The 245,223-nt window shown below is 39.6% G+C and overlaps 11 protein-coding genes and 1 long non-coding RNA gene across 20 annotated transcripts; 8 read left to right on the top strand and 4 right to left on the bottom strand.

The window, feature by feature from the left end:
* The first annotated feature begins 17,020 nt into the window (after positions 1–17,020).
* Positions 17,021–21,046, top strand: LOC101163862 (C-X-C chemokine receptor type 2-like). Its single transcript, XM_004082009.4, has 2 exons — positions 17,021–18,991; positions 19,400–21,046. Exons 1-2 carry the CDS (start codon positions 18,917–18,919, stop codon positions 20,492–20,494), a joined length of 1,170 nt encoding a protein of 389 aa, XP_004082057.2. The 5' UTR covers positions 17,021–18,916; the 3' UTR covers positions 20,495–21,046.
* Positions 21,047–24,787: 3,741 nt separating this feature from the next.
* faim (Fas apoptotic inhibitory molecule) lies at positions 24,788–28,068 on the top strand. 2 transcript variants are annotated; one of them, XM_004081982.4, is made up of 5 exons: positions 24,788–24,915; positions 25,649–25,806; positions 25,890–26,118; positions 26,762–26,811; positions 27,111–28,068. In XM_004081982.4, the coding sequence occupies exons 2-5, from the start codon at positions 25,693–25,695 to the stop codon at positions 27,258–27,260; spliced, it is 543 nt and encodes a 180-aa protein (XP_004082030.1). In that variant the 5' UTR covers positions 24,788–24,915; positions 25,649–25,692; the 3' UTR covers positions 27,261–28,068. The 2 variants fall into 2 exon arrangements, with proteins under 2 accessions (XP_004082030.1, XP_004082031.1); XM_004081983.4 differs by having other exon boundaries at positions 24,807–24,935.
* A 157-nt stretch (positions 28,069–28,225) lies between these two features.
* parp9 (poly(ADP-ribose) polymerase family member 9) lies at positions 28,226–40,182 on the bottom strand. 2 transcript variants are annotated; one of them, XM_011489948.3, is made up of 8 exons: positions 36,148–36,371; positions 33,397–34,287; positions 31,786–32,001; positions 31,490–31,705; positions 31,300–31,360; positions 30,322–30,788; positions 30,011–30,170; positions 28,226–28,829 (listed from the first exon to the last, which is right to left on the bottom strand). In XM_011489948.3, the coding sequence occupies exons 2-8, from the start codon at positions 34,270–34,272 to the stop codon at positions 28,552–28,554; spliced, it is 2,274 nt and encodes a 757-aa protein (XP_011488250.1). In that variant the 5' UTR covers positions 34,273–34,287; positions 36,148–36,371; the 3' UTR covers positions 28,226–28,551. The 2 variants fall into 2 exon arrangements, with proteins under 2 accessions (XP_011488250.1, XP_011488251.1); XM_011489949.2 differs by lacking the exon at positions 36,148–36,371 and adding an exon at positions 39,977–40,182 and having other exon boundaries at positions 28,279–28,829.
* LOC101163370 (extended synaptotagmin-3) lies at positions 40,165–54,234 on the top strand. The gene is made up of 23 exons (XM_004082007.3): positions 40,165–40,517; positions 41,742–41,783; positions 43,232–43,366; positions 43,465–43,541; positions 43,664–43,733; positions 43,809–43,898; positions 43,972–44,027; positions 44,133–44,253; positions 44,357–44,533; positions 44,966–45,048; positions 45,886–45,934; positions 46,047–46,136; positions 46,209–46,271; positions 46,339–46,392; positions 49,096–49,167; positions 49,318–49,404; positions 50,298–50,447; positions 50,532–50,833; positions 50,946–51,044; positions 51,124–51,255; positions 51,346–51,451; positions 51,543–51,592; positions 52,470–54,234. The coding sequence occupies exons 1-23, from the start codon at positions 40,206–40,208 to the stop codon at positions 52,507–52,509; spliced, it is 2,457 nt and encodes an 818-aa protein (XP_004082055.1). The 5' UTR covers positions 40,165–40,205; the 3' UTR covers positions 52,510–54,234.
* Positions 54,235–55,423: 1,189 nt separating this feature from the next.
* ankrd10 (ankyrin repeat domain 10) lies at positions 55,424–70,747 on the top strand. 2 transcript variants are annotated; one of them, XM_011489946.3, is made up of 7 exons: positions 55,424–55,780; positions 57,116–57,268; positions 58,397–58,488; positions 65,391–65,546; positions 67,187–67,452; positions 68,162–68,269; positions 70,234–70,747. In XM_011489946.3, exons 1-7 carry the CDS (start codon positions 55,583–55,585, stop codon positions 70,431–70,433), a joined length of 1,173 nt encoding a protein of 390 aa, XP_011488248.1. In that variant the 5' UTR covers positions 55,424–55,582; the 3' UTR covers positions 70,434–70,747. The 2 variants fall into 2 exon arrangements, with proteins under 2 accessions (XP_011488248.1, XP_004082029.1); XM_004081981.4 differs by lacking the exon at positions 65,391–65,546 and having other exon boundaries at positions 55,426–55,780.
* A 511-nt stretch (positions 70,748–71,258) lies between these two features.
* LOC101155732 (ubiquitin-conjugating enzyme E2 A) lies at positions 71,259–74,616 on the top strand. The gene is made up of 6 exons (XM_004081979.4): positions 71,259–71,459; positions 72,391–72,471; positions 72,564–72,589; positions 73,379–73,468; positions 73,555–73,643; positions 73,931–74,616. Exons 1-6 carry the CDS (start codon positions 71,416–71,418, stop codon positions 74,057–74,059), a joined length of 459 nt encoding a protein of 152 aa, XP_004082027.1. The 5' UTR covers positions 71,259–71,415; the 3' UTR covers positions 74,060–74,616.
* Positions 74,617–74,619: 3 nt separating this feature from the next.
* ing1 (inhibitor of growth family member 1) lies at positions 74,620–77,690 on the bottom strand. Of its 4 annotated transcripts, none has more exons than XM_004081978.4 (4): positions 77,545–77,690; positions 76,709–76,913; positions 76,153–76,301; positions 74,620–76,062 (listed from the first exon to the last, which is right to left on the bottom strand). In XM_004081978.4, exons 2-4 carry the CDS (start codon positions 76,845–76,847, stop codon positions 75,436–75,438), a joined length of 915 nt encoding a protein of 304 aa, XP_004082026.1. In that variant the 5' UTR covers positions 76,848–76,913; positions 77,545–77,690; the 3' UTR covers positions 74,620–75,435. The 4 variants fall into 4 exon arrangements, with proteins under 4 accessions (XP_004082026.1, XP_004082025.1, XP_011488246.1 ...); XM_004081977.4 differs by having other exon boundaries at positions 76,709–76,886; XM_011489944.3 differs by having other exon boundaries at positions 77,557–77,689.
* Positions 77,691–77,839: 149 nt separating this feature from the next.
* naxd (NAD(P)HX dehydratase) lies at positions 77,840–83,920 on the bottom strand. Of its 2 annotated transcripts, none has more exons than XR_002292740.1 (11): positions 82,850–83,798; positions 82,335–82,775; positions 82,010–82,160; positions 81,877–81,922; positions 81,719–81,807; positions 79,433–79,541; positions 79,234–79,284; positions 79,039–79,154; positions 78,856–78,976; positions 78,653–78,773; positions 77,840–78,100 (listed from the first exon to the last, which is right to left on the bottom strand). XR_002292740.1 is itself a non-coding variant. In XM_011489942.3 (11 exons), exons 1-11 carry the CDS (start codon positions 83,349–83,351, stop codon positions 77,950–77,952), a joined length of 1,887 nt encoding a protein of 628 aa, XP_011488244.1. In that variant the 5' UTR covers positions 83,352–83,920; the 3' UTR covers positions 77,840–77,949. The 2 variants fall into 2 exon arrangements, 1 of the variants encoding a protein (XP_011488244.1); XM_011489942.3 differs by having other exon boundaries at positions 79,050–79,154; positions 82,850–83,920.
* A 4,394-nt stretch (positions 83,921–88,314) lies between these two features.
* On the top strand, positions 88,315–95,714 carry rab20 (RAB20, member RAS oncogene family). Its single transcript, XM_011489941.3, has 2 exons — positions 88,315–88,838; positions 94,698–95,714. Exons 1-2 carry the CDS (start codon positions 88,649–88,651, stop codon positions 95,294–95,296), a joined length of 789 nt encoding a protein of 262 aa, XP_011488243.1. The 5' UTR covers positions 88,315–88,648; the 3' UTR covers positions 95,297–95,714.
* A 45-nt stretch (positions 95,715–95,759) lies between these two features.
* col4a2 (collagen type IV alpha 2 chain) lies at positions 95,760–177,765 on the bottom strand. 2 transcript variants are annotated; one of them, XM_011489939.3, is made up of 48 exons: positions 177,615–177,765; positions 177,328–177,432; positions 177,198–177,249; positions 140,692–140,772; positions 114,583–114,717; positions 114,456–114,500; positions 114,263–114,379; positions 114,102–114,170; positions 113,951–113,986; positions 113,808–113,861; positions 113,080–113,115; positions 112,908–112,949; positions 112,491–112,553; positions 112,348–112,392; positions 112,223–112,270; positions 112,094–112,129; positions 111,949–111,993; positions 111,539–111,596; positions 110,712–110,822; positions 109,958–110,107; positions 109,799–109,870; positions 109,545–109,696; positions 109,376–109,448; positions 108,168–108,274; positions 107,689–107,872; positions 106,740–106,781; positions 106,378–106,452; positions 106,192–106,290; positions 104,628–104,849; positions 104,392–104,553; positions 104,135–104,305; positions 103,487–103,630; positions 103,277–103,402; positions 103,003–103,184; positions 102,314–102,377; positions 102,139–102,213; positions 101,959–102,066; positions 101,763–101,870; positions 101,591–101,662; positions 100,529–100,654; positions 100,306–100,422; positions 99,871–100,032; positions 99,396–99,494; positions 99,160–99,306; positions 98,791–98,907; positions 98,425–98,616; positions 97,921–98,207; positions 95,760–96,762 (listed from the first exon to the last, which is right to left on the bottom strand). In XM_011489939.3, exons 2-48 carry the CDS (start codon positions 177,354–177,356, stop codon positions 96,508–96,510), a joined length of 4,992 nt encoding a protein of 1,663 aa, XP_011488241.1. In that variant the 5' UTR covers positions 177,357–177,432; positions 177,615–177,765; the 3' UTR covers positions 95,760–96,507. The 2 variants fall into 2 exon arrangements, with proteins under 2 accessions (XP_011488241.1, XP_011488242.1); XM_011489940.3 differs by lacking the exon at positions 106,740–106,781 and having other exon boundaries at positions 96,508–96,762.
* On the top strand, positions 126,017–129,780 carry LOC105358762. The gene is made up of 5 exons (XR_002872488.1): positions 126,017–126,311; positions 126,840–126,874; positions 127,375–127,532; positions 127,863–127,958; positions 129,331–129,780. It is a non-coding gene; the product is annotated as an uncharacterized LOC105358762 (long non-coding RNA).
* Positions 177,766–177,872: 107 nt separating the features above from the next.
* Positions 177,873–231,143, top strand: col4a1 (collagen type IV alpha 1 chain). The gene is given in 52 exon segments (NM_001177472.1): positions 177,873–178,104; positions 201,221–201,274; positions 203,701–203,790; positions 205,168–205,212; positions 205,311–205,355; positions 206,552–206,614; positions 206,699–206,752; positions 206,884–206,910; positions 206,992–207,066; positions 207,202–207,264; positions 207,409–207,444; positions 207,542–207,580; positions 209,672–209,761; positions 209,877–209,912; positions 209,988–210,047; positions 210,153–210,188; positions 210,275–210,319; positions 210,432–210,464; positions 210,632–210,692; positions 210,817–210,852; positions 212,233–212,379; positions 214,054–214,137; positions 214,220–214,303; positions 215,037–215,107; positions 215,207–215,398; positions 217,188–217,356; positions 217,700–217,792; positions 219,292–219,396; positions 219,478–219,575; positions 219,834–219,984; positions 220,132–220,245; positions 220,413–220,580; positions 221,117–221,206; positions 221,292–221,444; positions 221,723–221,821; positions 222,789–222,878; positions 223,227–223,366; positions 223,886–224,012; positions 224,201–224,281; positions 224,430–224,528; positions 224,961–225,011; positions 225,099–225,284; positions 225,381–225,514; positions 225,653–225,725; positions 226,655–226,726; positions 226,815–226,943; positions 227,045–227,143; positions 227,218–227,430; positions 227,521–227,698; positions 227,781–227,895; positions 228,802–228,974; positions 229,770–231,143. Coding segments are annotated over 52 exon segments (4,920 nt in total). The 5' UTR covers positions 177,873–178,032; the 3' UTR covers positions 229,852–231,143.
* The last annotated feature ends 14,080 nt before the right edge of the window (positions 231,144–245,223 follow it).

Genomic DNA, 245,223 nt, shown 5'->3' with positions numbered 1-245,223 from the left:
GCTGGGTGTTACGACGGCGGGTTCCAGAGATGATTATCTGCTGCAGGTTTGCTTCCTGCTTTAGAATAAATGACTGTTTTCCCAACAGATACAGGTGGCTTCAGTCTGCATTACTCTGCTGTCCACACTTTCTCAGACAATAAAATACATTCTAAGCGCTAAGTAACTTACTTTTACTGGTAAAAATTAGGTAGGATTTTTTCAAAGTTTGTTTTGAGAATGTAAATTGCATGGATTTTAATATGGCGCCACCAATAACTATGTTTTTAATCAAAAAGTATCTTTTGCATTAAAGTTTGTTTTCATGCTCATATTTAATTGGAAGGTTTTTGTAGGTTCTTTGTTAAATTATTTTTTATATTTTTTGCAGTAGTAGGAATCTGTTTATAAGACTCCCTGGTGTGACCCCCCACCCATACACACACTGTGTAGCTGCAGCTACATTTCTTCCAAGCTTAACTTTGCAGGATACACATTTGCTTTGAGTTTGTGTTGACGGCCAGTTTCCCTTCTAGTTGCAAAATGAGAAATGACGGTTCCTTTACTCAGCATTAGGACTCTTTTTAGGGTAAGTTAGTGTTAGGGTAGCGGGGGAAGTTCTGGTCTTCATCCGTCTTACCCAAAGCAGAAAACACACAATAACTTGTATTAGGTCCCTCGACAAGGTAACAACTCGTAGGCTGCTTTTGTGCAAGGACAGTCTTGTGGACTCAAATGGTATAGGCGAGGAACGCTTTGCACCATCTAGTATGGTTTGCTTTCAAACTCCTTGCTCTCAAGAACTAGCCCAAAACTGAAAATTAAAAACAACCTCAAGTAACAAGAAACACGAAGAAGAAAATGGTCTAAAGCTAGTTATCTTCACAACACCAACTGATACTATTTGTTTAAAAACCTGCTTTTAAGATGTGTTAAATATAGACACAAAACAGTTACTGCAACCCTTTGTCATGCTTGATCTGATTCCTGATGCGTTTTTGCGCATCCTTACCATAAACATTCCTTTTGTACATGTTTTCAGCAAAAGGCCCCAAAGGGATTGCACATACCAACCTTTTAACTTGCTTAACAACAGTGTTTGTAATTGCTGCTGTCAAAATTAATGTCACAGTAACGTCTACCAGCAGCCTACGGGGTAGAACCTTCTGGGAGTTTTTGGATTGTCCACGCCCGTGGAGAGTCATAGAGAGGAACAATGGGTTCAAGGTGCATCTTAAAGGGCCTATATAATTATATTCTTAAGGCTTTCAGAGTAAACTATATCCATATCTTAGATAATACATGACCTTTGGCAAACAGAAAACACATTTTTTTAAAATGAAAATGTATAGTTTTCGCAAGCTCGTTTTCTACCTGTCAATAAGACAACTCGATCTCTGAGGCACTGGCTTTCGCTCCTTGTGGGTGTTGCCCATTTCATGATGTCAACCTAGAGCCAGCCTTGGCAGCGTGTCTGCGCTTCGCCCACGTATACAAACGGGCACGCAGGGACAATGCACTTACAGCACTTACAGGCCGCTTACGCAGTCTGTAGGATTGGGAGGTTTTCAAAAAACAAAAAGAAAAATTTGTTTGACACACCCGCGTCTCACCTACTTAACCCTTACACACCCTTGAACGTTGTATACGTGTTTGCGTATACAACTGTAGCTCACAGCACAAAAGCAGAAAAGAATGTGCATGAATATTTTTGCACTACAGGCAAAAAGAGTGGTCTATGACAGTGTTTTTCAACCTTTTCTGAGCCACGGCACACTTTGACCTTAAAAAAAATCCCGCGGCACACCAGGATCCAAAAATTAAAAAAAAAAAAAAAAACGGAGAAACTCATAGTCTGTATTGATCTACAGCCCCTCCACAATCTCACATGCATTTTTTAGATAATTGTTGCAGAAAAAGCTTGAAACTGCAGCTGTTTTTTTCTAAAAGATGCAATAAAAGTTAAGTTAGAAGATGTAAAAACAGTTTGATGTGTGTTCGTTGATTTCAAGACGTTTAACAACAGATCTCCTTGAGCGCTGTCACTCTCACAACCCAATGCATCATGGGAGATGTAGTGCATTAAACGGCCGGCGGAGATCGCGTCTCTGAGCTTTATTGTTTTGTTCACTTGTTGCACTGCCTGACATCGGATTCTGTGGAAAGCTGCACCGATAAAGACTAGCTTTAGCTGGTATTTTTGTTAGAACTGAGCGACTTTACGAGCTAAATCGGGACAAGGAATTGAAGACTTTAACCACTTCTGATTGGTCAGACTGATGACATGTGATTAAGCTCCCCAAGAATGATTGGTGGAGACAGTTAAAGGGGCGGGACTTTTCCAAAATACAGCCGGAGTTGCAGCTGAATCGCGGTACGTCATTCTTATCAAAATGTCTTTAATAAAATAAAATAAACGCAAAGAAAAAGTATTTTACGATCTTTTATATTCCTAACTCCTCAGTGTTTTATCATGGCCTGTTTGGATGAACAGAGAGCTGAAATCCTGGAGATGGGAAATGTTAAATTTTTCAGTTAATCGAGGGCAATTTCCCACGGCACACTTGACCATCTCCCATGGCACACTGGTTGAAAAACACTGGTCTATGATCTCGCTAATTGATGCAGGCCATCCGTGTACCCCGTATAGGTTTGCCCTTTTTGCCTGCAGACAGGCAGTATAACTGTAGGGGCAGTTATACAGTCAAAGATTTACTGTATGTCAAAGAGGTGTGTGTTATTTAGGTGTTTGTGACAGCAGGTGAGAACCCAGATGTAGGGAAGAACCACAATTGACGATGTAGCGGATTACCAAGATTTTATTAACAAGAAACTCATGAAGCAAAACTAATAAGTTCCAGGAATTAGACAGAGAACTTGAGTATTTAAAAACAGGATCCACAGGTGAATAGGAGGAGTCACAGCCATCCTGCTCAGAACCCCCATAAAAGAATATTAGAATAAAAAAAAAATATTCAAACAAGGAAATAATTGCCCAAGCCATTAGGTAAAGTCATTACCTATTAGTTTAGGTAGTTACCAGTAGCTGCAGCCTCCCTAACAACTGTTGGGCGAAGGTGGGGTTCATCCTGTACCCTGGACTGTTCAGACCATTGCACGGCACCATATTATTTTAATTGACTCATTAAATCTAATCAGAAAAAAATGTTTTTTGACATTAAGCAGCTTTTACTTATTTTATTGAATTTAAAATATTAAGCAATTGGAGGATTAGTCCCTTTAGATGCCACATCTCGTTTTCCAGGGTTTCTATCTTTCAGATTTCTAATAATAAAAAAGGAAAAGAAAAAAATAGAGCTTAGAACAACCAAAAGAAGAAAAGAGATAAAGAAAATACAAATTATATTATATATTTATATATTTTTCCTGAAAGGCAAATAGCTACTTTTTGTGGTAACAAGTTACTTTAAATAAAGTACATTTAGTTACAAACTCAATCACTTTATAAATTTTGTAATAAGTAACTAACTACTTTTTTAAACTTCAGTTCCAACACAATTTAGCTGGCCTTGTTATTGGCTTGAATGAAAAATATTTTTGTATGTGCAGTCATGTTTGCTCACATTTTCACATGATCTTTCAGAAAGCAGTTCCAGTTTCTACTTGATTCAGTTGTTTTGAATCGTCAACATGTCCTGCTAGGAGTATCTCATGTCGGTACCTGAACAGTAAGGTGTCAAAAAGTGATAGTGTGGATCAGTTCAAGCAATTCATATTTTGTTAATCTAGAGATGGAGAAATGTACATTTGCTTCTTGCCCAACATTAACTCCAACTTTAACCCTTTACCTTAACATTCTTTTGACAACTGTAACTAATCATTCAGGCAATTAACGAAATTCCAGCACATTTGGAGGTTGAGAAAAACAATCTTGGGCTGACCAGCATAAATCAACCGATTCTGTCACAGAGAAAAGCAGCTTTGCTTTTGTTACTAACGTATGTAAACGTAAAGTGTTGTATATCCGTGTTACATATTAGTGCTTTTCTTTGCGTCGCAGTGATCGACCACTGATTGACCAAATGCTAATGCACTAGGCAAGATCCAAATTTACGAGTACTGACAGACGTGTTATGCTGGAATGATTCACTTCAAGTGCAAAGGCTTTTATGTGCTCCAAAGGAACCCATTAGCTGACAAGACTGATCCATTGCTTTTGTCAAACATGACCATATTTTCTTAGTCTCAAGTACCAAAGGGGTTTATGCAAATATAACCCTCGTGTGTCAGAAGACTCAAAGGCCCTATGGTAACAGTAAAATCTGTCAAACAAGGGAGTTCTTCAGCTTTCATCTGTTTGCTCCGTAGCTGGACAAGAAAGGTTGAAAAAATAAGGAAAAAAAATTGACCATACTGCTCTCAGTTAATGTCTCCACCACCTAGGCACATACATGTAAAATGTTTTTACAGAAGCAATTTTCTGATTTAAATTGCATTAAACTCTCACTCCAATCATCTTTTGATCTATTATAAAAGGCACTCCCGGTGGTCTTTTAATTATTGTAATGCCATTTTTAGGCAAAAATCAAAAAGTTGTGGGCGGGACTTTTGGTCCAGGATGATTTCCCATCATCCCTTTTTTTTCACTATGTCTTACAGCCCCTAAAACCCCAACCATAACGTTAGAGATGCAACCTAAATGGCAAGCAATGTCCGACCTACGCAGCCTTACAGTTTTCCGCCAGATGCCAGTTTAGTTGAGGAAAATGGAGACGTTAATCACCTATTTGTATGAAAGTGGATGCATCAGAATGGAGCAGGGAGTTTGTGGCCCACCATTTGTAGTTGGTGCAAAACAACTACAGGCTTTTTCAAATTGTATTTTGTCATCTGGCGATTCACCACGATTTGAATAAAGAAATACTAATCAACAGTTTAATCTTAATTTTCCTGAAATATGCAGATTTAAAATGCATGTTTAAAACACCAAAAACCCAATTTTCCTTGGAATGGATCTTTAAAAGTACAATGAATGTGAGAGAATGATACCCCTACATCACTCTGTAATGTAGGGTACTCTCTTGTACTTTGTCTCACTTGTAACTCATATTATCCCCTGCCTGTGTCAGGATCTTTCATTTTGTAACGTGCCTTTGAAACTTTGCGGTTCCTCTATTTTCACTTGCAGAAAAACAGACACTTTCATATAGAAATAACTTTCTGGTTCAAGCTGGCAAATGTCTGTGTTTTTCTGTGACTCACTTGTTCTTCTGAGGCGGTCAGCATGACTTTTTAAAAAGTTTATACCCCTTCAGACAGCCAGGGTTTAAGTTTTGGGTTGGCCAAGACATGAAGGATTCATTGGCCGAGTAAAAGTGCTGGATCACCAGTGACTCAGCATGAACAGCAACTCTCCCCAGAGAAATGAGATGATAAATCAAAGAGGAAGCAGCAGACCGCAGATGACAAAAAAAAAGAAAAACGATCTGGGTCTTTTCAGCCAAAAAATAAAAATCAGATTAGAGTCCCGTAGGAATGATAAAAATGTGGAATAGTCAGGAAATTTTACAGCTTCTGCTTTTCTAGCAGAAAATGAACATTGATTCCTGATATTTAAATGAATCAAACACTTTTGTGTGATTTTTGATGAGAACATTTGCTTAAACTTGAGTCAGGGTCTCACATGTTGCTCATCTGAAGTTTGCACATGTGGTTATTCCATTTGGCCGTGCCCTCTCATTTCTAAGTGCTGATGTCATGAAAAAGGGGGGGAAAATGGTTTTATGGACAACAGCTTCTTGTTACTCCACCCCTCAAAGCCATAGTGGTGAAGACTAAATGTGTACACTGGTGGGAAATGAATTACAGAGAATTGATTAAATAGTCATCTATTTGGATTAGTTTAAGGTGATCAATTATATTCTTTGAAAATATTCCTGTATTATTTGGTAACTAAACCAGTGAACAATTGAACCAATCAGGGATGTTTTGGCCTTCTGAGCAAAACTGGTTTCAGTTTTTGAGCAACAATGTGGTTTCCTGTTTATGAAAAATTCATAATTGTAGCTTTTCATATGCAAAGTCTTCTAAAAACCTAAAATGTGTCAGGAAATTTCATAAAAACATTTACACTTAGGACGCAGCAATAATATAGTCGAAGTCGATCAACTTTAATTTTGTTTCATGTAACAATGGTTTTTTCACATAAAAATACTACTGAAACTTCTTTCAAATAAACCTTCATTTGTAAAATAAATAAATAAATACATAAGTAAACAAACGCCACACAGCTCAAAGCGCTTTACAGTAGAAAAAGAAAAGAAAACAAATAAAATATGAAATGAAAAGGGACTAATCTTAATCAAACAGAGGTCTCATTTCTACTCCTTTTTTAATGGTCCTTCCATTTGAAAGGCCATCGCGTCAGTGCCCCGACCTCCAGTCTTCCAGATGGTGCTTCCTCATTCAGTTTGAGGGAACAGAGGGTTTTTCTGCTGCTCCTCAAACCAGCTGTTCCCTTCAAACAACCCATTGCTTTTTTCCAACAGATTCTACTCTAACTAATCAGGGAATCCTCAACACTTCACCAAAGATGGATTCATTCAAGGCGTAAGGCATTTTGCTGAACAAATTGGAGTTCACATTAAATATTTAAACGTTTATACTATTAAATCTTTAACAGATAAAAACTTCATTTTTTTGTCTCGATTTATTGCTTCTTGCCCTGCCTACCACTGTTATTTGTATTAATGTTCTTTGTAAATTGGAGCAGAAAATAAGTACAATTCTTCTTTGTAATGTAATCCTGGTTGGTAAGGAGACAGATCAAATGATTCCTGGAGAGCTTTAGCAGGTTTGTGCTTACTGAAGCTGCTATTTTGGTCCATTATTCCATGCAGATCTTCTCAAGAGCTGTGACGTTTTTGTTCTGTAGCTGGGCATAAAGGCCTTTCAACTTCATCTCTGTTGGATTGAGGTCAAGGGACTGGTAAAACCACTCCAGAATCTTGAAATGCTTTTTATGTAGCCACTCCTTGGTTGCCTGGGTGATGCTGGTTGTCGTGCTGGAAGATCCAGCTACGTGTCATTCTCAATGTTCTCACTGATGAAGAATTTTTTTTTTCTCAGAATCTCACCATACGTGGCCTTGTTTATAGTTTCCTTCACACAGATCAGTCCTCCTGTACCTTTTGTAGAAAAGCAGCCCCAGACCATGTTGTTTCCACCGCCATGCTTCAATGTGGAAATGGTGTTCTCGGGATGTAACTCAGCATTCTTCCCCCTCTGTATGAATGGCAATTATACCAGAAAGTTCCATTTTGGTCAAGTCTGACAGCATGACCATTTCTCAATCTACCTTTGGATCATCCAGATGGAGGATAATTTTAAAAGCACATTTGAAATGAAAGCTATCTAGGGGAACATCAGTTCACCAAGTAACCACTTGGTGACTCATAACAAAAGCAGTCTCCAATCACTTTCATGTAGGACTGATTTGCCAATAAAGTACAATGTAAAACAGTTCAAATCTACCACAACAATGAACTTGTCCTGGTTAGAAAACTGTTTTTCCATCAGTGAGGATATTTATTATCTGCAAAAAGTGATGAACTTTGTTCAACTTGTAGTTGGCTGAACAAATAATCTTCAGGCCTATAACAGACAGTCCCAGCAACTGTCAAACTTGTTTTTCCAGTAAATAATTCTGTCTTCCAAGAAAGGGTTTGGTGACGTTCTTCTTCTGTCAAGGTGGCAAACACCACTGAGCCAAGAAATTGGCTTTAAATCAGTGGGATACTTTAAGCTCCGTCCACCTCTTAAAGACAGCTATGAGTATGCTTGTAGACTCTTGGGAGACAGATTGCTTCACTAACCTTCATCCCATCCTCATCGATCATCTTTTACAATGATGCTGAGGGCAACATCTGATGCTTTCTTTCTGCTTTTTTTCATGTCTCTGTGGCAGCTTTGGTTTAGCCATCCCAAGTGTTCTCTGCAGCTGTAATTGTTTGTTCCCGCCTCCATCTGCATGATTTGTCATAACTGTGTTGTATCAAGACATGCCTGTACAAGCAAACCGTGCAATGGAAAGACGTGGTTGAGATCTTTCCACATTCCAGTCAATACGCCAGTGCTCTCTATGAACATAAATCCTCCCTCCATTATCATTTTATGTAAACTGACAATTTGGAGTCAAACTGTTGCCCATCATTTTGAAATCCTTTTAATTGAATTTTTTTTCCAGCCTTTCTTATTTACTTTATGCTTATTCCCTTTGGTTTTGCCCAAGCTATTGCATCAAAAGGGATGAACTGACTCCACATTTCTTTGGCTTACCAACAGGAAAACATCTCTCAGGAACAGCTTTTGACGATAACTTCCCTTCCATTTGGTGATCTGTCTTAGCTGTCTTCAGAGATTTTACTCAGAGGATTAGGAGTTGCACAAGGAAAGCCAGAGGTTTAACAAAACCAGCTGTTATTTGTTCCTAGGGTGAGGAGCCCATAAACATGTGTCTGCTGTGAGTTTGCGGGCACGTCCTATTTTTACGTTTTACGGAATTGGGTTGCATTTGGGGTAAAGGTTGGGATTCGTCACGCTAAAGTAACAACAAAGCAATCTACTGTGTCAGAGGTGGAACCCAGCCCAACAAGGAGCAGACTGTGTCTAAGGAAAGTGTTTTTTTGTTGTTTTGTTTTGGAAACTTGTGCCCACGTAAGACCTCCACAGACACACAAAGGTTTATTGTTTTAAACCCAGACAATGAAGCTTTAACCCAAAGACAAAAAATTTAGTTCACAACCTCGTGCTGAACACATAATCTGTAATTGAGCACCTCGAAGAAATCACAAGTTACTCACTGCTGACGTGTGCGGATGATAAAAGCAGACTGGAGTGTAAACTGATCAGTGTAATCTTCAGCGGAGGATTTTATGCAGCTCCGACTGCGTTTGCAGACATACCGGACATTTCCTGTAACAGAGGGGTTGACGGCATGCTGCGAGCTGTTTTAAAGGTTCAGAGTGGATTGACAAAGCAGAAAATTGTGCCCCAGTTAGAAGAGATAGAGAAAAAAAGTGGCCTCTGATCTTCATCCAAAAAAAATGTCTCCACATTTTCAAGGAGCGGAAAAACATAAAAGCATAAAATACAGGAGCAGGAACTAAAAAAAAAAAAAAAAAAAAAAAAAGAGCTAAAGAATTTAGGAAGGCAAAAAAATAAACCAGCATGTGAGAACAGAACAAGAGGAAGATTAGCAAAACTGAAAAAAATGAACTGCATTCACTGATTCTCATGTGTTAGCCAGGATTGATGGGGTCTGTGAACTCAGTGTCCTGGCTTCAGAACTATCCTGTCCAACAGGATGTTGTTTTACTGAGTAAATTCTCCAACTGTGGCTTAAGGTGAAAAGAAAAACAATTTCCAACTTGACTTTCTGGGCTTTAAAGGTCACAAATCCCCTCTGGCACACCTCTGGACTCAGATGTTCCTGTTTGTTACGCAAGCGGCATGCGGAAGGCACAGTCATCTGGGGAGAAATATTTCAGCTGCTGGAGTAACAAAACAGGCCAGAGAATGAGACTTTTAGGATTTGATGTAAAAATATAGAAAAAGTAACATTACAGACGAACAAAGTTTGAATTGAATGCCCAAATCTTTCTGCAGAATCCAAAGATTTTATTTTCTTCAGAACCTTGTTCAACAGACAAAAAGAAAAAACTTTAAATGTGAAGACATTTTGTGAATGAACTGTGAATTTGAAATGACTTGTCTTTTCATACTAATGTTAGAGGGACTCAAAAATGACCAAGAAACCAAACAAAGGGAAACATGATGTGAACATTATCGTTTGAATTTTAACAGATGCAAAAAATTATATATAAAACCCCACACAATCAAAACAAACCTTTCCATTAGAGCCCCAAAAGCTAGTAAAACAGAGGATCTGACAATGAGTGACTGAAACCACTGACTTAAATAAACTGAGGGACTAATTAAATGAATCAGAAACAGCTGAGGTGATTACAAACTGCAACCTGGTGTGAGAACAAACCTGTGGAAACAAGAAAAAAAGACAATGCACACGACGTAAAATAGGATTATAGCAAATGACTTAGAAAACACAAAACACATCAACAATTGGGTTTGTTTTTTAGATCATCTTTAGCCTCATAGCCAATAAAGTAGAATTCCCATTACTTTGCTGCATTTACTTTGTTAAAGATGCAGTTTATTTGGTTCTTATACTTCATATTTTAAATGCTTCACTTTCCTATTTAAACAATGAACAGAAAAACACTGTGATATATATATATCTATATATCTAGATCTATATCTATATATATGTCTATATATCTATATATCTATATCTATATATATATACATAGATATATATATATAGTGGTGGATTTACATAGGTTTACTTCCTCTCACTGCCGTTTGAGCAATAAATTAAAGTCCTTTTGACAAACTTATTAAATCGTCTCATTGTATCATGCTCTGTATGTATAAGAATTAATGTGACTATTTATGATTGAAAGTAACAATTGGATTACTTACATGTATGTGGATATATTCGTATATGTGCATGTATCTCCAATCAATTTTATTATCCTAAGTTTGATATATCTGTGTGTAGATATTTTTTATTTTTGGTCTTCTTTCATTTTTTTGTTTGTTTGCTTGTTTATAAGCCATTTTAAAATCTGTAGGTACACGGATCAATACATGAGCAACGCACAGAAGGGCATTGGTAGAGACTCCAGTGCCAAACACCAACTCCTGGTTGACAGAACAGTTGCTTAAGACTGCAGGTCACGACACACCAACCTGTGCACAGCCTGGATTGATTACAAGAAAGCCTATGACTCAATGCCACACATGGATCGACAAAACTTACCTTTAATGGTTCCAATGACGGTTTATTTGCACCAAGGGTGCAGTTTTTTAAGCCTATCCAAAGGCAGATTTTCTCTTTCCCGGCAGTCAAATCCAACCGTGTCTTTCTTAAAACCAGACAATCAGGATGAACAAACAAAACTTGACGGTACAAGATTATCCTAAAGCTAAGGATTGTCGCCTGTCAATCAAAATGTTTCTGTTACAACCGAATTTTAGATTCAAAGATATAAACAGCTGGACTTTAAAGGTCTATAACGTTTCTCTGACCAGCCAAATATCTTCTAACAGCTGATGGGTTAGTAAAAGTTATCTATGGCTACGTTCACACTGCAGGGCTTAATGCTCAATTCGGATTTTTTGAAAAAATCCGAATTGTTTGCTAGACCGTTCACATTTCCAAGTAAATCCGAACTTTTGTGATCTCCAGTGTGACCGTGACACGACCCAAACGAGACCCGCATGCGCAGAAGCCAGAAGAATACTCAACGGTGAACGACGTCACTCGTTTGCGGAGCCAACGTTAACAATGGATGTCAACAACAGTGTTGTCAAAAGCGGAGCTCTTTTTGTAATATTAAATTTATTTTCACAAAGGAGCAGCACAATTACAATCTTCTCATTTTAAGAAGGCATTGGAGTCGGGATCGTCTGTACCCACTGTAGTGGAAGAGGAATGTGTATGTGCTGGGGCCGCGCGCCCGCGTGTGTGCAAGCGCGTGCCGCGATAGAGAATAGGGGGGGGCAGTGTGGGCGCGCATTCATGTTGTGTGTTACGGATGACGGTAATAAAAGAAGGTTTCCCCCAGAATAAATGCTATGGACTCTTTATTAACCCGTTCTGGAGAATCTAAGGATCAGAACAGGGAGGAGGAGGAGGGGGATTGCCTGGGTCCCCCGCGCTTCTGAGCACGGTCAAAGGGGAGAAAGAAAAAAAAGTTATCGCGGTAAAGGTTCAACACCACGCTCTGCCATTTATCTGGAATTTTTTTCAAAAACCGCCCAGTTGCGATCAGAGCCCTGGAGTTTGGCCTGAAAAGAGCGATCAGCCCAAATATTAATCCAATCGGTGACCTCTCTTCCCTTCTACTGACTGATCTCAGCAGCATCGTCCACCATGGTTGATGTTTACGTTCTCGTTCCCGCCTACTTCAACGCAAAATGATGACGTTTGTTGCGTGTCGATGACGTACAGTTCGGAATCAAGTCGCCTGGCCGGTCAGACGGCGGTCGCAATTGAAAAGATCGGCTACAATTCGGAATCAGGCCGGCAAACCCACGGGGCCTGGGTCGCATTTGAAAAGATCGGATCTGTGTCATTCAGACTGTCATGAAAAGATCGGAATTGGGCCGCTTAGGGGCAAAAAATTCGGAATTGGGTCGTTTCAGCCTGCAGTGTGAACGTAGCCAATGTGTCTCAGACATACGTGTGTGTTTGGGGGGGAGGGACTAAATGTCACAAACGTCAACAATCCAGTGTTTTTATGACGGCCGTTTAATGTCATTTTACTCGGTGGGGGTCCTAGTGTGGCTCAGAGGTGGGGGCACTTGTTAATTGTTTATTGCTGGTGTAAAGTGGGTGGGAATGGGACCTCGGTCTCCTGAGCGAAGATGTTAAAACAGGAGACAGGAAGCGTTTCAGACCCCCACCTCTGATGAAAGAAGGTTTGTCCATTTTGAAATAAAGACTTCTTAACCCTTCTGTCAAACCATCTGTCCTGTGACCGTGACTATTGTCCTCAAAGGAGCCCCCCACCGTCCCTCAAGCCTGCTGTGATGTTGTGATGCTTCTGTGCTGTGCCATCCATTTGTGGAGGAGTGGTTTAGATTGACATTTAATTATTTCATTTTCCCCCACACCCACTAAGCAGGTAGGACATAACCTGAATCTTCAGTTACAATTCCCAGAACTGAGGAAGCTAAATGAATGGGAAGCAAGTTATCCTCTAGATCCACTTTTAGAGTCTTTAAACAAAAGAATCCGGTGAAACATCTAACCGTCATTACATGAGAAGCTTTTCAGACAAAGAAATCCACATGGAGATTGTCTTGAGCATAAAATCTATTGATAGAGGGGGAAAAACTCTTCAATATCAGACCCTGCAGTAAAATTACACTATTTGAAAAGGAACTGACAGAGGTCAAAGTGTGGCTCTGACCAAAGTCACCAAGTCAACTCGGGCACAACTGTTTTCCAAGGATGGTGAAGATCCAGCTGCAGGTCAAATAAACACAAAGATCATGGCGGTAATTAGTGCTCAGTCTCACCATATCTGTAACTTATTCTATGCAATAGTTAAAGACCTAACTACAAGGAAAATTGTGTGTTTGGAGTTTGTATAATGTTCCTTTGGCAATTTTTGACGATGTAGAACATATGTAAAGAAAATTAAGCTTAAAATTACATTTCCAAGTAGTTTTTTATTCAAATTGTTGTGAATATGGAGTAGACGACAAAATTGAGGTCGGAAGAGATCGCAGTTGTGGCTTAGAAAATACAGTGGGTGGGCCACAAACTCCTTGCTCTGCTCCATTCTGATGCATCCACTAGTAGACAAATAGATTCATGGACGGCTTTGTTTTCCTCGTCTGAGCTGGTATTTGGCTCAAAACTGTACGGCTGGATAGTTTAGATGTTGCTCAGGTTGGGGGTGTGAGGGGCTGTGAGCTACCGGGAGAGCGTGTAAACAGAGAGCTTTCAACAATGGGGAGGGGAAGGGGGGACGGGGTTGCTCTGTAATTCAAATACAACTTTATTTGAATAGCACTTTTCCTACAAAGAACTTTGCTACAAAGAATTTCAAAGTGCTTCCCATAGTAAAATAGATCATAGTAAGATAAAAAAAATAGTAGTCAAAATAGCAAATACAATAAAAATAAATAAATAATACTACCGGTAATAATAAAAAACAAAATAAAACACATAAAAACCCGCCCATAACTCGGAGGTGATTTGATTTTCTAATGCTCTTGCAGAAACTATACCCTGGAAAACAACACTGATTTTTCTCATTTTTGCTGAAAGTGGCATAATCAAAATTAAAAGACCACTGGGAACGCTTTTAAAATAACTCAAAATATGATTGGAGTGGGACTTTAATCAAGTATAAAAATGCTTTAGCACAGTGCTGATGACCCCTCTGACTTCTCGCTTCAAAAGAACGCATCATAGATCAGAATAACTGCATGATTCTGTCTGATCCTCGGTCAAAGTCTCTGTAATCGCCTCGCACTACAAGTTCCCTCCATCACTGCAACACCATGACATCTGGGCACATTCTTCAGGGGTTTTTACGAGCTCCCTGAGAGTTTCCGCACACAGTTTGGGGCATTTTACACGTGTTTGTTCTGCTTAAGTCCTGCGTAAAGTAAACCTGCGCCTTCTTTCTACATTCTCTGACACTGTGGTCAGCCTTTTTTTTCCCACAAACACAGTTGTTTTCCTGTGTGCCATCTGTCTACACACAAACTGTCACTAAACTTCCTGCCTCCAACACACTTTTTCAACCAGCCTATGCCGCTGACGACCAAGTTCAGACACTTTCATTTGTAAGCCTGAGAAGTAACTCCTGACATCACCAGGAAGAGGAAAAAGGTAAACTGATCAGGTTTTCCCCTTCCCTCTTTGGTAAAACGCGACAGACTGACCTGATAGAAACCCTCAATAAATGACGGCTAGAATCCCCACCTAAAACCAGCTAATCTGACCATCTAACGCAAAGACGGAAGGGAAGATGATCGACCTTTATTTAAAAATCCATAATTAATCTTAAAAATGTAAGGATACTTCAAAGAAGAACAGGTGTCACCTTTTCTGCGTCTCACATAAAATTATTTTTGCCTTCCCTGTGCGGATGAATGGCAGTCTGCTTAGAAATGTCAATAAATACTTCAAAAATCCAAAACACACAGAGTCAGTTCAGTTTATACAGTAAATGGTCTGTTTACTGTGGAGAGCTGAACCTCCCAAAGTAAACATGACTTTAAATTTTAGGACAGACTGGTACATTTGTGCACTGAGAGGCATCCATGAGGGTGTCACATGCCAATATGTCAACCAGGTAATTCAAAACTTAGCTGTAGATGAAAGAAAACTTTCTTTTTCACGTGTTTTTAATTTCTCCCTTTGATTCCTGTCGTTTCTTCACTGGATCTGGACTCCATTTACTTTATTATACAATAATGATTTCCTCTTGTATTTTTGTGGGGGTTGTCTTTCTTTTTCAAATGGAAAGTTTTTGCGGATTTGGACTTAAACGAGACACAAACACTGTGGGGATTAATGAGAAAAACTTGAAGGTTTACAGTAACATAAAAAATATGGTCAAAAACACACTGTTGTCATTAATATGAGCAGCAAGGCCGAGCAGTTTCCAAGTTTCTCGTGCAGACCTTCCAGAAACCATTCAGAAGCAACAACTCGACTCTTTGATGGCGGCGAGCAAAGTTCTGCAGCTTCTCGTGAAAAACGTGGCTTTCTTTGAAGAGATCTCGTCCCAAATAATTGAAGTTATTTCTCTCAGAAATATCCGACCACATAATACAGATGATCAACAAGAATCAATGTGTTTGTCAAAAACTAATGGACAACTTGTGCACAGAAAAAAAAAGGATCCCTTGTTTTTTAGGCCTTCATGTGTCCGGACCACCCCAATGGTTCAGTTCTGCGAAAAAGAAGTTCCTACGAAAACCCAGTTTGTTTCAGAACATGAGGACTACTTTTTTTTATTTAACCAGTTCCCATTTGGTTTGTTTATTTGGTCACATTTTCTAATTTTCTAATTACTTGTATTGTTTATGCCTTTACTTACAATTCATGTCAAATAGGAGGGAAAAAAGCTGCTTTCCATTGGTGCTGTTAGGAGCTGAAGGTGCTTTTTAAAAATCTTTTTATCTTTCTGATTAAATGTTTTTCACATTGAAATCTTCTTCAATAGCGTCTGATGTGACTGCATCGCATGGCCAAAGTAGACAAAAGTGAACGCAGACCAAACTAAATTAACATGTAAACATTTGTGGCATTTTCTAGTATGCAGGCACCCTATGTGATGTATTTCAAAAGGGAAAACAAAAACCAGCTCTAAGGCTCAATTCCAAACAAGCGCTTTAATAAAGCGGATGAGGAAACATCTCACGTTTTTACCAATATTACTGCATATTTATCCCAAACAGCCACAGTCTTTTGGCATATTAGGCAGACACAGCTGATTCACATTTTATTGAAACTTTATGCCCATTTCCACTTGTCCTGGAAGCGGTGGCCCTCATTGTAACTTTTATTTATTTAGAGTCAACATTTTAGAAATGAGCTGGAACGTGTCACAGACGGTTTACTTCAGCCTAAAGCGTAATTCAGCCAACCACAAACAACGATCACATATCACAAAAAACCCCAAACAAAAGATGTCCACTTTTTTTAAAAATTATTTTTTAATACTTTAAATTTCAATAAACATTTTTTGATTTCTGTGAAGGCAGCACGAATAGACCTCTGCTGCCCCCTTCTGGACACTTTTTAAAACAATATCTGTGAAACCTAGGAAAAGGAGAAGGATCATTACCCACAAAATCTGAGGATTACAGTTTTTGGTTTTGTAGCTTTATGATAAAAAAAACACCATTATTGTCTACCTATCGCAAATCATAAAAACAAAATTCAAGTATAAATCCAAGGAACCTTTTCAGTTATTACCTGGCTGCTGTGAGATTTCAACTCTTCTAGGATTTTGGGCACTTATGGAAACTGGCAGCTCAGAATCAACAACTTTAATATGTCGCCAGTGAATCACGCCATCAAAACAAGTATTCATTCATTCCAAAAACATTGCATTTTTCTGTTCTGTTTCTGCTGTCAAAGACCCAAAGCACCTGAAAGAAAACTCTAAAAAACACGACGGGGTAAGTAATTAAAAAAAAGGAAAGATTAAATATCTGCTCTTCATAAAAGTAAACATTTTTTGCCATGCCAACTGTGGGGTAAAGGGAGACAAACTTTTGAGATTCCTTTTTTTCATTTTTTTCAAAATGTGCTCGAGCGGTTGACGAATTGAAAAGCTGGAGCTGGCAGAGCAGCATTTTGCTGAACCTGAAGGTGAGACCATCATGTTTTCTAAAGAAAGCCTGTGTCATTCTTGTGGCTGAATGTTGCGCTGCTCTTCTGCAGACAGGAAGGAGGGTGTTTTTTGCGGCTTCACTAAAGATCATTTTTCTTGCGTTTCTCAGGAGATTTTGGTTACACGTCTTTCAACATTTATAAACCAATTTCTGTGACTGTTTTCTATACACTCGCCTTTTTTTTTTTTTTTTAATTTGTATTGCCTCAAACTTGGTGCCCGAGTTGTAAAAAGTGCAGATTTTGCAAACGTCTGTCCACGTATTGTGGAAAGCATGTGCTGAGACTCTAGTAGCATTCTTAGTAATGAAAGACAAAGGAACTTTATTGTGCAGAAAGCTTTGCAGCATAGACTTTTAAATGGTAACATCACATGCAATCAACCACGAGGCCATGGAACTTAATTTAAACCTAAGACAGAGGGCAGAGGCTGAACATTATACTTGTTTTTTTCTGTCAAAATTCTGCGTTTTCGTGTTCTAGTATGCAGATTTTGGAGTAAACCCACTGTAATAAATAGGGGTGAAGGAAAAAATCAATTTGATGATATATCGCGATATGTAATTTGGTGATATTTGTATCGATGTATATGCGTCCTTTAACATCTGAGTCTTGTTTTTCCACTTAAACCCTCGACTGCTAGATGGCAGCTGAGAACTTTGAGTCTCTTTAAAAAGCTCAAAACTACAACACAAAACTAAGTCGAGATCTCAGAGATGCAGGTTGTTTTGTTGTGATGAGACAAGCACTAGTACCGAACTGAAACTCTGTGCCATGTTGCTGCCAGTCTTATATAAAATCCCGGATTGCGGTGCTTTGTGTTCCACTAAAATATCGCGATAGGTACGTATCGTATCGCCAGACTCTTTTTGGTACACACCCCTAGTAATGAAGGAAAGGTCTGATCAAAACGCGCTAAAGGAAACACTTTAGGATTAAAACCCCTTGTGTACAAATGTTTAGTGTCAGTAGAAGAGGTCCAACATTCATAAAAGTTTCAGATCAGAATGAAAGAAAGGATTTGGTTAAAATTTGAATGTTTAAAAAAAAAAGAGTTCTGGCAGTTATTTGATTTAAATGCAGTGTTTTATATCAACTCTACATTAATAGTAGTAGTTAAAATTGACATAAAATCTAAAATTTCATTACGTTTCAACTGATGATTTATGTATTAAATGTTTCACAATATTCCTGGATTGTGTGTGAAATTTCGTTATTACTGCAAAAATATAAATGTTTTTCAAGCATTAGGTCCTGTAGTCATCCCATAATAGTTTTAAAATTTCCTTTGGTACTTTTTGATATCCCCAGGTTGTTTCAGTTTGATTTGTAACTTTTTTATTTTATTTTGGGACCCATAAGAGAGTTTGGCCCTGGTCATTTTTTTGACAGTTTCTCCTGCTGTGATGTCATCTTTATTTTTTTGGGGTGGGCCCAGGAGGAAGGTTCCCTAACCCCACAATTAATTTTCACCAGGTACTGGGTGCGTGTACATTTTTGTGAGTTTTTAAGTATGTAGCAGGGTGACGTTTTTGCTCAAAGGTGCAATAAAAAAAAAGAAGAATTACAAAAACAATCTGGTCCTTGAGTCCAGGATTGCTGCTGGACAATTAAAGCGAAGTGAGTTGGATGCAAGACATTTATTGTGAATGTGGTTAATGTCTGAAATGTTGTTTCTCATCTGACGCTTGTCATGTCTGATGCACTTTGAGCCCTTTAAGGTCTAGGAATTGGTCCTATTGTCTAATTTCAGTAGCCTCAGCAGTATTGCTCTGCAAGTGCAGCTCTTGTAACATTAAAAGAAAAGCACCTATTTGGAGTATTCGGTCTTTGTAGATCCATTATGAGATTATTTTGTGGTTTTCCTGCTTACTTGTCTCACAGTGTGCTGACAACATCACAGCGACTGTGAGCACGGCTGATGATAGGGCTGTTCTTTAAGTTCTTCAAGTCAATGCTGAGAGGATGAGGCTTTATCTTTACATTCTAAGTCTGCTTTATCTGTTGATGCTGAGCAGCCAAGACATGGGGGACAAAGCGGTATGCAACTATTGTTTTTTATGTATATATATTTATGTTTTCATGAGAACATATTTTGGTTCTGTGCGAAGAAAGTTAAAGGGTTTAGAAGTCGAGTTTTTTTCGAACTTTTAAAAAAATGTTTGCTCTGAAAAAAGTTAATAGAACCCAGAAGAGCAGTAAAATGTTGTGAAACTGCAGTTATCTTGCAAAATACATCAAATTAGCCTAATATGTGTCTTAATAGTGATTGTACATGTTTTTTGGCTACGATCAGTGACTGAAAACTTGTGATGTAACTTTTCTTGTGTGAAATGTGGCAGAAAGTGAAAATGTTTCAGTAGTTCCAAGTCTAAATGTAGAAGAAGAAGCTTAAAACATTGTAGCATTAAAAACATGTCTAACCTCAACACCTCTGTTTTTCTTTAGACCCAGTTGACCTTGGAAGAAGCTGAGAGCAATTTTGATTTGACGTTGTTCAACGATTCTTACAATTTTACGTATAGTGATGAGACGGTCACAGATGACTCCTTGCCATGCAATGTAACTGTGCCTGGATTTAATTCCGTCGCCCTGATGGTCGTCTACATCTTGGTGTCTCTGTTCAGTTTGATTGGCAACAGCTTGGTGGTGTTTGTGGTCTGCACTATGAAGAAGGGCAGAGGCAGCACAGACATCTACTTGATGCATTTGGCGATAGCTGACTTGCTCTTCTGCATCACGCTGCCGTTCTGGGGCACCTACGTTCACTTCGGCTGGAGTTACGGCAACTTTCTGTGCAAAGTCCTGTCCGGCTTCCAGGAAGCATCGGTTTACAGCGGAGTCTTCCTGCTGGCGTGCATCAGCGTGGACCGTTTCTTTGCCGTTGTGAGGGCCACACGCGTGCTGTCTTCGAATCACCACCTGGTGAAAGTGGTCTGCAGTGTGGTGTGGCTGATGGCCGGATTGTTGTCTCTTCCCGTTGTTATCAAGAGGGAGAGCATGTTCGCCGAAGAACTCAACCAGTCCATCTGCTATGAAAACGTCACTGGAGATAGCAGTGACCTCTGGCAATTCAGTTTACGCATTCTGCGTCACACGTTGGGCTTTTTCCTGCCCCTGGTCGTCATGACCTTCTGCTACGGCAGGACGGGCGTGACGCTCCTCCAGATACGCAACCAGCAAAAGCACAAGGCCATGCGGGTGATCATGGCGGTGGTGCTAGGATTCGTTCTCTGCTGGCTGCCTTACAACGTCGCCGTCCTGACCGACACGCTCATCCGAGCCGAATCCCTGAAGGTGACCTCGTGTGACACCCGCTACAGAGTGGAGGTGACGCTGAACGTCACGCAGGTTTTGGCCTACATGCACTGCGCGATCAATCCGGTGCTGTACGCCTTCATCGGCCAGAAGTTCAGAAACCAGCTGCTGCTTTCCCTCTATAAACACGGTGTGATCAGCAAGAGGATCCAGATGGCCTACAGAAAGGGCTCTGCCCACAGCTGGGGCAGCATCAGATCCAAAAACACCTCAGTGACCATGTAGATCTGTCCTCATGAGGGAAATGTTTTCCCTGGGAAACCTGAAATCCAACTCTCACGAAGATCTAAAGTGTCCTCGTAATTTCCAAAGTTCTCACCTCATAGAACAAATAACATGAAGCAACGTTGAAAACTACGTTTCCCTCAATGCCTTGAGAGAGTCCACAAAGAACAACACATGCTTTTAAAGTCATGCAGGCTTACAAAACTGCTGTTTTGGCTTAGTGAGTTCTTCTTTTGCCTTTCTCTGGAAACCAGAAAACAGTAGATAGTTTCCACTGATGGTGATTTAGCAGCTTGTACTTTTTTTTATAAAGACTCACTCCGATGAATATCATGGTTTTAGGCATTTTTAACAAGTTCTTGTTGCATTTTTTCTGATGTTGGAGAACATCTATTAAAAACATTAAGCTTTAAAATACACTGTTGTGAATCAGGAGCAGATGAGAAAAAGATCATAGTTGTCCCGTAGAAAAGACGCTGGACGGGTCACAAGCTCCCTGCTCCAAGCTCTTATGGGGAAGAGGGGGTGGGGTTGCTCCACATGAACAGTCACAACTCTGAGGCAAATTTCTCAAGAACTACTGCCGCTCTGCAGAAACGGTTCCAGAAAATAACACAGGTTTTCTGATATCAGGCTAAAAACGGCAAAGGGATCATGAAAAACCACTGGGAACGCTTTGGAAAATAGATTAAAACATGATCGAAACGGGACTTTAGATTTGGTCATTTGGTACATTTTCTTCTGTTTGACATTAAGTTTACCTTGCAGTCAGTTGTAACTATTTGCATGTAAAAGTTTGCATGTTTTTGATGGATGCTTTGTTTCAAATACAAATAAATGCTTCTTGAGTTTCAATGTGTGCCTTAAAAAGTTTTGAATTTTCCATTTTGGCCTAGGATGTTGTTCAGGTCCAACAGCTTCACAGCTGTGTCTTCTTTTGGTTCTGCACTCCTTCACCTCACTTTTTTATCCACCTTGATGGTTTGAAACCTAATAAAAACCCAGAACAAATGAGTTTGTGTCAGAGGGGTAAGAAAAAATAAAAATAGATCATTTAGTCTAGTTGAACATTGAAATGTAAAAAGATTGCATTAATTAGAGGTGGGAAAGCATCATTAAGTATTGAATGTGACCTTTTCAAGGTCACAAAATGCCGTTTATCATTGCTGCCAACTATGAGTGTAAATCTTTGCTGCAGAAGCTGGGATCTTTTACGCTTGAAAGGTGTGCACTTCTGTTTTTCTTGCCTTTTTTTTTATTTTCAGGTTGAAGTGGAAAATGTGTTTTTACCTCCCATCACAGATCATATCTTTTCACACAGGAAGATGTGGTGAAATCGAGTTTCTGTTTTAGAAGAAAGTCTCAAATGTTACTGGAGATTAAATTTCATTGATACACCAACGAAAGTAGTATACTGTTGTAATCTGTGCTTAATCTGAAAAATAAGGGTTTTTTTTTCTTGCAGTTACTTTGTTTTTAATGAAAAATAAATAACAGTTAATAAATATATTTTTCAAATAAAATGTGTTTGTTTGACTTTTTTTTTAAATAATCTATGATGATGAATAAAATGTGTCAGTTATTAGCAGAACCAAAAACTGCATCAGGAAAACAAAAAAACAAAAAATAAACTGCATCATAACACTGTTACTTTACTGTAGATTCTATCTGTTCTGTTGTACTATTAATAGTTGAGAGTTTCAGAGACAAGGTGCGATTCTTTTATCTAATTAGAATTGTGCAGAAAGGGTCAGTTTAAGCATTAATTTATGACTGTGTATACAAATCTAAAACATTTTTGTTTCATAATTTCTAGGTTTTTTGTAAAAAAGAGCTTCTTCTAAATTCAAAATGAGTGTAATTTTAGCTTTAAATCAAAATTTAAGACAGAAACACTGCAAAAACATATTTATTGTGCATTAAATTCAACTCATTTAAGAATAAAAAAGCATCAAAAGATAACTAAGTCTGAAAATACATTGAACTACTTTGAAACTACTTTTGGCCAGGTTCCTGTTTTTCTTTGTGGTGTGTTTGAAGGATTGATAACCATCAGAAAGAGTAGACTCGCATGTTTTTCTGAAACCTTGCCCTCAAGAAATTAATAGTTCACAGTTTGAAGTCTGTGTTCTGAAACTAACAGGTATTAGATTACAAAGAAATGTAAAAAAAATCTATTTTTGTATATTAAAAACATTAACTACTGAGGCAAGTTCAACTTAAAATGCTGAGCTGACTTTCTGAAAAGTCAAAAACAAGAATAGCTCCAGACGCCATTTTCCCACCTGATAACAAAAACAGGAAAAACCTCCTGAGGAAATGGAGATGTAAAGAATTTATACTCTTTCCTTCACACCCCAACATTACACTTTGGTTTATTCTATACAGTTTCATAAGTATTTCCAAATTAAAACAGTAACGATTTGAAGTGAACACAGTTTTTCTGGTAAATATTTTTAACCTTTCCTGCACAACTATCAGATTCTGTCAAAAGGCCGTGTAACACAGCGACTACGCATTTTCCACGGATGAAATTGTGTTTTTTCTGCTACATTCGTGGTAATTCATAAGTGTCTCTTGCATTCATCGATCTTCACAGATGTCTGTCAAGGGTTTTGGCCGACGGGTCTTTACGTGAATTTGGGTTATGCGTACTGTACGAAGTTTACACACAATTATTACGTAAATCTTGCGCAATTGTATTGTAATTTTGGTGAGATGCTGCTGCGGCCGTGTAAGGCCTTCCCAGGTTCGGATGGTTAAGGACATCAAAAACCAGATGTGCAAATGGGAAAAAGGAAAAATCTCACAAGTTTGCACGACGTTTCAAAGCTTTTGTAAAACAGAGAGCCAGGGGCGTCTGCATAAAGACGTGCTTCGCTTCTGCGCTGATCTGCTCCGCTCTTAGTCCCCCCTAACAACAAACCCAACGTGTGTAAATCAAGTGATGGCATACAATGGCCCTGACTCCATCCTTACAAGCACAAAGATAAGAGACCAGCCATTCCTGGTAAGAATGACAGGTATGACCTCACAGATAAAAAACAGATACAGGTTTCAGATCTTACTTCACACAATATGCATGTATATAAGGAACCAAGTAAATGCATAAGGGGGGTCTAAGGGCAGGGATGCCAGTATAGCTTAGTCAGTTTGTTGGTTTCCTATTGAACTCTATGTATTCATGATCCTTTTGAGTTCATGTTTCACTTTTTCAATTACCAATAGGAAGCCCATTGAGACGACTGTTGTTGTGAATGTGGGCTATACAAATAAAATTGAATTATCAAAAGGTATAATAAAATGCCTGATAATAAAATATGTAGTCATGCTACAATGCATACGCAAATTCATGGCTTTCCACTCATGTCTAATGGATCTTTTACGCATGTACCACCGATGTATAACTTTGATATCACAGATACGCCGCACATATCATCTTCAAATGATATGATTGACGAAACAAGCACCAATGAATTTCATATAAACAGATCAATAATCACGCACAGTTCATGTTCTAAGTAGATTTACGTGTTCTTTGTGTGGTTTATCCTCTTTCTTCCGGTCTTTTAACATGGTTCATTTGTGATACATCTGTAAAAATATTCACGTAAAGATCACACATTTTCCCACTTATGTGAAAATTGACCATATTCACGTATGGACAATGTTCATGCGTGCAGTTTGGGCAAAATGTATGTAGTGGCGGTGTGACACGGCCTTAAGGAGTCGATGTTCCTCAGATTATTCTCCTGAATTGCAATTGCAAAAGACAAATCTTTATACTGTTTGGTCTCACTCTTTTTGAGCTTTTGTTAAAGCACCCCTATTCCCTCCCCATTGCTGAGAGCTCTCTGTTTACACATTTTCTGGCTAGCTTACAGCCTCTCAAACCCCCAAACGTACATTAGCGGTGCAATAAATACGGGAAGAAATATTGGAGCTATCTGGTCGTACAGTTTTTATGATACTTACTTCAAATTTGGCACCAAAAGATCACTTTTAAAAGGAGTTTATTTAAAATCTTCATTTGCTCATTAAATGGAAAAAACTAGTAAAAATGATCAAAATCAATAAATATTGGAAAAGGCCACAACTTTATTAAATATATTGTTCTTGTTTTTTTTTCTACTCCATGCAATGTTTGTTTTTGACAAAGTTACCTTTGAGTGATAATTCCTCACCAGTAGAATTCATTTAGAATCTTAACATTTATTCATAATAATACATAGCTATAAATAAATAAAAACTCTAAATTCGAGGGTTGGGCTTTAAGGGCGTGGGCGGAGACAAGCCCGTGTGTTGTTTTACGCTGCGTAACCATGGTAACGCATTTTGCATTACGCCGTCAATAGCTGTAAAGTGGCGCCATATACGTTCGAAATCACGGAACCGGAGGGACGTTTTTCATCACCACTGAGGTAACCTTGATGTCTTAAAGGTAATACGACTGAAATGACGTTTAGAGCCTTTGCAGCTGAGCAGGTTTCGCGGTCAAAGGTCCGGAAAATGCTGTGAGTTCAGACCGGAAAATGTTAGGGCCACTTTTCTTTAAAAAATAAAACCATGAAAATATTTTCTTTTGTTTTTCATTATTAAAAAAAATGTAATTTCAACTTCATGTGGATACTGTTGTCTTTTCGGTATCTTGATCACATTGGTGTTCCTAACATTTAGCATTGTTTTATCACCTTTCCAAAATTTTAAGCAGGTTTCTCAAGACTTCCTTCTTACCTCAGCAGCCTAGGAGGAAAATGAAAAGAAACTGAAGAGGTTTTATTTTGTATTTTTATTATTTAGTCTCGAAATAGTGTTAATGTTAGTGTTTCCAAACCAAAACAAAAAACTCAAGCCTTTAAAAGCTTCAACTTTGAAAGAGACTTCGTCAAATCCGGAAGTCTCCTCTGAGGAACATTGCTAGCTTACCTGCTATTTTTTTAGCAACATTTTACAGCGAATCGTTTTGTTTTTTCCCTTAACTGATTATTATTGTATTTCGGTTGCAGCTTATATAAACATGGATGATCTTTTACTGAAACGTTAAAAAATTAAAAAGCCTTTATTTTTTTTTCGTGACTAATTGCTAAGCTGCTGTGTTAGCTAACGTTTGAAAGAAAGCGTTTAACCACCATGGCTCTGTGTTTGTGGTTCTAGTTCGGTTTCTGTTTGCGTCCAGCTGGTTCCGAAAAAAGGTCAAGATGTCGAGCGATCTCGCAGGTGTGTGGGAGGTGGCGCTGAGCGACGGAGTCCACAGAATAGAGTTCGAACACGGGACAACCACGGGGAAAAGGGTCATCTACGTTGATGGGAAGGTAGGGGTTTTATTCTGTTTGCCTGGGGGGAAATGGTTTAAAAAGCAAGTGTCATTAGTAGTTACCTTCTAACCTTAATTTAGGAGGTTCTTAGACGGGATTGGATGTTCAAACTCGTGGGGAAGGAGACATTCAACGTGGGCCAGTCGGACACCAAAGCGACCATCAACATTGATGCCGTCAGCGGCTTTGCTTATGAATACACCCTGGAGATCAATGGAAAAAGCTTGAAGCAGTACATGGAGAACAGGTCAAAGGTCACCAGCACCTGGCTGCTCAACCTGGATGGCTCTGACTGCAGGATAGTCCTTGGTGAGCTCCTCCATACTTGATTCTTCACTGTGTTTAAATCAGATCATCGTTATTGTCTTACAGAGCAGCTCTGCCTCTCATATTATGTCTGAGATGAGGCTAAGCTCTTAAACTGCTTTCAACCTAACGCCACCTTCAGCCACCTCACTTATCTGGGTCACCCGATCCTGCTTATAATTGGCACTGATAGCCACTAATCCCCTTACAGAATCTACTCAATAATGCACATGTTTCTAGTGTGAATGTCATCATGCTCTGTTGATGGTAGAACGGGTTTTTGTCAATGAAGGAACATGCTACCACAGAACCCACATTTAGGTCACCGTGTGACTGTGATCTGTTTGCTGTGCGGCTTTATAAACCGATAACTCTGCGGCTGGTTCCTCACATTTGTGATAAAAGCTGAAAATAGAAGAGCCTAATGTATAATTGGGCTAAAACCCATGAAAGTTTTTGCTTTCCTGTTTAATTTTTTATTTATTTCTGACATTTGTTTGTAAATGGACATAAATGTAGTTTATTTAAACCTGTCTTTTCTGACATTTTGCCAATTAAAACTCATCAACATCTGTCAACAGCTGGAAACTCCACACTCGGATTATGACAGCTGTTTGTTGTTTACGCCTGCTTTTGCTTATTTTAGAGAAGGACACGATGGATGTGTGGTGTAACGGAGAAAAAATGGAGACTGCAGTAAGTATAAAAGCAGCAGCTTTGCATTGATTAATAATTTATTTTATTCCAATGCAAATGATTAATACGTCTTCTTTGGGTTTTGATATTTCCTTCTGTTAAGAACAAACAAAGTTCATGTTCCTTATGACTTTATCTGCAGAATTTTTGGAGAAAAAAATGAATAGTTGAGATAATATAGTTTTTCTAAAGTTGAGGAGGACTTTCTGTTGTGTTTTCATAGGAAAAGTGTTATATAAATAAAGTTTGATTTGATTTGAAGAAAAAAAAAAACGGACTTTTCTCTCTGTTGCCCGCAGGGGGAATTTGTGGACGACGGCACAGAGACGCATTTCACTCTGGGAGAGCACACCTGCTGTGTGAAGGCTGTAAGCAGCGGGAAGCGGCGGGACGGGATCATCCACACCCTGCTAGTGGACGGCACAGAGATCGCAGAGTGCATGGAGTGACTGCGCATCCCGGTCTGGTCACAGTTCAGGACCGTTTCTGCGAAACAGCAATAGTGCCGACTAGAAAAGGGATTCCTTGAGAACTCTTTTTGCCCACTGAATGTTCTGAAAGTCCTTCTGCGTGGGTCTTTAATCACCATAAAGTAGGTGTCTTAATAGAACTGGTCGTACTGAAAGAAAGCAGCCACTTTAGAAATGTCAACCACTGAATAACACGGTCATATCTTCAGAGGTGCAACCGAAACGTGGGCTCTAGATTCGTGAAAACACTTTATTCCATTCCTTTTATCGGCCCTACATCTACAGCTGGGACTTTACCACATGGAAATAAAAGTCAGGTGTGATTATGAATGGAATCCGAGGTCCCAGTCACCTTAACTCTTAAGCTTTTGTTATCGTCCCATGTTGTGTTGTAAAGCTTTATTCACCGGGACTCAGAAAGAGTCCTTGAATGTAGCAGCACCAGAGTGGCCTGATGTCCTTACGGTAAAAACTCTTCGTCGGACCAGCTGGAGCGGTCGGGGTGAAACTGTGAGAGGCCACTCAGAAACTGCTGTGTTGCATCTAAGCGGCCATTTTTCTGCCACTTTTGCAGACAATCATCCAGATATGTTACTGTTGTAATACTGCTTTCCGTAGGCCATGTTCAAGCTTCCCGTTAGCTCAGTTGTGCGCATTTTCATGTAAATAGTAGTTCTGATTTTTTTTAATATAGGAATTTTTTAGCGCCATTGTTGGAAATGTTGTCTTGTGCGCTGAAAAGATCTTAACTTATTTGTCAAACTCTAATTAAAATGTAGTGAAAGGATCCCATTTTGATTCTTTTTCACGTGTCTGGTCATAAAAAAAAAAGTAATGTCGTCCTCTGAGATTCATGAAAAGCATTTAAAAGCAAAAGAAACACTTCAGTTGATATAAATACCTGGATGGTATTGAGCTTTAAGGAAGGTAATAACAGAAGAGGCTTTTCTTTTAAACATTCTGCTTTAATTGTTTTTTAACCTATAATTTATAACCAATATGTAGATTTCTCTTTACACTAAATGAGACACTGCCTGTGGCTACATTAGTAAATCCCACCCTTTAATCTTCATTCTTGGTTTAACAAAACAGCCCCAAAATGAAAACAACCCAAATATAAATCCATATTTTGGTATTTAGATGCTTATGTTAAACATTGTATGATCATATGCTCTTCCAACATGTCAGTTTACAGAAAAATCACTGATAAATCACTGCTGCTGGGATTATTTACCTGCAGTTTCAACATCGATATAGGATCTTTATTCCTTCATCTTCTCTGGCAGGTGATGATGAACCTGGGCAGGGCCTGATAACCACTGAAAATGACAGAGGTACCATATCCTCCGCTCACGCTGTCGAACAATTTGTCTGGATCTTTCCCCACAGGCGGAGGCAGAATCAGGCCCCGCTCCCCCTTTGTGGACTTTCCTGTCAGCACCTCCGCCTCCACAAAGTACACAAACTCTTCTTCCTTTTTTCTCCTCCACACTTTCAGGGCCTCTTTTATACTGTCAGTAAAGTAGATGCCCTCTCCATACAAAGGGTCTGCAAACAGAAAAACAGGGTTGTTTGTCTTTACCTCTCATATGATGCACATGGTCCACGGATCGATGCATGGAAAAAAAAACGCCAACTAACATTGTGGCGATACGACACAGTCCAATTCTTCTACCTACATGTTGTTTCTGGTTAAAAAAAGGTATTTTTATTTTATTCAGGCATTATATGAAGAGCTGAGAATAAAGAGTTCTGTAACGCCTGTGTCTCACCCTTACGTGTTCACCCGTCACTCGAAACATACCGGTAGAAAAAAATGTGCATTAACATTTTCTTTCTGGTTCATCTATGAACTTGACAGATTACTGTGAGTGGGCCGCCTGCGTGCCCCGTACAGTTTTGTCCATTTTTAGCCCGTATTCACCCGGAAGGTCAGTTGGGACTGAAGCTCAACAAACATCCGTCGCTGTGGTTTTACCTTCAGATCTGATTCAGTAGAAACAAGCTTCTGGTTGCTTTCATCACATGTTCATAAAAAGACAAAGACGAGAACACAACCGAAAGAGTAGCTAGCCAGATATTGATTATTTCATTCCTGATCGGTTATAATACCTAACATGATCATCTCTGTTGCTTTGAACGAATACTGCTGTTACTGTAGGACTAGATTTTTCCATACGTATCCGTATCCTATACATTACAGAAAAAAAAAAGAGAATGCTGCATTTACTCTCATTTGGCTATTTTCTCCTGGAGTCTACACTGAGAAAAGCTCTATGCTCCTCACAGCTGTAAGCTCCTCTCAAAGGAAGCTACAGAAAACCTTTAGAACAATGAATTCAACCCGACAGACCCACACTGAGCAGCGTTTGATCTATTGTAAAAGCGTTCGCAGTGGTCTTTTTAATTACTATAATGCTGTTTTTAGCTAAAAGCTTTTTTTAAACTGTCGTTTTCCAGGAGTTCATTAGCAATGCAATTTTAAGCTTAATTTTCTTCCTCATCCTTCATCAGAAAATGTCACGAGAACATGTTAAAAACACGAGAAGTGTCACGGTGGGTCTTTAAGGTTGATAGTGAAATAGATCCCAGTTGTTTTCTGCTACTCTTTGTTTGTGCTTTCCCTACTTTTGCATGACCTGCCAGAAGTTCTCATCTTTCTCTTTGGCTTTAGGGGTTAACCTGGAGCTCCTTCACATCAGTGTAAGGTTATAGGAGGTTCAGGATACCTTCAGGAGGAGCACACTCTGCATGGAAGCCAATCTTGCAGATCGTGTCACAGAACTGGGCAGAGATGCACTGAAACATCCTTTGGGTGGTGGAGCAGGACATCTGGACTTTTTTGATGTCAAACATTACTTCCAGAGCGGGATTCTTCACTCGTTCCACCTGAAAAGTAAAAACTTTAAACACCAAAGCAGCAGCTCGTAGTTTCAGTTCATTTGATTAAATCATATATATGGATTTATGCTTGTATTTATAGAAATATGCCTTTAAATCACAAAACAAAACTAGAGAACTGAGTTTTTAGCACGAGTACCTTTAGCACGTGGAGTGAGTGGTCACTGAAAGCAGAATATTGATGGGAAAACTCTGTGCTGTCTTTATGAACTGGCTCTCTTCTGAAGGGTCCTTTTGTATCTGATAGAAGCTGCAATTCTTTTTCTTCCTCTGAGACAAAATCCCTTCTGACTCGGCAGAGCATGGCCTCCACCTTCACCACCGCACCGACCAGCTTTTCCTTGGACTTGCTTTCAATTGTGATGCATGCATGACCTTGACTGAGAAACAGTTTGATGGAAACTCCATCGCTGTTCCAACGGTACAAGAGCTGGGATTCTTTTTTGCCAAAATGCTGGATGAAGTTGTTGTAGATTATGACTTGTGAAGAGGCGTTGAGCAAGTCCTTCAGCCACTTTTCAGCTTCGCGTGTGGACTCTTTGGAAGGACCTTCCAGGGTGATCTGTGGCTTCCTGCTGCTTGGGGAGAAATCTGTGATCTGCGTTGCTGATGGAAGAAGCAGGAAAACCAAAAGTCACTTCTCTGAAAACCTTCTCATTCAGGACAGTGGTCCCCAACCTCGTTTAGGCCACAGAGAACATTTTCACAGACCAGTCAGAACGAGGCCAAAGCTGGCGTTTTATTTATTTAAGCTTACGATTTCAGAAAAACTCAATTTTATTCAAATTAAAATGCCACTGCAAGACATTAAGTTTAGAAATGGCTCCTTTCTCCCCAAAGAAACGTTCTAAAGACGCAACTTTGTTCGCTTGGGGCTTTTAATTTAAGAAGGTAGCAAATGTTTTTAAGACAAATTTCTTGAATTGTGGAAATCATAGATGAATGTGGACGACTTAATCAGGTAGTTTTCCAAAATAAAACGTCCTTCAGAATCATAAAATAAACCGAGGCCTGGTACTAAGTGAGCTACGGACCAGTACCCTAACCCTGACCCGGCCTGGGGGTCGGGGACCACTGATTTAGGAGGAAACAGGTAATTAAAATCTTTTAGATTTACCTTGTTCAAAGTTGGGTTTGGGGGATTGTTTCTGGATGTTTTTCATTTCATCCTTAAAAGCCTAAAAACAGACAGTGATTGAAAATGTAAATCTTAGAAATCTCAATGCTTTTGGGTTTCAAATGTACTGAACTCTACAGTCAACCTCAAACAGTGTAGCTTCTCCTTCTGGACATTACAGTGAAAATACCTGGAAGACTTTTTGGTCAGAATGATGAATGACAAAGTAAACTGCCATTGGGGACGGACAGTTTTGAGAAAAGTTCTGCACCGCATCCAGCATGATGCGGGCAGCTTCAGTCTCAGAGAATCCCAGGTTTCCTGTTCCAATAGCAGGAAAGGAGATGGACTTGTGTTGTGCTGATGCTGCTGTCCATAAACATTCAGTTACAGACTGAGAAAGGATCTGTGAAAACAGAAAAAAATGGTAACTACACGTGATATTTCCAGCAAGATTCCACTCACCAATACACACTTTTACTTTACCTTCTGTGAGTCTCTATCCCGCTTGTGAACACAAAATGTGTGATAAACATCTTTACACATCAGGTTGTAGCCTTTTGTGGAAATTATGTAACGGTTTTGCTTTGCGCTGTACAATTCATTTTGCATTTTAGAACCTGCTTTTTGCAGCAAAGCCTTAGAAACTCCTCCAAGCTTTAGGTCTCGGTTTTCTGAAGCAGTGTTCACAATGACGTCTGTCTGAAAGAACAAAAAACATCAGTCAAAAACAGACTTTTTCTTTGATTCTTGACTGGAAAGTTCACTAAGATCACTCCCCTTTGTTTGTTTTAGTTAGATTAGCACAAATGGTGTCCTATCTTATTGCCTAAATATCAGTTGGTAACTGGAACAACAAAAACCATACAGTCACAGTCCCATTCACCCACGTGCACACACACAGATGGCGGCTCCGCTGCTGCACAGGCGCCAACCTATAACCATCAGGAGCAGCTGAAGCGGCGACACCTCTGCTCTACCTCTGCACCACGGCCACCCCACCTTACCATTTCTATAACAAGTTTTATACATCTATGTGATTTCTTTTATTGTGTTGACTACAATAAATGCTTAAAATGAAATGTATCAAATCCAAATCAAAACCTCATGGTGGATTTTTCTTGCAGTAAAGCGGTCTAAGAATTCATTGTGGATATAGTTACTTTGAAAAAAGCCTTTCCTTCGTAGTTTGTAAGGGTTAATGACCGACGAAGTGTGCATTTTCTGAAATTAACACACGCTGTGGAAGCCTGAACCATCCGTCATGACGGGTTAAATAAAGCATCAGATCAGAGAGAAAGTTCACCGCTTTCTGCTTGTCTTTGTCCAGATGATGAAGCTAAAGTTTGTTTCAAAGAAGCCAGTGCAGTGATACAGAGCATTTAAGCTAGGTGACCGGAACTACTTTTTTTAGGTGTGCATTATCCCTGTGCGTTATCACTTTTTAATGCACACCCAGCAGCCAATCAGAATCGGGTATTCACCCGGACAATGGTGGGATAATCTCCTTCCAGGTGTTCATTATTAGAAATGAATGGACAAAGCGGTGGAGTGAACCGTTCCAAGCAAAGCAAAGCAAAGTATGGGCGCTTTCGGAAAGTCCACCTCATTAAGTGTGATCACTTATGTAGCTTCTAGCAAACTCAGCATTTTCATTTGTCGTTAGCAGATGAAATTGGTATCATTTGACTTTTTCAGCACGATGTGCATTTGTACGATTTATTAAAGCAGCAACATTAATTATTTATCGTCTAAAGTTTTCTTGCTTCTGTCTCCTATGTGCAGTGAGCCCGTCTCCTCTGAAAAACAGCCCAACACCATGATACTCCCGCCTCCTTACATGAAGACTCAAGAGCTTCACTGATTTGCCACACATCTGCCTTAGGTTATTTTCTTTATTATCCTTTTTTTTTTTTACATCTCAATATCATGATGTGGAATGTTTTTTAAAGCTGTTTGAAGAAAAAGAAAATGTGGGGGTGTCCACCTGGACCATAAACGAAGCTCAAAACGACAAGAACCCTGTGATACTCAGAAGAACTACTTCAAACTAAAAGCATAACTGTACAGACATCAATGCATGAGGACATTTCTTACTTGCTGGTCTTGAATTAATTCCATCTTCAGAGTCAGAGAGACTTGTCCGATCTGGACGGTAAGATCTTGGTCTCTGCTTGCACCTCTGGTGTTCTGCACCGCATTGCTGTATGAAGATGGTCCAGACCCCAGGATTTGCCGACAAGCCCTCTCCATTTCGCGGACCGTGGGCTCATCGTTGTTGACAAAGAAGACCTCTTTGGGACGATGTTTTCCATTGGACGGGCCCTCTAAATAACTTTTCACAGTTGACACTATGGTCTGTGCACATTCTGGCAGCGGGTAGTAGAATAACCCAGAACTTACTGCAGGTATAGCAACAGAGGACAGACGTTCTTCTGCCACTCTTTTCAGGATGTTCTCGATGGCTTTTCTCAAAAGTGGCTCAGCATCTTTTACGTCAGATCTACTAGGGTTAAATGACAGATCAGGACCCACAGCGTGAATTATCTTCTTGTATGGTAATAACCCCGCATTCAAAACAACTGCATCTCCTTTTTTCAAGGGGCCGTGATATTTGATATGATCTTGGCTGTCTTGTTGAATCTGAGGACCACCAGCATCAGACAAAGCCTGAGCCAGACCACCTCCATGACTGAGATGACTGTTAGCAGCATTTACGACAGCCTCAGCGGGACCGAAACAGCTGAGATCAGCCTTCCAGACTGAAACCACCACGCCAGAACTCAGCGTATGCTCAGACCTTTTCTCTGGTTTAACCGGAGCCTTACTGTACTTTGTACCACTGAAAGCACCGTCCACTCCTTCAAAGGTGACCACACAACCGAACTTGCTGTTTATGACTTCACTCAGATCCTCTCTATATCGCTGAATGAATGGAAAATCCTCAAGAGGGATTTCTACTTTTTCCTCCATGGTTTGATGAGAGACCTGCGGAAAGATCACACATTCCCAATGAGCCGGGGGAATTTCACAGAAAGAAACGAGGGATTCAGGATGTATGTGATGCTCAACTCTAAGACTGTGTTTTTGACATGGTCCGTTTTCTCACGATAGAGGACATATGTGAAGAGATTTTAGATCCTGCTTCCTGCTCCACTCCATTCCAATGCATCCCTTTGTTTACACGCTCTCCCACTAGCTTACAGCCCCTCACACCCCCAATCTAACATTACCAGTGCAACAAAAACGGCGAGCAATATAGGAGCAATCCAGCCGTACAGTTTAGATCCAGATTCCAGCTCAGACGGGGAAAACAAAGACGTCCATGGATCTATTTGTTTCTGCATGTGGATGCATCAGAGCTGAGCAGAACAGGGAGCTTGTGACCCACCCAGTGTACTTTTTTACATCACGTATAAGATCTTTTTCTAAATGCATTTTTTAGTTAAAACAACAATTTGAATAAAAAAATACTCAGAGCTTCATTTTCTTAATGCATGTCTTCCATCATAAAAACGCCACAAGAACGTGTTAAAAACAGCAAAATCGCTCTAACATTTAAACTGATGAGATTCCAGCTCATCAATAAATGTCAAACTGAGGCTAAAACATGCTGTATTTATTACTATCTTTTTTTTTTTTACTATTTATTTATTTTGAAAACTTCCTAGTTTTGCTATTCAAAAACAGTGACTTCTGATATCTGCCCGGTGACTTGACTAGAAATTGTTCTTTTTTTGTTTTTAGCAATATTCTAGCAGGTTTGCATCTGATACTAAATTTAGTTGTTAATGTGCAGTGTTGCTATCAAAAAGACTAAAACAAACTGGAAAAAAATGGTAAAATACGATTTTTGAGAATAGTAAATTAAGCAAATAAAAACAAATAACTTTTTTTTTCTAAGAACAAAGATTTTAAAATATTTGTATTAATATTTTTTTTAAATGATTATTTTTCAGGTACCACCCACCTCCCAAAAAAACAACCATGAATTTACATTAGAAAATTATAAATTTCTACTAAATCACTGCCTGTAATTTCTGTCAGGCAGGAGTTAAAAATATATTTTTTCCTGACTGAAACTACTATTCCCAGAGCCCCACCCCTTTACATTTGCTATCAATGATAGTCACAAAATGCCCTTTGAATATACCTAAAGAAGCTAAACCAACAGTATGCAGTAATTGAGAAATATGTATGTTTTTACACAGGACAAATCTGCATTGCTTATAGTCGGAGGATTACATCGTTTTTTGCCCGCAGTCCTAAAGAATGAGCTCAGCGCGCCACCTGCTGGCCGTTTCCCAGAACTACATCTGACTTTGTTTTGCAGCTTCCAAAGCTTAAACATACTTTTTAATGCAAACTATTTGTATTGTGGACAGGTATCTTAGATAAATATACCATATGCTGAAGTATTTATTAGTATTAGTGAAGTATTTATTTTAAATATTTATGATGATTTGAAAGTGCTGTAACCATGTAAACACTCACTGACCAATCATAAACAGTTACATGTATAAACCCCGCCCATTAACATTTTTGTTTATAACAGCAAAAATAACGCAATATTGTACGATAGTACTTACAAATCTAAATCGTTACCATAATACAAATTCTTGAAAACTAAACACACGAATACAAATATTTTATTTGGTCTGTATTTTATGTGTAAATGGGATCAAAGGTCATTCCTTCGCTGGTCTATATGGTTTTTGAAAGTTTCGCAATTCTTAACTATCTGCAGCGCTAATCTTTAACCATGCATTATTTGTCTATGATTAAAAACTGTCTATGATTAAAAACTGAATAAATTGTAAAACCTTAAGAGACAAACGACACACTTACCCAGCTCGAAGAGAAGTGAAAGCAAAAGCGTGTAGACACGGAGCAGAGGCGGACACTGCCTGAACCACAACGCCCGCAGATTGACCCTCGGTCGATTAATAATTACTATATGCAAACACTTCCTGTTTTCTCTCCCCTAAACACCCCTTTCAGGGCGGATGACCTGCAGTCAGCCTTACGTTTCCAGAGAAACTAAAGCGAAAGTTTGGAGAGGCTGCTGTGTAGTGCTGACCCCTGCTGGTGGGTCTGCGGAAGTGCAGGCAGCTCTTCCAGTTAAAGGAGGAAGAAAATCTAAGATTTAAAATGAAAGGAACCCTAGAAACTACGACAGAGAATTAGACCACCGTGAATGAATGAATGAATGAATGAATGAATGAATGAATGAATGAATGAATGATGAGAAAGCTATGACAAGAAAGTCCAGATTTTTTTTAAATGACAATGGTCATTCAATTAATAGAGATATGTCAGGGTTTTAAGAGTATAACATTTTAAATTTTTTATTCAAAAAGTCATGATTTTCTGAAGATAAAGTTGTAATTTTTATGGAGAAATGTGTGATGTTAATCATATTTCTCCGAATTTTCTGCAACATAATTGAAAGACTTTAATTGTCTTTGTTGAAACATTTTGTGAGCCAAATGTAACATTTTACTCTCTAAAAAGTGTGACTTTCCCTTGTAAATATGCAACTTTTTAAAGCATAAGTTTAAGACTTTATTCTTGTACATTGGTGACCCCTCTATGATACTTTTAGGACTTTTGTTTTTGACTTTTTTCTCTAAATTTTATAACTTTATTCTTGTACATTTTGACTCCCATTTTGACCTTCCACAGACCAGAAACAAGCCTGAATGCTTCGTCCAAACCCACAAAGCACATGTGGATTATTATAATCACATTGTGATTATTTTGGGCTTTAATCGCTTTAATCTGGAGCTCTGTGCAGCTGTAGGAACAAATAGTGTGTGAATCGCAATGACAGCTTAAAAACATTGAACTCTGGAATGTGATGTTCATCTAACCCTTCTGGGCTACTCCGGGTCCAGAACTCTGGGTTTCTGGGTATCTGTCATGCATTCTGGGCTCCACCCACCTAAAGAATTAGGAGTTAAAAATCTTCTAAGGGATTTTAAATCTTGAATTTAAATTAGCTCGAATGCCTACATTTGTTTTTCTCAATTTGAAGTTTAGTTTAAAAAAGTATGTTTAATGTTTTGATCAGATCAAACTTATTCAAAGATGTTTTTATTTTTTATTTCTAGGAATAGTGCTGAATTTTCATTTTTCTCAATATGTGCAGGATCATGTTTAACATTTTCAAGATGTTTTTGAAATATTTAAATCATTATTAAACATGTTTTTAATAGTCATTGGTTTTTTTCTCAGGTCAAAGGTCACTAGATTGCAAAGAATAAGAGATTTGGCATAAATAACTAACCCAGTGTGGATTTTGGACCTGACACATTTACACATGAATGTTTGTTTCTAGGATAAAAAATTAAATTTAAGATTTTCTAACACCGAACTTACTTTTCAAATAAGGCTAACTGCAAAAAACAAGTTTCCCTTAAGGAATCAATAAAGTATATTTTATATTTCCACAGCCTTTGCGATTTCTAATGACCGTTAAGGGATCAAAATCAAGTTGTAGGAAGAGGAATTTCCCTAAAACCAACATAGTAGCAAAGTTACATAAAAGAAATCCACAATGTTTCCAGAAGAAAAATGTCCTTATAGGGGATAGAATCAAACTGAAAACAACAAATCCTAAAGTGCAGCGCCTCAAACCGAGGATTCTAGAGACAAAGTTCCTCATCTGAACATCTGACAGCTGAAGCTCGTCTCAAACTGGATCATGCAGCTTCATGAAAACGTCCTTGAACCTTTGTGTGATCTGTTTGCCACTAAAACGCTACACAACTAGTTTAAAAGATTCACATCCAGAGATGAAGAACTCAAATTACAAAAGGAAGGGAGCTCCCTTCCTTTTACATTTTATTAAAATGCAAAACAATTTATTTGATGTGAACATAACAGAAGTCGTGCAAAATGGTTGATAAATATTAAGCTGTCAGGTTTACACTGAAACTCTTTCTATGGATTGAAGAAGGTAGTAGAATGTAAAGGAGTGCTAGAACAAACCCTGTGGAACTCCATAAACAGAGCATCCATGACCCACTTAAAGCAAGAAAGGCTCACTTTCTTCGGTTTTTAAAGACCCACGCTCATAAATTGCTGTTTTTAACAAATTCTTGTAGCATTTTTCTCATGATATAGATGAAGTTTTAGCTCAAAATTACATTTCTGAGTATTTCTTTATTCAAATTGTTTTGAATCAGACACAGATGAAAACACGTAGTTCATATGAAGAAAATACACTGCATGGGCCACAAACTCTCTGCTCCGCTCCATTCTGATGCCTCCACTTGCAGACGAATAGATCGCGTGTGTCTCTAATTCCTCGTCTGAGCTGGAATTTGGGTCAAATCTGTGTAGCTCTGATATTGCTGCCATTTTTGTTACACCAGTAATGTTAAGTTGGACGTGTGAGGAACTGAAAGCTAGCAGAAGAGTGTAAACACGGAGAGCTCTCAGCAACAGGGAGAGGAAGAGTTGAATTTCTGACTGCCTGCCACTCTGCAGAAACTACGTCCTAGAAAACAACACTTTTAATTTTTCTTCACAGTAATGGCTGGCATTCCAACACCAAGTGTCTCATCTCAATGAAGCTGATGTGGTTTCTGCAGTCAGCAATGATCTGCTGTTTAGGAGAAGATCCTCTCAGTTTTCAGGTGCAGGTCGGTCGGGCATCCGGTCCTACATATAAACGGTTTCTTGCAGACTCTAAATTCTCTTTTCACATTATCCATTGAAGTAAAGTGGTTCCGGATTTTGCTTCTTTTTCCAGTGTCACTCAATTCTGTACATTTTTGTGTTGATGTTGTCTCTTCTAGTCTATTGTTGCACCGGCAGCTCTATTCCATTCACGCGCTCAGCACAAAAACACATGACCAAAAGAGAAGAAGAAGTAGGACAGTTAAAAAACAGAAACTCTTGTCATTCACTTTAAAGAGCCAAGCATCATTGCACCAGTTATATCCACATTCGCATGTTTATTTCATGCTAATGTTTGGATTTTCCTGCGACTGTCCACAATGAACTTCTGAGCAGCGTTTATACTTTTCAAACAACGCGATCGTCTCCAAGGTTTATTTATTACATGAATGACATCCTGCTCGTTCACTTGTCTGTGAACGCGCTGAAGAAGAAGAAGAAGGTCTGAGCAGACGCAGTGAAAACAGAGGCGGGAAAAAAGGAGTGAATTCCATTCTCCAGTCTAGTGCAAAATATGAGATACATTTATGAAATAAGAGGCGTTTCTTTCATGACCGACACATCATAGTTTTGTTCAGTCTGCCTTTCTTCTTCCTGTAGCCATAAATAAAAGTCTGTCATTTTATCTACTCATCTATTTATCTGTTCACATCATAAAATCGAAATAACTAATCTTTTCCTGAATTAAAAAAATAAATGGCGAGGCTTAATTTAATCATCTCGGGATGCTCACGAATCTGGTAGGTGGCAATATTGCACATGGAAAAGTATGAAATGCGGAGACAAACATGGCCACGAATCAAAAGGACGCTCTGGCTCCATCTGCTGGACAGACAGCAGCGGCGCAGCTATAATATGGACATTAATCTCAGATTTCACTGTGTTTCAACTGTCATGTGCAAACCTATTAGTGCTAATCAACATATTCAACTTAAAAAAATAACTAAATTAAATTGTTAAAGTTGGTTTTATGGTCTGTGTCGTCACTTACCTCTTTTGTTGTGACTGCTGGAGTTTCTCCACCCAAGGGTGCAGGTGTGTCTGCATACCTGCGTGAGGTTAAACGCGGAAGCTTTGGAGCTGCTCGTCGCTGCTCCCTCAGTCAAAGTAGCTGGTCTCGTTACTTTTAGAGTAAAGTTCCTCGAATTTAGAGACTCGGTCAAATCGTTTTCCAGGACTTTAGAACCGAACCCCCCTCACAGCGGGAGTCCTGCCGGATCATGGCGTCCACGGACCCCCCTCCGGTGGCTCAGGGCGGCGAGGACACCCTCAGCCCCTCCGCTGTCAACCGCGTGCTGATGGAGCTCCTGATCTCCGTGGGGAAGACCCTGGTCGTGGTGTACCCGGTGTACCTGACGGGCTACCTGGGCCTCAGTATCAGCTGGGTGCTGCTGTGCATGCTGATGGTCACGTGGTGGAGGAAGAACCGCGTGCAGAAATTCTCGCGCATCGGATCAGCCATCGACTTCGTGGACAACGAGAAGCAGGTCATAGACACCGAGCTGAGCGGGTCTCTGCAGATGGCCTCGTGGGTGAGTCACTGTCATGGGTGTGCGTGGTCACGCAGCCAGCTGGAGGTCCTGTCAGAGCTCCCACGCAAGGAGGAGACTCTAGGAGGTGATCTGAGCCTCCTGAGAAACCAGCCCATTCATTATGACCTCTAGACCCAATTATACCTCCCTAGGAAACTAAACTTCCCATTGTCTCATTGGCCAGGATGTCCTTATTTCAGCACACCAAGTCTTAAAAGAGAACTTTAAATAAGTAAAACCCAAAAACAAATGTCCACTACTGGAAGTTAGGAGGTGTCTGCAGGTCAGGAGCAGCGGAGGTGATGTCTGGTTTCAGTTAGATTTGCAGATTTGACCTTCTGGTTTCACAGAAAGTATAGTACTACAAGTATACTTAACTTATACAAAAAGAGAGGCAGTGTACTTTTTATTATAGCATTTATATTGTAAACTTAAAATGTCTTCAATTCTGTGTCATTTCATTATATTTATACATTTATAAAGCACCTTTCACCACAAGGCCAAAGTGTATCCATGGATTAAAAAAACATAAAATAATCAAAAGCATAAATAAACCAAATTAAAAGAGATTAAAACCAGGGCTGATGCTGAAACCCTAGTGTGAAGAAGTATTCATCTGCAAATGTCTACATGTATTTAAAGAACCTACACATGTCCCTGAGGAAACTTTACAAGGCTAGAAATGATCAATTAAAAACAAATAAGCAAATGTCACTTCTACACAAGGTAATCAAAGTCAACTTCATTGTGCTCGACATGCAATGAATCATTATGTGAATGTTTTGAGGAAAAACTGTAAATAGAAATATGCACTTGTTGTAAAAAGGGGTGGAACCATACAAGATTCTTCTTCTTCTACCCTCTCCCAATCTGTTTAGTTCAAAAACTTGTGTTTATTTTTATTATATGTTTGAAATATATTTTTAAAAAAACATCCTACCCTACACGATCATGGTATATAGTATACCTTCTATACTTCTACTATGTATACTTCATAATATAAACTTCCAGAGTACCAACTTTTGCTATTGGCTTCCATGTTTTGTTTCATTTTTTTAGATAGGTCTCTTCTCAAGATTAGATCAGTTTCTGTGTCGAACATTTCAAGAATAAAAAAAAATCGTAACTTAAATGTTTTGCTTTGAACTCCTATGTGTATTTAATTTGCATCATCTTCTTTTTTTAACAGTTTTTCTCATGTCTGTCGTGTCTTTATTCTCCAAGGTCCATTTCGATGATGTGGAGAAGGTTCAGTGGCTCAATAAGGTACATTATTTTAGTATTTTGTAGTGATGCAATGGGCTCTAAAGAGGTTTATTGTCTCATGAGGAACACAAGTAAGAGTGCAATTTAAGCCCAAAATGGTGTTTATGAAGTAGCTGTATGGTGTTATTATAATTTGTTGCAAATCGAATTAAAAATCATTCAGTCCTGCAGCAGACTGGACTGCAAAGACCAGATTGTTTTTGCAATTTTACTTTCTTAATCCGTTTTAAAGCAAAGATTTACCCGTGCCACATACTAAAAAATTAATTAGAATTGCACACAACTACATCTTTTTTTTTTTGACATAGTGAATGACCCCCCTCAAACAAAAAAAGATGACAAATGGGGCTAAAGTCTCATATGGGGCTCAAAAAAATCCAAAACCAAAACACAAATGTCGAGGATGTTAAAGGGAAGTTTTAAAATTAGTTTAAATATAAATTTTGACAGAAAGATTTCAGTTTATCGCCTCTTAACTCCTGGAGCATCTCTGGGAAGCTGCGTGGTGAAAAATGTTGTAGATTTTGAACGCTGTAAGCGTGGCGAGCTCATAAAAGGGACTTTTTTCCTGTTGTTTGCAAATTTCTTTCTTGGAATATTGCAAAAATGCAATACATGAATTATTTTTTCAAGCTTAACATATTGATAAGACATGCGATGTGAGCATATTAGAAATGTGGGCGTGGTTGACAAAAAAAATAACGCTGTTGCTAAGGAAATATAAAAATTTACTTTTGACGATTTGTCTAAAAATTTCATCGACCTGTTTGTCACCACCAGGTGACCCAAAAACATGAAATGGTTGCTATGGTGATAAACCCAAATGAAAAGCAGATGTTTAGAAAAATGTTGTCACATGCAGGTCTGACCAGGGTTGCAGTCGTTTAGCTGGTCAGGCCAGGTACAACGCTGCTGGTAACTTGTATTTATCACCTCTCCTTTCAAAATAAAAGCTGACATATTTATCATTTGGTTTGGAATTCATGTCACTGTTGTTGAGCAAAGTTTTGTTTCGTTTCCTTACATGTGAGTTTTTGTTTGATTTTTAAACCTAGAGTTGTTGTCGCTCTGTTATTTTCAATGCTTTTGTAGAGAAATAGAGACTGAGTCAGACATGACGGCCGGTGATGTCATCCAGGTGTTTTCAGGTGGTTAAAATGGAAAATCTGGTACTAACTTGGCACTGATTCTGACAGAGTCAGTCCTAAACTATACTGAAGCAATTCAATTTTGAAAGTTCACTGCTTAATTCAGTTTTAATCCACCACAATTCAACTAAATATGGATTTATTTGTCAAACTAACAAACTATTTTCACATTATGTGATTTATATTTATTTATACAAACAACTTTTGTTGATTAGATGTTAAATTCTTACATTAAAGTCCAGCACAAAAGCTGTCAGAGTGAAATCATTTACTTTTTCACTTTTGTGGCGGTGCGTTCAGGTGCTGGAGCAGGCTTGGCCCTTTTTTGGGATGTACATGGAGAAGCTGCTGAAGGAAAGCATCCAGCCGACCATCCGGCTCACCAACTCTGCGCTGAAGATGTTCACTTTTAGCAAAGTCCACTTTGGACATAAAGTAAGCAACCAATTGTCTTTGACTTGTTCTCATTCTTGATATTTAGAGATCGAGAAGCTCTTGTTTGTGATGAGCCTCATTGAATGGAGTCATTTTAGGCTCCCAAGATCACAGGAATTCGAGCGTACACCCAGGAAGTGGACCACAGGGAGGTCGTTCTGGATTTAAATATAAAGTCTGTTGACTTTCTTTTTTTAATTTTGAGATCACTTTGATGTTATTTCTGGTTAAAGTCATATTTGCTCTCCAAACCCAAGTGTTGTATGTTTTTGTAAGCATCAGGTCTTCGTTTTGCAGTTTCGAAAGCGACATGGAAATCGATGCTGCCGTGAATTCAGCGATCACAGCTGGAGTTAAAGGAGTTAGAGTATGTATTTTTTTTTTAAGTCTGTGTTGTAAAGCTTATATTTGCTTGTCTGATAAATCAACTTGAATCCTGAAGATTCAGGGAACGCTGAGGGTCATTTTGGAGCCACTTATCAGTCAAGCCCCACTGGTTGGAGGGATTACTTTGTTCTTCATTCGTCGTCCGGTGAGCACACGTACAACCATTGCTTTGAACAGTTCACTGCTGCAGTCACTCTCAAACTTGTTTTTCCTCTCAGACTTTGGGAATTAACTGGACTGGAATGACGAACCTCTTGGACAGCCCCGCGTTCAAGTCGGTCATCCCTGAAAATCCCTCTGATTCCTCAAATGCCAGAGTCTAAATTGAGAGTTTTTTTGTTCTTGAAGTTCTCCTCTCATCTCAATTGTCCCTTTCCAGCTCACTTTCTGACGATGCCATCATGGACATCATCGCCTCCCTCATGGTGTTGCCCAATCGCATGTGCATTCCCCTCATAGACCAGGTCAAAGTGGATCAGATGAGGTTTCCTCTTCCTCGCGTACGTGAAAACACTGATCCGTCACAGGCAGCTCGCAGCCCCAGCAACATTTTCTGTTTTAGATGACTGTTCTCTACAAACTCCTCCTCCTCCTTCCTTTCAGGGTGTTGTGAGGGTTCACGTTCTGGAGGCCAGAAACCTGGTGGCCAAGGACACCTATCTGAGGGGTTTGGTGAAAGGCAAATCCGACCCCTATACCATCGTCAGAGTTGGTAACCAGCATTTTAAGACCAAAACCATCGACAACTGTTTGGACCCAAAGTGGAACGAAGTGTATGAGGTAGAGTCCCACATGTTCTGATCGGTGCTTGGCTCCAAAATTATTGAACAAAAAAGGTTTTTGGAATAAATTTCTCCACTTGTTCTGTTAATCATTGCAGCTTCCGATTGCTGATTCCCTAAGATCATCCATAACCCTGTAGAAAAAGATCACCCTGCTTGTTGTGCAGCTTTTTCTCCCCCACTTGCTGCTAATTTTCTAGATGAGTTGTGTTTGTTCAGTTAGTCTGAACCTTCAGTTGATCCAGATAATCAGCAGCAGTTAGGGCTGATGTCGCTGGGAGATGGTTGGGCGGCCCTCATGCCAAAACGGACAAACACAAAAAAACAATAATTATGAGAATAGACAATGATGGAAACATGCCAGAGTAGAAATACCTGGTGTTTATTTGAAGCTAAAACAAGAATGTTCTGTTTTTGAACCTGTGAGCAGTTTGTTGTCCATGAGGCACCGGGGCAGGAGCTGGAGGTGGAGCTATTCGACGAGGACAACGATAACGACGACCCTCTGGGAAAGTAAGAGCCTCATTTTTAACGTAGTGATTGTCCTCACTTAAGAAAATGTCAAAATAAAGCCTAATCTTCACAGATTTAATCGATCATTTGCTTCCAGAAAAGACTTCCAGAATAGAATAATTCCATAGACTTCTATTGAGAAATACTCAGTACTACTATTTGTCAGAATAAACATTCTGGCTCCAACATGGCAGCGTCCGTATTGCAAAAAAATGTTGACTGAATTGACTTCATTTTACTGGAGTTGGAAGTAAGCCATTTTCAAAGGGTGATGTCAGACTAGGTCAGTCCAGTTCTCATATACAGTCAAAGCGTGGACCAATCAGGCCTGTGGGGCTGACATAATAAGATTTAATGTCCCCCCCCCATGCATCTAAGGAAAACTCAAGTGTCACGAGCAGGAATAAGGGAAGTAAGAAAACGAAAACATCTCAAGGGGTTGCAAGTGAACTTTGCTGTGGTTCCTTACATTGTGAAAGCACCTAACTGAGTAAAAGCAGAAATAAACAAAAATAGAAAAAAACACTGGCGGAATGTATCTTTAAATGGACAATAGAGAAGCAGAGCCAACAGTGATAAAGTTTGATTAAGTCTCCTCGGTAAAGGCAGATCAATGTCCTCCAATTATAGTTGGATAATAGTTTTATCGCCAATCTTCTGCAGTGTTTGTTTCCACAATTTTTGCTCGCATTACTCAAGGAGGTCCTCGACATGATTTCCAGAATGATCGGCTTTTCTAATCTTTAAAAGACTCTTACTGAAAAACTGCAGCTGTAAACAGCTGATAGAACATGGATGCATAATTGACAAATTTAAAGAAATGTATTTTCTGCTTAGTTTTCGCCTTGATTTAGGAGAAGTAAAGAAGGAAAAAGAAATGAAACAGGTAAGTTTTATTTCTTTTAAGATCTGTGATATGAAGAAGATTTCCTTACATGTAGAAGAAACAAAAAGATCAGAACTGGATGTTTGACAAATGTTGGATTTTCTTTTTCAAGTGGTTTCCTCTGAAGTCGGTTGAGAAAGGTGAGGTTCACCTGCAGCTCAACTGGCTTTCTCTCCAGACCGACGAATCGCTCCTCAGGAAGGTACGGCTGTTTCTGATCAGAAAGCTCCGCTCCCTTTTCCTTATTTAAACCTCTCTGTTCCTTCTCTTCCAGTCGCATGACGGCCTCGCTTGTGCAATGCTTGCAATTTATCTGGACAGTGCTTCCAACTTACCAGTGAGTGGAGGACTGTAAGCTTTGTGAGCATATGATGCAAAAATGCTGAAGTGTTTCTTTTCTGCAGAAAAACCTCAGCGAGGTACAACAAAAACATGGCAAACAGCCGAAGGAGGGGCGGGTAAGAGCAACATCATCTATATGTGATTGATCCAAAGATAAATGCTTGCGTGTAAAATCCATCATACTTGTAGTGTGTTCATGTTTTACTGTCCAATTCCTTCTTCCAAGTCCTTTTAGAAAGGAATTCTTTCATCTGTCTCAATAAGCAATGATAAAAACAGCCAATAGTAACCCTCTTGAGACAGTTAAAGGCAGGAACTGAGCTGAAAAAGAGTGGAAAACATCCAAAAAATAATAGTATTTCAGATTTGCAGAAACATTTTCTTTTTAAACATGAAACCAAAAGGGATTTTTTTTTGTTCATTTTGTTAAAACTTTCAAAGCTTCTATATTAATATTATTGATTTTAATCACCTTTGTAGAACTGTTGCATCACACTTCTCAAACCACTTTTTCATTCATATTGTTAGAGTTTAACTCCAAAGTATTTAAAATGTGTTGAGTTTGGATAAGAGCAATCGTTACACAAGTTCTTCCTTTTGCATCCGGTTAGAAAAAGGACTTTGACTGATCCAAACTGTCCGGCTGGGTTGTTGTCTCTCCTCTGAAGCTAGTATTTCCAGTTTATCTGGCACAAGCTTGTCTGTCTTCTTGTGTGGGTGGGAGTGCCGCTACCAGCTGGTGTTTGTTATGAATTTCCTCCTCCAGCATTCCCCAAGAAATGGAGAAATAGTTCTCTGAAGGGAAGATTGATGGAGGAATTTCGAAAGTAATAGAAGAAACTGATCAGATTTGTCCTTGAAAAGAAACAGCTGAGCTGCTCTAAAAGCTCTAAAACTCCTCCTGCTGGTCACAATCTGAACTGCATTCCTCATAAATCAAAAAGAAGTTGAGGAGTACTGAAATTGTCAAGGAAAATAATTATTTTTCTGGAATGATTTCAACCCATTAATGATTTAAAATGCTATGCTTTAGCTGTTTGTATTGTTTGAAGCAATTGTACGTTTCTAGTCACACTGTTGATAAACCTGCCAAACAAAACTGTCTAGTTTTGAAACTTAACCGCCAGAAACTTTGTCTAAAGATTAAAAGGAAAGCCTTTATTGGTTTGAATATTTTATGCAAAAAAGGACACTTTTTACCATGGGTTTTTGCTGTTAACATGTAATTTATCTATTCAGAGGAAAGAAATGGAATAATCCCAAAATGCTGATCATGTTTGGACACTTTTCTATAATTTCTAAACTGCATTTTACATTTCTTTTTATGCATGTGGGATATTGATTTTAAAATAGTTTAATGATCCAATTAATTTTTGCTGTGACAAACAATGCGTAAAAATCAACTGGTTTATATATAAAATGATCTTTTTTTCTTTTTAGTTAATAATGGAAAGCTGTAGAAATGCGTGGGTTGCATTTCCTAAGCAACTTTCTTTGCAAGTCAAAACAGGCAAATGAGTTTGTAGCAAATAACCTGATCAAACTGGAGAGCACCAACGATTCACTGTTGTTTCCAATCGGCTTTCTTTATTCAAGACTTAAACTTTATTTATAAAGCAATTTAATGCAAGAATAACAGGAAGTGTTTTAAAAGCTTATAACAAAATAAAAAGCAAAATGATCAAATACACAGAATGCCCTCCAGACCCCCCTGCTTCTAAGGCTACGTTCACACTGCAGGGCTTAGTGCTCAATTCCGATTTTTGGAAAAAATTCAATTTCTTTGCAAGGCCCTTCACATTTCCAATTAAATGCAAACTTTAGTGATCTCCTGTGTGACCGTGAAATGACCCAGAAGTGACCCGCATGCGCAGAAGAGTACTCAATGGGGAACGACGTCGCTGTTGTTTGCGAAAGTAGCTAATGTTAGCAATGGATGTCAACAACAGTGTTGTCAACAGTGGAGCGCTTTCTGCATTATTACATCTATTTTCTACAAAAGAGCCAGCACAATAACAATCTTCTCATTTTAAGAAGGCATTGGAGCCAGGATCGTCTGTACCCACTGATGTGGAATGGGGATGTGTATGTGCTGGGGCCACCCGCGTGTGTGTAAGAGAGAGGAGAGAGCACGTGCAGCGAGGTAGAGAAGGGGGGGGGGTGCAGTGGGGGCGTGCATTCATGTTGTGTGTTACGGAGGAAGGAGAACAGTAATAAAAGAAGGCTTCCCCCCAGCAGAACTGCTATTGACTCTTTATTAACCCGCTCTGGAGAATCTGAGGGTCCGAACGGGGAAGTGAACCCCGGAGGAGGATCCGCCTTCGGTCCCCCGCACTTCTGACCACGGTCGGAAAGGGAAAAAAGTAATTGCGGGAAATGTTCAACATCATGCGTATCAATGTAGCGTATCAATGACGTACGGGTCGGATACATGTGGGCTGGCCGTTCAGACGGAGGTCGCATTTGAAAAGATCGGATACGTATCGGATTCAGGACCACATACCCAAGTGGCCTGGGTCGCATTTGAAAAGATTAGATCAGTGTCGTTCAGACTGTTCTGAAAAGATCAGATACAGGTCGCATGGGGGCAAAAAAATCAGAATTGGGTTGTTTCAGCCTGCAGTGTGAACATAGCCTGACATAATGAAACAAAAACTAACATGAATAAAACTCAAATAGAAACCCAAGTGAAAAAACAATCCAGTTTTGGGATGAAGCCACAGAAGTACAGGGAGTTCTGAATCCAAAAGCTCAATGAAAGGAGAACAAATGGCTGATTTGCTTGTTAATTTTTTCTCATTGGTTTGTTCTGGTTTCAGCTCACAAAGACAAAATCCGGGCCGAACTCTTACGTGGAGTTTTCTGTTGGCAAAGATGTTAAGAAAAGCAAGGTACTGTTTTCACTCAGTTACATCTATGAACTAAACCTCAATCCGCTGCTTTCTTTAATAAACCTTTTCTCATGCTGACAGATTCATACAGGTATGCATTATGATGTTTTTCTGTTGAAACTAAAATCCTCCTTTCTTCTCTTTTTTCAGGTTGTGTACGCAAATAAAGACCCAGAATGGGGGGAGGGCTTCACTTTCTTTGTACAAAATGTAAAAACACAGGAGCTTATTATTCATGTGAGTTGAGCCTTTTTTATATATAAAATCAATGTATCAAACCTATGTTTTAATTAATTCTATTTTTGTAGCATCAATGCTTATATTTATCATGTTCGGTGATCTCATTTGCTAGAAAAGAAACCTCAGAAATCTCTGATTCAGTAAATGAAACCTTCTGTTTTCTAACAGCTGCATGTGTTTGATTGGGATCAAATAGACAACATTGGTGTCTGCTTTCACATCGGGCTGTTTGGTCCACACTAGATTTCACTTTCTGAGGTGGGCTGCTTCATTTGGCAAATAGAAAAAAAAATCCACAGGTGTGGAAGAAACGTTGACACTTGAATGTGTCGGAAAATAGAATTCTGGGGTCATTTGAAAGTGACCCGTGGAGCGATTAAATAAGATGGCACAGTGGTTGGCACTCTTGCCTCACAGCGAGAAGGCCCCGGTTTAAAGCCTGGCTGGATCCTTTCTGTTTGCATGTTCTCCTTATGCATGCGTGGGTTTTTTCCAGCTATCTCCCAGGTATCCATTAATTACCCCTAGGTGTGCATGTGTGTGGTTGTGTGGCCCTGCTGCAGACTGCTGACCTGTTCAGGGTGTACCCTGCCTTCGTCAACAGTAGCTGGGTTGGCTCCAGCAGGTTCTGAAGATAGATGGATGAATGGAACCCCTAATTTTTTGGTACATCTGTGTGATTTCTTGAAGTATTTCGGTCTTCCTGTGTCATTGGTTTAGTTGGAATTGTGGCCCAAAAAAATGCAGTTTTGGTGCAAACCTTTCCTCCTAAAGGCAGATATGGCTGTATTTGGACCAAGCGTCTTTGCTGTTGGATGATAGTCAAGTATTGTGAAGCGAAACATCAAAGATTGTGCTGTTCACACTCAAATACTTTTATTCTGGTTCAGGTCAAAGAGTATGACAAAAAGACATCCCTGGGTAAACTCGAGTTACCTCTCAATCGCCTTTTCAACATCCCTGACATGGTTTTGGACCAACGCTTCCTGCTGGAGTCCTCCGGAGCAACAAGCGAAATCAAACTGAAGGCAACTCTTCGGGTGAGCCATCAGTTTCCCTCCGTGTGTTTTTCTGTGTCTCACAGATCTCAGAAATGCTGAATCACATCTTCAACCTCACAACAGATTCTTTCCATGGAGGAAAAACCCAAAACGACTGTAACGACTCCTCAAAAGGAACCTCCGACATCACAAGCCAAAGATGATGGAGGCGTTTCCACCAACGCTGCTGCCTCATCTTTTGCCCGTCCTCTTGACAAGGGCACAAGAAAAGACCCATCAACCCCACGCCAATCCCACCCCTTAGCGTCAGACTCCGGGAAGCCCTCTACTCCAAACATGCGCCGGTACGACTCTCGCAGCCTGCTGTCGGAGAATTCCCTTGCTTCATCGCGCTTCGACTTATTAGACGGAGCTTCCTATCCCGAGTAAGTCTGCCTCCTTCCACGAATTTGTCAGAGGTTTAGTGCTGAATTTAAGTGAAGAAACTACAAAAATATTTTAAATTTTAAAGATGGTGTGTTTCTTTTCTGGCTGCAGGGCAATTAGGAATCATCAGGGCTCATTTGGAGAGATCAAACTCACCATACGCTACGCCGGGCTCCGAAAAAAACTCCTGGTGGTTGTGGAGTCTTGCAGGTTTGTCCTAAAAAAATCCCTCATTGTAGTCTTCTTCAAAATAATCCTTCCAAAAAAACTGTTATGTTTTCTCCAAAAGGGACTTGTTCCCCTGCAGTGAGAACGGCACGGATTCGTATGTCCGCCTGTACCTGCTCCCTGATCAGGCCTTCCTTCACCGCAAGAAGACACACGTCCAGAAGAAGACCGTGTCCCCATCCTTCAATGAGAAGTAAGCAGAAAAGTTTTTTTTTTAATCTTTCAGATCTCCCTCTTAGGAGCCAGGTTTTCATGTCGTCTGTCAAACGTCTTTTCCTGGCAGGTTTGAGTTTGATGTACCCCTTACAGAAGCCCTGAACAGGAAGTTGGATGTGGCGGTGAAAAATAACAAGATGTTTCATAGAAAGGAGATAAAGGACATTGGCACGGTAGGTGATGGGTCTGTTTGATGTTTAATGCTTCTTTCGGATCAGTTGAAGTCCTTCCAGATTTTCCAGAGTGTGTTTCTTCTGTCTGCAGGTGATAATAGATCTCTCACAGGTGGATCTGGAAAACGGCATCTCAGAATGGTACAGTATGAAAATAGTTCCTTCTAATTTGACCTCTCTGGCTTTGATTTATCTTTTTAAAAAATAAAGTAACAGGCTAGGCCTGCACAATATACCGCAAATGTATCGTTATCGCGACATCAAGCTGTGCAATATGCATACCGCAAAAGACGGCGAAAATCGCAATAAATGGTTACCTTAAATGTGCCAAAACAAACTCATGACAGCTTGAAATATTGAACAAATGAAATAAATCCCTTTATGCATTTAACCAATCGGAAGGACCCGTTTACGTTGTTGATCAGTCAGATGAGCCCTTTAATGTTTGATGTTTGCCTCCTACGTCGACAAGGGTCATTTGGAGTATAATTTTTAAACTGTTGCAGTGAAATGGAAATTATGTTTTTGGTTGTTTTGCTATTTGTTTATATACCGCAAATTATATCGTTATCGCATTATTAATCACCAATATCGCATATCGCGAGTTTTCATCATATCAAGCAGCCCTATAACAGGCCAAACCTTTTAACGTACAACTCAATAAAATTTAACCATCTGTTTCAACGCTGATTTAAAGCCTACAGAAATATTTATAGGAAATCCCAACACCTAATGTTGAGGCGACCTTCCTATTGAAGCCTCCTGAGGAGCTGATGGGTTCGATTTGATGTCTGAAACGCTTCTGTCTTATAAATACGTCGCAATCCATTCCATTGTTTGTTTTTTTTATTTACAAAAATGAATCGGAGGGAGAAAAAAAGTCAGTCGACCTTGTTGACTTGAGGGACATGATTAGCCATGGGCAGAAAACGTGATTGCACAGAAACAGGTGGGAGTGCACAGGCCCTGTCTAAGTCCAACACAGCAATAATGAATTATATTCTGTCTTTTCTTGCAGGTTCGAGCTCACCCTCCCCGGGCTGAAGAAATCCATCTAAGGGGGGCAGCAGAACGTTGAAAAACTGAGGCGATGCTTGGAGAATGGCACATTCAAGCAACAACTTGTTTACTATATTCATCGGTTTTTAACATTTTTTGCACACCTTTGTGGTTTGGGGACTTGAAAATTAAAGAAAATGTATCTTTTAAAGGTAGCCAAAAAATGTTTTTGTTTCCTTTAGGTCTAAGTATTAGAAAGTACAGCGCTCACTGGCTTTTTCTCTTTGCTGTCTTGAAGTATTTGAGTATATTTGCATTAACTCTTAAGATGTTTAACTCTTGAGAAGAATAACCAATTTTACATTTTATCTTTTTAAATTAGGTCATTTTTGCCAAAGTTCTTAAATAGTTTAAAAAAAAGCTTTTAATTGGCACTTTTCTGGTGGTACTTTAAAATTGTTTGAAATGTTTTGCCACGGTTTAAAAAAACGTAACTGTGACTATAATGTGAGACGCTTCACATTTGTTTTCAAAACAAAATTTTCTGACTTTAAGGAAACCTGAATGTGGTGTGAAAGCGAAGAAAGAACTTCCTGGTTACTGATTTTACAAAATGTGTGAAAACATGTTTAAAGAAGCTTATATTGCTTAGTTTGGTTGAAAATATTTATATTGATACTGTAAATGATCATGTTTCGAAGGCTGACGTTTTGAAACTATAAACTAACTTTCTGGTTATATTTATCAAAAATAAATTTGTTTCAAAGCATGTCTGATGGTGATATTAAATGCAAGTACTGTGTAAACATAAAGGGCGTTTTTAATGTATTAGTACAATCTTGGACATTATTTTTTTTTTATTTTAACCTCTTAAGAAGCTAACATTGTTTGTAAACAGAATTTGCTTAGGCACATATCTAGATATTGATCAATTTTATTGACCAAGTAAACTAAAGTTTAGAAAGGATTTTGGCCTTTTAGAAATACCAGCAAAAACACAAAAGACAACTAAAACCTGTTTCTTGCACTTCCTCCATTTTGAATTCTAAATGGTAATGAATTTATGAACTAAAGATTTAATCAAAAAGATTATTTTTCAGTCAACTTGAGAATTTTTGGCATTGAAAAAGAAATGACAGAAGTTGTCCACTTTTTTAGTAAAAAATAAATAAATAATATGTGATCATCTAGTAAAATTAATTTATTCTCATGCACAGTATGGGTAGTTTTTATGTTTCCTCCAGAGCTTCTTTTTTTATTCCCCAGCTTTTCAACCACTCAACTGTTTCTTGTCACTAACATCCATTTTTTTCCTCAAACATCCTTTAAATTTTTATTACTAAACCACATTTTATTTCCTCATGCGGTCAAGTTAGGACTCAAGGTGAGGCCTCCTTTCAGTACTGTGGTGCTCATTTGTACCTGAAGATCTGAGAGTTTCTGCTTCTGTGGAAATAAAAGAAACCTCTTTTTTTAAGTTAGCTTTTAAATAAATAATTTAATCAACTTGTTTATTTGGTTTTTAAGTATTTTATTGCTTTTATAGTTTATCATTTGTTTATTTTTTTCTCGGTCTATCTTTTAATCCATGCAGTGCCTCCTCAAATTTCAGCCACATTTCCCTCCAGTTCATGTCTGTCTTTTTTTTTATTGTTGTTGCTTTTAATCTAATGTGTCTAATTTTTATGATTTTAACTCATCTGTATGTCTTTTATGTCAAGCTTGTGTTTGACAGCACGTTGATGAAAAATGCTGCATAAATAAAGTCTCTGATTGAAGGAAAATAGTTCCTCTCCTGTCGTAATAAACACATCGACATACAGTTTAATTTTACGTCATACAAAGAAACAGAAATTGGGTATGAATCCGTGCCCCCCCCCCCCCCCCCAAAAAAAAAAAAAAAAAAGTAACAGAAAAACCTATGAGGGTTTGGAGGGACATCCCTGTCTGTTGGACCCAATAAACCAAGGCATTGAACAAATGAGTATGCAGTGTGAGTGTGGTTAAGTGTGCAAAAACATGCAGGGTTTGAAACTCTGCCAAGCAAAGAGGAGATGTTTATCAGCAGCAAATTGTTTTACTGATGATCTTACAGCCACAGCAGATTCCTTTCCAAGTTGCCAGTGGATCCAGAAGGAAGTTAAGCGTATATAAGTATACGCCATTTACCATTTAAATTAAAATTCAAACCTGCTAAATTGAGATGATGGTGTTGAGAGAAGCTAAAATGGAAGACATGTTCTGGTTTTACATCACTTGCAGTCTTTTCAACAATCAGAGAAGTGTGCTGAGCTGTACCACTGCTTTAATATGGCAATTGCTTTCGTCAAAGCTGAGAGGGAGGCAACCTCTGCAACCACATCTGCAGGCATCCAAACCACTGGCTGTGATTGCTATGGTTCAGGAGAGGAGATCCTTGGAGTCATGGCAGCTGGCTCGCCATCTGGATGCAAGCTGAGGTCTGATCAGCTTGGAGTCACTTGGAGAACGGTGTATGATGATGAAAGCCCCCAAAACAGAAACACTGATAATGTGTCCAGAGGCTTTTTGATGTAAAGGCACCAGCAGATGTGGTCTTACAGTAAAAAATTAAATACAAATTTGAAAAGATGCATACATTTAAGTAGTTTTATCAAAACGAAGTCCAAGAAATAAGAAAATATTATTATTTTTAAATAATCTCAAGCTTCATTGCCTCAAGTGATTTAATGCAAACATAGTATAACACAAATTACATTAGAACAGACAAGTAGTATGAACAGCGCGAAATAACCAAAAGTATTTTACATATATATGAAAACCTATTTTGAAATATTTTCTAAACTGTTCTTGGAGACAACCAATAACTACCGCAGTAAAATGTCGGAGTGAAAAGTCTTCGTTCGTTTGTGTCCACTCTAGTGTGTGTACGTCTATGTTGCTTTCTACGAGTCCTCCGGAGCGTCTTCTGCGTCTGCGCACCGTGCTTTGTGTTGTCAGGCAGAAAAACCTCAGTATTCAGGGTGGCGCGTGTCCTGCTAGACGGCTTCATCGTCTGCGGATATAATTTAGATCATAGCAGCACATTTTCCTGTCTTGAATTAGTCGGTTAGCATTGTAAACTTTTTTTTTTCTCTTCCTGTTTTCGCTATAATGTCTGTGGGAGTAGAGTCTGGATTTTCAAGCGAGGAGGTCCTAAACAGCCGTTTCCCCCTCCATCGAGCCTGCAGGGATGGAGACGTCGGTGCCTTGTGCTCTCTCCTTCAGCGCACCTCGAACCCGGCTGACCTCGCCGCTGAGGACACGTTCTACGGCTGGACGCCGATACACTGGGCTGCTCACTTCGGGAAGGTACTAGTTGACCGTTAAGCGGCTTAAGCTAGCAGGTTTGGCTCGCCGAGTATCCCGGTCAAGTCCCGAATGAGCGTCAACGGTCTCCGACGGACGTGAGCTTCGTCTCGGCCATTTCCTGGTGTCTGCCTTTTATGTCTCGCGCTTGAGACTTTAAAAAGCAACCTTTGAACAATGAGCCGTTAATTTTTTTCTACCCTAATTGTTTCCCTTCTCCTCTTTATGTGGCTTTAGGCAGGTTGCGCGGTTAGCTAATAGATAAGCTTTCGTTGAGCGGGAACAGTTTTTACTGGTCACATTTCACTGAATGACCCGTCGATCATAAAATGTTTCTGTTACGACAAACCCGAGCTAACGGTGCTGCTAAAGATCGGCGTTTAATTCAATTATGCGGAAAGATTTAGGCGATTTTCTTACACAGAACGATGAAAACATTAAAATAAACTATTTTTTGTCAAGTTTGGCAGCAGTAAAACTAAGGAAAATGTCGTAAAAAATAAATGCAGGTTGTGAGATTTAAAAAGTTTTTTTTTTCTTTCACAAAACTGCTTCACATTTGCAAACATAAATGTACACGATTAACTGAACATTATTTGTAAAAGGTTACTCTTTACAACATTTAAAGATTTTAAGATCCAATGTAAATCTGTTATTTTTAACATTCTTGTGGTATTTTCCTCATGGAGGAAATATGTAAAGAAAATTAAGCTTAAAATTGCATTTCTGAGTATTTTTTTTAAATATAAATCGTGATGAATAAAGGGCAGATGTTTGAAAAAGCTTGTAGAAGTGATGTAGGTGCTACAATTGGCAGGTCACAAGCTTCCTGCTCCCCCCACAAAATGAGAAGCTCCAATATGGCTGTTTGTGTTGTTTTGTTTGTTAGGTTTGGGGTTTGAGTGGCTGTAAGCTAAGGGGGAGGCCATGTAAACAGAAGGATGTCGGGAAGCGGGGGCGGCCTTACCATAACTCAGACATGGATTTCTATATGAACTCATGCTGCTCTGGATAAATTGTTTTAGAAAATGGCAGTTTAAAAATAATTTGGCTAAAAACGGCATAATCATAAATAATCAACTGCTGGGAATGATGTTTATAAAAAGGTCTAAAGATGATTGAAGTGGGACTTTGAAGGAAAAAAATGTCATAAGATGTATTTAATGATTTGGGGTGCTTCCAGGAAACCTTGTTTTTACAAAAACAGAACATCCAGAAACGTTTTGTTTGTTTACTTTGTCCGTTTGTGTACATATCCACCTTAAATTCTCCAGTAAATCTTATCAAAATGCTGTCTGGTCTGCTCGTGAAAGGATGTTTGTCTCCATGTGTTCACAGCTGGAGTGCGTGATGCGTCTGGTCCAGGTGGGCTGTAGCGTGAACTCTATGACCTCCAAGTTTGCACAGACGCCTACTCACATTGCTGCTTTTGGCGGCCACCCTGAGTGTTTGCTGTGGCTACTGCAAGCTGGTGCAGACATTAATAGACAGGTATGAAACACGGCTGCTGCACTGTTTGTGAATGAGAGAGTGGAGCGTGTGTGGCTGAGCTCAGACACATCCATCAAAGGAGATCTTTCTTTTTCCGGATCTTGGCTCTGGTGAGCCTGATTCCTCCACTTGACCTACATTCACTTTGTGTGCGCTCTCTTATCACATTTTCTGCTGAGTGAGTTTATCTTGAATGGTTCTCCATTTCCCTCGCGGCAGATTTTCACGCACAGACTCGGGCACTGGATTTATGTTTTATGCCCGGCTGCACTGAAGAAGGAAGATGGGATTAGTGGGTCACAATGACATAACATATTGTTGTCATCCTAAAGCACGTTGCCTGGGTTAACTCTTGAATTTTCGGACTGTATCTGCGCCTGGGAAATTTGAGGTTCTGAAGTCCCTCTTTAAAAAATAAAAAAAAAAACAAAGATTTTGCATGGTTAGAAGAGCCTCTGGCCTCCCACAGTGCAAGGTGATTGTTGCTTTCAAGTATTGATTGGGGGGAGGGGGGGGGGGGGGTTGCAATATTTATGCTATTGGTTTTTGGTAAGAATCCAGACCAAACTTCTAAACACCACAGAGATCATCAAAAGTGTGTTTGTTGGAGTTGTGTGAAATCATACATGAACCTTTGAATGTAGAAAAACCTCGCAGTTCAACAAGCGACATTCAGGCCAGCATCGTGCGTCACACCTATGTTGAGCAGAGCGGCTTATTTGGCTGCAAAAATATGTTCTGGACTTTTCAGGATGAGTTCAGGCAGGATTTATCCACACGTGCTGCAGGAAAATGCACGCTTGTAACCGCTGCCATAGAGCTGGGATTGATTATTAGCTGAGTGTACATTCGGCTGACAGCAAAAAGCCTTTTCTCTCTTTTCCTCTCCGTGTGCTCTTGTCAAATGCAGTCATGTCTGTCTGTGTGTGTGTGTGTGTGTGGGTGTGTGTGTGCGTGTGTCTGTGCGTGGAGGGGGGCGGGGAGTCTGGGTGAAAAGTTCAGACTCTGTCCCGGCCTGTTTTGTCTACTTGGAAGGAGGAAACTCAGGGGAAATATTTGCTGGTGAAATTTTTTTCCCAGAGCTTCAGGCATGTTTTGGCTCATGGCAGTGTTCTGATCTTCACTCAGGACTATGTGGGCGAGACGCCCATCCACAAGGCTGCTCGAGCGGGCAGCCTGGAGTGCATCAACGCTCTCTTGATTCAGGGAGCGAAAGCTGAGTAAGTCCTGCCATCGGATCTGTGGCCTCATTTCTTTCCTCTTTACTGTCCAACATTTTCTGTTGCACCTTTGCAAGGGATCACCACCAATTTCCCCAAAAATAGTCACCATGACGACCTATTACAGGTTCTGCTATTTAACTGTGCAGGTCTGATCAAACGAACTTCAGTTAGTGATACAAGTTGATCAAATTCAAACTCACGTCGACTTTTTCAAGCAAACAAACTTGTACTTTTTTCTGATTTATAGGCTTTAACAGCTCCTAAACATCATTCCTTATGTCCGACATTTTTTAGTCCAAAATGTTAGTATGTTCTTTAAAAAAAACCTCTAAAATTAAGAATAATCCATTTAAATAACTAATTCAGTTAGCGTGTGTTTGTGCAAAACAGGACGTTTACGTGCAGAAAAGCAGCAGAATGGCAGAAAACTAAAAGATGAACTCTACAGAAAAATCTTTCCAGGAAAGTAAAATCTGATGATGAGGAGAAAAGGTTTTGGTCCAACCATCAACAGAGTGCCTCTACAATAATCCAGACTTACTGATGAATCACAAGAATAACCAAAATGGTTTACTCCCAAAATGTAAAACAATGGTTTGTTTCTTGAACCATAAACACTAAATGAATGCCGTTCCGTTAAAAGAATATGATAGACTCGGACCATTGCTTTGTGATTACTCCCTTAGTGACATTTACAATCGCGTTATTCCTGTTTATATCCCTCAGAATGTAATGAGATCTGGGGTTTCCTTCTCCTATGTGAGGTTGGAAAGCTCCTGTTGTGGTTCCTCTGGAGCTGCAGAGGCTGAATTACTGTTAAATTATTATTATTTATTTTTAAATAAACCTCTACTTTCAACACTAACAATCCCATTGGTGGTGCTCCTTTGAAAATGTGACATTTTTAGTCCTTAAAATTGTTGTTTATCATTGCAACAATTGTCATTAAGTTGACCTCTGTGTGTAATGTCAGCGGCTGTCTCATCTTTGCACAGCAAAAATATAGAAATGCAAAAACAAAGTCCAATTTTTATTTACCACATAAAGACAAATTGTTAACATTTGCAAACTGACAGCTGTTTTATTTCAACCTTTTTCTTTTTACCGTTGATCTTAAAGAATCAGTCCAAATATTACACAAACACGAGGACAACTTAATGTAACGGTTGATCAAATGTTTCTTACCCAGTAGGCCATTCTGCATGATCTTTATAAAGAGACTGTGTTTTTTTCCTTCAACGTTTGTTTTAGTTAGAGCCGGACCAGATGACCAAATGCACACCGTTGTCTCTGAAAAGCAGTTTAAATGGGCTTAAGGCTGAGCAGGCGCCTGTTGCATGGAATGAAACTGCACCGATCTTAACGCTTTTGGTAGAAACGACGCGCTGTGAAATCCCATTTCGGTGTCTGTCGGTGTGTTCACACGCTGGCCAAAACCCAGTTTAGAAACCTGTTGGGTGAAGGAAACCACACCTTTACAGGAACGGCGGCTTTTATTCCCTTTATAAAACAGTTCATGTTTGACGTTCTTAAAATTAGACCTAGATTCTGTCAATTGTTAACTAGAGTTTGTAGATTAACTAAAAACACATTGTGATAAGTAACTGAGTTTTTTTTTTTTTTTTTGTAGCTCTGGTGGTTTATTTCAACTGTTCCTAAATCCGTCCGAAGTCCCTCAGATACAATCTGATCGATCAAATCAAAAATAAGAATCTGAAAGCTTCTTTTTCAAAACTCTTTTTGCTAATTTATTCATTTTTATCAAGTCACTCTTTATCTATAAAGAACTTTTTATGCAGCAGTAGTACAAAGTGCTTTACTGGATTAAAACTATTAAAAAATGAAATGATCTGTGTATTTTATCATTTATAAAAAGTAATACAAAATAGAAATAGAAACCTTTAACTGGCAGTTTCATTTTTTGCAACAAACCTCGTGACTTTTTTTCTTTGTTCAGGTATTACAGACGAAAAACTTCAAGCTACCAGGGGGGTTATGAGAAAATAGAGAACGGCTCTATTCATCTATAAAAAATCCAGTTTATGGTATTTAAAAAAAAAAAAAAAAACTGGAATAATTTCTGTAAAGCAATTGGGAATTTAAAGGCTGACAAGCACGGAAGATAATGTTGTGCTTCCCATTTGGAAGCAAGTTTGTAAACTACTAGAAACTTAGATCTATTTTTTTCTTTTTCATTAAATGTGTGTGTGATTTAATATGGGGGGAGGGGGGCATAAAAAACATATATTGGATGAATTTTGAACGGAATATGTTTGCTTTTGAATTAAATACAAGACCAAATTAAAGCTGCTTAACACAAATGTTCGGTAAAACATTTTTTTTCCACGCATAAACCCTCTGGATGCTTCGACAAAATAAATGTATTCCTTTAAACATTTATTTTCTGGACTTTTGTGTGCGTTTGGTCATCGGCCTTCAAGTATTGTATGTTTATGATTAAAGTTGACACATTGTTTTCCCCCTTGCAGATCAGTTATTTAGTTTGTTATTTCTAAAGTCTGTTTTTCATTTTGATTGTTTTACTTTATGATTCAGAAACATTGTGGGACACAACTGGGAGGGAAACAAAAGCACACAAGGTGGGAATGAGGCTCATGACAAGTCTATCAAAAATGTCCTAGTTTTTAATAATAGACACTAAATATATAAAAGATAAATATTTTAAATTGGTAGATTAAATTCGTCCCAAAAAAAATCAGTTTACTAAACCATGCATGTAAAGTTACTGTTTTGAACTAAATGGTGAGAATAATAATAATACATTTAATTTAGAAAGAAATGTGATTTACATTTTGAAAAAAAAAAATCTCAAAACACTACATTATAAAGCAGCAATAAAAAGAATTGGCAACAAAATATTTAAAGAGGTTTTTTAAATTAAGTATTAAAAGAAATTATAAATTAGCAACATTCAAGTTTTCCATTGGAGACTTGATGGATTCAATAAGCTGATTATGTAAAGAAATAACCCCACCAACATATTTTTTATTGTTACCAAACAATAAAGATTAAGTTTAGGATATCAGTCAAATGTTTAACTCTAAAAAAATAAAAAGAAAACCTGTTGAAATGATTATCCCTCTCAAAGACCTGGTTCCTAGGGGTGTAAGGATTAGTGGATTAACCCCACCAGATCCATCTGGTTGTTCATCCATTAAATACCATTAAAAAAATCGTTTCAAAATGAAATGAATCAATCTATGACTGATAATGGAAAATACCATTTGGATTGGGGCATGGTATGTCATTTTACTATAACGTCAAAATGTTCAAGTGCATCACAGCAGACGAGACGTTTGATGCAGCAAAAGCCGATCAGTCCAATGGATGGGAACACTGCAGTGTGCTAGAATGTTCTAAAAATGTTCCCTTTGGATTATTATGATGTGGAAAAACAACAGTGGGTTGAACTAAAACGTGAATGGATTTGACATCCATTCACGTTTACTTGTTTGTTTGGACACACATTTAATTTACACTTAAGAAACCTGTAGAACGTCCTCTTCACTGTTCAGTACCAGGTATTTATCGCTGAGTCACAGTGGTTGAAGTTATGGATACAGATGTCCTGCATCCATTTTAAGACAACAAAATCACATCAACTACAAATATGAATCAAAATCGCTGTAAAAGGGATCATTACACCCCTATTAGTTCCTTTAAATTCACTTATTTAAGAGGTCTTGGCTCATTCTACTCCGACAATAATCTGTTCTAAACATTTGATCTGAGAGGTTCCCAAGCATTACCTGCTCTGAGTTCTGTCAAGGGTTTCATGATCTGACTCTGGTCTAGGTTCTAGGTTAGTAAAAGGTATATTTTAGATCTTTTGTTGTAACCGTTTCAACAAGGATCCGGTGCAAAACGTAGCAGAACAACCCCTGACATTACCCCGCCACAGCTGTGCTCCACTGCTGGGTTTCATCAGACCAAAGGGTCATTTTGGAAATGCTGCTCAGTTTTTGGCTCAACTTTTTGAGCATTAAAAGTGATTCATCTTACAGCTGTTTCTACGAAACATCTTATAATAACCCGAAACACTGCCTTTGGTTGTAAAATGAGCCGCTCTCCTTTGTCTGGATGTAGGATGACAGGTCAAAGACCTTTTAAATAAACAAGATCTATAGGAGGGTTAATTATTTTGACCTTCTAAACAATTATGCAGAAAAAAAAAACTCATAACCAAATATTAGCTTTAACTTTTAAAAATGTTTAAAAGTTTGGCTCATTAGTATTAGAAACAAAAGAAACGTTCCAATCAAAGCCTCCAGAATGAGGGTTTCATTTCATAGTGAGTGCAGTTTTGCTGTTTTCTGTGTAGAATCAACTTGTTCAGGTAAATTTTCCAGCATCCTCTCGGTCCGCAGTTTAATTTAAGCTTCTTAATCTGTGCAGAGGAGAAAAATCACAGATAAATCCACTAGTAGTGGAGAATAGTTTGTCATTTTTATTCCTCAGGAAGCGCTACAAATGAATACAAATAAACTCTAAATGATGAGCTTTTTGAGAAAAAAGTGTCTTTATTCATTCTTTAGGGGCTGTAACCACGCAGCTTGGTAACAAAGTTTTCCCTTTTATAACATAGTCAAAAGAAGTCATCTAGTTGTAAAGTCCCTAAATGATGCTGCTACTGCAAACTTTTTCCTAAAACTCATCTCCACTTCACTGAAACAACAGCCTCAAACGCCGCTCTTCTGCTGGTTCCTCTTTGCTGCTCTTTTCATCTCCTTTCCTTGGACTTCTCTTCACCTCAGATGATCTCCTGATCTTCATCGTCTGTCAAAGTCTTCCAGTTGTTGCCTTGGGTGGAAGTAAACCAGCTCGTCTGAGTTGAGAGGAATCTTTGCACCTTCAGCTTGTTTTTCTCTTTGCGCTCGCTTCTGGAAAGCTTCGCACACCTGGATGATCCCAAGAACTTTACTCTCCCTCCCGGGACTCTTGTGTGATTCGGTTGGATGATCGGTTACGGCTAAACAATTGACTCCAATCTGGATTAATTTGACGCCACACGGTTCAAGAGTTTTGTTCCACCTTGGAGTTGGTTTAAAACTCCATTAATCTTTTGTCGGCTTCTCAACGTTTGGTTCCTTCAGTGTCAATTCTTCTTTTATTCTTTGGAATTGCATTGTAAACACACCCGTGTTAATTCTTAACATTTCCCCATTTAATATAATCAATTTAAGTTGGTTTATAAAAAAAAATATGGGTTACTGTTCAAAATAAAAATACTACATGTAATAAAAAGACACTTTTCTAGTTTATTATCTGCAAAAAGAGTTAAAAGTAGTTATTTAAAGTAAACATTAACCTATAAAATGAGGAAAGCGGCAGCAAACCGTGGTTTGTCATGAGCCTCCGAGTGTTAGGTGGTTCAGCATGAAGCTAAGCTGCAGGCAGGACAGTGAGACAGGCTGCCAGTGAGGACAGGCCTGCAAACATCCAGAGATCAGCCGAGTCAGACGGGTTAGATCTGCAAAGCACCATCACTGACTCTTCACTGCTAACACCATCCCGTTGCTATGGTTATTCACTGTCATTTCACTGTTCTCAGATATTTTCCTTTATACTCAGAAATGTTTTTTTGTGTGTCACATTATTAACCCTATACGATATTCTAGCCTGTTTTGACATCTAATCTTTGTCACCTTTTCCTTTATGAAAGTGACAACAAGTTTGCAAACAAGTTTGCTCTACTGTTAACAGAAACAGAACCGTACATCTTAATGTTTTTCAGCAATTCAATTGGAAATGACTTGGTTTTTTCAAGTAATCCTAGAAAGGGGGAGCATAGACACTGCTGAGTCTGCCCCGTTCCCTGGGATAGCCGCACTGTTGTGGCATTGAGTGTTCTCACTATCGCTTCCTATCTACACACTGGCAAACTGTTGAGGTATTTCTTGCGGTGATTGGTTTTAATGCTAGGTTTTTTTTATGAATCAAACCTAAAGTTTTAGACCTGCATGCTTTGCTTATTATCCATGATTGTTCCTGTATTTAGCATTCTGTTTTGATTTCTTTTGTTATTTTTATGATTTGTGTTTTTGAACTAACCTTAGGAGTCCTTTTATATGGACAGGTTTAATCACGTGAGTCCCATGTCAACATGTAGCATGACGATAAGCTGCCTCTGGAGGGTTAGACTATAGTTAGAGAAGATAATTATTGTGTGCTTAGGACTGAAAAGCAAAGCATACCAGGCATTTACAAAGAATTAACGCTTCCTTTTTCAATTCCCACCCAAACCTGCATCATTGGTACCTAAACTGACTCAATTTAGTTATTGATTAGGCGATGTCGGGTCTCACTGAAGTGATATATTTTTTTTTTTTTAGGGAAATATTAAGTTTGTTGTTTTATCTTTAAAGCACTTTAAATGTAGAAATGGTGCTTTGCAAATTAATCCGCTTTTCCTTTATAGAAGAGTAATGAAAAAACAGATTTGGGGGCAAAAGCTTCACAGCTGAAGGTGAAGGAATGGAAAAAAATACATATTTAAGATTTTTAGTTTCCTTTGAAGCATCTTTGATGAAAAGATGCCGATTCTGTGCAAACTTTAGTTCAGATTTCTAGTTCTCCAAAAATCTGTACTTATGCAGGAAACCAAGGATTTATTTCCTCCTAGTTAAGAAATTAAATATTTATTCATTTAAAAAAATGACCTTTGTCATTGCTAAAGTTTGATCATTTTTTCTGCTATATTGGCATGTTTGATAAACTAGATGGTAGAAAAGTATTGAAATGATTGTCAGGTTTTAAAATAAATCCAAACTGGTGAAATGATGTGAGGATGCATTTACTTCAACTACTACTAAATCATTTTCTTAGTTGGATTATATCCAACCATTCTTCTTTTTGATTCGTTGTTTCTGTCACTAAAGGATGGAGGTGAAAGACCTACTACAGTTGCAGCTTTCTATCCCTTTGTGTGAGACCAGCACATCTGCCCGCACAGCATTTTTGCTTCTTGTAAAAAAAAAGACGAGAACTCCTGTTGGAAGCGTTAATTTTGAAGGGGACAGGAAATATGCAACAATGTGTGTATTCCTTTTGTTTTTAAATCATCAGTTCTTTATCAAATGTTTGTTTCATTGCACTAGCTCTTGAGATGTTTTGGTTTTTGCACAGCTGCTTAGATGAAACTGAGCCAAAGTGAGAGGTGTGTAGACACATGAATGGACAGACATCAGCGGTGTTGTTCTGACTGCGTCTCATGGTGTGAACGTCAACATCACCTGGCTGTTAAATTCACAGGAAATCCAGGAAGAGTTGCTGAATTTCTGAACTCGTGAGGTTTGGTTTCAATAAAGTGAAGCATATTAGTATTTGTAGAAGTAAAGTCTGATCTGCAGATTTCGTTTTCTGCTTTTTCCTTCTGTTTTTATTAAAAAAAATAAAATTAAAAAAAACCTTTTGGTTGAATGCGGGCCTCTGGTCCCACATCCCCAACAAAGACGTATGCCTGAACCCCATTTGGCTGCGTAATGAGTGACAATTAGTCTCAAAACAAGCACGCCATTGTGCAAACGGAAGATTTGCGTAGTTTTCTAGCATTATGTAATCCAGAGCTGATGAGCAGCAAATGAATGGATTCTGAGCGTTTACTCTCAGGGCATCAGATGAGGGCTTTCTGTCCGGTAATTGGACTCTGTTTGACAGCCAGGTGACATTGCTTTCACTCTGCAGAGACACAAACACACATTGTTGGAAAATTGGCAGAAATGTAAAACAGAAAGTCAAATAACGACACGGCACTGTTTGCTCATTCATTGTTTTGATCAGAAAACTGTTTCTTTTTGCTGCAGCTGGATTTGATTAACACAACTGTACTTGGCTCACGGATTCTCTACGTTCTCTTCATGATCTTACTTGAAAAGACGTCGCTTTTCTTTGGTTCATGACATCTCCACATGGCTGCAGAGCTTGAAGATCCAAAGTCGAACCTTTGAATCATTCTTCCTTTTATAATCCGTATCTGGACTTTGATTCAGCAAACCTGCTCCAGTATGGAAGCTCAACTCTCACTGATGCTTGGTTCTCCAGAACCCCTGGATTTGTCGGGCCTGCACATCTCATCTGCCTTTCTTCACTTTTAAACCAGCTCTGTTCAGCAAACATTCCTGGAAGCAAGTCTCCGTTCTCGTTTGGAGCTTGGACTGATGACGTCGGATCCTTGAGCAGTCGGCCTGATAAAGAAGAGGAGACATCTCTCTCATCAGCACAATGTGACCGGATGTCGCATATTGTCTCATCAACAAAGTTGAGCTCTGCAGTCCCATCTTCTTGGGACAACCGTCGTCTTTGTGGACACTTTCTTGGATTTCATCGGACAGTCAAGCTGCTTATTTCCAATTGTCTTAAGCAAATCCTTCTGCAGCAGAAAACGTTTCTATAAATTTTCAAATTGTAGAAAAATCAAAGATGCAGTTGATCCTAAAGAGATCAGTCGTCATCGCTTTTGAAGATGACGATGAGGATGTCAAAGAGTTAGAGCAGTCCAGGCTGTTCCTATTCTGCAGTGACTGTTTGTGTGCAGATATTTGCTTCATGCATCTGTGTGTGAGTGTGTGTGTGTGTGAGCGCGTGTGGGAGGGAGTGCCTGTGCTTGTCTTTTGTTTTTTGTGTGTCGGTCAGACGTACATTGGATGTTGGTAACGCTCGTCTTTCCGTTGTGCAGCATGAGGAATGCCAGTGGGCTGGCAGCTGCAGACCTGGCCCACGCCCAGGGATTCCAGGAGTGCGCTCAAATTCTCGCCCAAGCCCAGAACCTCCAACAAAACATGGCTCGGTCCCAAAACGGAGCCTTTCTAGAGCTCATGAGCCACAATGGGGTCCAGAACCGCCCCACCATCCAGGGACGCAGCTTCTTGAATGGCGTACCAAACAGAAAGAGGTCTTTTGATGGGATTGAGGTGAACCCGGGGAAAAAGGCGAGGTCAAATGGTAGGTCAGCTTTGAACCACAGAATGCACATTCAAGTGAAATCACTCAAAACCCATCAGTTTCCTCAAAGCAAACTTTTAAAAGCAGCAATAATGGCACCTGTTTTTAACGATTTAAAGACCCACTTCTGAGAAAATCGTGTTTTAACATGTTCTATTGGCATTTTATTCTGATGATGGAGGACATATATTTAGGAAATTAAAATAAAAACTGCACTTCTGAGTATTAATTCAAATCGTTTTGAATCAGGAGCAGACAAAAAAAATGCAGTTTGAAAGAATGCAGTCGGATTCTGATAAATCCACATGCAACCATGAACGTCTGTGTTTTCCTCATCCAATCTGGCATCCAAACCTACGGCTGGACAGCTCCAATACTGCTGTTCCACCGGTAATGTTAGGTTGAGGCGTGAGGGGTTATACGCTACTAGGAGAGCGTGGAAGCAAATGGGTGATGGGAAGTGGGGGCAGACTTACTCCCCACCAACAAGTTGGAGGTGAATTTCAAATGAACTGCCGCTCTGCAGAAATTATGTCCTTGAAAAAGACTTTTTTTTTTTTTTGGCCATAAAAAAGCATAATCATCATTAAAAGACCACAGGGAAAATAAATCAATCTTTAAAAACAGCAATGTCACCTGTAAAAATATCTTTTGGTTTATCATTCCAGAGTAGTTTTTCCAGATGATTAACTTCTGCTTTGGCTTTCAGGGACGTCCCTGCCGTCCGCATTTCTGAACGGGAACGGGCCACTAGGGGGCACTGGAGAGGCCCAAATGGAGAGCATGAGCGTGGAGATGACGGCAGCTGTAACCTCAGGTGGGCCGGGAGGCTTTGCATTTGGGCTGAATGGGTTTGCACCCCCGCCGGGGCTCATGGAACCGTGGGAAGACCAGGGGAGGTCCAGCCCCCCCGCTAAAGAGCTGGAGGTCATCACTGTGGCGTCAATGCAGACCCCCTGTCGCTGCACTAACTCGTATGCGTACCTGTAGTCCACCTGCAGACTCTTTCCATTTGTATCATCTGACCTTATTTGGATGAATACTTACAAAGGAGTGCTTATTTTATTTTGGTTTTGTGGTGAGCTGCATTTACACGGTGTAGCCGTTTGTGTGTAAATGGTGTATTTTATATTTTTCTAAGTAGCTGATTCGTGGACGGTTAAGAAAAACCTGATTTCTTTATTAATTGATACATAAAAAAACAAGACATTTAATGCAAACTTCAGTTTAACCCAGTAACTGTCACATACTGTGTTTACAATAAAAATTATTTTGTTTTGCACAATTTCCTGTAAAATGTGGTTTATTTTGGACAAAATGACGCGCCACATTGTCAATTTAAAAGAAAAGGTGTGCAGGTCGTGTGGAAATGTTTATGCTGTGGGAATGTATGAACTGGACTCACAGGTTTGACTGAGTCAGGTTGTTCTGAACAATAGCTAAATATTTTGTTTTTCAGTTATTGATTTTGATCTATTTAGCAATTTCAGAATCAGACTTTTATTTATTTTTTCATAAATAAGGTTTTTTGTTCCAGAAACTGCAGATAAAAGACGGTTCTGGAAACGCCGAGCTGTCTGAAAGGCAGGTTTGCTTTTGGACCAGCCTGACGGTTTTTCTCAGTTTCAGTAAAAATGTTTCATTCACTTCATGTTTGACCTTCAGTGTTGCTTGTAAAGATCAGTTCCGTGTTCATTCATGCCAGTTTTACTCTGATGGAAGGCAGGAGCTCTTCAAAAAGGTAGAAACCTCTACAAACTAATGATTAAAAGCTTAACTTTTGGTTGTTTCACGTATAAAAAAAGACAAAAAAAAATTTGCATCATTTCTGCTCCTCAGTGTGCTGTGAGCAGATCTGTGACTTAAAAACAACTGATTTCAAAATTTAGAACAGATTTAAACCGTTTTAAGCTTAAATCTTAATACAAAAACCAGTAAACTCATGTTTTATGGTGTTAAACCCTAAACGGATGCCAGATGAATTCCTGCAGAATCCTTCTCATGCGAATGGAGCTTGTAAATGCAATAACACTCATGCAGAGTTTTCTGGGCTGAACTGTCTGTTCCCCTTTTTGTTTTAGAGCAGATTTATTTACTGTGTGTGTAAAGCGAACAAGGGTTGTATATTAGTTTATAAAGAGCCTTAAATCCTGACCCGGAAACATAAATGATTTTTGTTAATTGTATTGTTTAAATACTAAATGAAAAGTAGAAATAATACTCTGTTGCAGATTTACGTCTTTTTCACTTTTTTTTTAATGATTTCATCAGTTTATAAGTCTGGTTCTTTAGTAATAAACAGTGTTAATTTCAGAGCAGGTTGAACTTTGTTCTTGACTGTATTGAATCATTTAATTTAAAAAACTTTTTTGATGCTTTTCTTTTTGCCTTGTTTAAATTATTCCTGTACTTTCTTTTATAATGCTAAATTTTGGGTTTGTGTTTCTTTTTTAGTTGGGGGAAAAAAAACTTAAGTGGAAAGATATAAATCGCAACTGTTGGGTGAAAAAGTGACCTATTTAAATCAAGGTCCTATTTCAAAACTAGCAGGATTGAGTAATGAAGTTTTTGCAACGTATTGATCCATTCCTGTGTGCAGTGACACGGCTTATGGAGGTTTCTTTAATTGAGGCCACCTCTGAATGTTGGTGGCTTTTTTTTTATTTTTATAAAAAGTTGTGCAAAACAAAACGTGCATTGTGTTGTGCGTTGTTGGTGCAGATGCGCGGTTGAAACCAAACCTGACCTACAAGCTCGTTTGACTGTTTGCTCTGTTTACAGTGAATGGTGAGAGACTCTGTGAGGATTTTTCCTCTAATGACCCAGCAGCCCCAATGCTCCTCGGCCAGCACATCCGCAGTGACTCGCCCCAGATGTGTGGCACTGCAGGAAGCCAGGTGGAGCACCAGAGGTCGGTGAACGCAGAGCAGCTGTATGATCATACCCTCTTCAACACCATGCTTCTCTACCACGGATCCTAATCTACAAAAGGCTGTAGACTGAATTGAGTTTGAGCATTCCTCCGCCTTAAATCCATCAAGTGTTTCAGTTGTGCAATGATGTTTGTTATACCTAAAAAGGGCAATTGTTGTTTATGGGTCTCGATTTTGTATTGAAGTGTTTTGTTTGAGGGAAAAGTGTATGTATGACGCTTAGAAACATTTGTGTTTCAAATACTCTACAACAAAAGATTGTCTGATGAAGCACTGCCAATGCTATTTTTTGTTTGTTTCATGACCTTAACTCTACGTCAAGATTCATCTTTGTAAGTTAATTAAAAGATTTTCCAAGCATATGTATGGATTTCTTTTCTTCCAAATATATGCAGAAAACACACTTCACTGCACAGATTTTCGGGGATTTTTCTCCTCTCCTGTAGCCACATTTTTAGATAACGCTGTAATAAAGATGTATTTTGATTAATCCAAATTTATGGAAAGCTGCTCCAAGTTTGACAGAGTCCCTTAGTGCAGCTTCACGCGGAGACACACAGCACACCTGTTCCCAGAGCCGACCTTCATCCACGCAGTGCTGCACAAACATTACGTCACTTCCGGTACGCCCCGTGCCGAATGACTCCTTCCACCAGAAAAAAGGGTGGCGAGATAAAATGTTTCCATTCAAAAGTACTTAATTATAAAAACTAAAGTGAGGTTAAATATTAAAAATCGATTTCTCAATTCATAACTAAGAAATATTTCGACGCATCTTTGACCCTTCTACGTTTTTGATTCACACAATATCCATGCCCCCCCCCCCCCCTCTCTCTGTCTGAATGGTATCGTCCTCTTGGTCTATCTGGGCTAACCGGAGGGGTTGGCGACTACGACGGAAGACGTCGCTCTTGTGATACGGATTACTGTGAATTTGTCAAAATTTCAATCCCTTTCCGACTCTGTTAGTGTTAAGACCTCCTCCTTTCGAGAAAATAGTTGTTTTATTACGCATTCCGGAGGGTAAAGCATGTCCACCCCGGCTAGAAGAAGACTTATGAGGGATTTTAAACGGTGAGTGGGTGATCTGACTGAGACGATGACGATAACGCTGTTGAACTGATAGCCTAGCTTGGTTTGGTTAGCCTGATAAAGCTAGTCGCCTTTCAGTGACCAAGTACTGTGCTTACGTAGCGTTTACGCTACCAAAAACCGAATATAGATCAATTTAATATCCTTTGAAAAATTCAGACGCCAAAATATGCTCGAATATCAACGAAGTTAACCGAGTAAGTAAAAAAAAGGGGAAGGTGTCTCTTATTTAAACGCCTGCAGCAGAGTGATCAGAAGCGTCTATGTATGTTAAATACTTCAGTTTGATGCAACTAACCGTAGAGTTCATTACGCCTGCTGCCATCTTTAAAGCACGTTTTGGTTCAAATCCGTGCTATCTTTTTGAGCGTTTGGAGCACGACTTGAGGAAATGTTTTCCCCACACGAGCGTTAAAGTCAGCGGAAGCAGTAGCGGTGTGTTGGAGGCTGCTGCTTTTTCTTTCTGGTTGTTCCGGCGGCAAAGGAACACCTTGTCCCCCCCAGATACAGTTTGTTTATTTAAAGCTGCGAGTAACTATAGCTCACCTGCCTGTGTTGTTGTTAAGCTTTCCAGAAAGGAAACGGATACATCTCTGCGTTTGACTTAATCAACTCAGGACTTTGAGACGAGCCATTTTTTAAAAATTGTTTTGGAAAGTATTTTACAAACATTTAATGTATTATTGTGATAAATGGCAGCAAATATCTTCAAACTGATCTGAAAAGAAAATATTCGTATCATCCTTTAGCCTCAGCATTGCCTAGACAGTAATATTTAGCATCTTTTTCTTCAAATCTGCCTGGGCCTGACTGGTTGAAACAGCGATAAGCCTTTTCTTTGCACTGACTTGAACACATCTAGTTTCTAAAAATAAGTCATAGGACTACGATCCGTGTTGTTTTGTTTATAAAGGCTACAAGAAGACCCCCCAGCTGGTGTCAGCGGAGCCCCGTCTGAAAATAACATCATGGTTTGGAATGCTGTCATATTTGGGTAAGAACTAAAACTGCATTTCAAACTTTCTGATTGTTACGTATATATGTGTGTAAAATAAGTGACAAAACTGCATATTTTTAACCTTACAGCCCCGAAGGAACACCATTTGAGGATGGTGAGTGTCTTACTGTCGGAATAATTTAATTTTGTTTAGATAAAATGAGTTTAATATTTAACTATCTCAATATTTAAGGAGTAGCGTAAGTTGTTTTCCTCTAACTTCAGCAGATAATGGAAATTAGCACATTAAAATTTGATCAATATATCATAAAATATTGTTGTTAGTTGAGTTTGACCAAAATGTTAAAAGAAACAGAACACAGAATTAGTTATAGGGATGGGTCAAAATGCAGAGAAGAAATTCCCCATTGTGGGATGAATAAAGTATCAATTTTTATTAATTATTATTATTCCTACCACCCATAAGCTACAGCTCTCTGTTTACACTCTCTCCCGCTAGCTCACAGCCCCAACCTAATATTACCGGTGCAACAAAAATGGCGAGCAATGTTGGCGCTATCCAGCCAACGCCAGCGTTTAGCTCCAGATGTGGGCTCAGACGAGGAAAACCAAGACGTTTAAGAGGACGAATAAGAAACGGCGCAAAGCCGTTTCTACGCAACAACTACACTATGTTTTTTGTCTGCTCCTGATTCAGAACAATTAGATTAAAGAAATATTCAGGACTGTAATTTTGAGCTAAATTACTTTTTTAAATAAATGTCCCACGTCATCAGAAAAAGGTCTCAAGGACATGTCCACACCATTTTCATGGGTGTGGGTCTTGAACAGGGTTTTATTTAAGGTAGCTTTACCTATACTTCCCTTTTTTTTTTTTTTTTTAGGTTTCTTCTCTGTTTGGTTGCTTTAACGTCCTGCTTCTGCATCTCATTTTTGTCTTCAGGTACATTTAAACTCATTGTAGAATTCACAGAAGAATACCCCAACAAACCCCCCACGGTACGATTCGTGTCAAAGATGTTTCATCCAAATGGTGGGTTCAAATTTTCATTTGGGGTACGGTTTAACATCACTTGGGCGAATGTTTGCAATGATAATATTCTGTTTTATTGTTTCCAGTCTATGCAGACGGCAGTATATGTCTAGACATCTTACAGAACCGCTGGAGCCCCACGTATGACGTGTCATCCATTCTTACATCTATCCAGGTAAGCAGCCGCTTTGTCAGTTTCATTGATGTTGCAATTTTACACAAAAAAAACAAGGATTTTATGTTCATTTTCTAATCTGTAAATTCCTAGAATGTAAACTAAAAGCTGAAAGTAATGTCTAAAAATGACAAATCCCCTTATTTATGAACCACAACGCAGCTTTTAGATTGTTTAGTTGTTGAGTTGCTGTATATTTCATGTGTTTGGTAAAGACAGGGCACTAAATGAGCTGGGGGTGACTTTTTTTTCCCCGTTTCATATTTAACGTAACGCTCCCCCCTCAGTCCCTGCTTGACGAGCCGAACCCCAACAGTCCAGCCAACAGTCAGGCGGCGCAGCTGTACCAGGAAAACAAGCGGGAGTACGAGAAGCGCGTGTCCGCCATCGTCGAACAAAGCTGGAGGGACAGTTGACCTGACAATCCTGGTGGCTGCTATATTAAGCTGTGCGTGCTGGAAGTTTTAGTGGACTCTCTTGTTACCCCCCACTTTCTTTTTTATTTTATTTTAAGCTTTTATGCACTTTACCTTAATCTTCCACTTTTCTTTTGTAACCACTTTTTTTTTTTAATATCACCCTCTTCTAATCCTTCAGGGGGAAATGTGTTGAAACCTGCTTTGGTAGTTTGTCAGAACCGATGAGGATTACACCCCCCCTCAAACAAATATCTGCTAATAACAATTCATGGATTAAACGTTCACAAGGGGGCGTCAATCAAGTTGTGGGTCATTTCTGTTGATCTGTTTTTGGTTCTGAAGGAAGCGGGGGTCACGAGCGGTCTTGGAATCAGCCATCTTTCTGCCGTGTCTGCTGTGCTGCGACCTGTTACTACGTGCATGATTAAATGTTCTCCTGACCCATTCACTTCTGTATGCAGCAGACGCCTGCAAGTGAAATTATGTACAGATTTTGCACTGGTTGTCCCCATGTAAGTCTTTTCCAGAAATTGTAAATAAACAGACAAAATTCATCCTTTCCACGCTCAAGAGTTTATTTCTCACTTAAAAGAGTCTCGCTGCGTCTAACAGATGTACAAGCGCTGAAATATTGAGTACAGTTACAACAATCGGAGAAAATACCTTTTCCACTTAAGACTGTTAAAGTCTTTGATTTACTGGCAAATATTTTTTCTACAGCTCCTTCATCTGTTGCTGCTATAGCAAGCGTCTTCTGAATGTTCAATGTCTAAAAAATGGTGAAAATGCAGAGGATTCAGCAGATTAGGGGTCGGATTGTTTCATCAAGTAAATATGAATTTTTAAGTATTTATAATGCTAGATTCATATTTACTTGACTTGCACTTTTGCAAACATGTTGAATTTACAGGGTCATGGCAATAAATAGTTACTTTACAGAAAGTTTCTTTTTTTTCAGTCCTGATCAGGTGCATTATGTTCCCTACAGGCTAAATCTTTCCAGAAATGTAAAAATGAATACAAATAAAATGGTTTTATGAATTTACCAGTACAAGTGGTTTTTTTGTCAAGGTTAGGATAAGTGACCTGTGTTGAACATTCAGATGTTAGAAACTCCTGACTGATCAGATCCTTTAAAGAAATCTGAATCAGCATGGCCAAATGTTAAAGAGTATATACAGTAATGCCGGAAGCTTGATGTAAACAAAGCATGTAAATGCAGAACACGTATTTTTTTAAGGAACATTCCTGTTCTGTCACTTGTGTTACATCTTCTTGTTTTTAGCTATGGGTCGGTGACCAAAACGCACCAATGTCTTCAGAAATGAAGACCAGATCACATGTGGTTTCAGTACCACAGCGTGGTGAGCGGGCTACCTGTTGTACGCTCTCTCCTTCTTGGCTCTTTCCAGGGCCTTGTCCATGGTCTTTTCATTCTCCCCTCTACATTTGGGGCAATACCATTTGCCCTTGGGTTTGTGGTGGAGCCCGACGCAGGAGAAGTGAAACCACTCGATGGGACATTCATCGTTGTCACAGCCGATCATCTCGCCATAGGACACCTGCTCACACAGGCAGTACGTGGGCTCGTCTGGATCTATCGGCAGGTCCGGAGGAGAGACCTCCCTCTCAGACTTCCCCTTTGACCTTTTCTTCTTCTTGGAGGATGTCTTGGCCCTCTTTTCCCGTGAAGCTCCCACGTCTTCAGGGTGATCCAGACCTGCGTAACTTTCGCGGTTTTCTCCGTTTTTCTGCCGTCTTGAGCGTTTCCCTCCTGCTTTGTCGACACTACCAGAGCCAGGGGTCACCTCCTCCCGTTTCTTCTCATAGTGGCTGGGTTTGCCCGGGGTGACTGCTGCAGACGAAGAGGACATCAGGGATGTTGCAGTGGTTGTCAGGGATGCCGGCGTGGACACGTGGCTTTCTGGAACTTCTTGAGAGGAAAGCAGAAGCTCAGAATGCCAGTCTATCTGCCGTGTTCGGTTCTCAACCATCTCCACCTGAAACAAAAATGTACTGCTTGAAGTCTTACATTTTTATTTGGAAAAGCAGCAAACATTTACCCCCCAAAACACGCCATGTTCACAAACCATTTGACCAGCAATCTGGATCTTTTCATCTCCAAGCTCCTGACTCCGGATCAGCGCCCTCTGGATGGATAACTGCAGCTTCCGCCTCTGGAGGGAGTCCGACTCGCGGCGGTATCGCTCGTACGCATCATCAAGCTCCTTCAGAACATCTGAGGAGAAAAACAGAAAAAGGTGCACACACACAAAAAAAGAATTTACAAGATCAGATAGAGAAAGATTTACTTAGTATAATATATTTAAAGCTTTATTAGGATTTTTAAATGTTTGATTAAAACAATGTGCCAATCAGTATTTGTTTAGGCCTTTGAAAAGTACACAACTGTCAAGATTTTCTTTTCTTAGATTTACTTAGTTTTCACAGCTTTACATGTTCACATCACAGGAGTATTTTTACATGTAATAAATGCATCATGTATATAATTCCCCTAATGCTACACACTTTCTCAACTAGTATAATACACAATAAAACAGCAAAATGCTCATTTCCTGCTTGAACACTACTATTTTGCCACTAAAGATTATTTCCAAATGATTTTGCAAGTCAAATGTTTTGCACCTTGATATTTAGCATCTATTTCTCTCATGAGGGACACACTCCTCTGCAGGTCGAAGGGCAGTGACTCCACCAGATCCAAATACTCCTCCACATAATTCACAACGACGTGGCCTGGGTCGCCGTTGGCAGAGTTCAACATCGCGGTTCGTCTGGACCCCGAAGTCCCCTGAAGGTGGTCCTGTGAATCCACAATGACGCTGCGGTTCTGTTAACAGAACCGGACACTAGAATGGAATTTCTGACTTTGGTGGAGTAGTTACTTTTAATACAATCCTTACTTATGACTCACAAGTACGCGCGTGCAGATAAACTATCATTATCAGATTGGTCTGTCTGTGCGCGCAGGTATTTGAATGATCTTCAGGATGAATTGACATTAGGCTAGCAAAAACACAACAATGTCACGAAAAAAGAGCGATACTCAAAAGTGGCTTAAGCCACTAAGCTTTAATGTTTTAAAACAACCACAACTAACGACGACACAGAAGAAGACGTGTTATTTGTTTCAAGAAAGGGGCTTTTTTGTGAGACTAAACGGTCACGCTTTTTCTTTCAGATGTTAGCATTTAGCCGTTAGCAGAGCTTAATATCATGTATCATAAAATGTGACGCTGTACGCTCACACGACCGACATCTATAACAAGACGAAATCCCCACATAAATAATTTAATAAACACCAGACGTATTTACTCGTTTTAAACGTTAATTTTAATCCGTTAGCGGCCGTAATTGACTCGCTAGCTTATGCTAAAAACGTAAGGCGTGGTACGAAAGAAAACCATCTAAAACGTCCATTTTGATAAAAAAAAAAAGTAGCTGGTTATACAAAACCATACCTTTGGGTATACCTGTATTGTTTTAATATATTTGTAGCAAACCTCTGGAATTCTGTTGCAGCTTTGCTAATGCTAGTTTGTTGACGTGCAGAACAGGTCCTGCAACTCCGCATGAGCTATGTGCGCATGCGCCACTACCTCTCTGCTGTGCGCATGCGCCATCGACTCCCGAAATTTATGCGTTTTACTTTTCAATGCAGCTGAAATTTTCCTCGACACAATTACTGAAACTTAACTTATTTTTTTTCTTATATTTAAAACATGATTTTAAAAGTTGACCACCAAAGTCCGAGTATTGACTTTAAAGAGATAACACTTTTATTTTGTGTACCACATAATAAAAACATTCCTTCTGAACATCCAAAGATTTACACACTAATTGCATAACTTTATATTACAAGAATTTCAGCTCTCAAAGAGCTTCCTGAAGGCAGGGCCAATCTCCTGGATCATGTCTGTGGTGGTGGTGGATCTGCCATGCCGCTGAAAAGCTTGATTGTTGCACCACCTGGTGAGGGAACAAGCTCCAAAAGCTGCCACCACCGATGGATTCAAACTGGACAAAAACAAAATCGCCATTTAGGTCACAGAAGAATAATGATATTTTGTTGACCAGGTTAACCCAAACCAAAATGTTACATTTTATGGCATTAGATATAGTAATGCAGGAAATGTGTTTTTTTTTAAAGACTCACTCAGATGAAAGTTGTGTTTTTTGTGTTTTAAACATGTTCAAAGCACTTTTCTCATGATGAAGGGCAAATATGAAGAAAAAAGTTAAAAATTCCATTTCTGAGCATTTCTTTATTCCAATTGTAAATTAGGAGAAGTGCTGTTTTAAAATTTGCTTATTTGTGACGTAAAAAATACCCTGGGCTGATTTAAACAGAGAGCTCTCAGCTCCAGGGATACCCACAACTCAGACGTGAATTTCTAAAGAACTACTGCTGCTCTGCAGAAACTATGTCCTAGAAAACGACAGATATTCTTGATTTTGGCCTAAAAACAGCTAAATCATTATTAAAAGATCACTGGGAATGTTTTTTTAACCATAAATCAAAAGAGGATGAGGGTGAGTCTTTAAACTAGAATACAAAACCAAATTGACCTTCTGGCTTTGATTTCAGGTGCAGAATGAGCCCAATGTGCCAGCACTCCCAAAGATCCAGACAGGAGGTCTCCTTGTCCGCCACATCTTCTCCCGCTGCCCTCAATGCTGCATGAGTACACTAGGAGAAACCACAGACAAAATGCAGTTACAGAGAGAAAGAGCTTCAAGATGTATTAAATACTATAAGGAATAATACCAACCTTTGCTACCATCTGAAATGAGATCCTGATCCCCCTTCAGCACCACAGTGACGTTGCCCATGGCTGCGCTGAGCTGCAGAACGCTGCGCTGACGATCGCCAGCATTCATGGGTTCATGGTGCTGAGACAGCAACACTCATTAGCACACAGTCAATATTCTTCATTCAAAAGTTGGTGACTGACCAGAGACCCACCAGGGCTTCGTACAGCCTGGTGAACTCCATGAAATTTGGCGTCAGAATGCCCTTTTGGTACCCCTGAATTACAGATGGCTGCTGGGTAACTAACCACAATCCGTCCTGTTAGAAACCACAAAAATATGAATTAGAAATCTTTTTAAATAATATGTTGTGAGTCTAATTTAAAAGAATGACTCACCGCATCAATGACAACAGGAATATCTCTTGCTTTAGACTTTTCAATAACCTCCTGAAAGAAAAATAAAGTTCATGTTTTTTCCCCCCAAACGCTCACATTTTAAAGGTAGACGTGGAGATTTTTTTTCAACAAAGATGTGTTTGAGGGACACGTGAGACAAACGACAGGACTTCTCTGTGCATGAACAGACTCCACCTGCCTTGGCTGTCTTCAATAAAACGTCTTCTCTGCCCAGACCTGGTCCCACCACCACAGCGTGAAGCCGTGGCAGCCACTTTTCTATCTCCTCCACGGCGTTCAGACTGTCCCTGATGCACACAGAAGCAAAGCCTTACACACGTGTTCCAAAAAACTGGAACAAAGATCAAGTAAAAGAAACACAAAACTAAAAAAGTAAGATCCGATTCCACTAAAAATGAAGATCAAATTTACCTCAGCGCTTGGAATTGAATCTGTTTCATTACATTTCAAATCATAATATACCATATGTGCAAAAAAAAAAGGTTTGTACCTTTTTCTTTTCAACAAAAAAACCCAAATATAAATGTGATACGGTCTGATTTAAACCAATACAGTACCACATATGCTGTTCAGCCATACATGGATATAAAACGCTGCTGAAGTCATGCCTAAAGAATTCAACCAGGAAAAGAAAACAGGGAAGAAAATCAATGTTTTTGTACTGAAGTGCAGGTCAAGTTCTGATTTTGATTGTATCGCAGCACAGTTGTGTAGTTGTGTCAGAATTCAGGTCCTTCAGATTACCATACTTCTTCTACTGGCTGCTATATCACACATAGTAGCTACCAGTTTAGTTTTTTTTAACCAGTTTTCATTGTTTCTAGGCTTTCAATTACTAATTAAATTGTATTTTTTTTTGTTTTGCAGAAAAAAATGATTCAAAACTTTGAAATAGATGCCAAAGATGTCAGCAGTGGTCGTCCTAGCAACAAGTCTATTCAAAGGTTGGACCTAGAAATGTTCAGAAAACCACTTTAAACCCAAGAGCTACATCTTGGACCACAATGAGCATCTGATGCTTTGTCCCAACGGAGGTCAGAGAGTTTACAGGAGCCAATCCCAACTGTTTCTCAGCAGATGTCACTGGTTTTCTGCACCCAACCTTTCAGGCCATGGACCGGTTTACTGTCAGACAATACTTTCACGGATCGGTCTGTGAATGTGATTTTTTTCCCCCCCAGTTTCCCTTAGCTTTTGAGGGTAACATTTATCTTCATCCTCTGTCAAATATCTGCAACTCCTTTGAACTTCATTTTTTCACTCTTTTTTTGTAAGAACCGTTAAAATGCTATATAGATTTTCCTCTAAAGCCAGAACTGTCAGAGTGGAAGCTAAAAATATCCAACACCAACTTCAGCCTCGTCCAACATTTAAGGTGCGATGGGTAAAAGAAAATAAAGGTGAATAAAACTGGCATTTTGAAATATCATAAACGTGAATCCACTGTTTGAACAACTTTACTTTATTAGCAGCATCCTAATTGCATTAGCATTGCAGAATATTCTGCATTACTTTTCTGGTGTGTGGGAACAACTGTCAAAATACATCCAGATTTGGAGTAAAGACCTCTGATTCTTGTCTTTTAAATGCAGCTTTCTTTTACATTGAAGTCCAATGTTCTTTTTCTGTTACCTCACTGGATCTTTTCTGCTAATAGAAACTTTCCAAATACATTTGTTTTATGTTAATTTGCTAGCTCGGGGGTGTCAGTTTAGCGGTTGGGCACTTTAAGAAAGCAGTGGATTTTCGACACGTGACGGAGTGACTCGACATGCGTCAAGAATGAGTCGGATGCGGTGGAGGGGATCCAGTCTCAATCAGATTAGATATTAAACATAAAAAAATGTAGTTTTTTTTCCCCTCCTGTGGCCCAGTAGCACTTTCCCTCGGTCCGGTCCCAGTCCACTTCTACAAGCCGAGGATCGCACAGACACTGACACTTAAGGGGGAAACCCTGTGTGATCAGGGGTAAAACAAGCAAACTCCAAAATGCAAACCAACACTATACAGCCTCTTTTTTTTAAGCCTGTTGACGCAAAACTAAAAGGAATGATAAGTCTAGTTGTTTGGTAGAACTCCTCTTTTAGGTAAGGAAGAAGATTCCCAAAACTGGAGAAAAATTGGGAAACAGAGCAATTTCTCTGGACCTGTCAAATCAAAAGAAAGTCTTATGTTTGCTGAAAATAAAGTCATTTTAGAAGAACTTCATCAGCATGGACATCTACATGGTAGGAGGGATGGTATGATCTTCTTTTACACCTACAAGATGTAGAAACCTTAAGTTCATTTTATTAGCATCATCTTTCCATCTCTAGACCTTTTTTTTTTAAATAACTAACAGTACATGAAGAACTATTCTAAGATTAAGATACTAATACCCACCGTTATCTGTCATTTTGATTAAAATTTATTTCGTATTTTGAATTTTTTTTTTGAAACTTCAAAGAAAAGGGTGTGTACTCACAGAACCGGGTGAACTATAAGTTCAGGGCTATAAGACTTGATCACAGTGGCAGCATCTTTGGTACAGAACACATGGGACAAGTCTGCTCCCTGGAAGCAACAAAACTCCGTCACAATCGAGGTTCAACATCAATTTTAAGAATGTGAGCTCCGGCTCACCACTTTCAGCGCAGAGATGGCAGCAAAGTATGGAGCTCCGGTGTAGCTTTGGGGACAGAAGTTGAAAGGAGGGATTTCACGTGATGTTTGGGGGATTGATTTTGTTCAAAAAGGGGATATCTGTGGTACGTACTCTTGGCATCCTCCGATGATACCGATCCGGCCGTCTTGTCCTTTGTGCTTTTTGGATGTCAGGGGAGGAATGATGGTCTTTACCAACGAGAAGATGTCTTCATCCATGCCTCTGTGTGCTGAAGAACCCAAAGTGAAGTAACGCTCAAAGGCTGGCAAGATAAACAAGAGAACAGACCAAACATATTAGTCGGTTGGCCCACATTTCAATTTCTTCCTCAAAAGTATAGCTCAAAAAAAAATAAATAACAAAGTAGAAGCTGATCCAATATTCTTTTGAGGAATCCCGCCCCGAGGATTCACACACACAACCCCAGAACAAATACCTAATGCCTGAGTTTCTGCGCTCAGCGACTGGCTCTGCTGAGAGAAACAGTCTGTTTGGGCTGAAGGTCGCCTGACGTGAGAGTGGGACGCACTGGAGATGACTGGAGGACGGACAGGAGGGGGCGGCTTGCTGGGAGAGGCGGCGGAGCCGACGGTAGAGCTGACAGCCCTGGATGAGGACATGCTGGAGAACATCTGACCAAGCATCTGGAGCATGTGCAGCTCCCGGGCGTGTTCGGTTTCTCGACGGCGGTCCTCCGCCTGCAGGCGCTGCTCCTCCAGCCGGTAGAAGTTTTCCTCAGCTTGGGCGCTCTGCTCCAGGAACTGCTCCATCATTTTCTCCATGGGGAAGTTGGAGCGCCGCTTCCTGGGGCGCTTGGGTGCTCTAGCCGACAGGTTGCTGGCAGGCTGGCTGCTGTTGGGCGGTCTTGCTGAAGTGCCTGAAGGAGAGGCGGGTTCTGTGAGCGCATGTGAACAGAAACGTAACAGAACCACAAAGTGGACTTCCTCTTACCCACAGTGACTTTCACCGGGATGGGGATTGGGACGGTCGGATATTCCAGTTTCACCTCAGTCTCTGCGGGATAACATTCCCCTGCGCCCTCCGAGTACGCATCCTGGACATCCTCTGCGTCCTCCTCCAGGCCCTCCCCGGTCTCCTCCGCTCCTGCGCCACCCTCCACAAACTCCTGCGGGTCCAGAGCCAACCGGCTGCTCAGGATCCTCTCCATGGTGCCATAGAACTTACTGATCTTGTGATATTGCCCGTTGTTTCGCAGGTTCCCTTCCCTGGCCAGCAGATACTGCCTCTTAAGGCTCTTGATGCGCACTCGGCACTGTTCCGGGGTCCTCTCGAAGCCCATGGCGCCCAGCCTGCGGGCCACGTCGCGGTACACGAAGCTGTTTCGGAAGTTTCCGTCCAGCGCCGCTTGGATGTCCTGCTCCCCCCAGATGTCCAGCAAAGTCCTGGTCTCCACGTCCGACCACAGGAAGCCGCGCGTCGTGTTGGCTTGCATCGCGCCGGTCCGCAGCAACCTCCACCCGCCTCAGCGGGCTGGATGAAGATGTTGCAGACTGTCACGGAAGACCGCGCTGGATCCTTGCATCAAAGCTGCGCGGCGCCACACCGACCCAGACAGCATCCAGGGGCCATTTTGATAGTTCGGGGTTAGCTTAAGTTAAAACGGTTGCGCTGAACTTTAGGTATGTGACAACAGCGCGCGCCCATCGACTCCCCGCATCCTAATTAAAGCCTACCAGAATGCTTATACCTTCAGGTCGCCATAAAACTAAGTAGCTTAGCGGCGTTGGACAAACTGAACGGAGGTCAGGCTCCGGAGCGGTGTTTACGATCTTTGTCCACATTGGTAAATTTTCCAAACTGACCTCTGATCAGTCATCGGAGCTTCATTTCACCTTTTCTGCTTCGCCCTCCGTCCTTCATGCTAGATACCTGCTGGGTCCTAAAGACCAACATTTCAATAGAGCTGTCAACAGCCACATAATAAAACTCCGTAGCGACATTACAGTTCTGGTTACAGCTTTGTTTGTCTTTATACATTAAAAAAAATATAAATTCTTATAAAAAATTCCTGTTTGATGTTACCTTTCTCGTTATAACAGAAGAACGTGCACACAATCGACAGTGCAACCGGGATGAGCCACAAGGCGAGCTGCGTCTGAATTTGAGGCATTTACCCAACCGTTACCAGCCTGGAAGACACTCTTACTGTGACTTTTCTCCTTACCTAAACAGGAAATGCGTTTCGAAGAAGAAAAGAGTACGCCTGAGATTCTGAACATGAGGATTTCAGACCTGGTTCACCCCCTTACGGAAAGATATCTTCGACACTACAGTTGCTGGTCCAACCCCCCTCTGACGTCACTTAAAGTGCTTTGGCTTCGCCATCTTCGACCCAAAGGACACGCCTAACCGTTTTGCAATCCATATATGGGGAAAAAGGCGGAGTAAATGAGCTTGACGACATTAGAACACACCCACTTTACCTCTGAATCCACATGATGCGTTCGCGGGCTCCTCGGAAATCAGAACATTTGAAATCTTACGGAATCCTGAACATGACATAAAAATAAATCAAAATTTTGTTTAATCAATTGAGCATTTTGTGTGCATAAGTTGCCATTTGTGGCCACAAATTACCATTTTATCCAGTTTTTTGTGCCACAAATCCTTGTGAATGTAAGTTAGTATCCTGTGCATTTTTTTTTCTTTTTTTTATTGAACAATTGCAACATACAGAACAACAAAATGAAAAATTAACAACAATTACACTTCTGAATACAGATTAAACGTGTTACATTCTTAGAAAGATTCTAAATATTAGCAACACATACAAAAAATAAAAAAAATAAAACTTAATATAGAAAAAAAATAGATAAAATAAAAAGAGAAAATGCGAGAGTAAACATATGTTATCATTCCAAAATGTGTGTGCAGACAGCTGCTGAGGACCTTTTACGACACTGTGAAGGCCTCAGTGGTCCTTTATGGAGTTGTGTGCTGGGCGGGGGGCAGTGCAGGCAGAGACTTGAAGAGGCTTAACAAACTGGTTAGGAAGGCCGGCTCTGTCCTGGGCTGCACACTTGAGTCCATTGGGGAGGTGGCGGACAGGAGGATGTTAGCTAAGCTGACATCCATCATGGATAACCCCTCCCACCCCCTTCACAAAACTGTAGAGGCGCTGACCATCTCCTTCAGCACAAGACTGTTGCACCCTCAGTGTAAGAAGGAGCACTACCGCAGGTCATTCCTCCCCACAGCCATCAGACTGTACAACACCGTGTCAAAGTGACACTCCACGGTCCCAGGGGTGTTTTTCTGTTTAGTCATTGATTCATTTACTTTTGTTGTAGTTGTTGTTTTTCAATTTTAAATTGTTTTTTAAATTGTTTTTTGTTCCTGAACAGTTGTTTGTTTTTGGTGTTAACTTCATTAGTTATTTCTGTATTTTGAAAAAATTTATAATGTTTTTTTACAGTTTACATGTATTGCAGACCGCATGTTTTTTACACTTTTGCAGCTGTATTTATTTAATATTAATATTTATTTCTTTATTTAATAAGAATCTCATTTTTGATAATAATTTTAGTAATATTTTTAATGATCTAATACAAATGTCATTTGTGATGTCCTTTATTGATGTTATATTATATAGATTATTTCTGAATGTCGTGTTGCTGCCACAGAAATGAAATTTCCCCATTGTGGGATTAATAAAGTCATCTATCTATCTGTCTGTCTGTCTGTCTGTCTGTCTGTCTGTCTGTCTGTCTGTCTATCTATCAAAAGATTTACAAATGTTAATTGTTTTGTGAGCTTTTGTATTTTTTGAAGCTGAAATCAAGTTTAAATATTGCTGCAGTTCCAGTTTGAACACAAAGAAATCAGGTTTTTTATTAGAAAATTTGCTTTTGTGAATGTGAAATTTAGCCATAAATAATAACATGTTTATGCAAAAGAAAGCATCTCGATCGCATTTTGTTTGAAAAAATAGTAGGTGTTGAAGAAACAAAAAGTGCATCACACTGCTGTCAGAACTGTAGCATGAGGGTTCTTTATCTGGAGACTTCTTGGACTAGGCTTTGTCACAGTTTGATTACATTTCTAATAATAATAATAATAATAATAATAATAATAATAATAATAATAATAATAATTAAACTACTTGTGTAGCCACAGGTGCCCTGGGGCAGACTCACAAAGGTGGGGCTGCCAGGACGCATCTAAGGCCCCTCTGACCATCACTGGGACATTCACATATGCTCACACATCAGTGGAGACACACTGGAGGCGGGGAGGGAGAAGGGTCTTGCTTTAGTGCAGCAGATAACTGCAGATTTCATAAGAATACTTCACTTAGGTATGCAAGCATGAAATTTTCCACATATATGCTGAAAAGTCCACTCTTTTCAAAAATACCGCTGGCCACGCAAAAATCCAAGATGGCGACCATGAAATTCAAGATGGCGTTCCGATGTTTTTGTTTTTTTGGAATATCCTTAAAACTATTGGTTTTAGACCCTATAAATGAGTGAAACTTGAATATAAATTTGGGTATTGCGGACATTTTGATGCATAAATCGGGTCTATAGCTCTATTGGTTCTCGAGATACTGTCTTTTGATATTCTTTAAAATTGACGTGTGTGACAAACGACGTGCGTTGCAGAAGTAGTAATTTTCTGATATAAAAATAAACGATATTGATAGTACAATTGGAAAGACATCAGACTCTGATTGAGAGACATGAGTGTTTTTCTCAATTTTCTTCAAGTAGGACTTTTCCTTGTTGTAAAGACCTGTGAGACAAACTCTGTGATACTTTAGCTCCTGTGCAATAGCGTCTCCACCACTGAGTTTTGCCAGAAGCTTCCCATCACTGAGTGTTTCAGCACACTTCTGGAGTTTGTCGTTTAGGTTCATGGTCATTACCTGTCTCAAGTCAGAGACAGGAGCTACTTTGTCACACAATATACATGTTTGCCTGTCATGAGTTGTGCGACAGTGCTTCACGGGACTTTCTTCCAACTCACTCCCACAGTCAGATCGCCGCTTCCTTGCTCTTTCCAGCTTGGTGTTGTTGAAGAGCAACCGACAGCTAACATGGTACTTTGCATTGTTCCTCTTCAAAGTAGCAGCAATGCCGTCGCCTTCATTGAGTCTTGCTGGATCAAGAACACAACAACAGATGACTGAGGGAGCGGGATTGAAACCGCTCATTCTTTGAAAACTGGAGGACCCAGTCACAAAATAGAAGTAAAATGCAATGTGTGACTGTAAAGTGTGATAAATAATTAAAAAAACAACAAAGAAATAAACAAAGACACACTTAAGTCAAAGACAATACCTTTTTTTTCTTGCTTTTTTTTTTAAATTAAAAGTAAATCTGCAGCAGGAGGATTTTTTTTAACACAGGGTGCATTTTATTTTGAAAAGAACTTGGATCAGCAGTTGTCTAAAGTAAAATGTTAACATTTTAGAAATGGAAAAGCACAATACTGTTTAAATCAAATGTAGAAAATACTAAAAGCTATATATTATAAATTAATGGCTACAAACACGCGAAAAGGTGTATTTTTCTAAAGTGGGACTTTTCGGCTTTTGCTTGGTTTTTGCACTGCACAAATATATTCGTAATATGCAATAATCCAGAAAAAAAAAACAATTGTCTTCTGGTAATTTCTTTTTACTTTGTGTCTTGAAACCATAAAAAATTGTTTTAAAACTTCTCAAAATGACCATCAGTCTGCTTTCATTCATCAAATGGACCAGAGAAGAAGTCTATTTTGGGTACACTGGAACATCCTTTCTGAAAGTTTGGTTTAGTTAAGGAAGTATACTAACTAAATACTTCTTCAGACTAAATTATAAAATTTTAGGTATACAATATATAGAAATTATATAAAAAGTAATCTTCAAGTATACTCCCTGACTTTTAGTATAGACTAAGTATATTGTAGTATAGTAGTACGTTTTGCTAAGGAATATTAAGAAAGATTTTTGTACGCATCCGTCAATAAGTACTGCTAAAATCCAAATGACTACATTGGTTTTAATTGACCTGTTGTCCTCAAAAGAGAAACTATAATTTTATACTCTGTCAAAATGTTTTTGTGACAGGGAAAATAAAAACAATATTAATAGATAGTGCCAATGTTGCTAGCAATTTTTGTTGCACCCAAAATGTTAGGTTGGGGGTGTGAGGGACTGTAAGCTAGCTGGAGAGTGTGTAAAATAAACAGAGAGCAGTCAGTTATGGGTGATAGTAACGAATTTGCTTCCACCCAGAACTCGGAGGTGAATTTCTAATGAACTCCTGCTGCTCTGCAGAAACTATGTCCTTTAAAACGACATAGCTTTTTTGTGTGTGGCTAAAAACAACATAATCACAATTAAAATACCACTGGGAATGCTTTCAAAATAGATCTTAAGAGGATTGTGTAAAATTATACAACTAAAATAGGGCCGTTTTAGGTGAATTTCAGGTAACCACTGACTTCCGGTGGAGATTTATGCCTGGAAGACCAGACTCAGGGAAAAGGCCCCGCCCACCCCACAGTTCTCGTCTGCTTCCTGTTGGACCTGAGTTACTTTTTGAAGTTCAGGCTCAGACAGCGGATTTAACTATGAGCCTAAGCTGGATAATCACGTCTCCACACCCCAGCTGGCTTTCATAATAAGATGTTTGTAACCGGAATATTCGGGCGGCCAGACATGATTTACAAAAACTAAACCGAAAACTTACATTTTCTTTGGAACAAAAGAAAAGTCCGACGGAATCAGATCAGATCATCATGCCCGACGTGTCAAAGATGAAGAAACCGGACGTTAAGGTAGTTCTGCTGGGAGACATGCACGTGGGAAAGACGTCGCTCCTCCACAGGTACACGGAAAGGAAGTTTAAGGACACCACCAGCACCGTCGGAGGGGCGTTTTTCCTCAAACAGTGGGGGCCCTACAACATTTCAATATGGGACACCGCAGGTAACTTTTCTTCTTTTTTTCCCCCTAACCTTTCCCATCATGCCTTTTCGCGGCTGCCCAACGGCTTACCTGGTAGCGCGTGATGCCTCTACCTGAGGCAATCAGCAGCATGTGACCCACCGGTTCAGGCCGCCCTGGCCGCCTGTCCCATGACAACAACGGCCTGAAAACTTTCAGCCATATAATCATCAGATTTAAAAGTAAACATGTTATTTAAGATCAGGCAGGTGACGGGCAGCCTGATAATCCTTCACAATAAGACGCCAGCTTTGTCACATAAGTCACTTTATTTATTTAAATATATTAAAAAAAAGCTGTTTTTGGTAAGTCCTGAAAGAAGAACTCGACGTTTGTTTACCTTTTTGTAAGTTACCTTTGCGTAAATCAATATTGGAAAATGTTGAAACGAGAGCACTTTAGTCACAAAGAAAAGCTGCCATATCTGCCATCTGGTAATATAAAAAATGCACAGAATAAGATCTTTAAGATGTGAATATTTGATCTCTTGCATTTAACATAACTGGTCTTAAATCACTGCATGCTTCGTCATGTGCTCTATTGCCCAATCTTGGGGTAATGTGACCCAATAAACGCCTTTGTGTGTTTAAGAAAAATTCTCACTCATACTTCATTTTTTCCTATAATTGCTCATTTTGGGCGTAAATTGTTTAAGTATTCAGGTCTCGCTAATATACTCAGTCCGTCATTTCACTATTAATATATTTGCCTTGAGGTCGTAAGGTTGACCTTAAAATCTGCTCAATAGTTTATTTCAATTTTTACGAACTATACAAACATGTTTGATCAAACTCAAAATGGTGCCGGGGTAGTTTTTCATATTTAGAAATCAAAACTTGGTATTCTGTTTGCACTTTGCAGGTTTGGGTAAAACGGATCAGATTAAAGCCACAAACCCTAATTGTGCTGGAGACTCTGCCGGGCAATTTAACCAGATTTGTGTTGCTTGTAAAATCTAATAAACAGTCAGCAAATTGAATTGATGCAAACAAAAGATAAGTAGCACAATGCAGTGCATACATTCATACATACACCATTTAACGTTCTTTCCTTTTTAGTTTTAGATTTAGAAAAACTGAGCATTCTTTTGTCAGGAGTTTCTGTAATAGAAGGACACCGTAAAAGCAGGTCAACCGATCAGCTGGAACATTTTCAACTATAAACATGTTGAGTTATACCTCTTATTTTGGAGCTTATTCCATCAAAAGTCTTTGGGCCCTGGTCTTTATTTTTGTGTGGAATAAAGAGTTAAATCCAGCCTGTTAACTCCTGAAAGATTCCTTAAAAAAACCAAATCTCAGTCGTTTTTCTGCTGGCTTACAAAACAATCAGAAAGTCTGTACATTTTATTCTTGTTTAATCAAAAGTTACAGTAAGTCCTGTGAGTAGTTGTTCATTTCAAAAGTAAAACCTCTGAGATGAGGCAAAGGGGGGGACTGTGTCAGCACTGAGTGGTTTCCCATTGCATTCATTCACCTTGTGACCCTTTGTGAACTGGTTTGTGTTACAATTATTTTAGTGAAACCAAGCCTGAATCGGTTTTAGAGGATCATCGGATGCTTTTGACTTGAGTTTTTTCAGCAGCGCCTCATTGGAAGTGGAATCTTCTTGCTTTCAGTTGCACTTGAGGTCAAGTTCATGCTCTCTAGCTGCATACCCTGTTCCTGTTCAGAGTCACATGATGGGGTTGTGACAGAAAGTCTGGGCTCTACTCGCCTCATCTCGTCTTTTTCCAAACTTACGTCATGGTTTTTCCAGACCAGCTCTCATGTGGGGTCTCTACTTGGTCTCTTTTGCTCACAGTGAATAAAGAAACTTGGTTAGTAATTAATGTTAATGGAAAATGGGTATCCACTTAAATATAAAGCAGATCAATGGGACCTGCTGTACAAAACTAGATAATGGAATATCCTAGCAACCTGGTTAAAACATTTTCATCTGATCTGTCTTCATATTTTTTATTGTCCGTTTTTCTCGTTGTAGTGATGAAGCTGAGTCGAGTTGTGAATCTTTAGATTTAGATTGGCAAGTTTATGATTTATTGAGTTATTCATTCATTTAAAAAAATGGTTTTGGTTGTTAAATTCTTTTTATAAAATTATAGATGCAAGTTAGTAAAATATAATTGTATTACATTGAAAACTAATAGAAATATTTCTTTATCTAATCACAAAAGAAATACCGTTAGATGAATCCAAATGGCATCTTTTAAATGAAGATTAGGGAGGAAAACCTGCCATTTGCGATATTAATGATCAATATTGCGTTGACGATAAAACTTGCGATACATGAAAAAAACAGTAAAACAACCATAAACGTATTTATTTCACTGCAACAGTTTAATTTAAATAAGAGTCAACACAACATAAATTATAATTCAATCAACTCTTGTCTACAAAGAAGGCAAACATCTATCATAAAATGAGTCCATCCGATTGGTCAAATGGATAAAGGGATTTATTTGATTCATTATATACTTCAAGCTGCCATAAGATTGTTTTAGCACATTTAAGATGACCATTTATCCCAATTTTCGCCGACTTTTGCGCTATGCGATAAATTGTGCAGGCCTCATGAAGACCGATATTATTCATTGAATTGATAGATTTATTTATTTTTTTTGCTTTAGAGGGAAGAACAACCTTCACACAGTGTTTTGACAAATAGTTTTCAGCCACCATCATCTTATTGACACTAAATTCATTGTTTACATGAGCTAAATCGATAGGGGACTTGTGATGTGAGCCCAACTCTATGGACCATGGTTACTTCATATTTGAGATAACTCGGGGAAAACTGTAGTCCTCAAATACTGTTTTTGTTTTAGCATCAGCTATTTTTTTTTCACTTAAGACCAAAAATACCAAGAATTAAAATGTTTTTGAAATGTTCCGAGCCACGCTTTGTCATGCAACTAAACCGTAATTAAAGGACAAACAAGCAAATTGGCTGAATGTTGACATTTCTGCTCACAATGTGCTCTTTCAAGAGTTCTGCATACTTCAGAAACAAAGGACTAGTTTGTTTTCTGACCACCGTGCTGCATGGAACCAGATCATGTTCTCCTCTGTGCTTCTGTGCTTTGTTTTTCTATGGATTAGTTCACAGCTCTGTCATGTTTCCTTTTTCATTTCTGCTTCAACTTGTGAAAATGAAGGAAATGTGGTTTTTAGGTTGCTGGTCTGAGTGGGAGGGGAAGTAAAGCCTCTGATGTAATCTGTTGGATTCCAAAAGGCAAGAAGGAAGCCTGAAGTGGGACGAATAAGTTGATCAGCGCCGTGTCTAACTTCAGCCACCCTCCAGAAACTGCAGGACAAAGCAGAGTTTGAAGCTCCATGGTTCCACTCATCTAACACCAGCCTCCAGTGGTCTTTTGAGGAACTGCACCCTTCAGAACTATTTTTTTCATGCCAAATTCAGGAAGGGAAGGTTTTTAATGGAAAGCCTCAAACCATCCTGAGACATCATGTAGTTTCAATAGATACTCATTTGGAGACACTATTGCCCAAATTTTGCTCAGACCAAAAAACTCCTCACTAAGTTTACACTTCTTGCTTTGATACTGTCACTTTGTCACTTTTACACATTTATGTATTTTCCTAACTTCCTGTGGGTTGTACTGTAGTCATTTCATTTGACTTTAAAGGGCCTTTATAAAACAAAATCTACTTTTTTGAGCTTTTAAGTGAATTACAATGTTAATTCCGCACAAAAAACAACCCCAAAGCGGTCTTTTGATCCATTCATGCATCCCTAAGTATTCCTATAAAAACCTTTGTTCTGAGCACCAGCCCCTCCCAATCCACAAAAATGAGTGGGTTGTCACATTGTGACGTCACAAAGTGAGGAACCGCCCCTTCCAGGAAGAGTCTGCGCCAGCACCGCCCCCAGGCTAACAGACACGCCCACTTTCTCAGCAGAGCTACCGGTGATCGTCAAAATGTTTTTTTTTTTAATGCACGTCCATCTTTGCTAAAAGTTCTGATGTTTGCGGATGCACAGCCAAGTCCGACTTTAAGTTGAAATGGGCGATGCCCACAAAGAGCAACAAGTGGTGCCTCTAAGATCGAGTCGTCTTACTTCCGGGTAGATAAGAGCTGCGAAAACAACTTTATATTTCTTTAAAAAATCATTCTTTAGTGTCCCAAAACTAATATAATATCATATTCATAGATATAGTTTACTCTTAGAGGTGTAAAAACTGCATGCACACCTTTTCTCTCCTATAACCATTTAAATACTCACTCAGATGAAAATCGTGTTTTTACATTTTTTTGTGACATTTTTCTGATAATGGAGGACGTGTCTAAAGAAAATTATGCCTCAAATAGTATTTTTGAGTATCTCTCTATTCATATCATGAATCAAAAGCAGAAGAAAGGTTGCCGTTTAGAAAAAGAGCTTATTTGTGACGTAGAAAATAGGCTGGGCATGACTATTTTCACTGGAGCTAAAGCACCGGTGTTTAAGGGTTAAACACTCTCAAAGTTCAAAGCTTTCCAAAAAAGTAAGTCCAGTCAGTATCATAGAATGAACCAAATGTCTGCTTGCAATCAAAGGTTTATGTAGATTTGTCAAGTTGAACGTGTTCTGTATGTAATGCACAACATGGAGGAGATTGATTGACAGTAGCCTACAACCAATCGTACGGTGGCCCAGAAGGGTCACAACACAACACATTAACTTTATACACAACACACTAACTTTACACACAACACATTAACTTTACACACAACACATTAACTTTACACACAACACATTAACTTTACACACAACACACTAACTTTACACACAACACATTAACTTAACACACAACACATTAACTTAACACACAACACAATAACTCACAACACAACACAATAGCTCACAACACAACACATTAACTCACAACACAACACATTAACTCACAACACAACACAATAACTCACAACACAACACATTAACTCACAACACAACACAATAACTCACAACACAACACATTAACTCACAACACAACACATTAACTCATGGCCCAGAAGGGTCACAACACAACACATTAACTTACCTCACAACACATTAACTCACAACGGAAGTAAAGCAGCAATTGAAGTGCTTTTATTCTGAAATTTCTACTGGGCTGAGCAGCTAACTACCTAACAGAAAGTAATGTCACAGTGAGCTGTGGAGGGAGCATGTTATTGCTACAAGAGAAGCTAGCAGCAGTGTTGCCAGAAACTTTGTCTTTACTACGGTTCTCCTTCCTCTAAACACACACAATATGAACACACACTCCTCCCTCCGCTCTGACACCCCCCTCTGTCGCTGCTCGCGCGCTCCTCTCCTCTCCTTTTTTCCGCTCCGTCCTGTGTGTGCGTGTGTGTTGGGGACTGCACGTGCCTGTATGAGAGGACGGAGCGGAAAAAAGGAGAGGAGAGGAGCGCGCGTGCAGCTCCCTCCACAGCTCACTGTGACATTACTGTGTTGTGACCCTTCTGGGCCATGAGTTAATGTGTTGTGTTGTGAGTTAATGTGTTGTGTTGTGAGTTATTGTGTTGTGTTGTGAGTTATTGTGTTGTGTTGTGAGTTAATGTGTTGTGTGTAAAGTTAGTGTGTTGTGTGTAAAGTTAATGTGTTGTGTGTAAAGTTAGTGTGTTGTGTATAAAGTTAATGTGTTGTGTTGTGACCCTTCTGGGCCACCGTACAATCGGGATGCAGGACACAATCCACTGTAAGAAAAAAAAAAATGCAAAACTGCACAAAAATATCCGCTTCTAAAGGTGAACCACTGTAAATATCTTTGGTACAGATTGGTGTTTGTCGTGGATTTTAAGTAGCGTTCTACCTGTTGACTTGTCTCCTCAGGCCGAGAACAGTTCCACGGTTTGGGCTCCATGTACTGCAGGGGCGCAGCCGCAGTCATTCTCACCTACGATGTCACCAACTGGCAGAGCCTTTCAGAGCTGGAGGAGCGCTTCCTGTCCCTTACAGATACCGCCAACCATGACTGCATCTACGCTATAGTGGGCAACAAGGCAGATCTCACCGACCCGAAAGCCCAGCTGTCCCCAAACTCTGATAGTTTCTCCGAGGACCAAACGGACATTGTGGAAGACAGGACAGAACCTCAGGTGTTGTCTGCTTGTCCAACCCCTCCAGCCTCCCCCACTTCCCTCTCTGGCGTGGTTCCCCGCAAACAGGTATCACGTGAGGACGCGATGGCTCTCTATGGAAGAATACTGCGCTACAAAGGTCTGGATGAGAAGAGCAGCCTGCCTGCAGACAAGATGTGCTTCGAGACGAGCGCCAAGACCGGCTACAATGTGGACGCTCTGTTCGAGACGCTGTTCGACCTGGTGCTGCCTTCCATCCTGAGGAAGAGGCACGAGAACCACGAGTCGCCAACTGTGGATCTAGAGGACTGCAGGGGAAGTGGCAAGCGGGTCCGATCCTCCTGCTGCTGAGGGTCTAAGAAGTCTAACAGCTGACGCGTTTTTTTTTTTTTTTACCAATTCAGCTGGTCTGAGCACCAATTCTGCACTGTGATGGTACAATTGCCTTGACTAGTAACACTATCAAGAGGAACCTTTGACTTTTCTTTGTTTTTTCTGGAACCATCCACATTGACTGAAAATGCACTTGTGAATCCCAAAGATGGATTTAATGACTGCAAGTAATCCAATCTTTTCCTAGATGAATTTCACTGCACCAATAGTTAGTTGGGCGACACTTTGCACTGTTTTTCTTTTTTTTAACACCACTTCACTTTAATGTTCAATCAGACACTGAGCTTTACATTTCATTGAAGCAATCCAGTATTTTCTATCAAATTTACCTGTGAAACTTTTAAGTCCTAATAAAGATTTTTACTTTGCAGCTTAATGGCTCCGCTTCAATTTAGAAACAACCACTAGAAAGGAACGGCACTTGAGGTTCACAGAAACACATTTAATCCTTACAATCAAGTAACCATGCAGTGACAATGATCAGAACTTTAAGTCAAACTTGTTTAAGAAAAATGAACTGAAAGGTTGTTTTTTTTTTTAATGGAAAAATGTCTGGTAATGTACTTTTATTTTGGCATGTTGGTAGCTCCATATTTAATTAAATGCGTAGATGAAAACGACTAACATAAGATAAACACTTTAAACTCTCAAAGTGGTTAGTTCAAACAGGAAAAAAAATCAGTGCATTTTGGTGAACGTATGAAAAAAGCTAGACATTTAAAAAGCAGTCAATACACTTGTCTAAAAAGAAAATTGGATTACTGTAATTTTACAAAAACAGGCTTTGATAGAGCTGTGGAAAAATAGTCTTGGTTGACATTTTTTGGCAAAGCATTGTTAGTAAGTCTGTAGTTTTGACCTGAAGCCAAAAGGGAAATGTTGAGCATTTGCATACATAGTAGGTGCATCTTTGGTTCTGCTGTATTTTACTATTTGCTGTCAGATGAGGTAATAAGTTAAAAGCACCAAAACATCCTTTAAACACTAACATTGGATCATTGTTTTTTTGTTGTTTTTTTTTTAAATAGATCCTTGGGTTTTTTCTTCGTTGTTACAGTGCAGTTTGAAGTATTGAGTCACCTCACTCGCTGCATGTTTCATCTGACTGGTTCAAGGAGTTCAACAGAGCTCAGTTCAGGTGAAAGGACTTGAAGTTCCTGTGCAGTCTTTCACAAGTTCTTCATGCAGACTTGGCAGCGGCTGATGCGGGACCGAAGTTGACCCGCTTTGAGCGTCTCCGGCGCTGGATTAGCGTGAAAGGAATGATCTATGGAGGTCAGCCAGAAGCTGTGTTTGTTAGCAAAGTAGTGGCATGTGCCTTTGGCCCCATTACACTCAATGAAGGGTAATGTGCGGAAGTCCTCCAGGCAGGAGCCAGGCGACGATAAGGACTGACCACCTCCTTCATTTCCTGCTGCTGTGTGCTGCAAAGACACAGATAAGACTTTATGGAATGGAGAATCTTTACATTATGACAAATAAATGTCTAACTCTGCCTAACCTTTAACACCAAAGGTGTCGCTCGTGACACCTACAGTAATTATACCATGGCCCGGGTGAATACTCGATTCTGATTGGCTGTTGGGTGTGCATTAAAAAGTGATATACCACAGGATAACCGCACGGTGAAAAAAAAAAGTTCCCGTCACCTGGCTTAAATGATTTGTATCACTGCGCCGGCTTCTTTAAAACAACCTTTTGCTTCATCATTTGGACAAAAACAAGTGGTAAGAGGTGAACTTTCTCTCTGAACTGATGCTTAATTCAACCCATCGGAAAGATCAGCATATATACATCGCTTTATATCGCCGAATCTTCACTGCAGCGGTGGTGCAGCGCGACGCAGACTATTTGTTACGTGGTGCGGCGCGGCGCTGCACCACATAACAAACAGTTTGCTTTTTGTGAGAAAAGTGATCAAAATTGGAAAAAAAAACTAGAATTAAGAACTAAAAACTGGTTACTCTTTATTTCTTTTGTTGCGGAAGCAGCTGGCTTCCACAGCGTGAGTTAAGTGATAATGCATACTTCGTCGGCCATTAACCCTTACATAACACACGCTCTTTGACATACAGTAACTCTTTAGCTACGTTCACACCACTGAGCGATGTTCAGGCAACCACTTCAAATTAAAAGTCTACGTGAACGCAGGTTAATGTGCATTTCGGGCTTCTGCGTTCAAAACTCTCGCGTTTGCACTTGCCACGCAAGTTTCTGGGACAGTTTTTAAGCTGTATGTACAAACATGCAGCCATTGAACACACGTTGCAAGCCTTGCGCCAATATGCAACACATTGCTAACACAAAGTGTTTAATAACATTGCAAATTGGCTTTTCTTTGCCACAGAGTCATCTGATTACTGGGATTACATTAGCATTTTACTGCTGCGAGCCTGCTTGTCTCGGCTTTAGAATCCGCTTGAATTACGTTTATTGCGTCAATGGTTAAAGAGTTATTGTGGTCAAAAGAATGTCATTATTGAAGCTAAAGCACCTGTGTAAAAGGGTTAAAACGTCATCTTGATAAAAGACCCCTTGATGTAAAGAAAACCTTCATTGACTTCTTGAAAAAAAGAACTCACCATGAGGAAAGAATAGCCGATCCACAGACTGCGCCAGCCCGCAGGACACTGGGGGATGTCAATGCCCTGACTGTGGATGGCGATGGCAACGGATGGAGCTTCACAGACCGAGCAGCGACTGATATATGGTTTGATCTCGTTTTCCTCTACTGGCATCATGGGAAGAGGAGCAGTAGTTGACAACCAGTAGGATTTATCATTTCTGCTGGCATAGTAACAGATGTCTCCAGGGTTACAGTACAGGAAGGGCATGGTGCTAAACCGTGGAAGGCATGAGCCTGCCAATCCTGGAGAAAATATGAAAAAATTGAAATGAATAAAGATGAGATTACATGATGCACCGCTTAATAATGGAGGTCTATTTTGATGAGGATCTTGGTCAGAACTCCTTTAGATTAAGAAAACTTGCACAGTTGTGGTTCACAACCAACGTAAAGTTGACCTAAAGATTTTAAAAGAAAGAATTACATATAATGTGTAGTTTTACCATTTCCATTGGCTTACCAAGGTCCTGGTTGTGAGCCTTTTCCTGGCCCTCAAAGTACAGCAGGCTGTAGCCGTCCCACAGTTTGGACATTCCCACAGGACACATGGGTTTTTCTTCTGACTGACTGTGCTTCACCAGCAAATATCCCACACTAATGCTGCGACCAGGCATACCAGGTATCCCAGGTATCCCAGGGTTGCCCCGGTTACCTGTTCAAGAATGACAAGGTTTATTCAGCTCCATATTTTACTGATCATCATTTAAATAAAGCCTTGTGTATCTTTGTAAACTTCATATTTAAGTATGTGAAGATAATACAAAGAAACCTGTCAATCTAAAGTAACATCCGATACTCTGGGTTTGCGTCACTGTGCCAGGCGTACCTTCCATGCCTTCCAGACCAGGGTGGCCCATCTGGCCAAAGTTCCCACGGAATCCAGGCGTCCCTGGTGTACCGCTAACTCCCGGCATGCCTTTCTGTCCAATGGGTCCAATAAACCCTGTGGAACAACAGACCATGTATGTCCCAGTGATTTGTAAACCATGTCTGTCCAATTTGACAAGAACATTACTGTAATAGGCCAGTGTTTCCAAACCCTGGTCCTCGGGGCACACTGTCCTGCATTTTTTCAATCCAATCCTGCTCAAACACACCTGCCTTTGATGACTGCCATTCCGCGTAGGCAGAGCAACATGGAAACATGGACAGTAAACCCAGAGGACAAGGGTTGATAAACACTGCAATAAGCAACCTGTATCTCCAGGTGGACCCTGGGGTCCTGGTTCTCCTCTAATCCCCAGTGGTCCTTGAAGTCCCCGTGGTCCAGAAGGGCCCCTCTCCCCTGGAACTCTGATTGGAATTGGAGGAGGACCCTGACTTCCTGGCTGCCCGGGAAAACCTACAAAAAGAAATGTTTTCCCAAGAACTCATGAAAAAGCCTGAAATCTGGAACTTTATCGGAAGCAAACAATTGAGCCTCAAACTGACCTGGAAGTCCAGTGTTTCCTTTAAAACCAGTTTGTCCTCTCTCTCCTTTTGGACCAGTCGTGCCAGGAATTCCCATCAATCCCTGCTCCCCTTTCACTCCTGTAAGAAAAAAAAACATGCTTTCACCATATTTATATAGCTTTTTTTAACGTTAGACCGTGTGACTGGTCTACCGTGTGCAACAGATTTAAAGCTTAACAACAGTAAATCGACCATCTGATGAGCATAAATATGATTTTTGTAAAGACATCATTACAAAACAAGGAGATTCACAAAATTATTAATAAGGAATATTCGAAGAACTTGAAGAAACCACTGTAAGAATCTGTAAATTGGGTTTAAAAAATGTCTGTGATCAAGTTTCGAATGTCTTTTTGGATGAGGAAAAAACATGATCTTTTTACTATCTCTGCCTTTTCGAACACAAGCTTTATTTGACTTTTGGTTTCAAGGCAATCTCATTTGTAGCGCAGACCTTTTTTCCCAAAAATCCCATGGGGGCCCCTGAATCCAGTTGGGCCTGGATCTCCTCTGAATCCTTGGTTACCAGGAAATCCAGGAAAACCATTCAATCCTGGTTCACCCCTCTGCCCCGGAGAAGCATCAGAGCCAGGAACTCCTCTGGCACCAGGTAAACCTAAAAAAGGTTTAACAAAGCTTTATTAACCCATTTTTACTGACACAAAACATGTTAAATTATTATTGTCCGAGTCCATAATTAAGTGGCTTTATTAATTACTATTTTTAATGTAAACAAATGCTGTGAAGATCTTCTGGCCATGATAAATACACTTTTCTTGTGAGTTCATCAATACCAGATGCACAAAAATAGTGTGCATGTCTGTCATATTTCTTTTGCACATATTTGTTTTGGAATTGTTTTTTTCTATGCTAAACTAAACCACTTCACCTTGGAATCCTGCAGGTCCTTGAAAGCCAGGATCCCCTGGAGATCCTGGTTCATTTGGTATACCATCTGGTCCAGAAGGACCACGGAGTCCTGGTAATCCTGGCAGGCCATATTCACCTAAAAACATAAAGCATAAGATTATGTTAGACTGGAATTAGGAAAAATCATATGATTGCAATTTGTCTTTTATGAATCAAACTAATAATTTAGGTTAGACTTTTACCTGTTGGTCCCTGGAATCCTTTGAAACCTGGGATTCCTGAATCTCCCTGTTGGTCGTTTGGGTTACCACTTTCTCCTTTTTGTCCTTTCACTCCTGGGTTGCCAGCTTGTCCAGGAAAATTCAAACCTGAAGCAAAAAGGTTCAAAAAGTAATAACAAAATATTATGTATTATTTATACATTTTCAGACTATAAAAACGAATGCCAAATTTTAAACATTTTCCAACAGACAAAGTGTTGACAAAAATATTAGTTGGTCTATTGTAAGACAATTATACTCTTTAATACTGCAAGGAGAACAAAAATATAAATTCTGATAAAAATTAAATTTAGTTGGAAAAGTCTCCCTGTGAAAATTGTTTGAAAATAAAAACGTTCCCTGTGGTGTTTTAATTATGATTATGCAGTTTTTAACCAAAAACCCCACAACCTAAATGTCTTAAAAAGACATATTTCATGTTTATCTCAAGCTTCTGTTTCCAAAATCTCCTCTACGTGGGCGTGGCAATTGGTGCTGAGATGAGTAGCTCCGCCCCTGACCTCCCTTTTTGCAGGCCACATCTTTTAAAGAAAAATGCCACAAGTACATGTCAAAAACTCAAAAACATAGATTAACTTTTGAAAGCATTTTCAGTGGTCTTTTAATGATGATTATGCCGTTTTTAAGCCAAAATCGAAAAAAAAAACGCCTGTTTTCATGGACATAGTTTCTGCAGAGTAGCAGTAGTTAATTAGAAATTTGCCTCTGAGGTGAATTGGACCACTGGCAAGAAACAACTCCGCCCCCCTCCCATTCCTATTATGGATTGGAGCAGTGCAGGGAACTTGTGGCCCACCCACCATATTTTCGACATCACAAATAAGCTCTTTTTCCAACAGCAATTTTTGGTCTGATTCATAACAATTTAAATAAAGAAATACTCAGAAATGCAATTTCAAGCTTAATTTTCTTTATATGTATCCTTCATCATCAGAAAAATGCTACTGGAACATGTTAAAAATAACACCAAAAACATGATTTTCTTTAAATGCACAAATGCTGCAGAGTTTGCCAATCATTTACCTGCTGTTCCAGAGATCCCCTTCTGTCCTTTTAACCCATGCAGTCCATGGAGACCCTTAAGGCCAGGATAACCTGCACACATGTTACTGAAATTAGGAATTTTTGTTGAAAAAGAATATGAATGTTGATGATAAAGAACAGAAGTGACTGTTGAAGAAGTGGTCTGTTTTACCTTTGACTCCTGGAAATCCTGGAAATCCTGGAAGCCCATCTTTTCCGGGTAATCCAGAAAAACCTTTCTGGCCCTGGTAACCAGGAGCTCCTTTCTGGCCGTCTGACCCTAAATAGGGCACAAGTAAAATCAATGAAAACACGTATTGTGTTAACAGCTTAAATGTGTAATCAGGAGGTGAAGGTGAGTGTTTTACCAGGGAACCCCTGTATTCCAGGATCACCGAAGATTCCTTTTATTCCCACAATACCATCAAAACCAGAACCCCCCTGGTCTCCAGGGCTTCCAAAAAGTCCTTTCAAGCCTAAAAGACGGAAACCAAATGTATAAAAAATAAAAACGTAAAATTCTAAGATGTAAAAGAATAAATCCCTACCTGGGTTTCCAGGAAGTCCAACCTCTCCTCTCAATCCAGGACTTCCTGGAAGGTCTATACGGGGACCTGCGTCACCTGTAAGAGTTGACAACATAGTTGCATCAAAATTACTTTTATTAATTTCTTTGGCATGTTTTTTATTTGAATTTGAGCCTATTTGAAACAAAGTTTATACCTTTTGCTCCTTTCCTGCCATTTTCCCCTGATGCACCATAGGCGCCAGCGCTTCCTTTGATTCCCTGAAAACGAGTCCACGCATGAGAAGTTATTGTGTGAAAATGTGAAAAATGAAAAGCTATCTTACGTTTAGCCCAAAAGATTGGAATAAAACTCCTTTCTAAAAATAGGGAAATTTTTTTCAAGGTAAAATCTTACTTTGATTTTACAAGTTTGGAAAACCTAGTGACATATGGGCAGCATCCTTTTCAAACACAGAAGTACCAACCATTTGAAAATTAATAATGAAGGAGAAATTAATAATTGCAGTTTGTGGAATTATTTAAAACCAAGTCTTATATATATCAGAAAACAGCTGTGAAAGAAAAAAATCATGTTACACTAGATTTGCATCACTTTGACATTTCGCACTAAGTCTCTTCCAACTGTAGGTACAAAGGCTAGTATCTAGTAGCAACAGACCTGGGAGCCAGCGGGTTCTCCCTGACACCGGACACTATAAGCTAAGAGCATGCTCAAAAATCCACGTTCAGCGCATTCTTGAACACGCCACACATGCCCAGAGTGTACGTAGCTGAAGAGTTACAGTAGTCAAAAAAATGTCAACACTGGAGCTAGAGATGAGAGGCAATCAACTGGAGACATGCTTTCCAACTCACTTTGCTGAAATCACTAGACTTTACTCACCTTCTCGCCAGACATCCCCTCAAAACCTGTAACCCCCCGATTTCCAGTTGGCCCCGGCATCCCTTTGATTCCAGGTAACCCCTGCAGACCTGGATCACCAAGTTGTCCTTTGTCATTGCTAGGATCTCCAGGACTACCATGGACTCCATCAAATCCCGGCACCCCAGGCAAACCTTTGGAGCCTGTGGAAAACAGTACATTTACCAGTACAAGTGATGTGGGTCAATGTAGAAGACACACATTAGTAGATGGAATTTAGTCTGAAACTGCAAACCTCTTGGTCCAGTGAAACCTGGATTCCCTTGAGATCCATGTTCACCCTTGACCCCCTTCATGTCAACGATGATGTGAAGAGGAATTTGAGGCTTCTCGCCAGGTGGACCTTTCACCCCACGATCACCTTGAAACAAAAGTTGGATGTTAGAATTACGGTATACGACTTCAGTGTGAGTCTAATTTAGATAAAAACTACATAGAACCTCACCTTTTTCTCCAGGTACTCCCATTGTTCCTTTAAGCCCCTGCTCTCCAGGTAGTCCAGCATCTCCTTTGACTCCAATTATTCCTTTTAACCCAGGAGTGCCCTTTTTTCCATCAAAACCTACCATACCAGAAGATCCTTTGCCCCCTAAAAAGGGGAGAAATTACAAAAAAGATTAAACCCCTAAGTGTGACTCTTTATAGGTTCTTCAAATTTTATAGATAAAGCACACAAAAGGTTCTAGATCCCTCAAGCAACAAAAAGGACCACAACTTCACACTCCCACCACCATGTTTTAATGCTACAACACTGCTCTAATGCTGACTGTTTTTACTTTCCTCACGCAAAAAATACTCATTAAGATGAAAGGAGAAATCATAAAATAAATGCACATCAAAACAAGATTGAAAATGTTGAATAGAACATGCTTCTGAATGTTGAGAAGAGTTTTTTCAGGAGAAGCTTTCTCTGACAGTTCTTCCTAAAAAGCCATAGTTGTGTTGACTATTTACATTATTTGCTGTCAAGAACTTTAACATTTCAAATACTACCAAAAGCAGTTGGAGTCTGATTTGTATCTCTGATCTTGAGATCCATTTGCTTTGTCAGGGGTCCCTGGTAAGTGTAGTCTCAACTGTCTGATAAACTAACCCTTTATTCCTGGAGGTCCAGGGCGTCCGGTTGTGCCAGGCCATCCCGGGTCACCTGGTGAGCCCGGCTCTCCAGGTGATCCATCTTCTCCAAATTCACCTGGCATTCCTTTCAGTCCTACTGGGCCTGGGGGACCTGGGTCTCCATCAGTTCCCCTTTCTCCTGGGAGTCCTGGATTGGCAAAGGTCGTGTTACTAGAGGGAACAATCTCAAACACATTTCTTGTTAGGCGTGTCTTTTTTGATATCAAGACTAACCTGGGTCTCCAGTTGCACCACTTGGCCCCGGTGGGCCTGCAGTTCCAGGTTCACCGGGGAAGCCATAAAGTCCTGCAATCCCAGGTTTTCCCTCCTCCCCGGACAGACCTAGAGAGCCTTTCTCCCCTTTGAAACCAATCATACCAGGCATGCCGCCCATTCCTGCAAAAGGCCGTACAGCTTGTCAGTTATGCTTCTTAGATTTAAATAAAATCATAACGACATAACAAAATAACCTTCATAGCCTGGCAGTCCTGGTTCTCCATCTTGGCCTTTAAGTCCTTGGAGTCCAGGGAGCCCCGGGTCACCTTGTGGTCCAGCTGAGGCTCCCAGTATTTCACCATGAACGCCCTTCTCACCTTTAGGTCCATATCGACCATGAGCACCTGGTACACCTGGGGACCCAACTAAACCTTTGGCACCAGGAATGCCAATATCACCCCTCTGGCCAACAAAACCTGTATTCAAATAAAAAAAAAAAAGCTAATTATTGGGATTTATTTGACAATCAAGGTGGAAACATATTTTCTTGCAGTATAATCCACAAAATTACTTCCTTACCAACATCTGTCACTTTTAATACATTAGTTGTTCAGGTTTTTCCCTTGTAGCTCAGTTTTCTCTCCTTTTTGCCCCTTTTACTAACCAAAAGAAGCACTGATGTGCACCAAAAACCCTGTTAAAACCCTGAAATTTCAAATGTTTAGAATATTGACAGATTTCCTGCAAAGTTGATCTTAATGAAGAGTCTTTGCAGGAGTCCAGAAGAAGCCAATTTTCCAATGATCAGCTATTCGACCATCTTTGGGTTTTTGTGACATCTTTGACAAACGTCTTCCTGTGTTACTAGAAGATCTACTTTTGTAACCCAGTCCAGATTTACTTTTTAAAACATATTTTTCTTTCTGTCTTTTTTAAAAATATGCAATTAACATCCATGGATTTCCTGACTTTTTAGATTTGCAATGTAGATTTTTTTCTCTTTTTCTCTTAGCTTTTAAGATTATCTTAAAACTGATCACAACTTTTTGGAAGAATCAATGAAAATGACCCTCGGGCTTTAATTAGTCTGATAAATTCACACTGACTGTCTTTTTCAAAGAAATACATTTAAATGTAGTTGGATTGTATTTAAATGTGCCCTGTGATGGACTTCCGAAGCATCCAGGCTGCACCCCACCTTCCCCTGACAGTTGCTAGGATAGGCTCCAGCAACCCCATGATCCCGAAAGGGATGGAGCTGGATGAATTAAATGTACCATAGCATTGAGGCTCTGTGGCATCCTCTGTAAGAGCATATGTGTAGCTTTTTGGAAAACAATTACTTCCACAAATGCTCTGGAGCTTTAACTTGATTAAATTGATTATTCCACACCGTCTAGTTGGTGAAGCAAGATTTTAATATGTCATGAACTACAAAGAGGAAGCAGAAAAAAGTTTAAAATGGATCATCTGGTCTTATTTTGCTTAGGTTGAAGGCTTTTAAACTTTTATCTAAGATTCTTTATCCTTCTTTCCTCTAAATTTGTAAAACTAAGTCTAGATGACGATTTTTACAACTTCTGAAACAGAACCTTCCTAGACGAATGAGAATCTCCATAGGTCAGTTTGGATGTGAAATTTAATTGTTTTTTTTGTACATGCCAAAGAGGGTTCTTGAATTAAAGCAGTGTACCGAGTTTGGTTGACAAAGCAATAATTGGGGGGAAATTTTACAACTTTTATTGGGGTTTCATGATTTTTTTCTTTATCACAAGTTTATTTTATATTTGGATGGATTATTTTTCTGACGTTCTTTACCTGCAGGTCCAGGACTTCCACCATTGCCTCGATCTCCTTGTTCTCCTTTTTCCCCCCCGACCCCGTCAAAACCCTGTGGACCCTTCAAGCCTTGGGTTCCTGTTTTATCACAAAAAAGTATCAAAATCCTCTAACTAGCTTTCTTTAAGACAAGATGGACTATGACGCTCTATTTGGTTTAGCTACCTGGAAAACCTGGTAATCCAGGGCTTCCTGGAAGTCCAGGAGCACCAGGAAGTCCTGGAAGAGTGTCGCAGAGGCCTGCAAATAAGGTCACAGAAGCTCAGTCTTCAGGGACACACCACAGACGATTGTTTTGGGAGTTTAGAAACAACTACAAGGGTGTATGTGGTTTTAAATGCTGCCCAGCGTGAATAAATTCAGACTCCACATTTTTTTAACATTAGCTGGTTTCTCTATGCAAGAAATCTTGGTCGTGAAAACATTTTAAAATCTTCCAATAAACCAATCACACAAAATCAGAGCAAAGCCAAAAATAGAAGTTATGAAGGGGAGCGATAAAGTGATAATGTTAATATACCAGCTACCTGTTACATCCCCCAGTCCTCCACTCGTTGGACTACAGCCACCTTTCAGTTGCAAGTGAGAGGAGAATGAAAGAGAGAGGCATTCGAAACAAGAGTTATTCCAAAGCACAAGCATTAACTCAAACAAGCTCGGCTGCAGCTGGTTTGAGGGATGCAACCTCTGCATCGAGGAGGCGGCAAGGAAAAGAAAAATAAACAACTTCAGAGACGTTCCCGGCATGCTTCCTTCCGTTCCCGTCACAAGCAATTAATCTCCATTCATATTTAACAACCAACGGCATAAGAGAGCACTTTGAGGAAGGAGAGGAAACACTTTAAAGACCCCTCCGATGAAAATTGTGTTTTTAACATGATCTTGTGGCTTTTTTTTCTTGATGGAGGACATATGTTGAGAAATTTAAGCTCAAAACTGCATTTCTGAGCATTTCTTTATTCAGCTTGTTGTGAATCAGGAGCAAATAAAAAAAAAGCTGGTGTGAGGTAGAAAAAACAGGACGGGGCACAAGCTCCATGCTCCGCTCCATTCTGATTCATCCCCTTGACTAGATCCATGTGCGTCTTTGTTTTCCTCGACTGTGCTGGCTCAAAACTGTACGGCTGGATAGCTCAGCATTTTTGTTGCACCAGTAATGTTAGGTTGGGGGTGTGGGGCTGCAATCTAGCAGGAGAGCATGTAAACAGAAAGCTCTCAGCAACGGGGAGGGGAATGGGGGGCGGAAACAACGTCCAAGAAAACTAAATTTTTTTATTTAAATTTTTTGCTAAAAACAACATAGTCATCATTAACAGACCAGTGAGAACGGTTTTACAATAAATCAAAAGATGATCGAAGTGGGTCTTTAAGTAAAGAGAAATGAAACAAAAAACTGGATATTCACTCAAGAAGCAAGAAATGTTCACCATAGAAAGTGAGTGTGTGAAGCCAGAAAAGGCAGTTGGCTGCATTTACCTGGAGTTCCAGGTGGTCCTGGCACTCCATCATATCCAGGGAGGCCATCATCTCCAGGTAAACCTTGTAGGCCTTTTTGGCCTGGAAAGACCTGTCCTGGTTCCCCTGAGATCCCACGAACACCAGGCCTTCCAGAACGACCTGGAAAACCCTTGTCTCCAGGCTCCCCCCAGGGTCCTTCTCCCTGTTTACACGAGCCAAGCAGGATCATTTCACACTTTGCAGTCAAATCTGTTCATTACAAAGTCTTTCCTTTTAAAGAGAATATTATCTGCTGTATGTCTGATCTTGTTCGGGTTGTATTTCGTATGTCAGTGTAAAAGCTGTACATGTGACAATAAAAGCTTCTCTGATTCTCAAAACCTTTTCACCTACAAGTTGTGCTTTAAAACTTAACGTTTACAGCGTGGAAACGCATCATCTATGGTGTAAATGGAATTAGCAGAAACTATCTGGGTCGCCAGAAGGGTTGGACTCACTGGGGGACCAGGGAAACCAGGAGGGCCAGGGCGGCCATGTAGTCCAGGAGTTCCCAACTGTCCAGGAAATCCATCCATGCCAGGGTCACCAGAGTCTCCGGGAAATCCTGCAGTGATCGAAACCACACAAAAAGGTGGGCTACATTGACTGGAATAGCTGGCATATTTGTCATTATTTATTCTGGTTTTAACACATTTGAACACTTTTATTAATTGTATATTCTTGTTTTTAATGATAATCCATCCACTCACCCATCCATCCATCCATCCATCCATCCATCCATCCATCCATCCATCCACCCACCCACCCACCCACCCATCCATCCATCCACCCATCCACCCACCCACCCATCCATCCATCCATCCACTCACCCACCCACCCACCCATCCATCCATCCATCCATCCATCCATCCATCCATCCATCCTCCCACCCATCCATCCATCCATCCACCCACCCACCCACCCACCCATCCATCCATCCATCCATCCATCCATCCATCCATCCTCCCACCCATCCATCCATCCATCCATCCATCCATCCACCCACCCACCCACCCACCCATCCATCCATCCATCCACCCACCCACCCATCCATCCATCCATCCATCCATCCTCCCACCCATCCACCCATCCATCCATCCATCCATCCACCCACCCACCCACCCACCCATCCATCCATCCACCCACCCACCCATCCATCCATCCATCCATCCATCCATCCAGTTTTCAGACGTGGCTTTATCGTAAAAATGTGTCTAAGATCATCGTTGGATGATCACATCTTTAAATTGATCTACAATGTTATTCTGCTGTTGAGTCAGAACTATTGTCTTTGTATGAGAACTGGACTGAGTGACCTCATCCCACTCTTGTTCCAAACGGGAAGTACCCACTACCTCCAAGAAGCTAAAATCCCATAGACTTCTATAGAGAAATAAACAGATATAGTACTCAGTCATTCTATTTGACAGAATAAAAATTCTTGCTCTGCTGCCTTTTTTTAAAACATGTTCTTGATAATAGCATCCATGTCACAAAATAATGACGACTGATTGTAGTGGGAAGTAAGTCATTCTCTGTGGGTGACATCACACTCACTCGGTCCAGTTCTTATATACAGTCAATAGTTGGGGAGCAGGAGTACATGCTACACGATAAGCATCTGCTTACATGCTTTCTCCCATACCCTTAAGATGATAATGTATACCTTTCTCTGTAGCGAAAGTTATGTCTCCTTTTCGACCTTTAATGCCAAGGGGACCAGGAAGGCCAGGGCTCCCCTGGACCGCAAACAGACATGTTTTTCATGTTTTTTTTAGTATGTAAACAAACAAAAACCAACAATAAAGAAAGTTGAATCTCCTGTTTTTCCTTACAGGGAACCCGTCCACTCCTCTGGGACCTGGATCTCCAAAATCGCCCTCGCGACCAAATTCTCCGATCATTCCAGGATCGCCATGTTGCCCGGAAGGCCCGGGTAAACCGCGGCGAGCATTTAGGTCACGGCACTCACAGTCTCCATGGTCACCTACGCAAACACATTGCTGTTGACTAAAATGTAAAAAAAACTGGATTTGGAAAAATGAAAGAGGAAGCAAAGTCCTTCATAAATGGTGGAAGCAGAAAGCACCTTTCGGTCCCTTCAGCCCTGCAGTGCCGGGCCTTCCCCTCGGCCCTGGGGGGCCCTTATAGTATTCAGCCCCTACAGACAAATATAAGTGGAGTAAAAGTTGTTTTAGTAGAAAGGATGAGGAAAAATAATCCCCCTTTTACTCACTCAGTCACTCACATGTTATTGTGGGTCCAGGAGGGCCTCTGTCCCCTGGACGTCCATCGGCTCCTGGGGGGCCTGCCCTGAAGGCAGGAAATCCGGGTTCACCTTGTCGGCCTTTGTCTCCTTGTTCTCCTTTGAAACCCAATGGGCCGAACGTATAAACTTCTAAAAAACATAAAAAGAAGTAATTGTGAAAATAAAAATGAACACTTGTGGTGAAATACTTTGAATGTGACGAAACTGACAGAAATCAGAACAAACGATTGTTTCTATTTTAGTGCAAAAAAAGAGACTAAGTAGATCGCGCCAACTGCAGAAACTTCAGCTAATTTAGCTAAACTCCATAACTAAACATTTTAAGCTTCTTTAATGAGCGAATTTTCAAAAACATTTATTATTAGAAAATATTTCAATAACATTAGAATTAAAATGAATGGATTACAAGTACCTGTAATCCGACAATAGGTTTTACCCTCTAAAACTGAATACTGAAACTAATGGATTAAATTGGTAAAAGTAAACTTTTGAGTGGCCACTTATCACAAAACAAAGTTGATTATATCTAGAAATTACTTTTTCTGAATATATTGACACATCATCCTCACTTTCAGAAGTGATAGCCTCACTGTGAAATTTTACAACAAATGCCACTTGTATGTATGTATGTAAACATACAAGTAGCATAAAAAAAGGAAAATAAACATTTATATTTTATTGTTTACATTTTTGACATATGCAAACAAGTATACAACTTTATTCCTTTGCAAACCTTGCTGGGTTTTGTACGCTGGAGGTCCAGGACGTCCAGGGATACCTTGATCTCCAACTGGACCCCTCTCTCCTAGTGGGCCTTGCTCACCAGGAGGTCCAGGGGCACCAACTAAAGAAATTGATGGCAAATCATGAAAACATACATTTAAATTTAAGCGAGGAACACCAAGAATGTTTAGACACCCTCAACTCAACTCAGCATGATGCTCAAAACTATTATCATGTTATTATCAAGAGAAGTCGTTTCTCTCTTTCCATGGTAGAACTGCAGCGTCAGGATTTCAGCTGCTGATCAAATTCACACTCAAAGCTGAATCCTAAGAAAGTCAAAATTCACTTGTTTCAACAATATCTGCCTTGCAAGAAAAATAATCTTATCAAGAACATTTTTTAAATGCAAAAAAATCTCAGTTTGAGAATCCATGTCTTAAAGACTAGATTATTATTCTTAAAAGAATAATTTTTCTTACCCCATTGGCAGATTTTTTTTGTTTTTTAAAGCAAATCTGATTTTTTTTACTTATTTTTAAAGGGTCCTGCTTTTGCAGTTTGGTCTGATGAAGTCAACAGAACCACATCATCAGCAAACAAACAAACAAAACAGACATTGGACTAGCTGCTGAAGCCACGCCCATCTGATGCATGCTTTGAATTAAGTAGCTTCACTCAGAAACTGTTTAGAAACAGCAAAAATGATAAGTTACTTCCATATTTATAGTTTATGTCACAAAGTCAGCCAAAACTTTAATTTTTGAAAAATTATTTTATTCAACCACCAAGTTTTTTCTTCTTTGATCTAATTTCTTCAGGCGAGCTTTGACTTACCTCCTGAAGACCACGGATCTCCTGATAGGATCAGTACTCCTGGTTCACCTCGGACTCCCTGAAGGACAAACACATCCAGAATATTTCAGCAAGAGCATCCGCATTTATTTAACAGCTCAATCTCAGTTTTAATCTTCTTAAAATGATTTTTGTTCAGTTTTTCTCCGATGAATCTTCCTTTTTATATTGTAAGGCTGTTTGCACGTCAAGTACAATGACAAAAAATACTTAATTACAGTAAATTACCAAATTTTTTTGTACTTTTAATTTGTTTTTGCTATGTTCTCAAAATACGTTTATTCCTTTTTAATGTACAAACATGCATTTTATAAAAAAAAAATCAAGTGGACATGTTGAAAACAATTCATAATTCATTAAATATGCAGATTAGTACATTAAAAGTGACTCACTTTGACACCATCAATCCCAGTGGGTCCTCTCTCCCCAAATTCACCCTGAAACACAGTTGTTACGTCACATTACAAGATGTTCTGTGAACTGTTTTTGTTTGCTTTTCTAATGAAAAAGTAAAGCAAAGAGCTTTTCTCAACACACCTCTAGTCCAGGTTGCCCGTTTCTACCCATTTCCCCCTGTAAAAGAATAAAAAATCATGCACAAAGTAAAATTTAAAGAAGACGCATACAATGGAGTCCTCAGGAGTTTGAAAAAGCGACGGTGCTGACCCTGGGTCCCGGTGGTCCCGGTATGCCGGGTTCTCCTGTAATGATGTCCTGAAACAAACCGGGCAGAAGATCAGCGGAGTTGTGCATGTGGAACCATGATCGTATGTTTGCTGAAGGTCACATACCACTTCTCCTACTTGTCCTTTTTGTCCTTTCTCTCCAGGTGGTCCCTTGAACAAACAAAAAAACACAAAAAAAAGAGTTCCTTTATGAACCAGACGTCCTTGATGGCACCATTGCATAAAAATGAGATGAAATTGCAGATTACAGAGGGCGGCTTTATTTGCTGCCGAGTGTCGTTTCCTGGTGGGCCTGGCTGTCCAACATCTCCCTGCAGCCAAAACATGTAAAGAAGTGGTGTTGTTATGTTACGTTTTTCAAATAGAGTCAAATCCTTACAAAAAGCTAAGAACGTTAATGTGCTTCCTTTTATAAAGCTCTTTCACTTGTACACAATATTTTCAGATTCCTCATAGGTTTGTTTGGTTCTTTTTCTGTACATTACACTGATTTTTCTGTTATAATTTAGTCTGAAATAATTTTAAAAAAATAATATTCTGATTTACTGACTTAATTCAGCATTTTTGAAGCAGTTTTTGGACAACTTTCTTTGGCTAATTTTGTCTCTATCATTTTACATGACACACAAAGTGTTCCTAAATTTGTTTAGAACAGCAGTACTCACTTGCTCTCCTTTGACTCCCTTCAGGACTTTAGTCATGGTACCCTGCACAGAAACAACTTTAATGTCATTTTAACGTCTGAAAGGAAGTCACGAACAATAAACTGGACTATAACCAGAGTGTACATATTCAGTAGTTAATACAACCAGATATTTAATGAACTTGACACGTCACCTTTGGTCCGGGGGGACCCGATGGACCCGGAGGACCCTGCAAAAATACAAAAGTCAGAGCATAGGTTTGTCACAAACATCTGAGACAGATTCTTAAATATCCTTTAGCTTAATGCACCTTGAACATCTCAAAAAAGCAGAACGTTTATGCCTGAAAAAAAGGTTTTCTTGGCTCTAACAAACTGGAAAAGTGTCTCTGAAGCTGTGCAGTGGTCAAAGTGTGTTTTTGTGTTGTATTGACATGAAAAAGACTATATGTAGTGATCATTTTTTACTTTTGAATCTTACTTAATGGTTAGTGTTTAATAAAACAAACAAAAAGATTTTGAATTAAAAAAAACAGACAAACATCTTTTTCAGTTCATGTTGAGATTAACAGCCAAAGTCATATTCTGACTTTTTTTAATTATATTTTAATGATAATTTACTTTTTTGTGTGTTGTGCTGCCAGAAGTAAAATATTTTTATTTTAAACCACCTGTATACATTTATCAACCTTTCCACTTCTTAATTGCAGGTAAATAACCAACTTTGATAGGAGTACGATCAAAGTTCGATCAAAAGTAGAATAACCTAGTAACACTTGAATGTTACATGTGGCATCATTTAACTTAGGAAAGTCAGATTTTCTCAATTCTCCACGGAAATAAAGAAAAAGATCACAGAAAAACAGAAAATTAGAGTTTTTTTCTTCTTCTGAATCCTTGATTTTTTTTCTAACAGACTTACCTTTGGTCCTGTTGGGCCCCTGGTGCCTTCACCTCCTTTTGGTCCGTCAGGTCCCTGAAAAAAAGAACAAACTACTTATAAAAAACCTCATTCTGGGAAAGTTACAGACTCAGATTAAATTTTTTCGAATGCCTGTGACTCACAAAAGGTCCATCGAATCCTGGCGCACCTTGATCTCCCTGAGGAAAAATGCTCAGTAACTCAACATGTTTTTTCTTGCTAACATCACAGGATGCAGGTGATTTTCTAATCGTTCATAGGACAAAAGTGATGATGCGAGCTCGTCTTCCTCACCCTAAAACGCTGCATGTACACTTTGACATCCAGGTTGTCTCCTTTTTCTCCCTTCCTCCCTGGCGATCCCTGAGAGTCGAACACAAAAAAATCAGGATAGTGATTTTTTAAAATAAACTAGTATGATTATATAAGATTCTAGTTTAGGAAGGTTCACATACAGCAGCTCCTTGAATCCCATAATCGCCGGGTATCCCTGGTATCCCTGGTTCTCCTTTGGTCCCATTGCAACCATCTGCTCCGGGCTTCCCCCGAGGCCCGCCTTGGCCTGGATGACCCTGCGCAGAAAACGACCCGATGCAAAAATCTAACTCAAAGTATTTTCCCGCATCCATCTAAATTGTTGGTACTTACAGGAATCCCATCGTTCCCAGTGAACCCCGGTACACCAGTCATTCCCTTTAGAGCACAGACAGACACACATTTAATAAATGTATCTAAATGCAGTGTTTAATATTAGAATGTCACAATAGTGCTGTACCGCGCTGCCTTTAGGGCCTATAACGCCACCAGGTCCTTGGTCGCCTTTCTGCCCCTTTTGGCCTTGGATGCCCAGATCCCCCGGTCGCCCCTTGGGGCCCTGCGGGCCCTGGGGACCAAGAGGCCCGGGCTGACCCTGTGAGACAATGTAAGATTTTTAACCAAAGAACAACAAAAGAATAAATAAAAAAAACAGCTCCTGGTCTGGATTATAAAATATATATTTCAATACAATCTTCAGTGTAATTTATCCTCCATCATACCAACCAAGGGTTTATTATTATTTTTTTTTTTAAAAGATTTATAAAATTGTGATACTCTATGATATACTTTAAATGTATACTTCACTTTAAATCAAAAATAATTTTGAAGTTGGATGGTGAAATAAATTTTAAGGCCAAGGTGCAGGTTATTTATCCCTTGTGCTATCCTAGGTACTTTGACATTGGGAGTGGGGTCATCTAGACCCCACAAGACAGTGCGATGAACTTTTTTCATTAATGATTTGTGATCTTCACTGGTTTCCTTGGATTTCATGAAATCCTCTCCTCCTTTATCCACCTTTGTCATGGTAGGGATAACACGTCAATGGTCATCTTGACCCCATAGGATAGCACAAGGGTTAAAAAAATAAATAACAAACAATTTCTGACAAGTTCTTTGGAGGAAGTCAGAGAAAGAGAGATAAAATGTAAAATGTTTGATAAAAACAAAATGTTAAAAAACATTTATAGGAGAAAAAAAATACTTGAAAACATATAACACACATTTTTAATTTGTAAGTATATAAATAAACAATATTCGGATCATCTGTTTGGACCGAATATGGTCTGTTAATTTTTTAATCCTCTGGACTCCTATCTTCTACCACTAGGGGGAGACAGAAACACACTTTTAAAAGACGCCTTAATCTCAGCTGTTTCAGCTTCCGGCTACCAGACGCGACAGCCATCTAGTGGCCAAAGTTTATATTGCAAATGTGCACCGCAAGACTTGAGTGATTTAAAAACCACAACTATTTACAAACAGATCAATTCTCTCCTGCTTATATATATATAAAAAATTGGTAAAACAGGACAAGATGATTTTTTAACACATTATCTGATTTGATTTATTTATTTCAAACATTAAAACGAACTGAATACTGCAGTAAAAAATACAAAAACACAAATACATCAAACTCATTTTGGATATGAAGTGATACATTGATTAGAACATAGAGAAAAATTAGCAAAGATGTTAGAAGATGATGCCATCTTCTTGAAAGTGTAATTAATCATAATCAGAAATAGACTTTTGCAGTAATGCCTCCAGCACGCACGTCACACAGCACCAGGATTTTTTCTCTAAGAAGAAAAAGGGTGTAAGTGACTGTAAGGAGTTGCTGATTCGTTTTTGTGTACAAAATACATTCCCAAGAAGGAAAGTAACAGAAACATATCCATCCATCCATCCATCCATCCATCCATCCATACGATGCTAATTAATACCAGATTTACAGTGATTGTCCTATCAATAGATTGCACTTTTAAAATGTGTTAACTTTCAAAGTCTGAAGAAAGAAAAGGAGATCTTGAAGTATGGTAGGAAAACAAAGTTATTCAATCTGGAAGTCAAGTCAGGTCTTTTTTTTATATATATATTTAACCCTTGTCATATCCTGAGCACTTTAACGTTGGGAGTTGGGTCATCTAGGCCCACTAAAAAGTGCGCTGAACCCTTTTCTTCAATGATTTGTGATCTTCACTGGTGTCCATGGATTACATGAAATCTTTCCACCTTTATCCACCTTTGTCATGGGAGGGAGAACACGTCAATGTAAGGGGGGGTCATCTAAGATAGCACAAGGGTTACGAGAAGCTCTTGAGAGTCAATGGGGTCACCTGCGTCAAACGCATCTCCTTCGCCGCGCGGCAAATTTGCTATCTGAGCATAAAAATCAGTGTTTTTGATAACCCAAACTACTTTTCCTGCCGATTTATGATTCTTTTGGCTTGCCATAGCTCAGTGCCTGTCCAAATATGTGTTCATAAGCTTGACGCCCAGCCGCGTGTGGGAGGAGCTACCACCAAATGTGTCAGTCTGACCTCTACATGGAGCGGTGTCTGTGTGTATCTCATAACAATGCATGGAAGACAAGGAGGATGTTAAAAGCAGTGGCATACGGTGAAGGTTGTGGCTGATGAGACAGAGTTACAAACATATGAGAGGCATATACAGGTTAGAATTAAAGAACATTTGATGAACCACCCATCATATTTCAAATCATTCACAAACAAAATACCAAAATGTCTTCAGACAAAATCTACAGATACTAAGAGAAAAGGATGGGATAAAATAGTTTTGAAAAGAACAAATCAGTCTGGAGTGCCCTCTAAAATGCAATTTTCCCTTGTCCCCCTCCTAATGTCCAAATCGAATTTTCAATAAAAGTTAAAATTAAGCTTAAAATTATTTTGTGGGTGTTGTTTTATCGAAGTGTCTAACTGTGGGAACATTTGTTTTTTAATATACAAAAGCTTCAAACAATTATCCACAAAATGAACCTAACCATGTTAGCATAACCTTTGCTTTTTAGCAAGACATTGATTCTATTATTGATGAATATTTTAAAGAAAATCAGAAAAGTGAAGGTTTACTTTTTATGAATTTTGAAGCCTAAAAAAAAATCATACCAAGGTGAATTCTACAGACTATGACAGCCAATGCTCTGCTTCTGGACAAAAATCTCAGTGACTTTAACATGAAAAATCCTCGTTATCTTCTTTTAGTTAAGTCTCAATAAAGATGTGTTGTTCCACATTGGTCATCCTTTAATTATAACTTCATGTTTTGAATAAAAGTCCACCTTTGAATCATTTTTGATGAGATTGCATCCACCATTTCTGCAGTCAGTCAAAGAAAACATAAAATATTGGCTCTCATGAAACAAACTTTATTAGTACCAAATAAGGGAACAAACGCCAGCTCACGAGCGCCCTCTCTGTTGAGACAGTGCTACTGCGTACCTCCCCGACTGTCTTTACAGTGCAGTTTTATGTCACATTTTAACACAAAATAAACGAGAAGAACATGAAATACATTCAATGTTAAATGGAAAGTGATAACATGCAACAACATTTTGTACAATGAAATGTTTTTAACTAAACCATTAGATTTAGGCTTTTATATATTTGGGGTTGCAAAGGGGTTGCTTTGCTAAATCTTGTAGTTGCTATAACAACCCTTCGCGACGCGCCTGCGGATGTCACATTTAATTCATTAAATATATTGATTTTCCATTTAAGTCAAGTAGAGTTTCATTTGTTGCTTTAAATGGAATAGGAAGAAGTGAACTTATACTGTTCCACCCCTACTGAGTTATTTCTGTTAATCATATATCTTTTTACATGCGGTTCTTAGATCAATTAACAAAATGGAGGGCTTATTAATTATTTCCAAAAAGCATTCTTACATCATTTCAGTAAAAATTAAATACTCAGATATGTAATAAATACTGATTATCATCAAATTAGGGCAAATTTGAAGCTAATTTAAGCTTTTTTTGTTGCCAAGTAGCCAAATCTGCAAGTTAAACAAAAGAATTAGATAAAGAATCAAAAGTGATGCAAATATGAGGAAGAAATTTGACTTGGGATTGTCTGGTAGTGAAGGCTGAATCCTGATATGCTTTTATATTATTGTACTTACAGATACAAATCTGTCAGATTTGTTTTTTCTAAGAACAGCTGGTGCTACAAGGAGAATAAAAAATCCTAAGCAGATCCTCTATCTGCACAGTAAAATTACATTACTATGATCACAAGAGGTGGGAATGGAGTAGGAATACTGTAAACTAAAACATGGTTAATAATTGTAGGATATGATCCAACTTAGCTGCAGCTGAATCTTCACATGGTCAGAGATGTGGTCTGAGGGCCTGACTGACCAGATTCCTGTGAGAACCAACAAATGCAGACATGTTGTTTGTCCCCTGACAAAAGCCCTGTTTCAGAAGGAGCTGGAGCCAAGGGTCTCTGAGGGTTTCATAAAACTGGAAGGAGCTTAAACACATCAACTAAGTATTCAAACAAACCCACACGGGTCCAGTGTGAGATAAAAGCCCGAGATGAACTTGTGTGGCTGAGATCTGGTTGTACGTGCGCAGATGCACACTGCCCTTGAGTGAGGCAGCAGTGAGGTAAAGAGGGGACGGATATTTCCTCTCAGTCAGCACTAAATGATACTGACAGTTGGTCCCAATATCAGCTGATAAACAATAATTTCCCAGTGGCCTTGATTTTGATGATCAAAAACAAAAATATGAACTGTGGCCTTATGATGTCAGAGGTGAGGCTTTACCAGCTCTAGGAGAATTGATTCTGTGCGGAAGACAAACTCTTGCATTAGGTTTACTATTAATTTATGCATTAATCTTTTATGGTTGTCCTTTATGTAAAATAGGTCTGTGATCAATTACGAAATAGGGATTTTTCTGACCAAGTGAAAATATGACAGATTCAAAAACATTTAACTTTTGGCTGATTTGAGTGAAGATGGAAACTGTTTCCTGATGAAAGAACACATATTAAAAAAGGCAAATACTTGCACACAGATGATGCAGGTGAGGTTGTGAAATGCTCTTTTTCTCCCAGACCTGCTTAAACTCCTTAAGGGTCATGGGGTTGCTGGAGCCTATCATAGGTAGGGTAAACCCTGGATGGTAAGCCAGTTCATTGCAGGGCCACACAACCTGAGAGGGGATTTGGATCATTGAAGCATGTTTTTAGACTGTGGGAGGAAGCCGGGGAAAACTCACGCATGCACTGGGAAAATGTGCAAACTCCACACAGAGAGGTCTCTGCTGGGATTTGAACCATCTTGCTGTGAGGTGAGAGTACTAAGTACTACAGCACAGTGCAGTCCAGGGGCCTGTTTCACAAAGGAGGTTCAACCAACTCTGAGGTCAAACCTGAACTCTGAGTTGGTCAATCGAGAGATTGACAACTCTGAGTTTTCAGTTTCAGAGCAGCTGATCCGCGTTAGATCAATCAACTCTGAGTGGACTGATTCGGAGGTGAGCGTGCGCACCGCGTCTATAAGAAGCCATTATCAATGGAGCGCAGATATCACGAGTCACCATGGCAACCGTGAAAACAAAGAGGTCTGCGTATTTTTCGCCAGCTGAACTTGACGTGCTGCTGCAGAGTTGCAGTGAATATGAGAACATATTCCAGAAGAAAAGCAACACCGCTGCATCTGCAAAACAGAGACAGTTAGCGTGGAAAACATAGCTGCTCAAGTTAATGCCTAAGTTTGCATTTAAATCATTGTTATAAATATTGACTGTAATAACTTTTTAAATAGCGTAAGGTGTGAAATAAAAAATGGTGATATTTAGGTGTACTTTTGAAGTGTTATTCCTGGTGTAAATGCATGAAATGCTGCATAGTGTACAGAACCAATCTGGGGGAAAATGCATTTAACGTCGGTAATGTTTAGAGGACTTTTTTGTTAACCTTCCCCTCTAGCAAACGTTGGTCATTTTAATATTAATACATGCAATTGTGTTTTTAAAAGTGAACTTTTGTCTACTGTTGAACCTTTCGCTGCGCAAAGACTTCCTTCTTTTCTCTCGTCTTTCCGACCGTGCGTGGTCAAAAGCGCAGGGGAGATTTCCTTCAGGGCTGAAGGGAATTCTCCTTCTAGGTTCACTTCCCGTTGGAAACCCTCAACCTCCAGAGCGGAATAAGAATGACTCCAAAACAGTTATTCTGGGAATGACACCTTCTCCGTCCTCCTCATCCGTGCTCACCCCCCCCCCCCCCCCCCCATCTGCACCTGCAATCGCCCCTCCCCTTGTCTCTCGTGGATTGCACCCCGCTCAGCACACACACGCTGCAACACTACCCCTGTATTGATCAAGTGGTATAGGTTTATATGGGATTAAGAAAGTAAGCAGTGCTAGAAAATTGTGTTTCCAAAAAGTAATTGTTACATTAATCTAATTCAATGTCCCTGATTTCATTTTCATGTAGATGCAATCCTGCAGGAATTAAAAGAAACATGGCAGCAGCTAAAAATGAAGTATAAAAACATAATTCAATCAGGTCAAATGTGAGCATGTCATGGATGTAGGCTTTGTTGACAATATTTGACATATGAAACATCTACATAGCAAGACCTAATGTTGTTTTCATTTTGTATATGTAATTGACTGCAACGAAAAACGGTAACGCTCAAACAAAAACGTATGGGGAAATGACAAAACATCGAGTCGAGGTCTCAAAATCCTCGTACGACGTAAATGTAATTCTCTACGAATTAATGCAGCCTCCTCATCTATTGGGTCCTCCAAAAAAGGACAAGCCATTCTTGTCACTTAGATCGCGTGACGGAAATGTGGGCAATGAAGGTTGAAGCCAAATATAGTGCTTCGTCTTTAAAAAGGGGAGGGGACCGGCAAAAACTTCGAGTTTGGAGAATAAAACCTGCTCCCGACCAGGTTAGGTTCACAGCATAAGTAACCATGGATACTGACTCCGAGTAAAAGTTAACTCTCTTTCAGAAACGGGTTTGACTTACTCTGCTTTCTCTGGTTTGACAAACCTCCGATTCTGAAACGGAAAACCCAGGGTTTCCCTGATTTCCGGGTTTATGAACTCAGAGTTTACACTTAACCTCCTTTGTGAAACAGGCCCCAGGAATAAACCAAGTCAAAACAAGGGCTTGAAAATGGTTAGCCTGTAAATGTGCAGAAGCTTTATGATAAGAAAAATAATTCTTGGAAATGATTAAGATTTGAGTATAAATAACAAAAAAATGACACTCATTTGTGCTTCCTTGAAGTACGTTGGGTAAAAAATTGACAGCAATGAAAGGAATTTAAGCAGAAAGGAATCAGCATGTGAGTTTTTGGGTGTAGGACTGATCCTGTGATCCTGCAACAGACGGAAAAAAACTGTTCAGGGTTTACCTGGCCTGCCGTCACCCAACAGTAGCTGGGTTGGCTCCAGCAACCCCATGACCCCAAATGTGATTCAGAAAATGGACAAATGGTTGGATAGATCCTTGTCAGGATGTCTTGCTTATTATGGTGGAGCGTGACCTAAATATGGGGCTGATATACTAGTTTGACATAGACATTCTGGAAAATAAACATGAGCTTTGGTGGAATTTCAGCCAAACTCTACTTCTGATAAATCTGTAAATGTTGTTAAAGCTACATTTCTGTCTTCATGCTCTGACCTAGAAGAAAAAATGTATAGGTAGCGCTGGGCAATATTAATTTTCTTGAAATGCTGCCCTGGTTCCTCAGAGACAAGGTTTAGGAGAGATGATGTTGTAATTCTGCTCAACTGAACCAAAGAGCTTTAAAGAAAAGCTCGAGTCACCGTTTAAGGTTCAGCTTTTTTAGTTCTTGGCTAAAATCTTGCATCCTTTCACACTCATTACACCAGTCCCTCACAGTCCCACTTCCTCCTCCCATCCACACTCCCTACCCTTATCTGTTTCTGCTACTTCCATCCTGCATTTCCTCCCTTCCTCCTCAAGATTTGAAGTGTTCCAACCTTCCTTTGCACGTCTTTTTACCCTCCTTTGTCTGCCTGAGTTCCATTCCTGCCTGTGTGAGTGAAACGTGACTTCTGTGGAAGCCAGATTCTGTCTGTTCTAAAAAAGCACAGACCACTTAGGGTTATAATTCAGAACCATGGAGTTTAGCACTCATGGGAAGCAATTAACCCACGCAGATACAGCTGTGATGAACTTAAACCAGGTGTGATCAGTGAAAAAAACTTGGAAGACAGACCCCGACGTCACTTTGTGACAGATTAGTGACCCGTCAAAATAAAATGTAACTGTCTGAAGACAAATGTGACCCAGGAATAAAGCAGGAGGGTCACATGTTAGACAGTTTGATGATGACTCCTTCAAGTAAAAACTTTCATTTTAAATAATGCAATTAGAAAAACTGGGGAGATCCAGCAGACATTTTGGAGATTTCTTTATAAATCTGTCAGTTTGTTTCCAACGGATGCTTTTACACGAACAAAAAAAGTTTTTAAAAGAAATGAATTAAAACACTTTAATTGAATTGTCTTACTTACAGTTTAAAGCTGCAAGTAAATGTGGAATATGTAATTAACTCAAGTAGTTTGCAATATTTATATTAGTAATAAAATAAATTTACTTGACATCAGTGTTTTAAAACTCGTTCTTGCTTTAACAGCTTATCTATGGCCAAGTATAATTTGATTTTCAGTATCAAATATGGGAACAGATGGATATTCGTAGTAGACAGTAAAACCAAGTGTCAAATAAAAACAAAATCAGTAAATTTGAAAATTTATAGATGTGAAGAAATGATAAAATTAAATTATTATCTTAATGCTTAATAAAATATATTATTTAATTAAACGAAGTGGAAAAAAAGACTAAACTACAAAAGCAACATTGTGAGAGGGCTATGAAAGTCTAGTTTCTGTTTCTTAATATAAAACTTTATTCATAACGGAACTCAAAAAAGGAGGTAAAGATAGACGGGTGCAGCTGAGATGTATATCAGGACTGATATACAGTCCTCATATATAAAATAATTTTCTTTTGTTTGTTTTGAATTACTTGAGATCTAAAACAACAAATATTATGGGATATAGTTTGACTTTCCATCAACGGCAGAAAGAGCCAGACTCAGAAAAATACCGGTTTATTGGCTGCTTAAATCTTAAAAAGGCAAAATAAAATAGAATTAAACTTTTAAAAGTAAATGGAAATGAGACATTTTTTAATTTGAAAGCAGAAAATGATGCCTAAGGTCTTTCTACCAGCTTGAGTGGCATTTTCAAAACGGAAGAATCCTGTTTTCTTTATTTTAGGCTGAGGAACAGACAATTTAACCTCCTAACAACTTAAGTGTGAATTATGTTTTCCTGGCTAATATGATAGTCTTGTTTTTAGTGATAATATCTTGATATCCTGCACAGATTTAGAACAAATCCTGTCCTAAAAAGAAAATTGGAATAAAAAAGAAAATTCAACACTACTCTTCATAGCCACAAGGGGCAGTAGAATCCCTTTCTTTACTTAAAGTAGAAGCAGTGATCTTGATTTTTGCCATAAAAACCCCAAACACAGTCAATTTTTCCAGATACTGTTTTTAATTTAAATCAAAGTAAACTTTATTTATATATAAAAAAGCACTTTTCATGTGTTTCCATTCTGTATTTACTATTATTGCTTCAACATCTGTACATCATTTCTGTGTTTTGCACTCGTTTTTGTGTATTTTCTGCCTGCATGTGTAGGCACGTATGTCGTCCCAAAATCCAGGTTCTATTAAAGGTCCCCCTGTCTGACACCATAAATTTAATCTGGGCCCAGACTGTCCCTTGGGGTGCATCGTTTGGGAATGACAAACTCAGAACCGGATGGGAACGGTCCAGCCTCCAAACCTCTGACCCCTGAGAAGAATAAAATAAATTGATAAACAACAGGCCGGAAAGTCTCTGTGTTATTCCATCTGTCTGCAGAGTCTGAGCCTTTTTCTTGCTGATTAAACATTGAAAAGGCTCCGAAGTGAACTTTTTAAGCAGAAAGGTTTGAAGTTGATCATCTGTTTGTTGCGGTTCATATATGTTTTACCTTCACCTCTACTGCACCTTATTATGATTTTAAGAGATTGATGAAGTCTTCACATCATGTACACACTTTCAGGCTACATTAATACTTCATGTCTGAGCTGGCTGGCCCTCCTGGTTCTTGTTTATTCTGTATCTGCTCAGAAACAACACTGTCAGTTAAACAGAGACGGCCATAGGGACTGGTGTTTTACATGATGAGGTCATCAGTGTGGGACAGAAAGAAGACTAGCATTTCCTGAATCAACATGGCAAGTATGAGTCAAAGTTTTTACGTTTGCAGCAGGCGATGCTGTTTTATTTTAATTTCATTTGACTGCAGATTGATATAAAACTGCAAAAGAAAATGCTTTATCCTCCTGACTGTAATGCAAATTTGTTTTCTGTAGAGGACATCTCTAAATTTTCAATGATACCAAATATGGGCTCTGGGAATTGTAGTTTATTTATTTTTCTCTGGCAGTCAGGAGGATATATGTCTTTTAGATGCAGGTTCTCTTTTATCTTGAAGTTGAGTCATGGCATCTGGACTGATGTTAGTATGTTTCACCACCGACTCAAACAGCGGATGAGGCTGATGAAGCCACTTAGATAAGTGGGGAAACTTCTAAAGAAAAGAAGTTTTAAGTCCAGATGCCATGATTCATTTTCGATATAACATATTTTCTCGTTTGCCACAGGGAATACGTTCCATAAATAACCTGCAATAGGTGGAATCTGCAAAGTAGGACTGTAGATTTTTTAAGACTGTGAAACCCATCACTACACACTTTATAATTGTTTTATTTATTTTCACTCTTTTCTGACTTTCAAAGTTCAAACCTTCATAGGGAACATAGTCCAGTTTTGTAGTATGAAAACAAATATCTGCTTTCGTGATAGAAGATTTACGTAGATTTAGCAAACTGAACGCATGCTGTACAGGAAACAAGGCATAAAGTAGATTAATTGACAATGGCCAACAGCCAATCAAGACAGAGAACACAGTACAAGGTTTGAAAATAATTAAATAAATATAAGTACGCAAAATTGCACTGAAAAAAATCCCTGAATCAGCGAGATCCTGAAAGGTAAACCATTATATATGGCGAGGGAACACTGTATACGTCTTTGTAAACCACAGCAGTCTCTGATCCTGCTCTTTGACTTCACTAAAACCCACATGTTGTGTTTGAGACGTGGACACTTAGGGGTGAAGTTTGTTTTCTGGATTGTGATTTCGTCTGACAAATTTGACCCCATCCTTCCACTGAACTTGCTAAATCCTATTCAGGGACACATGGGTTGCTGGAGCCAACCCAGATACTGTTGGGCAAAGATGAGGCACATCCTGTACAGGTCACCAGTCTGTTTCAGGGCCACAGGATCACACAATTTACCAATGAAACATGTTTTTGGCCTGTAGGACGAAGCCTGGAGAAAACACTGTGCACAAGAAGAACATGCAAACTCTGCACAGAAAGGACCCAGCTGGGATTTGAAGCTGGGATTTTCTTACTCTAAAAAGAGTATTCGGGCTGTGGTTGGAAAGATGAACTTTTTTACTTTGATCTAACTTAATCATTTAGTTTGGTGAAAATAAATCATTTTTTTGAGTTCATTTAACTTAAAAATAACACGTAGTTGTCTGGGATAGATATTTTACTTCCAATCAATTTAATTCAATTAAGTTGGTGTAACTTTGGTGTGAGGCTGTCAATGCGTTATGACGTCACAACGTAAGGCAGCACAAGGAATTGTGGGATACCATTTTCTGTCTGGGCAGATTGGGGTTTAAGTGTGATTTTTTTATCCTTGTGTTTTGTTGTCTACACTGTAAACCCGGATAGTCCAATGAGCTCAAAAGTTTTATGATCACTGAACTCAAAAGTAACAAACAAGTTGAGTCAGCTTAAAACCTTTAAGCCGATTCAACTTTTGCCACAGTTATATCTTTATTGGACTAAAACATTTTGAGTAAATGAAACCTTGGAGTCAAAACTTATGAGTAATGAGACGTGATGACGTCATAATGTACGCCCATGAACGTGAACTCAGACACAGAAGTCTTCAAGATGGCGGAGGTCTGATGCGAGCGGCAGCTGGCACAAGTCGATAACGCACATACGTCTAGGTAAGTCGTATTATTTTATTTTTTATTGTATTTTATGACTTTCGCCTCTGTATTATATATTTGTTGCTTCTTTTGATGTTCCTTCTAGTATATCTTTGTATTCATGACGTGCTCCACGAGTTTGTATGTATCTTCGAATATTTTTTCTGAATTAAACAATTATGTATGTTTTGCAGTATCATGTCATCAGAGAATTATTGCTTGTGGTTAAAAGAAGTTGTTGGGGCAAAGTTTCAAGTTTTACGTTTACCGAGTTGGTTGGCGCACAATTTAAATTATCTAACCGTTACTACTAGCTAGCTAACCGTTACTACTAGCTAACCGCTAGCTCTGGCAGAGCGGCTGCCACAGCCACATATACGACTCAGTGGGAATTGCCTTTTTTTTCTACTACTTTTTACCACAGGCTCTGCGATTTGGTAATCGTTATTTTTTTGTGTAACTTGTATTTCACGTAGTAACCTAATAAATGCAAATGTGGGCTAAGCTAGCTGCCTTACGCTAACATGTTCTCGTATCTTCTTTTAGTGAACCGGCGGTGCGTTTGAAAAATAAGAGCAAAGGTAAGTTTTGATTGTAATTAACATGGCTGCAATATTTAAGACACGAGCAGCTCCCAGTCCAATGAATCCTCCGGCTATGGAGAACATTTGACTTTATTGACAAATTAAATTAATTATAAATAAGGAAAAATGTCAAAGCTACCTTAATGTTATGTAGCAGTTACTTTGTCCTGAATTGGGCTCGAGTTAGAGTACTAAATGTATCATATAGTTTGCTTAAGACTCAAAAAGCGGTATTTTGGCCACTGGTTTGGTTGTGATTTGTGTTTCATAATGTCAAATATTTTAATATAACTGTTTTGTCTCTTCCTTAAACATCCTCTGAAATAATATGTCATTCTAGCTAATGCACAAATATTAAAAAAATATTAATATGCATCCTAGATTACATATTGTGGACAGAGTATTGAGGCTATTGTAAAATGCAGCGGTTTTTCCAAGCTACCAGTAGCTTGAAAAAGCTTTAAATTGTGTTTAACATTTTAATTTTTTTTTTGTAGATGTGAGCTGAGTTTCATCGCATCACAAATGTCAACCTGCGAAAACCGTTTTATTTTGACCTGGACAGACAGACGCCACGGATGCTGATCTTTTTGAGACAGAAGGCAGCACGAACCGGAAGGCTCTTTGTGACTTTCTGCACCTCTATGATAAACAGGTGAGGTGTAACTGCATGGCATAATCAACATTATGCATTAGTATGGCTAAAAGAAGGGGCTGACTTGGATCGGTTTATATTAATCACTGAGCGTTTCTAATTCAGTGAATGACTGTAAATGTTTACTTCACTGGAGAAAAAAACATCAACGTTGATGCCAATGCATTTGTAAATATGAATTTAATGTCATCCTATGTTTGGTGTATTTTTTGAAATAACTGTACAATTTTAAGATAATTAAAAAGACTAGATGAACTGAACTGAGCCAGACCAAAGGGTGCAGTCATTTGAATATGTTTGCCATATTAATTTGTCTTTTTCTCTGTGCAGCAAGAGCAGACTGCTGATGTCAAAGGTACTCCTGTCCTGTACTGGCTTCCCATATACAAACGTGAGGAGGACCCACAATTCTTCAAAGTTTGGAATGTAAGTACTTTATGACGGATAATGTTTTATTCACTAAATAGTACCAGTGAAAGTGTGCTGGTTAATACTCCAGCTGTGTGGGTAATACAACTTAACCAGAAAGTCGTGCCAAAGCAATGTTATGTGGCAAAGCACATGGTCTCCTAAAATATTGCACTCCAGCTCATTTGTGCTCCTGTACCTGACCGTGGACCGTGGACCTCGCCTCTGGCTCGTCTCTGGCCCACAGCCGTCCTCTATTTCATCTGGATGAAGCCAATCTGCTGGACTTTAAAAATGCAGTTGTTGAACTAGAAAATGTAATTTTTTCTCAAAGAGTTCTGGTACATCGCCTGTCCGTCCTGGGGGAGGAGTCTTTGTTTTATTTTTTATAAAGGAGTTTTTCCTAACTGTGTAAGAGGGTCTAATGGCAGGGATGCCCAGTTTAGTTTAGTCTGTTTAGTTTAGTTTAGCCAATACCTAATGTATTATGATTTCATGTTCTTGTACAATTGCCGGTATGAAGCCCATGGAGACGACTTTTGTTGAGACATAGGACTATATAAATAAAACTGAACTGAATCTTTGCTCTTAAGTTGCATTGGCAAGAAGGTGACATTCTTTCCAGCAGGTTGTGTCATTTTTATGGAGATGTTCTGTGCTGTAGTTGAAAAACTGCCCCATAACAGAGACACAACCTGGTGGAGAGTAACGAGTGCTAACTGTGAGAGCATGACATCAGGAAAGAGTTCCAGAGGGTGAATACTAGGGAAGAAGCTGGGCCGGATGGAATTCCTGGACGTGTCCTGGAAGGTGCTGAACATCAGGCACAAGCTGAGAGTTATATTGGTGAAACTGGTTAGGTGGAGGGAGGGGTGGGGTTTGGGTGAATAAATGTGATCCTGTTTTCAGATTGTCATGTTACAAAAGATTTTGTTTATTTTTTTGTGTACAGTGCCTTATGGAATCATGAGGACTCTTACAAGTAGCCTTATTTTGATTTCATTTGATTTCGTATTATATAAGCTCTGTTCTTCCAGATCCTTTTCAAGCAATAAATCAATCTCTACATGACTTTAGTTAAAGATCACTGTATTGAATTAAGCAAATGTGATTTAAGTGACTTTTATGTTTTGTTTTATTTTTTTTGTCTTTTTAATCTATGCATTTCATCATTTCTGTAATGAGTTTGATAAATATGTGTAAATTATTTATTGCTCTGACTACAATGCTTGAAATCATTAATTTAAATCAACTTTAATAATTTTCCTGATGTGTAATTTCTGACCTTCTCTTAAAATGTAAATTTCAGGTTGTAGTTTTTGCATAAAGTTTCCTTCCCTCAAATGATCAATTCTTTCTTTAGTACTACACTGGTTTTTTTTCTTTGCAGATTAGTCACCAGAGGCAGACATCAGCAGCACCTCTGTTGGCATTCTGACCGTCAGCAACAACAATACAAGTTCAGTTCATATCTGTCCGCTCAGTACAGCAGTTGTGGTGGAAGATGAGCTTGTGGTAGGCGACATTCCTAAATGGGTATTTTTTGGAGCGCTAATGTTTGTAGGGAAAGGGCAGACTAAGAAAATACAGTTTTATGTGGGAAAAGGGTACACAATTTTTGCTTTTCTTGAAATGTAAGAATGCTCTTTTTTATAAAGTTGTATAAGGAAATGGTGTAAAAAAGATTGGTGCTCATTTTTTGCTTTTCTTGAAGACTGATTTTTTTTTATGGCTTGTGCACTTTTTTTTACACAAATTGTGCAGGGTTTTACACTTTCTAGTACCATAAGTTGTTCAAATGTACTTTTGTAAGGTGGTTCAAAAATAAACTTGCAATTGCAATTCTGCCTCAGTTTTTCTTTTGTAAGAATGGCCCTGACTAAGAAGGACAAATAAGACTAGTTTAGACTTCAAATGATTAATTTTGAGTTGAGATATATTAAAGTTTTTTAGTTAATTAACTAATGTATTAAGGTTCAATAAAAACAAAATATTCTAGTTCAGTAAAGTAAGAATCTTTAAGTTAGTTAAATAAAAAGTTATAGTTTAGTTTTAGTTAAATTGTTTTAATTTATTCAACTCAAAGATTTTAAGTTCAAATAACTTATACTTTTTAAGTAAGTCAACTTAAAAATTATTATGTAATCTGTTTCCTCAAAAATTTTGAGTTCACTGAACTTATTCGGGTTTACAGTGTATCTATTTTACTCTGTTTTTACTAATTTAACCTGTTATCTTTATCTCTTTCTGCACCAAGAGTTGGAGTGTGGGAAAGGATGATGACTAACCCCCCTTGTGGGGAAAGATGTTGTATGTCCCGTTATCAAACACAGAGCTCATGACATTTAACCTCCTGCCCTGTAGTGCATGTGAGACATTGCTGGGTTTATTCATGTCTTTGATATGGAAATTACAAGGCCTGTTTGCCATACTTTAATGTATGTAAAATCAAAGTGAAACAAATAAATAAATATATAAAAACCAATGTCATTAATACATTGTACTGGGTAGGATAAATGTATGATGTAAAATTAGATTAATGTGTTAAATTGAGTTGTATAAACAAAAAAATTCAAGTTAGATCAACTCATATTAAATAGAGTTGGATAGATGTAAAAAATTAAGTTGACTATACTTAATTAAATTACGTGTTACCAGTTGAAGTGATTCATTTAAGTTGGATCAACATTTTTCTTTTTAGAGTTTATATGGGACAAGGGTGCTAACCACTACACCACCATACAGCCTAAATTATTGGCCTTTTACTTTTTTAATGTCCCTTTAGGCTGGGGCTCCATAAAGAGACAGCAATTAGTCAACTATTTTTTTTTTAATTAGAAAATTAAACTGATTATGATGTGCATAAATGTCAGTTTAGAAAAACACTAACAAAACCACATGAAGGGTGTTTGTGTGTGTTTTTAAATCAGACTAAATAAGGCAAAAAGAAGAGTTGGATTTGGAAGAGAGGATGAAAAACAAAGCTAAGAGCCCTCTGCATGTCTGCTTTTTCTCCTCATCTCACAGTCACACCGGTGGATTTGGTCCTGCTGCTCTGTCAACTATCTCATATGTTTTTGTTGGACGCATTTTTCCAGGACTCATTTCCCTAAGAATCCCATTCTCCACGATACGCTGAGGGGGAAGCGGGGCTCAGCCGCCCCGAGGTGAAGGCAGAGGTTAAGAGAGAGACTGGAGGGGCTTCGCTCGGAGGGCAAAGAGTGCATTCGACTTGATGCCCCGAGGAGGACTCAGCAGAGTAAATAAACATCTGTAGCTGATGTTTGGATATCTATTAGGATGAGTTCTGATCCCCCAGCTGCAGCCAGAGAGGTGAAGTCTCTGCGGGCTCCGCAGAGAGTCATAGCTGCAGTGATCATGATTGGTCCGGTCAAATATGAAATGATACACCAAGAGTATCAAAGGAGAAGCAACAAAGTCAGAACCCCAGGAAAAAAACAGAGTATCGGAAAGATCTGTGGGAAAGTTTGACTGTGTTGCTATGGCTTCAAAGCTCCAGGCAGAACTAAGAAAACGTGTAAATGTGATGTTTCCAGATGGTACATCACATTCCTCTGACTCATCCCTCAGAAAGGACTTGTAATGTGACAGAATGATGGAGGGGGGAGGATAAAAACACAACATTCAGAGTCAGTACAGGATTTGTTTCCCATGGACGGCTGCTGCTTTCTGCTAATAATCATAACGATCACGTTTACTGCTCTCAGCCCAGTTTACATTACACCTAATATGCTTAGACTCCCAGTTAAATCTCATCCGGGCTAGTGCACGTGCCAGATATCCAAAACGTCCAAAGCAGCCCTAATCATCATTGCTTTTACTCAAACAGACTCAAAGGGACGTTTCCAGTCTGAGTCAAGAACAGTTTGGACCTCCAGCCATCCCAGGGGTCTCTGGGGCCTGACACCTGTAGCATTGCTTCACATCAGAGGCTGTTGAAAGCGGCGCTGTGAGCTCACGTGAGGCTGAGCAGGATGCAGCTGCAGCCCGTGCGAGTGAATGTGTGAAAGAAAATGTCTGGAGCACAGAACCAAACGAGGTGTCGCCCTCACCCCAGAGATCCGCCACCTGTGTGGTTCTGTGGAGTGTCTGCATGTCTGGCAGTGTAATGAGGTCCATCAGGACGGTGTCGCTACGACAACCTCATGGCTGCATTTATCACTGCCATTAGAGCCTCCACTGGAGGAAATATTAGATTCATATATAATATAGTGGATTAGAAAAAAGGCTGTGTGTAACTCTATAGGTCTGTCTTTCCATGAAAAGCAAGTTGGAATCATGGGTTGTTTGCAGAAAAAGTTGTAAAAAAAGTCATTTGGACTTGGTTTTTTGAATTGAAGACATTTCCAAGTGGCTTTATCAATTCTCTTATGTTTTTTTAATCATTCCTGGACATTTGGAAGATTGGAAACTGTTTAAAAATAAAATAAAAATTCTGAAAAAAGCTGCAGATACTTTGTTTTTGTGTCCCTCTGTTCTTTGCTTTCGAGATTAAAGGCCCACTCGTGTTTTTGGTGTTTTTAACATGTTCTTGTAGCACTTTTCTGATGATGAAGGACATATATAAAAGAAAAATGAAGCTCAAAATTGTATGTCTGAGAATAAAAACAGATTTGTAAGGGAGTGGATCTTTAAAGTTAGTCAGGCAGGCCGTGTAAAGACCTCAGAACTTGACTGATGTGGTCTATTTTGTTGGTCCTTGTGAGAACTTAAGCAGCAGAGCTGTGAATAAGCTGCAGTTTCCTGCTGGACGAAAGAACAAGAAATACTCAACAAACACAGAATCACCTGTAGATGATTAAAAGATCACTTGAACATGTTGCATTCCCACATGGATTTATGTCCCCCCAACTGGAACGCATATTCATCAGTTCCTCCAGGCAATAAGTTCATGCATGTGGTGTACTCACTTAAACTACCAGCTTATCAAGTTGTTATCTCGCGTATCCTGCACATGCAAATTACATGGGGCCACATCCCTAATTTCAGCAAGATGTGAAGAAACCTCTTGATGTTTCGCCATGGAGGAAAACACTTTAACTGCACACATTTACAGAAGGCCCGATCGCATGTTGCATTACCTCAATGCAAGATCTTTATCTTCAAAGTCTGCCTTCTAAAAGAAATCTTTCTAACAAAATCATGCAGGGATTTACCACCACCACCTCTTCAGGCAGCCCCTGATGGGGTTTCAAAGCCTGTCCTGGTCTGGGACACGCTATGGTTGCCCTAGAGTCTTCTTACTTCAGCTTTGCCAAACACAAAACCTCGTAAATCCAAATAAAGATATGAGCGTCACCTTTCTGTACTCATCTTATCAGAACCACACAGATATGATGGATGCTTCCAGCGCTGGTATCCATCAGAAAATAATGTCAACTGTCTTCTTAAACGGGGAGGACATGTACGAGAGAACATAAATTGCTCTTAATTGCATATTTTTTGAGGAGATGTGGATAAAGCGTGTTTAATATCAAAGCCAGACACGTCCATCTTTGCATGTTGATCTCAGCGGTCTGCACCTCTGGTATGATAATACCACCGGCCTCCACATGGTTGCTGTTTCAGGTTCTGCAGCTCCAGCAGATGAACGATTGCAGAGATTTGTAACCTCTTCATCTCTTAGAGGCAAACAAAGGCTCTTCTTTCTACTCTCTCCAGGATGCATTTGTCCCAACAGTTCAAAGCTTTTCATTCTGTAAAATATTTATTTTTCCCACACCAACGTAGATTTACTATCTGACTTTTTTTTATGCAATATGGTTTTCTGAAACAAAAGCAGGGTCTTGTCTTTTATATTTATTTGCAGTTTCTATTGTATTTATGACCTTTGTAATGTTAGTTTGTGCTGCATGGCTGCAGCTATCACACTACAACGCTGTTGAACAAGCATGTTACTAAAAAAGCCAAAAGGTGGATCAAAAAAAAGTTCAAGCACTTTTCAGCCTGTAGCGGTCTGGTCTGTGACAAACCAGTTATTATGGGGGGGGGGAACTTGATGAAGCATCTGAAAATGTGGTCATGGGGGTCATATGATGTTTCTTTAAGGTATTTTTATTATCATTTATTCTGCTTTTAACACATTTAACACTCATTAATTATATATTCTTGCTGACTGATGCACTTTTTATTTTGCTGCAAATGTGTTGGTTATAATTTCTTGTTTTCAGTGATTGAATTATTCACTTTTTGTTCTTTAGTTTTTTTGTTTTGTTTTGTTTCTTTTGGCAAAACACTTGTTTTAAAGACCCTCTCCAATGAAAGTGTATTTTTTGTGGTATTTTTTTATATGTTCTTGTAGCTTTTTTCTGAAGATGGAGGACATAAAGGATAAAGATAATCAAGCTCAAAATTGCATTTCTGAGTATTTCTTTATTCAAATTAAAAGCTTTTAAAATAGATCAATAGATGATTGGAGTGCGGCTTTAATAAAAGATGTACTGACTAAAGATGCTAGAAAATCCTCATTTCATGTCCATGTACAGTCAGTGGTCTGCTGTACTAACCAGCAATGATTCCCTGCTTCTTTCTAGGATCTAGGCTGGCAGTCTAAGCCATGAAAAATGCTGTGTTAACAAACAAAACAGCTGGTTTCTGTCTGTCACTTCAAGCATCTCTCCTGACATTTCCTACAGATCTACGACTCTGACTTTCACGCAGGACGCTGCCAGAACAAAATCTAAGCTGAATTCCTCTTTCTGCCATTACTATGAAGACTAAATCCTCCCTTCCAAGGTTTCAGTGATAGCAGCAGGCTGTTGCTTTCACTCTTTTTCCAGCCACTTTTTGTTTTTTTGTACCAGTTTTTCTTTCCTTGACATGCCCACTCAAGGCCCAGATGAAAGGTGAAGGTCTTCTGATTGCAGAATTCCACACAAAGCTATAAAACGATCCCAAGATGTTACTTTCTGATTTGATGAGGTCTTTAACACAAGCTGGTTTTTGAGCAATCAAAGCCAGCTCACTCATGTCAGAGAAACAGCTTCCATCAGAAGAGTTGATCAAACGTGCAATAAACCACAGCAAAATCATGTCAGTCATTTCAAATCCCTCAGAGTTCACGAGTTCGTTGTTTTATAGACGAGGCCTGCTGAGAAAGATGGTTTGCTCAGGCTTTAGTTTCTCCTTCGCATGTGACTAATCTGGAAAACATTTCATAGGTTTTATGTTCTTGGAGAAAAATGGGAAGAGGAGCCTTGGATCATCAGGATCCGTTATAAAACTGAGCCATAATTTATATTAAAATGGCTAGGTTTTGCCTGAATGACTAATCCTTTACGTAAAAACTGGAGCAAAACAATGAAAGAAAAATGCTCAGAGGAAACGGGCAGAGCTGTACATCCCAGGTCAGAAGCGTTTGATCTTTTCTAAAGCAGAAACATCCTCCTCACTGCCTCTGATAGGACAGGAAGGTGAACCAGAATGCAGGTATATATGGACTTGTTTTCACGGAAAAAAAGAGATCTCTGCCATTTATAGCAGAGGACAAACACAGGGGGGATCTTTTTCCCACAAAAACAAAGACGGACTATATTAAAAAAAGATCATGGGAGCGTCATTGTGCTTCCACAGAATTGTGTCATTTCCTATCTGGCATCAGCTGGGGCAGCCTTTCTCGTTGGGGGAAAAGGACGCCATCTGACAGTCTTCATGATCCTTTCCCCTTCATGTTTTCTCTTTATGTCACAAAGATTTTATTTTTCTGAGGGTGATTTATAATGAACTGACACTTCCCTGCTAAAAAAACCCCTGTAGATTCAGTTTCCCATGATGCTCCAATTTGTTTCACAAGCTGCAGAAAGCTCTACTGCATGACGCCACCTACCACGCAAGAAAAAAGAGATCATTAACATCTTTATTTTTGCTTTATTTGTCAATTCGCCAGCTCTGTTTTACATGTTTTCCAGCAGCAAACTCCAGCCTTGTTGACTACTTCAGAGGTTTTATATGCCTGATTCTCTGTGCTTCATTTTTTTACGGTGTTTTCCCCAGTTTTTTTTTTTTTTACAGCCGATCCTATGAATTCAATCCGCTAATGATGCAGAGGAACAAAAAGGGCTTTGGAGGCATGCAGATGGGAAAATTTGTTCTGCAGGCCAGCAGCAAAGCCTCACCCTGCCAAATCCTCTGTTCTTTTTTCCAAAGCAGAAAGCACATGAAATTAACATAGTTCTTCCCTTCCATACCATCTTTGTTCCTCTTTCAGCCTCTTTTGTGCCTTTCTGTCTCTTTAAAAGACTTCTAACAATCTTGGTAGCTGTTTCTGGACTTTGTTGGGTTCCAATTTTTACAAACCCCCCCCCAGTTTGTTTCTTGTCCTTCAATATTTAACATAAAAGGCTTTTTATCCTCCATCATCTTCAAGCTTCAGCTAAGCAATCCTCTAAGGGGGGGGGGGGGGGGGTAGGGCAGGCAACAGATTTAACTGAGGGATGTTATTGCTTCATAAACTTGTGGTGAATCTCCACCACATCCCAGAGGATATTTCTTTGTTTTTTATCTGCTAAATGTTAATCAGCGGCCCATTAACAACTTCCGCCTTATCCCTGCAGCTGCACAGAATCCCGACAGCTGCTCAGGATCACTGCTCTCCGCTGGGAAAGACGAGTGGAAACAAAAGAAACATGACGGAGAGGAGAGGAGAGGAATGGATAAACTGTGAGGATCCTGGTTTCCAACGCTTTCATGAACTGGAAGAAACATTGTGTTGAGTTCAAATGGTATGCTGGACAGGCAAATGTTCAAAAACTATTCAATTTATATTCGATGAGCAACAGTTTCAGGTAAAAACTTTTACATTTCGGAAAGGATTCAAAGGGGTTTATTGTCATATGTGCAGTAAGGAAACGGGTTTCCCTGTACAATGAGATGCTTACTTTGCCGTTCGCTCTGAATGTCATAAGGTTAAAGGTAAAATAAAATAAAAGATAGGGTAGGATATTTACAGGATATCTGAAAAATTCACACCAAATATAAAATATAACTGGGCATCAGTAAATGACAAAACCTATAGACAAATCAGCTGCTGTGCAAATTCAGCTGAAAATAACTGCAAAAGAGACTTTTATGAGCTAAGCAGCACAGAAATGTTTGTACAGTTAATAAGTTGCAACCGTTCCTTTGTTTTCATGGATTAATACTGCCTCCTTTTTGTCTGTGCGGCCGTCAACACTTGGTCAGAGAGTGATTTACCTTTTTTCTATTTTTTTTTAAATGACAGAGAAAAACAGCAAAGAGCGCCTGCTGATGACATTTCGCCTCCTCTATAACGTAAAACACAGATCTTCCTCCCTCTCCGTGGGTTTCCTGTATGCATGTGTGCACTCCAGAGGTCAGACCTCCGCTTTAGCTGCTGTAAAACACTCTCCATCTAAGCTTGAAGAGGACTTTTTCACGTTTTTAGGCCTCATTATTCCTGTGTCTCATAGCTTTGTTCTATCATTCCAGACACAAACTGGATGATTTTTTTTCATCTAGATAAGTTACTTCTTTTCAGACATGCAACATAAATCTGTGGAGACATAATGAAGCATTTAGGCAGTGAAGTTCCTGTGATGGTTTGTGGCACTTCTGAGACCTAAATAGATCAGTGACTGTCATTTGACCAAAATCATTTCGGCAATTTATGAACCATTCTGTCATTACGGGAATCTTTCCGAGCACGCTAAAAGGTTAAAGGGCTATTTCCCTTAGTGAGTCAGAAAAAAATAATTTAAAAAGGTTAAACTGAAGACTTTTGTGAGAAAAAAGTGATGTAACTGTGGGAAACTACCCCTAAATAACTTTAAACCTTGGAAAGCTCAACATTTTAAGCAAATATATGAACAAAACTATGTGTCTCCAAGAAATAAAATAACTTCTAGAGTTAAATGAATCTGGATTATGTTAAAGCAATTCTGTTAGACCTATATCTACCCCTCTCTTTTGATGTTCTAAGGTTTGCTACACTGTTTTTCATGATTTAGGTATTAGTTTATTGAGTGGATTCAGATTCTGATAAAGGTTTTTTCTCTCTTAGAGGCAGATTTCCTCACCATTATTGACTAAAACCCTTTTGCGTTTTTCCAGAAAATATTCAGTGCCGTGTTTTTGGATTTTTGGCTTTGATGTTTTCTTTTTTGCTGTCTCCTCACAGTGAGAAGGTCCTTGGTTCGAGTCCCAGCTGGGACTTCTCTGTGTGGAGTTAGCATTTTCAAAAGAGTGCATGCGGTTACCCTGGCTTCCTCCCACAAACATGATTCATAGGTTGATTGATTATTCAAAAGTGTCCCTAAGTGTGCATGTTGGAGTGATTGTGTGCCTTGTGACAGACTGACGTCCTGTCCGGAGTGTACCCCGCATTTGCCCAACAGTAGCTGGTACTCCGTATATATAGCGGGTTAAGAAAATGGATGGATGGATGGGTTTTCCTCAATTTCTCTGTGTAGCACCTGGAGACACACTTGGCTGGTTTTAACCTAAACTGACTTGAACTGTGGGGCTGCACTGTGGTGTAGTGGTTAGCACTCTTGGCTCACAGCGAGAAAGGCCCTGACTAGATTCCCAGCAGAAACCTTTCTTTGTTGAGTTTGCATGTTTTCCTCGTGCGTGCGTGGATTTTCTCCGGGCACTCTGGCTTCAAACATTTTGGCCAAAAACATATTACATAGATTGCTTGGTGTCCCTACATGCTGGTGTGCATGTGAAAGTGTTTGTGAGTGTGTGGCCCTGCAACAGACTAGCAACGTGTTCAGGGTGCACCCCACCTTTACCCAACAGTAGCCAGGATTGGCTCCAGCAACCCTGTGACCCCCAAAGGGGATTCAGCGGATTCTGAAGATGGGTGGATGTAGCTGAAATGTGTTGAGATGAGGTCTGGAATTCCTCTAAAAACACTTTGACTCTCCTCTTTGCGTTGCTTTGTGTTACTGATTTGCTGCTGTGCCTCTGTTCTGAACCAACAAAGCTTTGGTTAGTCAGAAAGCTGACTTCCCCATTTGCCTCGACAAGTACAGGAGTTCAGGGTTCATCGTAAGATGCCATTTGGTGTGAAATCATACCAAATGATGAGATTTAACAAAAAACTTCAAGATGTCTGGAAATACTTCAGCTTCAGTGATTTTGGATCCAAATTCAACAAAACAATTAGATACTTCACTTGACATTTTGTGAAGTAATCACATCATACTACCCAGTGCTCCGATGATTTGATTTATCCCATGTTAATGCGCAGACAGAGGCGGTCAAAAGGCAGAAAGTGTTTTCTGAGGTCATGACAATTTAAGGAAGTCTAACTCAGTTGAATAATGCCAGCACGTGTCTAAATCCAAACAAAGCCTTTAATCACGAATGACCTCACGGTTATCTCAGCATGTTTAGTCTGTGAGCGTCTCCGATTTGAAAGCAGCTCTATTATCTGCACCTCTCCTCCGCTTGGTCTTCCACTTGTTAGAACCATCCTCCAGTCTGACCTCCACTTTTGCACAGATTAATGACGTGAATTTGATCACTTTGGCCTTAAAAAACTGAGAAAATATTTCTTTAAGCAGCTGACTTCAAAATGTCTTACACGCCTTGTCAGAACAAAGTAAATCTAAGAGTTCGGCGATGTAATACTTTCATCACCCACAGGAGGGAGCACACGTGGAGCATGATGGGACATTTCACTGCTATGATTGGTGTTGATAATTTTGTAAAGCAGGAAAACAAAAGTGGTACATAATAGTTTGTGAATTGTTTTCATTTTAAGTTTTTGACAATGAGGAGACAACTCATGTCAGTCTGTTTTCACAGGACTACAGAGATAAAAAAAAACAACAACATCCATTGATCTAGAACAGTGTTTCCCAATCTTGGTCTTTGGGGACCTTTGTCCTGCACGATTTCTATGTTACCCTCCTTATGCATAACTGATTCAGTTTATAATCAAGCTCTGCAGAGGGCTGAAAATGACAGCCATCAAAGGCAGGTGTGTTTGAGCAGGAAAGGATTCAAAATATGAATTTTGTGTTCCCTGAGGACCAGGACTGGGAAATAATGATTCAGATCATTAGCATTGCTTAACCTTATGGTCGAACTTTCTTTACTAGTTTACATTTAAAGAAGTGTATCAAAAACACAGAAACAACTGTCACATGAAACCATTTTTTTTTTGCTTTTGGTTATGTTTTAGTCCAGAAAAATACTAAAAGCTTTTTTATCTTATATGTTAAAAAATGTTTTTTAATCATTTTGTTATTATCTTAAATTTAGTTATTTTCTTTAGTCATTTTTTTTGTAGGTTGTTACTGTTGATCAATTTTATCTTGCTCCTGGTTGCGTTAAAATTTATTTTTCAAAATTAATCTTCATAAATCATGTTTGTATTTGACACAGACTTAAGATTTTTTCGGTTTTAGTGCTGAAGTATAAATTTTTTCTTTATACTTTTATCTGAAAGGGCTCAGTTATCCACTGTGGAGAAAACTGTTGAAAAAGAGAGAAACATAATGGGACATATAATAATCTTTGGATTGAAAACCTTTAAATGATCAGTCAAAAGTGTGATTTTGTGTTTTCGCAGGGATGACAAACAAATGCAAATGGAAAAGCACTCACTGGGAATCAAACCTTCAATCCACCTCAGCTTAAGTCAGGTATAATATCAACCTGTAGGAACTTATTAGCAGGGTCCTACTTATACACTGTACTCCAAAAGTTACCCAACACTGAATGGATAAGTATGAAAGGGTATCTACAGTGGGGGACTTACCCGGCCTCCCTTCTCTGGGAAACATTTGCAGCCTCCACTGCAGTCTCTTCCTCCGCAGGGGCCGCTGTGCTTCTTCCCGCCCTGTCAGACACAAAGCAGACATAACCAGGATTAGCGCGGCATCACAGAGATCAGAGTCAAGATGTTCGGAGCATTAGGTTTATCTTCATAAACACGGCTGTGAAATGTGCAGTCCGCTGAGGGGGGAACCGTCCTGTCCTCTCGGTGCGAACAGCTGTGCTTGTCGCGGGTAAACACACATATGGATGGAGGCAGCGGCTCCAGTTGCATCACTCTCTGCACTTGTTAGCTTGATGCACTGATGTGGCTTCCGTGATACAAAACCAGACACTTTGGACACATTTGTGGTTGAGAAAGACAGTCACAAAGTGAGGAACAATTTCTCTTTAGAAGTCTGCATTCCTTCCCAAACCACCCAGCGTCACAGGCTGATCTGTGTTAGATGTAACACACACACAAGTCCACACACAGACAGAGCACATGGGGTTAGCACAGACACAAACCGATCCAAGAATGCTGTCACAGCAGACCAAAGGTCAGAGGAGTCAAGACCCTGAGCTCCCTGAAATAACCGCCGTCCTTAATGAAGACAGAAAGGAGTCTGTGTCCGAAAAAATTCATCCTATATTTGTTTACTGTGTAAACACTGTACGCACTTTTTTCATCTCAAAGTCCTTTTTTAGGCTCAGATATCTTGAGACTTAAAATATGGTTAACAACATGTCTGGTTTCTACCAATTGAACTTTTTTTTGGAAAAAAAGTAACCAACTGTGGTTGGAAAAAACAGCTGAGCATTTACACTTTTGTGGCATTTTTAAGTTTATTTACCTCAAGGTTGTAAAATAAATTTATAGCTTTGGTTTGAAGCTTCAACTGTTATGAGCGGAAACCTTTTCTGTGTTTTTGTAAGTTCAAAGACAAGGGAAACGTCCGTTTCCAGAAAGGATTTTAGTTCACTTTGGATAAAAAACAAACAAAAACAAATTAAACACATTCCTTTAAGAAAGACACAAGATCATTCATGTCCAGTGTTGTACATGCACAGTGTCTCATTTGTAGCAGAAGCATGTGGGACTGTTTTCTCAACGCCGTTACCACCCACCCTGCAGATTTTTGACCTTTACCATCAAAGCTGACAATTCACAGAAGAAATGTTCTGTTTAAAGTGGAAAAAACAGGTTTTCAGTTAAGAAAACGGCGCAGTAAAACTTGAAAGTGTGAAGCAAAGAAAAAAAAAACACACAAAAAAAACCACGGGACTAATGAAACACTAAAACTTGTTGAATTTTGTTGGATCCTCACTCATCTCAACAGGAGCCCATTTATTGTCAGGTACATGAATCAACTTTACACAAGGATAAAAATATACATATTTAGAAGTAAATTTAAGCCTAAAATATGTAGGTTTTTAAGGTTTATGTTAAATTCTTTCTGCTGTCACATTAGAAACTTCTTCTATGGGAATCAGAAATTGGACATTTTATCAACATTATTACCAGTTTCTTCTTTTTATTTGTTATATTCCTTAGTTACTGGGCTCCAGTATTTGATCTGTTTTAGATTATCTATATCTATTACAGCTGTGACGGTCTGTAACTACTTTGCTCACACCTGATATCAATTAACCTCCACTCCTGCACCTGAGTTTGTCAGTTCGTTCAGTAATTTCATATGAGCCAATGGATTCTGACTTTTTATGCTCTTTTACCTCATTTTATTTTGTCTTGTTGACATTTCTCTATTTTTTTCATTAAGCCCCCATCAGTCAGCCTCTCTCTGGTCTGCTGTCGTTGGGGTTTCCACAAATTTATGACAGAGTGTGATATCATAAACCTCAACATATGGTTCTAAAGTCTGGGCAAACAACCTTCAGACACAAACAACTCTTCAGACATGATAAGAACTGCACAGTTAATGTGTCTGTCAAGATCATACTTAAGGCTTAAGCTAGGGATTTTTTTTTTTATCAGTTGGCCTTCAGAAGCAAAGCAGAGGCCATTTGGCAGACCCTAGAAACCTGGTCTACAGGCCACAGGTGAGTACAATCTCTCTGGATTCTTGTCTACTTCCAGTCCCACTGCGATCATCTTTTGATCTATTCTGAAAACATTCCCAGTGGTCCTTTAATTATGATTATGCCAAAGTCAGTTGTGGCTGTGGTTGTGGATCAACCCCCCCCCCCTTCCCCTCCCCCTCCCCATAGCATATTTTCTATGTCACCAAAAAGCTCATTTTCACATGGCAATTTTTCCGTCTGCTCCTTGTTCACAGCGATAAATACTCAAACATTCAATTAAAACATTTTTTTCTTAATGCATGTCCTCCATCATCAGGGCGTATAGGGGTCTAAGATTTAAATGCAACCCAATGAGTGTCTATGCATGAGGATGTGTAGACATGGGTGTCATAATAAACTGGTCTAGGGCATGGAGGCTTTGACTTCTCACTTTCTTTTGGAAATTTGTATTTTCATTTTTTGTTATCTATCTTTGCTATTAAAGTGCATGTCTATAATGAAATATCATGATCTACAACAAAATAGATGAGCAGTTGTCATCGGATGTGGGGTTTGGTCAGACTCAGACTAGATAAGTGTGTCTAAGGGCTTCACTCACACACACATCTGCCATGCGTGCTGCTGCAGTTTGAGGCTCAGCATTATATCCAGACGTAAAGTTGCATCAGATGCAAAGCTTGGATTTGTGTTGGCAGCTTGAAAAAACAGGTTTTAATACCAAATACTCCATTATAAACGCAATGTAAAATGGCTGGATGTAGGACGAAATGAGAAGATTTATTTCTTTTATTTGCTGATTCAAACATTTGTTTGAATAAGATATTTTATGACTGCACAAGTCCTTCTGCATTGTTTTCATTTCAATTCCAGGGCACAGTTCAAAATGTTTTGCCTGACAGTGAACGCTAATTAAAAGCACAAATGGAACGTTTGTTTTATCAACTAGAAGGTGAGGGGTGACAAGGCCAGCCACCAGCCTTCAGTTGGGCTTTGTTAGTAAACCAAAGACGTCAGCGGGACGCTCCTTCTCGCTGGTTTATCGCCGTTTTGCGTCTGCCTACATCCTACACACCCATACCATGACCTGCCTGGGCAGCAAATATCCAGATACCCTCTTTTCTTTGTGTAAAAAAATAAATTAATACTTTAGCCTGCAGATATTGACAGCAAAGTGGAGAAATAAAAGGACATTATATTTTCCCCTTCCTCGGTTTTGCAGCCGATCCCAACAGCCTCACTGACAAAGGTTGCATTGACAAACACAAAGACATCCTTTTACAATGTTGTCCTTAATGGTCCCCCCATCCCCAACAAAAAGACTCTCTTCCTCTCACTTATGGAATGCACAAGGCCGAATGTCTTTGTGGAGGATCTGAGTGCTTCAGTGGCCAAAATGTTAGATGGAACCAAGACACTGTCAAAGGTTTCATTTAGACCTCATACAAGAACCCCACTTCTAACAGGCTTTTTTTTTCAACCCTAATCCAAGCTTTATTTTGAACCGTGTATGTCCAGACCAACAATCCTCAACAGGCTGGAAAACTTTTCCAAAGAAGTAAGGATGTACAACAGTCACGACATGACCTTTTTCCACACAGAGGTGGAATTCCTAAACTCAGACAATAGACTGCGTCATCCCCGGACAGATATACAAAGGACGCGCTCCCATAAAAGCCATTACACTTCACAGAGAAATGCACCATCAATTCAAATTTACAGTTTACAAGCTGAAAATAGTCAATGACCGTTCCAACACAAGACAATGGGACTGAGCTGCAGTATCCTGTTTTCTCCACACATGAGTATAATAACCCACTGTTTGACTGAAACACCTTTTCCATTTTTCTGGCTACGCCCTAAAAAACAAATCATGTGCAGCCAAATTAAAGATTACCCTTCAAACCCCAAGGATTTTGAGTGTTAAATTGCTGTAACTACCAAAAATGTATTTACTCAGTTCCAAAAAAAAAAAAAAAGAAGTTTAGTCTTTGGAATATTTTCCATAGGCTGGTGACAATCCTTGGATGTTTTTTTTCTATCTAAACTAATTGAAACATAACAGCTTTAACACATTTTCCCCAAATGTTGATTTAATGCTGCTTTCACACCGGTCATGCAAATGCTTCCAATACCTTCACCAGCTGTGTTGACTAGCGAGAAAGTGGCCAGTTCCAATGAAAAGTCTATGTAAATGCATTAACTCAAAATTTGGGCTTCTTTGTGAAGAACTCTCGCAGTCCTAAGCATGTTTTTTACGTACAAAGCGGGTCATTGATCGCGCATTGTAAATCACGGAAACGCTGAACTGTGACCGAGGGACACAGATTTGGTAGTGACGTCTAGGTAACATCCTTTTCAAAACATGGAGGTGCCAACCATTGAAAACATGATCACAAAGGAGAAACTAATAATCTCGCTTTTTCTGCCTGGCCAGAAATCTATGACACCAAGTCTTGCATATATCGCAATAGAGCTGTGAAAAAAAAAAAAACCTGGAGCAGGATTTCTGGGATTTTTACTGAGTCAACATTTGTCATCAAACCTCATCCCACTTGAGGTGGCAGACATGCGCTAGTAAACAAAACAAAGCAAAAAAACCTAAAGGACAAGCCCCTCCCTTTTTTTGTTTTGTTTTTTGCCTGTCCGGTGTGAACACCAGGAGCTGAATGCATGTTTAAGACACTGCAGACGGTGTGTATGTACCTTTTTATGAAGTTCAAAGATGTAGTTGGGGCAGTATAAGACTGTATGTTTACTTGTTTTGCATTATTTTCCCAATGCATCAGTATTTTAGGCTTTAATGTCTTGTTTCAATGTTTTATTGTCTCAACGATTTAATGTATTTGAAACCAATTTTGGTTGCCCCTTATCCAGGACTCTCTTGTAGAAGAGGTGTATAATTTCAATGGGAATATCCTGGTTAAATAAAGGTGAACGACAACAACAATGCAACAGCTAAACTTCCCCAATTGTAAATTAATTTGAGTGTTCTTCAGGCATGAATTATTTTTAAAATTTTCAAAAACGGGGAGAACTAAATTTCAGACCATTTGCCCATTTCCCTTTTTCTCAAAAATGGTTGAATTTAATCATCTTTACTGTTTTCCTCCTATAGACTCAACTAAATATGATTAATAAATATTGGAAGATGAAGGATTATATTCTGGAATGCTTTTTATGGCATAAACGCAATCCATACGTCAAAATAATCCAGACCACCAACAACCAGAGTATGGTGTCCAGCAGACTGCCATCATAAATCCGGCACCTACAGTCCAGTTAAACAATAATCTGGATCATGTCCCAGTCTAAACACTTGAAAATGGAATGCTCTACCAGATGGACATGTTTCCAATTTTTAAATAAAGAACTACATACTTTTGATTATTCAGGAAAGTTTTCTCAATTGAGCAGATTTTTCCGTCCTGTCTGTGTTATAGGAGCTGTCAGACAACACTGTGACATGAAACAATGAGCATGTGCAGGAACACTTCCTAAGATCCGGTTTGCTTTGGCTAGCCAGGCTTGTTGTTTACAGTGCAGCTCTAAAGCAACGACTATGCTTTACTTCCTGTCATCTGTTCTGCTCTCAGTTTTATTCACAGATTTAAGTTATGATGAGACATAAAACACTGGGCTTGACTTGGAACAAGCAGCATTTCTCTTAAACAGACAAAGCGTTCTGGGAAAACATGATGATTCTCTGTTCTGACGTAACACCATGCTCCAAAAGGAAAATGTTTAAAATTTGCAATAAAGCATGGATTTATTTGCAACAGCTGCTATACTAAGTGTAATGACTTTATAAACAGATGTAGATTCTGAGCCAGGAGACAGGACTGCATGTCCCTGACCTTTGGGGATTCAGGCATCGCAGAGGTTTTCTAGAAAGATATCTTCATAAAAACTCTCCGTCTTATTTTAGTATTTATGGGATTTAAAAATAATCAGACTGCTGAGAAAACATCTGAATGATGGTTTACTGCCATCTTGCTGGCAAAAAAGCCCAAACTTGCCCGGACTGCACATTTAATCCAAAATTGTCTTGGACAGCCTGGACAAGATCAAGCAGATTCAGTGGAGGAAATAAGTATCAACTGCATTAAAGGGGCTGCCTCACAGCGACAAAGAACTGGTTCGAATCCCGGCTGGGATCTTTCTGTGTAAAGTTTGCATTCTCCCAATGCGTGCGAGGGTTTTCTCCGGGCACTCCAGCTTCCTCCCATAATCCAAAGATATGTTTGACAGGTTGATTGGTTATTTTAAAATGTACCTAGGTGTGCATGTGTGAGTGACTATGTGCCCTGCTTTAGACTGGTCCTGTCCAAAGTGTTTTAAACATGTTCTTGTGGCATTTTCTTTTGATGAAGGACATGTATAAAGTAAATTAATCTCAAAATTGCATTTTGAATGTTCCTTGATTCAAATCGTGAATCAGGAGCACACGACAAAATGCAGTTGGAAAAAGTTTGTTTTTGTGACCTAGTAAATAAGCTGGATGGGCCACAAGCTCTCTGCTCTGCTCCATTTTGATGTATCCACTTGCTGATGACCATATCCACATTTAAATCTTTGTTTTCTTTGTTGGAGCTGGAATTTAGCCCAAAAATGTACGGCTGGATAGCTCCAACATTGCTCGCCATTTTTGTTGCACTGGTAATGTTAGGTTGGGGGGTGTCAGGGGCTGTAAGCTAGCGGAAGAGCACGTAAACAGAGAGCTCTCAGCAATGGGAAGGGATTGCTTCATGGCAACAGCCTCACCCACAAATCGGAGGTGAATTTCTAATGAACTCCTGCCGCTCTGCAGAAACTATGTCCAAGAAACCAACACACATTTGTTGATTTTTGGCTAAAAACTGCTTAATCATAATTGAAAGACCACTGGGGACACTTTGAAAGTAGATCAAAAGATGATTGGAGTGGGTCTTTAACACCTTCCTGCTTTTTGTGGCTTAATAGAACCTCATGCAGAACACTAATAACAGGAATAAAGACACCATCATGTTATCAGGATCCTTAATAAAAACTGTGCTTGAAAGACTATACATTTTGCAGTTCTCCTTCCTTGTGTTTTTTTTTTTTTTTTTTTTAACTTGTCCTGTCCAACAGCTGGGCAGGCAGATGAGAGCTGACGGCCTCTTGTGTTGGACATATTTTACTTTAACAACAGTTAACAGTTCTCCTTCCTTGTTAATGCAATTTAGGTTTTTACTTTAGGTTGAAGTGTTTGTATGCAAGACAATATAAGTGAAATGGACATATTTTCATTAAACTCATTGTTACAGCATCTGTTGCATAATCAACTTTTGAAACTGCTCAGAATGGTGCAGGTGCCAAGTTTAACGTCAGCCTTTCTGCACTCTGTTCCCTCACATCACGTCTTTTCTGTGCCAGCACACAACCCACTCAGACATAAAGATGATGGGTCTGTGTGGGTTGTTTGTGGTCAGTTTGGCTATGGCTTCTCTACTGAGGTTTACCGCAAACAAATCCACTTCTCAGACCTTCCTATCACACGAAGATTAGTGTTGAGGGCAGTCTAATAACCAGGACAACAACAAAACTAACTTCTTTTTCATATGTAAATGGGCAAGTTTTCTACTTTCCAAACAAGACCAGCAAAGTTTTCGCTTCCAAAATGCTCAGGTTTCTTTGAAGATTATTCGATTATTCTTTGCATGGATATTTACAAATGTAACAGAATTTAAAATGATCCATAGCTCTAGATCTGGCTCAGAGGAATACATTAAATGTGCGGCTGGAATCCAAATAATGCATCCCAAACAAGGCATAAAGAACAAGCACAGATAGGAAGATCCACAGAAACGGACAAATGCCAGTCCATCTTGGTTCTGCAGCTGTGCATTCCACAACTCCCCTGTTTATTTTAAAACATCCTTTAAGAAAAAGTATTAAACTTGAAACATATTTAAGGAACAGACTGAAGGATGGCCTTCAGAGCAAGGAGTAATGATCAAATACTTGCTTCAAAGAACTCCCATTTCTTTTCCAGAACTTTAGTATCCTTGTATTTTCACAGAGATAATGTTTCATGACACTTTTCTCAGCCTGATAGCCCAGACGGGAAGTGGATGATGGAGGGGCCTCTTTGAGCTTGTTTCTCTGTTTTCACACTCTCTACAGCTCAGTGGAGCACATGTCAGTGTGAGAGCCCTGGTGTATAAAGTATCAGATGATCAGAGATCAGACTGTTTCCTGTCAGGATGGGAGTTTGATGTGCGACTGCTTGTGACACAGTTCATCTCATAAAAAGAGAGGCGTGAGTTATTTTCTGCCGTAATAAATGTAATGATGACTTTTGAGGCCAAAAACAGAAACTAAATCACACTTCAAGGAGCAAAAGTGGGTCATCTGTGGGATGACCTTGAAATTATTTACTTTAACCTGATCCTAATGTTCAACAATCTTCCAACTATGCACTATGTAGAGGATCTTTAGGGGGATTTCATGGTTGGAATTGAAATGATAAAACTTTTGGATTTAATAGATTTTTTTTATTTCTTTTCCATTTGTTTTCAAATTATTCACAAGGATTCCCAGAAGTTGGATTTTAAATGAACACTTTGGAACGGACAGGCAATTTACTAGCAGTCAATAGCAAACATACAAAAGTAACATTAACTCGAAATTATGAATTGGATTATGATGAAAAAAAAAGTAGGTGTGACTAAATTAATTTGTTTCCTTTCTCCTTTTCAAATAATAAATCAAACTCTTTATGCCAAACTTCACATTTAATGGATTCAATGTATCACATCTTGTATGTGTAATCACAAGTAGCTCTATTTTTGAGTAAGAAAAAGAATTGTCATCATTTACATGTCTACGTTTTATTGCAAATGGAAGTGTCTCTTCTTTAACTTTATTAAAATTTTCTCCCCCCAACAAAGTCATGACTAATCATGCTAAGTTTAAAATACACTGATCAAAAATATAAACGCAACACTTTTGGTAATGCTCCCATTTTTTATGGTATGAAATCAAAGATGTGAATCATTTTCCACATTCACAAAATAACCAGTTCTCTGAAATATTGTTCACAAGTCTGTCTAAATCTGTAATAGCAAGCACTTCTCCTTTGCCAAGACAATCCATCCCACCACGCAGGTGAGCCATATCAAAATGCTGATTAGACAGCATGATTATTGCACAGGTGTGCCTTAGACTGGCCACAAGAAAAGGCCACTCTGAAATCTTCAGTTTTGGTTTATTGAGGGGGTCAAGGGACTAAGACAACCAGTCAGTATCTGGTGTGACCACCACTTGCCTCATGAAATGCAACACATCTCCTTCACATAGAGTTGATCAGGTTGTCTATTGTGGCCTGTGGAATGTTGGTCCACTCTTCTTCAATGGCTGTGCGAAGTTGCTGGATATTGGCAGGAACTGGAACACTCTGTTGTATACGCCGATCCAGAGCATTCCAAACATGCTCAATGGGTGACATGTCCGGTGAGTATGCTGGCCATTCAAGAACTGGGATGTTTTCCGCTTCCAAGAATTGTGTAAAGAACCTTGCAACATGGGGCCGTGCATTATCATGATGCAACATGAGGTGATGTTGTTGGATGTACGGCACAACAATGGGCCCCAGGTTCTCGTCACGGTATCTCTGTGCATTCAAAATGCCATCAATGAAATGCACCTGTGTTCTTCACCCATAACATATGCCTGCCCATACCATAACCCCACCACGAGCATGGGCTACTCGATCCACAACATTGACATCAGAAAACCGCTCACCCACACGATGCCAAACACGCTGTCTGCCATCTGCCCTGAACAGTGTAAACCGGGATTCATCCGTTAAGAGAACACCTCTCCAACGTGCCAGATGCCATCGCATGTGAGCATTTGCCCACTCAAGTCGGTTATGACGACGAACTGGAGTGAGGTCGAGACCTCGATGAGGATGACGAGCATGCAGATGAGCTTCCCTGAGACGGTTTCTGACAGTTTGTGCAGAAATTCTGTGGTTATATAAACCGATTGTTTCAGCAGCTGTCCGAGTGGCTGGTCTCAGACGATCTTGGAGGTGGACATGCTGGATGTGGAGGTCTTGGGCTGGTGTGGTTACACGTGGTCTGCGGTTGTGAGGCCGGTTGGATGTGCTGCCAAATTCTTGGAAACGCCTTTGGAGACAGCTTATGGTGGAGAAATGGACATTCAATTGCCTAGCAACAGCTCTGGTGGACATTCCTGCTATCAGCATGCCAATTGCACGCTCACTCAAAACTTGCGACATCTGTGGCATTGTGCTGAGTGATACAACTGAAGATTTCAGAGTGGCCTTTTCCTGTGGCCAGTCTAAGGCACACCTGTGCAATAATCATGCCGTCTAATCAGCATCTTGATATGGCACACCTGCGAGGTGGGATGGATTGTCTTGGCAAAGGAGAAGTGCTCACTATCACAGATTTAGACAGATTTGTGAACAATATTTCAGAGAACTGGTTATTCTGTGAATGTGGAAAATGTTTCAAATCTTTGAGTTCATACCATTAAAAATGGGAGCAATAACAAAAGTGTTGCGTTTATATTTTTGGTCAGTGTTTCTACATCGAAGCAGGACTTTACCAGGTTAAGTTGCAACCAATTAGGGTGCAATGCCAGACCAGGCATGCTCTTTATGAGAATCAGAGTAAACTCCCTCATGCACATGCTAGTTAGCAGGAGTGCAACTACAATAACTGTTGCAGATTTATTTTCCCATGGCCCACTGCCAGCTCCTCATATTAACGATGGTGTAATGTGGAACTGCCTTTGCCTGCTTGTACCTGAGAAACTCAAGAGGAGGTGTTGTCTTTGGGGGGTGGGGAGGACTGTGTGCAGGACCTGACATGCCGCTGCCTCTGTGACATCCAAGAGATCTGGTCTCAGCCAATGTACTGTTGCTACTTTTTTTTATAGTTTATTGTATTATTATTTTTATTTTGCCTGCTTCAGAACTAAAACTGAAGTGAACTATTCCTCCTGGTGAATTGTGTACACTTCGCAGGTGAGCCATATCAAAATGCTGATTAGACAGCATGATTATTGCACAGGTGTGCCTTAGACTGGCCACAAGAAAAGGTTACTCTGAAATCTTCAGTTTTGTTTTATTGAGGGGGTCAGGGGACTCAGATGACCAGTCAGTATCTGGTGTGACCACCATTTGCCTCATGAAGTGCTACAAATCTCCTTCACATAGAGTTGATCAGGTTGTCTATTGTGGCCTGTGGAATGTTGGTCCACTCTTCTTCAATGGCTGTGCGAAGTTGCTGGATAATGGCAGGAACTGGAACACTCTGTTGTATACGCCGATCCAGAGCATTCCAAACATGCTCAATGGATGACATGTCCGGTGAGTATGCTGGTCATGCAAGACCTGGGATGTTTTCAGCTTCCAAGAATTGTGTACAGATCGTTGCAACATGGGGCCGTGCATTATCATGCCGCAACATGAGGTGATGTTGTTGGATGTACGGCACAACAATGGGCCCCAGGATCTCGTCACGAAATCTCTGTGCATTCAAACTGCCATCAATGAAATGCACCTGTGTTATTCGCCCATAACATATGCCTGCCCATACCATTACCCCACCACCACCATGGGCTACTCGATCCACAACATTGACATCAGAAAACCGCTCACCCACACGACGCCACACATGCTGTTAGGAATAATTAGAAACAAAATAGTTAGAAACTCCCTTTTACTTTTATTACACTAACTTTTACTTTTTATTACACTACTGGTGTAAACTTAATTCACTATGTATTATCATCTCAAAATTATATTACATTTGAAGAAAGCACCACCAAGACTATTGGCTCGTAACATTCCTTCAGCATACTCCCTTTTCCATCTTTGTGTGTTCTGGTGCCTGTGCTCTGGTAAATGTCTGTGATAACCTCAGAAAGATCTGACACTTGAAGCTCCCTGACCTTTGAGTATCTAGCATGCATCAACCTGTGGGTGTGACTTTCACACCAGGGTCCATCGGATGATCTTCTTAATATGCAAATACAGAGTTTATATACCAAGCCCATTCCCTGTTTTCTTAGTTCAGACTTTGAGTGCACCAACCTGTACATCTGTCTGTAACCCTTCATACAAATTTGTGCCTCTTGTGCGGATTAAACCTTCACAGAAGCTAAGTTTTGTCTCTGAGTCATTATTCATTCATTTCTGTGTGCAACAAACTGACAGGGTACGAACCTAATAATTTTTATCAATACAGTCCAGTCTAGAAGAACCAGTTTCTTCACACGCTGTCTGCCATCTGCCCTGAACAGTGTAAACCGGGATTCATCCGGGAAGAGAGCACCTCTCCAACGTGCCAGATGCCATCGCATGTGAGCATTTGCCCACTCAAGTCGGTTGCGACGACGAACTGGAGTGAGGTCGAGACCTCGATGAGGATGACGAGCATGCAGATGAGCTTCCCTGAGACGGTTTCTGACAGTTTGTGCAGAAATTCTGTGGTTATGCAAACCGAGTGTTTCAGCAGCTGTCCGAGATGCTGGTCTCAGACGATCTTGGAGGTGGACATGCTGGATGTGGAGGTCTTGGGCTGGTGTGGTTACACGTGGTCTGCGGTTGTGAGACCGGTTGGATGTGCTGCCAAATTCTCGGAAACGCCTTTGGAGACGGCTTATGGTGAAGAAATGGTTCTTTGAGTTCATACCATAAAAAATGGGAGCAATAACAAAAGTGTTGCGTTTACATTTTTGGTCATTTTATCTACATCGAAGCAGGACTTTACCAGGTTAAGTTGCAACTAAATAGGGTGCAGACCAGACCAGGCATGCTCTTTATGAGAATCAGAGTAAACTCCCTTATGCACATGCTGGTTAGCAGGAGTGCAACTACAATAACTGTTGCAGATTTATTTTCCCATGGCCCACTGCCAGCTCCTCATATTAATGATGGTGTAATGTGGAACTGCCTGTGCCTTCTTGTCCCTGAGAAATTCAAGAGGAGGTGTTGTCTTTGGGGGGTGCGGAGGACTGTGTGCAGGAGCAAACATGCCGCTGCCTCTGTGACATCCAAGAGATCTGGTCTCAGCCAATGTACTGTTGCTACTTTTTTCATAGTTTATTGTACTATTATTTTTATTTTGCCTGCTTCAGAACTAAAACTGAAGTGAACTATTCCTCCTGGTGAATTGTGTACACCTCGCAGGTGAGCCATATCAAATTGCTGATTAGACAGCATGATTATTGCACAGGTGTGTCTTAGACTGGCCACAAGAAAAGGTTACTCTGAAATCTTCAGTTTTGTTTTATTGAGGGGGTCAGGGGACTCAGATGACCAGTCAGTATCTGGTGTGACCACCATTTGCCTCATGAAATGCAACACATCACCTTCACATAGAGTTGATCAGGTTGTCTATTGTGGCCTGTGGAATGTTGGTCCACTCTTCTTCAATGGCTGTGCGAAGTTGCTGGATAATGGCAGGAACTGGAACACTCTGTTGTATAAGCCGATCCAGAGCATTCCAAACATGCTCAATGGGTGACATGTCCGGTGAGTATGCTGGCCATGCAAGAACTGGGATGTTTTCAGCTTCCAAGAATTGTGTACAGATCCTTGCAACATGGGGCCGTGCATTATCATGCCACAACAGGAGGTGATGTCTATGAAGACTCTCATTCATCCAGGTTGGTTCCATTGTAGTAGGTTTAGGGGATGTCATCTGGACTTGGATTTAAAGTTAGAAGACGTTTCACCTCTTATCCAAGAGGCTTTGTCAATTCTGAATTAGCTGGTCTAAGAGCTGGTGTATATATGCGTTCATGGGGGAGGAGTCAGACCTGAAACTGGAAAACATGAATATTTCCATTGACGTAACTTCCCTCTTCACCTGCATTCCCACCACGGAGGCAGTGATTTCAGTGAGGACGAGATTACTGCAGGATTCTCAGCTACAAGACAGAACAAATCTGACACCAGACCACATCTGCGAACTTTTGGAAGTGTGCCTCAACTCCACATATTTCCAATTCAGGGGAAACTTCTACAGGCAGAGGCACGGCTGTGCTATGGGCTCTCCAATCTCACCCATTGTGGCCAATTTGTACATGGAAGAAGTCGAGAGAAGAGCCCTGGACTCTTTCCCAGATACTACTCCAAGCCACTGGTTCAGATATGTGGACGACACTTGGGTCAAGATCAAAAGCCAGGAAGGGGAGACTTTCACAGATCATATCAACGCAGTCGACAAGAACATCAAGTTTACCAGGGAAGACACAAAAGACAACACCCTAGCCTTTCTAGACTGTGCTGTGATCATTGGAGAGGACAGACAGCTCCAGGTTGAAGTGTACAGGAAGCCTACTCACACAGATCAGTACCTTTTATTTGACTCAAACCACCCTTTACGGCACAAACTAGGCGTCATCAGGACATTACAACACAGAGCCCAGGAGGTGCCCACAAGCTCTGACGGAAAGAAGAAAGAAGAGCAACATATCCACCAAGCCCTCCGAACCTGTGGATATCCCAAGTGGGCATTCACCAGATCCCAACATACAGGAAAACAAGACAAGAAGGAACAAGAGCCGAAACGGAACAGTATTTCAATTCCGTATATCTCAAGCCTGTCTGAAAAACTTAAAAGGATTTTCAAACAACATAACATCCCAGTTCATCTCAAACCAGTCAATACCCTCAGACAAAAACTGGTTCATCCTAAGGACAAAATTCCCAGCTACAAACAGAGTAATGTTGTGTACTCTATCCACTGCAAAGAGAACTGCAATGAACAGTATATAGGAGAAACCAAACAACCTCTACACAAGCGGCTTTACCAACATCGCAGAGCCAAGCCAAGTGGACCTGAATCTGCAGTGCATCTCCACCTGAAGGCCACAAACCACTCTTTCGAGGACAGTGAAGTCCGAATTCTAGCCAGAGAGAAAGGATGGTTTGAGCGAGGAGTGAAAGAAGCCATCTTTGTCAAGAAGGATAAACCTTCTCTTAATAAGAATGGTGGTCTCAGGTTTATTCTTCCATCCATCTACGGCAGTGTTTTGAAACCTAAACAAACCAAACCAGTTCCACCTGCGTCGTTAACCGCTGAAAGAGAGGACCAATTTGGAGAGTGAGTCACTGGCTCCCCAACCCCCAGCTGAGGACAAAGGACCATTAACGAGTGGTTAGACTTAGCTTGGAGCTAGTCTAAAATGGAGAAGTAAGACGACTCCTTCCCTCCACTAGTCTGAGGGGTCACCTTAGGCAAGTGATAGCACCCTCTAGCCTCCCTACCTGGGGTCACAGGTTCAGGCATTGGCAGCAGGATGTCTGGGGGTGGAAACGGCAGATGAGCCAATAGCCAATGGCGTTAACACCTGATGGCATGCTGATGAGCCTCAAAAAGCTGAGGCCAAAGGATGGCATCAACCAGCAAGTGTTTTGCTACTGCGGGGCGACCTCTTCGTCAGCAATGTACGTTGCACACTTGTGTACCACATTGTATGTGGCGTTTGAGGATGTGCTGCCAAGAGAGAGAGGCAGTCTGGTGGAGGCACAACACCAACTGGCTTTGGTTTTGTGCAAGGCGTTTTGGGTTTTGAGGGTTTTGAGTGTTTGAGTGTTAAGACCTGTGGCGATAGAGTACATGTGTCGACAGCAGGCCTAAGTAGCTGGGAGCTGTTAGCAGAAGCTCTGCATGCAGGCGGCTCACATCTGATGGTCGCAACTTTAACTGACCTATGAGTACCAGTTTGTTGAGGCAGCAATGTGAGTGACCAGGCAGCCCTTTTTAGGGACAGCATTGCCTGCCCAGGAATGGGAAGCCCCTAGAAAAGGTGGGGTAAAAAAAGCGTACTCAGATCTATACCTGGCTGGCTAACCGCGGTCAGCGGGACTTCCTTTAATGCGGTAGAACCTCAAAATCAAAGAAGATGACTATTGCAACATGGAACGTGCGAACTATGCTCATTGAGTGCACCACACTCTACCGCAGACATATCAAGGCTCTAACACGACTTCAGCTTCGCCACCTTCGCTTCATTCTCAACATCAAGTGGCAAGATCGTATCCCAGATGTTTAGGTTTTGAGACGTGCCAACACAGTTAGCGTTGATGCCCTAATAACATCCGCACAACTTCGATGGGCAGGGCACGTGTGTCGGATGCCCAACAATAGATTACCCAAAGCAGTATTCTACTCAGAACTTTCTCAAGGAAAAAGGAGCCGCGGTGGACAGAAACTACGCTATAAAGATGTGCTAAAGCGACACATGAAGAGAGCAGGCATCCCACACTACAACTGGGAAGAAGAAGCCATACAAAAATCCAAATGGCGTGCAACTTTAAAGGAAGCCATTATAACCATTGAGGACCAACGCCAACGTGAATACCAACAGGCACATTACCGGCGTTTCTCCGTAGCAACTTCAACCGATCTCAAATGCTTGACATGTGATCGCTTCTGCAGATCCCGAGCTGGACTAGCAGCCCAAATGAGAGCCTGTCATTTTTAATCCTCAAACTCAAGACAGTCAACTTCGACACACGAAGGACAGCCATTAATTAACAACCCGAAACCATGTAGGCTAAGTGGACAATACCTCCAGTTTCAGGTCTGACTCCTCCCCCATGAACGCATATATATACCAATTCTTAGACCAGCTAATTCAGAATTGACAAAGCCTCTTGGATAAGAGGCGAAACGTCTTCTAACTTTAAAAACCAAGTCCAGATGACATCCCCTAAACCTACTACAACATGAGGTGATGTTGTTGGATGTACGGCACAACAATGGGCCCCAGGATCTCGTCACGGTATTTCTGTGCATTCAAACTGCCATCAATGAAATGCACCTGTGTTCTTCGCCCATAACATATGCCTGCCCATACCATGACCCCACCACCACCATGGGCTACTCGATCCACAACATTGACATCAGAAAACCGCTCACCCACACGACGCCACACACGCTGTCTGCCATATGCCCTGAACAGTGTAAACCGGGATTCATCCGTGAAGAGAACACCTCTCCAACGTGCCAGATGCCATCGCATGTGAGCATTTGACCACTCAAGTCGATTACGACGACGAACTGGAGTGAGGTCGAGACCTCGATGAGGATGACGAGCATGCAGATGAGCTTCCCTGAGACGGTTTCTAACAGTTTGTGCAGAAATTCTGTGGTTATGCAAACCGATTGTTTCAGCACCTGTCCGAGTGGCTGGTCTCAGACGATCTTGGAGGTGGACATGCTGGATGTGGAGGTCTTGGGCTGGTGTGGTTACACGTGGTCTGCGGTTGTGAGGCCGGTTGGATGTGCTGCCAAATTCTCGGAAACGCCTTTGGAGACGGCTTAAGGCCCGTACACACCGGGACGAATATTCGCCAGGCGTTATTCGCCAGCGTTTTTCGCCACGTTTTTTGTGTTCACACCCAGGCGATTTTCGCTGACGATGAGCCGAGCGAACATGCAATTTCATTCCTTGACATTAGATGGCGCTTAATGTAAACAGAAAGACTCCTGTACACAAGGTGGCGCTGTGCAACTTTACGCTTCTTAAACTCGCTTTTCCCTCAGAAGAAGATAGCAAGTATTTACGCGCTTGTCAGATTCATACAAAGAAAACATGAATATTTTAATGGGATATTTTAGAATGTCCGTCATTATTTCTTCGCGGCTGTGTAGATTCAACTCGGCGTCTATCTTCTTCGCTGGTATGTGTGCTCAGCAAGGCAGTTTTGTGTTTGAGCGCCCCCAAGTTGTGTTTTACAGTAACTTCAGAAGCTCCAGACACCTGTGCAAAAGCGCCATTCTCATTGGTCGAATAGATTTCGACGCGACGCGTCAAAAAAAAAAAACGAACCCGAGGCGTTTTTTAAAAAGTGACGCTTTGACGCGTGGCGTTTTTTCACGTCGGTGTGCACACTCACATTGGTGCCCTTTGTTTAGTCACGAAGCGTTAAACGTTGGCGAAAATCGCGGGCGAAATTCGTCCCGGTGTGAACAGGCCTTTATGGTGGAGAAATGGACATTCAATTCCCTAGCAACAGCTCTGGTGGACATTCCTGCTATCAGCATGCCAATTGCACACTCACTCAAAACTTGCGACATCTGTGGCATTGTGCTGTGTGATACAACTGAAGATTTCAGAGTGGCCTTTCCTTGTGGCCAGTCTAAGGCACACCTGTGCAATCATCATGCTGTCTAATCAGCATCTTGATATGGCACACCTGTGAGGTGGGATAGATTGTCTTGGCAAAGGAGAAGTGCTCACTATCACAGATTTAGACAGATTTGTGAACAATATTTCAGAGAACTGGTTATTTTGTGTATGTGGAAAATGTTTCACATCTTTGAGTTCATACCATTAAAAATGGGAGCAATAACAAAAGTGTTGAGTTTATATTTTTGGTCAGTGTAGCAAAATACTGTTCCTCAATTCATATGGTATTTTCTAATATTGATATAATTGCTTTATTTCGTTATAAAACGATTTCATAATGGTATAGTTAGATTCGATTAACGTCAGATGGATCAATCCGGTCAAACAAATTTAAATCGAATTTTAACAAATAATCAATTGTTTCACCCCTGATACCTGTGTATAGATGTACAATTCTTTGTTTGTCATCATTAGTAATGTTTTGAATTTATTTGTTTTCAGTTTATGATATACTTCATTTCAGAGTATCTTGAGAATCTCCCTATAAGCCTTTGCATGAAATTTTACACGGAGAAGTGAGTTACGGCTGAGATGCAGCCAGTCATTGAGCACTGAGAACAATGTCTTCCAAAAAATTGGAAATCTGGACACCATTTCACCTGCAAGACCTAAATGTCTGTTCCATCTGCATAAAATTTCATCCTGCTGCTGTTGCAACACAAACGAGACAGGCTGAAAGCTCCGGCAGATGGTCTGATCTTTTATTTTAGAAAATATTTGCCCCTCTTTCAGATTATCAGGTGGATGTTGGCTATTTTTGTAATAGTTTGCAGGGTTTCAGTTCCACAATTTTACAGTTTGGTTCAAAATTAGAGTGAAAAAACAAAACAAAAATAAACTTGAACTATTGATTTTTGTGCAGGAAGCTCGGTCAGCCTTTGCTTGTAAAGAAGAGTTTCTTTACACTGTTCACCGCCTCCCTGAAACCTCAGTGAGGTCTGAATGTGAGTGTGGGTGGGAAGATATCCGACCAAGCAAACAAGTCTGGAGAAAATGTGAGTAACGGGGCTGGCAAAGAAATTATATTGCTCATTGTTGTTGTCTGGCTGGTGGGATTTACGTGGTGGGAATGTTCTCTTCCAAAAAAATAATCTAGAAAACTGACCAACATTTTTGCTTGAAACACTCGACCTCTGCAACGACTTTTTCTACGATTACATCATTTTCTGTGGATATTTTTTAAGCCAAGTTTCTTTGTAGATCATTTTTTATTGTTTAGCACAATTTTCAGAGCAAGGATTTAAAAGTGAGGTGAAATCTTTTTTAAAGGAGAAGGTTTATTTTCTCCGCAGTTTTCCCTTCCGGCAATAGTTCAGCATCACACTGCATCGCATAATCAGATTTTAGCAGCAAAACAAACGCATACAGAAGCTGGGAAAGAAAAACGTTAACATAAGCTTGTTTCCGTTGGCCTGGATAAACTTGGGCATGCCTCCATGCTGCACCAGCTGTTGAAAAAGGCCCTGTTATGATGAAATGTTTGAGGCTTTACAGGTTTTCAAATTTCTTGTCCTTAAGTTGCCTTTGTTTCATTTTCCGCAGAAGCAAGGATTGTTTTTTGTGCAGTCTTTTCCACTAAAGACTGAAAGCAAGTACAGATTTTATGTAAATTCGGACCACTGGACTTTTCACAGCCTTCCTTTAGCTGATTTCTAGCAGCTTTGCTCTTGTTTGTTTTGTCAATTACATAATCAGGAGGTTGATGCATCTTTAACCAGAGGATTAGTCTCAGTCATCATCATCAAAGTATTCTTGCAGTTTAATTTTTCCTTATAGCGCATGTTGGGGCTTTGTTTTGTATGTGAAAAGAGATTTCTTAGCACATTTAATTACATAGGGCTCATTAAGTAAATATACAATACTGTGTTTTAATTAGGAATTCGTTAATCAAGAAAAAACATTCCAAACCTTTGTGATACAATAAGAAAAGCGTTGTTCAAGTTCTGTTTCTCTTGCCACACCCTGACCCTGCAACTGCCAGGCCTGCTTCATCATGAAATCCCTTCAAAATAATCCACCAACATTCTGCCAGGAACAGTACCAAAGAGCAGATGACAAACTATTCCACTTCCAAGTACCTGTTACAAAACATTATCTTAGTCTTTGGGAACTTCATTCTCCACAAATAGAGAAAACTTGGATGGATGGAGAACGTTTGCAGGAGTCACCGGTCGACCTAAATAACTCAAGACCACAGAGACAATTCATTCAGGAGGGTCATAAATCACAAGAACTGCATGTAAAGAATTGCAAACCTCATTTGATTAAGTTAAGTTCAGAGGTCATGTTTTAGCAAGGCTGGAAAAAATACATATTTAAGAGTTTATGATGGAAAATGTTTTCAAGGAACAAGAATACAAAAACTGCCCCATATTTGACAAAAAATATCCCTAAAACATTTGGACAAGTAGATTGGTAAGCCAAGAGTGAAATGGTGCGTACAAATTAAGTTATTGTTCACCTTTCGGCATATCCCTCCAAATGTCGCCACAGCAAATCAACTTTCACTGAGTCGCACAGGTGGTTTGGCAGAGGTTTTTAGACCGGATGCCCTTCCTTACGCAACCCTGCATTTTATCCGGGCTTGGGCCCGGGACTGGGAAACCCAGACTTGGGCCCCCTTGTAATTACAAAGTAAAGCAGGGTCTTCCCCAAGGACCCACACTGAATGAAGCTCATTGCGGCCACGGGAAAGTGTGCAATTTAAAGCCAGCAGAAAGCATCATGCACTGGCTCCCTATACGCTACAGACTGCATTTTAAAATTCTGGTTTTAACATACGCAGCTCTTGATAGACAAGCACCGGTCTCCATGAAAGACATTTTGCAGCCGTACACTCCCACCAGGTCCCTGAGGTCATGTGACCAGGGTCTTCTGGCTGTTAAGAGGACCTGGTTAAAAACTAAAGGTGACAGAGCCTTTGCAGCAGTGGCTCCATCCCTCTGGACTCCCCTCTCTCTCAGCCTCAAATCTGCAGACTCAGTGTTTTCTTTTGAAAAGCTTATAAAAGCCTATCTTTTTAAAATTGCTTAATCTTAATTCTTTTATATTCTGTGTTTTATTGTGTTATACCATGTTTCACTGTGAAGCACTTCGTGATTTTTATCTTGAAAGGTGCTATACAATCAACGTTTATTATTATTACTGTGCTTGAGATGATCAAAAATGTGAATAGGAAAATTTTTAAATGGAAACGCAACTCAAAAGACTTTTATTTTGAAACAGGAGAATGTGTCTGGACAAACAGGATCACCCCCACCCCAAAATATAAAAGAGATGGCATAACCAGCTTAACATAAATGTGATATACAACCGGAAACTCAAGTAGGGAAGAAAACAGGAGCGTAAGGTCAGAAGGATAGGGTCACTCTGCAGGGAGTAAGACTCTAAAGCGGAACCCAAACTAGATCATGTTCAGAAAGACACAGGTCAGAGTAGAAACTCCCAAAGTGCTGGTATGTCAAGGCTCCAGTGTTTACATGGCTCTGGTTTCTGCCCCAGGCCGACAAAGCTCGACCTTCCTTCTTCATGACTAGCCTCAGGTCAGATGGAGAGCAAGCTCTATTTTCCTGCATACCACTCTTCTAATCAGGACATCCTGCCACAAAATGAGTAAAAATTAACCTGGTATTATACTCTGTGCTGCTCTGGACCCTAAAGTAACCAGTCCGAGTTGTCGGGGCTTGTTATGTTGATGACCCAGCTACCCATATCACTAACAATCTAATCAATGACATCCCAACAGGAGAATGAATTTGTTTTTTTAAAAACACGAGACATCGGAGAAGAACGTTTCCTGCTTCTCTGGGGGGTTCTACCAGTAGAAAAGCTTTACATTTACAATAAGGTTTCTGCTAAATGATTGTTGGTGGCCCGTTCAGACTTTGCCCCCGACTTCTTGGACCTTGACAGCTGGAATGGACTTTATCAAGCCTAAATAAATAAATTAATTGGTGATGAGAGGGAGAAGGGTTGGAATTGGTAGCTAATTTGGATTTGAATGTTAACCACAATGATTAGATTTAGAGACACCAAACAAAGACAATTTTCCTTTAACCAATCAGCAGAGATGATTACAGATCCTAGTAAAGTCTTATTTGGATTTTAGGTCCAAGGCAAGACTCAAGTCACTGATTACAAGTCAATTCTTTAGAATAAAAGCCTAAATCAGGTTTTCAGCCTTAGTCAGATGCACCTGTACCGAGGTTAACTCATATGAGCGCTGTGGGTTTTTGGGTGGTCCAGGCCCAGGGAGGGCCTTTGAGAGGAGGAATCGCACCTTCAGGTGCCTTGAGGCTCATACAGCTACCTTAAGGAACGTCATGAAAAGTGAACATATGATTGTCATGCGTGTAGGAAGTATATCGTGACGTATTCTTAAGGCTGTCAGTTGCACACACTTATGACAAATGGGTGATGCTGTGGTTCGATGCCCATACGCCACACAGGCGTCTCCAACCCTGATCCTTGTGAGCAACTGAACTGCCTGATTAGCCTGACTGAGTGAGCCCAGTTTCTAATTGACTGAATACACCCGGTCCAGGTGACAAATAATTACTGAAGCAGGGTGAGCTAAATAAAAAACAAGCAGGGCAGTGGCTCATGAGGAACACCATTAGAGACCCCTGCGAGTCGTTCACGAGGTACCTGTACTGGCTCCTTCCTGCCACATCCATGGGGTGTGCACGAGATACGGAAGGATGCCCGTAGGACGCCCACACTAACTATACTCAGATTGTCTAATGTCCTCATTTCTACCATTCAGGCTAGACCACAAGGTGCCCAAAAAGAGCCTGAACTTATAACATGAACAACACTGACGGGCAGTCAAAAGGATCTAAAAAAGCCTTTAAAACTCACCTGCGTCTCACCTACTTCACCCTTACTTTTTCTTGCATGTTTTAAGTGTTGGTTCGATGTATAGGTCTCAGCAAGTCATAGAAAAAGAGTCCATAAACATTTTGACTCTTTGGTCTCACAGAGTGATCTCTGACCTTGATATTTCATGCTGGCCACTTGCCTGCCCTGTACAGGTTTGCCCCCCCCCTTTTATTTATTTATTTTTTTTTTTTTACAAACACCCTGTATTCACCCGTAAGAGCAGTTGTGACTAAGTCTTTTGTCCTAAATTCAAGTCAAAACTCATGCCTCGTGGCTTGAAAGACTGTTTTTAACTCAAATAGTCAATCCAGAAGTTTGAAATAACCAATCGGAATACAACAACAAACATGTATGGTGTTTGTGCAAATGTAAAAAGAAAACGAGAGGAAACCCTTATCGGTCTTAGATCTAACAGTAATGTTCTATAGGTAAAAATGAATACAATCAAATAAAACTTTACCTCAAGTCTCAAAGTTTAAGCCTTAACCCTTTAAAGTTTAGATATAAAGTTTCTCTATGTCAGACTTGGGTGTAAGTCAAGTTCAAGTCCCCATTTCTGCCACCTGGTACTGAAAATCAGATCTATCATCTCAATTCTCCCTTTGAGCTAAATGAGTTTCTTCAGCGCGTTTCCTGGTGATTCGTCCGTTCTCTGTTGAAATGTAAATGTTTGTACAATAGTGGTAGGAGTCCAGCTTTCTATAAAAAGAACAAAAACGCAGAAAGGGCACGAGTGAGCGTAGGAACTGGACGTGGTCATGCTCTCGCTAAGTGCGCATTTCATTTTGTTAACATTCTTCCCATGACAAGAAACCGTTTAGGCTAATCAATCAGATGACAGCTGGGATGGAAATTAATAGTTCATGACTCAGTTCCAGAAGGAAAAAAGTTAGAAAAGAAAAACAAGACCAAACTGTATCAGGGTCTAATTATTTTTTATAAAATAAAACCGTGATAGAGCATCACCCAAATGACATGGTTGAATCCACAAACATAACTTGACTTTGGTGAGAAACCAGGATCTTTGCTGTTTCTGTAAACACAGCTGAAGTAATTCATCCACGTGAACGCACTGAGGAGACTCGCCTCTGCTGAGCAAAGGCAGACAACCAACACGTGTTGGAGGAGGGCATAGAGGGGGGGGGCGGAACAAGGAGACAGCTGAAACGTGAGGACAAGCTGAGGAAAGAAGAGGGAGCGCAAATGTATATCCGTTCAGGGATAGACGCAGAGGGCGAAAGCGACAGAATACGGGGGAGATAAAAAGCAGGGGTAGATTGAGGCTATAAAAGGAAGTCATGGATAGTGGTGCAATGACAGACTTGAAGGCCTGGGAGGACTGGGAGGATGGGAAATTTTGAATTCTTTCAACACAACATGATGGGACCCCTGTGTCCCTTCATTAATCACGAAAAAGGGCAGAGGTGAATACAATGTTTTTTTAGTATAGTTTCCAAAGAGATTATACATCCTAAATTCATTCCAACTTAAACAAGCCTTGTAAAACACAATGAGACGCCCTAATTAGTTAACAAATTATTTAACAACTACAAAAACCACACGGGAAGGCAACATTTCTAGACGACAACCAAATCGGTATACAACTTTATAAAACCCACTTCAATCATCTTTGAATCTATTTTAAAAGCGGCAGTAGGTCATTAGAAATTTGCCTCTGAGTTGCAGGCGAGACCGTTTGAGTAAGCCTTTCCCCACTTCCCATCATGCCTTTGTTAGCACTCTTCCATTAGCTATAACCCCTTACAACCTCCAATCTAACATTACAGGTGCAACAAAAATGGCGTGGAATATTGCAGCCATCCAGCTGGATGAGCCGGATGCCAGCTCAGACGAGGGAAGAGAAAACATGGATCTAGTCGTCTTCAAGTGGATGCATCAGAATGGACCGGAACAGGGAGCTTGTGGCTTGCCGGTGTAGGTTCAAACCCACAAGATTTTTCCAATTTTTTTCTACACCTGATTCACAACAATTTGAATAAAGCAATACTGAGGAATGCAAATGTGAGCTTAATTTTCTTTATTCTTCCATTATAAAAAAAATGCCACAATGATAAAAACACAGAAAACCCAATTTTCATTGGAGTGGGTCTTTAAAGTCCATTAATTGTTTGAACAAAGAACAATACAAACAACGTGAAGGAATTCTGAAAGGATCTTTTTCAACATTTCTCCAAGCAAAACAAACTAGGACAGGCCAGGGTTCTGGACAAAGTGCTGTCAGAAACTTGGTTGAATCTACCAGTTCAGTTGGTAGATTTGTACATTTATGCATTGAAAAAACTTTTTTTTTATTCCAATCTTTGGTCAAATAATGGAACTAAAAAAAAAAAAAAAAGAAGTAATTGTTATCTGACTTCAATTATCACCAGTTGAACACACTTAAGAAAAACAACCTAGATCCAACCTCCTGGGAATGTCAGCTGCTTCATACTTGAGCTTTCAGGTACCACAGAATTCTATGTAAAATGTGTTCTCAGTGGTGTTTTAATTATGAATATTCCGTTTTTAGCTAAACAATTAAGAAACCTGTGTCGTTTTCAAGGACATAGACTGCACAGCAGCAGTAGATCATCAGAAGTTTGCCTTTAAGTTGTGCTGCGAAGAGACCCCACCCCCCCTTCCCATTGCAGAACTGAGCAGGGTACAATGTATTTTCTACCTCACAAATACGCTGGGGAAAAGGCAGGAACATAGGTTTGAGAATAGGGACTCTTAACGTTGGCACAATGACAGGGAAAGGCAGAGAGCTGGCAGACATGATGGAGAGAAGGAAGGTAGATGTACTGTGTGTGCAGGAGACAAGGTGGAAGGGCAGCAAGGCACGTAGTATTGGAGGAGGATACAAACTGTTCTATCATGGTGTTGATAGGAAGAGAAACGGGGTAGGTGTGATTCTGAAGGGGGAGTTTGTAAACAGTGTTCTAGAGGTGAAAAGAGTCTCAGACAGGATGATGAGCCTAAAGTTAGAAATTGAAGGGGTGATGGTGAATGTAGTCAGTGGGTATGCGCCACAGGTTGGCTGTGAGTTAGAAGTGAAGGAGAGATTCTGGAGTGAGTTGGATGAGGTCATAGAGAGTTTTCCCAGAGGAGAGAGAGTTGTTATTGGAGCAGACTTTAATGGGCATGTTGGTGAGGGCAACAGAGGTGATGAGGAGGTGATGGGCAGGTTTGGTGTGAAGGAAAGGAATCTGGAGGGACAGATGGTGGTGGACTTTGCGAAGAGGATGGAAATGGCTGTAGTCAACACTTACTTCCAGAAGAGAGAGGAACATAGAGTGACATACAGAAGTGGAGGTAGGAGTACTCAGGTGGACTACATCCTATGTAGACGAGGTCATTTGAGAGAGGTTAATGACTGCAAAGTGGTGGTAGGAGAGAGTGTAGCCAGACAGCACCGCATGGTGGTGTGTAAGACGACTCTGGAGGTCAGGAAGAAGAAGATAGGGAAAACAGAAAAGAAGACCAAGTGGTGGAAGCTACAGAATGAAGAAACTTGTGAGGAATTTAGGCAGAAGTTGAGGCAGGTCCTGGGTGGTCAGGATGAGCTTCCAGAGGACTGGGAAACTACAGCAGAGATTATCAGGGAAACAGGTAGGAAGGTGCTCGGTGTTTCATCTGGAAAGAGGAAAGACGGTAAAGAGACTTGGTGGTGGAATGAGGAAGTACAGGAATGCGTCCAGAGGAAGAGGTTGGCTAAAAGGAAGTGGGATGTAGAAAGGACTGAGGAAGGTAGACAGGAGTACAAGGAAGCGCAGCGTAGAGTGAAGAGAGAGGTGGCAAAGGCCAAACAGAAAGCTTACGATGAGCTATATGACAGGTTAGACACAAAGGAAGGAGAGAAGGACTTGTACAGACTAGCCAGACAGAGAGACAGAGATGGGAAGGACGTGCAACAGATAAGGGTGATTAAGGACAGAGATGGAAAGGTGCTAACAACCCAGGAGAGTGTACAGAAAAGATGGAAGGAGTATTTTGAGGAGCTGATGAACGAGGAAAATGACAGGGAAAGAAGGGAGGAAGATGTGGTTGTTGTGGAGCAGGAAGTAGCAGAGATTGGAAAGGATGAGGTTAGGAAGGCTCTGAAAAGGATGAAGAGCGGAAAGGCCGTTGGTCCTGATGACGTACCTGTGGAGGTATGGAAGTGCTTAGGAGAGACAGCAGTGGAATTTCTAACGAGGTTGTTCAATCGGATTCTAGAGAGTGAGAAGATGCCTGAGGAATGGAGGAGAAGCGTTCTGGTTCCGATCTTTAAGAACAAGGGTGACACGCAGAACTGCAGCAACTATAGAGGAATAAAGTTGATGAGCCACACAATGAAGCTGTGGGAAAGAGTAGTGGAAGCCAGGCTTAGGAAGAAGGTGGAGATTTGTGAGCAGCAGTATGGTTTCATGCCCCGTAAGAGCACCACTGATGCCATTTTTGCTTTGAGAATGTTGATGGAAAAGTACAGAGAAGGTCAGAAGGAGCTGCATTGTGTGTTCGTAGATTTAGAGAAGGCGTATGACAGGGTGCCGAGGGAGGAGCTGTGGTACTGTATGAGGTCGTCTGGAGTGGCAGAGAAGTATGTCAGAGTAGTTCAGGACATGTATGAGAGAAGTATGACGGTGGTGAGATGTGCTGTAGGTCAGACAGAGGAGTTCAAGGTGGAGGTGGGACTACACCAAGGATCAGCTTTGAGTCCTTTTTTGTTTGCTATGCTGATGGACAGGCTGACAGACGAGGTAAGACAGGAATCTCCCTGGACAATGATGTTTGCGGATGACATTGTAATTTGCAGTAAGAGTAGAGAGCAGGTGGAGGAACAGCTAGAGAGGTGGAGGTTTGCTCTGGAAAGAAGAGGTATGAAGGTCAGTCGTAGTAAGACAGAATACATGTGTCTGAACGAGAGGGATCAAGGTAGAAGCATTACGTTACAGGGGACTGAGGTGAAGAAGGTGCAGGAGTTTAAGTACTTGGGGTCAACAGTTCAGTGTGATGGGGAGTGTGGAAAAGAGGTGAAGAGGCGAGTGCAGGCAGGTTGGAGCGGGTGGAGGAAAGTGTCAGGAGTGTTGTGTGACAGAAGAGTGCCAGCAAGACTCAAAGGAAAGGTGTACAAGACAGTGGTGAGACCAGCTCTGCTCTATGGGTTAGAGACGGTAGCAATGAGACAGAGACAAGAGGCTGAGATGGAGGTAGCAGAGATGAAGATGTTGAGGTTCTCCTTAGGAGTGACCAGGTTAGACAGGATAAGGAACGAGTACATCAGAGGGACGGCTCATGTTGCCTGTGTTAGCGACAAAGTCAGAGAAGCCAGACTGAGCTGGTTTGGACATGTTCAGAGGAGGGATAGTGGATATATTGGTAGAAGGATGTTGGAGATGGAGCTGCCTGGCCGGAGGGCAAGAGGACGGCCAAAGAGGAGATATATGGATGTCTTAACAGAGGACATGAAGTTGGCTAATGTTAGGGTAGATGATGTTCATGATAGAGTGAGGTGGAAAAGGATGATTCGCTGTGGCGACCCCTGATGGGAAAAGCCGAAAGAGAAAGAAGAAATACGCTGTTTTTCAAACAGCATTTTTTTGTCTGCTCCTGATAAATAAATAAAAAAGAAACGCTCAGAAATGCTATTTTGAGCTTGATGTTCTTACTATACGTCCTCCATCCTCAGATAAAATGTTATGATAACATGTTAAAAACACCCAAAACACGATTTTCCTCACAGTTGGTCTTTAAGAGGGCATTTAGGGGGGGGCATTCTACAGGCAGGAAACGGTTTGGAGTCTGCCTGGTGTTGTGTGTCTGCTGGCTGACATACATGACTGAAGACGTAAATGATGCCTAAACTGTGATTACACATGAAACAGAACTGCAGGCTCACTGTAAGAACCGGGACAAAATTACTTCTTTAAAAAAAGAGCTAGTTATTATCCATTTTTGTTATGTCCCTAGTTTCTATGAAAGCTTTCAGCAAATCCTCTGGGATTTAAAGACTTTGGTCATTAAATTATGAAGTGTAGAGCAAAAACTGCAACTTGGGGTTAGTTATAAAACACAGAATTACAAGTTTCTCCATCAGCACATGCCGCTTCTTCCTTCTTCTTCCTTTTGGTTCCTTAAACAATCCAACTAGGTACCATATAAGCAGGAACATGACAATATTTACTGTATGAATTTACAGCTCAGGGTTGCACAGTGGAGTAGTGGTTAGCACTCTTGCCTCACAGATTCAAATCCCAGTCGGGTCCTTACTGTGTGGAGTTTGCATGTTCTTCTTGTGTGGGTTTTCTCCGGATACTCCAGCTTCCTCTCACAGTTCAAAAACATGTTGAATAGGTTAATAGATTTTCCCCAGGTGTGAATGTGACTGTGTGGCTTTCTGGCTCTGAGTGGCCCAGCGATGGACAGGCGAGCTGTCCAGAGTGTGCCCCACCTTTGTTTGACAGTAGCTGGGTTGTCTCCAACAACTCGGTGACCAAGGATATAAGTAGATCTAGTACAACCATGAATGAATGAGATTCCAACTCTGTAAGGTCTAACGGGGTAAAACTATGTGAAGTCCGAAGGGGCTGTAAAGAAACAGACACTTTGAACCTCACCACCTTCCCTTTTCTGTTTACAGAGCTTCACTGGATAATCTATTTTCCTTTCACACACTTCTGCTTCCACTATGGATGTTTCCTGTACACTAGGATTTCAACAAGCCCCCACAGCCACTCTCCCTGCAAGTGTAAGACAAAAAAAAATATTAAGCCTATGCATCCTGCAAATGGGACAAACAAAAATGTGACTAAAAAGGTTTGCCAAGACAAAGCGTAACTACCGTTTGGAGTCTTGCTACTGTGCCTTACTTCGTTTTCATCACTGCACGTGCATTCTCCTTTCTGAAAGATTTGCATGGCTGCTTGCCAAACCCCACAAGCCTTTCCTCACGTTTACAATAGAGAACAACAGAGACTAATCAAACAATCAACACAAAGTCACGTTTTACACGCCCAAAAAGACCACTTTTGATAAAACAAAGAACCAACACTTGTTGTAAACAAGCAGACAACACAGACTCAAAATGCTGAAATTGCAGCTCTCACTGATTTGAGGCAAACGCTTAAGTGAAAAATGTGTCTCCTTTCAACTTTATGTCTGAACAAAAAGAACAGGGAAGCCTTCTCATCCGAGGCTGTGACTTCCTGCATTCCATCACAATGGGTTCTTCCCCCGATTGTCACAGCCTTTATTTTGGCAGTGGATGTAGTGACCATTTTTCTCCTCTTATCATGATCATACATCTTCCCCTCGCCCCAGATATGCACCTTCCTCCCTGATAAAGCAATCATATTCCTGAGGTCAGTCACATGTCCGCTCTCCGTCTGGTGACTCCCATCACATGCACACGAGTTGTTTATGAGAGACCAGCATGTTTTTCTTGTTGTTTTCTAAAAGTTTTTTTTTACTGAATTTAAAAAGACAGTGAATAGAAATTAGGTTGAGCGATCAAAAAGGCGCATGCAGAAACAAAATCCATCACAATCATTCTCATAACTGAGAAGGTAATTGCTACAGCAGATGTTACCGTTGGCCTTCCAAGTACCAGTCTGTGGCCAAAAATGTCTCCTCCACGGTCACAGACCAAATTTCCACAAATCACACAGCCTCTGCAAGTATCGCCCCCAAACTTCATCATGCTCAGACCTTAGAACTTTATTCTCAAGCACACGATAAACAAAACCTCTTAAAGTGACCCATACTGAGCATCCTGTTGCCATTAGTGGCTGAACAGCCTTCCTTCCTCTACCAACAGATCCTGATAAATCACATTTCGTGTGTACAGTTGGTGTGTGTGATTCTTTTTCTGATGCAACGATTCTTGTGTGACGTGCATCCATCTAATCATGTTTTTTTTCTGTCTTGAGCTTAAAATGGTTCGACTCTCCCACTGGACTGGAAAGGTTTCGTGTTTGCAGAGTAACAGAAACAATCCCAAAGATCCACCAAAGACAAACCAGCTCTGAGTTGATGTTTAGTTTGATTTAAACAAATATACACGAACAAAGCTGTCCAAACACATCTCCAGACCATGCAAAAGCAGAAAGGCACAGCTGTAAAATGCATCTGAAGGTTTACAGATTGTTGAGACTAAGGGAGCACTGTTAGAAAAATATGCAACATTTTGCACGACACATTTACGTAGTTTTGCTATTTTAACATGAACTGTGAAAAAGTCACCTAATGTGCAAAGAACATAAAATATTTTTTCAGTAATTGGTGTGTAAATGTGTGTAAATGGTTGAGGGAAGTGTTTTTAAAGGAGAAAAAGAACTAGATCGTTTACTGTGGGGCAAAAAAGTAATTTTGTCACAGATTCTGCGAGTTGTTCCTTTACAAAGATGAGAGGTCTGTAATGTTCCTCATAGGTGCACTTCAACTTTGACAGCAAAATATTGAAAAAATCCAGGAAATCAAAGTGTTTGATTTTTTAAAAGAATTTCTATGTATAGTGCTGCAGAAAAAAGGATTTATCACCACAAAACAACCAGAAATTCTGCCTCTTACAAACATGTTACTACTTAGAGGAGCTCTTCTATCCTCCACCTGTTACCTGTATTAAAGTTATCTGTTTGAACTGGTTAACTGTACAAAAGACAACTGTCCACACCCTTAAACAGTCAGACTGCAACTTCTCCACCAAAGACCAAGGAGCTGTCAAAGGACACCAGGGATGAGATTTTACACCTGAGTAAGGCCGAAATGAACAAATCAACTGTAAGACAGCAGCCTGGTGAGAAGATATCAACCGTTGGAGCTTTTTTTTTTAAATAAAAGAAATACAAGACCCCTACAATCCTCCTAAAAGTGTTTCTCCGTACAAGATCTCACCTGGTGGGGTACAAATGACATGAAGAACTGTGAGTAAATTGCCCAGAACTACACAGGGGTACTGGTCGATGACCTGAAGAGAGCTGGGACCAAGGTAAAATAAGTTACTTTAGTAATGCACAATTTTATCATGGATATTAATCCTGCAGAGCACCAGAGGTCCCATTGCTTGGGCCAGCAGATGCAGAGGAATGGGAGAATGTAATGTGGTCAAATGAGACCAAAATGGAAATCTTTGCATCCCAAGAACATCCACTGTGAAGAAGGGGGTGGACACATCATGATTAGGCTATTTTTATGCAAAAGGAACAGGATGAATGGGGCCATTTATGGCGCAATATTGGGACAAAAAAACTCCTCCCATCAGTGAGAGAATAAGACAAGGAACATGGTTGGATCCACCAGCATGACGATGATTCCAAACACAACTAAGGCGTGGCTCTATAAAAATCATTTCAAGGTTCTGGAGTGACCTGGTCAGTCTCTGGATATCAATTCACTTTGAATCTTTGAGGGAAAAATCTCTTTAAAAAAATCATACAATGTGATTTCTTGGATTTTCTTTCCCCCCTACATTCTGTCTTTCACAGTTGAAGCGTATCTACAATGATCATTACAGATTTCTCATCTTTTTAAAAGGAACAACTTGCAGACTCTGTGGCTGGGAAAAAATATTGTTGCCCCATAGTATGTGATTGGTTGTAATTAGATTAAACTGAACTTTATTCAGCTACAAGGTGACGAAAGGCAGTCACGTTATGGCAACATCAAAGAATTGACTACAGCTATTCCTGCTAGTTCTTAGACTTATGACATTACCTGAAGACACATAGAGGCCTTCTGTGTTATAGATGTGGAAAACAACAACAAAACTCATTTAATGGTTTTTATTCAATAGATTAGCTAATTCGTACTGGATATCACTGCCAAACTGCTTCATCAATTAACTTTACAATTCGGTAAGACTCCATTGAGAAATGTGTATGTCATATTTCGATTCTAAAAAAGGTTTGGAAAGTGTTCATGTGTGTGTTTAAAAGTACTGTACACCCCACAACCCTTCATTGAATCCAAAAACAGATGCGGCACCCACAACCCCAGAGAAAGGAGATGGGGGGCTGAGTGAAAGATGATAGAAAGACTGGTTACCAATGAACTACATGAGCCAAACTGGAACTCTAGACACTCAAAATCTAGCTCCACAGCTGATAAGAAGGCAACTACCATCAAAGAGTCCTTCCAACCCCCATTATTGCCCCAAAGCCTGGCGTCTGACAATGCATCCCAGGCAACCCACCTGCTGATCCTTCTAGGCAGCCAGTTGGGGGCAGAAGCAAAGGTCTCCCCCCACCCCAGCAGGGGAGAAAGCATGACAAGAAGGCAGAGGTCACAAACAGGACAGGAGGGTAGAAGAGTTGAGAAGGGCCGGACTCCAACACCATCAGATTAACAATGTCCACAGGATTTATCCAGGAACTTTGATCAGTTCCATTTCCAATTTAATAGCATTGAATCCATCTTATTTTTTTTTTATCTGTCAAAGTCATTAACTTCTAGATGAGTTTGCAGGGCCGGTAAGTCGTGTGAACAATGTCACTTCCAAAGACACCACATGCTGTGAGCGACAGAACTTATCTTGCAGACTCGCTTAACTATTTCTGTCTCTGTTCCTCGAGTTATCAATAAAGATCCACATCGTAAATAACTTTTAAGCGAAAAATGCTGCAATCTTATCTCCTAACTGAAATCAAAATCCTTCCCAACAATCCATAACACACGACTTTCAATTACATCTTTAGGGGCGATTTCTTGCTCTATTCTGGCTAACAATGCTTTATAAAGCAACAGATAAACCCAATTTGTTGCACTGAGGCATAGAGTTAAGAAAATCTCTAATCAAAACTTCTTCCACATTTAGGTTAAAGGAGGAGTTCCAAATGTTCACATGAAGATCATCCGTTCAGCATCAACTTGGTTCACAGAAATGAAGCATTCCCAAGAGTCCAGCCACATCAGATAATGAACAGGAACGTATGTTTTAAAGTCCCACTCCAATCATCTTTTGATCTATTTTAAAATCGTTCACAGTGGGCTTTTATTCATGATTATGCAGTTTTTAGCCAAAATCAGAACATCTGTGTCATTTTCTAAGACATGGTTTCTGCAGAGTGGTAGTAGTTCATCAGTAATTCCCCTCTGAGTTGTGGACTTGATGTGGAGTAAGCCTGCGCTCATTTCCCATCATGCCTCCATTATGCGAAAAATGCTACAAGAACATGCTAAAAACACCCAAAGTACAATTTTCATTGGAGTGGGTCTTTAAGAAGCAGCTCAGTCTGAAAAATTGTGCCAAATGGAAATCACGAGTGGCATGTTGTGTCACTTAAGCAAAGACCTTGAAGCACCTCATTATTTAGAACTCACAACAGCTCAGGCTGCATCCTCCTCCTCCTCTCATCAGCCTTCCAGAAGAACATGCTCCTAAATGGACATCACAATCTACAAAGCCAAGTGGGGGATACGTCACACCAAGAAACTCATGCTATTTTAAGTCACTTATGTAGTTAGAGTGAGATGTTGCCCCATTTGACAGTTAACTTGTCTACCAAGAGCACATGGGCTGTGCCACACTAAATTTAGAATGCCATTTCCCAGTATCTGGCTTGGAGAGAGGCTGCCCAATGCACAAAGGAGCGGAGTTGTGTCACAAGCTTTTGATTATGCCCTAAGCAAATCCGATAAGAGCAACAGACAACGGGACCTTTTTATCTTCCGAGAGAAAATAGCGTTTCATCTGCTAGTCTTGAGTATGATATTAAACATCCCAGAGAGCCGGTAGCATATGACATCCTGCACAAATTGGCATGTCCAGATGAGCAAAAATCATGGGCATGCCACATAATCACAAGCAAAGAAGGAGTGTTAACAGCTACAGAAATGGGGAGGAGAAATGAAAAGCACAGGTTTCTTTACTGCGCAAGAAGATGATGCATAAAGCCTTAGTCACAACAGGTCAGGCAGATAGGTGAAATAATCGTTCACTTCTGGACAGAAGCATGATAATTGGCACAAATGTAGTCAAATTAGTCTTCTTTCATATAAGGGCAAGACCCACCTTGGATCTTGCTTGGTACTTCCATTATTCACAATGGCTTCCAAATAGGGCTGCCAACAAAACATGTTTTTGCTAATAACTCAAAAAAATGACCTTCTAAGTGGATAATGGAAATCGGCAGGAAAATAAATTGCCAACCTGTACGCTGGCTTGCATGAAATATCAAGGTTGTAGACTGCTAGGAGAGCAGCTGTAGATTATAAAACTACGGTTCTCTAATGAAAGGCAGTTCAATCTGGGTCTGGGTGGAGGACAGTCTGACTGAGGTGTGCCAGCTGTGATGGTTGCTGGGTGGAACCTAGAAATAACCATCCTTTAGAGAAGACCTGTTTCTGACTTGCATGTGTCAGGAAGACATGCATTGATCAGAGGAAGTGAAGAACATTACACAGAACGCCTAGGCTCATCAAAGATCACATGAAAGGATTGCAATATTTGGAAAGAAGCTGTTTTTGGTCACGGAGGATGTACAAAAAGAAAATTAAGATAAAATTGTATTTCTGAGTATTTCTTTATTCAAATTATTGTAAATCAGGAGCAGAATAAAAAAATGCCATTTTAAAAAGAACTTACTTGTGATGTTGAAAACACACAGATTTAGAGGAGCACTTCTAATGAACTCTTTCCACTCTGCAGAAACTTTGTCCTAGAAAATGACCCTTTTTAAAAAATATTTTTGGCTAAAAATGCTGCACGATGGCACTGTGGTTAGGCCCCTGGTTCAAACAGAATGCCAATGGCCCATGACCCCGAAAGGGACAAAACGGGTTTAGAAGATGAATGAAAAAAATGCCATAATCATAATTAAATTACCACAGGGAACACTTTCAAAAGGAATCAACCTGTGATAATGCTCCATTGTTTCTTTCAGCAATCATCTAAACCGAGCAGCACAATTCAGCAAAAATAATATAGATGTGAAGAGTGTCTTTGTACAAATGAAACGGACCATGTCGTGTTCATTCCCTCAGATCTCAATAACTTCTCATTCTGCCTGAGAAGGTCTGACCCCGTCCCCAAATGTCTGGTCAAACTGGAGTATAAGCAGACTTTATAGCATTCCAGGCCTGTTTGTTTGTGTTGCAAAATAAAAACCCAACAAATGTCCCAATGCCCGCACATAAAATTGCAACATGAATCACTTTATCACTGTTTTGACTTTAGTGGCTGGATGGTTTCAGTACCAGCATGCAACGCCAGGAACCCTCCCCCTGGAGGAACTCCCCAAATCAGGCACACCCACTGGTTAGCACACACTGACTGTTTGAGCCTAGAATCTCCAGACAGTTCATCCCCATTCCAGAAACATTGTTTTTCAGCTGTAATTGTCAGCAAAGGGACGTTTTTAAGCAAACAAAGAAAAAAAATCAATACTACATAGAAACATGACTTACTGCCTGCACTCCTGAAGTGAGGATGACGATGTAGACGCAGAGCAGCGGCAACCTGTTGATGAGAAATGCTGCGTAAAATGCCAGTATTTGAGGAAAATGTGGGGAAAATCGGGATTCTGCGCGCGCTTACCAAAGATTTCTCTGTCCACAGTGGCGCATGTTCTCACCCACGCGGACCCAAAACTCAAGTCCCACACCTCTTCTCTGTCAGGCTGCTACAGCATGACTGCCGAACCTGCGGCACAATAAATCACAAGTTCCGAAACAGACCCGTCTGCGTCTTAAAGGTTCCTCTCGCTTTTACAGTCATAAAGAAATAATAATCCACTTTAATCCACAGTAGCTGAGATTCTTATTAAACCAGTTTCACTTCATGTAACGTCAGACACCGAGAAAACGCTCAACTTAAGAACTTACACAACAGTCGCCCCAGTCTGGCGCACGGCGTAGAAGTGAGGAGAGTCACGGGGAAGATGCGCTCTCCGCTCTGCTTTCACCTGCGGCTCCAAATCCACCCTCAAATCACAAAATGCTGCAGAGAAGTCCCTCGCGTTACCCAGAAAATTCAAAATGTTACAAACAGCAGCGTTGTGACCGTTTGCATTAGCGAGGGTGGTCGTTTTGGGAGGGGGTGTGGTGCAGCTCAAACAAGACCAAGTTGCATTGACAAGAGCGTCACATCGTCTCCGACAAAGATGCAACCAAACGTGCTGCGCGCGCTCCGCCGATAAGAACCGAGTTACCTGAAGATAAGAACGAGGAGCGGTCAACAGGTGGCTGTTTGCAGGCGCTCGGCACATCTTTACGCACGGAGCTGCCGCGGCGGACCGCCGAAATGCTGCTACCGTGCGCCTCTCTGTTAACGCTGGCGGCTCTCCACGCGAACTTATACCTAACAAAAGCTGAGGTGAGTGGCTGAACGTGATTTTATTAGAGTTTATTCTAGAAAAGGACATGAGTACCGAATCAAACGTTCAACGCAACAACAAGCTGACCATCTCCCTCAGACTAAGTGACCCCAGCTGTAAATGGTGTTGTGCTTTTTGTACTTAAATATAGTTTGTTTTCGTAATTCTGGTCATGCTTTTTTCTGTCAAGCTGCTCAGATTTAAGTTCAGTTTAATTTCCCCAAACTCTGTTGGAATTAGTGCAGGGAGCGGGTGGGGCTTGTGTGTCCGTGGCTGCTGAAATGTCAGTGCGTGTGCGCGCGTGTTTTGTGTGTGTGTGTGTTTCGTGTTGGGAAAGGAAAGCCTCCTACAGCTTACGTCGAATCAGAAAACATCAGATGAGAAACAACAGTATCAGATTTAACATATTTCACAATGTGTTCACGTGGGGCAAAACATTGGATGAGAGGAGGCAGAGTTTGAGAACATCTGTGTATCCATCATTCATAAGACCGGAAACAAAGTCAGTTCATCCACGACTTTAAAGTTTACTGAAAGGCAAAGATTCAGTCAACATATCTAATCTTGTCAGCATCAGTTTTTACTGTGAATGTTCCTTTCCAACTTTTATCTATAGACGAGCCTTAACAGGTAATTAAATATGGAAATAAAAAAAAGTGGGACATGGAATGAACAGGTTAACTTTATCAGTTAGTCCTAATGTTTTAAGACTCTCTCCTCTAAAGAGCTGCCATTTACTGCATCTCATGACTCTTTGGAATATTTTTTATTCTGTTTTTCATGCATCCCAGGGTTCATGCCTAACTCAACCCCTTTATGCCTTGCAAATATGCATCAACCACTTCTGCTCCAACATTACTTTAATTTAGCACATACTTGAAAGCAAACACATAAGTGTCTTTTTTCATAACCTGATATAAATTCAGGTCAAGGGGTTAATTACTGCCCTAATCATAATCCTCCAACACCATGCTGTGATTAATAGGGGTGTAAGGATTCATCTTTAAATCAATTAACTGATTGGTTGGATCTATTTGATCTAACCAGATCGATCTCTCTGAGGCAGAATCAAATCGACCCATATTATTATAAAATCCTTTTAAAATTAGATAAATCAATCTTGGAAAATTCCCAGGCATTTATCTCAGAGTCATACTGAATTTTTGGGCAAAGATGTTCCGGATCAACTGTAGGTCAGTGAATTGGGCCGAATCAACAAGCTGTAGAAGGAAAAATGACAACTATTGACTATAATATGGATTGGCAACCATGCATTTAGATACGAATCGAATCGTTGCTAACACAAATCGTTAAACCTCTAGTAATTAACCAAACAACATTTTAGTTTTGTTGGCTCAGAAAAAAAAGTTGATAAAATAATTAAGCTTTGTCCACTTTAGGAATGCAAACATTCTGTTATTGCCTTTTTAGAGGAAATATGTGTTCTTTTTTTCTCTTGGAAACTTCCCAAACTAATTGCATCTTGTATCAGCTCTGTCCTGATCTTTAATTCAATTCAGTGACATTTAAGTCAACCCTGACTGCAAATTATAGAGAATTTCCTTTTGAAGATCTGATAAAGTAACAAAATAATGATAAAGCAGCAAAGAGGAACTGTGTAATCACCGGTATTGTACTGTTGTCAATGCTTTTAAGGGGCATTTTTTTAGGAAAACTGAGGGTTTTCTTCTGGAAGGAAAGATGCTAAAACTGATAACTGAACTGCTGTGGAAAAAATCCACAATGCTTATTAAGTAGTTAGTTTATGGATAGGCTGATGCAGGACATCTTTTAGAAAAAAAACTCCCAACTTGTCACATCAGACTGACTCCAGGTAGGTAAAGATTTTTATCTTAGTGGAAATATTTTCTTTAAGATATTTTAAAAGGGTTTTAGGTCACTAGAAATCCACTAATATTGATAGAATAATCTTGAACAAAAGAAAAACTGTTAGAAAATATTTTTCCTTCTTGTAAAATACCTAAAACTGTGGGATGTTGTTGGTTAGATTCCAGTTTTTTTTGGTAAATACTGTAGGTAAAAGCACATATGTTGAAATGTGCCTGAGATGCACACGCTGATCTGAACCAATAAGAAGAGCGTTAACTCGAGAAGACCATAATCTTAGAGAAGCATAGTCTGTCTGTCTAGAATGAATACAAGATAATTGTCAGAAGAGGAGGTTCTCTACTTCCATCCTTCTGGCTGTTGTGTATACACACAGTTCCTGAATGCATCATTTGGCACTCACATATAGAAACGTGTCCACAGAGATTTTGAATTGATGTTAAAATGTACCTTGATGGAGCAATGGCATATTCCAGTTTTATGATTCTTTCCAAAAGAGAATAAAAAAACTTACAGAACAACCAGAAAAACAGCCACAGAGAATGGGGGTGTTAGGAGGAGGGCTTTTGTTTGCATCTGAATTCCCCAAAAGACAACAGTAATAAACGTCCATCACATGGATGACGACAACGAGACAAAAGACAAATGTCGGAAAAGACGTCCCACAGCAGTTCTAAACCCCAATGGTGGGGGAGGAATCCATCCATCCATCGTCAGAACCCGCTAAATCCCTTTGAGGGATTGCCAGATCCTATCCTGACTACTGTTGGGCAAAGGCGGGAACACTCTGGACAGGTCTCCAGTATGTTGCAGGATTGTACACACCTAAGAGACTAAAAAAATACCCTAATATAGGAAAGTTGTTGAACTGTGGGAGGAAACTGGAGGGTTTATAGAAAATTCAAACTGCACACAGAAAGCTGGGATTTGAACCAAGGCCTTTACTCTGTGGGGCAGGAGCTCCCACCAGTATTGCACTTTGCAGCTCATGGGGGGTGGTATTGGTTTGGATTTTTCTACAGTCTGGGTACTTTGCACTCATCGAAGAACTCCGTAGAAAACCTTCTGAGTCAAATGTGAGGGCGTCTGTGCATCGGCAAAAGTAGAGCTGAACAGGCCAATGATCAGAGCGACAAATTGGTTCAAACTGACCTTCATCATCAAGGTCTAAAGAGGCCTGATTGCTAAAGTCACTAATGTCAGGTGTGTTTGAGCAGAGAAACCATGAAAACCTGCTGGATGAGAGCAAATCTGAGAAACACAGTTAATCATAATAAAGTTGCTAAAGACATGTGTGAAAGCAGTAGGAACAGGGGAAATTACTCACAATTCAAGTTTTTTTTAAATGATCTCCATCTTTGACCAGTGCCGTAAAAGTCTACAGCTGCATTTTAAGACCAACGGGAGTCAAAACAGTTAGAAAAACTTTCTTTCTGAGAATCATGTGTGGACTTCATTAATTGTGTAGATGAGGACCGCCAGATGTTAATCTTTTTTATCTCATAATGGAGCGATGACGTTTTTTAAGACCATCCCCACCTCACCAGGGAGCATAGCTTTATCAGCTTTTATCCGTGTGCATTTGGGGTTGTGATGGAGTGTGACTATCATCGGGTCAAAGAGGTTTTTGTCTAATTTGTCTACCAACATTACATTGTTAGTTTAACCCTCTCCTGTGGTCGGTAGGTGGGCCCATCTTTGTCTGGCAGTTTTTCCAAATTGCCACTTAATTCTGCCTTTTAGGTCCATGCTTTGAGATGAAATCAAGTAAAACATAGGAGGAATATAGTTTTTTTTTCCACAAAAAGTTTGCATTACGATGAGGAAGTTTTAAACAAATGAAAACCGTCTTGGTAGAGGTTGGAGGGGGCAAGGGCGGTGTATGATGACCAAATGACTGCAGGGAAATTAAGCTCAACATGTTCTCATCCACCAATGGAGGTCCACAACAAGAGATTTCATCCCTTCAAAGCATCATAGTGTCATTTATTTAAAAAACTTAAAGAGCAACTCCAATGAAAATGATGTTTTTAGTGTTTTTAACATGTTCCCGAAGCATTTTTCTCATTATGGAGGACATATATAAAGAAAATTAGGCTTAAAATTACATTTCTGAGTATTTCTTTATTCAAGTCAGGAGCAGACCAAAAATTGCAGTTGAAAAAGGTTTTAAGCTTGACGTGGAAGCTTCTACACCAGGCCACAAGCTCCCTACTCTGCTCCATTCCAATGCATTGGCTTGCAGATAAATAGATCCATGTACGTCTTTTTTTCTTAGTCTTAGCTGGCATCTGGCTCAAAACTGGACGGTTGAAAAGCTCCAAAATTGCTCACCATTTTTGTTGCACTGATAATGTTAGGTTGGGGTTGTGAGGGACTGTAAGCTAGTGAGAGAGCATGGTGTGAAAGGGGGTAGCCTACTCCATGCCAGTGGTCCTCCCCACAACTCTGAGGTGAACCTCTGATGACCCTCTGCAGGAACTACATCCTAGAAAAGAACACAGTTTTTTAAAATTCTACAAACGGCATAATTGTAATCATAAAGAACACTGGGAGCGCTTTTAAAATAGACCAGGAGATCATTAGAATGGGACTATTAGTACATTTTTAGTTTGAATTGTTTTGATGTCCACACCAAGCTGGTGGGTTTCTCTGCTACATGAACCAAGATGTGACACTGATTGAGAACCTACCCTCATATATAGAGAAAATTCCCGTCTAAAAAAATTCAGGGTCGAGCACAAAAGCATGCAAGCATTTCAGAGTAGGATAACCCTGCCGCAGGTCAGGGTGACTTCAGAAGGCCGTGTAGAGGATAAGACAGCCTTTCCTCTGGTTCTGGTGGGGTTGAAACAACAGTTTCATGTTTGCCTCCTGTGACCTGTGCTCGTGATTCCTTCACATCTGAGTCAGAGTTATATTCACAAATATTTATTTTGTTTCTTGGATCCGGAGATTCTGTATCTTGGTGGTCATTTAGTCAGTGAGGATAGATTGTTAATACTTCCTGGAGAAGGTATTCGTAGGAGGAGGAGCAGCTGGACTCCAGATTCTTGGACTGAGAGTTTATGAGTGGGATGCTCAACGATGGGATTGGGAAAACGGTAGCTGTTGGGTAGGAAAGGTCATTCTTTTGCTGGTCTGTTTTGCTCCTGGCTGGGTTAAGCTGTTCCAGGACATCGCAGGGAGGACCATCCCAACCTCAGAATGAATGTAGGAAGCAGCTTCACATACTGTAGATGTCATGCTGAACACCCCATGCTTCCAAGTGCCTACAGGACTCCTTGCTGTTTTGACTAAGCCCAGTCTTGTAGACATCCCCCACTAAGACAACAGCTGAATGTGTCACTGTGACTGACCACCAACCAAGCAGCACACGCTGGGAGCAGCAACCTGCCTGTTGTAAAAATTCCAACGTTTGGAAGAGTTATCATTGTGTCTCCTATTTTGTCAGGCGACTCCAGGTAGAAAAGATTACTCTCCCACGACCTTGTCACTCCGCTGCTGTTCCATCTTGGGCTCCTTTGCCATGAAAGGAGTCGTCTTGTTCAACAATGTGTCTGATTTCCCCATGGTCTGACCCTTGTCCCCGGATAGGATGCGTTCATTGAGATTTGTCACAGCTGCAGCTTCCTTTTTCACACTTGTTCTGTCACATGCTCATATTTTCCCCACTCCGTTTCCCCTGAGACTGGTTAGCCATTTCACAGTGAAATTAGTGAGTCATAAAAGTCAATTGTGGTTTGCACTGAAGCTGTGTAAAGGATATACGCGTTGATGGGAGGTGGAGATTGATGGAAGGAAAGGTTGCCTGAGGAGGTGAAGCAGGGGAGGAAAAGATGGCTGGACCCAGAAATGGAGGAATGTGTGACGGAGCCAGTGATGATGCCCCGTAGCAAATCTTTTAGTCTCAATCTCTGGTCCTCAACATGAACTTCCATCTACTGTTGCCAAACTGCCCAGCCCACAGAGTGCAAGACTGTGGCCACAGTTTCATGAGATTAATGGCTGTTCTTGGATAATTCTTGGCTGCAGTTTCCTGCAGCTGTTCCTGTTTGGAAGGCTTCTGTCTCGGAGTGTGATTGTACAAACAATTGACAGATGGAAGACTGAAGGGCAGCATTTTGCCAAGGTTTCCACAGAATGCACTATTATGATTATGTTTGATAAACCTTTTCCAGAAAACCAAGACACCATTGAGAAGATTGGTTACATTTTGAGAGTCTGTGTTTGTGTAACCTCACAACTCTGCACTTCAGAACCTGAGGATGTCTGCCTTGGACTGCTTCTTTCTTTGCAGCTCTTCAATGCAATGCATGTGGAAAGTACAAAAAGAAATTACAATAAAATAAGATGTTCTATCAAGATTTTAAAGAAAAACTAAAAGACTGTTGATACTTATAAACAAAATACCCATTTCCCATTACTGCTAATAAGGGGTGCCCACACTTTTTCGGCATGCAACGACCTGCTCCAAAAGATCTACCTATATGTATGCACACAATAAGATATCACAAAATAATATTTTGAATTTACATATTTATGTACTTAAAAACACAGACTTATTTTGATAAAACAGATTCAAATGTGAATTAAAGTTATATATTTTTTCAGAGTATGTAAGATTAAAACATGACAAAAGTTCTGTCATTTTTCGTTCTACAGCTTGTTGAATTGGACCTGTGAGTTCCTCGTTGTCAACTCACCGCACAGTGTGCAGACAACAGAAACGTTCCGTGCGCATTCTGTTTGTGGTTCTTATTGAGATACCGTCCACAGGCCAAAACAAAGCAAATTAGAAGCTGCATCCACAGTTAGGAGTCTGACGCTGAACAATCACACCTTTCTAACTAACCTTTCTGCTAGCGGAGAGAGTGACACTTAGTTTGATGGGAACACACGTGTGCAAAGACGTATGAATCAGAAGATGGTCAATTGGTTTGATGGCTCTCAATCTACATACACTTTCCGGTCCATCATGATTGGCATGTTGGGCACTTTAGTTCTAAAAACTCTTTACTTTAAACTTGTACATTGAAAGGGTAATGTCTGAAACACAGACTTTTCAGATCAAAATTGACATCTTCCAGAATGAACTTAAATATCAAGTTTATTCAACTCAAAATTTGTTGAAAATGATTGTCATAAAAGGAATTTGGTTCTCTATAATCATTGTTGAGCAATTAAAATGTTAGATGTTTAAACTTAAGGGTTGAATTTTGGCAAAACAAACCCGGATGCGATTGAAAAAATTTGATTTCTGAAGCTCCGGGGAACCAGAATCCTAGATGTTTGATCTAGAACTGGTTTTAGGCATTTGTAAAGGTTCAGTTCCCTAAGTAAAGCTTGTCCATTAAAACTTTAATCATAGAGATTAGTTATTTTCATTAGTTATTTTAGGTCTTGGACTAATGCCACCGAACTTAAGCTGTTGGAGCAAACCAATGCTGCTTTGACAGGAGATGAAAATTTGATGTTTGCATCATGGAAACACCTTTTTGCACTGGAAAGCACGGTGGTGGGGATATAATGGTGTTTAGGTGCATGGATAAAAGAAACATGTTAATATCGGAATATAGACATGTGGTCCTAGTTCTTCAGGATTCAAACATGTCTTCCAAGAAGACCTGAAATGGGTTTAACTCTGAGAAACAAAAGCTAGGGTCAGGAGAGATCTTTTCATGGGTACAGATTTTTGCTCAGTTGAATGTATTAAAAGTTAAATTTTAATGGATATGCAGATCATAGGATTAGGAAGATCTGGGAGGATCTACTATTAAAAATGTCTTTTAATATCTAAGATTTTTTTTTTTAAATTTTTTATTGAAAGGTCCCTGCAGATCACTAACATGGACATTTAAAACTACAAAGTTATAGCTGATTTGCATGATCCAAATATTATTATTTTTATTATAACTCCATCCATACATGTTAAAGGTCTGAGGTTAGTTTAGTATTTACAATTAAACTGCAACACAAACTGTTTTCCTTAAAATGCATGAACTCTTGCTGTACCCATTTAAAATGGTTTGCGGCAGTATTAACGAGCTTAATCATTGTGGCAGACCTCACATTTATGTCGGTTATGCGTGTTCGACAGCTGGAACAAAACCTTGAATGCTTGCAGTTTCATAGAAACGTCTTGAGCTTCCCAGAAGTTTGGCTTAGCTCTGTCACCTCAAAGAAAAGGAGTCAGGCCAAAAACACACATGCATTGGGGGGGAACCAGAGACTTGGATGCCAAAACTGGAACTTTATAAAAAGGCAGTTGTTGTCAGCAAGTTGTAGTGCAGCAATAAAGGACCAAACTGAAGCGAAATATATTACATTTTCTTTTATTGATGGTGAAAGTTCGCTCAAATTTCACAGAACGACAGCAGAGGATACTGAACTTATCATCTTCAGATGATTCAGACAGATGCTGTTTGTTGAACTACAGCTGCATCATGCAAAACCTGCAAAGAGTCAAATTGCCAAAAGATTGCAATATGAACCGCAAGATATCACTAAAAGCTAATTTGGCTATTATTGTGTGTGTTAGGAAATCGAGACTCCATAAAAGAAGGACACTGGAAACAAAAGAACTTTAATTTTTGGATTATTTTATACTTTTCTTTGAATTTAAAAACATAAAATTTGTATATTTTTATAACATTATAACAATCAACAATCATTATAAGAACAATCAAGACAGTTTATCTTTTTTTTTTAACTTTTTTTTTTTTGAAGCAAATATGATCAACATATGGTGACTCAGTCTAATGAATTCATCACGACATGTTTCCATTTTGGCTGAACATTTCTTCAACGACTTTGTTTATCTCAGCGTTGATCATTTTTTATCGGATATGATAGAAATCTGTGGGAAGTTCTGCTTTGATCCAACCAAAGAAGAAATCTTGGATTAAAGAAATGTTGCAAGTGACTGACAAGATGAGAGAACTGCTGGGAGACGTGACTCAGGCAGTCGGGATCGTGCAGCAGATGCATCTCATTTCCTGTCTGAAAACCTGATCTTTCCTCCTCTGCAGTCACACACTTAAGTCCCACTACAATCATCTTTTGATCTATTTTAAAACCCTTCCCAGTCATCTTTTAATTATGATTATGCCATTTTTAGGCAAATAAAAAAAAAAACTTGTGTAGTTTTCTAGGACATAGTTTCTGCAGAGTGACAGTTCATCTCTTCCCGTTGCTAAGAGCTTGGAGCAGGGAGCTTGGGTTTTCTCTACTTTACAAATAAGCTCTTTTTCAAACAGATTTTCTTTCGTCTGCTCCTGATTTAGAATGACTTCAATAAAAAAATACTCAGAGCTTAATTTTCATTATACATGTCCTTCCATCATTAGAAAAATGTCACCATAACAAGTTATAAACACCAATAAGTACCGGTAGTTCAGAGTAGGTCTTTAAGAGTCTCTATGCTCTAGTGCTTGAACATACATAAAAAAACTCAAAAAATAAGCTTCTGTTGAAAGCAAAAACCAATTTAGCATGAACCTATGTAAAAAGATTAAATTGCAAGGTTTAAATGGTGAGACCTTAAGCACACTTTGAATTCTCTTTATCTGTTTTGGCAGAAAGATGCGTCATGTACTTTGTGTAGTTTGTGCACGATAGCATGCAGCTTCCCAACAAGTCAGTGTTTTGGATCAATAGAGGCTTGTCTTGTTTTATCAGTTGCACATCTTCATAGTGGGCAGGCAGGAGTGGAGGGTTCCATCTGCGCTTCACATCATCATCTCGTCATAACTTCACAAGACGTAGTCTGTCTTTTCAGGTAGAAAGGACCTGAAGGGTTGATGTGAACAGCAGGGTATGAGTGGGATCCAGCTGGACTCCATGAATATTTTTCCTGTCAGACCAGATGCTTTATTCAGCTTTTTCTAGTTTTTGGTCTTGTGGTGTTCTCTTCTACTTTCTTTTACTACAGAGAATACTTCATACTGTGAGTCCTAATGAGTAGTATTGATTTGTTTACCTAGGCACGCTGGTCTCATAAAAGTGCACATCAGAAGAAGAGTAAATTGAATAGTTGGTCAAAATATTGTAGATAATTTCACTTTAAGAGCCTGTGAAGTATGTGAATGTACATCAGATGTGGTGGTGATGTAGATAAGGTCTGGTATGGAAACTGGAGGCCAGCACAGAGCAGCTCTGTGTTTTATGTCCTATCAGCTAAAGTCTATGGCCCGGGGCTAAAGAGTTCACTTAGAAATCCTTTTCCATGTATGTTGGTTTGTGAAGTTAAACACAAAAGCTTTCTTTCTCTTGTCTTATACAGTTTCCGGACATTCTCATTCTTATCTGTATCCTATAAAGCCCATTGTATTACGGAGCTAGATGCAAACTTTCAGGGGGGTTGTTTCCTCTGAGAGGATAAATGGCATGTGAGAGTTTAAAACTCTGTGCTTAAATAACGAGAAACAGAAACTCAGACACACAGACATTAATTGTCAGCTCCCTGATGGAGTCATTGTTGAAAACAGGTTTTCTTTGCATGAATAACCAGCTAAATTTCCCTTTTTGAGTGAGAACAAGAAAGAGATGGATTTGTTTTCCTCTTTAAATCCCATACTGGGGTTTTTAGAACTTATTAGTTTTTAAAATGGAACTCAACTCTGTACATGTTTTAAAAACAGGTATAAATCTTAATAATTTCAGGACTCTGTTGGACCTTTCATCTAGATGAAGGCTGTCAAACTCCAGGTCCCAAGGCCAACTGTCCTGCCTAATTTCACATACCTCTGCGTACTCTGCTTCTGTACATGAACACACCTGATCCAGATCTGGCAGTAGATAGGGAAAGAAAATCTAAAAAACACTAGCACTGCTTTGATTAATTTGCCAAAAAAAAGACAAATCAATAAAGTAGATCCAAAATATATGATAAAATTTAAGGAAAAGGTCGGACAGTCAGAGTCAGGTTTAGTGTTTAGCTTAAAGAGCTGCTTTAACATTTTGTTTACAGCAAATGTATTATTTTTTTGTTGTGAATCAGGTTACTACAAGGTCAAAATCTGGTTAAAAGCTAACGTAAACCATCACACATCAACCTGTTGGGTAATTGTGCATTGCAAATGTATTTAGCTCACTTCATTTAGCACATGCTTCCCCTCAAAAAACATAAAAAAATTCATACAGCCATCGTTAAAGCGGCCACTTCCAATGAAAAGTCTAGGTAAATTTGCGTAAACAGGCATTCTGAACGCTAAACGTGTGGCCATTAAACGCGCATTAAAACATAAGCAGGTCAAACTTTGACCAATCAAGGACTTAGATTTGGTAGTTACGTATGGATGGCGGTTCTTTCACGTGGCGTTACTTCACGGAAGTGCCAACCGATTGAAAATTGATCATGAAGGAGAAAAATAAATATTTGTGTTTTTTGCCTGGCTAGAATTCTATGACACTGAGTCACTCTTCCAACTGTAGGTGGTGGACATGCGCTAGTAAACAGTAGAAAATTAAAAAGAGGAGGAAGAAGAAGACCTTTTCTGATTGTCAAGCTCGAACACCATGAACTGTATCTCTGTTCAATAATGGACACTAAATACAATGTGTGTCCGTAGCTGAAATGGCTTAGTTTCAAGATGCTTTGTCATCTTAAATTATGTAGGATGCTGCGACAGCTCCAGCTACAACAAAGATCTGCAATAGCTATCTAGTGATCAGCTGCACATTTAGAAAGTGACGCCACAAGAAATATTGAAATAATTGCAGAAGTGTCTCCTGTTATTTACCAAAGTTGATAGAGAATCTGTAAACAAACATGTCTGTCCTGTAACATCTTTGCAAATCAGCTTGTTGAAAGACATTCTCTTCATGCACAGCTTCAAATAATCTCTGCAGCTTTCACTTTCAGTCTTGTTTAACTCCCCAGCATGCCAGGTTAAACTACTTGTTTCGCTGTTTTATATACAATGTGTTCGATTTGTATGAGAAACTTCCAGACTGGAAGTTTCGAGTCACCCCTTGAGTCAGAGAGGTCACCCCTTGTCCTCATGAGTGTTGGTTATTCCCCGATACTGGAGCACTCTTGAGAGATGCCAAAGTGACCCAGCCTTTTCTTGTCTTTGTGCGCATAAAAGGCAAGGAAGAGGCCTTCCTCCTCACTGAAAGAATGGCTTCCTCAAACCTGTATCCGGTGGCAAACTGGTGCACTTTTACGCAGGAGCCAGTGGACGAGTTGAAGTGCACGCAAAGTCAAATGGTTTTTGCTGAAATAAAATTACCATTAACTAAGTAATAGTTGCCTTCAGTGACTCTTCATCACCTGGAAATAGGAAAAAATATACCAGTAGCTTTTTCTCTTTCTATCTGATTAGAATGCAAGAAAGTGTAACAATTAGTTTAATTTTAAGTTTATAAAAAAAGGTACTAAATTGCTGTATGTACAAAGACTACAACTGGAGATGCCCCCCATGAACCGTCAGATTATCAGCAGTCTGTCTAAATTTGTTAACAAGGCAGCATTTTTTCCACATGCACATACTTAAAAGCCCAGAGACAAGCTATCACCTCAATCTTTAGTTCAAAAACTCAATGACTAAGATCTAAATCCCTTCTGATGGCCTGGAAAAAGGTGGAAGGTCAACACGATGACCTCTTGTGGGGGTCACAAGGCCGTTGGCAACAGGATGCCGATTTTCTGACCAATTAGCTTGTGTTATCTCACCAGTATTGTTGTTTTAAATTTTCTGGAAGCCCCAAAGACCTAATTTGATTTCAGGCAGATAATCCAAGTTTTGGAATGAAAGAATGTTTTTTTTTTCTCCAATTTTTATCAACAATATCAAGTTACATCAGTGAACACTGACATGGCCAGGTTGTTCCACTTCCATGTTTGGAAGGAGCTGTCTGCCTAGAGCAGTAAGGTAGCACATGGAAAATGTAAGGGTGGGAACATTTGTTATCACTGATCACACATGTAGTAGAAATCATGTCATTGACAATGTGTAAGGAAAAAGCTTTGAAAGGTTAGCATTAGATGGGATGCATCATGGGAGTTTGTGTTTTTGTCCATTTGTATAATTATCAGGAAACATTCATTAGTGTGTTTGGCCTTTTAGTCCAGTTACCTTTAGTAGTGACAGGATAGCTGTTATTGAAGCGCAGGGAAACATAGGAAATCAGAGTTCGATTCCTAGGGTGTGCAATGAGCTACGTCCAGTGTGGGTCCTTGGGCAAGACCCACACTAGACAAGTCTAACTATGTAGTCACTAGGGGGCTACAAAAGGGAACCCTTATGGACCCCAGCATGAATAAAACACAGGATTATATCAGAAACGACGACATCCGGCGTAAAACTCTCTGCCAAACCATCTTTGGAAAAGCTGTTTCACTGTGACATAAGGACAGCTGAACATGCTGAAAAGTTACCTTTGTCATTTGGTTATGTGATTGAAGAGTCTGTGTGTTTGCCTAAACATTGTTACATTTGCATTTTTAACGTCCTCTTATGGATGATGTGTTTATGGATGGTGTGTTTAACTCATTGTATATAAAAAAACTGAACTGGGTGACTCCTCCCCTTCGCGTCCCAAACAGGAAGTACCCACTGGTTCCAAGAAGCCAAGATCCCATAGACTTCTTTTGAGAAGTAAACAGTCATTATATTTTTCAGAATAACCATTCTTGCCCTGATCTCAAACATGTTCTTGATTATCACAGTTTTGTTTTTATGACATCTATTTCTGTAGTGCAAGTTATTCAAGTTATAAACCGACCAATCAGAAACCTCAATAAAAGTGCATGGTCTCACGTTTGATTTCATGCAGATCACTGCTTGCTGATAACATCTTTCTCCAACGTGGTGGCCTGCAACATTCCAAACAAAAATACCAAAAATAGTTTAGTAAAAAAACAGCAATCCCAAAAGTTAAGGTTATATCATTGTGTTCTATTTTTTCCTCCAGGTCTCTCTGACTGAAGTTTGTCTTGATTGATTCTTTTTGAACGGTGAGCAAAGAACACCATCCTGCAGCTGAAATCGTTCAGCTGTGTAAATAATCAGTGCACCCGGGTGCTAACACGGTACGTCAGTGTGTGCTTGAGGGAAATCTGCCATCCCAGAGGGATGAGTCGGGTTTTTAACTTGGCCCACATGCGGTCAGGCTAATCTAATGAAATTACAGTGGACTTCTGCTTGGGAAGCTGCTGAACGTTGGTCATACGATGTCCTCAACGTTGAAATGCGTGTAAATGTTGTTTTTTAGCTGTATAGGAACCCAACACTCAGCAGTCAATTGGCCTCCATCTGATGACAGCTAACATTACCAAGGTCCACTCTTGTGTTGGAAACACACTGAGTTCAAATCTCCATAACATGATCCCAATTGTCCCAAAAGAGCTATTTTGTACGTTTCCTCAAGATTATTCATTTTTCCAACTTTCAGAGACTCTCCCAACGCCTGGAATCCATTTTGTTTATACCCTTTGCAATTGGTGTGTGTTTTCAATTTGGTTTGGTATGAACCATGTGTGTGTTTGTGTGTGAGAACAGCAGATGCATCTGCTTTGGGTTACAGAAGGCCCAATCTGTTTCAGTGCCGTATGTGAAAACCTCCTGCCTGCAGGCAGAACATGCCTTACATCATGTTGGTCTGAGCTCTTCGTGGTCCATAAATTTTTACTACACCTTGCCTCTGTTTTTTTTTCCTTCATACACCCACAGCCTATTGCTACTTGGGCTTTGTTTTTTTCTGCTTAGCTGGTGTGTAAATATTTCAAAATATGCTGAGAAAAATAACAACCTGAACCTGCTGATGTCATGACTTTGGCTCAGTTTATCGTCTTTTTGGCAACAAGGCATTCTTTACGTTGGTAAAAAAGGATTTGCAGCTTTTATTTTCATAGCTTTAAAGGCAATTTTGTTTCTTTTCTAACAGACAGAACTAACTTTGTCACAAAGACAAGTTCTTCCCTGTTGCTTCTTCACCTGAACAAAATAACTTGATGAATGTTTCAGGGCTTATTATCTCCAGGATAGACTAGTTCACCAAACAAACGTGAATATGTCGTTCCCAATGTTTCCATGTGTCGAATAGAACTTTTTAAAATGCTTCCAAATCTAAAATTGTCAAAATGTGACTTAGCAGCAAAGTGACAGCTGTAGTGCCCACTGGAAATGCAAAAAATCCAAATGTAACCAGACTTTGAGTTCTTCCAGGAGTATTTAGCAAATGTGTAGCAATTATACAAAATATCACTCACATCTAAGTAAACTTTTGACTTTTAAAAATAAACAAAGTAATTTATGTCGAGGAAATGCTTTAAGTCAATTGTAAAGAAATAGTTGTGTTTTTATTTTTATACGAAACTTTTGTTTACAACTTTGTTTAATCTTTTTACTTTTTCTAAGTTTATCTAAGAATAAAGATAAGTTTTGTTTTCAGAAGCCACAAAACCATATCCAAACTAAGAAGGAAGGCCATTTTCTAGAACTTGATAGCCACTTTGAGCTATTTGTTTGGATTCTTACTCATTGCTTTGTTAGACCTAGAGCTCAATCTGCAGGGATACTGGTGATCATCTAAAGCCTCATGTCGCACATTCAAAGCCTCAGTGCATCCGTTTATGTTAACTTTGTCTGTTTTACTAAATCAATGACAGTTGACATCAAACAGCTCTGGTTTGTGCACGTGCAGCCCACCGTCACTCATGCATGATTGTTTATGGAGCACTGTGCACCCGCAGCCTTGTCTTCCAAGTATGGCATTCGGTCTGAAAATCCCCCCTCCTCCTCGGTTATTCTGTCACCTTCTGAACCAGAGAAGGCCAGGAATGTCAGCGAGCAGAGCGATCGATTGCCTTCGGTTTATTTTATTTTGTCCTCGTGTGTATAGCTGTCGTGAGAACACTGTGTTTGTTGTGAGCGGGAACTCCATGCTCTTGTTTACTTCAAATAAAAACAGCTCTGAAACCACAGAGGAGCAGAAATGGATAAACTGAAGAAGAATGATTCAGCGGAGTGATATCAGCTGCTTTTTCCAGTTTCGCATTACAAGCTATTGTCTCACAGCACTGTAAAGGGCTGCCAAGGACGTTTTATGAGGCAGAGCTGTCCTAATTTTCCCCTTATGGTGGCTATTATCTGTATTTCACCACTGTTTGGGACTTTACGGGTGACTGACGCAGATTAAACACGTACAGGAGGAGGACCCTGTTTGATTTCTGCCTGTTCTTGAGTTTTAAAGGAAATATGACTCAAAAAAAAGGTTGCATAACTTCATAACTCCACACAAGAAGACTTCAGTGTTTGTGTGAAAGTTCAACAGCATGTTAATAACTTAACAATGCTGCACAATATTTACTGTTGGGATACAAGGCTTGAGTCTCATCGGATGTCATTAAGGGTAATTAGATGAGCCGCCACGATAAGCCAGACTGCCAAACGCCCAGAACATGGAGCAAAAATTAGACATAAAACTATGTGATGCAAGAACATGGCTGACATGGGCTGGCAAAGCTGGAGCTGGCGTGCCACTTTCTAAACTGAACTCTAGAGAGGAAAACTTGCAGCCAAGCATGCAAATCATGCTCAGCATCTGCTGATTCATCAGCAACATTAATATAATTATAAAGGGAAAACTTTCTGCTCATCAGCAAGAAGATTAGTTACATTTTCAATGTGAGATGCATCAACTGAAACGCTTGAAGTCGCACTGTCAGACTTATCATTTTTTCCCCCCTCTAGACTTAAGTTTAAGTGTTACTTGACTATGTTTGACGTTGGTAGATTAAAAGAAAGGATGGTTGTGAAATGGCTAAACTTTCCTCATTTTAACGTAGAGCCCCACCAGGAAACCCCAGAGGTTTGTAAAATACTTCAGCAGCGGTGGGAGTTATGACGTGCAGAATTTGCCAGGAATGTGATGCGGTTTTCAAAGAACAGCTTGTCAATAACATTGACCAGATGTTTGGGCAACGCCAGCCGCCCTTAACATGGAGACAGAGGTGCAGTGAAACAGCTGCAGCCGTTGGACTTCAGCGCTCCATGAAGCAACTGGCAGTGCAGACTGAAAAAATGGCATCCGCATTACAAAAAGACATGTTTACAAATGACAGTTTAAAATGAATAGAAACACATTTTTTTCATATTTTTTGTTTATTTTATGGCAGTTGCCATTAGTTTAATTTGATTTTAACAAACATCTATTTTTAGATAGATTAGAAAGAATGTTGTGCAAGTGCATCCGCCTGTCCAGGCCTCTTTATGTCTGCTAAAGGCATCAGAAACATGTGGCATCCCTGTGATTCCAGTGCAGCAGGAAGTTGGTTGAGTTAAAGGTGAATTGTTAGTCTCAATTTTGTTCTGGAAGTTGGTTTTGTTTCTTAGTGATATGTGTCAAATGTGTCCATCAGGGGTCAAAGATTGAGCTCAAAATCTTTGTGCAAACTTTTTTTTTTAGTTTGATTGTTGGCTTTCTGCATCTGCTGGTGTTCTATTATTGATTAATGTTAAAGACAATTGTTTCTTGTCAAAAAGACTTTCTTGTGTTATTGCAGACACGTTTGTCAGTTTACCCCTTTCTTTCCCTTTCTCAAAGTTCTCATCTTTTCCCAGACCACTGTTGAAACTAGGAGTATTGTTCTTCCTTGGATAAATAAAGGTTAAATAAAATAATATAATAAAGGACCCCGGGGATATCAGAATTTTTCAGGTTAGGATGTAATATGGATTTTTCCTTATACTAGTCGTTACACAATGACTATCATTCCAATTGTACTTTCAAAGTAAATTCTAGTAAAATATAGCCTCATGTTGACTCTGGATTTTCCAAAATCAAAATTTCCCCACAACAAAAATCTAAAGTGATCCAAAATGTCTTTGAAGTACACCAACATTCAGAGAGCTCAGGTCTTAAGGTATGATAAATGAGCTCAATGTTAAAAAAAAATCTTTATTATTGACTGAAAAATAAACGAGTCCCATCAAAGAGAAAGCAGAACCTTGGTCATCACACAATAAAGAGTTAATAATGATCATTTTCCTGGAAAACAGAAAACAGTTATTCAAAATGTTAAATTGCAGGAAATAAAATTGCTTATAACTGAAACAGATGGACAAAGTGGGTGTTAATTGACCCATTTATGTGTATTAAAAGCATTTGAAGTCAGTTTTTCATGTCTGTGTTCATCGCCATCTTTGCTGCATGTGACGCCAAGAAGTATTTCCAAAAATGGGCAAATGGGAGGGACAAAGCCTGACAGGAACTGCCCAAAAAATCTAAGAATGTTTACTTTTATGTTTTAATAAAAAGACCAAAACTTGTGTAAAAGGGAATCTTTAAAAACCCACTTTAATGAAATTAGTGTTTTTGGTGTTTAAAACAAAATGTTGTGGCATTATTTTATTTATATAGAGCAGTGTTTTTCAACCTTTTCTGAGCCACGGCACACTTTAACCTTAAAAAAAATCCCGCGGCACACCAGCATCCAAAAAGTTTTAAAAAAGGAGAAACTCAGTCTGTATTGATCTACAGCCCCTCCCTCCACAGTCTCACATGCATTTTTGAGATAATTGTTGCAGAAAAAGCTGGAAACTGCAGCTGTTTTTTTCTAAAAGATGCAATAAAAGTTAAGTTAGAAGATTTAAAAACAGTTTGAAGTGTGTTCGTTGGTTTCAAGACGTTTAACAACAGATCTCCTTGTGCGCTGTCACTCTCTCAACCCAATGCATCATGGGAGATGTAGTGCATAAAACGGCCGGCGGAGATCGCTTTTCAGAGCTTCATTGTTTTGTTCACTTGTTCCACGGTCTGATACCGGACTCTGTGGAAAGCTACACCGCTAAAGACGAGCTTTAGCTGCTATTTTTGTTAGAACTGAGCGACTTTACGAGCTAAATCGGGACAAGGAAGTGAAGACTTTAACCACTTCTGATTGGTCAGACTGATGACATGTGATTAAGCTCCCCAAGAATGATTGGTGGAGACAGTTAAAGGGACGGGACTTTTCCAAAATACAGCCGGAGCTGCAGCTGAGTCGTGGTAACGTCATTCTTATCAAAATGTCTTTAATAAAATAAAATAAACGCAAAGAAAAAGTATTTTAGGATCTTTTATATTCCTAACTACTCAGTGTTTTATCAGGGCCTGTTTGGATGAACAGAGAGCTGAAATCCTGGAGATGGAAAATGTTGTTAAATCAGCTAATGAGGGCAATTTCTCCACGGCACACTTGACCATCTCCCACGGCACACTAGTGTGCCGCGGCACACTGGTTGAAAAACACTGATATAGAGCATTTATCTGAAAAATGAAGCTTAAATTGCATTTCTGGGTATTTCCCTTTAAAATCGTTGTGAATCAGGAGCAGATGAAAAAAATCAGTTGGAAAAAAAACTGTATTTGTTAAGAAGAAAATAAACTAGTCGGGCTACAAGCTTCCTGCTCCGCTCCATTCTGATGCAGCCACTTGCAGACAAATAGATCCATGTATGTCTCTGTTTTCCTCATCTGAGATGGAATCTGGATCAAAACTTTACAACTGAATAACTCCAATATTGCTGACCATTTTGTTTTTTGCCACGGTAATGTTTGGTTGGGGTGTGAGGGGCTGTAAGCTAGTGGGAGGGAATGTAAACAAGAGAGCTCTCAGCAACAAGGAAGAAAAGGGAGGGCGGGGCGCCAACAGTCCCGCCCACAACTCCCAGCTGTTTTTATGTAGGCTGAAATTGGCCGAAGCGTAATTACAATTGATCAAAAGATGATCGGAGTGGGTCTTTAAAGTATAATACATTAAGGAAAATATTTAGAAATTACCATTGGAGTTATATCATTAAAGCAAATAAAAGCTTAAGAATAAAGCTAAAAGAGTGGAAATGTCTTTATAATTTCTTTTACAATAATGTTAGTCTGGTCATGTGTGGTCCAAAAGCCCCCTACTGGTCTCTTGGTAAACTGACCTGGCTCCAGTCACTGTATTTTTAATCAAGCAGGAAGTCAAAGTGTTGTTCTTTACAAATGAATGTGGTTTTTCATTGTGTGGGTTCACCTTAAGCACAGTTCAGGGCGTCAGGTGAAAAGATAAACTACTGAAAGTTGAAACCGATCCTGACAGTTGCTGCTTTCCTCAGTCAGCCTGCAAAGCTTTTATCCTGACATCAGTGGGAGGTCTTTACCCGTTAAAGGAAGCGAGAATCTTGCTGCCATTGTGATGGATGGAGCCCCTTTCTACTATCTGTTAAATCTACAGACAGACCACGCTGCTGCCAACACGGAGACGTCTTGGCTTACTTGGGCTGAATCTCTGCTACTCCAAATACCGAGGTCAGCTTTATTTAGCTCAAAAGCATTCAGAGCAGTTTTACCTTTTGGAGCGTTTAAGCTCACGTCGGGATTTCTGCACCGGCATCTTCCGCCAGCACAAACAATATTTACATCTGGCTTTTCCTGAGCTCGTCTCAGCTCCAGACTTTAGAATCCACTGATGTCAGAGGTTTCAGGCAGGTGTTGTTGAAATATCAGGTCTTTGAGGAGAAGATTTCGTCTGATGTCATGCATTTAACATTTAGCACCAGCTATCCCTTTCACATTCTGTGTTTTTTCTTTCTTTCTTCATGTCTCTTACCTCAGAGGTCTGTGTCTTCTCCTCCAAACCATCTTCGGTAAACAGTCCCAAACACTCACATGTACACACTGAATTATGATAAGGCTCTGTTTTGAGCAGTGCCCAGTAAATGTAAGCAATCTGCCCTAACACATTGCAGAGATTTTCACAGTTTGGAGAGATCCCGGTCTGGAAATGACCTCAGTATTTGTCTCAGGACACGTGCAGGCCCTGAGGTTTACTGGATCTGATTCGGGGCTCAGTTTAGTCACCACCCTGTGATCAGGTCGTTCTGCAGAAGATCAGGCTGTTAGAATGATAAAAAAAAAGATTTTATTTGCAATTTCAGTAACATTAAATGCGAAAAGAGGATTCAGAATGTCTTATTTCAGTTGATCTGATAGTCAGATGATAGTCAGATGGCAGGGTCATGTAAATGTGATGCTTCTTCTGGATGGATTTTTAATGATTTGCTGCTCCTGTTTGACTTTTTCCCCCCATGAATTCTTGGGAGCACATCAACAAATGAATGCAAATACCCATCAAACTGCTTTAATTAACTATCTCAACTTAATTTAGCATCTACTTGAAAGCACACAGCAGAAGTGAAACATTTATTTTTGTAGAAAAAACAGGAAAAAGGAATCCAAACTGTAGGACTAAAAGTATGGAACAAATGTTTTATTTACTGAAAGGATGTTAAGTATTTCAGCCACTTTTTTCTAATCTTTGCCTACCATGGAACAATCTTGTCTGTATGTGAGAAAGCTCTTTATCCAGCACACAAACAGAAGTGCTATCAGAGCCCTCATCCCTCTGTGTACCTGAAGACCCATATATGATACGATCCACTCCGGTTTGCGAGGCTGAGATCACAAGCCAGGATCGGTTGTTACAGGAGTCATTAACAAGACACACTTTTTGTGCAGATGTCATGTGGATCTCCTGCCATCTTTCCCATCTGTTGTTTGGGTTTATGATGAGGCGTAACGGATGTCGAAGAGGAAAAAGAAAAAAAAAAATCAAAGGAATAGGAATTTGATCTACCTGCAGATTCTTTGGAGATCTAAAGAGATCACAGGCGAGGGGTTTTATGATGTGTGTTGGTGTGAGGTGCCCCGGTCACGCCCTCCACCACGCAGGAATGTCTGTGGGGTTAAGTTGTGTCTGAAGGTGGGTGACAAAAGACACAAAGAACAAGTCTGAGACATGGATAGGAAAAAGGAAGGATACGGGAGCCCAGAGCAGCTGAGAATTACTTTAGCGATTCGGTTGAGATGCAAACCTGTAGGGTCTTTGCTTTGCCATTCCTCAACTTTTTTTGTCGTTGCAGAAAATCCTATTAATCCAGCTCCAGGAGCTGACTTTTTAGCAAGCTATAATCAAAACCACATGCTATCTTTTCCCCAAGCCAACATTTGTTTCCTTGTATTTCTATGATGACACTAATCTGATCTGAAGCAGGTGTTCCCAGAGTGACATGAACAAAAACCTAATAAAACAGCAACAGTATGGAGCGCTTTGGGTTCAAAGTATGAGGTGGAGGTGTTTTTAAAGGGCTGGATTGTCAAATTTCATGATGTGATGGCCACACCAGCAAGGATAAGTGGAGAATAAGAGCATCTGCTGTAAGTCCTGGGACTGCGGTTGCCGTGGTTTCCCATGGTTTACACAGCCACATACTGATTCAGCTAACAGGTATTTCGGAATGTAATAAGTGGCTGCGTCGAGATTAATGTGGAGTAAATTAGGAATGACCTGTTCTGAATGTAAGGTTGAAAGGTCAGACAGGGTGATTGCAATTAGTTATGGAGCTATTTGTTGATTTTGTGTGAGAACGAGAGGCAGACTGAAATATTCGGGGTTAGCGTGGCTCCCTTCCCAAGACAGCACGGCAAGTCCGCGGATCTGACAGGATTTTGGCCGGCAGCCTTACACGTGAGTCCAGCAACAGCTGGGAGAAGGAGAGGGAAGAGGAAAAGAGGAGCAGTGGAATGAGCCAAGACAGTGCAGAGCCAGTTCCCAGGCTCCGGCCTCTGGAGACCTCAGTAGAGAGGAAGCAGGGTGGGGGTCGTGGATGGGTGGGAGGGTCCAGACCAGCTGCAATGATGTGCTACTGCTTGCAAGAACTTTAACAAATAGGTGTTTCTTTGATGCATAGGAAAATATGACTGCATCTTTTTGAATTTTAAATCAACTAAAAATCCAAAAATATCAAACTAAAACCAAATAGTTTGCTTTTATACTTTTAAACCCTTTCACTTTTGTTCAAAGACACATCTATTCAGGTTTTTAGGGCTTTCAGAGCTGGTTTTGCCTTCTCAGATGGACAGAAACACTGATCAAAATGATTGCTAATGCTTTTAACCCTTGGCTATCCTATGACCCCACCCTTACTTTGACGTGTTCTCCCTACCATGACAAAGGTGGATAAAGGTGGAAAGATTTCATGTAATCCATGGACACCAGTGAAGATCACAAATCATTGAAGAAAAAAGGTTCAGCACACTGTCTTGTGGGGTCTAGATGACCCCACTCCCAATGTTAAAGTGCCTAGGATAGCACAAGGGTTACAGTTACAACTTCCTGCTGCAAATGGGGTTTTCTACTGCCCCCTTGTGGTTCAAATACATGTATTTATTTGTTTGTTTATGTATTTATTTATTGGTGTCAAAGTGCCATCTTAAAAATTTGTTATTCTTCATTTTCAGGGTTGTGGAGCATCCTGTGGAAAATGTGACTGCAGCGGAGTGAAAGGAGATAAGGTGGGATTTTTTTTTTTCTTCTGTCATTTGATTTTATGCAATTCCATGCAGAACTGAGATGGACTGAAGAGCAAAATAAATAAATAAACAACTGCAGACCAAGTTATGGACCAAATGTGTACCAAAGCTGCATGTAATAGATGTACGACCACAATCAGAAAGTGGACACTGTTAGAAAAGTAAAAAAGACACCAAATACATTTGATCAAAATTCCTATCCTCCTTCTCTTTTGCATGCCAGCTTTTCTACTGCCTTCCTTTTCTTTTCATTCTGACAGTGAGAAGAAGAAATGTACTTAAGTTTTGGATTTTTTTGTTTGTAATGTTTGTAGTATTGAGGGCTTTAAAGTCTGCAGTATTGCTGTATTTTAAAAAAATTAAAGAGCCACTCCAATGAAAAGTGGACTTTGGTGTTTTCAACCTTTATGTGGCATTTTCTCGTTATTGTGGACATGTTTAAAGAAAATTAAACTCAAAACTGCCTTTCTGAGTATTTCTTTATTGTTGTGAATCAGGAGCAGAAGAAATAAATACTGTTTCATAAAGTTTGTATTTGTAATGTAGAAAATTCGCTCAGTGGCCACAAGGTTGCTGCTCTGCTCCATTCTGATGCATCCACTTGCAGACGACCATGTCCATGTACTTCTTTGCACCAGTAATGCTAGGCAGGGGGTGTGAGGGGCTGTAAGCTAGCGGGAGGGTATGTAGTAAGAGGGCTCTTAGCAATGGAAAGTGGAAAAGGGAGGTTAGTTTGCGCTAACTGTCCCGCTAAGAACTCAGGGGCGACTTTCCAACGAACTGCTGCCACTCTGTAGAAACTATGTCCTAGAAAACAAAACAGGTTTTTTAATTTTGGCTAAAAACTGCATAATCATGATTAAAAGATCACTGAGAATGATTTTTACAATAGATCAAAAGATGGTTGGAGAGGTACTTTTTTCCTTCTTTGGTCAAAAGTTTATAGATTCCTTTGTCATGAAAACCATTGATGCACATTGACTTCCAGATAATCCATCCCAGAAGCCCCAGCAGTCAAAATTGTATCCGCAGAATATCCAAATAAGGATTGAGTTTTGTACAACTGGTTTGAAATGACCATTGTTGATGGAACCTGCCGTGTAATGATTTAATAATGTTTACAGTGAAATAACTTTCCTATGTTGTTCTTGATGCAAAGTTACTTGACTGACAGTCAAATCAGTAATTTACCCACATCATTTATTTTAAATAACTTAATGATTCTTGCTTGTTGTTCCTGATTGCAATCAGATATTTTCTAATTTGGAACGTTTTTTTTTAATGTGTTGAAAAGCTACAGGGCAGCACTGATGGTTTAGACAATCAGTTGAGTTTAAACTGTCTGCAATCAAATTCCTTTAGAAAGTGTCTCTCGGGTCTCCAACTTGACTGTTTTTGGCGTATGACTGCAAACGGAGTTTGATTGAGCCTTTGTTCTGTTTTGATTCGGCTTTGAGTAGAAACAGAGAACACTGACGTTATCTCAGCAGCACAAAAATGAATTTAGTTCCCCCGCATCTTTGGTTTCTGAAGAAATTGGTCTAATGACTCCAAACAGTTAATAGATTTTTAAATAATTACTTAACAATGTAACATATTTCTTCTCGATCTGCTTAAATATTGAAAACAATGAATAAAAATACAGTTTTTGTTTAACTGCCAGTTACCTTTGTTCCCTTGAACTCAGACTTTACTTGTTTTCTTGCCTTAGTTTTCTTTTTCAGACTATTTCAGAATCTTATCAGGCTGTCAGATATTCAGCTTGAACCAACATCAAACACAGTTTTAGGCTGAGTTCACAGAAGTCTAGTAGACCACTAAAATAATTATAACCTTGAAAAACTGATGCAAGGTTTTGAGCAAAGACTGATGGTAAATTCAGATTTTTTTTGTTGCATTATTGAAAACATTATGGTAATTTTTATAAACTACTGTGAACCAGGAACTGTTAAAACCTACAATAATTATTTTGTGGAAGTTTTTCTACTAACTTTGTTTAGTATTTTGTCAGTTTTCCAACTTCTCCCGATGGAACATTGCTGCCACCTACTGGATAAAAATGGCATCTCTTTGAGTGAAATTTGCATTTTATTTCAAGAAATACATTTTACTAGCTGTTCTTGTTTGGTTTACTTTTGAAAGAGATAACAGAAATTAACTTATAAGAAAATTTTTTAAATTTTACTTCATAGGTCCTTATGTAAAGATGTATCCAATTCGTAAAGAGTCATATCATCTACCTTTTGGACACACTATTTATAATTTCCTTAAATATTCTAATTTAAAGTAATCAAACTTTTTCATAATGTTTAAAGAAGCATTATTTTACCTTTGAGTATTGTATTAGTTACTGCCTTAATATTTGATGCTTGTGTGTGATGTCATTTCCTTTTGTCTGTGCATCACAGGGGGAACGTGGATTTCCTGGTCTTCAGGGCAACATGGGGTTTCCAGGAATGCAGGGACCAGAGGGGCCTCCGGGACCAATTGGATCCAAGGTATGTGCACACCTTCAACTACAGATACAGATTTATACCTGAATGAGCAAAAGCAAACCTTTATATATAAAGGTTTTAATTATTATCAATGTAATTGAAGGAAGTTTGAATTTATTCAAACTCCTATAGAAGGTCTTCGTCTTTGGAGAACCGAAAAAACAGAAAACTCATATTATTGTGTTATTTTTCGAGGTTAGGTTTATATATTTTTAAAAATAAATTTTAGGGTAACAGAGTAGCTTGTGTTGTAAACTAACCAGGAGATATTTTTCCTTTTGAAATTACAAAAACAAATAATGGATTTTGGGATGAATGGGATGAATTATAACATTTAGGTCATAAGGTTATGAGATTCTGTTTTAAGATGCATTTTTTTTCTCTATCATTTATGTGTTCTTATTCGGATGAATTTAAAACAGAAACATATTTTGATTTTTTCTTTTAAACCTTCGCTCTCAAGGATTTTACTAACCTTACAAAGATCCTGACAAAAGTCAGTGACAAAGAAAATACTCCTATAGTGTGCCTTTATTTGTGCCTTTAAAGATCTGTAGACATTATGAACTTTTTGAGCATCTGTAAGCTTGAAGGCCATCATGAACATTTTTTGGCCCTCATCAGGCTGCCTCCACATTTAACCAACAAACTTAAACTAGTCCTTTGCTAGTTTTAAACAATCTCCTTACTGTGAACACAATTTTGACACAACTCTTCTTCTTGCTGTTTCAAAGCTGCAGTCAACAATTACAGAAAGCAAAAATTTTATATGAATATAATTGAATGTTAAACAATTGTACAGGCTTCTGCAATACTTAAATCTAGGACAAAGAAATACACGAGGAGTTCCACAGGGCTCCGTTCAGCAGTTCAACAATTCACGCTCTGTTATTTTACATTTCCTTTTCATGGTTTTAACGTGGTTCACTCATGATACATCTGTGAAAATTTCACGTACAGATCGCATCTTTTCTCCCTTATATTTAACCTATATTCACATATGACCAATGTTCATCCGCACAATATGCACAAAATGTACGTCGTGGCTGTGTGATGCAGCCTTCAGAAGCAATACAAATGGATGCTACCAAAGTCTGATGAAATAAATGCTTCCTGGCATTTAGACAACAGCAGACCCAAAATCTGTTGGATCTGTTTACTACATTTTATTTACCTTGCAATACGTGCAGCTCTTTGTCAATCTGAATCCTTTTACTTTTGAGTTGTGCCACAAATTTAAGGTTTTAAGTAACCCCTAAAAGGTCCAATGTCACAACATATTTGTTCTGTTAAGGTATAGTTTTTCATTTATAAAAAGGTATTTTAGCTTTTTAATCTGTTTCTTGGTAAGAGCTAATCATGATGTAATTTGCCTGATAGGGGGATCTCGGTGAGCCTGGAGCTCCTGGACTCAAAGGAGTGCGGGTAGGTCATGATTCCTGCTAAAAAGCTGTGCTGAAACTAAGACTTTCAGTGATTTCATCAATGTTATTGCTGTAATATGTATTATTGTGATATTGCAGGGTCCTCCTGGTCTGCCTGGTTTCCCAGGTCACCCAGGGCAACCAGTAAGTATCACTGATGAAACCTTGGATTTTTTTTTGATTGTGTAACACTTTTATTTGTGATTTAAACAGTGTTTTTATAAACATTTTATTCAGACCTCTAGGACATGTCCTTATTTTGCCTAACATTTTTTGAAGCAAATGTTGCTCATTATGGAAAAAAAACAGGAAAAATCCATCTTGCTCTCCATTGCTCTTTTGTAGTTTTAATATGCTTCCTTTATGTGGTTAAATGTTAAACAAATATTTTTAAAGACTTTTTTTTTCTTTAGTGAAATATCAGTTAAAACTAGATACATTTGTGCAATATTCTGTTTTTTGTGGTTAATTTGGATTTTTCAAAACATCAAACATTCAAAGTAAAACTTTTTTATGTGACTTTGAAGTCGATTTTAAATGTTTAAGAGTCAAACACTGGCACAAAATTAAAATCTGCCATTAAAGAATTGTAATTCGAATGAACCTTCTGCCTGAGAGTTCTCTTTTTGCAGAGGAACATTCTTTGACCTTACTGGGGATTCTGGGTTTTCCCAGAGAAGAACCTTAAGATTCTGGTAATGATGAAGTTCCCCCATGAAACACTCTAAGATTCATGGCTCTGACAGTATTTCCATGTGTCAAACATCTAATGGGCTTAAACTCGACCCGTCCTCTGAGGGCGAGGGTGCACTAAACAACAGAGAGCAGCATCAAACCCAACATTAGATGTTCTTTTTTTTTTAATTGAATCACATGAGGATATTTTAAAAAACAATCAAAGCTTATCCATCTTCAACATTATTATCATGCAATGTTGAAACAACTACAGAGGTATATACAAACCCAATCAACAATCTCAAATCTTACACAAAAAATAAAGAAAAAAATCAAATTAAATTAAAATAAAATAAAATAAAAAGTTTCATGGATATGGAGAAGTGAAAATAAGTTAAAAAAATGAATACTGGTTTCTGGTGCGCACTACTTTCTTCTCAACTTATAATTCCCTTTAGGAGTTTCATATGAGGGCTTTAGTCTAACACCCTAAATACATTTTTTGACACATTAATCTCCATGCTGTTCAGTATTCCACCACTAGAGGGCATCCAAGGGCTATACAGCATGACTTAATGGTGAAAACCCTTACACCCCAATGAGAGGGGTATCAGAAATGTTCTCCGAAAAAAAACATTGATGTGAATTTTTTTCTGTTGTCTTAGGGCATCAATGGGCACGATGGTCCTCCAGGTCCACCCGGTATCCCAGGATGTAACGGAACTAAGGTAACTACAGTCTCATTTTATTCTTCAAAAAAAATATTTGTTTAATTTTTGTGTTCATTGATGGTCATGGTTTTTATGTTTCAGGGGGATAGAGGAACAGATGGATTTTCTGGTTTTCCTGGCCCTCAAGGACCTCCTGTAAGTAAACTTTACCTGTGGGATAAACATCAATGACCCGTACAAACACCAATAAACAATCAAGAATCATGTGGCCCAAAGTGGATTCCTGCTCACAACTTCTAAATATATCTTTTTGACACTTCTCTCAGGGAATCCCAGGATTTCCTGGAATGAAGGTATTCTTAAATTCCCATTTTAAACATTTATTTGGCTGTTTTTCCAGTTATTCAGTATAACGAGAGATTTGTCTCCCACAGGGAGACCCCGGTGGTGTGATTGGGTTTGTTCCCACGAAAGGAGAGAAGGGGTATCCTGGCTCACCTGGACAACCAGTACGTGTCATTTATATGTTTCTGCACATGTGGTTCTGTGTTTTTAAAACAAAAGGAGTCACAATTTAAAGCATCATGTTCAATCTAGTTTTTATTTTGTGTTTAATTTCATTTTATTTTGTGTTTTAATTGCAGGGAGCAATCGGTTTTCCAGGACCTGTCGGACCTCCAGGGCCCCGAGGATATCCAGGGTTAAAAGTGAGTCTATCCTAAAAGGCACATGGTTTAAATCTAAAATTTCTAAAGTACCGACTTCAGGTAAAAACCAGCAACTAAGAAAACAAACAAACACATAATTCCATTTCCATTATCTTTGATCAAATACTTATATACGATTGGCAGGGAGATGCTGGCCCGCCTGGTCCTCCTGGAGAAAAAGTAAGAACACTTATTAATGCAATCATTTATTATTGTTTCTTTATTAATATGTCTTTTTTTGGCGGAGATGTGACAGGAACTCTAACTTTTTCTGCAGGGTGACAGATTGGCTTTTGTGAGCGCAAAAGGAGATAAGGTGAGTTTGTTTGTTAAATACATATAAATTAAAACAGTTGATTAAAAAATTTGATGGAAAAAGTCTTTTATTCTGTTTTTGTACAGGTTTATTACTAAGTTATTTTTTTCTGAACTAAAGATTCTCCTCAAACATTTTGACGTCTGTCAGTTAAAAAAATAACCAAAACTAAACAAAGATGGGTCAGGATGTGGTTTAATCTGTTTTTCTTCCTTAAGTCATACTAGACATGAATCATCCCACTATTTACTAAGGGATCTGAAAAAAATAATTAAAAGTAAAAGGTCGTCTATTTAATCTTGCTGCATCTTTTATACACAAACTATTTTATTCTCTTTTTGCTTTTCATTTTACAGAGAAAAGAAATGAACACAACACTCAAATAAAAATAATCCTCATCAATTGATTGGAAATATGGCAACTATTAGATTGGAATTGATTTATCTCAAGAAGTCAAAACAAAAAAAAAAAACAAAAAAAGAAGAAAAGCAAAAGAGATATGAATCTATAGCTGCATAAAACTTAAGATGATTTGTTTGAAAATAAAATAAAATCCACATACACACAGACGTAAATGAATCCATTATAAATACTCCTAATCAGAAATAGACACATTAGTGCTTCTACATACAAAACAAGACACGTTGGATCCATTAAATGTGAAGTTTGTCAAAACAGTTTAGGAAATTGCTTGAAAAGTAGTTGGAGGAAGAAAACGTATCCTACCCCTAAAATTCTTTATTTACCATTTTCACCTTTTTTTTTCATTTTCTTTCATGTTCCGGTTTGTATTTATTCTTATTTGTTTATTTAACCCTAGAACACTTTGGCTATAAAATGTTACACCATCACTTTTGCTGGATAATTTCTACCCGATATAATATACCCAACAAAAAGCACTTAAATAAAAAATAGATAAATCATGACAACACATGATAAATTAGAGTGGTTTTCTTTTATTTTCAACTGTAGCATGTGTTTAAAATGAAAAAGAAAAACATGGGAAGTTCCTAAAAAAAAGCTCAAAAATTACTGAAAAATTCAGAATTTGAGAACAGAAAATTCCCCAAAAATAATAAAATGTTACTAGAAACTTGGTCTTTGGTCCACCCATTCCTGGGACATGTGAGACTTCCCTGGTGAAGGCGCAGACTCCCTGACATGCGACAGATTGAAATTTATGTAAATAGTTTATATATGCAAGGATTTACAAACTAATAATCCCTTTAAATAAATACTTTTAAAATGTTTTACAGATTAATAAAATTAGACATAGTACTAAAAAAATGAAGGAAATTGGCAATTTTATGCAAAAGAAATCCCCTCTATACATCCATTAATCCCTTTATATAAGATGTAGATATAAAAAAATATTAAAAAGTAAAAGAATAAAACCCATTTCTCTGCAGCCCCTACCATCTTTCTTTTCCACCTTTTACGTCCCTTCATTGAAAATCCCATTTGTGTTTAATGAACCAAAAGGAGTTGTAAGTGTAAACAGCGATTAAAAAAACCCTACAGTGTTTTTTCACTGTCTGGTCACAACTAAGATCTTTTTCAAATCGCTGTTTTTTTATCTGCTCCTGATTCTTCACAATTTGAGTAAAGAAATACTGTTTCAAAAACAGTTGTCGTCATAGAAGACTATTAAAATTTTGCAGAAACAATTTTTACTTATTACAGTTTCAGTATCAGGATGGTGGGCTTGTAACAAACTGGAGTGCTTAATAATTATAATTAGTTGCATTAATCTTTATTTATTTATTGATTTAGGTCAAAGTCAGTGTTCTTGTCACAGTTGAACCAAGTTACAGATGTGGTTATTATGTTAAATGATAACAAATATAATTCCATTATAAAACTGTTCACATCAGATGATTGTTTCCAAAATAAGCTTCCAGACAATTTCAAAATAAAGGCATAAAATAAATGTTCACAAATGTTATCTTTCTTAACTTATCTTATCTGCCTTTGCTGACGTTTCTGTTTAAGAAGCATATTTGTCTTTGTTGCTGACATTTTGCCAAATACAGAGGTTGACGTTTGCCTTTTTGTGTGTCTGTGTGTGTGTTTTTATTTCGATGTTTGTAGGGTGAACCGGGACTCCAGGGCCCACCCGGTCCCCCCGGCCCTTATCAGGAAGCAGAAGGAACATCTACAATCATTATAAAAGGACAGCCGGTACATATTTATTCATTAAAAAATGAAAAAAAAATTGTTCATAAATATATTAATCCAGCATCTCTGGTCACACAAATGTCAGGCCATTTTGCTTCATGCTTTTATTTTTCCGTAGGGTCCACCTGGAGATCCCGGTGACAGAGGAGAAAAAGTTAGTGTCCTGCTTTCAAGTGTTTTGCCTTTTGTTATTGTTTACTGGGGTATTTATTTGTTTGTTTGTTTGCAGGGCTTTTGCCTCCCTTATCAGCATGGGATTAAAGGTGAACCAGGCCAACCTGGACCAAGAGTAAGCAGCAGTATCTCAGATGTCAATTTTACAAGATTTGTCTGTTTAATAACAATAGAAAATAAGGAAGTTCCCTAACAAAACTCAATATTTTTTCAAATTCAGGGTAAACCTGGAAAAGATGGCGAGGACGGTCAAAGGGTAACACGCATTAACTAAATTTACCAAACTGGTTTTAACTTTTTTATTTCAAAAAATGAATTATTTACCTGGAACATATTGTGCAGGGGGAGACGGGCTATCCTGGGCCTCCAGGATTCCCTGGAACCCCAGTAAGTAATTCAAAACTCAATAGAGGCTCATCTTTAAGCCTTTAATAAGAAAATGTGTGCAGCTCAAAAAAAGGGTCATGATTCCATTAGTAAAATCTGTCTTTTAATGTAGGGGCAAAAGGGGGATCAAGGACCACCAGGATTTGTAAGTAACAGTATTGATGTGGCAATATTGAGTAGATTTTTAGCTATGACGATAATTTCTTAATTTATTTCTGTCTAAAGAGTGTGGTATTTATCACTAAAAATCATTTTCAGAATGGCTTTTGGGTACATACCAGTGTAATGCAAAACCCAAAAACCTGTTTTTAGGGCGAAGGTGCACCTGGTCCACCTGGCCCACCTGGTCTGCCAGGATTTCCAGGCGAAAAAGGTAAACTGATGTTAATAAAGACCATCAGGTGTTTGCCTGCATCATCAGAAATAACAGTCCCTTATACATTGAACCTATTTTTAGTAATCTCTGGGAGTTTCATGTATTTTCTTCTCCCCTACAGGTTTTCCTGGTCCACAAGGAGAACCGGGTCCAGCAGGTAAACTACAGCCGTTCTTCACTGTGCAAATGTCTGTTAGACAGGTTTATTTCCAAAACAAAACAAAGGGAGTCGATGGCGTTCAAAATAACAGAACTTTAAGGTTTAAAAAGATGTTTTTGTTAATTTTGTTTACATTATTCTGTTTCATATTTTTCTAAAATTGTACATTAGGGCTTTAGTTCAGCAGCTATTTTGTGACATGGAGTTAAATGGTAAATGGCGTATACTTATATAGCGCTTTTCTTCCTGCAAGGACAAAGCGCTTTACAGTCACAGACCCATTCACCCAGTCACACACACATTCACTCACACATTCACACTCTGGTGGCCGCTCCGCTGCCAAACACAGGCGCCCGCCCACCACCAGAGGCAAGGTGGGGTTCAGTGTCTTGCCCAAGGACACTTCGACTCATGGGCGTGCAAGGCGGGAATCGAACCTGCAATCTTCTTCTTCTTCTCTTTAGCAGGAATTCAGTAAACACACATTTTCCTAACTTCAGTCACAAGGTTTAACAAGCCTGACAGTTGTTGGAATACAAAAGTGTAGAGCTGAATATGTAACAGTGAGTTAACCATTAAAAGCATCATTTTTACTTCTGTATGTTGAATTATCAAGAAAATGAAAAAATAAACTTTTTGTGGGGTCGCCATGAAAACAAAATCAGACAAATGTCTGTTAAAAAGTTTAAAAAAACTTGAGATGTATTTATTTTTGTTTTAAAGTTCGGTGTCTTTTAATGCTGATGTGGTTGTAAAACGCCACATAATAATTACTTACTGAAATACCCTTAGGTTGGTTTTCATGGAAACTTTAATTTTAGAAATCCCCATATGCGTTTGAGTGGCCAGTCGAAAACAACAACAACAACACAAGCCCCCTCTCCAATAATACACACATTTAGACTCCAATAAAATCAAAACAGTAAAAAATAACCACCTTTTTACAGTTTTATAAGCAGAAAGCTAAAAAAAATAAAAATCTGAAAGGGCTTTAACTCTTGCCTTTTCAGAAATTACTTTTTTCTGCTAAATTGGACTTTTTAACATTTATCAGTGGGAAATGGCTTCTGGCCAAAACTGCCCCTCCCCTGGTCATTTGAGGAACTGCAACATTTGTGCTTCTTTGTTTTCAAACTTAAGATTTGTGTGGGATTAGCAAAAATTTTGTTTTTAGCAGGATGTCTTTTTTTTCAGAAATACAAAATTCTATAATTCATGAACAAAAATATATTATTACTGTATTTTAAACGTCTGACTTACTGGTTCAATGGTCATCTTTGTTTTTGCCAAAATTGTTAGTATATTAATTTGATAAAAAAAAAAAAAAGTTTTCTGGGCTCTAGAAAAGCCACCTTTGTGATTTCTTTTCTGCTCTAGGTCGTCACATTGAAGGACCTCGAGGAGAACCGGGCCAAAAAGGCGATGTTGGGCAAAAGGGTGACAGAGGGGTATTAGGAGAGTCTCTTCCTGGACCACCGGGACAACCAGGGAAAAAAGGAGAACCTGGACCGCCTGGCCAACCTGGTAAGGCATCACCTAGTCTGGACTCTATCGTGTTCAGTTGAAACCAGAAGTTTACATACGACACATAAAAAAACACATATGCTTTTCTTTTTCACCGTCAGACATGAAATTAAAGTATACTTTTCCTGTCTTCTGTCCTGTATATGTCAATTACAATTAACAAAATTGTTTCTATTTGCTACATGTCAGATTAATGAGACTAGGGTTTTCTTTAGAACATTTTTTATTACTTTTATCAAAGTCAAAAGTTGACATTCATTTTATTAGTGTTTGGTACTATTGCCTTTAAACCGCAGTACTTAGGTCAAACGTCTTGGATATCCTTCCACAAGCTTCTCACAAGGTTTGGTAGATATTTTGGCCCATTCATCCAGACAGAACTGGTGTAACTGAGCCAAGTTTGTAGGTTGCCTTGCACGTAAAAGCCTTTTCAGTTCTGACCACAAATGTTTAATAGAATTTAGATCCGGGATCTGTGATGGCCAGTCCAAATTATTGACTTATTTCTCCTTAAGCCACTTTTGTACATAGTTTGTACTTTTTGCTGCGGGTCATTGTTCATCCATTTGCGCCTAAACTTCAACTTTCTGGCTGATTTTTTCAGATGTTGCTTCAATATTTGCACATACTGTTCTTTCATCATGATGCCATCTATTTTCTGAAGTGAACCAGTCCCTCCAGCAGCCAAACACCCCCACAACATGATGCTACCACCCCCATGTTTTACAGTTGGGATGGTGTTTTGAGGCCTGCAGGCTTCCCCCCTTTTTCCTCCAAAAAAAACGATGGTCATTGTGGCCAAACAGTTCCATTTTAGTTCCATCAGACCACAGGACATGTCTCCAAAAATGAAAGCCTTTATCCTTGTGTGCATTAGCAAACTTGAATGGCTTCTTCCTGACAAAGCAGCCTTTCAGCCCATGTCTGTGCAGTACTGGTCTCACTGTTGATTATAACTCATTCTTACCATCTTCAGCCAGCATCTTTACAACATCTTTTGCCTTCATCCTTGGGATGTTCTGGACATATTGGGCCAAAGTAGTTTCATCTCTGGGACACAGAACCCGTGTCCTTCCTGAGCGATAAGACTGTCGACTGTCCCATGATGTTTTACAAACACACTAGTGGGCTTTAAATGTGCCCTAATATAGATCCACATATGTGTTTCTAATGAACTCAAATGCTGTCAATAAGCGTATCAGAAGCGTCCAAAGAGATGACATCATCATCTAGGGTTGTTTAAAGGCATAGTGATCTTAGCATATGTAAACCTTTGACTTTGATTAAAGTAATATAACCTTATAACCTATGTCTCCGGTTTCCTCCCACTGTCCAAAAACGAGCTTCATAGGTTAGTTGGCAACTCTAAATTGTCCATAGGTGTGAATGTGAGTGTGAATGTATGTGTGATTGTGACCCTGCGATAGACCGACTGCAATAGGTGAAGGCACGGGACCAGCAGCCCCATGACCCCGAAGGGAACAAACAAAAGAAAAAAGAAAGAAAGACAACTGTAATTGACCTAATACAGGAAAAGTTTACTTTTATTTCATGTCGGACGATGAGAAAAAAAGCATGTGTGGTTTTATGTGGTGTATGTAAATTTCTGGTTTCAGCTGTATTATGTGTCCAAAACTTTTAATAATTACATTTTTTTGTTTGTGATCTATTTAGTTGATCCACTGGCATGTATCCTTGCGAAGGGAAACTCTGGTCCACCTGGACTTCCTGGTTTACAAGGGGAAGAAGGACAAAAAGGTGAGAATTGTTTTTAAAAAAGTATTTGCTGGACTACATTTGTGCAATAATGCTTTAACAATAATTCTTTTTTGGATTTCAGGTGATAAAGGAGACACGTGTGTTCACTGTGAGACCAGTGGTATAATTGGAGAACCTGGACCCCAAGGCCCTAAAGGAGATCAAGGTGAGTGTCTATCACATGCAAAAGAAAAGTACTGCTAACCCATTACCAAATCAGTTCCGCTGTGAGACTTTTTACAAATTAAAAAAGTTTTGGAAACAATAGTACATATACCATGCTTATGAAAGATCCACTTAAAAAAAAAAAAAAAAGATCCACTTCAGAGAAAATAGTGTTTTTTGGTGTTTTTTAACACGTACTTGTGGGATTTTTCTGATGATAGAGGATATATATTAAGAAAATTTGGATAAATTCCTTATCCAAATTGTTGTGAATCAGGAGCAGATAAAAAAATGCTGCTTGAAAAGAAGCTTGTTTGTGACATAGAAACAATGCCGGGTGGGCCATATCTTGTGGCTCCACTCTGCCAGCGGTCCCGTACACAACTCAAAAATCAATTTCAAATTAACTTCTGCCACTCTGCAGAAACTATGTTCTAGAAAATGACAGTTTTTTTTATTTAAATTTTGGCTAAAAATGGCCACTTTGAACGGTTGAAAATAGATCAAAAGATGATCAGAGTGGGTTTTTAACACTTCAGAAACTGTAAAAACTTCTACAAAGTTATGAAAAAAACTATGCACTGTGTTTACATCTGTGTAAACTTTGAATAACAGGTAAAACAAACCCAAGTCAAGGAACAAAATCTACTTTTATACCATTTTAAATCTGTTCTTTCCCAAAGCGAACTAACTCAGTTCTGTGCACGTTAACTTTATCCCATCTTGTTTGGCAGGACCTCCTGGTCCAGTTGGCAGCAAAGGAGACAAAGGTCAAACCGGACCTCCTGGAGAAAATGGAAGACCTGTAAGTAAAAACTCTTCATTCACAGGATTGTATTATTTTTTTATTTCTTTGAGTAAAATTAGATGTTTTATAATGAGTGATACATTTAAATCTCTGCAGGGTTCTCAAGGAAATCCTGGATTAATGGGAGCCCCGGGTGCTGTGGGTGCACCAGGAGATGTTGTCATTGCTCCTGGTCTTAAGGGGGAGAAAGGCTTTCCTGGTCGTCCTGGTCTGCAGGGTCAGCCTGGCCTGGATGGACTGCCAGGCAGAGACGGCCTTCCAGGTCAGCCCGGCCTCAAGGGAGAACCCGTAAGTGCACGATATAGAGGACAGGAATCAGAAAATGATGACTACTATGGAATTGTTGTGAAATGATTGGCAGGCATCTTTACTTCCCTGCTATGACAAACAAATCCACATTTTTATCATCCTATTATAGAAACTATTCAGTCAAATTAAATGCTGTGGAATAAAGAGTGAATCGCATTAAAAAGTAATTTAATACTATTTTTTATTTGCCAAATATTACATAATATTTTGGAAGCGTAGCTCAGTGTAGGACTGCCACGCAGGAATCCTGGGTTCCATCCCCAGGGTGTGCAATGAGCAAAAAAATCTGTTGCCTATCTGTGTCTTGAATGTATGGGGGTCGGGGGTGTTAAGAAGGGCATCTAGCGTAAAAACCCTCTGCCAAACTGCCTGTGTGGATCAGTGAAAGCTGAGGCTGACCCCTAATGGGATAAGCCGAAAGGTGAACAAAGAAACAATAATTTAGAAGCAGTGTGCAATAAAGGATCTTTTTCTTTCCCTTTAGGTTTTATCTCACTGGTCTGTAACAAATACAAACAGCATTAAAAGATTTCCCAAAAGGTTTTCAAGCATTTGTAGGAGTTCTTGAACTTCCTTTTGTGAGTAAGTTGGCATTACACATTCTGGAATTATGAGCAAATATTCTATTTTCAATTACAGTTAAGAAAAAAATTGTTTTTAACCAAAACCTTGTGCCCCCTTTCCACGTTGAATAGTCGGGTAAGATACAATGACTAGAAAGGAGAGGAGCGACCGCTGAGGTCAGGTGGCCGATCAGTTTTGTTGAGGAGATTTGAAGGGGGCTTACCAGCTCTGTTGTTTTCACTGCTGAAACTTGCCTTTCTGAACAGTGATTAAAAAAAGTGGGAAATATGAGACAGACATGTTAAAAATATCCAAGAAACCTTTAGTGGAGCTGAAGATTTGATGGTCACCTGTCAATCAAAATGTGTATATCCTTTGTAACGAGGTACACACTAATGCATTCTCAGGGCAAGCTTTTTCAATGTTATTTTCTGCCAAAAATGTTTATACCCAATTGGAAATCAAGTCATTTTTGTCAACTGACTTGATTTTGTACGACACCAACTAGTGGTAACATTATGAATTGATGTCTGCATCATTTGTGTTTTTGATTTAACTTCAGTTTAGAAGTCAGTGTTATTGCTTGTTATCATCCTAAGAAAAGTGGTCAAAACATGAAATAATTTAGAGAGATTTAGGTCACTTTTAATCTGGAAAAAAACTGTATACTAACTAGTGTGATCATTTGAGGCTGTTTTAAAGGCATCTCGGCACCTTAAGGTTACTGATTATACTTTTTTTTTCAAACAAAGCATCTGAGATTAAAATTTAGATTAACAGTAGCTCTTTTTATTTATTTTTTAAGGAATTGGATTTACAATGAAAATTCTTCTATGAAATCTTTCATAATTGCAAAACATGTTAAATAATTGGGCCTTTTTGGAATGATCGGAACTGGATCATTATCTTTAATAATAATAAATAAAAATATTTTCTTTTTTTTTTAATTCAGCAAAATATAACTTGGATTTGGAGTTTTGTGGATCCCAGGAAAACTCTTTCTTTCCAGTAATATTGAAATTAAAAAAAAATTGTTCATATTTGTTCAAGCTAAACTGAAGAACCTGTAGACGTTGGACACATGGAAGCTGCTGAAAATTCGGAGATGAGATGAAGACCATTATCTTTGCCTTGTAGCACAGCGTGTCATATCACTAACATCAAAGGAAATTTGACCATCTATTTCTTCTTTTTCTTCTTTCAGGCTAAAGAAGGCATCAAGGGTGAACGCGGACGAGATGGAGAGCCGGGTCAAATTGGACCTCCAGGTGAAAGAGGTCCTCCAGGTATAGCAGGCTTTGGCCAACCTGGAGAGCGTGGCGATAAAGGCGGTCAGGGAAGACCAGGAACTCCTGGAGCTCCTGGACTTCCAGGTAGGAATGTGAAGTTTGATAATACACAAATTTTGGCTTAGTTTAAAGACCCAGTTAACCAATAAATCAAATGTTCCCTTTTGATGTTCTGCAAAAAAAATGTTCTGCATTTTTTTCAAGAAAAACTATTAATTTTATTTAAAAGGTTTTTCCTGGCTTGAATTTGAGTAACTAGTTGTTAAAATAAAACAGATTTTGAGACCAATGGTAAGGTTTAACTGTAAATTGAATCATAATGAAGTAAATATAGGAATTTGTCAGTAATGCCTGGTCCTATAGTTTACACACATACAGATTACAGAACATTTTATTTTAAAATTGATCTTTTTCTTAAATCTATTAGGTCTAAAAGGTGAGCCAGGCAAAGGAGTGAGCATTCCTGGACCTCAGGGAGTACCCGGACCACGGGGAGAAAATGGCTTACCTGGAATTCAAGGTAAAGAATTTTATAATTACAAAATGTTGAACTTTGAGCTGCAACACAATTAAATCAAAGATGACAGAGGAACAAAAGGAAATTGGAGAGCATGTGTTTGGGGATCTATAATGTTTTCCTAGTGCTTACTATGTTGAGAACAGATGTGGAGGTTTGCTTTGGAAAAGAACAGAACAAAAATTAGCTAAACGTGTGATGAGAGGGACCAGGAGTAGAGGAAAAGAATATGGAAGAATTTAAGTCTTTGTAGTCCAACAGTCCAGCAGCATAGATGTTCTGCAAAAATGAAGAGAAATCTAAAAGCAGGTTAGGAAATACTAAAAAAAAAAAAAAAAAAGGATTTTAATCAAAAGATTTTCCAGAGATTTGACACAGTTTACTGAGGAAAAGACTGGATGCTGAATGACTACATGTTTAGAGGTGGAATAGCTGAAAGACAAAACAAAAATAATTAATTGCTGTGGTAAAAAAGTGTATAAAAATGGTTTATGTGGTGGAAGAACAACGCAGAGGCAGAAGTTAAATAATTTGCAGTAAAACTCCTTGAAGAGAACAGCTGAAGTAAAAACTCTCCTGCAGAGAAAACAAAAGGTCAATTTTAGCAAGTGTTCACATCAATCGCGATCAGTTAATCACAGAAAAATTACAGTGTTTTTTTTTCATCCAATTAAGCTTATTTTAATCTTTAACTATTGTCATGCTCTTAAATATAAGAAACAAGAGTCCATGTATTTAACTGCTTGAACGTTTAATTTGAACTCGGCTGAAAACGCGCCTTAACGTCACTCTCTATACGCCGTGCCACTGCTGTGACGTCGTCAATGTGCAACCCAAAACAAAGCCAGTTATTATCTATTCTGTAAGGGATTATAGTGTTTTTTTTTCAACCCCCTCAGATCCTGCAGACTGTGCAAGGGACCCATTAGTGATATTCATGTGAGAAGAGTGCGCCTCTTTCTTACAGCCTGGCTGTTAGAAACGAAGAAATTAGACAACCAGAATGTAGTTTGTGTAGACATCCTTCAGCGTCCTGTATCACCTGCACACTCCACACGTGTAGCATTTGCGTGCGGTCAATAAAGATCCAGTTCTCACACCTTACTAACGGCTAGAGTGCCTCATTAGGGCACCGTACCACAGCATTACCCGTACGTCAAAGGTATGACGTCACATATTCAATTTTCATGACGTCCCTTGAGGTGGCCTAAGGAGCCACAGGGGAACTGCAAGACATACCTGGACTCCCCTAAAGATGCAGCTGCTCATCTCTATCCTCCAAGGACCCGGACAACCCAAAAATCTGTGGCACCTGTACAGATGCATGGCACCAAGGCTTATTACTGATGAAGCAGATTTATGAGACACTTCAAGAGTTTAGAATCTGTGTTTCTGTGATTGTGGAAATGGAATGAGCATCAGAGCAGATTATAATGCAGGACAAGTAACCTCAGGCAAAGGTGTTGGGTATTCTTTACTATGAGAATTATATTTGATCGAAGGTGAAAGAGGATTACAAGGGGACCCAGGGCTGCCTGGTTTTCCTGGAGACAAAGGAGAACAAGGACCACCAGGAATTGGATTTCCAGGCCCAAGTGGTCCCAAAGGTGATTTGACTTCAAGGTGAACATTTGGATGCAATCCAATCCATTTGATAGAAATAACAAATACAAATGTTCTGGTTGAAGGGTATAGTGGAGCTCCTGGAGCCCCAGGATTACCTGGAGAGCCAGGAAGACCAGGGAAGGATGGCTTAACTGGACAAGCTGGTTCCCCCGGGCAAAAAGTATGTTTCTTTTAAAACAAGCAAAAGGGTATCCTCTGTGTAACTTTCCACAGTTTTAGTATAAATATCTCCAAAAGCCTCATCAAGCACTACTAAGTATTTAGTGTATGAAAGAGCTATGCTTAAATATCAAGTGTATATGCAAAGAAAGTAATTGTATTCAACCTGTATTCTGATCATTTTATATGGGGAGACACATGGATGGAAAACAAATCTCGTATTTAAAACTACACTACCTCCTACTTCTAACCTGTGCAGGGTGAACCTGGCCGAGGTCTACCGGGTCCTAAAGGTTTTCAAGGGCCCCCAGGAATTACTGGATTTCCGGGACAGAAAGGAAACATTGGTTTGCCTGGTATTCCTGGACAAGAAGGACAGACAGGACCACCAGGACCTCAGGGTCTCAAAGGTATTTAACATACTTTACAGTGATGGCAGTAAAGCTCTGGTGAATCTATTCATGGTCTTATTGTTTAAACGAAAAGAAAAAAACAGCAGAGCTTGATAGATGCTGTGCATTTTTTTTATATTTGATTTTTTTAAATTTTACTAATAGGTGATATTGGCCCTCCTGGACTTCCTGGGCAGACTGGTCCACCGGGTGCTCCTGGAAAAGGCTTGCCTGGACCTCCTGGACCACAAGGACCACATGGAGAGCCTGGACCACATGGTCAGTAACAAAAATAAGCCCAGGAAAAATAGAAATGTGTTGATTGTGGTTAAAAAACCCCTGCAGAAATTAAGTAATATAGTTGAAGAAAGTATTAATATTCACTAACTTGTTAAGTAAAACCTTTTCAAAATGCAAAAGTAAATTTTACTGATAATTTTCAACAGGGAGGGAAGGCATAAAGGGAGATAAAGGCTTTCCAGGTACTCCTGGTCTTGACATGCCTGGGCCTCAAGGAGAGAAAGGAGTCCCTGGATTCCCAGGCATCCCGGGGGGTAGAGGACTGCCGGGCCCACCGGGCTCAGCAGGCAGAGACGGACAAATTGGAACCCAAGGTAAGACTAACCCACACCACTCTGATTGAATATGTCAGATTTAGAATATTTGCGTGTTCATTCCAAAAATAAATTGAATAAAGACTAAGACTTATACGGACAAGAGACTTCAATATAGAGTAGATCTGTGCTGGACCTGTTGAAATGTGAAGATCTTTGAAAAACCAAAACAAAAGATAACATTTGAAAAAACAAAAAACAAAAGATGATATTAGTAAAAAAAAAACATTCCTAAGAAAGCTCTTGTTTACTTTGACGGGAAGAGTTACGTCCCATTATCTTTTTCCATTGTAAGAGTAGTAAAGATTTTGGAACCGATTTGTTCATCTCCACTTGTTTTTTGTTCAGTTGAAAATTTTCCCTCCGTCATTGGCTGTTTTCCATTAATAGATGAGACAGAATTCTTTTCCAAGAATAAAATTAAGACAAGGCTAAAAAGTTGTCAGACGACAACTCCAATTCTTTCCTGCCTGATCGCTTTTAGACCTTATTTTATACTTCAATAGCTATAATTGTTGTCCTCTAATGTCTGGCAGGTCGGAAAGGTGAAATGGGCAACATGGGAATGCCGGGAGTACAAGGATTTCCTGGATCTCCAGGTTTACCTGGATCTCCAGGTTTGAGAGGTAAGACATTAAAACTCATTCTGCTTCTACAGTACCACTTCCCCAAACAGATCTCCAAACCTTTCTGTTCTATTATTACCAAAAGGTGATCCTGGATTTACTGGACCAAGTGGAGAAAGTGGAGAACCTGGACCTAAGGGTGAAAGAGGAGAGCCAGGTCTACAAGGTCCCCCTGGGGAAATGAATGATGTAGATATGGAGCACATGAAGGGGGAAAAAGGAGACACTGGAGATAGAGGTATATTGATACAAATAAACTACTCTTCTATCTATCTATCTATCTATCTATCTATCTATCTATCTATCTATCTATCTATCTATCTATCTATCTATCTATCTATCTATCTATCTATCTATCTATCTATCTATCTATCTATCTATCTATCTATCTATCTATCTATCTATCTATCTATCTATCTATCTATCTATCTATCTATCTATCTATCTATCTATCTATCTATCTATCTATCTATCTATCCATCCATTAATTTAAATATATGTTTATTTTCACATCAGGCGACCCAGGTGTATCAGGAGATCGAGGCTACCAAGGGGTGCAAGGAGACCCTGGAATGCCTGGAAAGGATGGAGAACCTGGATCACCAGGACAACCAGGTCGCTAAGAAACAACATTCATTCAATCATCTCTGCTACCCAAAAGACATCTTTGTTTTAAAATTCCACGTGTTTGCTATAATTTACATGGTTTATAAAATAAAAATCTGTGCCATCAGTTACTAACTCAAAATAGTGTTTTAACTACATCAGTTGAAGTTTTTTTTAATTTTTGTTTATTTTCCATAGGCTCAGAAAAAATACAGGATACTCGCACATTTATTTAGTTTCATTACCAGATAACATTTTGTTACAAGTTTACTAGAATTGCTGTTTCAAAAACAAAAACAAATGTTAGTTAGTATTTATATAGTTAGTTATTATATAGCCCCTTTCACAAAACAGAAGTCACAAGGTGCTTCACAAGTTTAAAAATAAAAAACATCAAAACATAAAAGACAAAAACATGAACCGTGTAAAACAATCATCCCAAACCCAGACAAAATCTGGATCAGTTGAAATGCTTTTCAAAATAACAAGTTTTGAGTTGACTTAAAATATTTCACAGAGTCAAAAAACAATATTTAACGGCTATCTGAAACTAAATGGTCTTAAACATTTATCTTGGTTTAATCTATTACAAGACAGTTTGTTCTGTTTTAGAAAAATGTCAAAGTTCTTTGGGTCATGGAGATGCGGTTTTTTTCTTTGAAAGTAGTTTGCTATCTCTGTATCTTTATTTGGCAAGCCTTGGTGGTAAAGTAGCATTGGAGCTCTTCGATTTTTTTTGTTTATTTTGTTTAGTTTTCCACTTTTCAATACATTGTTTCAAATACATGTATATTTTGGGTTTAATTTGTTATTATAATTGGAAGGGTTTTTATTTTGCCCTGAAAACTGTTGTAAGGTTTATTTAGAAAAAAAGGAAGCATAGATGAATTTAGAGCATATATTTTAGTTGCAATGTGCTTTCCCATCCACATGGAATTTAATATTTCAACGTTTGCCTTGATGCCACTGATATTAGGTGACAAAGGAGATCGAGGTTTTCCAGGAGAACCAGGAAGCATGGGACCTCCTGGACAAAAAGGCTCTTTGGGAGAAATGGGTATTCCAGGTAAATCAAAACAAAGAAAATGGATATATAAAAAAAAACACTTTACATACAAACGATGCAAAATGTTTGACCATTTTGTTTTATTAAACTTTATTTTTCTGAACTTTTTTAATGGATCATCCTAAATGAACCTCAGAGTTCAAAATCTTATTGTTAATGTTAAAAAAGAACAACAAAACAAATGTGCTAATTTGATGGTAAAGATGAAGTAATAGACACGCTTTGTTGTTTTACCGAAACTATTGCAAATTTGATAATAGTTTCATTTTTAACAAAATTGTTGAGACTATTTGTATTTTATAAACATACTGTAACAGTTTTTTTCTCCTTGTGTCTTTGTCTCTGCAGGTCCAGCTGGTCCAAAGGGTACTAAAGGCGATTTTGGGAGACCGGGACATCCTGGATTTAAAGGTCTAGATGGTGAAAAGGGAGACACGGGGTCACCTGGTGAGCCAGGCATCGGCGTACCAGGTGTCCCAGGACAAAAGGTAATCCAGTCAGTAAAAATATCCATGTCACAGAAATGAGGAGCTGTGCTTGTTTTCCCTTGTTTTCATGCAAGGAAAATGACCCCAAAAAAAAAAAAATCTTAACGAGAAAACAAGCTTAAATTAAGATTTATTTAAAAAAGGTTTTCTGTAAACCTTGATGAAAAACACCACAAAGGACAAATGCAATCTTTTTTTATCTATAGGTTTCATGTTAGACGGCAATTACTGAATTTCCTTTGAGTCTCGTTAAACACTGTGCATCATCGCACACAGATGTTCTACCTTCTCATTTAGGAGATTAGCCTTTTTGTATTGACATCCAGTCACTGGGATGAAAGGCTTTTAGCTGTAGGTGTTTTCTTTTTAAATATTCCTTGCAAAGCCTCAAATGTAACAAAGTTGTAATTGTGAATATTGTGTATTAATTAAATATTGGTTTGTCGTTGTGCATGGTTGATTCAGATTGGTTTTGCCCTGTTTTTAATTGGCATAATTTACGTACTTTCACTCATATAGGGTCACACCGGTGACCCGGGAGTCCCGGGGTCTCCTGGAGAAAAAGGTGAAAAGGGTTATTCAGGAATGCCTGGTTCTCCTGGAGTTCAAGGACCCAAGGGAGACAAAGGAAGCATTGGGTATCAAGGTCAGAGTTTGTCTGTTTTGTCTCCTACATTCTGTCCAGAAAAACAATTAAAGCCTTGAAAAATACATATAACAATTTCTTAATGGTGCCACCTTTTCATCTTCTACCGCTCATCCGGGACCGGGTTGCGCGGGCAGCAGTCTAAGCAAGGCTCTTAATGGTGCTACCCTTATGTGCTTGTTCCACAGGTCAAGCAGGCAGACCAGGAGACAAAGGTGATCCTGGACTTCCTGGGTCTGTGGGAGAACCAGGTCGTGATGGACGACCCGGTAAGTTGCACAACGTTTTAAGTAGTAAAAAAGATTCATACAGTACCAAAACCTTGCAACAATATTTAATCGTTTTTATCGATTCAAAACAAAAATGAACTATATCTATGTGTATACATGAACAGTAAGCAAACTTGTTTTCCTTCAGGCGAAGGTGGTCTGCAGGGGCCTTCAGGCCCCAGGGGAGATAAAGGTGAGCCTGGAGAGGACGGAATTCCTGGATCCACTGGGGAGAGAGGAGACCCAGGTAAACAAGAAAAGATAAAGATACTTTATTGATCCCAAACTGGGAAATTTGACTGTTGCAGCAGCAGTGTCCAGCAATAGTTTGTACAACAAATAGCATAAACAGTATAAAAAAGATACATATAGACATAGAAACACAGACATACATCAAATGAGAATAAATACTAACAAAAGCCTTTTTGGGCTGCCTTGCTGTTCCTCTGAAATTTGGCTTAAAAAAGGCTTTAGGAATTACTTATAAAACAAAATTCTTTTGACAGATTAAAGTTAAAGTTGATTTACTCTCTTGAACCATGTTTGGCCAAAACCATACCCAATATTTTATAAAGTAACACCTCCTTGGCATTGTTAGACTTTTTCTGTTAATTATGGCTTTCTATTGAACGAAATCAAAAAATAAAAATTCTAAGTAAGTAATTGTCCTTGTATACAGGTTTGCCTGGTCGGGGTGTTCCTGGACCTCCTGGAGAACTTGGTACCAAGGGTCAGTATCTGTTCATTATCAAATAGTATTATCTAATGACACTCAGTCTCCAATGGACCACTAACAATCTTTCCGTTTTCTCTTCAGGTGACAAAGGTAGCTCTGGTCTTCCTGGGGCCCCAGGTAATCCAGGTGTCCCTGGAATCAAAGGGGACAAGGGCTATCCAGGTCCACAGGGACCGCAGGGAGAGACAGGGGAGCGAGGTCTTCCTGGCATTTCTTTGCAGGGACCTAAAGGAGACAGGGGAGAAACAGGAAATCAGGGAGCACCAGGTACTGAAAAATCCAGATCACTGTTTTACAAGACCTTCTGTCAAAGAAATTTTCAGGGAAAGTAGTAATTACATTCATGTTATATACCAAAAACAGGACCCAAAGGAGTGATAGGAGAAGCTGGCTTTCCAGGCAGAGATGGTGAAAAGGGCGAGAAAGGCAGTCAAGGTCTTCCTGGTTTCCAGGGAGAAACGGGACACAAGGGCGACCCTGGAGTTCCTGGACTTCCTGTATGTAAATCAGGAGGAGTTTTCTACTTTTTGACTAGTGATTTATTTAGAATATACTGGATATCAATAGGAGAGACTTTACTGCTGCAAGAGTTTTTTGTTTCGTTGGTTTTCTTAATGCTTGTGTGATGCTTTCAGGGTCAAACTGGTCTTCCAGGTATTGATGGCCAGAAGGGTGAAAGAGGACTCCAAGGTGTTCCTGGTTTTCCAGGTGAGCCCTGACTATTACACACTGTTGCCCAGAGTATGTTGCCTACTGCACATGTATTTATTCATTAATGTATTTACAAATTAAATGTATTTATTTCAATTTGATGAAATAAAAACTAAACAGCACAAACAGAAGTACAACAATTAAGGACGATATTAAAAAATTGAAAAGGGGTTTCGGATAAGATTACCGGTACTAAGATTAATTCCAAGCCCCTTTTTCAATGCAGTCCAAACTTTATTTATACAAACAGTATCTTTACAGTTGTACAAGAAATAAATAATCAATTTTGGTCAAAAGTTATCTTTTTAATTCCCTTATATCTAATTATTATGTCAATACGTTTATGGATTGACAGTTTTTATTGACTACCCAGCAGTTCTTCCATATCTTATAGCGTTACACTGAAGTTTAGCGTTGTTCTCACAGCTGGTTTAACATACTTGTTCTTCTAAGACTGTATTTCTTATCTCTTAAATGGAAGAGCCTTTTGGTTACTCTTATGTTTTAATTTTTTATTTCGAACATGATTCGAATTATTTTGCAATCAACCAGGTCTCCAGATTTAAATGAATTTAATTAATTATTAAGCAGTGAGTTAGTTTTATTTTATGACACGAAAAGCATGCACATTTTAAAATATTTAAATAAAATACTATATAAAACTTATTTATATATTATCGTTTTTTTATATATATATCATTTTTATACTATCAAAGGCTAAAAAGCTGACATAATACTTTCAATAATGTCATAAAAAATGGGAACAAGTTCAGTTGATTTTCCTGGTTTGATGAAGCTTAAATGAAAGCAAATGTAAAAATTCGGTTGGTTTATAGGAAAACGATTGCAATGATATGAACCACAAATGGGATTTTTGTTGTTGTTATGTTGTATTATTAACCAAAACAAATTAATATCAATTACAGGTACAAAGGGTGAAATTGGAGACATAGGGTTCAAAGGAGAAGTGGGGGACAGGGGTTTCCCAGGACTAAAAGGTACAGAAGAACAAAATACCAAAGGTTACCATGAACGATGTTAATGTTTTTTTCTTGATGCTTAACAATAAAAATGTGTGTGCACCAGGTGGTGAAGGCCCGCCTGGTCCTCCTGGCCCTCAACTTTTCATAAAAGGAGATGTTGGGGCTCCAGGAATTCAAGGCTTGCCGGGCCCTCAGGGGCCAGCAGGGTTTCCTGGACTGAAAGGGCAGCAAGGTAACATGTGTCACATTTACTGTTTCTTTCCTGAAACTTCTTTCTCCAGGTACCCTGACATCTTAGTTCCGTTTCTCAACTATGTTATGTTGTTTCCTTAGGGATAACAGGTTTTCCAGGGCCCAAAGGTGACAATGGAGTTCCTGGTTATGATGGTCTGCCGGGAGCTAAGGGAGAGCCTGGTCTGCCAGGACCTCAAGGTAAAACATTTGAACGATTAAAATGTCTCTTATTGCCTTTTCTTTTTTAATTTACTAATGTTTGATATATTTAGGTCCCAGAGGGTATCCTGGCCCCCCAGGACCAGATGGAGTTCCAGGGCAGGTGGGTGCTCCTGGCCCCTCATCCATGGACCATGGCTTCCTGGTAACAAGGCACAGCCAAGCGGTTGAGGTACCCCTCTGTCCTGGGGGAACCAGGCTCATATATGATGGCTACTCTCTGCTCTACGTGCAAGGCAATGAACGCTCCCACGGACAAGACTTAGGTGAGAAGCACCACAACAAAAAAGGAAGAAACTAGAAATGAATGACGGAGGAGATGATAAAACAAAGACAACTTATCTTCTGTGTTACAGGAACTGCAGGCAGCTGCCTCAGGAAATTCAGCCCCATGCCCTTCCTGTTCTGCAACATCAACAACGTTTGCAACTTTGCCTCTCGCAATGATTACTCCTACTGGCTCACTTCGCCGGAGCCCATGCCCATGAGCATGGCACCTATTACAGGGGACAGCATCAAACCCTTCATCAGCAGGTCTGACAGCCTTTCTGCTGTGTGTGCTTCATGTTTGTGTGCCCCCCCCGAGTCATTGTGTGGTGCACTCTTCTTTGCACAGGTGTGCTGTATGTGAAGCCCCAGCCATGGTGATAGCAGTTCACAGCCAGACGATCAGGATCCCAGAATGCCCCGAAGGCTGGGACTCTCTGTGGATTGGCTACTCCTTTGTGATGGTGAGTCATGCTGATTAACTTTTGGCTGTTCATTGTAAAATTTGCAACTCAGAGACATCACAAAACAACTTTAATACAAAATCCAGATTTTTAGACGTCACAAAACATTTTCAGGGATTCTGGACTCACAGCTGGCCTTTAAAGTCCCATCCCAATCATCTTTTGATTTATTTTAAAAGCATCATAATAAAAAGCGGTCTTTTTGTTATGATTGTGCCATTTTTAGCCAAAAGAAAAAAGAAAAACTTGTGTTGTTTTCTAGTACATAGTTTCTGCAGAACGGCAGGAGTACATTAGAAATTCACATCTGAGTTGTGGGTGGGACTGTTGGCTCAGAGCAACCCCGCTCCGGCTTCCTCTCCCACCAAAAACACAATTTTAATTCAGAGTGGCTCTTTAAGTCCTTGAAAGTTGTGGAATGAGACCTTGAGCTCTTGCAAAGGCTTCAACTCAGACTATAGACTCCAGCTGGCCTGTTCATTTCTCACAAAAAAAGTCTAAGTGCAACATTTTACAAAGACTGTTTGAAAGAAATGTCATGCAAAAAAAAAGACAATTTAAGTTTTTAAGTATTTCATTAAATGAATAAAATCATTTATTTGCAAATGGTGAACTGGAATTAAAAATGACTAAGAAATAGACTAAGAAACCTATAGTCGAGATTAATTTATAACTCCTACTTTTCTAATTTCATTTTTAAAATTATTTTGATTTAAAAAAAAGATTTCCTTGAACAGAAGACAAAATCATGGTTGAATTCTGTTTTCTGTTGCAAAGATACTTAGCAAGATTTGTTAACAGGATAATTATTTGGATTATGGTTATCTATTGAATTTTATGACTTTTAAGCAGTTGATCTAAACCGTTGTGAGATGTAAAAGTGTTTGATTGTTTCTCCTTCTGCAGCACACTAGTGCTGGTGCTGAAGGTTCGGGACAGGCTTTGGCCTCTCCTGGTTCCTGTCTAGAGGAATTCCGGAGCGCTCCGTTCATCGAGTGCCACGGGCGAGGAACCTGCAACTACTATGCCAACTCTTACAGCTTCTGGCTAGCCACCATTGAGGACAGCAATATGTTTAAGTAAGACAAGCAACACACATTACATTAGTATACCAGTATCAGTTTCTTTAAGCCTTATGAGCTAACAAGATTTGCGCTGCAAATTTATGTCTGTTGCCTCCGTTTTGACATGCTACAAATTCACTGCTCGACATAAATGTATTCATGAACCTGCCGTTCCCGCCGCATGTGGGAGGAGATACTGCCCAAAGTATTTAGCCTCATTGCTACATGAGGTTTTTAATTCCACCCACTGATTACATCATCAACGCTTCACGGTCTACAGCTGACTTCCTGATTGGTTGATGTGATGCAAATTGTTGGCAAAACTAAGATATTTGAACTCTGGAAACATTTTCGACGCTCAAAATGCGCTGCAGGGCCTCTGATTGTGTCTGTACATTGACTTAACATTGAAATTGGCCGTGCAAATCATCTTTGGTGTGAACAACTGCCCGTATGGGTGGATACGGGCTGTCTGCAAGAGGAAAATGGGCAAACCTGCACGGGACACACATGTCGGGAAGCACTCAGTAAAGTGAACATGTTCAAGTACACTTTTTTTCTATAAGCCAGCTGCGCGCGATAGGTTGTAGCAAACACGTATACAACACATTGGGGAGAGACGCACACCCAAAAGCCTTCAGCACCCCTCCAGGTACGACGGAGACTTTAAGTAATTACAAACTCTAAATGTTCTACTGATGTAGTGAATAAAAATCATTCAACCAGACTTGCGGGACTCCCTTTTTTTAAAACATAATTTGACAAATAAGTACGACCTTCTAACCTTTCTATTATCCCTTCTCCTTCTAGGAAACCAATCCCGACAACTCTTAAGGCAGGCGAACTCCGGACACAAATAAGCCGGTGTCAGGTGTGCATGAAGAGAACTTAACCCCCAATAAAACAAACAAACAAACAAAAACAGAAAAAAAAACAACAAAGCCCTTTAAACAACAAGACATGCACCGGTGTTCTGGCTTTACTTCCTGTCTTCAAAGGATGGTGCTACTTCCCTGCTTTTTTAAGAGGAGACGGATGGGAGGCGTGGGATACACAACAGCCAGAGATTGAACTTTACATGACATAGAGACCAAGCGGCCTTTTGCTCCATGCAGAAAGCATGTTTCCAAAGAATGCCACCCAGTTTACCACTGCACTGATTTCACGCCCCAAAACGGGTAAACTCGGGTTCATTTTGAAAGGGCTGTTTGTGTAAGTCAGGTGCTATTTTTACTTTTTTTTCCTGTTTTTCTTTTAATCCACAGAAGCCACACAATGCCATCATATAACTACACGTTGTTATAGATTTTCTCACCTTGTAATATGTTTAAATCTACTAATGAAAAGACTGGGACTTACCACTGCTTGTGTCAAGTGTCAAACCACCGCAAATTTGCAAAAAAACCAGCAAAAAAACAAAAAACGGATTTACACCAGTCACTCTGATGTAGATAAGATGCATTCCTCCATTACAGTTACACTTACCCCTCCTCAGGTTATTACTGTATTACTTTGTGTGTCATTAAGCCCATTTTTATTATTTATAAGAATATGTTGGACTTGACTTTATTTGATATTCCATGTATCCAAAAACAACTTTTCATTGTGTGACAGCCATATTAACAGCACTGAAGCAGAAATTGACAGGTGTGTGTGCGTGCGTGCGTGTGTGTACATATGTGAATGGACTTAAATGGAAATCATATGTTTGCAAAGTCTGCATACATATATAAAATATTACTGCACACCCCTGTTGTTGCTTTATCAGTAGCAAATGAAGGTGAAGATGCTGAAAAAAGAGGAGTCATCTTTTCTTCACTGTTAAGTAGAGGTTTGATGGCAGCACCTCATTTGTCATTTATGCTTCCATAGAAATGCACATGTATATATGCTATTACTAACCTGTACTCTCTGTTGTGCCTGTTTACTGTTCCCATTTATGATTTCCTTTGTTTAAACACATCCTTTGAAAGAAATGCCATGAATGATTCACGTTCAGTGCCTTTCCAACTTCAAACATTTTATGAACTCATCTGGTTATCATTTCTATCAGTATAAATGGTCAGAATCAGGTGGGGTTATTTTCACACAAGTTGATTCTGTAAAGTTTTTTGAAATCCATACTTTTCTGTTATTGTCCCTTTTTAGAGATATTAAAATGTTGGAGGTGTACTTACACTGACTACAGCTTGTTGTGAATCTCCATTTTTTGCTGAATGTTCATGTAGTTTTAAAATTTTAAAGGTATTAAATACAGAACAAACTCATCAAGAAATGTATTCCAGTAAATCAGGCATGTCCAAAGTCCGGCCTGTGGGCCAAAGGTAGCCCGCATTCAAAGTTCTACCAGTGTGCTAGCTCCTGTCAAAAAATCAACTATAATTTCTTGATTGTGATTGGCTAAATTATGTTATCAGTCGTTGTAAACTTGTGGCATCAACCTGTGGCTACTTTACCCTCAAAGCCTTAAAGGCCAAACGAGAGCAATTATTTGTTTCTGTGATGAAAACCACAGTTTAAATAAGATGAACTATTTGTGTTATATGTCTGTGATCATGAATAACATGGAACAATTCATTTGATCCCAGATTTCATGTTGACCAAATGTTTTCTAGTCTTCAAATTTGAAATTCACAATAATTTTAGTAAAAATGTATTTATATATAATTCTGTTCAATGTGAAGAAATGAAAAGTAGCCCTTAATATTATATAAAAATGCCCCTTCCACGGGTGGTTACTCACACAAGTTCGGGTCCTCTACCAGAGGCCTGGGAGCTTGAGGGTCCTGCAGTATCTTAGCTGTTCCTAGCACTGCGCTTTTCTGGCCTGAGAGGTCTGAGGTCTTTCCAGGTATCTGTTGTAGCCACTCCTCCAGCTTGGGGGTTACTGCCCCGAGTGCTCCAATTACCACGGGCACCACTCTCACCTTCACTTTTCAGGCTTTTTCCAGTTCTTCTCTGAGTTCCTGGTATTTCTCCAGTTTCTCATGTTCCTTCTTCCTGATTTTACCATCGCCTGGCACTGCCACATCCACCACGACGGCTTTCCTCTGTTCTTTATCCACCACTACATTGTCTGGTTGGTTCGCCATTACCATCCTATCAGTCTGGATCTGGAAGTCCCACAGGATCTTTGCCCTCTCAATCTCTACAACCTTCGCAGGTGTTTCCAATTTTGACCTCGGGGTTTCCAGTTCATATTCTGCATACACGTTCCTGTATATTATTCCAGCCACTTGATTGTGGCGCTCCATGTATGCTTATATATATATATATATATATATATATATATATATATATATATATATTTGGACAGTTTCTGTACATTACCACAGTGAATTTTAAATAAAACAACTCAGATGCCATTGAATGCCAGTGCAGACTTTTAGCTTTTATTCCATGGGTTGAACAAAAAGATTGCAAAAAAATGTGAAAACTGAAGCATTTTTTTAAACACAATCCCTCCATTTCATGGGCTCGTAAGTACTTGGACAATTGACTTCCATGCTATTGCATGGGCAGCTGTGGGCAATTCCCTTGTTATGTCATCATGAGTGAAGCAGATAAGAGGCCTGGCGTTGATTAAAGGACTCATGCTTGCATTTTGAAGATTTTGCTGTGAACAGACAACATGCGGTCAAAGGAGCTCTCCATGCAGGTGAAAGGAGCCATCATTAAGCTGAGAAAACAGAAAAAAACCATGCCAGAAATTGCTACAGCATTAGGAATGGCAAAATCAACAGTGTGGTACATCCTGAGAAAGAAAGAAAGCACTGGTGAACTTGGCAACGCAAAAAGACTTGGACGTCCACGGAAGACAACAGTGGTGGATGATGGCAGAATCATTTCCATGGTGAAGAGGAACCCGTTCACAACAGCCAACCAAGTGAACAACACTCTCCAGGAGGTAGGCGTATCAATATCCAAGTCTATCATAAAAAGAAGACTGCATAAAAGTAGATACAGAGGGTACACTGCAAGATGCAAGCCACTCATAAGCCTCAAGAATAGGAAGGCTAGATTGGACTTTGCTAACAAGCATCTAAAAAAGTCAGCACAGTTCTGGAAAAGCATTCTATGGACAGATGAAAACAAAATCAACCTCTACCAGAATGAAGGCAAGAGAAAAGTATGGAGAAGGCGTGGAGAAGCTCATGATCCAAAGCCCGCTACATCATCAGTAAAACACGGTGGAGGCAGTGTGATGGCCTGGGCGTGCATGGCTGCTAGTGGCACTGGGTCACTAGTGTTTATTGATGACGTGACACAGGACAGAAGCAGCCCAATGAATTCTGAGGTGTTCAGAGACATACTGTCTGCACAGATCCAGGTAAATGCAGCCAAATGGATTGGGCAGCGTATCATAATACAGATGGACAACGACCCAAAACATACAGCCAAAGCAACTCAGGAGTTTAAAGCAAAGAAGTGGAGTATTCTTGAATGGCCAAGTCAGTCACCTGATCTTAACCAGTTGAGCATGCATTTCACTTGTTGAAGACTAAACTTCAGACAGAAAGGCCCACAAACAAACAGCAACTGAATGCCGCTGCAGTAAAGGCCTGGCAGAGCATTCAGAAGGAGAAAACCCAGCATCTGATGATGTCCATGAGTTCAAGACTTCAGGCTGTCATTGCCAACAAAGGCTTTTCAACCAAATATTAGTAATGACCATTTTGTTTTCAGTTATTTCATTTGTCCAATTACTTAGGAGCCCATGAAATGAAGGGATTGTGTTTAAAAAATGCTTCAGTTTTTCCCATTTTTATGCAATCTTTTTATTCAACCCATGGAATAAAAGCTGAAAGTCTGCACTTCAATGGCATCTGAGTTGTTTTATTTAAAATTCCCGGTGGTAGTGTATAGAAACTAAATTAGAAAAAATGTGTCTCTGTCCAAATATTTATGGTCCTGACTGTTTGTATATGTATAGTTTTTTAACGCTCTTGCTGAGAAGGCTTAGTATTTTGTGGCAAAACCCATATTAGCAGCACAGAGGTGAGATGTTTCTTGTACTCGATGAGCCGGTTTCTGCACATAGGCGGAAATTTGCTTCACTCTTCTTTACAAACAATTTCTAAATCATTCAGGTTTGGTGGCTGTTGCTTAGCAACTCTCCATAGGTTTTCTATGGGATTGAGGTCCAGAGACTGGCTTGCCCACTCCATGACCTAGATATGCTTCTTCTTCAGCCAATTATTGGATGCCTTGGCTGTATGTTTTGGGTCCTGTTGGAAGACCCATCACCCAATCCCTGTGACCTATAGGCGGATTGATGGTCATGTTGTCAGTTTTGCATTTAGGCCCAATTGCACAAACAGCTTCTTTCTGATGGCTTTGCAGTCCATTCCGGTCTTGTGCAGGTCTACAATTTTCTCCCTTGAAACCACTGAAAGCTCTTTAGTCTTTCCCATGTTGGAGAGTTGGTGTCTGAGTGATGGAAAGATTCGGTGGACAGGTGTCTTTTTCTGTAGGTGATTTGTTCAAACAGGCGTCTTCAGATCAGGTGACAGATAGATTGGTGCTAATTTCCCTCAATGAAATGCAAATAAATGTATATAAATTCTTTAAAGTCGTTTTCCTGATTGTCTGTGCAATTTTCTATCTCTCACTTTTTAAATGAACAAACCATTAATATGACAAACTGTCAATTCTTTTTAAGTGGTCAAACCTACTAAATCAGCAAGGGGTCAAATATTTTTGAGTCCCCCCCCCCCCCCCCCCCCCCCACAAGTTGGAGGGTATTTAATGTAGTACTTCAAGTGTGCCCCAAGAGGGCAGCACTTCCATATTTTACCTGAAGTTGACTTAGTCTCTCAGACACAAATTCTTGATGACATTGCTGCTTTCTTGTGTACTTGTCTCCAGCCAAGAACAACCAGCACAGACTAACCTGAAATGTATATCAGGACTGATTATTTAAGTGCGGCCTCTGCAACAACACTTGCAGCCACAAGCTCAGCACTTCTGCTGGGACTGCAGCCAAAGAACCCGTTCACCCCACGAAAACACAAATGGATCGATTTGTTCCTCAGAGGGCCAGATAACCCAGCCTTTCAAGTTTGCTCTCATCTTTCATTTATTACCGGAATCCTATCCCTCATTTCCTCTCCTGTCACCAGAGAGGCAAGTGGAGCCCTTGACCCCTCGCCTGTCTTCATAAACATCTCTGATAAGCCCTTAACCTCTGACCGGGGACTGTTCAGTCACTCAGGTGGGAGTCGCACAGGACGACTGGACCCACAACGAAAGGTCAGATGATGTGCACAACATTTAGAAACCCCCCAGTGACAGTGATAATTTGCAACAAAGCTCGACAGGAGAGACTGAAAACACTGCCTCTATTTATTCTGTATCAATATAAAATAAAATGAAATGTCAAAGTGAAACTGCAGGCGAAAACTTTTGTGTCCACGTGTTGAGCTTACAGCACAGTTTTCCCCATAGTTTTACCCTATTTGGATTTTAGAACATTTTGTTTCAGATAGAATTTTTCCTTTTTATTATTTTTATTTATTTATTTATATGTCGTGTGAGCGTCAAACGTGAATTGAAGGTTCATGGTAAAAATCCTCAGAAACCTGCATCTTAAGACCTTGTCTGTTTGCCAGATCTGGAGCTTTTTTATTTTTTATTTCATGAGCCACATGAAACATTCATTTAAGATTTGATCAACTTGACTTAATTTTCAGCCCCCACAAAAAAAACCAAGTAAAATGATTACATTAAAGAGGTCATTCATTTTATTACCAGACAATGTCGGACTATTGAGTTAAATCTATTTACAAGGACAAAAGATTTTGCAGAGACAATGCGTTAGATAAGATCATCTTGAGTTACTAAAGAGGGGAGACATGTCTTCTGCTGCAGTCACTGTACCTGCGTGTGGAAATGGTTTTCACAAAGCCGACAGATGAGGCTTCTCTGAAGTTCACATGCAAATAGGCAGACGAAACAATAATGCCATGCATGTGGTTAAGGTCAGTGCTTGGCCTTGCTCTCAAAGGTTAAATCTCTTTAAGTAACTTAATCCTACACTTGTTTGTTAACACAGCTAAATTGAGAGCCAAAGTTAGGAGTCACAATTACCTTCAAAGAGCTGCAGATTGTCCTGTTTAATATGATGTAGTCACAAATGCTGCACACAGAGTAACTCATCAAACGAGAAATAGAGGTTGCGAAAGGTATGACTTAATTGATGGAGGTTTGAGAGGACAATCAGTCTTTTAAACACTATCTTTGCCCTTTTGCTACAAGTGCAAAGCACCATGAACATAATTCCATCGGAGAAAACTGTTTCACCCATTTCCCTGTCCTTGAGAAGTCATATTTTAGAGTGTGTTTACGTTACAGTGTGGGAATGTGTCAGGAGGTTTGCGTGGCCATGACCTTTCTTCTGAGCAGGTCACCGACAGAGGCCTCCCCCTCTACCACACCCCCAGTGCACTGAACCTGGTCAAACACAGATTAGCACAATATTTATCAAATACAAACCCCCTGGCAGAGGTTACCACGGGTGGCTCAGCCTAAAACTGTGCCATAATCTGCACAGCAAAAAAGACCTGGTTCAAATCCCTTCTGGGACCTTTCTGTGTGGATTTTGCATGTTCTCCCTGTGCATGAGTGGGTTTTCTCCAGGCACTCCGGCTTCATCCCAAAGTCCAAAAACATGCTTCATAGCTTAATTGATTTGGTAAACGGTGTACACTTATATAGCGCTTTCTACCTTCTCACGAAGGCCCATAGTGCTTTACAGTCACAGTCCCACTCACCCATGCACACACACATTCACACACTGATGGTGGCTCCGCTGCTGAACACTGGCACCAACTTCCCACCAGAGGCAAGGTGGGGTTCAGTGTCTTGCCCAATGACACATGGGCGTGCAAGGCGGGAATTGAACCTGCAATCTTATGATCATGAGCTGACCACCCTACCGCTGCACCACAGCCGCCCCTTTCTCTAACTTGCCTCTAGGTATCCAATAGTGACTGGGTTGGCTCCAGCAACCTCTGGACTCCAAAAGGGTCTGAAGCCTGAAAAAGGTTCTAAAACTGGATGGATGGATGACAATTCACCAACCTCCATATCCCAAATTCAAACACCTATTTGGAAAAAAAAAAAAAAATCACAGTATCAAGGATCATAAGGCAGCAAATGAAGGTTCATGCTTATGCAAATAACTATAAAATTCCTAATTATGGTTTCCGTTAAAACTAAAAAAAAAAAAAAAATCAGAAAGAAAAATGACTTACAAACTTACAAATAACTTACTGTTAATTAAGAAACAGATGAAAATGCTAACTTAAAAGATGGAGTGATGGCCAGGCCAACTCTAAGAAAATGCATCAGTTTGTACAGTTATCTGCAAAAAATGTTGGTCAATGCTGCAGATGGACTCAAACCATCGGATTACCTCCACCAGTCTTATATATTGTAGCTTGTAGAATTTACGTTGGACCAAGTAGTAAAGGAAAAACAGTTTTCATTTTTTGGATCCGGCTGCATATACCAGCTAATTTTCCAAGTTGAAGTTGGCAAAATTACCTGCAAACTCAGATCCTTTTACGACCATTAGGATTTGACTCAGAGTCTTTTAGCAATGATGGTTAATCGGGAATAAAATACCGTGTTCATTTGAAAGTGTGCCAAACATGGTTTAACCTGAGATAAACTGTGTTTAACACGGTTCTGTCCATCACTTGTTCAATCTGTAGAAGCTGCTGGAATTCTTCAGCAAGTTGAAAATAAAGAAGAGATGCGGGTCAGAGGCTTAAAATAGATCTTAAGTGGACTATTTAGGTTGAGATCCACCATCTTATTAAAACCAGGGAAAAAAAATCTTACACAAATGTCTTAAACAAGTTTATCCAGGTGCTCCAACTAAGGACAAGTGTGATTTATTTGTATTAATTTGCAAATGAATGGACTATTTGCTGTGCAGATTGTTCAAATGATTGAACTTTGAATTTATCTGGTGAGAAAAAAGGAAAATGTATCTTTTTTTTTTTCTATTCAAAGTTACCAGGTTTCTCCACATCAGAATCAGCTGACTCGTGTTATTCGTATCAATGGTTAAGGAGTTGCGGTACATCAAAGAATGTGTGACATCTTCATTTATCCTTTATTTGAATGTTTGTGTGCTTGTTGGGAGTCATTTACAGTTCAGGGCTGCATTACAAATGAAACAGAAAATTCAGTATGAAAGTAATCCAGAGATTGTTTTAGTACATTTTTTGATCTTTAAAACTAAAAATGATAAGGTGTATTTAAATGTGAAAACAAATTCCCAGTTTTTGTGAGGATTGGTGTGTAATTGTTCTGTTTGTGTTGTTTAACCTCCAACATGATCACACCAGGTTTGTACACAGCTGTTTCTCCTTCAGTTAATCAAGTCTCAGTCTATTAAATCCAAGTTCTTCAGGTGCTCACTTTTCTCACCCTTTTCATTTCAATCTTCTGTTTTGGTTTTCCTTCTTTAAAGTTGCCGTTGTCATGTTTGCATTTATTCATTAAGTTTATGCAACAAGCCTTCTTCTTACATTTGGATCACCCCAATTCAAGTCCCTGAGAGTTTCTAACCTCAATCCACAGCTTCAAATGCAATTGAAGAACAATGTTCTATCATTTATTTCCTTCCAGCTTTATTCACAAGTACACAACTAGGAATATAAAACTGCCCCAATTTAAAAAAAGAGAGGAATTTGTCCATTAGTTTGTTCAGCCCCCCCCCCCCCCCCCCCCCCCCAAAATTATCAGCTGCAAAGATGAAAATGGTGCTGCAAAATGCCAGATACAAAAGTCAACTTACAGAAGCGGCAATGAAGATGCATGCTGCGCTTTTATTGGTGTCTTGTGATAAAGAGCATTTGGATTACAGTATTAACTGCAGGAGCTGCTATGAAGTTAGACAACATTGCAAATTGTAAACTTTTAAGCATCTTATCAAGCACTTTATAGCCTTGATCCACACTGGCCCATTTCACCCCAGATAATCAGCTTTCATCCCTTCTGCTCACCATCATCTTTTAAGATGCTTGCAAGCAAAGAACTACAGAGGGGGCAGCAGATGTTTCCTGCGTTATGTTTTTCTCTATCATTTTTCTTGTTTTAGAAAAGTGTTCTTGTGGATGGGAAATTTTGATAATTTCCAAAAACTGAAAAATGCTGTTGAGGAAAGGTAGAGAGAGAAAAAAAGCTCACCGCAAAGAAGATAAGCCCCCAAAATAATCAGTTGTCTTACAGGGTTTATCAACTGCCAACTGATCTGTCAGGATCTTATTAATCCAGTCATGGTGTCTTTGGGCAAGGCACCTCTTATTGACCCTTATTGTCCAAGTCTACTGTTAAATGTACACCAACAAAAAAAAAATCATCTGAACCAGGATGGTTTCCCTTTCCTGGAACAGTCCATAGACATCTATAAAACCGGGAAACTGTCTGCTGCAAACTGACTTGCAAAGCTGAAAAAAAAAAAAGAACATGTATTTCAAGTATTTTAAGGAGTTCTGAGACTCCTTCACATCAAATTTAAGAATTCATAGAAGAAAATTATAACTATGGGAAAAATGTAAATTGCTGAAATTTAATTGTAGAGTCTAAAGGTTGCTTAATGACGGTAAATAAATCAGTTAAAGGCTGATGTTATATGCACGTGTGTATGCGACCAGTACAGTCCAAGGTTGAATTTTTTTGTTGGCCACGCATATTTAAAATGAAAGTTAAAGTTAAATTATCTGACACGCTGATAGGTGTGTGAAATGTGTTCTCCGCGTTTGATCTATCCCCTGGAGGAGCTGTGAGCAGCAGAAACAGTCATGCTCAGGAACTATTTGTGGGTTTTACCATAACCGTAACCCGCAATCCTAAACGTTACCCTTCCTCTGTGCGGCCAAGAAAAAAGTTCAGGGCTGGCCACGCCTATTTTGAAAATTAAGTGCGAAGAGACACTTTCCTAACCAAGGTTTACGTTTCTGCCAAGTCTGTATCTTCTTTGGTGATTAAGCAAATACTAAGTAATAACCTTTGAACTTCTCCTCCCCCATTTCTCTGCCACCTGATGCTTCCATTCATCTGAAGCTCAATAAGTAGCTTTAAGATTGCCCTTCTCCCTGTTTTCATCACTAGCTGGTCTTATGGGAAGAGGATCAAGTGGTAATAACCCTGATCCTCCTTGAGACTATATGGGTAAAGGTTTAGCCACATGTTGATGTCTTTAAGCTGCTATATCTTGTCAATGCCTAAATATGGCCCTTAAGAAAGTGAGAACTGCTCCCTGAATAACTTAAATTGACTTCTCATATTTAAAAAAAGTCATCACACTAATAAAATTGCCTTGTTCTGCTGTAAGTATCTTTCTGTCATGGTTTACAAATGTCAGGAGAAAACAAAAATACAGTACCCCACATTTTTTATTTGGTGTCAATGTAGAGTTGGAGATCCAAGTTACGGTAAGTTATTTGTTAAAAAGAAGTGAAATAAAGTGAATGTGTAGCACTACAAAAGAATTAAAGAACAAATACAATTTTTATTCCTGAAATTATTTTTTCTTACGATGTCATAAACTCCAAAGAGGAGTTTACAACGTGAAGAACTGGCCAGTCTGTGTTGAACCAAGAGGAAGACAAATCCCATAGACTTCTATTGAGAAGTCACTGTATTTGTCAGAATAACCACTTTTGCTCTGCCACCCTTTTATAACACGTTGACAATTCTAGTTTTTGTCCATGATATTTTGTCTGTACAAGCTATTCAAAAATATAAACTGGCCAGTCAGATGCCTCATTTAAACTATGTTGTCTCCCGTCGATCATTCAAAGTGTTTCATTGACAGATTCTCCTGAGCCCGCTTTCTAGTGGTAGAGGTGTGGACTTCCAGCAATATCACTCCTGATTGGCGAGAGTGGTTGCCATAGAAATTTGAAGTCAGTCCCAATCGGACCAATTACTGCTTATTAACATCTGGTTCAAATGTCGCAACACCTGTATTGAGAAAAACTGGCAAATGAATTGACTTCATTTGAGCCAGAAGTAAACCATTTTCTACGGGTAACGTCACACGTGGTCCAGTTCTCAAGGCCGTGTCACACAGGCACTACGTACATTTTGTGCATTTTCCACGTATGAAATTTCGATTTTTCGTGATACATGCGTGATATAAGTAATTCATAAGTGTTTCTTGTGTTCGTCATTCATTGACGTGTGCAGATGTCCTTCAGGGGTTTTGGCTAATTGGGCTTTACGTGAATTCAGTTTTGACCTGTTCAAAATTTTTGGTTAGTTGAGAATTACGCAGTCAGGTTCATGTGATCACAATATGGTTGAAAGGTTCTTTTATTAGGAAAAACCTGGAAACATTCATTTCATGTTTCCTTTTGTAACGCAAAGGTCTTTTCCCTCATAAGTTGTGTCTGACATTATTCTCTGTAGTGTTTATCGAGAGATTTTGCCACAACTCACTTTGTCAAAAGATCTGTGGCTGTTAGAATGAACCTGCTGCTTCACACAAGCGAACCGTGTCTCTGATCAGAGCAGCTGGAGTCTCGTAGCTTCATGTTCGCAGGCAGGGAAGGACAAGGGTACGGAACGCTGTCCCTTCGGCTGCAAATGCACTTAATAATAAGAATAACTATAATAAAAGCACATTTAGAAGATAATCTCGCTCCTTGATGGAGCTCTGTTTGTTTACAACGGACTTCATAATATCTTCTTCTATGGTAGTATCGTAATTCGACCAAAGAACAGCGAATCACATAATGTCACGTCAGCATTAGTCCCAGGACCCCAAATGGTTATTGCAGGCCAAATGGTACTTACAAAGGCTCTTAGCTCCTCCACAAAACAATCTGGCAGCAAATGCAGGGGAGACGCAGACTATAAACAGGAGGGTTGATTAGAACATTACACCCAGGTGCACAGATCAGTGAAGGTAGGTGATCACAATGAGGGAGAATTGACACTGGGAAGGCGAAGTCAAGATGAAATAAGAGGAAAAGTAAACAACAGGAAGTACGGATATTCACCACAATAAAAGCAGAACTAAAACCACTTTAGACCCAATATCTGCCAATACTTAAGTTTAAATGTAATTATCTTGTAAATCTGACACAGTTGGCTTTTGCGAGATGCACATACAAATTTGTGGATTTCCACAACCGTTCCGTGTATGCTTGATGAACTTTTAACGCATGTTTCACCAATGTATCACTTTTCTATCGCATATACGGTGCACATAGATAGATGGATAGATAGATAACTATACTTTATTTATCACAAAGGAAAGTGCTCCAGTTCTTTTCTCAGACCCTGCTGAAACGAGGGAAGATGAGAAAGTGTGACTCTCGACCGTCGCAGGTTGGCTCTTCACAGTAATTGGGGGTTTACTCACCAGTTCAAAAACACAAAGATAAAGAATAAGCGGGAGTGGACTTACAAAGACAGGTAACAAGTTACTATGGGTTTATCATTATTACTGTCAAATGTAGATGCTTATTAAAAGGGTTAGGCCTTTCCACAGACACACTCATCCACACCTAGGCTCCAAAAACCTTCACACACATATACAGTACAGACCAAAAGTGTGGACACACCTTCTCATTCAAATTAATGGGAAGGTGTGTCCACATTTTTGGTCTGTACTGTATATCATATCATACATATGCAGACAAACAAACACATGCTCCTCGAAACATATTGAACACCCTCAGTTACATCTCTTTCCTGGACCGGCTTCATGACTTGTCATCATTGTGTAACGCTCACGCTGATATTCTGCTGATCAAACCGTGACTCGTGAAATCGCTCTCATGCAAAAGGACCAGTGTTTGAGCCCCAGCATGATTATGAGACACAGAATTCCATCTGTCCAGCTTGGCTCTCATGTGAGGCCTGATCACGATCTCAGCATGATCAGGAATCTGATGTGTCTGGATGGAGCCAAACATGGCGCTTCCTCCTCCCCTTCCTCTGCCTCCACATTTTACTCAATACAGAGTGTCCACACAGGAGTATGGAAATAGTATGGCACTGCATGAATGAGAGAACAGAACGCCTCCACAGCTGAGCGGAGGAGTAAAAAAAGGGTGGACGTCAGAGCAACAGAGAGTGCGTGGGAACAGGAGGAAGAGTGGGAGTGAACTTGTGGGAGGCTTTCCAGTACAAATCTCAATATGTCTTTTTTTTTTATCAATGTTTTTAAGGCTAGATCTCAGATTCCTTTAGGTAGCTCTTAATTGTCTATTACCCACATCCTCTTAACATAATAGTGAACTGTATGTTTCATATTTTCTCTATTTCCTTTTAAAAAGTCTCCAGGGCATTTGATTTGGCAGAACTTGGGTGACATCTCTTCACAAAAAAACAAGATAAAGATTGAACTATAAAAGCACGCCTGATTGGTTGGCAGAGATCAAACTTTAGCTTAACAATCTACCCACTCGCTCTATCAATATTTAAAAAATCCTCATGACTTGACACTTTTCACTTTAAAGTGAAGGATTGTTTATTGAGGAACTGTAAATTATTTTTAAATAAGTTATAGAGGCGGAAAGAAAAACAGGGATAGTTTTTAATGTTTACATTTTGTATTAACTTGTGAAGTTTTTGTGTTGTTTTTTATTGCATAAAAATCTCTATAAATAAAGGGCACTCTGTTAGCGCTGAACAATTTTGTTTAATGTCAATTAGTCTGATGTTGTATTTGGGAGTGTTCACACCAAGGTATCAAAGTATTGATACCTGTACAACACCAATTTTGGCATTGTCTGCTTTATCAAAGTAACGATTACTAATTTATAAATGAAAAAAATAAAAGTACATGTGTAATTTCTAGATATATTTTGTTATTAGGTGAGTTATTCCAGTGTTTTGTGCCTACTGCATATTAACCCTTGTGCTTTCTTAGATGACCCCACCCTTGCATTGACGTGTTCTCCCTACCATGACAAAGGTGGATAAAGGTGGAAAGATTTCATGTAATCCATGGACACCAGTGAAGATCACAAAACATTGAAGATAAAAGGTTCAGAGCACTGTCTAGTGGGTCTAGATGACCCAACTCCCAATGTTAAAGTGCCTGGGATAGCACAAGGGTTAAACTGCTCTATCGGTCACGTGACCAGGGGAGCCGCCACTTGTGCGTGTTACCCTTAGCAACAACAACACACGGCATGGGAAAGTGCTGCTACGTGTAAGGTCACCGGAAAAGGAAAGGCGCAAAACATCAATCTCTACCTTCAATTATTAATCTATTAAGCTTGGATTAATTCATATCCATTAATCAAATTTATCAACCCATCCCTAGAAATAATATAGTTAAATTTAATATCCCGAGTTGGCTAAAATATGAAAAATTGTATTTGATTGCATATTTTTTTATCAATGGAATTAGTTGGAAGTACCGGTAATATAAATATTGGTTAAATTTGATTACACGAAACGTTTTTTAAAGTTTTTGTTTTGTCATTAACTTTCTCCTCTGAAAAGAAAACATTTTGACAGGATCAGATCAGACATAACATTCTGCTCAGCCTTGGGCTCATAGCTGTTAGATTTACACGTGAAGTATACTTGAAAAGGTTCCTCTAGATCTTAAAAATGCTTAAAATCTAGAAATACTTCAACTGCAAAGCTAATGAAATGCAGCAGACACTTTTAATGCGTGCAAATTAGGCAGTGGAAAGAACAGAATTGTGTACAAAACGACCAACATGATGTGCCATGTGAAGGGAAATGATCTGTTTCCTGTTGACTTTCTGAAAGACTTCATAAACAGTCTCCTGACTAGAAGCCCGGACAACCCAAGTTGACATTTTTCAGAGAGACCTTCCTGTATACGTTAGCTTTTCAAAAGCCTTGTGCTTCTCTGTCAACCTCTAAATTACATTAGTCCAGGATCTCCAGGATATTACCTGACTGACTAATTCGTGCTTCTTCTAATGATACATTCGGCAACGTTCATTAAGCCGACCACTTCGGATAAAAAGTCTATGTAAATGCACATTTCGGGCTTCTGTTTTCAAAACTCTTGCGTTCTTCGCTGCGCAAGTTTTTGAGTCAATTTTCGTGCTCTATAACGGGTGGCCATTGAATGCGCACTCATAGTTCAACTAGCATAGCTTTGACTAATCAAGGACTTGTATTTGGTAGTGATGTATGGGTAGCGTCCTTTTGAATTCATGGAAGGGCCAACCATTTAAAAAGTGATTATGACAGAGAAATTGATAACTGCGATTTGATGAATTATATGACACCAAGTCAGTCATAT

This window comes from Oryzias latipes, chromosome 21 (assembly GCF_002234675.1).
Source record: "Oryzias latipes chromosome 21, ASM223467v1".
Classification (NCBI taxonomy): domain Eukaryota; kingdom Metazoa; phylum Chordata; class Actinopteri; order Beloniformes; family Adrianichthyidae; genus Oryzias; species Oryzias latipes.
Note: the sequence above shows the minus strand (reverse complement) of the source record. Positions and strands in the feature narration are given on the sequence as shown.

Coding starts and splice junctions, on each gene's coding strand:
- LOC101163862 (XM_004082009.4), top strand. CDS start 18,917: ATGAGGCTTTATCTTTACATTCTAAGTCTGCTTTATCTGTTGATGCTG. Junction 18,992..19,399: donor AAGACATGGGGGACAAAGCG/GTATGCAACTAT, acceptor GTTTTTCTTTAG/ACCCAGTTGACCTTGGAAGA.
- faim (XM_004081982.4), top strand. CDS start 25,693: ATGTCGAGCGATCTCGCAGGTGTGTGGGAGGTGGCGCTGAGCGACGGA. Junction 25,807..25,889: donor TCATCTACGTTGATGGGAAG/GTAGGGGTTTTA, acceptor ACCTTAATTTAG/GAGGTTCTTAGACGGGATTG. Junction 26,812..27,110: donor GAGAAAAAATGGAGACTGCA/GTAAGTATAAAA, acceptor TGTTGCCCGCAG/GGGGAATTTGTGGACGACGG.
- parp9 (XM_011489949.2), bottom strand. CDS start 34,272: ATGGAGGAAAAAGTAGAAATCCCTCTTGAGGATTTTCCATTCATTCAG. Junction 31,706..31,785: donor GGGATAGAGACTCACAGAAG/GTAAAGTAAAAG, acceptor CTGTTTTCACAG/ATCCTTTCTCAGTCTGTAAC. Junction 30,171..30,321: donor ACTCACTCCACGTGCTAAAG/GTACTCGTGCTA, acceptor TTTACTTTTCAG/GTGGAACGAGTGAAGAATCC.
- LOC101163370 (XM_004082007.3), top strand. CDS start 40,206: ATGGCGTCCACGGACCCCCCTCCGGTGGCTCAGGGCGGCGAGGACACC. Junction 44,028..44,132: donor TTGGACAGCCCCGCGTTCAA/GTCGGTCATCCC, acceptor GTCCCTTTCCAG/CTCACTTTCTGACGATGCCA. Junction 45,049..45,885: donor AACGACGACCCTCTGGGAAA/GTAAGAGCCTCA, acceptor TTTTCTGCTTAG/TTTTCGCCTTGATTTAGGAG.
- ankrd10 (XM_011489946.3), top strand. CDS start 55,583: ATGTCTGTGGGAGTAGAGTCTGGATTTTCAAGCGAGGAGGTCCTAAAC. Junction 67,453..68,161: donor GAAAAAGGCGAGGTCAAATG/GTAGGTCAGCTT, acceptor TTTGGCTTTCAG/GGACGTCCCTGCCGTCCGCA. Junction 68,270..70,233: donor GACGGCAGCTGTAACCTCAG/GTGGGCCGGGAG, acceptor CTCTGTTTACAG/TGAATGGTGAGAGACTCTGT.
- LOC101155732 (XM_004081979.4), top strand. CDS start 71,416: ATGTCCACCCCGGCTAGAAGAAGACTTATGAGGGATTTTAAACG. Junction 71,460..72,390: donor CTTATGAGGGATTTTAAACG/GTGAGTGGGTGA, acceptor TTGTTTATAAAG/GCTACAAGAAGACCCCCCAG. Junction 73,644..73,930: donor CCATTCTTACATCTATCCAG/GTAAGCAGCCGC, acceptor CTCCCCCCTCAG/TCCCTGCTTGACGAGCCGAA.
- ing1 (XM_004081978.4), bottom strand. CDS start 76,847: ATGTTGAACTCTGCCAACGGCGACCCAGGCCACGTCGTTGTGAATTAT. Junction 76,302..76,708: donor AATAGATGCTAAATATCAAG/GTGCAAAACATT, acceptor TTTTCTCCTCAG/ATGTTCTGAAGGAGCTTGAT. Junction 76,063..76,152: donor TCCAGATTGCTGGTCAAATG/GTTTGTGAACAT, acceptor TTTTTGTTTCAG/GTGGAGATGGTTGAGAACCG.
- naxd (XM_011489942.3), bottom strand. CDS start 83,351: ATGCAAGCCAACACGACGCGCGGCTTCCTGTGGTCGGACGTGGAGACC. Junction 82,776..82,849: donor CCCGGTGAAAGTCACTGTGG/GTAAGAGGAAGT, acceptor CCTCTCCTTCAG/GCACTTCAGCAAGACCGCCC. Junction 81,923..82,009: donor ATCATCGGAGGATGCCAAGA/GTACGTACCACA, acceptor CTGTCCCCAAAG/CTACACCGGAGCTCCATACT.
- rab20 (XM_011489941.3), top strand. CDS start 88,649: ATGCCCGACGTGTCAAAGATGAAGAAACCGGACGTTAAGGTAGTTCTG. Junction 88,839..94,697: donor TTCAATATGGGACACCGCAG/GTAACTTTTCTT, acceptor TTGTCTCCTCAG/GCCGAGAACAGTTCCACGGT.
- col4a2 (XM_011489939.3), bottom strand. CDS start 177,356: ATGCGCCACTGTGGACAGAGAAATCTTTG. Junction 111,994..112,093: donor ACGGGCAACCTGGACTAGAG/GTGTGTTGAGAA, acceptor ACTGTGTTTCAG/GGTGAATTTGGGGAGAGAGG. Junction 110,108..110,711: donor AGCGTACAAAACCCAGCAAG/GTTTGCAAAGGA, acceptor TATGTTTTTTAG/AAGTTTATACGTTCGGCCCA.